Source organism: Dasypus novemcinctus, chromosome 13 (genome assembly GCF_030445035.2).
Source record: "Dasypus novemcinctus isolate mDasNov1 chromosome 13, mDasNov1.1.hap2, whole genome shotgun sequence".
In the NCBI taxonomy this organism is placed as follows: domain Eukaryota; kingdom Metazoa; phylum Chordata; class Mammalia; order Cingulata; family Dasypodidae; genus Dasypus; species Dasypus novemcinctus.
The window spans coordinates 38,335,821-38,610,964 of NC_080685.1; the positions used below are offsets into that span (position 1 = coordinate 38,335,821).

Genomic DNA, 275,144 nt, shown 5'->3' on the forward strand with positions numbered 1-275,144 from the left:
CCATTAGGTAGTTGCAGGTTAATTTTTTTTTTAAGTGACATGACTTATATAGAAATATAAAATGGATATGTGTCAGTGATTTCACTGAACTCATTAATTAATCCTATAAAGCAAAACTATAATTCCTGGAATCATCTTTCTACAGAACAAAAATCATTGTATCTCTACCAGACAAAATTAATTTGCATGTCTGTGAGCAGGGATCATTTGCATCATCATCAACCCTCCAAGAGTTAATTCTCTACTGAGAAGCAAAATAGTCAAAGACAATGGAGGACTCAGATCCCACTTAGAATCACATAACCCCACAAGAGTCCTCTGGTCTAGATTATCCTAGATTTCCATTGAAGAGATGCCCAATATTTGCCCATTTCAACATCTTTCACAATTTTTCCTGACAAGGTTAACTAACAGCAGGAATTTGAATAACAAGGAAGCCACACTTTATTATTTCATGAGTGTATTGCTTCCTACTCAGCCTCTCTACAATCCCTGTCTCCTGTGGATGGCACCTTGTAGGAATTCTTCCCAAGGCATCCCAAGGCAGTGCCTGCTTTTGAGTGGTTGACTTGGGCACATGAATCACTATCACTATTCACTCTACCACCTACTTGTTCCAGGGAACTGTAGCAGCACTGCCCAGAAATGCCAGGCTTTATGGAGTCCACAAACAGCTTTAGGACAGAGCCATATAAAATCACCTGAGGCAGTGTCTTGCTGCCCCCTAATAGTTCCATGATTTGCTTTAAGCTTATTCAGTGACTCTTCTACTCTGTCACATTATTTCCCATGGGTTTCTCAGGCTTCTGGCCTGTGCTAAGCCTGCTTGCTTTCTAGTTCTCTGCTTCCAGACATTTCCTTTAGTCAGTCAACTAGTGGGCCTGAGGTTTGATTCTCCAGCTGGCATATCCAACAGTCCCTATACTTTCTCCCAAAATGTGCACGGCTGGCTTGAGAGCCTTTGCCATGCTGTCTCTGTTCTGTCTGTCTTTTTAGTACTATTTTGATAATTATGATATTTCCAACATGATCAACTCCCAATGTAACTTTGTACTGTTAAAGAAGTCCCTTTAACAAGCACTCCCATGTTACTCATACTTTTCCTGTTGTTGTTTTTAATGTGCAAAACATTAACATGGTTCCAAGAGTCAAAACTAGACAAAATGATATGTTCAGATAAGTCACACTCCACCTTCTATCTCATTTACCCTAATCCTATCCACCTCTTATAGGTAACCAATTTCATAAAATGCTATGGATTGAATTATGTCCTACAAAAAGATGCTTTCAAGTCCTAACTCCTGGTCCTGGGAATGTTATCCTATTTGGAAAGAGGATCTTTGAGGATGTTATTAGTTAAGATGAGGTCAAACTGGATTACAGTAAGTCCTAATCCAATATGATGGAAGTCCTTATAAGCAGAGGAAATTTGTACACAGTTAGTAGGAGAAGATGGTGTGATGATTAGGCTAATATATCAACTCAGCCAGGTAATTATATCTGGTTGTTTGGTCAAGCAAGCACTGGGCTAATTGTAATACAAGGACATTTATGGACTTTAGTCATCATTGAGTTTATTGCATAGATAGCTGTTTACGTCTACATCAATTGGGGAGATTGCCATCAGCAATGAGTGAGTATCCAATCAGATGAATGCCTTAAAAGGAGAAATGATTTCAGCATTCAGAGAGAATTTTCAAGCTTGTCTTTGGAGAGCCAACATCTCCTGGTCACTCATCAAGGACCTTCATCAGACCTTTGTCGGAGCCCCTGGTTTGCAGCCTGCCTGCAGAATCTGGACTTGTGCATCCCCATGGTCATGTGAGGAAATTTTATAAAATCTCATACCATTTACAGGTATCTCCCGTTGATTCTGTTTCCCTGGAGAACCCTGACTAATACTGCTTGGTACCAGGAGTGGTTCTTAAGGAACAGAATCCTAAACATGGGATGTCTGAGGTGGTTCTGGGAGTTTTGCAATTGACTCTCTACTCTAATTGGACTCACAGGTACTAATGACTCCCTTTCCAATAATGAAGAGGCCACCAACAGTCCATGGTGTGAGTTGGAAATGGATATACAAAACATCACTGGATTCACCTACTTCCATGCTTATAAGAGGCAAGATCTGGGTGAGAGTGTTTTTAACACCTTAACAGAGTTTCGTGGAATTAAAAAGGTACAGTGATGTTGGCTGGCTCCTCATAGATATTCTGGATACAGTCACAAAAGAAAGGGATGAGTTAAAGGCTTCAAATTTGCTACTTAAAGGTGGCATGAATTATGTGAAAGTTTCTATGTGTGCTCTGAAAGAGAATCTTGTTTCATGCAGCCACAGGCTTGAGATCTCTGAAAACCAGACTCAGACTCTCATTGTACAAGTAGAAGAATTACAAAGGAAACTAAAATCTCAACCTCACAGGGTGACTACTGTTTAAAGGGAGGGCCTTGATTGGAAAGGAGTGGAACCTTGAGTATTGGGATGGAGACATATGGGATGATGACATATCAATGGGAATATTGGAACCCTAAATTCAGCTGAGACTTTGCCAGATAAACCTGTGATGGCCTGTCCTGTGGAGACCACACACTGTCAACCTTGTATCACCCAGCCTCCAGCCTGCCCCAGGGAGTTTGGATCTCCTGCCAGCCCTGAGGTAGGTACCAGTGAAACTAAAACCTGCACTGCCCAGCTGCTGGCCTGCCCCAGGGAGTCTGGACCTCAGCGCAGCCATGAGGCAGGTACCAGCCAAACTCTAGCATGCACTGCCAAGCCTCCAGTCTGGCCTGAGGAATCTGCCTTCCAACCCCTGCCTGAAGAAATTAATCCTGCCTTACCAGTTGAAAATGCAAAGGAATGCCCTGAGATCAGTAGCTTGCAATGTATTTCATTTTTTTTTTTTTTTAAAGATTTATTTATTTATTTAATTTCCCCCCCTCCCCTGGTTGTCTGTTCTTGGTGTCTATTTGTTGCGTCTTGTTTCTTTGTCTGCTTTTGTTTCTTTGTCCGCTTCTGTTGCCGGCAGCAGCACGGGAAGTGTGGGCGGCGCCATTCCTGGGCAGGCTGCACTTTCTTTTCACGCTGGGCGGCTTTCCTCACGGGCGCACTCCTTGCGCGTGGGGGCTCCCCTACGCGGGGGACACCCTTGCGTGGCACGGCACTCCTTGCGCGCATCAGCACTGCGCATGGCCAGCTCCACACGGGTCAAGGAGGCCCGGGGTTTGAACCGCGGACCTCCCATATGGTAGACGGACGCCCTAACCACTGGGCCAAAGTCCGTTTCCCATGCAATGTATTTCAAATCCTTCTCTTTACTCACCCCTGCCACCCCTCTTCCCTTCAAGACCTATTACTAGACTAAAATCACAACATGCCCCCAACGGTGAAATACAAAGTGTGACCCATGAGGAAGTACACTATACTCTAAAAGAACTGCATGAGTTTTTCAACTTATGTAGACAGAAGTCAGGGGGATATGGGTGGGAATGGATACTAAGGGTATGGGATAATGGTGGAAGGAATATAAATTGAATCAGGCTGAATTTATTGACATAGGCTCATTAAGCAGAAATTCTGGATTCAACACTGTAGCTTGAGGTATTAGAAAGGGCTCTAACAGTGTGTTCTGGTGACTGACAAACATGGACCAAAAGATGGTCTAGCATGGGAAGTGGATATGGCTCAAGCAATTGATCTCCTGCCTACCACATGGGAGGTCCCAGGTTTGGTTCCCAGTGCCCCCTAAAGATGAGCAAGTTGGTGAGCTGACATGATGGGCTGGCACAGCGAACTGATGCAACAAGATGATACAAGAGACAGAAGGAGGAAAAACATAATGAGAGACATAACAAAAGCAGGAAGTGGAGGTGGCTCAAGGGACTGAGCTCCCACCTACTACATGGGTGGTCCCAGGTTCAGTTCTCAGTACCTCCTAAAAAAAAGGAAGACGAGGACACAACAAACAGACACAGCAAGCACAAACATCAAGGGGGCAAGGGGAAGCAGATTTGGCTCAACTGATAGAGCATCCGCCTACCAGATGGGAAGTCCAGGGTTCAAACACAGGGTCTCCTGACCCCTGTGGTGAGCTGGCCCATGCGTAGTGCTGATGTGCACAAGGAGTGCTGAGCCACGCAGGGGTGTCCCCGGCGTAGGGGAGTCCCACGTGCAAGGAGTGCACCCTGTAAGGACAGCTGCCCCATGTGAAAAAAGTGCAAACTGCCCAGGAGTGGCACCACACACAGAGAGCTGATACAGCAAGATGATGCAACAAAAAGAGACACAGATTCCCAGTGCCACTGACAAGAATACAAGGGGACACAGAAGAACACACAGCAAATGGGCACAGAGAGCAGACAACTGGGAGGGAGAGGAGAGAAATAATAGATAGATAGATAGATAGATAGATAGATAGATAGATAGATAGATAGATAGATAGATAGATAGATAGATAGATAGATAGGTAAGTAGGTAGGTAGGTAGGTAGGTAGATAGATAGATAAATAAATAAGACAAGGGGGCAGGGAGAAATAAATAAATAAAATAAATCTTAAAAAAAACCAAAAGATGGCCTAGCATATCTGAGGTTGAGATGCCCAATTTGCCTTGGTATACAGTAGAAGAGGGAATTCAAAGGCTTAGAGAAATTGGAATGCTAGAAAGGATTTAGCATTTAAACCTGCCCACCTACCCCAGGAATCTCCAGAAGACACATCTTTAACCAGGACCGTGAAGAATAAATTTGTAAGACTTTGCTCTTCTCTGTAGGTCAGATGTTACTGTGGAAACTGCTGTGATGGAATTAGAATCCTTACACATTAGGGGGATGTTTGGATATTGGGCTGGTAAAAGTCCAGTATCAGAAGTTAATCACCAAAGACAAGGTGAGCACGGCTACCGCACCGAAAGGCAGACTCAAAGCAGCAATCAAAATAGTCTGGGTAACATAAAGCTATGGAGTTGGCTAATTGATCACAGGGTACCTAGAAGTGAAATACATGGGCAGTCTACTAAATTCCTACTTGATTTTTGTAAGCAGAAGAGCTCTAGGTTGAGTGAACAAAACCCTAACTCAAATTACAGACACAGAGTCACGGCCCCTTAATCAATTCCCAGACTTGAGACAGTTTACAGACCCAGAGCCCCTTGAAGGAGGAGAAGGCCAGGTCCCCTTGGGGAAGGATCCTATTGCACTGCCAAAAATTTATAATGTTAATCTTCCTCCCAGCTTTCCCCAAGGAGACCTATGACCTTTTACCAGAATAACTGTGCACTGGGGAAAAGGAAATTATCAGACATTTCAGAGATTATTAGACACTAGCTCAGAAGTGACATTAATTCCAGGAGACCCAAAATCACTGTGGTCCACCAGTCGCTGTAGGTGTTACCAGATTTAATCTAGGTTCTTGACTATGCTGTAAAAATGAATTTCAAGAGCACGTCGGGTGAGTTAGGGCAGTAATTTATTCAGGTAGGGAGGGACGAGAAATGGGAGAAAATAACAGATCAGGGGTCCCAGGTAGAGAGGAAGAGGCTGAAAAGTGATATGGTGGACTGATTTACAGACTACAATTTCCCATTATAGATTATAAATCCCCAGGTTTACTTGCATAGTGATCCAAGTTGGGGAGAAGACAGACAGAGTCAGTGTCCAGAGGTGAGAGAGAGCTCAGGCCTTACGCCCACTTTTTGAACTGTTGATTATCCCACCCCTTTGCTAATGGCAGGGGAGGAGTTCCAGCTGTTTACTGTCTTGATTGCTTACTTCTCCCATCAATCTCCCAGGAGGGCCCAATGATAAGGTCGTTGGGGAATATCCAGGGCTTCTCCTGTCTTCCAGAGGAAGTCTTCATCTGAGTGGCAGAATCTTGGGGAGGGTCTTCCAGCAGCCATCTTGGGGTTATTGATGTCCATGTGGACTTCTTGCCAGGTTCCAGATCCATCTATTGATTCCCTATCTTGCTAGCCTGCTTCATAGGGGCTTATGGAGGTCAGGTGATTGATGGAGTTTTAGCTCAGGTCCAGTGGGTCCAGTGGGTCCCCAGATCCATTCAGTGGTTATTTCCCCAGTTCCAGAATGCATAATTGGAATAGCCATACTCAGCAACTGGCAGAATCCCCACATTGGATCCCTGACTTGTGGAGTAAGGGCTATTATTGTAGGAAAGGCCAAGTGGAAGCCACTAGAACTTCCTCTACCTAGCAAAATAGTAAATCAAAAGCAATACTGTTGAAAGCGGATGTGGCTCAAGTGATAGGGCCTCCACCTTCCATATGAGAGGGCCCAGGTTCGATCCCTGGGGACTTCTGGTGAAAAAGAAGAAGAGAAAGCATGCCTGCATGGCAAGCCAGTGCCCACATGGTGAGCCGAGTGCCCATGTGGCAAGCCAAGTGCCCACGCAGTGAGCCAAGTGCCATGTGAGTGCCCACATGGCAAGCCAGTGCCCATGTGGCAAGCTGAGTGCCCATGCAGCAAGCCGAGTACCTGTGCAATGAGCCAGTCCCTGCATAAGTGAGTCACACAGCAAGATGATGATGCAACAAAAGAGAGTCGAAGGGAAGAGTCAAAGTGATGCAAGGCAGAGAACAGGAACTGAGGTGACACAATTGACAGGGAAACTTTCTCTACGTCAGAGGTCCCCAGGATCAAATCCCGGTGAATCCTAGAGGAGAAAGATGAGAAAAGAAGACAAAAAGATAAATAGATACAGAAGATCACACAGCAAATGGGTACAGACAGCAAAAACAGCAGGGGAGGGGAAGGGGGAAAAAAGCAATACTGAATTCCTGGAGGGATTGCAGAGATTAGTGCCACCATCAAGGATCTGAAGGATACAAGGGTGGTGATTTTCACCACATCCCCATTCAACTATCCTATTTGGCCTGTGCAGAAAACAGATAGATCTTGGAAGATGACAGTAGATTATCATAAACTTAACCAGGTGGTGACTCCAATCACAGCTGCTGGGCAAATCAGTACATTCCCTGGTACTTGGTATGCAGCTCTTGATCTGGCAAATGCTTTTTTCTCAATTGCCATTAGTAAGGACCGCCAGCAATATACCTTCACTGTCCTGCCTCAGGGGTATATCAACTCTCCAGCTTACAACTCCAGCTTACAACTCTCCAGTTGTAATATTGTCTGCAGGAAATTTTTTTTAAGATTTATTTTATTTATTTATTCCCCCCCTCCCATTTCATTGTTTGTGCTCACTGTCTGCCCTCTGTGTCCATTTGTTGTGTGCTCATCTTCTCTTTAGGAGGCATCAAGAATCGAACCCAGGACCTCCCATATGGGAGAGAGGTGCTCAATCACTTGAGCCACCTCTGCTCCCTGCTTTGTTGTGTCTCTCATTGTGTTTCCTCTTTGTGTCTCCTTGTTGCACCATCTTGTTACATCAGCTCACCATGCCAGCCTGTCAGGTCAGCTTGCTGTCTTGCTCATCTTCTCTAGGAGGCACCAGGAACTGAACGAGCCACATCTGCTTCCCATATGCAGGGATATTGATGGTCTTTCCCTCAAGACATCACCTAGTTAATTATATTGATGATATGATGCTGATTGGATCTCGTAAGCAAGATGTAGCAATTACTCTAGACATATTCATAAGTTATTTGCATGAAAGAGGATGGGAGATAAATCCAAAAAAACAACAGGGGCCTTCTACCCTGGTGAAGTTTCTGTGTATCCAGTGGTGTGAGTCATGTTGAGCAATCCCTTCTAAAGTGAAGGATAAGCTGTTGCATATGGCCCCTCCTATGACCAAAACAGAAGCACAATGCTTAGTTAGTCTCTTCAGATTTTGGAGACAACAAATTCCTCATTTGGTTGTGCTACTCTGAACCATTTACCAAGTGACAGAAAAGCTGCCCATTTTGATAGGAGACCAGAACAAGAGGAGGCTCTGCAACAGGTCCAGGCTGCTGCGCAAGCTGCACTGCCACTTGGGCCATATGATCCAGCAGATCCAGTGGTGCTGGAAGTTTCAGTAGCAAATAGAGACTCCATCTGGAGCCTTTGGCAGGCCCCTATAAGAGAATCAAAATGCAGACCCTTAGGATTTTGGAGCAAAGCCCTGCCCTCCTCTGCAGATAACTACTCTCCTTTTGAGAAACAGCTTTTGGCCTGCTACTGGGCCTTAGTAGAGACTGAACACTTAACCATGGGCCATCAAGTTACCATGAGACCTGAGTTGCTTATCATGAGCTGGGTATTGTCTGATCCACCAAACCATAAAGTTGGGCATACACAGCACTCCATAATAAAGTGGAAGTGGTATATACGAGATAGGGGTCAAGTGGGTCCTGAAGGCACAAGTAAGTTACATGAGGAAGTAGCCCAAATGCCCACGGTCAACCACCCCTGCCATGTTACCTTCTCTTTCCCAAACCACAGCTTTGGCCTCTTGGGGAGTCCGTTATAATCAGTTGACTGAGGAAGAAAAAACTCAGGCCTGGTTTACAGATAGTTCTGCATGTTATACAGGTACCACCTGAAAGTGGACAGCTGCAGCACTGCAGCCCCTTTCTGGGATGTCCCTGAGGGACAATGGTGAGGGGAAATCCTCCCAGTGGGCAGAACTTCAAGCAGTACACCTGGTTGTTGATTTTGCTTGGAAGAAGAAATGGCCAGAGGTGCATTTGTACACTAATTCATGGGCTGTTGTCAATGGTTTGGCTGGATGGTCAAGGACTTGGAAGGAACATGATTGGAAAATTGGTGAAAAAGAGGTCTGGGGAAGAGGTATGTGAATAGACCTTTCTGAATGGGCAAAAAACATGAAAATATTTGTGTCCCACATGAAGGCTTATCAGAGGGTGACTTCAGAGAGGAAGATTTTAATAATCAGGTGGATAAGATGGCTCTGTGGCTGATATTCTGTCTCTTTCCCCAGCCACTCCTGTCATTGCCCAATGGGCTCATGGAGGCAGGGGTGGAGGTTATGCATGGGCTCAGCAACATGGACTTCCCTTCCCCAAGGCCTGCAACTACTGCTAAGTGCCCAATCTATCAGCAGGAGAGACCCACACTCAGCCCCTGATATGGCACAATTCCCCTAGGTGATCAGCATGCTACCTGGTGGCAGGTTGATTGCATTCTACCACTTCCATCATGGAAGGGACAGTGATTTATTTTAACCAGAATAGACACATACTCCAAATATGGCTTCGTGTTCTCTGCATAGAATGCTTCTTCCAAAACTACCATCCATGGCCTTATCAAATGTCTTCTCTACTGCCATGGAATTCCACACAGCATTGTTCTTTTCAAGGAACCCATTTCACAGCAAATGATGTGCAGGAATGGGCACATGCCCATGGAACTCACTGGTCTTATCATGTTCCCCATAATCCTGATGTAGGTGGATTGATAGAACAGTGGACCGGCCTTTTGAAGACTCAATTATGGAACCAACTAGGTGGCAATACCTTGCAGAGCCGAGCAATGTTCTCCAGGAGGCTGTGTATGCTCTAAATCACTGTCTACTCTATAGTGCTGTTTCTCCCATAGCCAGGATTCATGAGTCCAGGAATCAAGGGGTGGAAATGGGAGTGGCACCACTCACTATTACCCCTAGTGATTCACTAGGAAAATGTTTGCATCCTGCACCTGCAACCATAACCTCTGCTGGTCTACAGGTCTTAGTTCCAAAAGAAAGAGTACTTAAACCAGGAAACATAACAATGATTCCATTGAACTGGAAGTTAAAACTGCCGCCTGGCCACTTTGGGCTCCTCTTACCTCTGATTCAACAGGCAAAGGGGCGTTACTGTGCTGATTATTAAGGGGAAATAAGACTGCATCGTCATAATGGGGGTAAAGGAAAACTGGCCTGGAATTAAGGAGATCCTCTAGGGTGCCTCTTAGTACTTCCATGCCCTGTGATTAAAGTCAATGGAAAATTAAAACAACCCAATCCAAGCAGGACTAACAATGGCCCAGAATCTTCAGGAATGAAAGTTTGGTTCACTCCACCAAGCAAAGAACCATGGCCAGCTTGAGATGCTTGCTGAGGGTTACAGGAACGTGGAATGGGCAGTAGAAGAAGGTAGTGATAAATATGGACTTCTACCACATGACCAGTTACAGAAAAAGGGACTGTAATGGTCATGAATCTTTCTTCCTGGTTTTATTATGAGTATGATTGCATATGCACATAAAACAAATATCTTTGTTTTCTTTTTTTAAGAGTTATTTATTTATTTATTTCTCTCCCCTTCCCCTCTATCCCGTTGTCTGTTCTCTGTGTCTATTTGCTGCGCCTTCTTTGTCCGCTTCTGTTGTTGTCAGCGGCACGGGAATCTGTTTCTTTTTGCTGTGTCATCTTGTTGTGTCATTTCTCCGTGTGGGTGGTGCCGTTCTTGGGCAGGCTGCACTTTCTTTGGCACTGGGCGGCTCTCCTTATGGGGCTCACTCCTTGCGCGTGGGGCTCCCCTACGTGGGTGACACCCCTGCATGGCACGGCACTCCTTGCACACATCAGCACTGCGCATGGGCCAGCTCCACACGGGTCAAGGAGGCCCGGGGTTTGAACTGCGGACCTCCCATGTGGTAGACGGACGCCCCAACCACTGGGCCAAGTCCACCGCCATCTTTTTTTTTAAGATGTACTTATTTATTTCTCCTCTGCCCCCCTCATTGTCTGCTCTCTGTCTCTATTCACTGTGCATTCTTCTGTGTCCACTTGTCTCCTCTTTGGGTGGCACCAGGAATTTATTCTGGGACCTTCTGTAGTAAGAGAGAGGTACTCAATCTCTTGTGCCACCTCAGTTCCCTGGTCTGCTGCATTTCTTATTGTCTCTCCTCTGTGTCTCTTTTTGTTGCATCATCTTGCTGCACCAGCTCTCCACTCAGGCCAGCTTGCCTTCACCAGGAGGCCCCAGAAATCAAACCTTGGACTTCCCATATGGTAGACAGGAGCCCAGTTGCTTGAGTCCACATCTGCTTCCCATCTTTGTTTTATTCCCTAATCTTTTCCCTTATCATATGACAACTTGTATTAGTTTCATTTCATAATATTTAAGGATGTCAAGTTTAAGAGTGAATATTACCCAAGGACTTACACCCTATTCTGTAGGGAATTAATGTATTTCCTGTTGTATGCAGGACGGCTGAATATTGTTAGGCAAAAATATATATATGCATGTCTGTTATTGTTTTTATTTAGAGACTAAGTATGGTTTAAGGTGATATGTATGGTTGCCAAGGTGACAAGGGGTGAACTGTGATGATTAGCTAATGTATGAACTCAGCCAGGTAATTGTACCCAGTTGTTTGGTCAAGTAAGCACTGAGCTAATTGAAGTATAAGAACACTTATGGACTTTAGTCATCAGTGAGTTTACGCATAGATGGCTGATTATAACTACACTCAACCAGGGAGATTGTCATCAGCAATGAGTGAAGTTTTATCCAATCATTTTGAATGCCTTAAAAGGGGACATGATTTCAGCATTTAGAAAGACTTTTCCAGCTCATCTTTGGACAGCCAACATGTCCTGGTCACTTATCAAGGACCTTCATCAGACCTTCATTGGAGCCTCTGGTTGCAGCCTGCCTGTGGAATCTGGACTTGTCCATCCCCACAGTCACGTGAGAGAATTTTATAAAATCCCATTCTCTTTACAAATACCTTCTTTTGATTCTGTTTCCCTAGAAAACCTTGACTATACAGATGGCCATATGATGGAGATAGAGATGGAGTCAGACCACTGATTGATGTCAAGCCACCACCTACAGACTTCAGAGGAAGTACTGCCCTGCCGACACCCTGATTCAGACTTCCAGCATCCAAACCTGTGAGACAATAAATCTCTATTGTTTCAAGCCACCCAGTTTGTGGTACTTGGTTACAGCAGCCTTGGGAAACTAAGAAAATGCATTTTTTATTAATTCTTTCTGTTTGTTTCTGGGGGGAAAAAAATATTGAATATGCTCTCTTTCTTTTTCTTTTTCTTTTTTTTTTTTTCAGATACAGGGACTGGCAAATGAACCCAGGCCCTCCCATGTGAGAAGAAGGCGCTCAACCACTTGAGCCACATCAGCTACCTTTTTTAACCTTTTTTTTTTGAGTACGCTTTCTTATTACCCCTTCTTTCTTATCAAAAAGCAACAAAAGTAGCCTTGCTTTAAAAAAAAAAAATCCTGGAAAAAATTTCAAATTCATTTATAAAGATCTTTCTCATTGTTTGTTTGTGTGGTTGTACAATATTTCATTGTGTGAATGGTAGATGTACCATATTTATTGAACCAATTTCTTATACTTGGGCATTTTTAAGTGGCTTCAATATGTTGCAATAACGCATAATGCTGCAATAACGAATTACCTTGTGAATAAGTATTTTCCTATTGTTGGAGGTGTATCTCCAGGGTAAATTCCTAGACATGGCTTGCCAGGGCAAATGTTAAACGCATATGTAGTTGTGCTAAATATTGCCAAATTGGGCCAACAGAGTGTATTGTCAAGGTTTCAAATTTGTGCCAGACTGATGGGTGAGTTAACTATTTTTAACCCCCCATACTTAACTCTACTTCCACCAAAGGGAGACCCATAAAACAGCACTGTTTGGACTTAGTACTATGCCAGAAGGGTCTAGCACCACCTAGTGGTACTATATCTAGTTGCAGAAAAAGTACCTTTTTGCAGCTGTTTGTGCCTTTGTACTTACATTTCCTTACCTACTAATTTCCTGCTCACTCTACCCCAAAAGAAAAACCTGAATCTTAAACCCTTTTCTTTGGGCCACAACACCTGCCACACTTCAAAGTTTCTGAAATAATCTGTACTCACATACCCACATTAATATGACTTCACTATTTGAAGATCAGTATTAATATGACTTTGCTAGACCAGAAAACTCCTGCCCAGAAGGATGACATTGCATATGATTAGACTTCTTAATTGACAGTCAATAGGGTAAAATGAAGCCCTCCCTTCACTGTTTTCCACCAGCCCTAAACTATTATGTCACAAATTATGCCTAATTCCAATCAGCAACCCCTGCCACCTCCCTACATTGAAAGACCCACCTTAAGCCAGACTCCCCAAAACTCAAATACCTGTTTTTGCCTTCCCCCATTCTGAAGCAATGCTAAGTCTTTGTCCTAGCTTACCAGCAATAAACTCAGCTTTGCCTTATCAACAGGTTATTTTGGTGGTATTTGGGGGAGCTAGCATTCAACAAACAGCAGAGAGTAGTACCTCTGTCAATAAATTCCAGACAGGGGCAAAGAAAATTGGCCTATGTTGTGCCAGGCATTGGGCTCCCTTTACCAAAGTATTTCACAATTTCACCTGCAGTTTAGTCCTTTTGCACATTGAGAGCCTATAAAATATTAGAGTGCAACCTGTAGACCTGCTAGGATGCATTTAGATCCTACTCTTGGGGAGTAGATGTAGCTCAAATGATTGACCACCTGCTTTCCACGTACAAGGTCCTGGGTTCAATCCCCAGTACCTCCTTTAAAAAAAAAAATTGATTCTACTCTCATATTGGGGAATGGGCTAGAGATCCTGAGCACTTGCTTCCACCACTAGACAGATTCTTTCCCCTCATCCTACTCTCCCCTTCTTTTCCCTTTTCCTTCTCCCACATGCCTAAGGTCTAAAGATGTCACCATATGGCCTTGTCTCAGAACTAAGTAGATTTCCAGTGAAATGTTTCCTTTTTCTTTTTCTTTGTTCTTTTTGTGAAATGCTTTCTTGAAACAGACCATGGATCCAACCCAGGATTCTGGAGGTCTCCTAGGATCCTGGCAGGATCCTGGCACACCTCCTGGCACCATTCACACGGAATCCCATGAGAATGGCACCTCAGGCCTTAGGGAGTTTATAGGCTGGGTTGGCAGTCCTCCCATGAGGTCTCCTATTCATTTATCAAACAGCCTTCCAGAGCTTTTATCTAGAGTGATGTTGCTAGGCAGTGGTTTAAGGAAGCTTTCCAGTAGCTCCTGTTGACACAGACAATTGTCAGCAACTGTAACTGTAACAACTCTTTCTGTAACTTCATTAGAGCTCTTTAGAATTCTGGCTCTGGAGCCTCTCTACCTGGGTGGGCACTCAGGTTGCTCACAGCTATATGCCCTTGGGCAAGGTACTTAAACTCTCTGTGCCCCAGCTCCTCTTCTGAACAAGGGGATAAGAGCACCTCCCTGGCAGAATAGATGAGTTAGTATGTTTAAAAGCACTTAGAATAATGCTTAGCACATAGTGAGTACTCAATAAATTTTAACCCTATTATGTACAGGGCTATTAAGTAAATACAGCCTCAAGCTTTTATCCTCCAGTCAGCTTGCTGCCCCCTAAGGAATACCTCAACCACATCAGGCCTTCTTTGTTTCCTAAGTTTGTAGCTCCCAGGAAGAAAATGTTCCAGTTTTTTCATTTAACTCTGCTCATCTCAAGGCCTAAGGAGTGCCCATTTTTTCTCTCACTTTCTCTATCCCATTTATCCAACATAAATCACAGCCCTTCTCAGCCTGGACATCTTTAAGAATTTTAACCTGTCCATGGGGCAACTCATACCCCTTCCCCCACACCAAAAAAGGTACACACTGGCTTCAGCTGCTCTATGTGCTAACAGAACTAGAGGCCACAAGCCTGTTGAAAATGCTGCCAAAACAGTAGTAGAAAAGGTGAGGGTGAAAGGCCTGTGGCCCCAGGGGCTGCCTTGCTTGACTCTCCCTCTGACACCACGGCCCTTGCCAGGCTGCCTTGCCAGGGGAAATGAAGGACCCTGGTTCTCTGTACAGTCTTTTCTTTTTCCTTTTTTTTTTTTTAAGATTTATTTTATTTATTTCTCCCTACCCCCTTGTTGTTTGCACTTGCTGCGTCTGTTCATCTTCCTTGTTTCTTTAGGAGGCACCAGGAACTGAACTCGAGACCTCTGATGTAGGAAGGAGGTGCCTAATTGCCTGAGCCACCTCCACTCCCTGCTTTGCTGTGTCACTCACGTTTTCCTTCTTGTGTCTTTTGTTGCGTCATCTTGTTGCATCAGCTTGCCACGCCTGTCCATCACACCAACTCACTTTCCTTTTAGTAGGTACTAGGAACAGAACTAGGAAACTCCCTTGTGGTAGGCAAGAGCCCAATTGCTTGAGGCATATCCACTTCCCTATGCAGCCTTTCCTATTTAGGTTGCTGTCTCTCCAGTGACGATTTCAGGAAGAATGAATTGTGTTCCCCAAAACGACATATTCAAGTCCTACTGAGGCAAGTTAGTACAAGTTAACTGGAGGAGAAGACAAGCCACATCATGGCTGACAGACAACAGGCTGACAGACAACATGGCTGGCAGACCATACGACCAGCAGACAACATGACTTCAAGACTTTGCTGGGACCTTCAGTGTAACCTTTAGGTCCCAGGACCTCCCCTTGGCTCTGGATATTCCAAACAGGCCTCACCATTGGCCCCCACCATTGCTGAGATAACCAGTAACAGTGGGGGCCCATCTGTTTAGCATTAACAAGGGGGAGGAATAACTAACTGTTTAAAAGGTAACCACATGAGGCAAGACGCGCTCTCTCTGCCTAGAGGAGCCCACACAAAATCTTGGTGTGTATTTCCATCTTTTTCCTCCATTTCTCAGCAAGCTCTGTTCTTTCCCCCATTTCCCAATAAGTTCTTTTTACTGGCCTAACTAAACTGGTGTGTTCAATTCATTTTTGCGGCATACCTAAGAACCTAGAGGAATCTAGCACCCCCACCCCCACTTCTGTGAACGAGAACATATTTGTATACAGGATGTTTGAAGATGTTATTAGTTTGAGGCCAAACGGGATTAGGGTGGGCCTTAATCCAATATGACTAGTGTCATTATAAGCAGAGACCTGGGCACAGGAGATAGAGATGGCCATGTGACAGAGGCAAAGATGGAATTATGCCACAAACCAAGGAACCGCGTGGATTGCCTGCCACCACCACAACCCTACAGGCTTCAGAGGGAGAGAGGGTCCTGCTAAAACCCGCATTCAGATTGCTAGGCTCCACAGCTATGACAATATCGCCTGCTGTTTTAAGCCGTCTAGCCTTTGGTACTTGTTACAGCAGCCCTGGCAAACTAAGATAGGAATAGTGCTGAACCTGGGGCCCAGTCCCTGCAAAGGCCTCGGCATGCCATTGACTAATAAATGACGCCACTTCGTTCTCATCTCCTTCCTGCAGCCTGCTCCGCTGACTCCCGCTGCCCACACAGCGACAAAGTGTGTGAGGCAACAACTTTTACAATGCAAGGCCTGGTGTTCTCTGCCCCCCATCTCCCTTCTGCTTATTTTCATTTGGCTTGCACACAAATAACCAGAGGTGATAAATGCTGGTGACAACCAACACAGCAGCTCCTCGGTTATCTCAACTATCTCACTCAGAGTTTGGAACCTGATACTTATTAATTCACCAGGTTTTGATTGGCAAGGTGTGCCTGATACTGGGCATGTACATTGAACCCAAGACCCCACCCTCAAGGAAGTTAGTGGAAGCAGTTAAGGAGCTATGAATAACGAGAGACTATTACTGAAACTGTTGTATTATATTTTCCACTACATTGTTTCCTCTAAATGCCAACTAGAAACAGAAACCGGATTAAAGTGTTCTAAAATGACTCAGCGGGTCTGGTCTTCCCATCGGTTACACTCCCCTCCGCATCACTTCTCTGCAACGTACTGGTTTCCTGTTCACTCCTTTCTCTCCTGCAGGTTCTGATGATTTAACCCTTATTCTTTCCCAGCTGCTAGAATTCACTCAGTCTAAAGACCAGAGCCAAAGGAATCTTAAACTCTGCACTCAACATTAAATGGGATTTGCTTCTTCCTTTTAACATCAACTATGTCTCTCAAGCCAAATCCAGCTGTTTTTTATACAGTCCAGGATCGAAGAATGGTTTTTGCATCTTTGAAAGAATGGGAAAAAATCAAAAGATGAATATTTCATGACACATGAAAATTACATGAAATTCAATTTCACATAATGTACTTCTATAACTTTTATATGTACTTTTATAGGAACACTGCCACACTAATGCCTTGTTTATGGTTGCTTTCGCACTAATTGCAGAGCTGAGTAGTCACAACAGAGGCCATAAGACCTTTTAAGAAAAGTGTACCAACCCCTGGTCTAGAATAACATTTAAAAGTGACCAAAGGCAGCTCTTATTATGGGAGGTACTGTGAAGTGCTTGATAGATATTGCCTCATCTATTCCTCAGAATCCCATAGGGCAGATATTATCACCCTTTTGTAAAGGAGAAAACTGAAACTGAGAGGCAGCACTTACCCAAGGTCATGGAAAAGGCTAGAATCAAGGTCTGCCTGACTCTTGACTGGTATTCTTTCCACTACACAATAACCCTTCCTTAAAGTGCTAAAGGGCTCTACATTTTTTTTTTTTAAGATTTATTCAAAATCTTTAAAAAAGATTTCCCCAGTTGTTTGCTCTCTCTGTCCATTCGCTGTGTGTTCCATGTCTGCTTGTCTTCTCTTTAGGTGGCACCAGGAACTGATCCTGGGAACTTCCGGAGTGAGAGAGATGTTTAAACTCTTGAGCCACCTTAGCTCCCTGGTCTGCTGTGTCTCTTACTGTCTCTGTTCTGTGTCTCCTTTTGCTGCACAATCTTGCTGCACCAGCTCTCCACTCAGGCCAGCTTTCCACTTGGGCCTGCTCAGGCCAGCTTGCCTTCACCAGGAAGCTCCAGGAATGGAACCCTGGACCTCCCATATGGTAGACGGGAGCCCAATCGCTTGAGCCACATCCGCTTCCTGGGACTCTACATTCTGTACTCTAACCAGGCTCTTTTAGGCACCCATCTATTGGTCCTAATTTTCTTCCTTGAGTCCACACAGAACCTTTCAAATATCTACAGACTAATTTTGTCTTGCCTGAGTCTTCTACCTTCTGGTTTTACATCAATTCTTTCAGAAGTTTCTATATGACATGGTTTTAGGTCCTTTTATCATCCAAATCATTTCCTCTGGAATGAACATATTCCTAATTGCCTAAAATAGAACTTGCCTATAACCTTCCTAAAATGTGAAGCCTAAAGTAGAACTTGATGTAGAGGCATGGTGGCATCAGCAAAGAGAATGGACCATCTCCTCCCTCATTCTAGATAGTCTACATCTCTCCTACTTTGTACATGGGTTGACTTTTTGGACCCTAACACAAAATCTTAGACTTAGAACTATCATGTTTTGCTTTGTAAGATGGGGCTTATTCCTGCCTGACAAGATCTTTTTGAATCCTCATTCTGCAAGCTGATGCAGCTGATATTCCCTCTACCCCGTCATCCACAAATATGATATGCATGCTTTCTGGTTTTCATCTGAGTCACTGGCAAAAAATGCGTTGAGATCTGTCCTTCATTCCAGAGGGTGGCAGTCATAGCCCTTCATTTTATCAACAGCCTGCCACTCCACAGGGTCTCATTCAGTTCTCTAGATCCTGTTTGAGGGCAGACTCAGTGAGACACACTCACATTTCAGAGGAAACTCCAAGCTGACATCATTTGTTTCAATGTCCTCTTTGCTAACACCCCCACACACCCACCTCTACAGGGAAAGTCTGTCCACAGTTACTCCTCCTCCTGTATCTTTTCCATCCAGGGTCACTATGAGCAGGACACAGGCTACCCAATCCTCCCTCGCCAGCCCTCTTGAATCCCAGATCTACCACTTGTCTTGTACTGGCTGTGTGAACTTGGGCATGTCCAAGCATTTCTGTGCCTTATTTCCCCATAAGTAAAATAGGAATAGTTTTAGTATCTAGTAAATAAATTAATGGATGATAGTGATCATTTAACAGGCTATTTTTTTAAGTTCCCTTTCATTTTGAACTTTTACAATACCAGAAAAGGGATAATAAAAGGAGCTACAGAATTAAAGAGATATATTTTTACATGTACTTTTTCATTTGTCCATTTTATTAAGAAAATCCTCGTGAAATGTACTGTCACCTCATTCAAAAATGGATTCAATTCCATTTTCCTCCACTTTCCCCTTCTCTGGCTTTGATCTGTAGATCCATTTAAGACAGGAATAACAAACATGTCTTAATCATTTGATCCTAGATCATACTGTTCATGTTTCATGGGAAACATCAATCTTCACATAACTGCCCCCTTTCCCCAAACCTCCCTTTCACACAGGTCAATGATAAAACAAATCTAACTATTAATATCAGACTTTGTGAAAAGATATCCCTAATTTCTTAATTAATAAGATTATCAGGAAGTTGTTGAATGTCCAAGTCACTCTCAGATTCCCAATTAATTCTTTTAATCTAGAACTTCAGAATTGAAACAGACTCTATGAAAAATGAGCATTTATTATAAATACTAGTTTAAACATTCTAAAATAAAAGCAGACAGGGTATTTCCAACTCAAAAGGGCTGCTCTAAGCTGAAGAGGTAAATTCCAAGGCTGGAAAGAGCTGACTCATACAAGTGACCCAGGGAGAGAGAAACCATTCACTACCAACTTACAGGAGCAATGAATCACCAATTTCCTTGTGGCCTTTTCTCCACATCTCCCCCACCCTGTCTTCCAACCATGATACAGAACTGAGGCATACTAGAAATTTTTCATTCTTACTGAATAACCTCTACTTCTGTTATTTAATTGGATTTTATTTCCATCTGGAAAAATGTTTATCAGTGCATGATTCTTAACTGGTGATTTGATCTATGTTTTGTTTTTCATTATGGATCCTTGGTTAGGGATTTCCAGGGAAGGGAACAGAACATGGCAAAGTGGCACATTAGCATCCCCTACAGAAGGAAAGGAACAAAATCAACCCTACAGGATCCCTTCCTGCCGTTTATAAACAGATCGGGGAATGTGTTCAGCAACTGTAATGGACAGGAGGAACAGAAGGTTAAGGGCAAAAAAGGACCCAAATGGAGATAAGGAAAGCAATGACAGCCAGGCTGATCCTGCTTATTCCTGCCCTTACTCACACACAGACCACCCATGATCTTCTCCTAATTTCCCCATGCACTAAATAAGCCTACTTCTCCAAATGATTTGAGATACCACCCTGCCTCAGGCCTGGAAGCAGTTTTTCCTATACCCTTAGAGAAATTCATTAATGCACTTGGTTGGGCAAGAGAGGGGAGGATGAGCACTTTCTGCTCACTTGGTGGAACAGGCCAAGTGGAACCCCAGGGCACAGCATTAGCTTCGCTCCGGGTGCCCTCCTCCAGCAGAGGAAGGTTTGGCCACAAGGTTCTCGGATGAGGGCCCCAAGCTGTAAAGGTCCACCCTTTAACAGGAGCCAGGAAGGGCAGGACCAGGAAGCAAGACATGGAGCTGGAGACCCACCCCACATAGCTGGGAAGTAGGACTGAGGCATTTTCCTGTTGATACAAAGAGCGAGCCCAGGAACTCACCACAACAAGAAGCTTTAACAAACCAAGTTTTTATTTCCAGCAACATCCAGATACATCCAAACATAATCTCATCAAAGAGTTACAAAATCCCTCAACACACATACAGTATCAGCATAGAGCTAAGACCACACACACACAACTAATACACGCAACCCTACAGCCTACAGACACATCCAAAAAGGGTTTGTCCAACTCATCCAGCCAAGGGAAGGGTGATGGCTTGAGCTATCAGCTCCAGCTTTGTTTTCTTTAAATCAGTCGTTTAAAAATGTGTTCACTCCATGTTCTCTGAAGGCTTACTATGTTCTCTACAACAAAAGTTCCCATTCTTCCTACAGACAGTGTCAGTCAGCTTGTGATCAGCAAAAGGACGGTACAGGAGGATCCTCGAGGCACTTCCCATGGGAAGACAGAAGAGAGTGGGCTCCAAAGGTGGAAGAGATTTGCTGTTGTCACCAAATAACCATTTCAGCAGCTCCAGTGTCCAATCCCGATTCTAGAACATCTGGTCCCACTCATCAGCACTGTGGGAAATAGCCTAGGAACCAAGCTCAAGGTCCCTATCCAAAGGCTACTACACATTAGGTGGGAGGTGATTATAGCCTATTCCTGGGACCCCGGCCACTCTTGCTAAAGACTTGGAAGGGAAGTCAACAGGCATCACTCAGGGCTCCTGCCTGACGCCCACATCGGGGAACGGGTCTGAAAGCCTGAAACAAGCCCTAGGCCACTCGGCAGCAGTAGGAAAGGGAGGGCATGGGAGAGGAAGGGACACATCATTGACATTATTTAAAAAAAAAAAAAAACACATCCTAACTAAGATAAAAGTGAGGCCCTGACAGGGCTTGAAGACAAATAAGGCATCCTGTGAAACTATAGACATCAGGCCCAGAGTCTGGTAGCACCCGAGTAAGGCAAGCACGGAGCACAGGAGATGAGCAGGACCAGGTCACACCAGGAAGGACGAGGTCTGTCTGAATTCCCCCTGGAGAAATAAAATTTTCAATCAACCTTCTACCATCTTCTTGAGCTGATAAGCCCCAAACAGTTAAGCATAGGCCAGAAGTCCCTCACTCCAGCCAGAGGCCCTCCCTCCCCAAGGCAGGCATACTCACTTCACTTCGAGCAGTAGGCTGGCTATAAATCACCTTCTTACTCAAAGTCCTAGAGATAAGCCAGAAGAGGCAGACGCTCAGTCTCCCAGCCTGTGCCATTAACTTCTCTTTTGCCAGAGTTAGAGGCCAGAGCTGAGAACTTTATAGGAAGCATGGAGTGGTCATTAGGGAGGCGTGGGTGGGGAACAAGCCCAGGGCACAGAGAGCAGGGGTAAAACCCAGAGGTCCTCCCTACCAGGTGGTTGCCTCCCCCCCAGGCCCATCTCAGCTTTGAACCACATGCATCCATGTTCTCAACTGCAGAGAGCCCCAGCGCAGCTTCTCACTCACCCTTTCTTTATTCCTGAAAGAGAAGAAATGGAGTCATGAGCATCAGCAGGACAGAAGACAGCATGGGGCAGGAAGAAAGGGGAATATACTAGCATGTAGCACTTGCTATAAGTTTGAGGGGTATTGGTGCTCCCTGGGGGATAATGCACATGTGGGCACAGTACCAGTGCCAGGACTCAGGGGGGGCACATGAACCATACCCTGGAATGGGGACAATAGAAATGAAAGGCTCTGAAGGCAAATACTTACTGTCAAAGAAGCCTCGTCTATAGGCAAACCAGATGCCAAAAATCAGAAGTCCAAGGAGAATAAGTGTCACGAAGACAGCGACCACAATGCCCCACACATTCAGCTCCACTGTGAGACATGAATGAGAGGTCAGAGGTCAGACACCTGGCTGCTCACTCATGGTACTGATGAGAGCACCAACCTGGGGGAAGCAAGCTCCCCCAGCCCCTCACTCACCGGCTTCCATGTGCACAGTCTCTGACCTCCTGGCTTGCCCAACCCCGTTCTCTGCCTCACAAGTGTACTCTCCAGTATCAAAGACCGACAAGGGATCAAAGACCTGCAGGACAGACAGACAACACATTGGCGACTATCTGTTATATGCATCCTGATCCCAACTCCAAGTTCACATCGTTGCTTGTTCTTCCTCCCACATGTACCCCTTTCACTCCGCCTCCACCACCCCAGCCATACCAGCTTCCCTGTCATGCGATCTATGGAGTAGGAAGAGTTCCTGAAGGCACTGTCAGTCTTGGGGTCTGTAGGAATTAATTTCCCATCCTTGAACCAGGAGTATGTAGAGGGTGGGGAGCCATCTTGCTCTGAGCAGGTCAGCACCACCTGGTACCCAATGGTGGTTGAGGAGGGGATGCTGACTGTGGGCTTGGATGGAGGCACTGGGGAGGGAGAGAAGGAGAGAAGGTGCCGAATGTGAGGGTAAGGAGGGCTGCCTAGAGTCTAAGTAACCAACTAGGATGACTCCCTACCCACCACCAGCTCGAGCCTCCTGCCCTTCCTACACCCTTAGTTTCCTCCTAACCAGGGGCTCATTCCCTCTTTGGCAGCCATATGACTCTGAAAACCCCCAACCACAGCATCCCCCAAACCAGCTAGCACCTAGGCTTAGCCGGCCTGCTAAGCATTTAGGGAAACAAATGAGTCCAGGCCCATGCAGCAGACACTTGACACGCACCAAGCACAATGAGCTGGATAATGGCCTCCCCGTATTTGTTGCCTTCATCTTCAGTGACCATACATGTATACTTCCCAGTGTCTTTCCGGGTCACAGAATTGAAGGTGATGCCACTCTGTGAGAAGGTAACTCGATTCTCATAGGAAGCTATGGAGAGAGAGGAAGCAGGAGCAGGGACAGAGTGAGCTGGAGAGCTAAGAGAAGCTCGTGAAGGTGCCACTCAAGGCAGAAGTTCTCTTCTTCCCCCAGGAAGTGCAAGGAGAAGGCCCAGAAGACATGAGCCCAGGGATGCCCCTCCCCTGGAATCCAAGCACAATTCATCCCGCCACAACCTAGGCCATCAGGAAGGGGCTGGAGAGACTCACCTGTGATCTTGCTATTAAAGCAAATGAGTCTGGTGGTGTCTCCTTGGACAAACTTCCACTCCACACGAGGAGAAGAGAAGTCCGTGTAGGAGCAGGACAACTTGGCCACTGCAGACGGAACCAAAGTGAGCAAGACAGAGGAGCAGCAGCAAATGGATAAAGGTGGGATGGGCCAAGAACCACAGGCGAGGCTTGATGCTTCCCAGACCCCCAGGGGAACTGCTCATCCTCATGCCCACCCTGCCCCAGCCTCCACAGCCCCTCCAAACTCACTGCTATTCTCAGGAACTCTGACTTCAGGTGTAGAAGTGTACACTCTGCCCTCGCCCATCTCCAGGGAGCCTGAGGAGAAGGAGAAAGGAGGGCCGGTCAGGAGTGGATGCAGGAATACCATGGCGAGGAAGGAGTGGATGGCCTGGACTCTCCAAGCTGAGATCCTGAGGGTGGAGGGATTCAAGAGATCCGGGCTCCTCCTGGGTCTCACATCCTCTCACCGTTACCCTAAATACCTTCATTAAATGCGCTCTCTCTGCTACAGATTCAGCTCAATATCTCTTTTATCATCAGAACTTCAGATGAAATTCTCTCATTGTTAATTTTTCCCTCTGTGACTCCTAGTAATCCAACTAGATTCCTACTAGTCCACCAAGGGCAGCCTTAAAATGACATTTCATGGTTCAGTGACAGCTTCTCAACAAATTGCAGCCGCCTGTCAAGACAATCCTGTAAGGAAGCCAGCAAAGCCAGAGGCAAGGGCGGGAAGGAAAGGGAGGGGCAAAATTGGCTGTAATCATAATGCTCTTTGTTGGTAAGGCATTTACTGCTTTTTAAAGTGTGTTCGCCATCCATTTTATTGTTTGATCCTTGAAACAAGCATGACAGATCAGCAGGACAAGTATTATTACCCTAATTTTACACGAGGAACTGAGACTACGTGCCTAAGATCACATAGCTGAAATAGGACAGAGAGAAACATTTTGGTAATGGATGGTGGTGATGGTAGCACAACATTGTTAATGCAATGAGCATCGCTTAATGGTATACTTGAAAGCGGCTAAAATAATATGTGAGGAGAGACAAGGCTAATAAAAAATATGGGGGATCTGTGGGGGTCATAGGCAGGACCCACACAGTCCAAATCAAGCCCCAGTGACAGAGGATTCTGGGATAGCAAGATACTGTTACAAACCTGCACACTTACACAATCTCTCTCATTCATGTTTTCAAAGATCAGATTTATGAAGTATGCTTTTATTTAGCTTTAAGTCAGAGCTTTGCCTTCTTCAGGCAAATGCATAAAGACTTGTGCAATGCAAGCACATTCTGTAAAATGCAAGTGCATTTTCTTTTAATTATTCATATGACCATGATATGGTCTCTTGACCTTGGAGACTCCTTCTTTATCTGCAATATGAGGGGCTTGAACTGGATGTTCTCTAAGGCTCTTTAGGTTCTTTTTATTTTACTCTAATTTTCTCTTCCTTCCTTTCTACCTCCCCCTTTCTTCCTTCCTTCCTTTTTCAACATTAATATTTAGAGACTACTTTTATTTCATATACATGCATCTCAAATTATCAAAACTGAGAAATAGTCTAAGTAAATATTAATCATCCCATTTTACAGATGAGAAAACTAAGGGTCTTAAAAGGTAAGTGGCTGGCCCAAGGTTTCAGAGTTAAGAAATGGAACTGCTGAGATTAGCGTACAGGTTTCTTAACAACTATACCCTTTTTTCCACCATTTTATAGCACACTGTTTGGTAAACCATGCTGTTTCTCAGAAAAGTCATTGGTTAAATGGAGGCAAACTATGTAATAAAATTTCATTCTTTTTGAAATCGGATCCCTTTTGTCCAGAAATTATTTCTAGTATCATTCCTTTGTATCTGGATATTTGACTTTTTTTTTTTTTTACTTGTTTATTTCCTTGGCATCAAATTTGGTGTTGAGGCACCTGGCCTTTCCTACTCTCGTGGACCAGTATCCTGTCATTGGGGTCATGTATCTTCTAAATTCTAATTATGTTTATTTCTTCCAGAATCAAGGCCTTATTAGTCACTTGAGGATTTCATCCAGCTCCAACCATGGTGCTGTACTTAACTTCCCTCAACCACAAGAGAATAGCCAGAGGGTTTTACACCTTGTCAGGTAGGGCCGACTCCCCCTAATCAGTGGGAAGCAGTTACAGAAGAATGACCATTGCCCTCCAGTTCCCCCTTAAAAATAAGGGTATAAACTCTCTGAGGGGGGAGTTGAGGCAGGTTAGTTTAGGAAAAGGGACTACAAGTCTGAAACCTGGCAGAAAACATGGTCATGGGACACGCGGCTGTGAAACCCCTCCTGCAAACCCCCTGAGAGAAAGACTGCCACCAAGAAAAAGCCAGAAAGATCCCATGAGACCCCAGCCATGAGATCCCAGTTGGAACAAGATTGGAACGAGATCCCATTCAGGGTCAAGGGAAAGCCCCGGCTACCCTCAAAAGACCTCACCATTGGCCCCGAGAACTGACAGGAGGGGTAACCAATCAGAACAGCAAACAGCTGAGGCCCCTCCACCAACATTAGGAAGAGGAGAATGGATAATGGTTTAATAAAGGTAGTTTCATAAGCCCAAACCCTCTCTCTGCCTAGAGGAGCCCACATCTATGGTTTAGGTGTATAATTCTGTTCTTTAAAAAAAAAAAAAAATCCAGATTTACATTTTTTATGTCACATATACACTCAGGGGAACAGGTGTAGCTCAGTGGTTGAACACCTGCTTCCCATATACAAGGTCCTGGGTTCATTCTCTGATACCTTCTTAAAAAAAAAAAAATACTCAAATGTAATAACAGTACAAAAATTAAATTAAATAGCCTTCACTAAATTGATAACTTTCTGAGGACATGGAAGTCTCTTAGTCTCATCAAGAATGCTAGTACATTTGGTGTATGTGCTTGGCTGAGGAGCCAATGGGGCGAAGCTACCATCTGTGGGATCATGACTGAACGCCTCTAAGTCAGAATCCCGCCCAGGCGGAAGGATAAGGCAGTGCCGCGATGCCTCAGTTGGCCTCGGATAGCCTGTCTCCTGCCGTCCCTGCCAGCGGGCCGTCCCGCGAGCCCGCGCGCATGGCGCCCCGCGCCGCGCGTCGGGACCGGGGTCCGCTGCGGAGTGCCCCTCATCCCAGGAAGCGGGGCGCGGCCGGAAAGGGGGCTGCCCCCTCGCCAGTCACACACCACACGTTCGTGGGGAACCTGGTGCTAAACCACTCATAGACGATCTGCTTCTGGGTCGGGGTTTCCTACGTAGCAGAGCAGCTCCCTCTCTGCAATCTATTGACAGTCAGCCCTTGACACAAGGGTTTGTAAATAAATAAAAAGAAAATAAAAAATAATAAAGAAAAAAAAAAGAATGCTAGTACACATGACAACTGAGGGAGTACTGAGTTCCCATCCTGGGGAGCTCTGTCGCATTCCACAGTGGAACAGCAACAATTCCCCAAGTGCAAGGACAAAGACCAGTGAAGAAGGATGATCCAATGATGGGTCCTTAATACTGATGACTATGCTTATGAGCCTGTGTGCTTGGAATTTCAACTAGGCCTACAGCTGCAGAATGCCTAAGAGTTACCTCCTGAGAGCCTCCATGTTGCTTAAATGTGGCCACTCTCTAAGCCAAACTCAGCATGTAAATGCATTGCCTTCCCCCCCAGGGTGGGACATGACTCCCAGGGATGAGCCTCCTGGTGCCAAAGGATTACTACCATCACCAGCTTGTGATGCAACTAGAAAAAGACCTTGAATAAAACGGGGAAATGGTAAAGACAAATGAGTTTATATGGCTAGGAGACTTCAAAATGAGTTAGGAGGTCATAAGAGGGTCACACTTATGGACATCTCAGCAGGATCCCAGAGACAGCCAAAGTAGATACAACCCCAGGTACTGGTGCTCCTGAGGGCTATGGAGACACACAGGTTCTATGGTCATGACAGATGGCTCTGGAGTTTAGTGCCTTGCCAGTAGGCCCTACTTTGGAATTTGTGCTCCTGACTGTGATGGAGTTGGACTCAGATGTGACCTCTATACACATGCCTCTTCTGTCACTTTTACTGAACCTGTGATTGGTGCTGGGGTTTGTGTATGCTCAGGAGACTTAAATCTCTGGACGGTGCATGTGCCAGCTGGGTCTTGAGCCTCAGCAGAGTTGCAATATCTACTCTCTGGTTCGTCAGATGTACCCAGGTCAGCTGATGAGGAAGAGAGAATGGTTAACCACTGCACCAGGGAACCAAGAGTGTCTACAACTGCAAGCAGGAGAATCGAATCCATCAGCCATGTGGGATCTAAGCCCCCCTCTCCATTTAGAAGTAGAGTGGACATCGCCATCCCGGGATCTACAAGATGGATAGATATAACATGAATTGGAGTGGACTTGCTGGTATTTTACTATAGAACTGTTGTGACTCTAGCAATGGAAGAAATTTTATCACTGATGTGGAGACAGTGGCCACAGGAGTTGCTGAAGGCAGGGAGAGGAAGGAAGAGGTGTGATATGGCATTTTGGGGGCTTGAATTTGTCTTGAATGATATTGCAGGAACAGATGCAGGACATTGTTTATCCTGCCATAACTCACTGGATGGACTGGGAGAGAGTGTGAACTACAAAGTAAACTATGGCCCATGCAGTGTGGCAGTACTCCAGGGTGTATTCACAAATGCAATGAATGTGCTTTACTGATGAAAGGGGATGTTGATGTGGGAGAAGTGGGGGAGAGGGGAAGCTGGAGTGGTATATGGGAACCTCTTATGTTTTTTTGTGATCTATTTATCTATTAAAAAAAAGAACGCTAGTAATGAAATGCCTTGATTTTTGCCCAAGTCAGCCTTCTCTGCTCTGACAATAGTAACCTGTGTTTAAAAGATTCTTTAATTTTATGGGTTTGCTACTATGATGCTTGAACCAGATCTCTCTCCAGAAATGAAGGGCTTATTCTCCCAGCTGCTGCGAGTGCTACCAGAAGACAGCCCTCAGCGATCATCCAGTGTCTGATCAATGGGGGAATGGAGGGGGAATAAAGACCCAGCTTGGGACAACTCTGAAGGACCTTACACTCCAAAGCAACCCATAGGGAGTAGAAGGCCTTATTGATACTGCAACTCAACTTCTCCCTCTGCCCTGCTTCCTCCCTTCTTTCCACAGGGGTCCATTAGAAGAGCACTCCCTAATAAATGTCTCGCAGGATAATCTCAGAGTTAGCTTCCCAAGAATCCAACCTGTGACAGCACCCAAATAAAACCAGCTCTTAATTAAACTGAAAGCTAGCCTTTTAAATAAAGATACCCACACACATGCAATCACAGCCTATGAATCCTATCATTATTACTCCATCACTTCGGACTTCAGCTGAAGTTCTTTTTTGAGTCCTATCAGACTCACTCAGGAATTATACCACAAGCACTTTGGACTACAAACATAGTCTCCTCTTTAATCTAGACTGCCATTACCTAAGTTCAGGCTTCTCATTTCTGATGCAAGATTGCCTGCTTCTGCCTGTGGCCTGACTATGCCAGGCCTCCCAACTCTGCTGTGGCTGCACCCACACCATCAGTCAAGTCCAGCCTCACCACCTGCTCTTCCTATTCCCACAGGATGCCTCAGCCATCCTGGTCCGTACTCTCCTTCTCATTCCTCAACAGGCCTCTTGAATCAGACTGTCTGAGTTCAAATCCCAGCTGTTACTTACTAGGCTGTGTAACCCAGACAAGCTGCTCAACCACTTTGAAACTCAGCTTACTCATTTGTAAAATGGGGATAATAACAGTTTCTACACCAAAGGGTTGTCGTAAGGGCTAAACAAGCTAATGTAAGTAAAGTGCTTAGAATAGTGCATGACCAACAGAAAGTACCAAATAAGTATTGTATTTTATTATTACTATTATCATAATCTGCCAAAAGGCCTCTGTATACACTTCTCTTTCTGACTTCAAAGTTTTCTTCAACAAAATATGTAAATACTTCTTGAAAAGTGCTTATCTTCCAGGCCACTAAACCATCTCTCTCTATCATTGTAACTGTGTTGGAAAGGTAGACTCCACTCTAAAACTCACAGGTGGACAAGCAGAGCTGAGGGCTTTCCTTCACTCTACTCCATCTACAAATGGACACCCACAGCTTCCCTACCCATTCTCCTCATCAATTTTATATTTCCCCTTGTCTCACAACTACCTCCCTTTTGCACTTAACCTTGGACCTATATCAGAACACTGCACACACACATACAAATGGCCTGTTCCCAAGCTAATGCCCATGGTAAACCAATTGCATCCTTTCCATTGTGATGCTTATTTTAATAAGTCCACAACAAGAAGTTCACAACATTGAAGCCATTAATCGATTTCTGGCCTGCCCAAAAGATTTTTGGTTCTTTCATGTACAAAAACTATCCCTAAACTTGCACTATTCTCTAGCTGGAATCCTCTCCTTCCTTCCTCTCCAACCTTCTTAAAGAAGTGTCTACACACACAGTTTCTAACCACCCCTCATCCTACTGCAATGTGTCTTTGGTTCTCACCTTGCAATTAAAATTGCATTAACTAAGGTCACTGATCATTATAATCCTCAATTCTAAAATGCCCTGATATAATATTGATTTAATAAGAAAAATTATATTAAATGTACACATAGGGAAGCAGCTGTGGCTCAATCCGTTGGGCTCCCATTTACCATATGGGTTTGCGTCCAGGGGTCCCCTTGTGAAGGCAGGCTCGCCCACACGCTGCGGAGTGCCACCCGGCCCACAGGTGCTATGGAGCACAGCCTCAGCAAGGTTTTGCAACAAAAAAAAAGGGAGACAAGCAAAAACACAGAAGAGCGCACAACGACTGGACACAGAAAGCAGACACCAAGCAAGCTGCAAGGGGGGAGAGGAAACAAAAATAAATAAATACAAAGAAGAATGCACAGCGAATGGACACAGAGAGCAGACAGCATGCAAAAAGCCACAAGGGCAGAGGGGGAGGGGGCAGGGGGGAGGGGAATTTTAAAAAATGTACACATAGACTGTAAGTCACATCCCAATTTCCAAAATATTAAAATGGTCTTAGAATGAAGGGAACCACATTTATGCTTTTTCAGTTACCTTATGGGGCCTCTAAGACATTTGTCCCTGCTGACCACTCCCCTCCTTGGACCTCAAACGCCCCTCCTTGGTTTCTTTGTAAAGCCCCCTACCTCAGACAATTTTGTCTTATTCTCCTTCTTGAACTCTGCTTCCTCTGTCCATCTCTTAATATTAATCATCCCCAACTTTACATCCTGGACCTTTTCTCTTCTTCATGTTCTCTTTAGGAAATCTCAAACACAGAATCCCAAAATTCATTCTGGTGGGGAACACCCTTTACCCGGCTTTCTTTATCTGGCCAGCAGCTATTCATCCACATTATTTTCCCCAAAATGACAACCTCAGCCCCAGTCCCCACCAGAGCTACGTTAAGACCTCTTTCCTAGGCTTTCCTTACTCCACACAAAGCACTGGCAAAGTACTTTCCACATTATGATGACATCATTTTTGTGTACATGTCTCCCCAAACAAGGAGCAGGGACCACATTATTTACTAGTCGGAGTACCCAACATTTAGCATAATGCCTGGTATAAGCGACATTCAATAAATCTTTGCTGAACCACACAGAGCATTAACAAATCAGAGGTCATAGAAGATCATTTACTTGAATATCTACTTGTTAAGGTTTATCTACAAAGATAAGCCTATTTTCAAACTGTCAGATGGGGCAGGTTCAAATGAAGGATAGCAAATGTGATTCAAAGCCCGGTCTTGGGAAGCGGACGCAGCTCAACTGACAGAGCGCCCACCTACCATATGGAAGGTCCAGGGTTCAATCCCCAGGGCCTCCTGAGCCATGTGGTAAGCTGGCCCACGAAGGGGTGCCTCACATGTAAGGAGAACCACCCCGGGTGAAAAAAGCATTGCCCACCCAGGAGTGGTGCTGCACACGGAGAGCTGACACAGCAAGATAACACAACAACAAAAAAAAAGAGATGCAATTTTCTAGTGCCGCTGGATAATGCGAGCAGACGCAGAAGAACACATAGCGAATGGACACAGAGAGCAGACAATGGGGGGGGAAGGGGAGAGAAATAAATAAAATAAATCTCTAAATTTAAAAAAATGCCCAATCTTTTTAAAATTTTAATGCAAGCAAAGATTTTTTTTAAACTGGTTCTCAGAAAAAGGAATGTTCTATTAATTTTTTAAACTTAGTTTTGTAATTTAAAAGGAAAGTGTTTTTAAATTTACTCCATTGTTTTTGAAACAGAATCAAAGTTCTACACACACAGGTAGCTCCCAGCTCCTTTTTTGTAAAAGGAACTGATTTCCGCACAATGGTACAACCAGGTTTCCTCAATCCAGGGGAAGAGTGCAGGGCAAAAAGTATAGGAAATCTTCTAAGACAAGGTCTAAAATAGCAGCAGCAGAAATTGGGGGAAGGATGTAAATCTATTTAAAATACCCCCATTGTTTTCACGACCACAAGAGCAGCCAAGAAACACCAAATAGGCTCCTCAGCTGAGGAGGAGACGCTGGCCAGAGCGTCACTCTTTTTACAGAAGTAATCTTCAAAATGGTTTGTGTTCTAAGCCAGGCAGCAGCAGTGGGTACTCAGTCGAGCCCCCAGTGACTGCACCCCAGACTTTAGTAGGCACAATGACATTCCTGCACAGCAAAAGATTCATAACTCATGAACACCTTCACAAGGCTTGTCCTATACTCTTTTTAATTCATGGCTTTTTTTCATTGGAGTTATTGTTTTACAGAAAAAAATCATGCATAAAACACAGGGTTCCGGGAAACAGACTTGGCCCAGTGGTTAGGGCATCCGTCTACCACATGGGAGGTCCGCGGTTCAAACCCCAGGCCTCCTTGACCCGTGTGGAGCTAGCCCATGCGCAGTGCTGATGCACGCAAGGAGTGCCCTGCCAGGCAGGGGTGTCACCCGCATAGGGGAGCCCCACGCGCAAGGAGTGCGCCCCATAAGGAGAGCCGCCCAGTGCGAAAGAAAGTGCAGCCTGCCCAGCAATGGCGCCGCTCACACGGAGAACTGATACAACAAGATGACGCAACAAAAAGAAACACAGATTCCTGTGCTGCTGACAACAACAGAAGCGGACAAAGACGACGACGCAGCAAATAGACACAGAGAACAGACAACCAGGGCGGGGGGTGGGGGCGGGGTAGGGGGGGTAGGAGGGAAGTGGAGAGAAATAAATAAATAAATAAATAAATCTTTAAAAAAACAACAACAACAACACAGGGTTCCCATATGCCACCCTCATAGCAACACCTTGCATTAGTGTGGTGCATTTGTTACAATTCATGAAAGAACGTATTTATTCCTGTACTATTAACTATAGTTCAATCCCATTCTACATATAAGTTCAAAGGGGCACAGAAATTTAAACAACTTGCTCAAGGTCGCAAAGCTAGTAGGTGGCAGAGCTGGGATATTAACCCAGGTGATAGGGCTCCAGTACATGATACTCCATTAACTATTGCCACAACTGTAGAAATGCATATTGCCATCCCAAAGGACAAGGTAAATCAATTTGTACTGGCATAGAAACATGTGCAAAAGATAAAAACAATATATAGACAATGATCCTATTTTTGAAAATAATAAGAATATTTTGAGTATATAATGAAAAAGATCCCTAATAGATTCCAAACATTTGAAAGTGTATATTATCTGAGAGATGGACCACTGCGTGCTTTTCCTGTCTATGTTTTACATTTCTGTAATAGGCAATAAGTATTAAGTGCTGTAATTTAGAGAAAAAGGGAGTGGGAAAAGGAAAATATGAATACGGGGAAAATTGCATATATAAGACCATTTTCTTTGAAACTGAACAAATGTATATTAATACTATAAGACGGGAAGCCAATGTGGCTCAAGCAATTGGGCTTCCACCTACCACATGGGAGGTCCTGGGTTTGGTTTCCAGTGCTTCCTAAAGAGAAGACAAGCAGACACAGAGAGCACACAGCAAATGGACACAGAGAACACAGTGGCTGCAAACAACAAAGGGGGAGTAGAATAAATAAATAAATCTTTTTTAAAAACCACTACAAGATGTTAATATCAGGCAAAAAGAACCTATTAAGCTAAGTGAAAGAAACCAGACATATATTGCTGATTCCATTTATATAAAATATAAATAAAAATCAATTTATGAAGATAAAGTTAAATTAGTGGTTATGTAGGACTGGGGAAGGCCTGCTAAGGGATGTGGAGTTTTTCTTTTTGGAGTAATGAAATTTTCTAAAATTTCTTGTGGTGATGAATGTACAAAATTGTGATTATACTAAAAGCCATTGATTATATGCTTTGGATAGATCATATGGTATGTGAATATATCTCAATAAAACTGCTTAATAAATAAATGTGCAAGAATAGCCAGAAATAGTAGCTATGTACAGCAGGGGAAGCATAGATTAAGAGGTGAAGAATTTTCCTGTTTGTTTTTTGTTTATTATCATTGAAATAATGAAAATGCTCTAATGATTGTAGTGATGAACACACAACTATGTGATTATACCAAATACCACTGATTATGTACTTTGGATGAATTGTATGCTTTATTAATATGTATCAATAAAATTGATTTGTTTTAAAAAAGAAGAAAGAAATCAGGCAGATCACAAGAAGGGAAAAAAATAAAACAAAGTCAGAAAGAAGAGGCCAAAACAAAGGCCAAAAAAAGGAAGGATAAAAAGAATAAGAGGAAATATCCAGAAAGTGACACAAGGGGAAACAAAGAAGAATGTTTAAATAAAACTTTAAAGGTGAAATGAGGTAAAAGATGAATCGGAAATGTGAGATCAGACCAGCAAGATCTGGAAAAGCATATGTGAGTCTGATAAATTTCAAGGAGAGAAAAAAGGTAGGAAGAAATGAGACATTGTGGTTGAGAACAGGAAAGTAGGTAGGCAGAATGGCACAAGGGCTGTAGTACATGGAAGGGAATATGGGTTAGGAAAAGAGAAGGCAAGGTGGTCAAAATATCAAGGCACTGATACCTAAATCAATCCCCCCATGTTTTCATACACTTCAGGAGAGAGTTGGTGGCATACAAATCTTTAAGACTGAAGCTATAACTCCCAGAAATCACTATGTATCTGAGTAATATAAGAAAAATTCTGGCAAATTGTATTTTGTAAAATGGCCATCTCATCCCACACCTTGACAATGTGACTGATGTAGACTCTCAGTCCTCTCCTATTGAATCTGGGCAGAGTCTTATGACTCCCGCAGCCAATGGAGTAATGGCAGAAGTGACCTATCTTGACATACTGAGCCCTTATATTAAGGTTAGGACCTTATATGTATTTACCCATTGAAGTCTCACAAAGACCCTGTGAGACAAGGACCATTATCATCATCATCCCATTTCACAGATGAAAAAACTGAGGCTTAAAGTTGCCCCAAATCACACAGCTACAAATAGCAATGTGGGGATCCTTACTGAAGATCTTCCTGACTGAGCCTCCAAAACTATTATGCTACACTGTATCTCCATCAAACAAGCAAGGAGATTCACATCCATCCTCCAAGGTCCTGTTCAAACGTCCCTTGATCTGTTATGCTTTCATCAGTCAAAATTCATTCCTGGGAAACAGATGTGGCTCAAGCAATTGGGCGCCTGTCTACCATATAGGAAGTCCAGGGTTCAATTCCCAGGACAAGCTGGCCCTCACGGCAAGTTGTCCTGAACAGAGAGCTAGCCCAAGTGGAGTGCTGGCTCACACAGAGAGCTGGTGCAGCAAGATGATGCAACAAAAAGAGACACAGAGGAGAGACAATAAGAGACGCAGCAGACCAGGGAGCTGAGGTGGCTCAAGAGAATGATCACCTCTCTCCCACTCCAGAAGGTCACAGGATCACTTCCTGGTGCTGCCTAAAGAGAAGACAACCAGACAGGGAAGAACACAGAGAGAGCAGACAGCAAGCACAAAACTACAAGGGGAGGGGAATAAATAAGTAAAAAGTAAACTTTTTTTAAAAAACTTCATTTCTCCCCAACTTCTAGGAGTATAGCCTAACAGTCAAAGGTAAGCTTAAAGACTACATACAAGGTTAAGGTAATGTTAGTCAATACAGAACAGGAAGGAAAAAGAAAACCTAAATGCCCAACAAAAGTTGAACGGTTAAATTAATTATGGCACATAATTATAGAGGTACCATATCTATATGGATCTTGTTTAAAGCATATTTTGCTTAAAATATATAGACATACCACAAATGTACTCATAGAAGAAAGACTAGAATGAAATGCCATTAAGTGTTTCTCTCCTGATAATAGGATTACATGTGATTTTATTTTCTCTATATTCCTCTGTATTTTTCCATTTTTCTACAATGACCATGTATCATTTTTTAGGAAAAAATTATCTTTTAAATATTTTAATCTCTTCCCCTCTATACTCCCAAAACACTTTGTACCTTGTTGACAGTGTCTGGCCTCCTCTGCTCAGTATTCTACTTAGTCAATATACATCTATGAGTTCAGTGGAGAGAGAAAAACCAAGTTATCTTTGTGTCCTCCCCAGCTCCTAGCACTGTGCTTTGCCTAGAGAAGATGCTCCAAGCTCATTTTTTTTGGAACCACACAGCAAGGTTGAGATGAGAAAGTGGTCAGAGGGTAAAGGCCTCGGACACTTAGCAGAAGCCACCAACAACCATCTCTGTACACATGACGGGTCAAATCCACAACAGAAAGCTGCTTCCTTCCACTGCTTTATCAATAAGCCCTTTGTTTTCTCTATATATCCTGTTAGGTGGTTTTCCTTAAGTTGCTTCTTTTGTGCCTGTTTAAATGTCCCATAAGGCTGTTTGAATTCAATAAAAAAAAAAAAAAAAAAGGTGGGGAGAGGAAGGAAAAGGAGGGAAGTCAGCCAGCCAGTCTGATTTTCTCTAAGAATTCATCCAAACTTCCCCTCTGGGGATAGAGCCTCAGCAGAGCCTCCAGCTATGAGGGAGCCTGGACTGGGGGGGATGTGCCAGAGCCTCCTAAAGCCAGTAGCCACAGCATACCCCACTTTGCCTAATATGCTTTGTTACCATACATCTGCTTCCCGCAGAGCATCTTGACAGCAGGTGCGATTCATTTTCTTATCCCTAGCATAGCGCTCAGAACCTATTGTACACCCATGTTCCTTGGACAAACAAATGAACTCGACATTGCAGTAAAATCAGAATCTGGACCTGGGGCTTGTACCTGCAGTTAGCCCTTTCTTCCCTATCACTCACCCTGCGGAGACTGGACTAATTCCTATCGGGGCTGGCCTTGGGGCCGGGAGATGCCTGCAGCTGGCAGGCCCTTTCTGGAGGTTGGGGTGGGACGGAGAAGCAATGTGCAGGCAAGAGAAGGCTTGGGCAGCCCAACAACAGGCTGGGCTAAGTCTAAACTGCCATCCTTGCCTGCACTTTCAGCGATGTCGACCAGGATGGCAGAAAGTGGTAATGGCAGTGCAAGACAGGAAGGCTTTAATCCCAGCGCTCCCTCCTGCCCTCTCTTGGCAGAAATTCCTTCTACCCGCTCGGCCTCGTCTCCCCTCCCCCGCGCATCTCCTCTAGCACCATTACACGGCAAAGCTGTGCCTGCTTGCCCAGGCCTTAGCGCCAGGGGAACGGCTCCAGGCGAAGGGTCCAGGGTTCACTCCAGGGCCCTGGCACCAAACTTCCTGCCAGCAAGCTGCTTCCTCCCATTCCACCCCCATGTTGTTAAACAAATGACACAAACCGGACTTTAGACAGGAACCCTGTTTATCAGGGAATCCCAGGCAGATGAACTCTGGGTTCTCAATGACTGGAAAGCCCCAGTATGTGTCCACTCATACTGCTTCCCACAATCCCCTGGCAACACGGAAACCTCACCCACAATACATCTGAGCAGTGGTCATCCAGGTCTTTCCTGAATCTCTGAAACAGAAGCAAGTTCGCGTTTAGAGATCCCCAGGGTCTCTTCTCAGCACTAACAGAAGTGAACAGCTCCATTGTTTCCTAACCCATTGCATAAAATATGTGTACCTTTTAAATCTGTCTTGGGTGGGGGTTTCTGGTTTCTGGTATCAAGGCTACAGTTTTTTTCCTAGGAATCAATGCAACTAGGGGGGTAGAGAGAGGAGAAAGAAATGACTCACTAATCCACCTGCAGGAGAGCTAATCAGGGAGTGAGGCCAGTCCTGTCCTCTCAGCTCAGAGAATGGGCAGTCCAAAGGGGACAGACCCTGCAGCCCTGTAAAAAGCCTCAGTTTTAAGTCTGCACTAGAGAAACAAACAGGCCATTGAATAGCAAAGCAAGAATCTTTGTCAGAAACATCAGCAGGAAACACCAGGACTCAGACTGCTCCAGACACAGGTCAGGTCAAAAGGGAGGTGGGGAGAGGGGCAAAAGGCAAGGTTCCACCGGGGCTCCCCTTTCTCCCCATGGTTCTATCAACACTAGGCAGAAATGCCTCTCCCAGCCTGGGGGGGGATACGCCTGGAATTTCCTAGGTTCTCTGGGAAACCTGGGTCACCCGTGTTACTTTCTCCAGGCCCAGCTCTCCCATTGTCTAGCCCCTGGATCCCTGCCCCAGCAGGCTCAGGCTTTCCTGTCCAGTATGTTTCCCAGACTGGGGCTGGGCCTTTGCTCTGCTTGTTCTATCCTATCTCACCCTACCCTCCTCCTTCCTCCCCGATGGCAGAGCCCACAGTGAGGAGCAGCTCTAGAGGGAGTGGCAGAACACTTGGGTCCCCTGCATACGCTTCAGACATCCCAAGAGCAACAAGGACAGACCAGAAGCCCCCCCAAAAAAAGAACCACTGCTTTTGCTCTTGCCATTTGGGATCTAGCAGTGACTCTCCCTGCTTCTTCTCACCTCATCTACTGGAAACAGCTTTCTTTCTTCCTCACAGAACCCAAAGGGCTAGATTCAGGGATGACAGACACCCAACAATAATCCCTTCAGGTATATGTAATATAATCCTAGTTGAGTCTCTGACAAGGGTGGGACAAGAATTATTAGGCCCTCTTTTATAGATGAAAAGACTGAGGCCAAAGGAATGCAGTTAAGCTGCCAGCCTAAAATCACAAAGGAAGCAGAGGCAGAGCTAAACCAGAACCCAGGTGGGATGGAATGAGTTCTACTTCCCGGCTCTTTTGTACTAAGTAACTGCCCCCAGGACTAGCCTACCTGAACTGCTACAAGGTCACTTCTTCCATCCCCCGAGAGATCACACACCAGGACCCACTGTCCTGCCAAGCTAAGACTCCCTAGGAACCACTGCTGTTCGGTTTCCTCAACAGACTAGGGGACAGCCCCAAACTCAGAATGGTGCTATCCCAACCTTAGTGTCAGTATGTAATTACTGTGGTATTAGTAGGGATAATGAAGGAATGGAAGAACGTAGCAAGAAAGAAAAATAGAGGAAAGCGGATGTTGCTCAAGCGATTGGGCTCCTGACTACCATATGGGGTCCTGGGTTCAGTTTCTGGGTCCTCCTGGTGAAGGCGAGCCGGCCCATGCCGTGAGCTGACTCAACAAGATGACTCAATAAATAAGGAAAGTGGAGGAGGGACAATGAGAGACACAACAACAACCAAAAAAAAAAAGAAGGAAAAATAGTAAAAGGTAATTTAATGGATTCTGGTTGGAGCAATATCTCAAACTGACTCTTTTTTTTTTTCAGGTGGTACCAGGGATTGAACCCGGGACCTCAAACATAGGAAGCAGGCGCTCAACCATTTGAGCTACCTCCACTCCCTCAAACTGACTCTCGATATCATAATTCCTGTGACATCACAGCACGCTTGAGATGCCAGATCCAGGAGTGGAAAAAGGGAGAAGGAAATGGGGAGATTTTCATTCCATTCCCAGGTCCACCCCTAATGCTCCTTATCAACCTGGAAAAGTCCTGTCTCCACAAGACCTTTTCCTCATCTGTACAATAGGGAAAGGATTAGACTTGCCTCTGACCTAATCCACTCCAAGAGTTATTGTTATGTGGGACAATCCCTCTAAGGGCAGGGAATCTACTTCCATCTTTCAAAACCTTGGCCTATACTAATTGTAATCATTCATTTCTTTTACACTTCCTAAAACATAAATCTTGAGAAGGAGAAAAAACAGAGACCCACAGAGAACACAAGATCACACAGCTGTCCACACAGACACATGCAGATTCAAAAACTAGACATACACACACACGGCACTGACACGGGGCAGCTAAAGCACAAACCAGCACATCGCCTGGCAAAGGCATGCCCCAGCAAGTGGGCCTCACATTGTTCCAGAGGAAAGGGAGTTTACAAAGGAAACAAAAACTCTAGCACACAGACAGGGGGAGGGCAGCGTTCTGGCTTGGAGGAGAATTCAGCCAACCAAGAGACACCTCCTCCTCCTGGGAATAGTCACTCAGTCAACAACATTCATTAAGGACTCCTGAGGTAGTTACTCCAGAAGGAACTCTGAATGCTGTTCTAAGAAATGCCACACTTTAATCTCATTTTCTCTTCAGACACTCTTCCCAGAGCCACCAGGGCAAACCAACCATCTGATAAAAAATATCCAGGGAAGCTGAAGAGACAAACGCCTTCAGTAACAGCCAAAGAGTTTTCCATGTCACCCCACCTCCATCAGATTTTCTGAGGATTCTTAAGGAGCAGAACATCCAGGAGCCAAAGGGATCAAGGAGTGAAAGGCTCAAGGCTTCTCTAAGGTCGTTTGGTGGTTGGTGGGTGCGTGTTGGAGAGGCAAGACGTCCTTCCCACGCGGGGGGAAAGGTCCTTACGGGTGGATACGGATGCGGGGGGCAGGGGGACCGGGACCTGCCCTCCCCTTTACCTGTGGGAAGGGGGTTTCCGCACTAATGTGTGTGCTCCCCCACTCCCAGCGAGTGCAAGGAGAGGGGGCACACTCACCGGTGTGCGGGCGGGAGGCCCACAGTCCCGGGAGTGCGGGGGAGGAGGAAAGGGGATGAGCCCGGGCTGGAAAAGACGACGCCGAGAACGGGGCGAGCTGGTTTCTGAACCGCCCCCCCCCCCGCGGACAAGGGGCGTGGGGAGCGCTTCCTCCAGCCTCCAACTCGACCCACCGATTGCTCCCAAAACTCCGGGAACTTACACAGGATCGCCGATGTGAAAAGAAGAAAGAGTCTCCCTCCGGCTCTCGCGCTTGTCCCCATCACGACCGGAACCCCGGTGCCAGCCGCCGCCGGAGCCCTGGGCAGAGACGCCGCCTCGCGCACCGCCGCGCGGGGACTGGACTCGGGGCCGGTGGAGCGCGCCCGGCCCTTCCCTCCCGCGCGATTGGCCGGCGCCCCGCCCTGCCGCGTTCCGATTGGTGGAGGGCGCCGCCGCTCGGGCCGTGAGTCACCGCGGCCAGGTGCGGCCGCCGCGGGGGGCCCGAGCTCGGCCGCTGCGATTGGCCGCAGAGGCCGTGGCGAGCCGAGACCCCACCTTGGGCAGGTGAGGACGCGCGGGAGGGGCGGCGTTCCTGAGGGAGGGGCTTTGTGACTGGCTGGGTTCCGGGTCGCCGCTGGAGGACTTGAGGAATACCTCGAAGGAGGAGACACGCGAGGAAATCGTTCCGCGGAGTCCGCGAGGAGGCGGGGTGGGTTTGTCCTTCGTGTTCGTGTGTTTGTCTTCTTGTAAAGTGTTGGGTGCTACAGAAGCCTTGGCCCTGTCCCTCGGCAAGTGGAAAGCACGTTAAGAAAGGGGAGAGAAGTGAGCCATGCCTTGGCACCACCCCCAGACCGCGTCCCTCCGTTGTCCTGACCCACAGCCTTCAAAGCCTTCGAGGGGAGCGAATGCGGCTCACGCAGTTGAGCGCCTGCTTCCCACATAGGAGGTCCGGGTTCGGTTCCGGTGCCCCCTAAGATTTAGCAAACAACAAATGAGAAAGCCAGTTCAGGGGAGCCGGTCTGGCTCAGTGGGTGAGCGCCGGCTTCCCACATATGAGGTTCTGGAAGAAAGAAAAAAAAGGCTTTGAGAGGTGGGCTGCGTGGAGAAACAAGTAGAAAGGGGAAAGAAAGGGAGCGTTCAACTCAAAAGTGAGAAAAGCAGAATTAAACTGTGTCCAGAAGAACTTTAAACTGATGTACCCACTTAAGAGATACTAACTTACAAACGCTCTATAAACATCTCTGTGCATGGCTCTGGATCCGTCCTTTGCGCACGTATGATGTCTGTATAGCCCAGTGTTTCAGGATTATTTATCTTCCCCTTTTTCCTATAGAAAATGTTGATATACAAGCTTTCTGTTAATATTTATATTTTTCATTGAAACTCGTGCTTTACTATTTCTAGTTTCTATTTTATAGGATGATTTAATTGTAACTGTACTAAGGATTCCCACATTATACTTAATACACGTGGCACTTAGTACAGTACTTAGCACACAAGAACACTTTTACCCAAAATAATGGTATTCTTTGACCTTGCCTCTTAAACCTTTGCTCTATTCCTTGACCACATAACTTGGGCCAAAAGTCCACTTCTAGTTCCACCCAATCCAAACCAATGTTTACCAAGCACCTACTGGGTGCTGTAGGGGGATACAAATAAATATAAACTACAATTTTTGACTTCAAGTGGTGTGGGAAACAAAGGCACTGTGGTTCCGTTTCCATGGTTACGCTCTTACCACAGGAACGCTGAAAGTAAACAGGACCGAAGCTGTCCCGGGCTGGGAGAAATGTGAGAACACACTTTGTAGTCTGAGAGAGCACTAAGACCTTGTACTCAGATAAGATTTTAGTCCTGCAGCTTGTGAGAATTTTTGGTGTGCAGCTGCATGCTATCACTTGTGCTTACAGTAGCTTGAGTATATATAATACTACTTGGAAATAATAAAGTTGTATGATGAGCTTGAGGATTCAATGCTCTCAGAACCCCTGATCCCAATCGCTCTTTGTCTTTCATTCCCAATACCCTTCCGGAGGATATTCCGACAAAGTGGTTTGCGATTTACTTTCAAGACTAAAGCAGGGAAACGACAATATGTAACCAAAAGAGAAACTGTGTATTGATACATTGAAACAAATATTTGGGTGCCTACCATGTGCAAAGAAAGCTCTGTTCTTTACTCTCAAAGGAATTCAAAGTCTAGGAGAGATAGCATATATGGAAAATTAAGTACAAGAGTGAGTGATGAGTAGAGACGGGAAGAGCTTAGAGAAGGAAACAGTTACTCTGGGGTGTAAGAGAAAAATTCAAGATAGTGAAACTTGAGCAGGGGCTTACAGGAATTCTAATATTGATCTTAGGCTTTAGGCAGAAAGGTCATCTTAGAGGTCATTTTTTTTTTTTAGATTTATTTTTTATTTATTTCTCTCCCCTTCCCGCCACCCCCCCCCCCCAGGTTGTCTGCTCTCTGTGTCCATTCGCTGTGTGTTCCTCTCTGACTGCTTCTGTCCTTATCAGCTGCACCGGGAATCTGTGTTTCTTTTTGTTGCGTCAACTCTCCATGTGTGTGGCGCCATCCTTGGGCAGGCTGCACTTTCTTTCACGCTGGGCGGCTCTCCTTATAGGGTGCACTCCTTGTGCTGGAGCTCCCCTACATGGGGGCACCCCTGCGTGGCAGGGCACTCCTTGCGTGCATCAGCACTGCGCATGGGCCAGCTCCACATGGGTCAAGGAGGCCTGGGGTTTGAACCACGAACCTCCCACGTGGTAGGCGGACGCCCTATCCATTGGGCCAAGTCTGCTTCCCTTAGAGGTCATTTAAATCAACCCCACCCCACAGAGGAAGACCCATTGATCACCAAAAGTTTTTAGGTCCTCCACTTAAGCTCTTCTAAAACTTCTCATGGTGGACCATTCTGTTTTTGTACAACTCTTAATTATTAAAATATCCTTTCTTCAAATTGGAGTCTGCCTCCTTGTAACTTCCAGCAATTGCTCTCTGGAGTTACACAAAATGACTATTCTTCCCAATGGCAATGCTACCTTCAAATATTTTAATGTACTTATAATATTCCAAGCTAATCTTCCTTATATCCTTCAAATGGTCTTCATATGGCACAGTTTCACAACTCTCCCTCAAGTCAGACCCCTCACTAGATAATCCTTTGTCCATCACCAAAGAATTGAGCCAGGCCCTGGAGAAGCCATCTTTCATGGGGTAGACAGATCTCAGCTCAAATCCAGTTCCCCAACTTCTAGTTCTCTGTCCTTGGCCAACTCATATCTCTAAAACTTTATATATCCAGAAGGTAGTTAAGACAATATTGGGAAGTGAGGGGTATATGGGGACCCCTCATATTTTTAATGTAACATTAAAAATAAATAAGAGGGGAAAATAAATAAATAAATTAGCCATTATAAATTTTTTTAAAAACAATATTGATACCATTTACCTTGTGGCAGCATAAGGATTAAATTATATAATGCATGTAATATGCTTAGCACAAAGCCTGGCACATTTTAAGCACTGGAATGATAGCTATTTCAGCCTAAGAATAAATTAGCAAATTTAATAGCTATATTACCCTACTGAGTTAGCTATATTTCAATTTGCAGTAAACTAAAACCCCTAAATCTTTTCTTTAAAAATTGGGTCTCCGTATCTTGTTCTTGTGCAGTTATTTCTTAACCAAAGTACATTTTGCATTTATCCCTATTCAATTTCCTACTTTTGCAGTACTCTCTATCTTTTTGAAAATTAAATATGATTAATACATGGAAAAATGTACATGAAATAATGATTACTGTTAAATGAAAAAGTAAATGCAAAATAGTGCGCATGCTGCTATATAATAGTATGCAGTCACTACTACTTAAAACATTTGTGTATACATTGACACTGCATGAAAGTAATTTTAGAGTAATACAATTTGATGTTCATCACGTTCCTTTTCCTATAAAGTTGCTTCAAGTAATCATTAATTTTTAAATTGTCATTTTGTCATTGCAATTGTTCTCTGTAGGCTGTCAAAGGAGATGACTTAGTTAAATTTCAGACCCATGAGTTTGTCTGCAAAGTAGAAAATTCTAGAAGGGAATATTAAACTTAAATCTTTATTCTACCATTCAACATAGTAGCAGTTGCACCTGAATTTGTGTTATATGCAGGTTTCAAAAACATGCTTTCTATAGCTTTATCCAATTGGTTAATAAAAATATTGAACAAGGACAGTTGAAAATAGAATACAAGCTGACATGGTACACTAATAGCATTCTGGGTACTAATATTCTCATATATTCTTCCTGAGAGATGCTGTGCTTCTGGCATATTTTTTATCTTATGTATAACTTGAAATTTGTAACAAATCCCATTTTTCATCTTGCTTTGGTCTCTAGGGAGACTGAATCTAAATTTGCAATCCCAGTCCAAAAATTCACACAGTCCAGTTTACCAACTTCTGACTTCTCATTATACTATGCAATTTTCCCTTAGCTTTTACATATTGTTTTTTATCCTTTTATCCTTTTTTGGAAGGAGAGGTTTTGTACAAATATAAACATACTTGTATTTTATTGTGTTTTGATGCCCTACCCAACCCCCCGTCAGGCAAAAAGGACTCTGAAGAGAGGTACCTGGTTCAAGGGCACATCCCCTTTCCAGGGCTGCCCACATCCAATGACTGGTCTGTGTGTGTAGGTCACAGGTTACCTTGAAAGTTTGAATTGCATGGAAGACTGTGGCTACAGACAGTTCAATAGCAATTTTTCTGAGAAAGGGGAGTGAAGAAATGAGGCAGCAACTGGAGGGGATGTTGGATGAAGGCTGAGTGGGTATTTTGTTTAAATGGAAGTACTTGTATGCAAATGGCAATGATCCAGTAATGGGAGAGAAATTAAAGATATATGAGAAAGAGAGGATAGTTGCAGGACCGTTGTCTTTCAGAAACAGAGAGGGGTTGGGATCCAGACCACAAGCAGAGGATAAAGACCTACCCACCTTAACAAGAGGGACGTATATAATACAGATGCAGGAGAACTGGTAGATTTTTCAGTGGGAAGATGATGGAAATTCCATCAGAATTCTCCTTCTGTTTTTGCAATGGAGTATAAGGTAAAACCATCAGGTGAGAGTGCAGAGGGAAAAGGAAGTTTAGATTTGATGAGTGGGAAGAAGTGGGAAATGATTGTTTACAGAGCGGAATCTGAACACAACTAGGGAGGTATATTAGAACTGGTTAAGAGTGTTGAGTAAAATAGAGAAGCCAGTCAAATTGGTGTAAGTTTTATTCCAGCTCTTAAACTTTAGGAATAGGGTAAGTGATTGGTTGGGTTTAATCATATTTGGGCTTTTCCTAAGCAAGTGATAAAGGGAGAGAGCAGCAAAGATACTTAAGAGGTTTGCAAGGGAGTGGTTTTTTAAAAATTAATTCTTTCTGTGTCCTTTCAGAGTTTCTTTTTGCAAATATGAGCAATTATAAATATATACCCTTAGTACCATAGTGGGTTTTTTTGTTTTTTTAACAAAATGGTAGCTGTATTAGCCAGCCAAAGGGGTGCTGATGCGAAGTACCAGAAATCTGTTGGTTTTTATAAAGGGTATTTATTTGGGGTAGGAGCTTACAGTTACCAGGCCATAGAGCATAAGTTACTTCCCTCACCAAAGTTTGTTGCCACGTTTTGGAGCAAAATGGTTCCTTCCTCCTCCCAAGGCTCCATGATCCCAGCTTCTTCCAGTATCAGCTGTAGGATGGGGTAAGTCTCATCTCTCTCCCAGGGCTCCTTCCTCTCTGGGCTCAGCTGCTCTGCTCTCTCCACAAGACCAGCTGTAACCTGTCAGGTGAATGGCTCATCTCTCTTTCCAGAGTTTCTCTCTTTCCTCCGGTACCTGCACCGTGATTTCTTCCAGTGCTTCAGGATCAAAACTCCACTGTCTCCTCTGCTCCTCTGTCTTGTTGTTTTCTCTGTTACTCCCCACCCACCAAGGGGGGCAGAGACTCGAGGTCTTACTGGCAAGGCCCAATCAAAGCCCTAGTCATAATTTAATCAAGTAAAAATGAAACCTCTGAATTCAGTACAATCTAAGGATATCATTGGCCCGGAGGAAGAGACCAGTTTACAAACATAATCAGTATCTGTTTTTGGAATTCATCAATAGTATCAAACTGCTATGGTAGCGTACTACATTCTTCCCACTAATAATATGTTTTGAAAGTCTTTTACAGGAGTACACTGAGAGTGTTCTCATTCTTTTTCATAGCTACATAATATTCTATTGTATGTTTATAATGTTGTTTGTTTAGCCAGTTTTAATTTATGGACACTTAGATTATTTCCAACCCTTTGCTAATATAAATAGAGCAATGAGTAAACTATACATATATCATTTCACATGTATACAAACTTATTTGAAGGGAAAAAAAAGTCTCCAGAAATGTGAATTCTGGGTCAAAGGATAAACATCGTTGTTATTTTGACTAATATTACCAAATTGCCCTCCATAAGGGTGGTACAAAGTTATATTTTCATGTTCTACCTACATGCCTGTTTCAAAGAATGTGTTACCAAGCATTTGAATTTTTGCAAAGCTGGTAAATGAGTATTGATACCTCTACTTCTGTTTGTTTGTTTTGTGTTTGGTTTGGTTTGGTTTAGTTTTAAGCTAGTAAAAAGAATTTATTTGGGAAATGGGGGAAAGAACAGAGCTTGCTGAGAAATGGGAGAGAAAGTCAGAAATACACACCAAGATTTGGTGCAGGCTGTTTTTACATAACTAACTCCGGAATAGTCCTAAACAGCATTTGAAACCTGTAAGATGAAGCCCACAAACTTCAGGGGGATGCAGCCTCTGAAGGCGCCTGGCCTTTCTCACTCTCATGGTCCAATATGTTGTAACTGGCCCCATTTTTGGGTCCACTTACCACCATCTTCTTTATTTTCTTTATTTTTTTAATTTCTCGCCCCACCCCACCCCTGCCCCCCCGTTGTCTGCTCTCTGTGTCCATTCGCTGTGTGGCTATGTTCTTCTCTGTCTGCCAGCATTCTTGTCTGCAGCACCAGGACTCTGTCTCTTTTTGTTGTGTCATCTTGCTGCACCAGCTCTCCATGTATGTGGCAACACTCCTGGGCAGTCTGCACTTTTTTCGTGTGGGGTGGTTCTTCTTGCAGGGTGCACTCCTTGCACAGTGGGTTCCCCTACTCAGGGGACACCCCTGCATGGCATGGCACTCCTTGCACGCATCAGCACTGTGTATGGGTCAGCTCACCACATGGATCAGGAGGCCCTGTGTTTAAACCCTGGACCTCCCATACTGACACACTATCAGTTGAGTCAAATCTGCTTCCTTTCTTTATCCTTTTAGTGAAACCATGTATCTTCAAAGTTTATTTCTTCCAGAATCAATGCCTTCCAAAACAAGATATTAGTCACATGGAAATTTCAGTCAGTTCCAACCAGTGTTGGATTTAAGATTTATTTTATTTTTATTTATCCCCCGCCTTGCCACCGGCACTTGCTGTCTGCTCTCTGTATCCATTTGCTGTGTGCTCTTCTGTGTCTTCCTGTCTTCTCTTCTCATCTTTCTCTTTAGGAAGCAACAGGAACCCCCAAAGTTGGAGAGAGGCATTCAATCACTTGAGGCACGTCAGCTCCCTGGTTTGCCACGGCTCTCATTGTCTTTGCTCTGTGTCTTTTTTTATTGTTGTGTCATCTCGCAGTGTGGGCCAATTCACTGCAGCATAAGCCAGTGCTCCACAGCTCAGCCAGCTCTCTGCAGCTCAAATCAGCTTGCCTTCACCAGAAGGCCCCATGAATTGAACTCAGGACACCCCGCCCCCATATGGTAGACAGGAGCCCAATCACTTGAGCCGCACCCACTTCCCTCAGCCTTTTCTTTTATGGATTCTAAATTTGAGTCATATTTAGAAATGTCTTTCTCACTTTAAGGTAATGAAAGAATTCTTTATGGTTTCTATTTTTACTTTAAATCCATTTGAAATTTATCTTGATAAAAGATGTGAGGTATGGAACCTATCTATATACCCACTGACATTCAAATCACTAATGATTTTTATGATTATTTTAAGAGCTGATAGGGCTAGCTCCCCTTCATTGGTGCTCTTTTTCTAGCCTTCCTACCTATTCTTTTTTTTTTTTAAAGATTTATTTATTTATTTAATTTACCCCCCTCCCCTGGTTGTCTGTTCTTGGTGTCTATTTGCTGCGTCTTGTTTCTTTGTCCGCTTCTGTTGTCGTCAGCGGCACGGGAAGTGTGGGCGGCGCCATTCCTGGGCAGGCTGCTCTTTCTTTTCACGCTGGGCGGCTTTTCCTCACGGGTGCACTCCTTGCGCGTGGGGCTCCCGCACGCGGGGGACACCCTTGCGTGGCGCGGCACTCCTTGTGCGCATCAGCACTGCGCATGGCCAGCTCCACACAGGTCAAGGAGGCCTGGGGTTTGAACCGCGGACCTCCCATATGGTAGACGGACGCCCTAACCACTGGGCCAAAGTCCATTTCCCCCTATTCTTGTTTTTGAGTAAATTGATACATTTATGAAGTTGGGTCTTCCCATAGAAGAACCTTTAAGTCTTTCCATTTTACAGGTCTTCTTTTTAGGTCTTTTCTTTGTGTTTTAACATTTTATTTCTTATGGGTCTTAGGCTTCTTTGATAGGTTTCTTCCTAGCTATGCGAAAGAATGATGATAATGATGAACCATGGAATCCAAACTGGATTAGGAGGGAAATGAGGAAGCGGACTAGGCCCAGTGTCCGTCTACCACATGGGAGGTCCGCAGTTCAAACCCCGGCCCTCCTTGACCCATGTGGAGCTGGCCCATGTGCAGTGCTGATGCGCGCAAGGAGTGCCTTGCCACGCAGGGGTGTCCCCCGCATAGGGGAGCCCTACGCGCAAGGAGTACGCCCCGTAAGGAGAGCTGCCCAGCACAAAAGAAAGTGCAGCCTGCCTAGAGTGCAGCCTGCCCAGGAATGGTGCTGCACACACGAAGAGCTCACACAACAAGATGACGCAACAAAAAGAAACACAGATTCCCGTGCCGCTGACAACAACAGAAGCAACAAAGAAGAAGAGGCAGCAAATAGACACAGAGAACAGACAACTGGGGCAGGGCGGGGAAGGGGGGGGAGAAGGGGAGAGAAATAAATAAATAAATCTTTAAAAAAAAAAAAAAGGAGGGAAATGAGGGCATGAGGACAATAAGAGATAGTGAAAAATTGTTAAGGTCAACTGATTTGAGGACTTGACAGGTTGAAAAATATGATTAGCAATGGAAACCCTGTGAGCTAGACTGTGAGCTGGAAGGATTTCCCATTGGGAAATGCCATCAGGTCTGGTGTCTGATGACTCTCAATCTTCTTGACTCATTTTCTCATTAGAGTTTCTGGCCATCACTTTAAAAAGTTGCTTTCTTCTGGTCCACTTCTCGTGTCTAACTGGCTTAGTGTTTTCTTCTTTGGTTAATATGAATCTCAGGAGGCATGGTCTATTACTCCCATGCAAACACTAACCAAAATAAAGCTAGTGTAGTTTTACTAATATCAGACAAAAAGACATTAGGGCAAGAAGTGTCACCAGAGAAAAAGAGGAACATAGTGAGAAAAGAATCCATCCAGAAGAAGATATAAAAAAATTTCTAAATTTGAATACATCTAAAACATAGCTTCCAAAAACATTAAGTAAAATTGACAGAACTAGAAAGAGAAATAGACAAATCCAAAACATAGTGCAATTTAAATGCACCTTGCTAAGTAGCTGATAGAACAAGCAGACAAAAATATCAGTAGAGAAATATATTGAATAACATAATTAAATTGAACCTAACTGAAATACATAGAACACTGTACCAAAAACCCTGCTCAGCTACAAAACTGAAAAAGAAAGGAGTATATGTGGACATGCCAGGAAGGGGGCTAGAAATCTCATTTATGATGACAGAAGATAGACAACAATTGCCTAGAAAGAGAGGAGGGATAGGACTGATTGGTAGTTTAAAGTTAGGATTAAACCCTCTTTTCAAGTGTTCATGGAACATGGACAAAACTTTTATCATATACCTGGCCATTAAACAAGTCTCAACACACTTTATTTTTTATTTTTTTAGGAGGTACTGGGGATCGAACCCAGGACTTTGTACATGCAAAGCAGGTGCTCAGCCACTGAGCTATCCCCACTCTCACCACATTTTAAAGGATTCAAATTATACAGAGAGGGAAGGAGATGTGGCTCAAGCAATTGCCTACCATATGGGAGATCCCTGGTTTGGTTCTCAGTTCCTCCTAAAGAATACAGCAAGCTGGTGCAGTGGGTAGGTGTGGCAAGCTGACACAAGATGGTGCAACAAGAGAGACAAGAAGAAAAACATAATGAGAGATACAAGAAAGCAGGGAGCAGAGGATCCCAGTGCATCCTAAAGATGAGCAAGACAGCAAGCTGACACAGCAAGATGATGTAACAAGAGAAACAAGAAGAAAAGGCATAATGAGAGACACAACAAAGCAGGAAACGGAAGTGGTTCAAGTGATTAGGTACCTCCCTCCCATATCAGATTAGGTACCTCCCTCCCATATCCCTCCCATATTGGTTCCAAAGAAGCAAGGAAGATGAAGATATGCAGCCAAACAGATGCAGCAAGTGCAAAACAATGAGGGGGTGGGGAGAGATGAATAAAAATAAATGTAAAAAAAAAAATCATAGAGAATGTTTTCTGCCCAGAGGGATGGTTAAACGGGTGTGTGTGCTTTGTAAAAATTCATTGAGCTACATACTTACGATGTCAGACTCTTCTATGAAATATATTTTTTAAATATTTTCTTTTTAATATGACATACTTTTCAATTGCCAGTCACAAGTTCCCTTCCATCAAGTTTCAATTATACTATGCTATTATACTTACTTTCTTATGTTTACTATTTATATTCCTATATACATCTCTAATCTATATCTCCTATATGACAGGTACATTATCTATGTTATCCCATTAAACCCTCACAACAATCCAAGTAGATAAGTCTTATAAACCTCATTTTAAAGATTAGGAAAGTGAGAGTTGGAATAGGTTAAAAGTAACTTACACTAAGCCAAAACTGGAAGTTAGCACTTTGACTTATAGCCTTTGCTCTTTCCACAGAACATGCATGAGTAGTAGTATTCCCAGCTTTCTTCCCCTCACATTTTTTCCTGCAGAGACTTACTGAACAACTCAATAAAAATTCAACATCTACTGAATACCTCCTATACACAGGTTCTGGTTTACTTGTTAGCCATACAGAAATTTTTAAAAAGCCCCTACCTTAAAGTGTTCAGTCTAGAGAGAGCAAAATGAGTAATCATTTAGCATGATGAGTGTTACAATAGAGATATGTGCCTTATCCTCTGTTTTCCTGTCTTGTATCCTCCATGAAATTTAGTTATATAATTTTATCTGGTTATTTTTCTCCCTTCTCCTTCAGTTTAAAAGCCCTCTTACTGAGGACAGCAAGTCTCTTGCCAAATACATTCTTCTAATTCTTGTGAAATCAGATTGGTACAAAGGAAACTGGACACTTCCCAAACAGTGAAAATAGTGAGTAAAAGCCAGGGTCTGGAAGGAGTAGTGTCTACTTAGGACACTAGGATACCAGCCTGATGGGAGCAGGCACTGCAAAATAAGTTTGGAAAGGCAGGGTGACTGCAGATCTAGAATACAGATTGCTCAAAGGGCCATGCTTGAACCACTAGGCAACAAGGGCCTATTGTAAATATCAACTCTGACTCTGAAGATAAAAATGTTATTTTGGCGGCAGACTTGGCCCAGTGGTTAGGGCGTCCGTCTACCACATGGGAGGTCCGCGGATCAAACCCCGGGCCTCCTTGACCCGTGTGGAGCTGGCCTAGGTGCAGTGCTGATGCGCGCAAGGAGTGCCGTGCCACACAGGGGGCTCCCCCGTGTAGGAGAGGCCCACGCGCAAGGAGTGCGCCCCGTAAGGAGAGCCGCCCAGCGCAAAAGAAAGTGCAGCCTGCCCAGGAATGGTGCCACACACACGGAGAGCTGACACAAGATGACACAACCAAAAGAAACACAGATTCCCATGCCACTCACAACAACAGAAGCGGACAAAAGAAGACGCAGCAAATAGACACAGAGAGCAGACAACTGGGGTGGGGGGGAGGGGAGAGAAATAAATAAATAAATCTTTTTTTTAAAAAGTTATTTTGAGATTGGGCAGGCAGCGGTGTTTCAGAAAGGCTGAAATTAGAAGATTGTAAAAAGTTGGGAGGCTATTAGAACACATGTGCCAGGCACTGGAGTTTTAAAACAATGAAACAGTCCTGCCTTTGAGGAGCTTACAATCAACTGGAGGAGAAAAACTAACAAGAAAAATGTAGTATAGTAAAAATAATGAGACAAGTGTGTGGTAAATACAAACCTGGGGTAAAGTGTGATTGGGAAGTCTAATTTAATATGAAAAGAAAGGCAGGTGTAGGTTGTGTCCCACTGGCAAGGGAAGTGCATCTCCCTGGTTAGCTATGAGGAAACAGAAAGGAACTTTAAAGAGTAAGGTAATGGGTTGGAACAGCCCATCAGGGTTATGAACCAAACAGTTAATGAGGGAGAAAAAGGAATGTTCTCTTTGCAGTGATCCAGCCAGAGGGCATGGTCATGTAGTGGGCCAGGTCAGTTTACTTCCAGGATTCGCTCTGACCCTGCTCAGCTGTAAAACTGAAGAAAGTCTATCCAGTACAGTAGGCAGATCAAGAAGGGGGCTAGAAATCTCATTTATGATAACAGAAGATAGACGGCAGTTACCTAGAAAGGGAGAAGAGAGAATTGACAGGAAAGGAACCTAAGAGAAATTTCTGGGGATTACAGTGTTCTATATTTTATTTGGGGAGGTGGTTACAAGGGGGGGGTGAAACTGTCAAAATTCAGTGGGAAAAAAAAGAAAACAAAAAGCTCATTTGGGGGGTAGATGTTGCTCAAACAGTTGAGCACCGCCTCCCATATGTGAGGTTCCAGGTTCAGTCCCCAGTACTTCCTAAAAACAACAACAAGAAGCAGATGAGTAAAAACAACGAGCAAAACCAATGAGCAAACAGACGAGGGAGCCATGGCGGGGAGGGGGGTGGATTTTTTAAAAAACATAAAAAAAACAAAAAAAACTCAATGAAGGAGCAGATGTGGTTCAAGTGGTTAGGTGCCCACCTCCTAAATGGGAGGTCCCAGTTTGGGTCCTAGGGCCGCCTAAAAAAACAGGAACAAAAACAAGCAAAACATGAAAAGAACCAACTCAGGCTTCCCACATACTAGGTCCTGGGTTGAATCTCTGCCCCTGGTACCCAAAAAAACAAAAAACAAAACAATACATAAATCTTTAAAAAAATAAATAAACTGAACACTTAATGACTGTGCATTTTATTGTAGGTGAATTATGCTTCAATAATTTTAAAAAGAAGCATAGAATAGTTAAGACTCAATCAAAGAGAGAAATTAGATCCCAAGAAAAACTTCCCAACCAGTCTCAGAACCAAAGGGATTTGGGTATTTGGGGGAAAAGTACTAACAACTACTATTTGCCAGACCTTGGGCTAGACTCTTTCACAGTTTTCAACTTATATCTGCAGGCCCAACTATGTCCAGCTAAGCTCAGACAGTAATGTATTGTGATTAGCCCTGGGAGAGTAGGATAGGTCTGTATAAAAGAAGCTGGAAGCCCAGATGAGTGGAAAATTTTATAGTGTGTGGAATGTGGATGGTGAGATAAAAAATATGAGGGCTGGGTAGAGAAAAGAGGAAAATAAGGAGAGAAGAGCAAGGAATGCAGGAAATAGCTAAAGAAATTTTTTTCAGAAACTTGTAAAATCAGAAAACTGAGCCCATCTCTGACCTTCACTTCCATGGATAAAGGAACAACAACAAAATTATAAATATCCAATTTAAAAAGTGAAAATTCTGCCATTGAAATATTAAAAAGCCCTGGAAGGATATGCACCATGCTATAGGAAAGTTATATATACGCATTTTGTAGTGTTAAATTTTGGTTCAGTGTTTACCAGTTTTTTTTTTTTAACCAATTAAATCTTTGCTGAATTCAGTGTGGTATCAGAGAAGCATTGAAAGAAACTGGGACATGTTTTGGTGAAACAGAAGGGAATCCTCACACCTGTAATTGCTGATACATCTGTATGGATGAACAGTACCCTCAGTTCCCTCACTCAACAGCCGTGGACTGTCCTCTCACTTCCTCAACCCAGTTACAAAGTTTGAGGGAAATGAGACTGGGATTGAAGAACTGAAGGCTAGAGCAAGGGTCTGCAAACTTTTCCATAAAGGTCCAGATATTTTAAGTTTTGCAGGTCATACAGTCTGTCATAACTGCTCTGCAGTTTTAGTGCAAAAGCAGCTATGACAATACCTAAGTGAATGGTTATAGTGGCCAGACCAAAAGACGGTAGTTTGATGACCTCTGGCCTAGAGCAGTGGTTCTAACACCTAACTGCACTTTTTTTTTTTTTAGATTTTTATTTATTTCTCTCCCCTCTCCCCACCACCCCCCTCCCCAGTTGTCTGCTCTCTGTGTCCATTCGCTGTGTGTTCTTCTGTGACTGTTATCCTTTTCAGTGGCACCGGGAATGTGTTTCTTTTTGTTGCATCATCTTGTTGTGTCAGTTCTCCCTGTGCATGGTGCCATTCCTGAGCAGGCTGCACTTTCTTTCATACTGGGCAGCTCTCCTCACTGGTGCGCACTCCTTACGCATGGGGCGGCACCCCCGCCTGGCACGGCACCCCTTGCGCGCATCAGCACTGCGCATAGGCCAGCTCTATACAAGTCAAGGAGGCCCCAGGTTTGAACCTCGGACCTCCCGTGTGGTAGGCGGACGCCCTATCCATTGGGCCAAGTCCACGTCCCCCTAACTGCATATTAACATCACCTAAGGGAGCAGATATAGCTCAAGTGGTAGAGCACCTGCTTCCCATATAGAAGGCCCTGGGTGCAATCCCCTGAATGTATGTATGTATGTATAAATAAACAAACAAACAAATAAATAAATAAATTCACCTTAGGGTCTTGCAAAATAACTAAGACCCAGGCTTGGCCCCCATCAGATTCCAAATCCAGGGTGGAACCTAATTTTTATTTATTTTTCCTTTTTCTTTTTTAGCTATCCAGGTGTTTTGTGCATCCTGGGCTGAAAACAACTGTTCTAGGAGAATCGTAGTCTCTTAGAAATCTGGTGGTATGTATTTGGGAGTAGGGAATAGATGAACACTGAAGGAGAAAGAGGCCAGGGCAGCATAGAGGTCTATGAGATTAGAACTGTTTCCAATCTATCTGAAAAATTAAGTGCTTCCAAGACTTTGATTAAATGTTCTTTATTTGCTCTTTTGTGTGAACAGCACTATAAGAAATGCCCGCCCAGCCCCTACATCGCCCCTAATTAAAATAGCTAGGGAGTGTCTTTTAAGAAGAGTTAAGGGAGCAGGAGGAGCAATCAGGAAGCCACTTTCTAATTAGCCCTCTTTTTCGAACCATTCTCTATAGGCCCCAGCATAGTTGCGAGCCCTGTGGAGACAAAGAGGGGTGAGGGAAGGACAGGCCCAGGAGGGAGTCCCCAGTCACTGCCCAGCTAGCCATCCACACCTTCCCCGTACCCAGTGTATCCAAGGCCCCGGGCCAACTGCATGGCCTGGAAGCCCCGCCTGCCCATCTGACAGAAGAAAACGAGATTCTCATCTTCCAGCTTTGGCTTCTCAGCTGAGTACAAAGCCTGGAAAGCAGCTGGCTCCATCTGCAGGGCACTTTCCACCTCAGACACTGGGAGGAGAAGTCGAGAGGACAGGATGGAAAGCCAGCAGCTAGCAGTCTTAGACTGCCAGGAACGGATGGGCTCTCGTGGTCAAATAAATCTCGAGGGGGCCCCAAAACACAGAGAGGAGCCCATCTCCACACGTGGTGTCCCCCTCCAACCCCAACTTCAAGGACAAAGTACGGCCTACCAGCACCGGGAAATCAGCCGAACAACCTTTGAATGCGAGCTTCCCGAGTCTTAAAGAGGGTGAGGAGCAGCGGGCAGGCGCAATCATCCAGCCTCACGGAGGTCAAGCGTAGAGAAGCTGGTGTGCACCTCTCCTCACTGCCTGTCATCCCTTCAAACTGGAAAGGCCAGTTATCCTGCCAGAATCCGCCTCCGATCAGCCCTCCTCTAAGGAAGCTTAGGGGTGGCTTAAGGGAATGCAGGACCCGGTAACCAGTACTTTCCCATGCCATCCTACGGAGGGTCTCCCTAGCTAAGACCCTCACTGACGTCTCTACTCCATCACCGAGGCGTCCCCTCTCGTCCCCATACCCGGGATGTTGACCGCCCCAGGGATGGTCCCAGCTGCTGCCTCCTCCCGAGACCGCACGTCGATGAGCCGAGCCCGGCCCGAGGATAGAAGCGAACGGAGTTCAAGGAGTGAGACCTCAAGGAGTGAGACCGTGGACGCTGAGGAAGGGGGCACGAAAATCTTCAGCGGCGACGGAAAAAGCATGGCCGCCGCGGGGCCAGCTCACGCTGCAGCGCCCCTTCCAGGCGGAGGTGGGTGAGGGAGGACCTCTCCGCCACGCCCCTCCGCCCGCCCCAGTACATACACCTCCACCCAGGGTGGGAGTCCACGCGCTCCCGGAGCCATATTTAGGGCGGGACGAGGTGCCAGGTCTCCTCCAAGGTACCTCGGGCCATGGTGCGCGTCGCGACCGCGACTCGCAGGAACGCAAGCCCTGCCCGCCCTCCGCGCCGGCATCTGCCCAGCCCGCCCTGCGCCGAGACCGGAACCGGAAGCGAGGGTCCCGCCCCCGCAGCACCTGTTGGCGGAGCCGCGGATCACCACCCTGAGGAATCCTGGCCGTCGCCCAGGGCGGGCCGGAAGCGCCGCTGGTCTGACCCAGGGGCCCCGGCTCAGGGTAATAAATGTAGAAGCAACACCCCGCTCTAAAAACGAGGTCCAGCCCTGACTAAGAGCATTGTCTTCCCCCTCCCTTCCTCCCGCGGACCCACAAATGCAGGCGAAGTAGGAAACAGCTGTGGCTCTGAACAATTTTATCTTTAAAAAAAAAAAAAAGAAAAGAAAATAATAAATGCCCCCACAAGGGGGAAAGGCCCCAAGCAGGCCTCCTCCTGTTCTCCCTGGCTCCAGAGACCTCTGCGGAGGTCACTGCTGCTTGCTGGCCAAGCTCCTCTTCCCAGGGCAGCAGCCATGGCTAAGCCCCCCTTCCCCCACTTCTTGCTAAAGCCTTTTCTCCAGAGGTGTCAAGTGCACATCTGAACCTCAGCTCCAAGGAAAGGAAGAATCAGTGGAAGTGCCAGAGTCCTGGGGCAAGCCAGAGCATTACCGGTCAGCAGACTCTCTGCTGGGCACTCTAAGCAAGCACAGGACAAGCACCCCAGTTTAGTGTGTCCGTTATCCAGCATGGAGACAGCACATGCATTGTGCAAGAGGAGCACAAGGGCTACGTGGAAGGGGTGGGTGAGGCTGTCAGTGCATGTCCACATTTGTGTTTCACACCACTGTGGGCTGCTATACAACTGGCCTCAGTTCAAAGACACACCTTCCAAACTCCCCCCCAGTCTCATGCCAGAGGTGGGCAGTGAAGGAAAGGGGCACAGGACTAGCCTGGTGCTCCTGGGCTAGCTTCAGTCCTCAGAAAGGGGCTATAGGGCCCAAAGCTCTTTGATCCCCATGGTTAGTTGCTGTCATTCTTGATGACGACCTCTACTCCGTGGTGTCGCAGCTGAGCTCGTAGCAGCAGGTTCTTGTTTTTAAGATCTTCCACCTGACATGGGAAGGAGGCAGTAAAGGACTGTGTAGAAAAGTTGGCACAGACAAGTCTATGAACTCAATCAGACAACCACTGGTGAGAGGAAAGTGGTGAAGCCCTCTCTGTGAAGTACCAAGTAGGGAGCTCCAAACTGGGTCAGTGACTGGGGGGGAAGAAAAAGGGCTATACTGAGGGCAGGGGTCAGACCTGCTGTCGAAGTACATCATTGTCCAGTTGCAGCTGGTCAAGCCCCTGCAGTTCCTCAGACAATCGGTGGTTACTCTGTCGAAGCTCCTGGATATAATCACAGGCCTTGGAAAGAATTCCACCTTTACTCTGCAAGAAAAAGCCAACAAAACAAGGACTAGGATATAAGATACCTGGCTTGCCTTCCAAAAGCACTTTCACACTTTGGACCTCATATTCCCCTAAAGATAGTACATCTCTCAGGGATACAGGAGCCTCTACAGAGATAAGGAAAGACCACTACCAGGATGCCCCACTTGCTACCACTTCTGGAAATACCGGGAGACAGAATTCAGGCATCCTGCCCACTACTAGGGTTTCCATGACCTGGCCAGACTTGGTACTCTCCATGGAGCAGTCTGGGATGATCTTGGACAGCTGCACAATCCAGTTGTTGATTTTGTCTCGGCGACGGCGTTCCACTGTAAGGGAAGGGGAAGGATGAAGTGACTTGGCAAGAACTTGCCACAGGCCCAGGATACAACTACCCAACTCGCCTCCACCTTCAAACATCACAGCTATCCCCAATCCCACCTGTCAGCTTCTAGCTTCACACCCTGATCATACCTACCTTCATTGTGCTGAGCCCTGCGTTTCTCATCCCGAGTCGTCCGGGGAGCCTCTGATTTCCTAACAGAGGCCAGGAAGGCCAGAGTGAGGCAAGGACAAAAAAATAAGATGGGAGTTTGGGATAAGGATACACAAGGTTTGGCTAGAATCAAGACCACTCATAGTAATTGGGGCGGGGGACGTCACTCACGGGGAATAAGGATGAGTCCTAGGGGCGATGGAGCGCTGGCTTCCTCCCTGCAACACTTCCTGTGGTGACATCATCACAAAGAATTGACCTGTGAAGACACAGGTTAGGTTGTCAGGACACAGAACTAGGAACCTCCCTCAAGCTCTGAAGCCAAGGTCCTGGGACCCTCCTCTGAACAAATATGTCTCCTCCTCTTGGAAGGGCAGCCCACAGCCTGCAAGAGCCTTAATAGTGATCACCTAAGGAGTGAAGAGTAAAGGCCCAATGCCCATCAGCCACGTCCCCTGGACTGTCTTAGTCCCTACAGCCAGCACCCTCACACAACATCTCACCAGTGCCGGGAGGCGTGGCCTGTCCCAGCAGTGCCTCTGAGCCCTGGGTAGTAACAACAGCAGCTGTACTCCCCGATGTGGTGCCCCCTGCCCCATCTCCCACTGCAGTGCTGGGGAAGTAAGTATAGTGCGTCTCAGCAGCTGTCCCTTCTGTGTCAACTGCATCATCACTGGTGAATGCGCCCTGGATCACCGCCTGGGAAGGAGAGCAAGAGAACAGAGTCCAGTGACAGACACAGTTTCTCACCATACCACTCTACAGCTTCTATCACTTGGAGGAAGGTAGAGGGACTCCCAGAAAGAGAGAGCCTAGTGCCTAAGGATAACGCAGCCCCAGATGCCACACCTTCTCTAGCTTCACCCCCATTCTCTTGGTTCCCATCTTCATCTTACTGTTCAGAGCTCTAGTCCCTCTCTCAGCCCATACCCCTGTACCTGGGTCATGGATTGGGTGGCAGGGTAGCCACTGATGGCGCCAGTGCCCTCAGTCTGGCCATCCAGCTGCCCCTCAGACACCTGGATCACCCTGTACATCACCTAGAGTGTGGAGAAAAGGAGGAGGGGAAGAAAGAAGAAAAAAGTAAGTGCTGGGATCCCAGGGCGCCTCATTGACTTCCCTTGGTTAGGGACCCAAAACACGAGTTCTTCAGAGATGTAAATTCAGCCACCCACCCCCTTCTTTGCCCTACAAATGTTCCAGCATAACCTCTAGTCCACACCAATCTTTACTCCATGCCTCATCCACCCCCAAATCATCTACATCTTCACCAGGTCTCCCCAAGACATATTCATATACCTCCCTCAATCCCAACCCCAGGTCACACCTGCAGCCACCTGGCCCCCTCCCTTACCTGGCCCCCATTCTCAGTTCGGAAGACGTACTTGACGTTGGGGTCAGGGAAGGTGGCAGCTGACTGGATGCTGGCGATAGCCACACTGGTTGGGTCCTCCCCAGTTGCCACTGCACCTGAATTAAAAAAACCGAGGCAAGGTCTATGAGATACCGCCTTTCTCCCTCTGCTCCACTTGCGCGCCATTTAAAAGAAGGGCACACAGGGAGGTGTGGCAGGGAGGCCATGAATGAAGTGCTCTCAAATCTGTTGTCACCACTCACCTTCCTGAATCTGCACTGTCCCCTCTTCTGTTTCAGCTGTTTTCTGCTGCCTATTTGTGAGGAATGGACAAAAGGACAGACAAAGAAATGGATGGGAAGTTCACTGACCTGGTAATAAATGGCTCCCAAACTCAGTGGTGTTCCCAACAAATGCCAGATTAGATTGGAATGCCAAAAGCTAGTATTCACTGAGTGTTTACTATGTGCACAGGTACTGAGCTAAACACTTAACATGCACTATCTTATTTAATACTAAGGACAGCCCTATGAAGTAGGTAACACTACCTTCATTTTATAGATGGAGAAACTGAATCACACAGTTAGTAAGCGATGGAGCTGGGACCTGAATCCAAGTCTGACACCAGAGCCAATGCTTTAGCCATATTACCATTCTCCCAGGCCACCTACTGCCCATCCCAGACCCAACATCTTCTGCACTCACCCCTTCATCTCTCTGTGAGGGGGCACATCCGAGGAATTAGTCCTTCTCTGGAGGTCTTCGTATCTCCTGCCTCACAGCCCTGTGTGCTAAGTCTTTAGAGAAATCAGGGAGTTTGCAATGAGTCTAGGAAACTGAAAAGCCTAGAAAAGAAAAGTCTAGGAAACTGAAAAGTCCTAAAACCTAGACTCCATAGAAACACAGCCAAGAACAAAACCCAATTTCGATTGTCTAGAACTAGGCTGCAGTGATTAAAAAGCCACTCTACAAATAGTGTTCCTTGCTCCTCCATTATTATTCCAACTCCATCTGGGGAGGGGATAACTGAACTACAAGACTGAGAAACAATATATCTGGATGCATTATTATATATGCCACACACACATATATATGCCACATCAGCAGCTTCAAGGGATTAGGAAGGCCCATGTTAGACCATCACTGTCAAAGAACACATGGCCAAGGACACCTTTGCTTCTTCCAGTTTCTCAGCCATATTCTATATACCAAGAAATCTCTGTTCTTGACTCTAAAGAGGGAAAGACTGAAGCCCATTGCCCCTGGAAAACCATCCCTAACCATAAAAACCAGTCTTGGCCCTTGGGCCCTATTCTACTGATAGGGCTCTTATTTTGGGGTGTCCAGATGTGTCATCTGTTAGAGACCCTAAAGCCCAAGTGCAGCATCTTTAAGACCTCTCAGTTTCATTCAGCAATCCTTCCTGAAGAACATATTTGCTAATGTGTTGCCATGACAACTCCTGAGCCTCAACAAGAATGGGGAAAACCCCAGGCTCAGGGTTCTGAAGGAAAAGAGACAATGGGGGAGGAATCTATTCCCAAAATGTCTTAGTTTGCCAGGGCTGCTATAACAAATACCACAGACTAATTGGCATAAAGAACAGGAATTTATTGTCCCACAGTTTTGGAGGCTAAAAGTCCAAAATCAAGTTGTCGGAAGAACCATGCTTTCTCTCAAGTCTGGAGCATTCTGGTTAATGGCTTGCTAATAATCTGTAAATCGGTCTCTGCCTCCGCCACATGGCCATCCGTCTCCTTCCGTCTCCTACTGCCTGTGTCCAAATTTCCTCTTCTCATCAGGACTCCAGTCATATTGGTTTAATGCCCACCTTGATTCAGTTTGGCCTCACTTTAACTAATAAAATCTTCAAGGATCCTATTTACAAATGGGTTCACATCCACAGGACCAGGGATTAGGACTGGAACATCTCTTTTTGGGGAACATGATTCAATCCATAATATAAAATGCTTACTTTAGGACCCTGACACTCAGCTAGAGGGTAGGAAAAACAAAGGGCCGAACAGATAGATACCTCCAGAAAGAATTAGCTATATTGTACAAGGCAATACAATAATCCCAACACAAAATGGGCAAGATTTTTGTAAACTCTCTCCATACGCTTACCCCAACCTAAACCTTTCCTTATCCAAAGAATATCTTCAGCAGATAGGCCTTGGAAAGGCCTTGGAAAGCCCATGTCCAAGGAAAGTATTTAAAAAAAAAAAAAAGGAACTGAAAGTGAAACTGCCAGAGGAAGAAAGGCTGCAAGGAGCTCCCAGGCCCTAAAAGGAAGTAGCACTAGTGTTTCAGGACCACCTGCCCCTCCATCCTCAAATCAGAGGAGGAAGTGCCCCTCCCGAGGCCTGGTACGCTGACTGCAAAAAGAGGTAAAGAGAGGGCAGGAAATAGGGAGGCGTTCCTATTATCCACAGCTTCGGCCAGGGGGAGCCTCTGAGGACACCCAGCAACGGGGTCAGGCTACTTAGTCAAATCTCAATTGGATACCAGAAATCATTTCCTGAGCATTAAGGATGTGCGACACGGAATTGGTATAGGATGTTGTGGCATGCATGCTCAGGCAAGGAGGGACCAGCCAGAGCCCTTGCTAAGTCTGGGCACAAAGGGGGAAAAAATCAGGTCCCGAAAGAAGTCAGGCGCCTAGACTTTGCCTGGGAATGCGGTGTCTCCATGCAGGCCCACCAACCAGTAGATGCTTACGGAGCTGAGAGCTCGCCAGAAGCTCACCCCAGAGCCCGCGCCTTGACCCCGCCAGCCCCATCGCACTCACCCCGCGCCCCGGCTGCTCAGCAGAGGAGGCAAGAAAGGGCGCCGGAGGTTCCGAGGGCCTCGGCGGCCCGGCGCCCGCTGCTGCGATCCGCGGTCGTGGAGCGTAGAAGGGCGGGGGTGTGCGCGCTCGGGGGCGGGAGCGAGTTCGGCCCACAAAGGGGGGTAGGAGATAAAGAACCAGGCGCGGCCCCCTCCCCCAAAACAAAGGCTTCCTCCAAAGGAGTTCCCTAACCTAAAAAAACTAAAACGAAATCATAGTTGCCCTGCTTTGCCGGTTCGCCATTCTCTAGACTCCCGTCCGGTCCTGCACTCACCGGCCAAAGTCGCCTTAGCCGCTGCTTTTCCCGGACCGTGTTCTACCCTCCGGACCCGGGTAGCGCCATGGACAGTTGCTCATGCGCACTCCCAGCCCGCGGCCATGTTGGTGAGGGGCGGAACCCTCCCAACCTACTCGTAGCCTCTGAGCCGCCCCACTTCCGCTCGCTGCCCATTCTGCGGGCTGAGGGATGCGGAGGTGTTTGGGGTTCTGGTCGTGCGGAAAGAACCGAGTTCTTGCGATCCCGGTACGATGACAGTGAAGTCCGAGCCGTCTGAGCAGGAACCGGCGAAAAATGACTAATTTGTGCAACCATCTTTGTGCTCGGCAGGGCCTTTTTAGTCCCGGGAGAAAGGGATTGAGGGAGGCCAGCCTTAGTCCGGAAGGGACGTAGGCCGGCGGCGCCATCTTTAACAAGGGCCATTTGGGAGGCCATCTTGGATCAAGACGTCTTTTTTGAAGAGTTTCCATCTGGAATTTAGGAAAGCTGTCTGGGCATACTCCCTTGTATTTGCATCAGCCGACCCTCACCCAAAGACCCCAGGCTTGGTTGTTGTGAAACCATTCTCCCCAGTCAGGACCTAACCGCAGTGGATTTGGAGTAGAGTGGTGTAATGAGAAGAGCTTAGTTCTGGGGCCCAACAAACCTGGCTGTCAAACGCACTCACATCTGCCACTTCTTACCTTCAAGATCTTTGGCTAGCTCTTTAATTCAACAGGGCCTTAGTTTCTTCTTGGGTTAAATGTAGATATACCAACCCTACAGAATTGTTATGCAAATTAAATAAAATGAAGGAGATAAATTCTATGCACAAAGAATACCTAGCCCAGTTCCTGGCACATAATGGGTGTTATGTAAATATAGGTTTCTCTTCCCCTTTTCCTGACCACTGTGAACCCCAGCTCTAGTTTCTAGCCACGAATCTCCATGACAACTGCTGAGGAAGAACACCCAAATAATAAAAAGAGATGTTTGCCCAAACATGAAGAGATGATACCTACAACCCAAAACTTTAGTAAGAATAATGTTACTCCACACTATTTACATGTAAAAATACAACTTTTATTCTGAGACAATGCACCTTACTAGAGTAGGACCTGTGGCCTCATCCTGTCCGGAAAAGCAGTCCTAGGGCCTGAGGGACCCCCATTACCTTTCCCTGAGATAGGAGGAAGCTGTTCCAAAGGGAAAAGGAAAGGCCGGAGAGATCTCTACAGGACCCCTCTTCCCTAAGGTGACTGGAGGCAGAGGATGGGAGCTGGAAAGGGGTCAGTCTCTCCAACAAACGTTGAGGCATCCAAAGAGCTTCCTGGACACCTTCCTTCCTAATCTGAAGCTCAGAGTTCAAGAGGTATTCAAGGATCCAGTAACAGAACAGGGCTGGGTAACTCTAGGAGTCTTTGCATGCCATAGGTTCTGACCTAGCCTTGTTGTCTCCTCTCCACCTTGGGCTTCCATAAAGAGACATTCACAGCCTCAGAGGAGGGCAGGAAGTTGGCTGGAATTCCCCCTCCATTCCTCACTTTGAGAAACCTCTGTCTGAGTTTTCTGCCTACCCTTTGTTCTCTTTGGCCAATGACTGCACTCTCTAGAAACAGGATTTCTTAGGAATCTCCTAAGAGATAAGTGCTTTAGGTCTGAGACAAGCTCAGGTAAACCAACCAAGGCTGTGACCTCCCACAACCAAAAAAGAAAAGCTGGAGGGCCAAAGCCTATAGAGTTGGGCACTACAGCTCTTCAGGTTGCAAAAGAGACAGCTGATCATGGGCCCTAGAGATTCAAGACAAGTGACTGATCCCCTTTTGCCTAGTGCTCTGGTCCTAATCACAGTCCCTCACTTTTCCCAGGGTTAGCATGTGTTTCAAATGCATATGATCGGCGCTGGGGGGGCATAAGGGAGTCAGGGGGCTGGAGTTCTCTGGGGGGCAGACTAAGCCGACTCCGGGGTCCAGATCCTTCTGTGCCTTCAGATGGTAGTTCCAGGCAGCTAAGGGGCCGAGGAGAATGGGCCGGGGTCATGCTACAGGGGAAGGTTCTGGGAAAGAAGCTGTAGTCCCCACCCCCAGGACAGGTCTGGGTCCGCTGAACTGCCTGAACCTCAGTTCTTTGGCGGTCCCGGGCCAGGGCCACAGCAGCATCAAAGGAAAGACTACCCCCATTCCTCCAGGAGGAGCGGGAGGCTCGGGACCCCCAAGCCCTTTCCCCAGGAGTCCCATCAAGTCGGCCAGGCCTCGGGCATGGGTTTGCAGGTGCCACATGGATCTTGCTACACAATGCACTGGGCATCTTGGCAAACTGTGGTTTGGGAGGCACCACAGGCACAGAGCGGACCTGTTGTACCTGAACCAAGGTGGATGCCAGACGCATGCCCACACCACCAGCTGAACCAGGGGGACAGAGGCACAGATTGCAGCTCTCTGAACTGGGCTGCCCCTCAGGTGCCATATCTTCTGGCCGGGTTGGTTGTGGAATTGCCTGTTCCCCCTCAGCGGAGTTGGCATTGCCCTCTTTAACACTGTCAACCTCCAGGCACTCTATGTCTGACTCTTCAGGGAGGGAGCCCTTTTCTATTTGGTCACCTCCAACTCTCTGGTCTCCTTCATCTTCCCCATCCCCACTCTCCCGTTCCTTGCTCACTCCTGCTCCTCCTCCAGCTGCTTCTTCCAGACTTTTGTCTTCACCATCTCCTTGGTCTTCTCTCGCTTTCTGGTCCTCGTTCCCTCTCTGTCCTTTGACCTCATCCTCTTTGTCTCCTTCAGCCTCTTGCTTGTATACAACTTCCCAGCTCTCCTCAGCAACATGGTGTTTCTGGGCCCCATATTCTGGGTCCCCTCCAGTTTCTGTCTGGGTTTCCCCTCCTTCCTCAGTCTCTTCCTTTCTCTCGGTCTCGCTTTCTTTCTCCTTGTCTTTACCCTGCTCTCCTCCTGGTTCCTTCACCCCCTTAGCCTTCTCCATATTCTCAGCTTCCATCTGATGTTTGGACTTCTCTCCCTTGGCCTCTATCTCTCCCCCACTCCAGTCTCTCAAACTGACCATCATGTCTTGGCCTCCCTCAGCCTTCTCTCCTTCCCCACCAGCCTCTTCAGCCCCCACCTCAGTCTCTGGACTCCCCTCAGCCTCCTCCCTAACATCCCATCTGCTTCCAGGCTCAGCCTCCTTGTCCTCCCCAACTTCCATGCATGCCTGCTCTCCCTCAGCCTGTCCTGGAGCCTGTCTTCTGCACCCTGCTTCCTCTTCCTCCAAATTCCCTGGACCCTCCCAAGTTGAGGGTTTGGGCCCCAGAAGAGGACTTAGGTCATCGTAGGCACTTAGGAAGACTTCCTCCCCACCTTCTTCCTCTGCTTCAGGCCTGGGGCTGCCAGAGTCCAGAGAACAGCAGCTGGGAGCCAGAACAAACTGTGCCTCATCCAGAGACAGATCATCAAGGGGCGGTTCCACAGAGAACTCCTCCACCTGTAAGCATAGCGTTGTAGCTTAGGACCAGGTGGCCCTGCCCACCCTCCAGACCCCATTCAACCCCCACACCCAGCACAGTTCCTTCTTACCTGAGGCCCAACTCCCAGGAGCTCCTCCATGTAGCCCATCCCAGGATCGTCCTCCCCAGGGGAGAAGGCTGCTCCTGCTGCTCCTGCCTTGGCCACCTCCCCATCTTCCACCCCCACCCACTCAGGATCTGAGCTGCTTGAGTCCTCTAGGAAGGAGAAGGAATCCTGCACCTCCTGGGACAGGGAGTCCTCAAGGGCAGGGGCCACCTCTGCTGGGCTGCAGTCAGCCAGGGGACCAGGGTCTGGACTTGGCTCCAACTTCTCATCTGTTGAGAGAGAGGTAGTCCCAGAAATCTAAAGGGCCAGGCCAGCCTTGACCCTTTCCATGTGGGTCTTCCTAGCACTGATACAGAGTGAGCCCAATACTCCCAGCAGATAGTCTAGATGGCTGATCCTCCCCGACCAATGCCCCTGACCGTTGGCTTGCTGCTACCCTTTATTCAGCGCCCACCAGGTGCTAAGCACTGTGGTGTACACTTTACAAAGCATTGTCTTGTTTTCCCCTCAAAACAACTATTATATAAGGTAGTGCTCCCATGTTACCAATCAGGAGACTGAGGCTGAGAGAGATTAAATTTGGGTTTGTTCAAGGTCCCACAGCCAACAAGTGGCAAAATTTGAACCCAAATCTATTTAACACTATAGCCCATGCCCTCAACCACTATTCTATGCTGACTTTGTACTTCCCAGTGACACTTCAGGGACTGGAGTCAGAGTAGAGACCAGATCCCAGCTCTACCACTTCCTACCTATATTAATTGCAATTTGCTTGACTTAAAGCTCAGGTTCCTCCACTGTACCATATGAATAACAATACCTTAGCATAAGGTTATAAGAAAATTAAACAAGCTAATGCCTACCAAGCGCTTGGCACATAATTAGCCCTTGGTTGATGTTAGCTGTTATTATTAAATGTTATTGTTTTTATTACAATCACCTATTACATATTTTTTCCATCCCAGTACTTAGTAATCCATGCTGTATGTGTCCGACACAGACCCCCGTTCTTGAATACAGCACTAACCAGAAGGTTACCAGAGATCATCTCTCCATGGATTTCATAAAACCTGGTATTACTGGATTCCCCCAACCCCAAATCTGGGGAGGCAGCTAAAGGTAAGCACCTCTGCCCTTCCCAGGCCGGGAAGCATCAGAACCAAACTTCAGCCTAAAGCCCTGGCCCACTTTCCCAGTCCTTGTCCCCCTTCTCAGTCCTCACCTGGGGGGCCAGGGCCTGGGCCTGGACCTGGGCCAGAGGAAGGGCTTGGCCGGGGCTGTAAGGCAGGGCACTCGAGGCCACGGGTGAGCCTGGCCAAGGAGACGTTGGAGATGATGTTCGGGGGCACATTGAGGATAGAGGTGATGTGGAGGGGGAGGTTGACGTTGTAGGGGTCTGAGATGTGGACGCCAACACAGCGCTCTGCACGGCTGCTGCCCCCAATCCGGGCTGCTGACCGCCCAGCTCGCGGTGTGCCCGGCTCAGAGTTCGTGCCGCCCAGTGCCTCTGCCTCAGGCTCCTGCTCGCTCTCTTCCACCTCCACAGAATCATTCTCCAAGCTCTCCGACAACAGCAGTGAGTTTGGCTGGGAGCTGCTGGGTCCTACCAGCCCCTCTGGCTCTGTGGAGGAGAGAGAGGGCCAGATAGGCAATAGTCTCAGCTGCCGGGGGTGTGAACACCTCAGGAAGGCTCTGAAGAGTGCTCCTTGAGAGGCAGGATAACCTGGAAGGCACCAGTCTGGCTTCCCTTGTCACCTACTGCAAACCCTCCACCAGGTAGCAAGTCACAGCTCTCCCTACCTGCTGTGACTTGCTATCACTTACACATACACCCACATGTGTACATGCTGTTTCTTCATCCACATTATACTTTCACTTACATCCATGTGCAAACAGTCAAATGAATGCACATACATTAGGCTGTAAACTCACCACTGTAAACCCAACTTCAGTACCGTGGCTGGTGTGTAATAAGCACTCATTAAATACTTTTGAAATTATTGAACACTGTTGGCCTCATGTACAGACACACACACTCAAGGATGCACATACTCTGTCTCACCAATAATACTGTTGTTCTCTTGCAGGTACCTTCACAGATGTGCTTACACACAGATGCATCCAGACCCATGCCATGGACTACACAACACACAGGCCAACACAAGCACAAGTACACTCCTGTACTCACCATCATTGGCTCCAGCTGCAGCACTCAGTGAGTCCATGCTCTTGGCTGGCCGCAGTGTCCCCTTATCAGACTTGTCCTCTGCAAGACAGGGATGTACGTAGAGCCAGAGCTTTGCACACACTCATCAGAGCCTCCCCCACACCTCCCCAGACTTACCCCTGTCCTCACCGCCGCGTGGAAGTTTACGCTTCGTCTCATGGCCAGAACGCCCCAGATTAAAGATGGATCGCCACTTCCTGACCTTCAAAGACCCCTTCCTCCTGCAGGGAATAGATAAATAACCGGGGGTTGGGAGCTGGCAGTCAGTGCAGGGGAGGAGGGCCGAGGAAGGAGGTCTTACTTGTGCTCCGCAATCTCAATGATAGTGTGGTAGGGCCGGATCTGGGGGGGTCCATCGCCGGCTTGCAGGATGCTAGGCAGATGGTAGGGCAGAGACCTGGGCATATAGTCCTCAGGTGCCCGGGCCCCTGGAAGTGATCGCCATCCACCCTCTACCTCACCAACTGGGAAAAGAAAAGGAATTTGCCAATCAGGCACAGATACCAGAGTAGGACCTCAGGCATTCTGCCCATCGTTGCCCTCTCCCCCTCATCAACCACCAGGCTAAGAATATAGTCAGAGGCCCGTAAGGACAAGCCCTCCATGTCCAGCTCCTCAAGAAGGTGCTCCCATGGACAGAGAGGACCAGAAGACCCCAGGCCATTGATCCGGTGGGCTGGGGTTGAGAATAAGCCATCAGTAGCTTTAGGGGCCAGCATAGCGATCGCAAGGGGTCGAGCTATGCCCTGGACTGAGAGTAGAAGAGCCTTGCTTAAGTCCTGATGGTGCCATTCTCTCTCCAGGGTCCTCTCCAGGTGGCCATAAGCCAATATCTCCTCTCTATGAGACCAGCTTCCTCATCCACAAAATGGGGAGACTGCATTAGTTGATCTTTGAGGCCCTCTCTAATTCTGATGTGGCCCCCAGACAGAGTGGTGATGGGTGGGCAGGGAGGACACTGACCAGAAAGGGCAGCACCACCGAAGAGCTGGTCCACATGCATGAGGATGAACTCTACCACGATGGACTGCACGCGCACCTCCATGAAGGCCGCGGTCCCGTTGAAGCCCGACGCCTCTATGTCCTTGGACCTGTGGAGATGTGGAGTTATTTTCCCCCCAGTCCCACCAACCTCCCCCACGAACCCTCCCAGGAAATACCTTATCCTTCTCTCCTGTGTGCCTTTAACCCCATCTCCACCTCTTAAACCACATGTATGATCCAAGTCTTAAATGCCACTTCCTCCAGGAAGCCTTATGGACACCCTCTTCAGAATCAATCTCTGCTTCCTCTGCAGACCCAGAGTGCCTTGTTTGTCATGAATTATGGGGCTGCTCATAGCCTGCCTTGTACCACAGTGAGTGGTCTGCAGTGCATAGCAGGAGCAATAGGCTGCAAGACATTTGTTCCACACTGTCTCAGCATTCACCAAGGCCCTGTCGTGTTCTAGTCCCAGAGCTCAGCTCTACAGTTGAGGGAAGCACAAGGCCCTGTCCCCAGATGCTTTATTCATGCTCAGAGAAAGGGCCCAAGAGGGCGGGCTCCTTCCCACTCAACGCAATCCTGACCCTGCCTGGTTCTCACTAGGCTGCATGAGCCCCCACAGCCACATCCTGGAGCAGCCCCCCGCCATGCTCACTCACGCTCCCACCTCAGCAGGTTGGGGGCCCACACAATGGCCAGGTTGCGGGCGTGCATGTTGGTCTGGGCACTGAACGAGGCCATGTGCACCAAGTGCCGCATGAGGAACTCCAGCGTCCTGCAGGAAAGGGATGTCATGGGGCAGGGGCCACATGGCAGGCACCCTGGTCAGGAGTAGGGTCGGGGCCTAGGAGCTGGGAGGGGAGGGATAGGTCAAGGCAGAGGTGGAGAGAGGGTCTGGCAAGGGCGGGGGGGGAGTGGGAGACTGGAGTCGGACCCTCTGGTAGGGTGGTAGAGCCCCACACACCTGTAGTTTGGGACAGGAAGGTCTCGAAGTACCTCTAGGATCTTGACCAAGCGCTCAGGCTCCATCTGCACTGCCACGGCCTCCTGATTGGGCGGAAAAGTTCAGGGAGCACGAGGTAGTGACCCAGAAATGCCTGTGCTGGGAAGCAGACTTGGCCCAGTGGTTAGGGTATCCGTCTACCACTGCGGTTCAAACCGTGGGCCCCTTGACCCATGTGGAGCTGGCCCAAGCACAGTGCTGATGTGCACAAAGGAGTGCCCTGCCATGCAGGGGTGTCCCCCGCATAGGGGAGTCCCACGCACGAGGAGTGCACCTGGTAAGGAGAGCCGCCCAGCGCGAAAGAAAGTGCAGCCTGCCCAGGAATGGCACCGCCGCATACACAGAGAGCTGACACAACAAGATAACACAATAAAAAGAAACACAGATTCCCGTACCGCTGACAACAACAGAAGCAGACAAAGAAGAACACGCAGCAAATAGACACAGAGAAAAGACAACCGGGGCAGACGGGGGAAGGGGAGAGAAATAAATCTTTAAAAAAAAAAAAAAAAAAAAGACATGCCTGTGCTTACTACCCAGAGCTCCAAGCCCAACTCTCAGGAACAATCTGTGCTGTATGCTGTGTCCCCCCACTCCCACTCCAGATCTTCCAAGGCTGACTGACATAGTAAAGGAGCTCAGAATTTGAGGCCAACAAGACTGGCAGCTGAATCTTGGCCTTGGGCAACTCACTGCCCCTCTCTGTGCCATAGCCTCTTTGTCAGTAGAGCTCTGACACTAGACTACATCAGTGGTTTCCACCTTATGGGTCCCCGGCGGCCATTGGTTACATCAAGGTGTCTAGGGAGACCCCACCCGCCCGGCCTCACTCTGTAGACTGAGTGCAGTGCCTCTCCTGTTCTGGTCCTCTTAGTGCTGTTGTGCTCAATAGAAGGCAGCTTGTTTTAAAAGCTCTATTAATGTGGAACGGGTGTAGCTCAGTGTTGAGCATGTACCTCACATGTATGAGGACCCAGGTTCAATCCCCAGTACCTCTTGAAAGAAAAAAAAGTGCTACTGAATTCAGGACAGCATTTTTGTCATGTGTCTTCTCATTCAAAAGCTGTTCAGCATTCAATGAGAGTTAATGGAGGCACACCCTTGAAAAGGTTTTGACTTCTAAAAAGGGATCTCATTCTCTTAATTGTGGGGCAACTTTGGTCTGGGTGATTTCCCAGGACTTCCCAGCACTGCCAGTCTGGCTTCTACTCTCCCCAAGTCCCACCACTGCAGCCATGTGGAGTGTGCAGGCCGGGAAGGGAAAGGCTGCGGTGGAAGAAGAGTGAAGGAAAGAGGGACAGGGAGAGGGCAGAGGCCGCAGGGGCCAGGGGACTTGCTGTGTGTGTGGGGGGGGGCGGTCATTCCTCAGTAATGCTATATTGTCTCTGTCATTTAGGATCACGAGGACTCTGGCCGGAATGTGCCACACCTGGGATATCAAGCCAAAGCAGCCACCCCTAAGCCCCTCTTCTCCACCTCCCTGCTCTCAACTCACAGCAAACTTGTCGTAGAGCCGGTAAGTGAGCAGGGGATCTGGCAGTTCTCTGAAATAGGCCTTGCACAGGGAGGAGACGCAGTGAATGTCCTGGAGGTAAACATCCCGACGCAGGTCTGGCCTCCGCTCTGCCTCAAACTCCTGCCTGGGGAGGTTCAGAGTGGTCAGGAGTGGTAGGGGTGGGGGAAATCTGGGGAGAGGTGGGAGCTGTAGAGATGGGCTCCAGGCAGGGCTGTGGGTTGACAGTGTGGGATCTGAAAGGAGAATGTCGGGGCATGTATATGTGTGAGGCAGCAAGAAAAAGCTGTCATCTGTGGAGATGTGGAGATGTGGATGTGAAGATGCATAAAGGTATTGGTTAGAAAACTGGTCAGAAATTTAAACATGGAGTTACCACATGACCCAGCAACTCTACTCCTAGGTATGTATACCCAAGAGAACTGAAAACATATGTCCACACCAAAACTTGTACATGAATGTTTATAGCAGCATTATTCACAATAGCCAAACGGCAGAAACAAACCAAACGTCCATCTACTGATGAATGATTTTTTTAAGAGTGGCATATACATGGGAGTTTTATTCAGCCATAAAATGAAATGAAGTCCACTCCACCTCTAAATCAAGAGGGGACTTAGATCCCATATGGCTGATGGATGGAATTCTCCTGCTTGCAGCTATAGACTCACTCGGTTCTCAGGTATGATGGTTGACCATCCTCCTCTCCCTGTTAGCTGACCTGGGTAAGTTCAACGAACCGGAGAGTAGGTGTTGCAACTCTTTTGAGGCTCAGGGCCCAGCTGGCACATAGACAGTCCAGAGATAGAAGTCTCCTGAGCATACACCAACCCCAGCACCAACCACAGGTTCAGTAAAAGTGACAGAAGAGGCATGCGTAGAGAGGTCACATCTGATATTGGGGCATTTTGGGGACTTGGAGTTGTCCTGAATGATATTGTGGGGACAGATGCAGGACATTACATATCCTGCAATAACCCACTGAATGGACTGGGAGAGAGTGTAAACTACAACATAAACTATAATCCATGCTGTGTAGCAATGCTCCAAAATGTACTCATCAAATGCAATGAATGTACCACACAAATGAAAGAAGTCGTCGATGTGGGAGGACTAGGAGTGTGGGGAGTGGGGTATATGAGAACTTCTTATATTTTTTAATGTAACATTTTGTGTGATTTATGTACCTTTAAAAAAAGATAATAAAAAAAGGAAACAAAACAACAAAAAATGGAATGAAGTACTAATACATGCTACAACATGGATGAACCTTGAAAACACTATGCTACATGAAAGAAGCCAGACACAAAAGGCCACATATTGTATGATTCCATTTATGAAATATCTGTAATAGGCAAATCCATATGGACAGAAAGTAGATTGGTGGTTGCCAGGAGTTGGGGGTTGGGGGAAATGGGGAGCGATGGTAACGGGTATGGGGTTTCTTTCTGGGATAAAAAAAAATATTCTGGAATTACACAGTGGTGATGATGGCACACCTTGTGAATAGATGAAAAACCACTGAATTGTACACTTTAAAATGGTGACTTTTATGATATGTGAATTATATCAAAATTTTTTAAAAGAATGGGTGGGTGTGCGTGGGGTACAGATGAATGTGTGACATGATGGGGTGAGGGGAGCAGGTGTGGTTTCAGCTTTTCCCTGAGGAGACTATCGCTCCTCCCTAAGACAGTTCCTGATATCTGTGTTTCCTTCTCCCACCTCCCCTTCCCCACCTCTCTGCTCTCCCCACCAACCCCCACCACAGTCCTCTGGCTCCCTGGCCTCCTGGCCTCAGGGCCCTCCCCCCTCTGCCTGACTCACCGAAGCTTCTGGATGTTGGAGGAGACCCCAGAGAGGCGGTAGATCCCATCCACCACTCCATACTCCTCCACAAACTCTGCACAGCTCCTTAGCACCTGGGGCACTGGTGACACAGATGGGCCAGAGAAAGAGAGATAAGATGGTCTGAGAAGTCAGACACTGCAGCAGGTCTAAGAAGTGGAAGCATCAGAGAAGGTGGCACTGAGGGCAAAGCTCCTGGAATAAAACTTGCCAGAAAGATTCTTACTGATCATCACCATCTACCTGCTATCCTCTTTACATTATTTCTGCCCATTGGGTTATCCAGCCTCAGCATAAACTCTTCCAGTGATGGGGAGCTCACTGCCTCTCCAGATTGCCCATTCCTTTGTTAGAAGTTTCTGCCTTAGGTTGAAGTGAAATGTGTCTCTCTGTAATTTCTAATTGCTACTCCAGAATTTTATGAGGGGCAGCAGTCTGGTTGGAAGGGGAGGCAGGGTAAAGGACTGGTCTTGAACATCTATTTGCATATAACACTCTACCTACAGGAATGTTAGTTCAAACCAAAATGGAATGGGGCTGATGAGGATTAGAGAGAAGCATCCCTTCTGATAAGCTCATGGATATTAGCTCTGTCCTAGGAAGGTACTCAAAATAGTGACAGACCTTCAAATAGTTCCGTTCGGAAGGAGCGAAGCACCTCCATGCTCCTTTATATATGTGTACCAGGCACTGTACTCCTTTATATACGTTGTATCATTTAGTCCTATAAATAAGGTATTCTAGTCCCGATTTTACAGATAAGAAAACTGAGGATGAAAGAATAAGTGCCCAGCACCACCCAGCTACAACCAGGATTCAAATTCAAGAGTGCAAAAAGTGGTATTATCTTCCCGGACCCAGCCCCCTCCCCTTTCACTAGGTGGTGAGCTACTTAAGGACAAGATCTAAGTGGGCTCCACCTTGGTATTCCTCATATTACCTGACCCAGTGTCTCGGACATGATAGTCCCCCAAAACCCGCTGAATCCCACCTCCACACGACCACAGTTATCTTTCCAAAGTACTTCCCTGCTTTAAATCCCTTGCTACACACACACCCTGCTCCACCCCCCTCCAATCCCCAAGGCTTACCTTACAGACACAGAATAAAAAACTCCTCAGCATGGCCTAGAAGACCCTTCACAAACCGCATCTGACCACAATTTCATCCTCAGCTCTAGCCAGTTGCTCCACAAAACCTATGATCCAGCCCTTTGCTAGTCCGTGAACAAGCCTTGGTGCCACCAATCATATTATTCCCTTGCTTGGAACATCCTACCCTTCTGACCCTGCCTGGTGAACTCCTATGCATTTCTCAAAATGCATCTCAAACACCACCTCCAGTTCTGAACCCTTTGCTCATATCTGTATTTCAGTACTTATTTCACTTTGTTATGATTAGTTTCTTTTGTGTCTATACCTCCTGACAAACATAACCTCGCCTTCAGCATCTAGCATAATGAAACAAAGCAGGTGCTCCATAAATTGTTAGTTAAATGACTCAATGCATTCATCAATCAATCATGACATTTGGTGGCATGTCTTGGGGATTTAATAGAGATTATTGCTTATGACAAAACATTGTGTCTTATCAACTGGGACTCCCCAGAGAAATTCCTCTCCAGTCTCAGAAAAAACTGTTTCTCTTGAACCACTCCTTCCCCCTCCTCCCCTTCCCCACCCACCCCACCCCCACCTTATAAAGCTTATGAATCTTATATCTGACTATGATTACCTCTTTACTCTAACCACTAGGAAGCTCAGAGCCCACCTCCAGGAACCATGTAGAACCATCTAATATGCATTTCTGGGTGCTGATTTTTACTCTTACTCTTGTTCTCCCTTCAACCCAATTCCTACAGTCATTTATTCTTTTGTAAAGTTTTGCATTTGAGGAAGTCATTCCAAGATCTTTATGGAATAAATTGAGATAAAAATACATCATATGGAATGAAAGAAACAATCAATCAATCTATCGACCCACTGCCTTTAAACCCTCCTCATATGCCCTGGTTTCCAGATCCTTTGCCCATCTGCATACCAGAGCCAGGATTAGGATGAGACAAGTTAGGCACCTAGGGTACAAAATTTAAGGAAGCACTCACTCTCTGGCTTGTGCAAATGCCAATTCTGCATTTGCACAAACTTGAGAGCAAGTGCTTCCTTAAGAATGAGGCCCTAGGCCCTTGCAGGACACTGAGAGCAAGTTTCTCCTTAAATTTGGGGCACAAGGCACCACTCTTGCCTCACCATAGTCCAACCTGCAGTGCTCCATCCCTTCAGCACCTGCTCCCAGTTTCCAGGGTGTTCCCTATCTCGGGTTCCCAGCACTGAATACTGAGATGTGGTGCACCCTTCCTTGTTCAAGCAGTTGCTCTACTCCCCAATACTTAACACCATACTATATCTTTTTGGCCACCACAGTACTTGGTTGACTCATACAGAGTCTGCTGTCACCTAAATTCCCCAAACCCTTTTCACATGATTGGCAACCAAACCAGATCTTCCCCATCTTGCCCTACTCTATTGATTTTGAACCTCCAGAGAAGGCCCTTGAAAAAGTGGTTCAAGAGCCTAAGGAGTCAGGGCCATAGAGAAATGGGTCAAGGATATGGGGGAAGAGAAAGAGGGTTTGGAGAGCAGGAGAGTTAAGAAGAGAGACATAAGAGAGATGGGATGAAAGATGAAAGTTAGAGACAGGGTTGGGGGTGATGGACTGAAAGGGATGGAGACATTAAGGAAATGGAAGTGAGGTGAGGGAAGAGGGCCCTAAACTCAGACTCCTGGAGAATCAGTAACCCGGACAAATGATCAAAGTATTAAGAAAAGCAAGAACTCAGTACATATAGGACTTGGGGAAGGAAGATACCCATCTGGGGGCAAAGAGCTGAGAAAAGGAGCTGAGATGGAGCAAGTATGTGAGGACAGGGAAAACAAGACTGTCTGAGAGAATAAATGATGCCAAAACACAAGACTCCACTGGCCTGGACTTGCATTTTCTTGCTGTCTTAGGTTGAAGAGAGAAGCCATCATAGCCCTTTCTCTGCCCCTCCTCTCTGTACCAAGAGGAACCTGGTGGGGGGGGGGGGCAGGGCACTATTGCTGCCCTGTTGCCCTGGATCACTCCATCTGGGCTCAGGTGGCGTCCTGATGAGGGGCAAGGGGACTTCTCTTCTGCTCTAGGATTCACCCAGGGTCAGGACCCAGCAACCAGATGGCTACCCCCTCAGGAGAGCATGCCCCTCACCTGCTGGGAATGCAGGTGGAAGCCAGGAAGGGCTATGGGCCTGGGGTCTGGCTGCCTGTAGGTTCAGTGTTTCAAGATAGAGTTGGTGGGAGGGCCACAGGGAAGGGCAGAGCCAGGATGAAGAGATGGAACTGAGGGTTTGCAGAGAGCTAGGAGAACATCAGCCCCAGTTAAATAAGTGGCCCTGGGTCAAGAATCATCATTATTTAAAAAGGAAGGAAGGGAAGGAAGAAAGAAGGGGAAGGGACAGAGAGAGAGAGAGAGATAAAGGGAGGGAGAGAGACTAAGGGAGGGAGGGAGAAAGGGAGGGAGGGAGAGAGAGAAGAAAGGAAGGAAGGGAAGGAAAGGAAAGGGAAGGAAAGAAGGAAGGAAGGAAAGAAAAGAAAAAGAAAAGGAAAAAAAGAAAAGAAAAAAAGAAAAAGAAAGGAAGGAGCCCCTTGTAAAGCAATAAGCCCTGCACTGGCAGCCATGCGGGTCCCCTCTCCCCCATCCAAAGAAGAGGGCTCAAAGAAGGCCTGCTTTGGCTGTTTAGCACTCTTCCTTGGAGCCCGGGTTTTCCCTTAACCCCTGGCCTGTGGATGGGGCCCCCTGGGGGCGGGGAGAGAAAAGGGGAAGGAGGTGTCTGGGGATGCAGGGGTGTGGCTAGGAGCAGGAAATGAGCTGGGAACCACCACTACCCTCCCTCTGGTGCAGGCTCTGCAACCCCAGAGCTGAGAAGGGGACAAAGAGGAAATGACAGATTGGGGTGGGGTGTTGGGGGGGGGGGACGAGAATCTTGCCCTTCTCTGGGAGGAGTTCAAAGTGCCAAAAACAAGCTGGGCTGGGCAGCCAGGATACCCGGGTTTGGGGTGGCTACTCCAAGCCCAGCAGCCACGGGCCCTGTGAAGCCCCCGGTTGTGCTGGCTGTCCCACCCACTCCAGGGTAGCTCAGGGCCAGGCAGTCCCCACACCCACCCTGCTCTGTACCCTCCACCCCCACCTTCAAACCAGGCCTCAGCCTTCTCTTTTACTCTTCCGGTGTTTCCCATTTCAGCAGTTTCTCCCCTCACTCTCCACTTTGAACCTGTTTCTCTTTTGCACAGAGCAAACCAGAAACTCACAGACTGGGGGAGGGGGCTATCCCTACCCCAGCTCCTCACCTGTGGCCCAGCAAGGCTCCAGAGGGGCCAGATCCCTGTCCCCTTGCCCCTGAACTCTCTCTTCCTATTTGGGAACCTCTGTCCTCCTGAAGTGCCATCCTCAGGGCCCTTTCTCCTGTCTCCTTCCATATGGCCCCAAGGACCGGCCATTTCCCCCTCAGCCACTTTCTGTCCCTGTCCCCTCAGGTTCCCTCTCCCATCCCCAGCTATTGTCCCTCCCACTTCTGTCTCTTCCATCCCTTCCGAGTTTCCAGTGTCCCCATCCTTTCCCCTCAGTGCTCCCATTCCCTTTTCAGCCTCCTCATCCCCAGGCATTACCCAACGGAGCTACCCCGTCTTCCCTGAGCCACATTTCCTGTCCTGCCTGCTAATCAGCCTCTTGGGTGGTGACCCGGGGCCACTCTGCCCCTTCCCCAGGAACACCTGGGAGTTGTTTCTGCCCCTCGGATTAGATCAGGCTGGAGAAGCTCCATGTCTCCAAGCTGGCCCACCCAGCAGCTGCTTTGGGCTGGCCTCCTTACCCTCCTGGCCTGAGTGCTGCAGATGCTCCTGCAAGTCACACCCAAACACTCGTTCCTTTGAGCTGCCTTTCTTCTTTCCTTTCTGCCGAGACTTCATGGCCGGAGCCCCAGGGCCTGGCCCAGTGATCACCTCTGTCCCCCAAGACCTTTTGCCCTACCAGTCCTCCATGGGATCCCAAGCCAGCCCCTGGGCTTGGCCGGGCCCAGGGGGGCAGGGCTCCGAACTGGGGGTGGAGGGTGGCCTGGGCAACAGGCAGCAGCTCCTGCCTCTGGGGCCCCGGCCACACGGAAGTGGTTGTGGAAGAGGAAGCTCCTAGGACCCTGGTAAGAAGCTGTGTCTCGTGGCCAGGCCTGACACTCGCCCTTCTCGCCCTGCTCAGCCCTTGGGGGGCAGGAAGCTGTGCAGCTCCTCAAACCCGCTTCCTGTTAGAGCATCTTTGCAACCACAGGGCCTGGGGTGGGGGAGGTAGCTGACATTCACATCCTCACCCATTGCTGGGGCTTCACTCATTGGCCAAGGGCTGTGACGTCAGAGCCCTGGGGTGGGGTGGTGGCGTCTGGGCGTGAGCAGGTGATGACACACTTAGAGACCAGAACTCTGGGGTCCAAGGTGGAGGCCCGGGACTTGCACATGGCTGTGCGAACACACTTAGCAGGAGGAGGCCCCAGCTCTATCTTGGACGGTCTACCTATAACTTCAGACAAGTCGTAGTCCCCTGCTGGGCGTCAGTTTCTGCATCTACAAAAATGAAGTGGGGGCATGAGATGATCTTTAAAACCTTCTGATAGTCTGTGGAATTCATTTAACTTGAGTTTCAGTTTCTTTATTTGTAAGAAGCGTGCACTGCTGCCTATCTGACAGGCTGTGGTTCTGAGGACCTACTACAATAAAGGATTTGAAACACTGCAAATTAAGGCACTGGACGTCCTACCCTGAGCCCTCAGCTCTCCTGTCCTAGCTGGGCCTCCCAGACATGGCTGACAGTCCTGTGGAAGCTAATTCTTTCCCTTTCCATCCCAGCTATGAGCATCCTCTCTCTTCCCCTGCTTGGGACCACAGGGAGGATGGTACTGAGACAGAGGGTCTAGGGGTTCAGGCCTTACACAGGTCACAGTGCAAGAGAGGAATCAGAGAGAACAGGTTTTATCTGTTTATTTAAAAACAGAATATCATTTTATATACATATATGCACATATTTACACAAGATGTACAGAATTAGGATACCCCAGATCTCTGAGTTTCTGATTCAAAGTCCAGGCTGGCTGGGGGAGTGCGGGATGGGAGTCTCTTCTTTGGTCCCGTAATCCAGCAGATTCCAGGCCAAGCAAGGTTTAGGCACTAAATCTAGTCATTCCGGCGGAGTGTGTCTGAGTGGACCAGCTAAAATTAGACCCCATCTAACCCCAGCCCCCCGGGTAGCCTGAAAGGAATCTGCTGAAAGAGCCCTGAGTTAGGTGCCCAGGAACCTCTGGGGGAAGAGACCTTCTTGCCTCCTTTGCCTCCTTCACCTCACTGGACCCCCCTTCCCTTGGCCTGGAATCAATACCCTCTCTCCCCTACACTACAACTGAGCCAGGAGCCCTTGTCCCCAGGCCCCAGCAACTCTCCAGGGGACCACAAGCGACTGTGGACTGAAAAAAAGAAAGACAAGGCTAGGGTTAGAGTTGAGGGGCCAGTAGGGCTGAAGACCCTACCCTGTCCTTTAACTGGTAACCAAGGGGGCTCACACCTCTAATTCAGACTCCATTAACCCCACAGGCTCCCTCCCCAGGGGCTGCCTAGATGAAAACACCTTAAAAGGAGCAGCTTTCAGAACTGCAGGAATCGACCCCTTTGGATGGGGTCTGAGCAAGGTCAAGCTTTGCTGACCCCACTTTAAATAAATGTCCAAGTAAATCAAAAGCATTTAAAAAGTTTTTTTTTTTTCCCCCTATTAAAGGGTGTGGAGCAGTTTTCCTTAAAGACGCTCCCTTGTCTTGCAGGTTTATTTACAAAGAAAATATGTACATGCAGCAGGCCCAGAGGCCACCAGAGGGCAGAGGGCTTCTTCTGTGACTGCTCAAGCCTCCGGCAGAACCCTAAACTGGCTGCTTCATACTCTCCCTGACTGCTCCTGAGTGGTGGGAGCCCGGCTCCGGCACCCAGGACGCCAGATTCTAGCTCCAGCTATGCCCGCACACCTGGATCTGGCCCACAGGCTCGATCTCTCACCTCCAACCTCTGCCTCACTAATACTGCTCTGGGGTCTGAGGAAAATACCTGCACAGACAGGCAAAGGCCACGCCCAGCCACACCACACGCAAACCCCACGCAGCCGCCCAAATCCTGGGGCACGCATGCCACAGTCCACTTGGCTTCTGACCTGGCAGCACGACACACATCCCGGACACAGTCACGCTTCCACACACACTCAGTCGCGAACATCCGCACAAGCACACGGTGCACATACACAGTGACCTGCATGCACGCTGGGAGGGACTCAACCAGTGGAGCCCTCCCATCGTGGAACAGAAGGGTTGGAGGGAAGAGTCGAGCAGTCAGTGGGGTGGGGAGCATCTTCCTCAAGAAATGGAGCGTTTAAGGAGGCCCCCCAAGATGAGCTGAGATCCCCCATGACAGCAGAAGGAGCCTGGCTGAGGAAGGGAGGCAGGCCTGGGTCAGACCAGGTGCCCCCGCCCGTTGATGTAGATGCCATTGCCCGTGGGCTTGGCCCTCAGGGTCCCGTTCTCCTGAACAAAATGGTTCATGGCCTGTTTGATGCCTTCATCCCGATCTTCCTCCTCCTCTGCCCGCCCGGGGCCTGGGGACAGCAGCTCAGTCTGGGTTTCGATCTCCCGCACCGTGGTCAGGGTGGAGTAGCTACGGCCCTCTGGCTCTTCGCTCTGGAGACGAAGGGCGGAGGAAAAGTCAGACGCCAAGGCAAGGCCAGCCGGACACGAGGCCGGGTACAGTTGGGGCATGGTGGGGTCAGAGGTCAGGCACAAGCAAGGCCTCGGGGGCTCAGAGACCAGGGGCCAGGAACAAGCCCCGGGCACAGGGACGGGGAGCTGGAACACGGGCACAGCGGAGGCACGGGCAGTGCCGGGCAGTGGAAGCCAGGGCTGAGGGGAGGGGGCTGCTGACGCACCACCTCTGGGGCCAGGAGAGGGGCCTGAGGAGAGCGGTGGGGCACCGGTGGGGCCGGGGGCCTCACCATCACAGAGCAGCTACTGTTGTCCTTGAGACTATCAGGGTGGCCCTCGGCTCTCAGCCCTACACTCTCCTCCGGCTGCAGGGCCCGGACACGGGAGAGGGGTTAGAACAGAGCTCAGCCCCCTCCCTTCAGCCTCTTCACCTCTGCCCTCCACCAGCCCCTCCCTGACCACCTTTCCCACAACCTGACAGGCCCACGCTTTCCTGGACACAACAAACATCCTCGCCCACCCCCCGACACCCCAATACCACCCTGCAACCAGTGCTGACAGTGGATTCCCAGAGCAGCCCCCTGGCCAGCGCTAAGGGGCCTTGAGAGCAGCCCCAGCACCCCCAGAGCAGCCGCACATACCCTCTCTGCCCCCAGCCCAGGCCCAGCTAGGAGTCGGCAGCCACACCTGGCAGACACCTGTGCCCCGGGTCTGCAGAGGGGCCCAGGCCCAGCAAACCCCAGCATGGCCGCGCCCCCCGTGCACCCCTGCCCTTGGCACACACCTGGCTCCTGGGGTCTGCGTGATGGGAGTGCAGCCTTCGGATGGAGTTCTCCCTGGTCAGGGTCAGCTCCTCCTCACTGTGAAAGACATGGCCCTGGTTAGGAGCCGAGGGTAGCGGGGGGCCTCCCAAGGTGACCCCAGCCAGCCATGGACGCAGGGCTCCTGTGACAAGGGTGTGGCAGTGTGGGGCGGTGGTGGTGCATCTCTGTTGACAGCCCGTGTGTGTGTGAGGGGCCCGAAGAGCGCACGCACGCGCAAACGTGGTGATGCCAGGGCCAGTGTATCTGATTTGCTCAGCAGGACGGGTTCCTGCGGCCGCCTGGGCTCTGGGCCTCGGTCTCACCTCCCACAGCCCCTGTCTACCTCTAGCCCGTCTCCACTCTCTCCCCCAAGGCCTGGCCCACCTCCTGCTCTCCTCCTCTTTGCTCCCAGCCCAGACCTCCGCACCTGGGAGGACCAGTACTCACTATTTCTGGGTCATCTGCTGGGCCTTGCGCCGATGGTACCGGGACATGAGCACTACCACCACCACCAGGAGGCAGAACAGGAGCGCGGCGATGACACCCACCACCACCACCGAGGCCGACACCAGGTCCACCTGCTTCACCGTGTCGTCCTGAGGGTCTACTGGGGACAGGCCGCTGGCTGAGGTGGGCACCCAGATCCCTGGCCTGCCCCAGACCCACAGCCCTGCATGCCCCTGCCTCACAAAACACCCTCTCAGCCTGGCCCCTCTGCAAAAGATGTGCAGTCCTGCCCCCTACGAGTGAATAACGTCCCAACTGACTCCCTGTAACCTGCCGCCGCCCCCACCAAGCCCTCTGCCTCCCAAGCTTACCAATAACTTCCACAGTGACCTGAGAATCCCTCGAGGAGAACTCATTGCTGACGTGGCAGACGTAGATGCCATTGTGTTCAGTGGTCAGCGGGGGAAAGCCCAGAGTGGCCCCTTCCACTCGTACCCCATCGGGCAGAGGCCCGTCCAGCCTGGAGGACAGGGAAGCTGCTGGGCGCCGGCCGGGGCGGGCCAAGGCTGCCGCCACCCAACGTGCCTGGGCAGCTCTCCACCCTCCTCCCCCATGACGTCACCCAGAGCCGCCGGCTGTTCCCACGGTGCCCTTCCCTCCCCTAGGCAGGTCTGGGCAGGGGCCCCGTCTCCCGGCCGCCCAGGCTGACCTGGGCACCCCCCGCACACTCAGGGAGATCCACATGCGTGCCATCCCACATGCTTCCCCCATGCATCACGTCACCCAGCACTGGGTACCAGGACGAGCTGCAGTAGGACATACGCATATTACAAAGCCTGCACCACTGAGCGCTCTACTCCTTTCTGGGCTTAGGTGTGCTTAGAAGATGCGAATGCATGCTCCACCACCTGTCATGTTGCATGACAGGGCAGAGGGACATCGCCCCAGGCACAAGGCCACAGGCATGGCTCATCTGCTCACATGTAAGAGCACACCTGCTATGGGCTCACACGCATGTGCCCGAGACCTCCCGATTCTCTGGACACCTCAGGTCCCGGCAGAGTGCCAAGGATTCCTTGCGGCAGGGGTGGGGTTGCTTCTGAGATGCTGGCAACTTTGTAGTAGTTACAGCAGTGTTGGATTTACAATTACAGTCAGCTGTACATTGTTGATTTATGTACTTTATGCACTTACATAAATAAATAAATTGTTCACACTTCAAATCTGTGTTATATTTCACATTTTAAAAGTTAGGAGACAAAAAAAAAAAGCCAAGGGCTCCAGCTGTCTGATTTCTTTATTTATTCCCTCCAATGACCACGTATCCTAGATTTCCTAGAACAAGTCAATAATACTATTTGATAACCCCATGCCTATTCTTGTATTCTTTTTGTATTGGTCCCATGAGGAGTACATGCCGGCCCTGAGAGGGTAGGACCCTGGGCCCAAGCGAGGCCCACCCAGGACGAGAGGCCCTTACCGTGTCCAGTTGTAGGAGGGAGGGGGCTGCCCTTCACTCAGACACTTGAGCGTAGCTCCTTCTCGGCCGACCTGCCACAGTTTTTCGTCTTCAAGGCCCCTCACAGAGGCCTCCGCAAGGACTGGAATGGGAGGTGGGAGGAGAAAGAATGGGAAGGAAGCCTTGCCTTTCATCATGCCATTCCTGGAAGGGCCCCGGCCCACCCCCAGCCCACCCCAGATGGAACAATCTCCCCCTGCCGTGGTCCATCCTCTTACCTGCTGCCAAAGCCAGAGCCCAGCCCACCTCGGTGAGGGCCCTGGCTGCTTGGCTCCCTCCCTTTCTAAGCTCAGAGAGCCCATATTGGTTACCTGTGCAATGAGCCCACAAGTTCCTCAGGGTAGCAATTGTCTCACGCTCTAAAATTCGCTGTGGTGCCTAGCATTGCACTAGTCACAGAACGGGTGCTCACTCAATGCTCCCTGTCTCATCAAAAGCTTACAAATCCTACTAGATCATTCATTTCTTTAACAAATATTTGCTGAGGACCTACTTTGTGCCCAGTGTTGAGTTAAGGTGAGGAGAAATCAGCCTTTTCTTTGTGATCTATTAACTTTAATTTTAAAAAGTGTTAAAAAAAAAAACTGCCAAGAAGTTTTCCAAAGTAGCTGTACTATTTTACCTTCCTGCTAGTATGTGTAAGATTTCCAAATCTACATCCTTGCAAAATTTGATCAGTGTTTACATTGTAGTCATTCTAATGGGTGTGTAGTAGTATCTTATTGACTTTAAATACAGTTCCTTGATGAGGAATTATGGAAATCATTTTTCATCTGTGTTGGAAATACATATATCTTTTGTGAAGGTGTCATATTCTAGACACAAGTCCTTTGCTAGACATATATTGCAAATATTTTCTTTTTGGTCTACACCTTTTTATTAATGGTGTGTTTCAAATACCAGATGTTCTTAATTTGAAAAAAGCCCATTTTAACAAAAAAAAAGGAGAAAGTAGTCCTATCTCCCCTGGGGGATCTACCACTAATGCTGGGAAATTAAGTATCCCATTTACTGAGTCCCTTCTATGCGCCAAGCAAGCCAAGCACTGCACAAGATGCTTCACATTCGTGCCTTCTAATCCTCATCAGAACTCTGTGAAGTTGGTATAATTACCCTCATTTTGCTGATGAAGAAACCAAAGGCTAACATGATCAGATTCCTGCTGGTAAAGAGCAGAACTAGGGCTTGAACCGAGTCTGTCTGTCTCCAAACCCCTAAACAGGACACTTTACAGCACTTTCGATTCCACTTTTACATTTGATTCTCCCAGCAACTTTGAGAAGGCAGGCAACCTCCTTTGTAAAAATGAGGTCACTGAAGCTCAGAGAGGTCAAAGTAATTTTCCAAGGCCATCAGGGGAAGGACTCCAGGTCGTCTAACATTTGGATTAGCGCTCTCTTGGCCACAGTGTGGTCTCCAGGATCCAAGTTGGCCAGCCTGGTGTGGCTCAAGGCCTCATGATGTCTCACCAGTGCTCTCGGAGCCCACGGGGGCTCCCCACCCAAGCGTCCAAGTACTCACAGGCCACTTGGAGTATATGGGTGATCCTTTGGTCCTGGAGTAGGCCAGGGTGGGACACCACACAGGTAAGCGGCTGCCCATTCATGCTGCGGCTGGGCACCAGGTGGAACTCCGAGGTAACGGCAGCGGAGCGGGAATGCTTGAAGGAGCGGCTAGAGGTTGTGCCCTTGACTTCTGTGTCCCAGGTCACGGTGGGGGCTGGGCTGCCCTCGGCCGTGCAGGAGGCTGCCAGCGTCAGGCCCTGGCCCTCTTCCAGCGCCGGACCTGGATTCAGCGAGGGCAGGGGAGGCACTGCAGGTAGAGGGAGGATGGGTCAGGGGTCTGCACAACCCTTGTCATGTGACCCAGTCCCATCCCATTTCAGGTTTGCATAGGTGCAAGGTTTCCTTCTCTTACTTAACCAACAAGGACACCAGATGAGTGGCAGAATGTCCGGTGATTTTTACCCTTAGTATTTATACCTTTCTTCACAAGTTGACCACAAGAGACCACAGTGCAAGGTGATGGTTTAAAAGGCTATTGTGATCTCAGATCACATTCACTGGAGGTCCAAATCAAAGAAGGTGTTAGTCCACTGGTCCATTCATGGGCCACGCTAGAACTGGGCCTGTGCATCCATCTCTGGACCCACATGGTAAAACAACGGAGTCCAGGATGGTGAGGGAGGCTTTAAATCAGTGTCTTCGGTGGAAATGTTGCCAGAACAATAAATTTAGTTTGGCGAAGAGTAGATTAGGGTGGGGCAGGACAAAGATCCTCAGTTTTTTAAAAGGTAGTGTGCTTTAGTGTTATTGCTCCAAAGTGTGGAATTAACAGAGTGGGAGATTTCCACTCAGCAGAAAGAAGAACTTCCTAATAAATGATTCTTCCCACAGAGGCCCTTGACTGCCCCAAGGCTAGCCAAGCTGTATCAAGCTGTTGGAGTCACTTGGAGACAATTTCTGGACTGGGTGGGAGGATGGGCTGGATCACAGCTTTCCTTCATTCCCTGTGGCTCCCTCACCCCGACAGGATCCCCCCTCTTATCCCTGTTCTGCTCCTGCCCCAGCTTTCTCTGCAGTCTCCATCTCCGCTTCCCCCTGCCTAGGGCTTGTCCCCTTAGAGATCCTGGGCCTGGGGTTCCGATGCTTCTGCAGCAACCCCCGACCACGCCCAGCCCACCCCACTTACCCAGCACGCGGAGCCGCAGTCGCCCCTGGAAGCTGCCGGCCGGGAAGGTGCTGACGCGGCACTCGTACTCGCCCTCGTCGGCTTGCACTGCGTTGCGCAGGAGCACCGCGCCGTCGTGCGGGTCCCGTGGCTGCGGCGGCTGTTCGACGCGACCCTCGTAGGCGGAGCTCACGTGCAGCCCGTATTTGGAGTGCAGTAGCGCCAGTTCCCGGGCGCCCTCGCCCGCGTCCACCCGAGCCCATGCCACCTGCCCCACCTGCTCGCCGGGGTCCCCTCTGTAGAAGCAGGGCAGCTTTGCATCCTGGCCCAGCACCACGGTCACCAGGTCCGTGGTCTCCAGCTCGCCTGCCCGGCACCGGCCTGCAGGGGGCAGACAGGAGCAGCCAGGATGAGGCGCTGCCAGGGGATGGGGTTCGGGGGAGGGGGACACTTGTTCAGAATGATAATGACAGCAAAGGCAGCTGGGACTCCTGGAGCATTTTAAGCTTGCAAAGCAAATTCAATCCGTTACCTCATTAGATCCGCAAAACAAGAGGTAGTAGGCATTATTATGACCTGTTAACAGAGGAGGAAACTGAGGCCTACAGAGAGAGGAAGTGATTTGCCTAAGGCCACACAGACAATTTATGGATGAGCCACACCCCTCTCCCAGCCTTGGATTGTATCCTGATCACTTGCAAGGTGGGAGGTTATAACAGGATGGAGAGACCCAGCCCTCGGGGAGATCACAGTCCTCTCAGGAAAATGGAATTTACTTTCACAAAGACAGGGAAAGCCATCGACAAACACTTTCACAGAAGGCTCAACCTACCGAGGGGGTAAAAGTGAGTGCTTTCAGTAAGCGTGGCCGGGAGCCACACAAAGGTTGAGAACAGTTGGTGTCTGGGATGGGACACGGAGTGTGGGAAGGGTCCTTCCCAGTATGCCCTTCGGAACATTCTTTTCATGGCTTGAAGATGACAGACCTGGATTCCCAGAGAGAAGGAGGTATTCTATGTGGGAGGAATGGCACGAACTGAAGTTCAGAGGCAGCCACGAGCAAGTCACTGAAGACAGAAGGAGCCCAGGTCAGGGGACCAGAGAGGTGAGGTCAGGGCAGACACACAGGGACAGGGTCAGACAATGGGACAGAATCGGAGGGCCAGGGATGGGGACCAGGGATAAAGGGTGAACGTTTGACACCTTGACTGGGTACCAGGAGCAGCAATATGAAGCCAACATGTAGACCTCATCTGCAAATATGGAGCCATTCCTCCCTTGTGGAGCCTGATGTGTGTTCAGGAGGAGGGGACACATGGAGACAGGTATGTAGACATATGACGATGGCTTCTGAATCAGTGCCTAGAGGTTTGTTCTGGGCCTGTTGTGGGATGGGGCAGTCAGTGTGGGCCCAGGTCATCTGGGAGGGCCTCATGCAGGAACTGGGTAGGATTGGAGCAGGGAGGAGACCTGGAAAGGCATCCAGGAGAGGGACCAAGGTGAGAAAACATGGAGGAGGTGGAGAGCCTGGCTTCTGGCTTGACCCGACTAAAGCAGGGTGTGTGTGTTGAACAGGAGTGGAAAATATGGTTGAGGTAGGGTGGACCTACCAAGGACCCTCCATACCAGACAAAGGAACTGAGATTCAGCAAAGAGAAACCCAGGAGTCACTGAAGGTTCCTTAGCCAGGGAGAGGCTGGAGGCAAATCGTGATGTGCAGTCTGACTGGCGAGTAGGAGAGTAGGCTGAGAGCAGGAGGCTCACTAGGGGGGCTGCAGCTCCCTAGTGGAGAGGAGGGGCCAGCTGCTGAGGAAAATGCCACAGGATTTGGTGATGGACCAGAAAGAGAGGCAAAGGAGAGGAAAGACTCAAAGACAGCTCCTGGGTTTCTGGGATGAGTAGCACAAGAGAGGCAGGGCCTGCGGAGTCTCATGGTTGGGAAGAAGTAAATTTGGAGCCATGGAATAAAACCCGTGAAATACAGGGCTGGGGCTGGGGCACAGTGGACAAGAGCTCTGGGGCGGCAAGGGCTCCTTGCCTTGGAATTTATCCTCCAGGGACTCCCAGTAGTCTGTAGTCCCTGCCCTTGCCCAGTGCGTCACACACCCTGCTGCTCCTCGCCCCTGTTCACACTGTACCCCCTGTCTGGAATGTCCTACTCATCACTGTCTGGTTAACTCCTACTCATCCTTTAAAACTCTGCTTAGGCATCACTTCCTTCTGGAAGTTTTCCCTCCCACTCCCACCTCAGGCAGGGTTAGGAGCCTGTCCTCTGTGCTCCACCAGAACCACCTTGTAACCCCTACCATAGCATGTTATTCCATAGATTGTAATTGCCATTTTCCTGTCTTCCTTCCCCAACAGACTGAGCTCCTTAAGTATAGAAACTGGGCCTTGCATCACTGCATTCTTGGCATGTAATTGATGCTCAGTTAGTGCTTACTGATTGAATGAATGAATGAATGAATGAATGAATGGAGTGGGCGAATAAATGAAAAGAGACAGGTGGAAGAAGGAAAGGGTAGAATGAGGAGGAAGGAGCAGTTCTCTGTTGGGCTGGGCAGGGAGGGGCTTGGCATGGCAACCTTGGCGCGGAGGCAGGAGAGGCTGGTTAGCTGGGTTCACCTCTGGACTGGACAGAGAGAGGAAGAACAGGGGATGGAGAGAAAGGCGTGGAGGACAAAAGTGAAGCGCTGCTACACAGGACCAGAGGGTCTCAGTGAGGCAGAGCATAGGGCAGAGGAAAGGGGTCCTGTGGCCCTGCTGGCAGGGGTGGAGGGAGGGAGGATGCTGTTGGGAGCCGGGAGGACTGGGCTGGGACTGAACAGACCTGCACGGCCGGATACCAGGGCTCTGACCTGCCTAAGCTGTTGGTCCCACCCAGCCCAGCCTGGCAGTCCAGTCCAGCTAACTACCCGCACCCCTCCCAGGCACCTCCACCCGGCACTGGGGCGAGGGGGTTGGGCAGGGCTGGCAAGGGAGAGCTGGGGTGGGGGTAGGACGGGGACTTCCCAGCACATCCTCTGCTTCAAGCAATGGTGTCTATGCAGAGCACAGGGATCCCAAGCCCAGCCCGCGAACCCTTCCACACACTCCTTGTGGGACAGTGTTGGGTGGGCTATTTCCCATTTCCATTCCTGTGCTCACCAACTACCTGCCCCCTCCCCACCACTGATCACCCACGTCCCAGCACCACCCCCAAAAAATACCTTCTTACAGCACAGTGGGCACTGGGTACCAGCACATGCCTGACTCCCAGTCCTCCATGTCCGTATGAGTCCAAGATCCCCACCCTCAAGGGACACACTTAGTCTTCGTAAGATGAGGAACCCAGTAAAACAGAAAAATCCCTTCTGGATCTCTCCCACAACCCACATTGTCTTAAATCCACTTCTGAATGGGAGGATGTCAACCTGGCGCAGAACTCTCCTCCAGTTGTGCCCCACACACACACACACACACAGGCTACAAGAGAAGAGAAAAGGCAGCTTGAGCCCTACAATCCCTGTCATGAGCTAAACCAATCCAGGAGCCCAGGCTTTGCGGCCAGGGCAGGCCAGGACTGCCTCCTCCTCTCCTCCACCCAGTGCCCGCCCGGCGTCAGCATGATGATGTCACCAGCCCAAAGGAGACACACCACCTGCCCGGTGAGGTCGCCCTGCGGGCATGTGGTGACCAGGCCAGGCTGAGCCCCGGACCCTTTTGCTGCAAATTGTTCGCTGGGGCTGGTGGACTCTGGCTAGCTGGGTGCTCCTCCCTCTGGCCCTCGCCACCCCTCCTCCTGGGAGCACCGACATGCTGGTCAGGAGCCTGGGTGACTCAGAAGCTGCCGTAGCCACAGCCGCCACCACCTTGCGCAAGGGAGAGAACAGGCCCAACTGGCCAGACGGGATCCCTGCCCTTGGCCTCCCCCAGCCCCAGCCGGGCCCCCACGGGCCTCTTCAGGGCCCTGCCCTTTTTGTACCCCGCCCGCTCCCAGACAGGCCCTCCATTCCTGGCTTGGGCTGGCTGTCTACTCCCTTCTTTACTATGTGAAGGCCTGGCCTCTGATCTCAGAAGGGAAACTGAGGCTGGCAACTGCAGATACCTAGCCATGGGAAAGAGACTTTTCTTTATGAGGGGGTTTCCCCTATCAACACCTCCCTGCTAGTACATACTGGGGTGCCCATGGAGTCTTAAAGGTGGGTCTGTGAGAAGGACAAAAAGTATGAATCTGAATGGATGGATATCCTTTGCGTGAGGGCCTGACTAGTTTAAGTGGTGCTTCACGTGCATGCGAGGCTGTTTCCTTACGTGAACTTGGAGGTATTTTGCACATAGGTGTGAGGATGATTTATCTTCAGGGCAGTGAATGTACTTGTCCACGTCCAGAGATCAGAGCTCTGTAGTGGTACATGTATGTGAATGCACGTGCACCGTTCCATGGACGTCTTGCACCATCTCTGCACGGCGTGCATTCCTTTCCTGCGAACTCTGCACACGGAGTAAATATTTTGATGTTGGTTTCTCTTAGCTTCCTCATGTCTACCTATCTCAGATGCCCTTGGTCAGTGGCGTGTGGCTCTGCGCCTTTGCCTCTGCATCCTGCCTGGAGTGCCACCCAGCACCCCTCCCCACCTCACCCCAAGACCTAAGGGCAGATTCATCTCAGACGCAAGGGGGAGGTACCCAGAGATGAGGTCACTGTCCCTCCAAGTGACGGAAATTGCCGTCACAGGCTCCCCAAGAGAACACTACAAAGCGCCCTCTCCTCTTGCTTCTCAGGTTCCTACCTGAGGTACTCTCAGGCTTGTGCCCCCCCCCATCAGCCACTCCCCTGGGCCCCCCAGCACCTTTGGCCCCCCAAGGAGGCCTCTCCCTGGGAATCTTTGTCAGGGCCTCTGTGAGGGCCTTGGTTGCTGCCACCACCAGAAAAACCAGCTCTAGCTCCAGGCCTGGGGTGAGGGTTGTCTGTGTGGGTTTGGGGAAGGGGAGGGTACTGCCTGGGGCTAGGGGGAGGGGTCCAAGCTATCGAGGGTCTCATTCTCCTTTGTTAACTCTTTCCTCCCCTCACTCAGGTAGCAACAGCCTCCAAAGAGAGAGCTGGACTCTATATTTGAGTTTGGGGTAAAAAAGATTAACAGTAACACTAAAGACTCCCCCACCCCACACCCCCTTCCAAGACAGGTGACAGAAATAGCTGAGCAGGACCTTTTCCTTCTACCCTTCCCCCAAAACCTTGGCCTTGCGTGCTAAGGAATCTTGGAAACCAGGAGATTCTCCCTCTGCCTTCATCCACCTCTAACCACCTCCTTCGTTTACCCCCAATTAAGCCCCCCAGCTTAGTGAGAGCTTCCCAACCCAGGCAAAGCGCCCACCTGCAGATTAGTGCCCGGGAAGGGGAGCCACACCAATCACAAAGGAAAATGAGAACAATGGGGGAGGACAGGACTTGAGGCAGCCCCAGCTTTGGCCCAGGCACAGCTCCCAGCATAGATAAGTCCCCTAAACCCCCCGGAGCCAGAGTCTGAGCCGGGCTGAGTCACCACAACAGCCACACCGTGGGTGGGAGACCCAGAATTCAGCTTCTCCCAACCTCCTGAGAGCCTAGCCAACCCCCAGTTCTGCCAGCCACCCCCCACTGTGGGCAGCCCTGTCTCACCCCAAATCACAGCCTCAACCCCAGCTCTCAGCACTCAGCCAGTTTTAGGCGGAGGGAGGGAGGTGGTGGAGGAAGTTCAGAGGACGAAGAGGAAAGCTCCTGAGCCCAGAGGCCCCTCATGCCAGTGAAAGAGTGTCCCCACCCGCCCCTCCACAGCCTTCTTCCAGGAGGCTTGGAGGATGATTCCCCACTTCTGAACTTCACCTTCTCATGGTAGATTCTGTTCCCAGGTCCAGATCCTAATTCCTTCACTCCCTTCTCTCCTGGCTCAGCTCCCACCCTCACCCCTACCCGCATCCGTTCTTTCTGCTTAGACTCTGGTCATTGCATGGGCAAGTCTTAGAGGCTAGAGAACTTGGGCATTATCTCCCCCCAGAGCTGGCTCCCCACTGTGGCTGGCCCCCATTCACTTTGCCTGGAGGACCCCAGGATCCTGAGGCTGTGGACTCTGCTGTCAACTCCTCAACCACCTTGTGGCTGGGGTATCTTTGCCCAGCCCCCTTACGGTCCCTGAGGCCACAGGGCTTCCCCAGGTTCTCCCAGTCTTCCTCACCTTGGGTGGGGACACTAGCCTCCCTTGCTGGCTTTCCTGGGTATGGGTTGGTCCTACAGGAAAGGGCCTGTCCCCCTCTGTAAACAAGAGCAGAAAAGTAGGGATGGCACCCCTCCCTTTCTAGGAAACTAACCTCCAATGGAAAGCTGACCCTAACTTCTCAGAGGACAGACCTCAGAATTCAGGGAACCCCTTGTCCTCTCCTCAGTTCTTGCAGGGCCCAGCTGCTGAGCCCAGGGCTCCGGGATCCTATTGAAGGGTTTCCCGTTGATTTGGGTCCCCCAGCCCCGGGGCAGGAGATGGGGGAGGGAGAAGGGAGGGAACCTCATCCGGAAACTCATCCCATTAAGGAGAGACAAAGAACTGTGGAGTCAAGGCACCTCCCAAGCCTGGGCTCCTCTCCCTGTCATGGGTGGGGCAGGGCCCTGGGGCTCAGAACTCTAATGGCCCAAGAGTTGGGGGATGGGGGGAGTTCACAGTAGTGGGGATGGCCGTGTCCAAGGGAAAGCTATCCCCGGTCCCCAAAGAGAGTTGGAGGCAGGACCCTCCCCCTTCTATCTCCGCAGCCAGACCATCTGCCCCTTCCCTCACCTCTGCACCCATTTTAGCCAGTTCCCTCTGTGCCTGTCAGTGGGAGACAGGGGCCGAGACAATCACAGAGCCATAGATTTCCTGCAGAGATCATCTGGTTTACTGGGGTCCAGTTTCCTAGCTGCCCAAGGTCTCCTAACAAATTAATAGCAGAAAAGGGACCCAAACCTAGGACCCCTGGTTTCCCAGTTCAAGGCTTTTCCTGAGACATGAAGCACTCCAGCTTTCTGGGGGCCATTGAGGAGATGACTGCACACAGACGAGCCGGAATAGGGGTTGCAGTGGAGGTGGGACCATCCTGGGGCTAGGAACCTGGGGTCTGAATCTCTAGCCCTCACAGTGTTGGGACCTCCAGCCCTGTGCAGAAGGGTCTCTGCAGCCATCAGCTTCCTGGGGCAGTCCTGGAGCCAGCTTCCTTCCTGCCCACAGTAACTCAGAGATTGGATGAGGTCAGGGATAGTTCCCTAACCGGAAAGGGGTCTCCTCTTCCCTTCTCTGGTCATTCTTAAAAATAACAGTTTAATGTGGTGGGAAAGGAAGGTAGAGATCATGTCTTGTTCACCCTTGAATCTCCAGCATCTCGTACCCTGGCCGCACTCAGTATGCACTCAAATATACTATTCTTGAATGAACTAGAAGTCGGGAGACCAAGACACTAACCCTGGCTATGGTTCCAACACTGAGTGATCTCACAGCTGCCACTTTCCTGTCTATTTCCCTCAGTTTTCCCATCTGCACTATGAGGGAAGTTGGAGCAGTAATCTCTTTGATCCCTTCCAAGTCCCCAGACACTACGGTTCCATTCTTTAGGGGTGGGTAGATCCAACAGGAAAGTGACAGCCGGAATCCCTGGCTCCAACAACCAGGCCCCACCCTCTTGGCCCAAACAACTGAAAAGGGTTGTCTGGAAAATGAAAACGAAGGCATCAGGAAGGGTGGCTGGGGTTGGAGCTCTACATCCTGCGATTGGAGGCTGGGCCAACGACCACTCTACTAGAAGATCAGAGTGAGAGCAGCACCCACTGACACCCAACCCCCACATGTAGGCCCTGTTCTCCTCCTGAGAATTCTGCAGGAGATGGGGGAGAATCCCTGCTGGGCCCCGCGCAACAACAGAGGCTCCCTTGCTACTGCTTCTGGGATTGGGAATCAAACTGTCCCATCCAGAAAGGGCCCTGTCTTCCCAAGGGGAAAGATTTCTCAGGTGCTCATTTCCCTGGGAACAGCCCATGGAATCCCATTGTGGTCTTATTGGGCACAAACACATATACACACACAACTCTTCCCCACTCTGAAGATTATTAATTCCTATAACATACATGCAATATATACCTTAGGCAGGTAGGGGGTGAGGGGTAATACAAGGCATCTAGTTGAGAACAGGGATCAACAAAAGGGGGTCACACTGTATCTAGAAGTTATCCTACCCTAGACTCCCATCTGCCTAAATAACCTGCTTATCACCATCCTGGCACCTAATGGTGTGTCCAGGGAAAGGGAGGGGTTGGAGCAAGAGGACCTCCTAGCCCTCCCACAGTCCCCGGCAGGTGCCCCCATCCTGGTGCCATAGGACATCATGGAGAGGACAGAAGGGGATCAAAATGCCCTGACCACTCTCGGGGCATCGGACTTCCTACACCCTGATTCTGCTAAAGTCAGCTCAGCCCTGAGTCAGCCCTGGCTCCAGTCAGCAGCTCTGAAGCCCAGGAGGTGCAAAGCCTCAGGGAAACCTGGGGTGAACAAGGTCCTCGCCAGTTCCTCCTCCCTGCCTGCCTGCGCCGAGCCACCATTTCTGTTGTCCCTTAGGCCTAGGCAAGGCTTTGGCAGTAGCGGAGACCCCAGATGCAGTGACCTGTCCTGGGGGCTAGGAGGGGCCTGAAGGGGAAGAGCTATGCTGGCTCTTCGGGGGGCAGTGCTGGCAGCTGGGGGTGGGAGAGATTGGTCTTTCAACCCGGAGTTAAAGGCAAGAGAATGTGTGTGTGCATGTGTGCAAGTGGTGTGTGTGTGTGTGTGTGTGTATCTGGGCCGGGTTAGGCTCAGAAGCAAGGGCCCCCATGGTTCCGGCAAGTCCTACCTGTGAATGATGCCAGAAGCAGCAGCAGCAGCCAGGCCTCAGGCCCCCACATCTCGGCTCCCAGGGACGGGGGCATTCGTTGAAAGGTAGAGCTGCCGGGTGTTTCTGAAGTTCCACCGACTTTTCCCTGGGAGCCGGCTCTAGGGCAGGATAGGGCACCGACCCAGAAGGCAGGAAGCCACAGAGCCTCCAGGCACTGACCACCTGCCTACCCCCAGGAGTCTCTGCTCAGGGACCCGGCCCGGCCCGTTCTACCCACTCAGCTGTAGCTAGCTCGCCCCAAGACGCCGTGATCGGGAGCTCTGAGCTCCCCCAGAGCTGCTTCCCACACCGTGGCCAACAACGACGGCAGAAACCTGGGAACCTGCTCAGCAGGTCAGAACAGGTGCGTCTCAGGGGGCTGGGCCTGGCACAGGGACTCTACTAGGCAGCCACCGCCCCCACGGCCTAGGCGAGCTAATGGGCGCCAGGGAGGGACGAGGGACGGAGGGAGGGACCTGAGGGGGGTGGGATCCCATCCTCAGCTGCATTTACCCGCAAGTGTGTGGAAGGGGCTGAGAAGGGAGAGGCAGGCCCGGGGAGAGGCCCGGGGTGGTTCAAAGAAGGAGGCGCCAGGCCAGGATGAACAGGGACAAGGCTGTCGTGGGTGAAGGGAACCCAGGCATCCCACACCCACCTTGCTGCCTGCAGGGGGCCTGGACACGTTCTCCAATGCCCTGGAAGATCTCAGCCATGGAGCCACGGGATCAGGGAAGGCCAGAACTGAGGTGGATCCTGGTAGTACTGACCCATATACCTCATCCTTATGAGAAAACAGGCGTAGAGAGAGGAAGGATCTTGCCCAAAGACACACAACTAGCTGGTATTATGGTTTGCTCAGACCCCTCTACCCCAAGTAAGGAAGCTAGTTCAAAGACCCTGGCAAAGGAGTTTAAGTGACCCCTGGGTCCCACCCCCACAGGAGAAGCCAAGGGTTAGCCCGGCTGATTGCTGACTTCCCGGCAGGGCCCCGCCCTTTCTCAGCTTCAACACCTTCTTCTTTTCTGGCCCCGAGTCCCCAAAGTACAGCTGCGCAACTTTAGTGGAAAGCGGTTCCTTTCCTACATCTGCATGGTCATTTTACCCCAGTCTCTGGACAGTGACCACATGCCTGGACTTTGCAGGTAAACTTGATTATTATAAACACCTGGTCTCTGGATTCCTATACATGAACTTCATACTTGGAAACTTCCTTTTTCCATTTTGGATTAATAAAATGTGATCATTGAGTCAATACAAAATCTTACCAGCCTCGCTGGGGTAGCCAGAAGGAGGGTGCCAACTCTGAACCACCTGGTAACTTAGTCAAGGGGAGCCACAAGATCCCTGGCAGATGAGGGCTAAAAACATATAGAGAGAAACAGATATATAGATACATAGTCAGAAAAAAAATGTGAATTAAAATCTTAGAGCAGGGCCCTTAGGGCAGGAAGAAGGAACCAAGAAACAGTCAGTAAGGGAGGGTCATTCCATCTAGGATATTTTCCACCCATCCCCCCAATTCCACTTGTCAAAATCTTATTCATCTTTCAAGGTTGACCTCAAAAGCTGCCTCTTCCAAGAAGCCTTCCTAGCTCCTCTCACTCAGAATTAATCTTTCTCTCTTCTGTTCTACCTTGGCCTTTGCTAGTCCCTTTATTATAGCCTGTGCACTCTTAATTTGTGCACCTTATCTCTTTAACTAAATTGTAAGCTTCAATTCAAGAAACATTGATGGAGGCCTGCAGTGTGCCAGGGATTCCATAAATGTGTTAAACTGAGGGACATGACAAGAGCTCCTTGAAAGCAGGGCTTATTTCATAATCTTGTCTCACTCATCCATGCTAGGACAGTCCACAGTACTTAATGGAAATGGAATACGTATTTGTAGGAGGCATAAATTTATGGATGAACGAATGAGTGTCAGTATGGAAAAGGTAGTGAGGTAGAGTCAGTGAAGCAGATCCTGACTGGCCCTAAGTTACTATCCTGGACCTGGGTTGTGATCCTGACTTTAACCCTGTCCCAGCTCTGGCTCTAGACCCAACTCTCAGCAATGGCCATGGTAGTGACCTCTTCTTTGGGGCTATTTCCTGCAGATCAAAGGTAGGCCTAAGGCCCAGGCCAGGGGCCAAAACGCCCAGTTTATTCCCACCCCTGCCTCGGCAAGCCCCTTCCCCTCTTCAGGACTCAGGTCTCCACCCGTGCCAGGTGAGGAGCCCCCACCCCCATGCTGCTTTGAGATCCACTGTGGCAGGGGTAGGGTAGGACCAGGGGGAATGAGAGAGGGGAGCATCCTGTGTTATAACACCTTGGATCCTATCGCATTATAATTATAATTATCACACCTTGGATCCTATCGCATGGTTTCAGAGGAGCTCCTTTCCTTCCCACGGATTCATCCCTCCCAATCCAGGAGCCCAACCGAGAAATGAGGAAGATGGAGTGGGGAAGCAGTTAAATCACAAGGTATGTATCCAGTCCCTTTATCTCCTTTGGCCTTTCCATTCATAATATGCCCTCTCCCCAGCCCCAGCCGTTCTACTGGTCAGGATGGCTCTGAGTCCCTGGCTGGGGGCCCTTGTTCAGTCACCCCCAACTCTAGCCACACAAGACAGTGAAGGGAGGCAGGACTTTCCACAGCAGGTGCTGGAGCCAGCAGGTGGCCAACATTTTTTCAGAGATATGTTCAGGTCACAGTAAACTTGATGTGGGGGCTGAGGGCACCAGTGGGCCTGAGAGGGAACACTGGAGCCAGGCAGCCCCAGGCCTTTGATTGTGGCAGGGATCACCTAACAAATACCTATCTCCAAGTTCTTCTTCACCTCTTTTCTCCCAATCCTGCATGTTTCACAAGGGTCATGGTCTTTGGGAACATGCCCTCTTACTTAGGCCTTGCCTTCCACATGTTGGGATGAGGTCTGGGGAGCACATGTTACAGAACATATTGGTGGAGGAAGGACTTTTGAGGCCAATGCCTGATATCTTGGGTTTTCTTCTTTCTTCCCCACTGACTAGCCATTCTCTTCGTGCCTCACCACCTACCCCTCCTCCCATCCACATTCTGGGCCCTAAGAATGAGAATGATTCAAGCCAGGGGGCCACTTCAGTACATAAAATGTGTCTGAGTGGCATCACTGCTTGCACACCTGCGCTCACGCACTCATTAACTAGACACTTGGTGAGCACTTGCCAGGCTCTAGGGAGGAGACAGAGACATGGAAAGCATGGTGCCTGCCCTCAAGGAACTCTCAGTCAGAAGAGACAGACACATAAGCAGCTAACATACCCTCTGTCCCACCATCCTGTGTTTCTATGTGTCTCTTATGTATACATGTGGCACACATACGGCGCTGTCTCTGTGTAACATCCTCCATGTGGATGTTGATGATCTGCATGTGTCCAAGCATCTATGCATAGCCCCATCTCTGTCCCCATGGCAGGCTGCACACCTCAGCCAAACCGGTTGGAGTGGGTTGTGCTGAAATTTTTGTTTGTGTCAATGGTACTGGAGGTGAGTCAGGGAGGGACAAGGTTGGGTGGGGTGGGGTGGGGGAGAAGAATAGTGAGAGTGAGGGTCAGATTGAGTGAGCGGGGGAGGAAGGGAGTGGGTCAAGGTGGAAAAGGCTGGGGTGGGGTCCCAGGAGCATGGGTTGGGGGTGGGAGTAGATGAGAGAGCTCCCAAGTCACTAATTGCTTGTTTGCATTGAGATAGATCCCAGTTCAGAGGAATCAGAGGCTAGAGGGAAGATCCTTGGGCTTTGGGAGAGAGAAGGATAGACAATAAATCACAGTGGAAGTAGTTGGAAGCCGGGGTTGAACAAAATGGGATCCATTTCTTATACACCTTTGTCTTTCTGCATGATATTAAGCTATTCCAGATCCACTCCCTGACTTGCTTTCTATGCAGTTTGTACAGAAAAATGCTAGGGTGCTGTTTGACTTGGTGGTGGGAGATTACTTAAAGAGGATTTGATTCCTACCCCCAGGGGAGGCCATATCAGGTAGAAAGTTCAAGGTCACTTCTCCTGATCCTTCCTGTGATGACTCCCACCCATGGAGAATGGAGAGGGATGCCCCCCATACAGAAAACATGGGCTCCAGAAGCTTTTCCTCCACTGAAAAAAAATCTTTTCTCCCTCCAGTTGGAGCTTCACTGTGCCCAGGTGGCATCCTCTTTCCCAGTGGATTCCATCTAAACTTTGCCATGCTGGCCCAATCTGCCTCTCTGGACAGCCCAATGATCCCTCATACCCAGCCCCATCCTTTAATAAGAAACACACTTCCTGGTTGCCTAACAACATCCCTCAAAGCTCAGGGGGCTGAATTTGCTTGTTCCTCAGGGGCCTAAAGCCACAGTGAGCCATCCAGGGGAGGCGGAAGTGGGATATAAAGTACATTTGGGCCTGCTTCTCAGGAGGCCCAGTTGTGTGCAGAGCCCAGGATCCAATCCCCATCCTTGCTCCCACCCAGTAGACTCCCTAAGCTCCCGTAAAAACACTACCACAAAACCAGGGACCAGGGCCCGAGTAAAGAGACACACACCAGTTATTCTTTGACCCTATCTCTGGATGGTCTGGCCCTTTTAGAAGGCTCTAGGAATAGATCCTGTTTGGTCCAGAATCGGAGTAGGGACCTCTCCTGGAAATCAGTCTTCTAAATGGTGACAACAGCAACAAAAGGTGCAGCTGAATGGAGAAGGTAATTCTCAGGAGGGGTCCTGAGAATTGGGTGAGAACAAATTCCAAGGAGAACCCATTAATGTTCCCCACATCTACCCACTGTACCCAGTCCCAATCACACACACAAAACAGTCAGGGTTGCCTCCCTGGGACCCTACCTGCTGGGGCACATGGAGGACAGCCCCCAGGGGTCAGCCCACCCTACAGAGCCTGCACCCGCAGGGGGCATCTTCGACTTCCTCACCCTCCAGTTTCCAGCTTGGATGCTGAGGGTGTGGTTCTTCTCTGAACCAAAGACTGTCACTTTCCGGTCAGCAGCCTGGGCTCCTGCCACCACCAACTCAACTTCCCAGGTGAAAGCCTCCTGAGACCCTACAATCACTCATCACCCTTAGACCAGGGCACTAGGGGTGGCAGGTCAGCTGCAAAGTGGGGATGTAGGGCTGCAGGGCAAGAGAGAGACCATGAGACCAAGGGGCCATGAGAAGCCTGGAGGGGATGGGAACTGTAGGGAAAGGAGTGGGAAAGGGTTGAAAGGGTGCTGAAGGAAGAGCAGAAGGACCTGAAAGGGTACAAGGAGGAAGTGGGAATTGGGGGGAAAGGGCTAGGTGCTGATGAGTCCTGTAATTTGAGGGCAGATTTTCTTTTGATGTTTGTTAGTATGATCCTCCTTTGCTTGCCGAAGAGTATTCACTTCTCTACCTCACCCTAATTCTCACCTTTCTCTCCCCATCAGGACCCCCAAACTTACCCTACCTTGCAGCTCTACCCTGTATTTCATCATCAGTCCTCAGTGCTCAGCAGTCAGGTGGACTTGCCCTGCTCAGAGGCCAAGAAGTGGTGCAACTGCAGAGGGCCCCAGGGCCAGGCGCCCCAGGCTCATCCTTTACCTGGCTCTGGGAAACAGGGGTTTCCAAGACCCTGATGAAGGAGGCCTAGTTCTTGACCTCATTCCACACTGCACCTGGAGTCTTGGATCTTGTTCTGTACTAGTTTTTGGTTCCAAGAGACAGTGAGAGTTGGGAGCCTTTGAGTTGAGGATGGAGGAAGTAAGTCTGGGGATGTGGAAAAAGCTGGGGGTGGCTGCCAAGGACAGCAGGTCCCTGACTCTCTTCCCAGCATCTCCCGCTACCCCCCACCCTTCTCCAGCAAGATGTACATCATACCTTCTCTGCAGGAGCCCCTGGGAACCACTCTTCAGCCTCACTTAAAGCCTTTTAGAACCTTAATTTTTCTTTCAATTCCAGAGCCATATTAAAAAAGAAGGGCTTGAGATCAAGGAACAGTGCAAGAGTTCCTCACCTTGGTGATTAGCAAGGCCAGGAAGCACTGGTCCAAAGGACAGAGGAACAAAGGCTTCAGTCTAACCTCTCCTTGCCTGTCTGCATCTTTCCCTGGCTTCAGTCCTCTACACCCTAAGGTCTTCTGTATGGAAAGCCTATTCCCTGAAAAGGCCTGAGGAGTCAAGGCTCACCCAGGTCCTCATCAGGATTCAATACCCTATGGTTATGCCCAGGAACCCCATAGTGTTTCCACAGTTCTAGAATGCAGCCTGGCCACTCAAGGAGGTTCCAAAGTCTCCTTGAAGGGATATCAGATGGCTCTCTTCAGCTATACAGAGAAAGAAGGAAAAAAAGGGCAAAGACCCAAAGAAAGAAACACAAAAGAGAAAACCATGAGAGACAGACCTCAAGGCACTGTGAGATAGATGGATGCTTAGAGACAGATACTATATTGGGTGGGGATATATATATATATAATGTAAGTATATAAATGTATGTATGTATGTTTATATATAATTATTGAAGGGGAGGGACTCAAAGAGACAAAGAGGCTGAGATAAAATCTGAAAGAGAGAAAGATCTGAAGGGAAATTTCTGGATACCTACTTGCCCACTGCTGGGATCACTCAGGTAATCCCCTCTTAGGCCCTCAGTTCCCACCACTCAACAATGACCCAATGATACTCTCCTACCCAACATCACCAAGTCCCACAACAACTCAAATTCCTCCACTTTCTTATCCTACCTCTCCAAAATTCTCTAACTCACCTGATCCGCACTTCCCTACACCCCAAGTCTGGTTAAAATTCTACCCTTCTCTCAAAACTCCTTCTAGCTCATTTCTCAATCAGAGGGGCTCTCAAGGTCTAACCTTGTCCGATCTCAGTTCCTGAACATTCCTCTTTTCTTCTATCTGAGCTGAATGCAGAAGGCAAAGAGTCAGAATTGGGACCAGGAAGGCATGAGACCAGGGAGTCAAGCAACCAGAACACAAGCTGTGGGGGAAAATGTCGAAGGGACAGGGGACAATAGAGGAAGAGCCAAAGAGAGGGCCTGAAGGATGGGACAGCCTGGTAGATATAGGCAGAGGGAACTGCGGGAGTCTTAAGAGTGTGACTAAGACCCCTGGATCCAATTGTTGGCTTTCTGTGCATACTGAACAATGCTGAGAACTAGGGATGATTCTAAAGTCAGAAGATGGCAGTAAGAGAAGGAGAAGATGGAAAACTAAGGGCTTGGTGAAGGTGTGAGGCAAGGAGGCATGGACTTGGGGCTGGGACAGACCCTAAGCCTGGGAAGATGAGTTCAAAGGAGCCTTGCTTACTAGAGACGGCCAAATGAGACAAACCAAACTCACAGGATTATGAGACTTTCAAGATCATCTGTCCCCACCCCTCCTCCTGGACAGAGGTTGTCCCTGGATTTTATTAGCAGGTGTAAGCAGGTCCAGACAACCAGGAGTCCTGCTGCCCTTCCTCCTACCCTTTTCTCTCTCACACATACAATTTTCTCTCAGATCTAACCTTCTCTTTATCTTAATGCCTTCTCAGTTTTTGTATCATTGACAGGGTCATTACAGACCACTTTAGATGCTATCATACAAGTGCAGATTGGCTGTTTTTTCTTCTTTCCCTCTCTCCCTCCCTTCCTCCCTTCTTCCCTTCCTCCATCCCTTCCTTCTTTTCTGCCTCCTCCAAAATATGGGCTTTTTCAGACCAACCGGGAAGGTAAGAATCCTGGGCAGTTCCTTTACCTGGGTCTAGGGCTGCGATACTCTTGCTATGGGCAGAACTGGAGGGGATGCAGCCAAGGAGTATGCAAGGTTCAGGCTCCAAGTCCAAGGGAAATGCATACTTCTGAAGACTCAGCATCGGGAGAGGAAGCTGGGAGAAGAATAACAAAGCTGGGAGAAAACTGGAAAGACCCCTGGGGTGGAGAGTTCCCTTTTCTGAACAGAAGAGGCAGAACAAGGAGTGCTGCGCCACGCAGGGGTGCGCGCAAGGAGTGCACCCTTAAGGAGAGCCGCTCAGGGCGAAAGAAAAGTGCAGCCTGCCCAGGAATGGCGCAGCCCACACTTCCCTTGCCACTGATGACAACAGAAGCGGACAAAGAAACAAGACCCAGCGAATAGAAAGAGAACAGACAACGGGGTGGGAGTGGGGGTGGGGGGGTGGGTAAATAAATAAATAAATCTTAAAAAAAAAAAAAAAGGAGAGGCAGAACATGAGTCTGATAGAACAAAGACTTAGGCAAAACAAAGCCTAAAATGGGCATCTAGGCCATAAGGTTTATAAAATGACCCTCTACCCCTCTCTCTGCCCCAGCATCTCGTTTCCTAAGTCTTAAAATGTGACAGATCTGAATCCAGCTGTTGGGAGGATAGCCAGTCAAAAGCCTTAGGGAGAGCAGTTTTAGCTTTCAGCCATGGACAGAGGCAGTCAAGATAGTAATTTTTTAAAAAAATTTTTTAACAATGATATGAGAAAACTAAGAATCCTGTCTGTCCAACTCAGGGAAAACTATAGTTGGGTGGGCAGAGATTTTAAAAGCTATTGTTGGGTCTCATTTTTAAGTGAGGATGGGGAACAGCACTTGATAACCCTCCAGTCTCTCTAACTTGGCTTTGTTGCCCATATTCTCCCCATACTCTTTTCTCCAAAGACCAAGAGTTGGGCTCAGGAGGGGGAAAGCCCTGGATTACAGGCCCATCTCCACTGCAGTCCTGGCCACTCTCTATGGCCTGAGTTTCTTGGGGATGATAGGGAGCAAGTTACTGTGTAGAAACCCAAGGGAAAAGTAGCAGTCATCACTCCCACTTACAGCCTAGCCCCAAGGGATACAGGTCCTATTTCTGCCCCAACCCAACTATGTCTGTGTTTCCTGCTGCAGCTGAAACTAGTCAGCTGGGATCTAGGCCTCTTCATTCTTCACTGAGTCCTGGAGGGATAGAATTAAGTAAGACACAGCTCAGGAATGTAGCTTAAGTAAAAAGAAGATATCAGGGAGGGGCAGAGGTCTGTTTTTCTTGCTTCTAAGGCTGGGCGACTTCTAAACCAGGATTTTATCAGGAAAAACTCCCTGCCCTTAATCCTGAGTTCCAACCACCATAGCAACTCAGTTTCCTTCCGTTGTATGAGCCTGATGAGACTAGATGAGGCAAGGAATTACTCCTTAGGTCTCAGCAATGGAAAGTTCTCCAAGGTGCGAGTGTGCTCCCCACCCCCAACCCAACCATCCACCCTTACAATTACAGTGTACCCTGAGACTGGGTTCTGCTTCCCTCTAGTGGCCAGAGCTAAAAACAGACTCTCCCACCCAACCAATCAGGCCTTTCAGGCCGTTACCACACGAAAGGCAGGGCCTGGACTCTGGAGGGAACGTAGGGGACGAACCAACAGCAGAATTTACAAATGAGAAAACTGAGGGAGCCTAGCGAGAAATGATCACCTGGAGAGTAAGGGCATACTTGACTAGACTAGGAGGCTAGAACTCTCATTTTCCGAGCTCATCCCTAGGGAGGTCAATTCAAGTTAGGAACCCCGAAGTCAAAAGGACATGGTGCCCTCCTCACTCCAGAGTAACACCTGTACTTCAAATGTTATAATCCCGAGTCGACTGCTAAAATAGCAAGGGTCCCTCTGGGGTCTGGCTGTCCCCCGACTTTTGGAGATTAGCAATCTTTCTCAATTTTTGTCTCGCCTAGCTCCTGTCACCGCGACAACACTGAACAGTTACCGGCAGATACCCAGGTCTCCTGTCTCCATGGTAACCCGGGCTTTGCGACCTTCAGTTCTCCGCCGCCGCTGCAGTGGTTGCTGGGCGACCGCAGTGAAGGCGGTGGCTCCAGGTGGGAACCCGATAGGGTGTCCCGTAGGAAGCGGTTCCCCGGGAAGCCCGCGGAAGGCGACGTGCCCGGACCCCATGTGAGCGCGCGCTCGGAGCCGCGGAGCCCGCAGCCCTCCCCTCTCCCCTGGGCCCATGGCGGTGGCCGTGCCCCCGGGCGGGGCGGGGGGCTCAGGCTGGGCCTGGCGGCCGGTGGGGCGAGATGCGCTTTTGGCGCGGGCCTTCCATTCATGCACCGAACTGCGGGGGCAGTTCTATCTCGTGGGGGGTCTGCTAGCAGGAGGTGCGAGAGAGCCCAGCGGTGATACTGTGGCCTTCGACCCGGTTAGGGGTCAGGCGGTGCGGGTGGGAGCCCGGGACGGCCCGAGGCGCAGCCACCACGACGCGGCGCCCGTGGGAGGGCGCTGGCTCTGCGTGGTCGGCGGCTGGGACGGGTCGCGTCGCCTGGCCACAGTGGACGCCCTGGACGTGGAGCGCCGAGTGTGGGAGGCGTGGACCGCAGCCGCCGGAAACTGCCCCCCTGCCGGCCTCAGTAGCCACACCTGCACCCGCCTCTCGGACCGAGAGCTGCGGGTGGCTGGTCGGGAGGGCGGTACCCGTACCCAGCGCCGCTACGGAAGCATCTACAGCTTAAAGTTGGACCCTGGCGCCCGCACCTACTGGTATTGTACTCCTGCCCCAACCCCAGGACCCTTCCTTCACCCTCCCTTCATCTGCACTCTGGAGGAGTAAAAGCTGAACAAATTTTGCAGAGTATTTATTCACATCCTCCCCTTAGGAACCTCCTTCCTTGGGATTCTTCTCTACCTATGTCTAAGCTGAACTCTACTCATATTAGCCCCCCTCTCATGGGAACTACCACAGTATCTCGAGCCTCCTTTCTAAGGAGTAAGGCTGGGGGTGGGTAAAAGGTGGCACAGCACTTAACATTTTCCAGAAAACCCAACTCAGGCCCTCAATTTCTACATATCCACAGCTACAAGGAAGAAGATTGCCACACAGTCTCACGCTCAGGTCACTGTGCAGCCTTGCTCCAAACCTCTGGCCCCCACCCAGGTCATCAGCTATTGCTCTTTGGGGGTTGCAAATCAGCTGAACCAGAAGTAGCTGGGAATTGGAGTCATGGGAAGATTAAGGTATTATCTATTCACATCTTGCTTAGGGTGGAAGGGGGCTAAAATGTGATCCCCAGATTCCTTCAGACAGTGCCTCCCTTCTCCCCCAAGGAGGAATCACCTGTTGCCCCTCGTCTAATGGAACAGCTTGCAAGGCTTGTGAGCAGTGGCCAGGGAACCCGGCAAGGGCCCCAGGGACTACGGCATCACTCCTGTTCTGTGGTGGGGCCCTTTGCTGTGCTGTTTGGTGGAGAAACTCTGACCAGAGCCAGAGACACCATCTGCAATGACCTCTATATCTATGACACCCGTGAGAACCAGCCTTATAGTTGAGGGGGGAAAGGGTGGGAAGATAGAGCCAGAAGTCTGCAGAAAGATGATGGAGCGATGGAGGTAGGGAGGAGGAACTGGTCAACAAAAGTAAAGGGAATATCCAGAGTATTAAGTATTTGAAGAGGCCCACACATCAAGTGAGGAGAAAAGGAAGGGGCAAGACTTTGGTCTTGTTAAAGAGCCTTAGGGGTGCCAAAGTGCTCCAGCCTCAATAACTGCCCCCTACTCCTCCCAACAGGCAAGTCTCCTTCTCTGTGGTTCCACTTCCCCTGTGCAGACCGAGGGGTGAAACGCGTAGGCCATCGCACCTGCCTGTGGAATGACCAGCTTTACCTGATTGGGGGTTTTGGTGAGGATGGCAGGACAGCTAGTCCACAGGTTTGCATCCTGGACCTCTTTGTCTAAAGAATAGTGCCAAGATATAATGCCTGTTTTGTTGCACATCCACAAAGTATTTTCATCAGTTATCTGCCATTTCAAGTGCTTATTAAATCTCAATGTAGTACTTAACATTTGTCTCTGAATCTTTTTGGGGGAAAATGATAAATAAGTGGATGCATCTTTATTTGTAAAGGAAAGGATAAAATATGGGTCTTACATCCATATTGTGAGCCATTAACCTGCTGAAACCATAAACCATAAAATCATATGCAGTTCACTGCCTCATGAAATCTCTACGGCTAATATTGAAAACTTCAGACTAGAGCTAAGCATCATGACCAAAACATTTAATTAACAAAAAAATAGTACAATAGCAGAGAAAATAATAACAATAAAGAAATTAGAAGAAGTAGGATTCAGGGTAGAAAAATTGCAAAAGCCTTGGTCCCTAGGAGACCAACACTCCGGCTGAGCTGGCCTTAGCCCCAGCCCCTTCTGAGTTTTCCTTGGCTGCTGGCTTCTCATCTTCCCCCATGAGTCGAATGTTATGCTTTTCCCGGAATTCATTTAGTTCTTTTCCCTTTGCCTGAAGCTGTTGTGTTAGTGTCTCAATAATCTTCTGGATCTAGAGGGCAAAAGATAGCGATTATATACAGGTTTCAGGACTTCTTCCCCTATCTGGTATGGACTATATAGTTGGGGAAGTAAAGGAAAGATATCTCTAATCTCACCTCTAAGCATGAGTTTTAATAGTGGAGCCCAGGCGCTAAAAACTATACCCTTCTCAATGCAGTGGTTTACAAACATTAATGTACATTAACAATCACCCAGGCTGCATATTTTTTTATGTTCTGATTCACTGGGTCCAGGAACTGCATTTTAAATTAGCCTCTCAGGTGATTTCATGCAGGTATCCATGCTCTAATTCCCAACTCAGCTAGATCACACAGCCCAGAGAAAGAGGCATCTCACGCCCAAGGAAATTTTAGGCTCTTTAGCCTATCTTCAACATGAGCTCCTACCCAGATTTTTCTTACCCTTTTCCTTACCCCTCTATTGCCCAAAGCGTCTACTTCAGGATTCTTGCTCACCTGCTCCTTGTTATTCTCCAAGGCAGGCAGCACCTCTTTGACAGTCCGCTCCACGAGCACCCCTCCAACCATGCGGTAGCACTTGCGGGTTTCATCGACCTCCTTCAGTGTATCTATCACTAGGCTGGGGTAGGAGGTAAAGAAGATCTAAGGATCCAGTCCTACTCCACTGCAACCCGCCCTCACAAAATAGCCCATCCAATCACCTATTATTTGCCTTTCCCCAACTTCCTCACCTGTGCTCATTTAATTCCATCTCCAGCTCAGCAGCTTTGGATGCCAGGCCTCGCTGCTCCTGCCGAAGGCGGTTGAAGCCAGCAATTACCTAAGAAAGTGATTAGAGGTGAGAGTGGAAAAAGCAGAGGGTCAAGATAGCAGAAAGAGAGGCAGGCTTTTACAAAGGTAGTCGTGGACACTTTGAAAAAGGAGAACACAAGTGTGCAATATCTGTTTGGAATTCCACATACCAAACACTTATTGAGGGCCTACTATGTATCAAATATTTGCTTGGCCTTGGAGGATTACAGAATGGATTTGCCCCTCACTTCCTACAGGTGGGAAATGGGCATTTATAATAGAGGGATTGGGGTGGAAAATTACTGGAGCAACTTACAGAGGCACCTAGACTTGCACATAAGGAGGGCTGTCATGAAAGGTTTTGTAGTGACTGACTGTTGTTTGGGCCTACCCAGCATCCCTTCCACTGGAGAAGTGTCCTTCCTTATTTAATTCCCTGGGGTTTACTAACCACAGAACCCTTGCCCCTTGACCACAGAGCCAGTGAGCTATTCTAAACCAGAGTCTCTCTCCACAGGAACGACAACAGGTAGAGAAGGCAGTTAGTTAGAACTAAGACATCTAGCAGTCCTCTAGAGATGACCCTTTGTTCCTATCCCTGAGATCCCTGAAGCTGCCCTAATTCTTGAACTTTCTGTGGCCTAGTTACTTACCCTTTCTTTTAATTGTGTTCAATTCTGTGAACTACCCACTTTTCCCCCCAAACATAAGTTGGCCAGAGTCAGTTTCTGTGGCCTACAAACCCTAACAGATAAGGGCTTCCTAAGAGATAAGGCCTAGTGGGAGGAGTGGGGTGGTGGGGGGTATATGAGAGCTATATATTTCTCTGAATGTAACATTTTTTGTAATCTATATATCTTCAAAAAAAATACAATTAAAAAATTGATGGGGGTGGGAAGTGGGGTATATGGGAACCTCTTATGTTTTTTAATGTAATGTTTTGTATGATCTATTAACTTAAAAAATAATTAATTTTAAAAAGGCCTAAACCTAAAATATAAGGAATTATGGGATAAGGGGGAGCGTGTTCAAGAGGCACAAGAAATAACACAAGTAAAGACCCAGAGAAGTGAATACCGTCAGCTCCTAGTTCCCCAGAAACTGAGAAGAAAATGAAAACAGAGTGTGAGAGCCAGACTAGATACTAATACCACCCCACCATCACTTCCAGCATAGGGCTCTGATGACTGTGTCTGGAAAGAAATAGCAGATGAAAAGTACAGGAGGGTCCCAGGATCGGTTCCTGGTGCCTCATAAAGAGAAAGATGAGAAGAAAAGACAAGCAGACATGGAAGAACACACAGCAAACGGACACAGAGAGCAGACAGCAAACACAAACAACAAGGAGGGGTGGTGAATTAAATTTTTTAAAAATATAAAAAAATAAAAATATGGGGGCAGGGGAGAAGTTGTAGCTCAGTGGTTGAGTTACTGGGGGTACCTCCTAAAAAAAAAAGTACATGGGGAGGGGGAGAGATGGGGGAGTTAAATAAAAAAGAAAAACACATGGTTTGTGGAGACAAAATACCAAGCTTCAAGTTCTGCCCCTGTCACATACAGGCTCTATGAACTTGGACAGACATTTAATCCTACAGTTCTCAATTCTGGCTACACATTAGAATCACTTGGGGAACATTTTAAAAACATGAATAGTGTAGCCTCAGAACAATTACAGAATCATAAGGAGTGACACCAAGGCCTCAATATTTTGAAAAAAGATCCCCACATGAATCTAGAGTACAGCGAGAGCTGAAAATCAATGGCTTAACCTCTTTGAACTTTACTTTTCTAATTTGTGAAATACAAATAATAGTAATACCTACTTCATATACGAGTGTGAAATGGTTTTGTAAGCAGCAAAATACATTTATTTCTATAATGGCCTTCCCTGCAAAAAAGTATCCTCTTAACCTCCTCTGGCCAGCTGAGAGCAGCTGGGCTCATCTATTCAACCCATTATCAAATCTCCCTAGTCTCACCCCCACTTACATCTCCAGCCTCACTGCTAGAAATCTGCTAGTTTTGATGACTAACCACCTCATCTTTACTGGGTCCCTTATTTCTAGCTCTTTTTCTGTTTTGTTCATATACTGCTAAGATAATCCAAAAAGGTGACCCGCACCACTCCTACATCCCCTCTAATGACCAATAACCAATATTTGACTAGGGACTTGTCATTCCAGCACTTGCTCCCTTCTCCCATCCATCACTCTTTCATCTCCGTCTACTTCAGCCACTCATTTCAACAAACATTCTGGAAATCGAATTCATCTCCAGGCTGTTTTTCCTTCACCTTCACTGCCTGCCTATACAGAAACTATTCCATTTATGGTTAGCTTTTTCTCCTATATCAATTCTCTATATCAAAATCATCTCAAGTAAGAAAATTCCATGATTAACCCAGATTCTAGCCATTTTCCTCACACCCAAATGACCCAATCTTATGGATATATGTTGTTAAATACATTAATGGAATCAGCTTAAGTGTCTGGTGCCTGATCTTATTTTCCTTAGTAGTTAGTAGGAATCACCTTTTGGCCATCAACTTAACACATCTAAAAGAAGAAAAGAGATTTTTTTAATTCAAACTTTTCTTCAACACTATCCCTAGTAACAATCCCTATTTCTTCTTGGACCAGTTTATGAGCTTTTAATCAAACACCAAACTAAAATAAGTCTATTAAATGTGTGAGTTACCCACAGTTGTTATGGAAAATTTTAGTCATGGGTATACTTAAAGGAGATGAAATCTCTTAGCAGCTAACTGCAACCTAAATTAAATGCAAAATAAACCAACCATAAACCTACCATCTCTAGGGTATGCCAGGAAATGAAGATGAGAGAAGTTGTGCTCTATTCCTACTCCATTCCCACATTTTCTACTTAAAATACACAGCTTTTCCAATGGTCTTCTCCCCTATAGCTAGACCTAATTCTCCTCCTTTTCGCCTCATTTTCTGGTCTTCTTAAATTGCTTGGAGTGAACAAGGATAATTATGTCAGTGTTGATTCTCTCAACCATGTGAAATCATTATCTTAAATGTAAACACCCTTACTAAAGGAATCCAATTAAATTAAAACACCACCTATTTATCCTTTTCTAAAGTTAACTTCAGTCCTTACAGCCATGAGACCTCGTTATAGTCTCATAATTGGCAGGTACAATTTTTTAAAAATTTATTTACCGCCCCCCCCCCGGCCCCATCCCTGTTGTTTTGCACTCTCTATATACTTTCTGTGTCCATTCACTATGTATTCTTCTGTGTCTGCTTCTCTTCTCTTTAGGTAGCACCAGAACTAATTCTGGGACCTTCTGGAGTGGGAGAGAGGCACTCAACCTCTTGTACCACCTCAGCTCTCTGGTCTGCTGTGTATTGTCTCTCCTCTGTGTCTCTTTTTGTTGCATTATCTTGATGCACCAGCTCTCCATGCGGGCCAGCACTCCTGCACCGGTCAGCACTCCTGCACAGGTCAGCACTCTGTGCAGGCCAGCTTGCCTTCACCAGGAAGTCCCAGGAATTGAATCCTGGACCTCCTATATGATAGATAGGAGCCCAATCGCTTAAGCCTCATCCGCTTCCCTGTACAATTTTTTAAAGACATAGCTTTCTTATTTTTAAATGCTACATATAGCATTTACACCCTACTGATATATATTCTTTCTTTCACTTCCTCCCTCCCTTTCTACCTTCATTAGAGCAGTTATAAGTTTACAGAAAAATCATGTAGAAAGTACAGTTCCCATATAACACCTCTCATGCATGCAGTTTTCCCTATTATTAACATTTTACATTAGTGTGGTAAATTTGTTACAATTTATGAACCAATACTATTATATTATTAACTAAACTCCATAGTTTACATTACAGTTCACTCTGTGTTGTACAGTTCCATATATTTTTTTAAATCACGGTAACATATATACAATGTAAAATTTCCCATTTTAGCCACTTTGAAGTATACAATTTAGTGGTGTTAATTATATTCACAGTGCTGTGCTACCATTACCACCATCAAAAAATTTCCAACATCCCAAATAGAGAGAAACTCTGTACTCACAAAGCATTAAAATCCCCCAATCCCAGGAAGCGGGCTTGGCCCAATGGATAGGGCGTCTGCCTACCACATGGGAGGTCTGCAGTTCAAACCCTGGGCCTCCTTGACTCGTGTGGAGCTGGCCCATGCACAGTGCTGATGCTTGCAAGGAGTGCCGTGCCACGTAGGGGTATCCCCCATGTAGGGGAGCCTCACACACAAGGACTGCACCCCATAAGGAGAGCCGCCCAGCGTGAAGAAAGTGCAGCCTGCCCAAGAATGGTGCCACACACACAGAGAGCTAACACAACAAGATGATGCAACAAAAAGAATACAGATTCCCGGTGCTGCTGATTAGGATAGAAGTGGTCACAAAAGAACACACAGTGAATGGACACAGAGAGCAGACAACTGAGGGGGGAGGGAGTGGAGAGAAATAAAAATAGAAATAAATACTTTATAAAAAATAAAAAACAAAATAAAATTCCCCAATTCCCATTGGGATGATACACACACACATACACACACACACACACATTTACATATATATTTAGGGGGGAGTTTAGGTACCAGGGATTGAACCAGGACCTCATACATGAGGAAGCAGGTGCTCAACCTGTGAGCTACATCTTCTCCCCAATGAGAGCTGGTTTTATTGTTTGTTTTTCTGAGGTCAAACCCAGGACCTCATACATGGGAAGCAGGCATGCAACCACTTTAGCTACATCCGCGCATGATATATATATATATTTTAAAGATTTATTACTCCCTCCACCCCGTTGTCAGCTCTCTGTGTCCATTCACTGTGTGTTCTTCTGTGTTCACTTGCATTCTTGTCATGTGGCACAGGGAAACTGTGTCACTTTTTTTTCTGTTGTGTCATCTTGCTGCATCATCTCTCTGTGTGTGTAGTACCACTCCTGGGCAGGCTACACTTTTTTTGCACAGGGTGACTCTCCTTGCGGGGCGTACTCCTTGCACATGGGGCACCCCTATGCAGGGGACAACAGTGTGGCACATGCACATGGCAGCACTGCATGTGGCCAGCTCACCACACAGGTCAGGAGGCCCTGAGTATAGAAACCTGTGCCCTCCACATGTTAGGCGGACACTCTAGTTGAGCCACAACCACTTCCCCTTGTGATACATTTTTAAAACTGCTTAATTGGGAAGCAGACTTGGCCCAATGGATATGGCATCTGTGTACCACAGGGGAGGTCTGTGGTTTAAACCCTGGGGCCTCCTTGACCCGTGTGGAGCTGGCCCTTGAGCAGTGCTGATGTGCAAGGAGTGCCCTGCCACGCAGGGGTGTCCCCCACGTAGGGGAGCCCCACGTGTAAGGAGTGCGCCCCGTAAGGAGAGCCGCCCAGCGCGAAAGAAAGTGCAGCCTGCCTAAGAATGACACTACCCACATGGAGAGCTGACACAACAAGATGACGCAACGAAAAGAAACACAGATTCCCATGCCGCTGACAACAACAGAAGTGGACAAAGAAGAAGACACAGCAAACAGACACAGATAATAGACAACTGGGGCGGGGGAGGGGGAGGGGAGAGAAATAAATAAATAAATAAATGTTTAAAAGAAAAAAACTGCTTAATTATTCCCTTGTGGTTGCTGGTTGAGACATTTAGACTTACAAATTTTTTCTCTAGTAAATATTATTGGTGTTAAATATCTGTGGACAAATAATACAAAAATGTTAAGACTGTTTTCCTTCTTCCCTTACCAAGAGTGAGTTTAATGAGTCAAAAGAGTACTAACATTATTGTAGCTTCTATTGCATGTTGCTAGATAGCTCTTAAGATGGCCAGACCAATTTACAGTGTTACCAGCAATGACATGATTGTATCTATTTCCCCAGAGCACTACTGGTAGCTTTTACTATTTTTGTTAATCATTTTTAGAGTTGGAAGGGACCTTAAGTCCAAAAACCTTGGAATTATCCATGACTCATCCTCCATCTTTTTTTTTTTTTAATTTATTTTTCTCCCCCAATTGTCTACCCTCTGTGTCCATTCTCTGGGTGTTCTTCTGTGACCGCTTCTATCCTTATCAGCGGCACCGGGAATCTGTGTTTCTTTTTGTTGGGTCATCTTGTTGTGTTAGCTCTCTGTGTGTGCGGCACCATTCTCAGGCAGGCTGCACTTTCTTTCACGCTAGGCGGCTCTCCTTACGGGGTGCACTCCTTGCACGTGGGGCTCCCCTACATGGGGGACGCCGCTGCATGGCACGGCACTCCTTGCACGCTCAGCACTGTGCATGGGCCAGCTCCACACGGGTCAAGGAGGCCGTGGTTTGAACCACAGACCTCCCATGTGGTAGGCGGATGCCCTGTCCATTGGGCCAAGTCCGCTTCCCTCATCCTCCATATCTAATTTTTTTTTTTCAGATTTTATTTATTTTGCTCCCCTTCCCCCTGTTGTCTGTTCTCTGTGTCCATTCACTGTGTGTTCTTCTGTGTCTGCTTGCATTCTTGTCCTGAGGCATCGGGAAACTGTGTCACTTTTCTTGTTGTGTCATCTTTCTGCATCAGCTCTGTGTGTGTGGCACCACTCCTGGGCGGGCTGCATTTTTTTTCGCGAGGGGTGGCTCTCCTTGCAAGGCGCACTTCTTGTGCATGGGCCACCCCTACAAGGGGGGACACCCCTGCGTGGCACAGCACTCCTTGGGTGCGGCAACACGGCAAGTGGGCCAGCTCACCACATAGGTCAGGAGGCCCTGGGTATCGAACCCTGGACCCGCCATATGGTAGGTGGATGCTCTATCAGTTGAACCACACCATTTCCCCTCCATATCTAATTAATCTCTAAGTCACATCTATGTGCTAAATACCTCAAATCTATCCACTTTGATCTCATGTTTCACTATGCTCTTTCCCATCTACCATAGCTACCTAGCTGAGTTCCAAACTGCCTCCAGATTTGCCCCCTTCAATCCATTCCCCAAGCTGTAGCACTTAAAATTTAAATCTAAACCTATTGCTCCTACGTCTAAAACCTCAACAATGGAAAATAACAAGTTTGGTGAGGATATGGAAAATTTAGAACTCTCATGAATTGCTGGTGGGAAGGTAAAATGGTGTAGCTGCTGTGGAAAACAACATGGCAGTTCATCAAAAAGCTAAAGACAGTGATTGTGATGAATACCATTGATTGTGCAATTTGGATGAATTGTATGCTTTGTTGATATGTATCAATAAAATTGATTTGTTTAAAAAAACAAAAACAAAACAAAAAGAGCTAAACACAGAATTACAATTCTACTCTTGAATATACCCCAAAGAACTGAAAGCAGAAATTCAGAGACGTGTACACCAGTGTTCACACCAGCACTATTCACCATAGCAAAAAGGTAGAAGCAACTCAGTGTCTACCAACAGATGAATGGATAAAAAAAAAAGGTGGTACAGATGTGTAAAATGGTGTATTACTCAGGTGAAAAAGGAACCAAGTTCTGACACATGCCTCAAAATGGATGAACCTTGAAAATATCATGCTAATGAAGTGAAATAAGCCAGAAAGACATGAAAGTACAAATATTGTTTATTCCACTTATAAGCAAATTGAGAGACAGAAAATAGATTGGAGGTGGTGGGGGTGGGGGAGTGGGAGAGTGGGGGGTGGAAATGGGGAGTTACTACTTAATAAGTACAGAGTTTCTATTTGGGATGATGAAAAAATTTTGGTAATGAATGGTAATGATGGTAGCACAACTCTGTGAATATAATGAATGCCACTGAAATGTACAATTGAAAATAGGAAATGTTGTGTTTTACATATATGTTACAATTTAAAGACAAAAAACTCCCCACTGCTCACAGAATAAAGTCCAAACTCCTTAACACAGCCCAGAGTCCTAGTCCCTGCTTCCCTCTCCAGGTTGCCCTGCCTAATTCCAATCAGACCTTCCCTCTACCTCTCTTACTCAGGTCTCTTAAACCTGTGGTTCCCCTAATTCACTTGTCTTCAAGCACTCGCATATAAACTGTACCCTTTCTCTTATCCTCTCCCAATCCCTTTTTCTCTGCTCAACTGTAATTCTTCAACTTTCAACTTAGGTTCTTCTAGGAAGTAGTCTTGACCACTCCCCACCCCCATACATTAAACCCTTCTATGTGCTCACATGTAATGAACATCAATTCCTTAAAATTTTTGATAGAAAACTTTTTTTTCTAATTCCCATCATGCTGCCTGCCTTCTAATCTTTGTTATATTCTTTGAAAATTTTAAATATGCAAATGCAATGTCTCTTTAAAATGCCTCATTTCTTTCATATTTCATATATTAATCTGCCAGGCATTGCGCTAGTCTCTGTATCTCATTTCATTCATATATATATATATATATATATCATATGCCAGCATTTTATAGATTAGGAAACTTAAGGGTGGTAGGTAGGGTTGAGGTAGTTAAAATAACAGTGAACTCAAAACTGGTATTTGTACCCAGGTTTGACTCAAAACATCCTTTCTCTTTCAAATATTATTTTTGGCTTGTTATGATTAACTTTCACAAAAGTCAACTATTTTCATTTGATTTTGTTGACTTTTTTCCTTTTGTCTTTCTTTTTTAACCAATACCATATAGCTTTTTAAAAAAGATTTTATTTATTCTCCCCCATTGTTTGTGCTTACTGTCTGCTCTGTGTCTGTACATTGTGTGATCTCTGTGTCTGTTCATCCTCTTTTTTCAGGAGGCATGGGGAGACCGAACCAGGACCTCCTATGTGGGAGGGAGACACCCAATCGCTTGAGCCACATCCGCTCCCCCATATAGTTTTTGTTTTGTTTTTTAAAGATTTATTTATTTCTCCCCTCCCTCCATTGTTGGCTCCCTGTGTCCAGTCTCTGTATGTTCTTCTGTGCTTGTATTCTCATTAGGCAGCTCTGGGAGCCGATCCTGAGACCTTCCAGAGTGGGAGAGAGGCGATCATTCTCTTGAGCCACCTCAGCTCTCTAGTCTGCTGCGTCTCTTATTATCTCTCCTCTGTGTCTCTTTTTGTTGCATCATCTTGCTGCACCAGCTCTCCGTGTGGGGCAGCACTCCACACAGGCCAGCTCACCACACAGGCCAGCTTGCCTTTACCAGGAGGCCCTGGGTATTGAACCCTGTACTTCCTATACAGTAGGCAGGAGCCCCATTGCTCGAGTCACATCCGCTTCCCCCATATAGTTTTGATAACTTCAAGAAACACTGACAATCATTACCTTTCCCCCCATTTGGTCTTTTTACAACCAAATAGTTATTCTTACTGGGGGGTCCAATGGAAGAATAGAAAAGATAGAGAATTATGACTGGATACACCTGGAAAAAAATTTTCTGGAATATCACTCCACTTCATTCTCAGTTTGAGATCCCTTATTCTAACAAACATACTCCATCAAAGAAAACTCTCTTCCTTGACCTTGCTACTTTCTTAAATGATGATTCTCTTCTTCCTTCTTCTTCACTGAATCCCACCCCCCACCCCCAGGGTAGAATTTAATTTTTAAAACCTGTGTATTATTTTTAAATATATTTTTACTATAGAAGTGAACTTAAAAAAACAATCATACACGTGTGTAGAATTCCCATACAACACCCTTTCACCACCACACCACGCTGCTGTGGAACATCTGTTGCAGATTATGAGATATCATCATCAGACTATTACTAATAACTATGGTCCACTGCATACACTTGGCATATTTTTTCCATACTCCCCTATTATTAATACTACATCTTTGGCACTGATGCAAGAATATTACAGTACTGCTGTTAACGATCGTCCATAAATTACATTAATTATATTTTCCCCATGCTTTTCCATATTCCCACCACCCTACAAGAGTTATGTACATCCATTCTAGTTCACAGAAGGACATTCTTGCATTTGTACCTTCAACTACAATCATCATCCACCTCTGGGTTCACTGTTATTCAGTCCCTAGGTTATTCTCTAGCTTTCTTTCAACTGACATTTACATCCCTATACTACCTTTTTCAGCTACAATCCCATTTATAAACTAGCTGCTACTCACTATAATGTATTACCATCAACTCTATCCATGTCCACACTTTTACAGTCAAGTTAATTAAAACTTCTGCATACATTAAACATCAGTACTTCTTCACAGCCCTCCTCTAATCTCCTAACAACCTATACTCTAGGTTTTAACTCCATGTGTTTATTCTTTGTATTTAGTTCATATTAGTCTTCATTTAGGGCTAGTCTACCTACTGCCTCCACTTCCTCACCTCACATTTACTCCCAATCCACTTTAAATTGTCTTCTATCTTTACCAGTTATTAAGCTATTATTAGTTATTAAACTATCCCCTCAAAGATGATAAATGGCCTCCTACCTAATTGCAAAATGCAACAGCCTTTTCTCCGTCTTCAATCTGTTTCTTAAAACTCTCCTCTTTTAAGTAGCAGCATGGTATGATGGAAAGAGCCTAAACTTGAATCTGATCTGGAGTCAAATCCCAGTTTTGCCATTCCTTGTTATTTGACCAAGTTAATTAACTTATTTGTTTTCTCATTTATGAAATAGGGCTGATATACCATAGATTTCCCAACCTTAACACTACTGACATTTTAGGCTGGAAAGTCCTTCATTGCAGGGGCTGTCCTGTGCATTGGAGGATATTAAGCAGCATCCCTGACCTCTACCCACTAAAAGCCTGTTGCAATCCCTTTTATTAATATTTGTTTGTTGCACCTTTTGTGTGTGTGTGTGGGGGGCGGCTCTCCTTGCAGGGCGCACTCCTTGCATGTGGGGCACCCCTATGTGGGGGACACCCGTGTAGCATGGCACTCCTTCGCATGGCAGCACTGCACATGGGCCAGCTCACCACATGGGCCAGGAGGCCCTGGGTTTGAATCCTGGACATCCTATATGATAGGCGGATGTTCCATCATGGTAGGCAGATGCTCTATCAATTGAGCCACATCTGCTTCTCTTATTAATACTTACGAAAACCAAAAATGTCTCCACACATTGCAAAACGCTCAGTGGGGAACAAAAATCACAGCGGGTTGAGAACCATTGCTTTGAGTAACAATGAGAACTAAAGTGATAACCGGTCAAGTACTGGATATACTGCAGGCCCCAAGACCTGTCAGTTCCCTGCCTGGTTCTCCTATCAGTCTGAACCTTCCTTCTTTGTCTTTTCTGTAGTTCCTTCTCTCTCACCCTTTCAGCAGACAGGACCTATGATTCTGTTCCTAGTGCTTCTCCCTTTATTACCTACTCTATCTCAATTGGTATTCTTAGCCATTTCTATGGTTTCAACAATTGCTTTTATGTGAATTGCCTGCAAACCTGGGCCATCTCAGAAATTCTAGACCCATATGTACGATTTCGAGGAAGGAACTTTGGAGTTGGACAGAAGTGGCTTCAAAATCTGACCAAAGCAATTTACTTTTTTTTTTTTTTAGTGAGCTCTTTTTTTAATCTTATAACATTTACTTTTTTTTTTTAAGATTTATTTTTTATTTATTTCTCTCACCTTCCCTGCCCGCAGCCCCCGCCCCCAGTTGTCTGCTCTCTGTGTCCATTTGCTGCGTATTCTTCAGTGTCTGCTTATATTCTTAACAGCACAGGGAATCTGTGTCTCTTTTTGTTGCATCATCTTGCTGTGTCAGCTCTCCATGTGCAGTGCCACTTCCTGTCGTGCTGGACGGCTCTCCTTACGGGGTGCACTTCTTGTGCACGGGGCTCCCCTACGTGGGGGACACCCCTGCGTGGCATGGCACTCCTTGCATGCATCAGCACTGCATGTGGGCCAGATCACCACATGGCTCTGGGTTTGAACCCTGGACCTCCCACGTAGTAGGCGGATGCTCTATCAGTTGAGCCAAATTCACTTCCCTTTACTTCTTTTCTGAATCCAAGTTTCTTCACCAATAAAGTAGAGATAATGTCTGCTTCATAGAAATGTTGTGAGGATTAATTAATTACATCAAGAATTTAGGACAATATCCAGCATAAAACAAGTTATCAATCAATGGTAGTTGGTATTATTACATAACTCCTCCACCAATAGGTCCTATGGATACCTTAAACTCAGTATGTTCAAAGCTGATTTTTTTTGAAGTACCGGCGCTGGGGATTGAACCTGGGACCTCGTACGTGGGGAGCTGGCACTGAATCGCTGAGCCACGCTGGCTCACCTAAGTTTGTTTTTTTTTTCCGTTTGTTTGCTGTTTGTTTTTTGTTTTGTTTTTAGGAGGCACCCTGAACCACACCTGGGACCTCCCATGTAGGAAGCAAGTACTCAACAGTTTAAGAACCACATTTGCTCCCCAAAGGCAATTCTGTTGAACATACTTTTACCCATGAACTATTCCTCTTCTGGTCTCACCTATTTCTGCTAATGACACCATTCTAGCCTTCCAGGTAGGAAACCTGACTTCATCTTTGAACATACCCTTATCCCATCAACTACCAAATTTACTGCCTATGTCAGCAATTTCTCTTAGGCTCCCCGGCATTACCCTAGCTCAGGCTTTCATTATCTGTCTGAACTACTGCAATACTCTTCTAAATGATCTCCCTAGTTTTGGAGTCCCCCAATTCAAATCCATTCACACATTGCTGCTAACATTATCTTCCTAAACTTGACTGACATAAAACATTCATGGTATATTATTAGACTTAAAAAGCAGATGACCAAATAGTAGATACTAAATAATCCTTACTTGCTAAACAAACATATGCCCTCCCTCATCTTCCAACACATATATACAAAAACTCTCAAAGGAGATACCCTAAAATGATAACAACAGTTGTCTCTGGAGAGTAGGATTATGGGCAACTTATTTCCTTTTTCTTTTTTTGTACTTATTCCTATATTTCCTACATTTTCTACGCTGAACATGTTTTACTTTATGTAATAGGAAAAAAAACCCAACAGTTTAATATATCTTTCTGTGACTCCCTTACTGCTTACCTTAAAAAGTCCAAGTTTTTTGCCATGCATTCAAATTCCTCTATGACCTCAGCCTAACTTACTTCTTGAGCTTTACGGAGCACACCTTTCTAACTTACACCTATACTTCATATCAATTGATTTTTCCCCCTACTCTCTACACCTATACTTCATATCAATTGATTTTTCCCCCTACTCTCTTCTTGTTACCCTATTTCCATTCCCACTGCTACTTGCTCAAATCCATTCAATCCTTTAAAGCTCAACTCAAACATTTCTAATATGTTTATGATGTAAAGTGGAAAAAATTGGTCTGTGTGATGCTGAAGTCCCTCAATTAAAATATCTATTCTTCCAATTACTGACCTTGGATAAATTGCCTAATCCCTCTGGAACTCAAAAATGTTGAGAGGATAAAACAACCCTCTTCATATAGTGATAATTAAATAACAAGATAAAACAAGTAAAGTGACTAGCACACCGTGTTACTTGCTTCCATTTTGTGTGTAAGGGAAATGTGGCTCACATTTGCTATAGCAATAAATCTATTTTTTACCTAGTGTTCTCTCTGGAACACAAACAAAGGCCAGAGAATATTAATCAAGGAACAGCTTCAGAACTCAGTATCAGAATCCTCAGTCTCCTTTAAGGGCTTCTCTTTCTCCACCCACCCCTTAAATGTAGTTCCACTTTCATTCCATTTCTTTTCTCACTTTTTTTTCTCAGATCCTAGATGACTTCATCCACAATAATCACTTTGTCTACCATTCATAAGCTCACAACTCTCTAATCTGTATCTCCAACTCAGTTTCTTTCTGTAACTTGAGATTTACAAATCAAACCACCTACTAAAGATCTTTAGCCAGATGTCCCACAAGAAATACAAACACAAAAACCCTAAAATAAACCCATCTTTCCCCCCAAAGCCATTATTCCTCCTACATTCCCTATTAGATCACTATCCAACAAACAATCTTGAGAGACATCCTAGATTTCTCTTTTATCCATTTTGCTCTACTGTAAGTCTTACAACTCATTTCAAACTTTTAAGTCAGTTTGTATCACAAACACGCCATGCAGTTTCATACGTTGGTCTTTTAAACAAATTATTTTATCCATCTAAAAAAATGTTCCACTTCCTTCTTAGTTTGACTAACTTATCTTTCAGAGCTGAGCTAAAGGATTATTTTTTCTAGAAAACAAAAGATAATAACTGGCATTCATTGAGCACATACTATATTCTAGTCACTGTACAAGAGTACTCTATATGCATTGTCTTGCATAGTTCTTGAAATACAGGGATGAGGCAGGTACTATTATTATGCTTTTATGGAGAAGGCCAAGAGAAGTAACACATTGGAGGTCATATAAATATAGTAAAGAGCAGAAATAGAACTTAAACTCAGGTCTGACAGTAGTACACTTGTTTTTATGCTCTCAGCTACTCCCACTATAACACATGTTCCCTTTCCCACCTACCTCACAAATCCCATAGCCTCTTGCTTAGTTAGGGTTCCCTCCTCTAGATGCCATAAAGGAGGAGGACTGTGCAATGCATTACAAATCTGTACTTTTTGGTTTGTCTTTTCTCAAATAGTCTGTGAGCTACCTGAAGACAAGGACTATTTCACTTATCTGTTTCCCTATACCCAGCAGAGTTCCTGGCACATGGTAGACCCCCAAAAAGTCTTAGGTTCCTTCTTTCCTTCTCCTTTTTCCCATCAGAAACTCTTTTTTCTCCTCACCCAAATCCCATAGCACTTTACACCTCTCTTGGGACACTTATCTTCTGACTTATATAAGCACTTTGCATGTTTTATTTTCCTTGCCAGGTTATAAGCTCTTGGATGGCAGGCGAAAGTTTTAAAAATCTTTATGCAGGCATTTTTGCCTGTTGTATATGTTCAACAGATAAATAACGAATGAATTTGTAATTAAAATTGCCGAGTTTAAATGCAATCTAATGCCTCTAATTAACTCTATCCTGTGCACGCTGTTGTTCATTTCTATTGTGAATGTTTCTTCGCATACCGATTAAACACCGGCCCCGCTCTTATCAAACCAGGTTCCCTAGCGACAAAGGGCTTTCTCACTAATTTATTAAACATTTCCCGATGTTAGGCACTGGGGGAAATGAAAACTCAAATCAGAAATGGTTTCTGGTCTCTCTAGAAATTCAATCTAGTAATGATTCCCGATTCAAAATAGTATTGACCACTAAACTGTTCGAGTATGTGCGTCACGTGGCTCTGCAGGACGACGGCGATTGTCAACGAGGTTCCAGGGTCAAGTAACAGACTACACACTAGCCCGTTAACTAAGCCCCTCGGATTCATTACGACCTGCCTTTCCGGGCCATATCCTGTCTGGGGGAGCAGAGAGTTGGGCAAATTCAGTGACGAACCATCTCCCCTCAGACCTGTGCATCCTCCCAGGCCCTGCAAACCAGGGCTTCTCCCTCCCCCAGGTTCACCCGTGACCGCAGGAGGTGTGTGGCTTTCACCTACCGACCCGCCCACTCTCTCTCTCGGAGCTCGGCTAGCTTCTCCAAGGACCCTCCTGAGTGGCCAAGCAAACGTGGGACGGGAGTAAAAGCCACAGCCCCCTCCCTTCCTCGCATGGATTTCGGACCTTGCCGGGGATGCCCTTCTAGGCGTTCTCCGATCCTCACCTGCTCAGCCGACACCGCCCCCTTCCCCGCGCTGCTCACGCCGCTCTTCCCGGCGCGACCGCTGTTCTCCGCCATCTTCGCCGCCTGCTGGGTTTCGGGCCTGCGCAGCTCAGCCTCCTCCTTGCGTCACATCCGGTCATGAAGTTACCGCCCACTCGTCCGGGTCTTCTCAGGCTTCAGGCTGCGCTTCGTTTCGGATCCTGCGAATGGTTTTGGACGTATCTTCATGTAGGACCTACTTCTCATCCCGTCGGCTGCGGTGCTTTAACTTGTGTAACAGAGATGCTACCCCCCGGGACAGGATGGGAAGGACAGGTTATCTTGGAGGGTGGGGACGCAGGTTGGGATCTAGGTTGTTGTGCCCCATGCCCGCCATGGGGTTGCAGGGACCCCTCAGGGCTTCCCGGTGTAAGGGGCGAAATAAACTTTGAGTCAGTAAAGCTGTGCAGGTGCACAGTCAAGACGACCTGGGAAAACCAAACAAGTTTCCCGGAGGTGACTTTTGAACTGTGGAGACGTTTGGCAGAGGAAAAGGCATTCAGTTTAATGTGAGATCACCGGAAGATTGGAAGTCGAGGTATTCAAGCGCTGAGCAGCGCTCCTTCCTCCATCTTCCCACCTTAAGATCTCTACCCGTAGCTAATAATTACTTAAAGTTGAAGGCTTAGCTTTTCTGGCAAGATCATGATCAGCCTCGCAGTACGAAGAGAGGTTAGAGAAGTCTAGGAATTTATTGCTTGCGGAAGGGGTTAGAGTCCTGATTTCTCACCTTTCTCAGGCCGGGCTTCATCATCAGGCCTCCCAACCAGCTCCTGTCCCTTCTGTGTCCTGGACTTCGGATTTCTCGGCTCTCAGTACTTTGTGCTCAGCCCAGGTAACATGTTTTGTTGTATCTTCAGTGCCTGGCACATATTGGAAAATGTTTGTTACATGAATGGATGGTGGGAGACGACAGGGTGCCAACCATCCAGAACATTTGATTAGTGAGCCCTGCTAGGCCTGGGTCAGTGAATCCCGTTATGGGCAGATTCAAAGGGAAGTTCAGCTTTCCTGCCTCCCCATTTGAGCTTCTTATCATTAAACTTGTTTTCCATACCGAAAATTCGATAATCCTGCCGGTGCCATTCACAGACCCAGAGCCATGGCCATCTCCTCTTCCTCCTGGGAACTGCCCCTGGTGGCTGTGTGCCAGATAACATCAACACCGGACAAACAGCAGAACTTTAAAACATGTGCTGAGCTGGTTCGAGAGGCTGCCAGACTGGGCGCTTGCCTGGCTTTTCTGCCTGAGGCATTTGACTTCATCGCACGGGACCCTGCAGAGACACTACGCCTGTCTGAGCCACTGGGTGGGAACCTTGTGGGAGAATATACCCAGCTTGCCAGGTATCTGAGAAAGTGGGAGGGAGAGGTAAAATCTTTGTTGGGCAGTGTCCCTGGATAGCCTGTTACCAAGATAGAGCCTTGAGAGGAGCTGTCAGTGTCCATTCCCCCCCCTCCCCCCCTAGGGAATGTGGACTTTGGCTGTCCTTGGGTGGTTTCCACGAGCGTGGCCAAGACTGGGAACAGACTCAGAAAATCTACAATTGTCATGTGCTTCTGAACAACAAGGGTGAGACCTCACAACTGTTTAGCCTACCTTTCCTAGGCTCTTCTGCCTACACTCAGATCCCTAGCAATGTTTCTCAACTCTTACTTCCTTGGTCTATGGTTTTAGGTGTTTGTCCTTCTATTCCTAGTCTATAAACCATCTCCTGGGGAGGAGAGGCGCTAAGCTGGGCTTCTAGCACACCAGCACTGAGTATTCCTTCTCCCTTTATTCTAGGGTCAGTGGTGGCCACTTACAGGAAGACACATCTGTGTGATGTAGAGATTCCAGGGCAGGGGCTCATGCATGAGAGCAACTCTACCATTCCTGGACCCAGTCTTGAGTCACCTATCAGTACACCAGCAGGCAAGGTGGGAGTTGTGAGAGGATGAGGGTGGGAAAGGCACAAGAGGGTGGGGAATAGGAATATTTTGAAGTGGTAGTATAGAAAACTGAGTAAAGTAGCAGGGGTGTGACGAGATACTGTGACAAATGCAGGACAGGAGGACTACGTAGGCTAATTTTTATTACAGATTGGTCTAGCTATCTGCTATGACATGCGGTTCCCTGAACTCTCTCTGGCATTGGCTCAGGCTGGAGCAGAAATACTTACCTATCCTTCAGCTTTTGGATCTGTTACAGGCCCAGCCCACTGGGAGGTAAGAGGACACCTCTTTGAAAATAAGGGCCTTCTTTTAACCTCATTCTTCTCCTTTGGCCCTACCAGTTGATTTTCTTCCCCGACCCACCTAGTAGGAAATCATTCCCCAGATTGCTGCCTGGCTTTCGAATGTTAACGAAGAGTTAACATAGTAAACCATTCTTAGGCAATTATCAGAACACATTTGGCCTATAAAATCTATCTCCTGTCACTACCCCCACTAGCAGCTGCCATGTAGTTAAGTGAACACACATGTCCTCATCCCCCAGGTACTGCTGCGAGCCCGTGCCATTGAAACCCAGTGCTATGTAGTGGCAGCAGCACAGTGTGGGCGCCACCATGAGAAGAGAGCAAGTTATGGACACAGCATGGTGGTGGATCCTTGGGGAACAGTAATGGCCCGCTGCTCTGAGGGGCCAGGCCTCTGCCTTGCCCGAATTGACCTCAACTATCTTCGACAGTTGCGCCAACACCTGCCTGTGTTCCAGCACCGCAGGCCTGACCTCTATGGCAATCTGGGTCAGCCAGCATCTTAAGCCTTTGACTTCTGTGAGTTGTCTCCTTTTGTGAGCTGGTGCTCCATGACTTATGGGCAGGACCCAGGTGCAGCTCCCCTCACCTGGAGAACCTTGACTCTTGATGGAACAGGCTCATCTTCTTGGGAAAGAAGAAACTTTCACCTGAGCTCAGATTTCAGTTTCAGAAAGGTGGAGTTTTATATAACCACTGTTTATTTCATGAAAACTGGAGTTACTCTGAGGCCTGAGCAGCACTGGCATTGGAAGAAATATAATAATCATAAAGTCTGTGTTTGGACATCTCCTTTGGACATTGCAAGGGAGGTGATATGGTACCAGCTGGACCAGGCTCCAGTTCGAGGCTTCCTGGCTCATTCAACATGCCTACCTAAATAAAAGTGCAACACTCAGTGCCATGTCCAAGCCCCTTTCTCCTAAGGGGTTGGGGGTAGAGAATGGGGAAGAAAAAAAGAATAAAAGAGTTGATACTGAATTACTTCTCTTTCACCTGTGATGCCCTTTGCCCAAGTCAGAAGAAAGCAAAGGGGAAAAGGGCTGCAGGGTACATTATTTATTTTCACTTGAACATGGGAGGAAAATGTCACACTCCCCCTTCCCCTTTTCAGGGGGAGTGTATTTTTTTTTTAATCAGCAACCTCTTCTCCATTTACCCTGTGTATGTGTACACACACACACCACAGCTGGGAGGAGTGACTAGGCTGACCCAGTTCTCTTACCTATTACTCTCTGGAAGAGGATTTATAAAGGGGACAAAAGAAGGAGCAAAGGTTTCAAGCCATGAATGGAAGAAAGGAGGCAGAAAGGAGAGCACCAGAGGCCAGGAGAGAGTGGAAAGGGCCACAGCTTCTTTGTTTTTTAAAAATTCTGTAATTTGGGAGAGGGTGGTGATTAATTTCCAAAATACACTTCAGAGACCCACCTTCCACATAGCTCCCTTACTCAAAGCCCTTTGGTTTTTCAGACAAAATTTAAGAGCCCACATAAAGCCAGAAGTATTGATAACCCCTCAATGCATCCGAAAGCAATGTTCACTTCAATCCCTTACAAAAACTATGTTTTCTAGACTTTGCTTCTCCCTACACATTTGTCTTAGGCTCAGTGGTAAGGTGGCTGTAGAGACACATATCAGGGGTAATTGGAAAAGGGAAAGAAAGAGGAAGCCCAGGCACATGGGTGCAGGGAGGGGTGAGGACACCACTTCCACTTTCCTTTGTCTTTACCTTTAAAAAAAAAAAAAAAAAAGGCAGGGGGTGTGATTGGAAGGGTAGAGAACAAACCCCAGAACAGTATGTAAGCTCCAGAGGTGGGTGGGAGCAGTCCCCAGAGAGGTGAGACAAGAGGAAAGGTCAGGGCAATGCTTGCAGCATCAAGTTCCTCAGGAGTTTCTGTCGGCCTAGCTCATAGTCCTCCTCATCCACATTCACCAGCAGCTTGATGGCTTCGTGGCCCACAGCCTGCTTGAGGGAGTCTGTGATGAAGACACCTTTAAGTGCTTCTAGTAATGAGCCATTGATATAGTCGCGCCAGAATGCATCGAGGTAGGTGAGCTCAGAGAACTTGATGTCACAGATGATGGAGCCCAGATCCCGGGACTTGAGGATGGTGTTGGCCTGGTTAAAGCGCTCAAACTGGCGCTCAAGTGGGTCCTGCTTGTTAGAGAAGACGTTGCCCTGCAGAGCAGTCTCATGCTGGCAGTATTCAGCCCGAACTCGCAGCCTGATGTCTGAGGATGAGAAGATATGGGGAGAAGAGGTTACAGTGAGAGATGAGTTTGCAACCAAGTTTGAAAGGTTGAAGAGAACAGCAGAGTGGTAAGGCAAGGCACATCACCTAACAGCTTCTCTACCTTTTCTCCAGGATTTCCTCTGAAATCCTTGCCTAAATGTAGGAGGTTCCCTTAAATGGACATGCCCAGGTCAGCATTATTCCCAGATATTTTCCTAAAAGGCACATAAATTCATTTTAGTATTCTCTCTTGACTTGGTTCATTCTACAATAGGATCCCTTTAAGTATTAACTGAAAAAAAGTTGAAATATACTCTGCCACAAAGATACAAAAGAATTCTCCCTGCCGAGATGATGCCATTCAGTTTTCCTCTGCAACAGCAGTCAAAGTGAGTCTTACACTGAATAGCATAAATTGCCCAGTATCCCACCAGTTTTCCCTCAAATCTACTCCACCTCTACAACCCTTGAACTTCCTCACCACATGTCTGCTTTTCCTTAGGATCTGGTGTCACTGACTTCCGGCGTTTTCTCTGGCTCCCAAGTGTGGCTTTCCCTCTGGCTGGCCGCTTGCTACACATCTGAGGGCCTGAAGTGGGGCAGCACACCACAGGATAGTGGGGAGGCACTGGCCAGAGGGTGAAAGGGGAAAAGACAGAGTAAGGTAAAAGCAAAAAATTCAGACAATTCTCTTGGAATGAGGAAAGAATCATTCCGAATTAGCACTAAAATAAGTATGAATGTGACCTGAAGAGTTCATAAAGTGGGAGCAATTACAGGACCTTGGTGAAGCATTAACACCTCACCTGATTTCTATGGGGCTAGATAGGGAAAGAAAGTATTCCTTAAGTTGGCAAAGCTGGCAACATGGTATCAGTGTCTTACTTGCTTATGGAAATTAGGGGGAGTTAACACCTCACCTGTTTTAGGGGGCTGGGGTGTCCTTGGTTCTGGATCACTGAGGGCTCTGGGGGTCACATAGCGAATTGATGTCTCCTCCAGATACTTGTCTACAAGATCAGGGCACACTGCAAGGATAAAAGGAGTCATTAAAAAAAAAAAGATATAATGACACCCTCCCCCCCCAGTCCAATCCTTCAGTGGGCCTCATAACCTATTATCCTAAGTACTCCCCAGGGTCAATGCCTCCTCCCCCTTGGATGCCTATGCTACTCACTCCTGGCCCCTCACAACTCTTCCCTGATTCCAGTGTCCTCAGCCCCCATGCACCCTCACCAGCCCGCCTCCTCTTGAGGGTGACGTAGGGCAGCAGGTCATGGCGAGTGATGATGCGCAGCAGCTGCAGCACCTGGCGAAAGTTACTCTCATCACAGCGGCCCTGGCGCTCCAGTGCCAATAAGAAGTCACGTCCATTTCTGATGAGGCCACGCTCATGGTCATCAATGACATCAACAAAGAGGAAGGAAAGAACACGCACATCTCTGTGTGTCAGGTGGGTGCCCACGATGTCAAACATATGGTGCAGGCTATAAAGTCCGTGTTCCTGCTCACCGTGCTCTTCTGGCCACACCTGGCTTGCCTGCCGCTTTAGGCCCGCCATGCTGGGGGCTCAGGTGCACAATGCTTTCCAGAATCCCTGCTCAGCAGCTGTGATCCCCACTGTACTGTAAGGACAGGGAATGAAATCTGTGAGCCACTCAGTGGCAGGAACTGTGCCTGCCTAACATATGTCTGGCACAGTACAGTGCTTAGTAAGTATTAAGTAAATACTTTTATTAAATAAGATATTTTAAGTTAAAAAAAAAAAAAGTGTGAGCCTTTAGCTCTCTGCCCAAACCCAGCAGATGCTACCCTAAGTCCAGATCCTACTGGAGAAAGAAATATTGTCACATCTCCAAAGTGAAAATGTTGTATGCAATATTAGTGCTACATATTCAGCAAAAGCTATTAGATATTACTCTGATAGTTCTTCCTACTTCCAAAACACTGCTCTCAGTCTCTTGAGACCAGTCAGTTCCCTCTTAAAATGTAGGTAGAATTGAGAGGAAGTAGAGAATTCATTCTTAACTCTAAAATGGAAGCTGCATCAGATGTACTTAGGGACTCACAATAAGGAAACTGAAAATCTTTAGACCTAGAACTAGTTTCAATTCTGACTACCATTAACAAGCTGCAGAGTTGTGACCTTAGGCAAGTCACTTTACTTCAAAGTTTCAATGCCCTCATCTACAAAACAGGGATGAACGTCTACTTCTTGGAGTAAAGAATCAAATGAAAATAACATTTTTGTAATTTCCTTTGCCACTATACTCCCTTGATGCTCACTCAAATCTTCTGAATAGATCACCTCCTAATCTTCCTTTGCGGTTGTCATTTATTAACCCCTGTCAATGACCTATCAAAGACCTATATTCATTATGTAAACTGGTATTTGATTCACATGTTCCTCCATAATCCTAAGTAATATTAGTACCTCAGCCAATAACCAATCCTCACATCCAGCAACTTTAACCTCCACTCTAGTTACTCACACTTACTGCCCCACCATACAGGAGCACTTGGTACTGTTCCACTCTGACCACAACCTCCAACCACCCAATCAATTATAAATTACTGTTGAATGCTACTACTAAGTATTTCTTAAATCTGCTCCTCCTTTCCACCTCCACTGCCCTAGTTCAGGTCCTAATAATATCTCACCCAGACTACTGAAACAGTCGTTTTAAGGGCTCTCCCTACCACCAATCTTAACCTACCTAAATCCATCCCTCACATCCAGTTGAGTTAGTTACCTAAAATGCAAAACTGACCACATCACTTTCCTGCTTAAGACTATCTACAGTCCCCTCCTCACCTAGAAGAAAACTCCAAATTCCTTAAACAGCACACCAAGCCTTTAAGATCAGGCCCTGCCTCCCTCTCCAACTTGACTTGCCACCATACCCCATCTTCTCTAACATCAGCCTGTTTATAGTGCACACACATCATACAATTCACTTCTCTATATCTTGCTTCAGGTTTGATATAAATCCCTTTGCCTGAATGCCCTCTTCCACACTCTTTCCACATTCTCATCACCACCCTTTTTTGGATGGCTAACTCCAACTCATCCTTTAAGAATCAGCTCAGATACCATCTTCAAAGTGCATTCTCTACAACCCCATGCCAGGATAAGTAGTCTTCTTCTGTGCTCCTATAAAGCCCTGTGTATATTTCCTTTGAAGCCTTTATCACAGGACACTGAAATTATTTGTGTATTGATTATCCCATTAGAGCCTAAGCTACTTGTGGAGAGGGACTAAGTCATATTCATCTTTCTGTCTCTAGTCCCTAGCAATGTACAGAGCCCAGCATAGCAGGAGTACTCCATTGTCTGTTGAACTAAACTTAATCTCCAAAAAATCGCCACAAGCAACACCAATTAAGAAACCTACACAAGTCCAAAATGAGAGGATGTAAAAATGCACAATTCCATGCATATATATGCCAGCTAGCTGCAGTCTCCTCTACACTGTGCAGAACTATCCACACTACACCATGTAACCTAAAAGCACACTCAACAATAAGATAGGTTGCTCTGCCCATTTTATAAATCAAGAAACTGAGGCTAGGCTAGAAATAGAAAATAAGCTACTTCAGAAGAGCCAAGCTGATGAGGAATCAGAAAGGTGAAGAGCAAGCAGGACCTGGCACTCTCTTCCTCAGGAAACCTAAGATGGAAGTACAGATGGACTTACTCCCTTAACAAAAGGAGAGATACACTCTGGAATCACTTACTCCCATCAAATGGGCCTGATATGTGGAAAGTAAATATAACCTGTATCTGGTTTGGAGAGCCCAAACCATGAGAAACAGCTGGGAAAATAGCTATTCAACCATAGACTGATTTTCCTTGTGTCTTCCTCGTTTCACCTGCTTCTGTCACTGGAGGCAAACAGCAGGGGCTGAAGGAAAATAACTTCTTGCTCATAGCTGGCAACATGAGAAAACTGAGCCTTCCTTGGAGCCCCTACAAATTCTGATTCCCTATTCCACCTGTTCTCTTTGGCCAGCTGTTGATTATGAGGATCCCAGGGAAAGCAGATGGGCAGGTTTCACATTCGCCCAATCAAAAGAGCAGGTTGCTCCAGAGCGTCCTAATTATTTAAAGTGTCCCAGTTAAACCCCAGGAAATGAAGAAATATTGTCCCCATCCACCAGGCCATTGGAAAGTGAGGCAGAATGGCTGGAAAGCACAATGGTTCTAATTATGCGTTAATAGATACAATTCTACAAAAAGGCCTCAATCCCCTGAGGGTTAACTCCCTACATCTTAGAAGGAAACCAGCTACCTTTAAGTCCTTTATCTCAGCCTGGATGATTCAAGGTGCCAAGAATTATTAGAGCTTCTAGGTCAGATATTCTTAAGCACGGGCGATTTTACCCCCTAGGGAACATATGGCAACATCTGGAGACATTTTTGATTGTTGTGACTGAGGCAGGTGGAAGGAATAGGTGCTAATGGCATAAAGTTAACAGAGGTCAGGGATGCTGCCAAATATCCTATTATGCATAGGACAGCCCTCCATAATAAAGAATTATCTGGCCCAAAATGTCAGAGAAACCTTGTTCTAGGTGGAACACAATGAAGGGTCAAGAGAATAGAGACAACATATCCCTTTCTACCCTAGATCAGCAGAAGCAGCCATTTGTCCCTCCTACTCAAACCCATCAAGCAATTTTACAGATGAAAATGGCCAATCAAAAAACATAAGCAAATTTTAACTTATATAAATCCAATGACCACTAAAGAGTTCCATCCCACTCCAACTTTGGCTCCTGTATCACCTGCTGTTGCCATTCAGGTGAACAGCAGGTGGTAGGGCTACACGGCCTTCTGCCCCATCCCAGAAGGTTTGTTTTAAGCTGGTTTTATCCAGGTCTGTCTTGCCATCCTCTGCAAGACAGATACAAAGGACCCTGAACCTATTCCTCAGGGCCACCTTTAAAGACGAGTAGCAGACCCTTCCTTGTTAGAATGCTGATTAGACTTACACAGTTTATTGAATGAAGGAAAAAAAATGCTGTGTCCTCAGGAGAAATGTCAGGAGTCTAGCCTACAGGCCAAAAGGCAGCTCTGCCCACTTAGGTTATACTCTAGGATAGCAAGTTCATTCACTCAGTAATCCTGATGGAGGCTCCAGGAATCTAACTCTAGCACTAGAAGAATGTGACCAACTTTCTCATACACCAAAATATACTTAGCTTTCTATGGCAGTGAGGCAAATGAAAGCAGCTTAAATTATGCAGAAATCCTAGATGAAAGGTCTCAAGGCTTTGCGGAAAGGGTACCCCTCTAAACAAGATCAGAAAGAACTCCTAAGTCTGATTCTGAACACTGTCAGTTACCAAGGGGCAAACACTCCAGTAAACAGAGTCCTAATCCCACTCACTGGTCTGGTTCCATTTGAGACCAGCATGTAGATCTTCCCCCTAGAATTTCCCAAGAATAATTCTTGATTCTGACGAACTGCTGCATTTCCTTTCAGGAGGTCCAACTAAGCCAAAGGCCAGGTGACAGTCTACATGTATCTACAGGATTTCCTCTCTGTTGGGTTTCCACTTCTAAGCAGAGTCTAGACTTTTCTCAACCAGGAATGATACCTGTATTTTCATGCAGGACTAGAGGTATTCGACTCTCTCAGAAGCCCTTCGAGGACAGTTATGTGGAAAAATTTGTAATGTGATGTCTTGAAATGATGACGACAGGAAAAATCTTAAAGATGTCTAAGAATACATAAAGAGCTTTCTTGGTGGGATGAAGAAAATGTAACCAAATATTTGGGAGTCAGAATTCTATAGTAAGTTTTCAAAAGATTCCAGGAACCTTGAACAGCTGGAGAAAAGAGTAAGCGGTCTTCCCATGGAAGGTGCCTGAGCAAACCTCCAAGCGCAACATTTAGTAAACATTGTACTGAAGTACATTGTTCCATATGTTAAAAAATGTTTCTCTCAGAGCTGACCAAGAAGAATAATGATAATAGCAAACCAAAGCTGGGGGTTCCCCCCAAGACACCTAATGTCCCCTTCTCCTTTCCCTTCTAACTACCACTGGTTACCTAAAGAAATAGTGACTGCAACAGATTTTCTTGGTACCTTATGCTCTCAGGTAGATGAATACTCATTTTCCCTGGCATCTACCGGGCTCAGCCCCAATGCATTTCTCATGCCATTTCCTTTCCCTTCCATTGCTCGAAAACAAATAGTTCCAGACTTACCTCCGCAAGAAACTTAATTTCCCAGGTCTCTTCCTAGCACAAGGTTCAAATCCAGCAGCAAAACAAACAAAAAAAAAATAAGGGGGAAAAAGTCAATTTTCAAGCTTTTTCTTTTGATGCCTCAATGGCCCAAAGAGTTGGTTAATCTCAGCTGCAAAAAGTCAGCCATAACGCCATTTTGTTTGAAATGATCCACTCAAAGTTAGGTAAGAAAACTCACCCCAAACAAAATCCCTAGAATCCCCCAACTCTCTACTAGCCAATTCACAAAATACCAACTCCAATAATTTCCAGTCTCAGTTCATGACCAGAAAGATCCCAAATTCGACAATTTCTGGTGAAACCAATTTTCCCTGACACCTCACCTTTTCCCTCAATTCTTTATGAGACCCACCTATTTTGTTAGATAAACATTGATTTTCATCTTCAGGAGACTGGGAGGAAAGGGTAACAGTCAAAGAAAGCATTTTTCTTCCCTTCACTTCAATTATCAGACCAAAATTATCCTCCACATTCTATCTTCACCCCTCTACTTACCTATCCCATAGTGAGAACAAAATACATCCTCATTTTCACTTGGGAACATTTTTCTTTAGCTGTATATTGACTCCTCTCTCCTAGCATTTAAACAGTAAAAGAAGAGTCTGGAAACTAAAGCACCCATTTAATTAGCCTGGCTGCCTAGTTGCCATCCTATCTTTTCTGTCCCCTTCCAGTACTTTCCAGAGCCTCCTCTTAGCTAGGATACAGGGCTCCAACACAGTCTTGGCTGTTTCCCCACTCTTGCATTACTAATCGCTAAAAACTAGAAAAGTGCTTTTCTTCCTTTCACACTTGGAAAACATCAGCTTCCTCATTTTCCCCTCTTATTTTAAGGAAAAACATGGGAACAGTAAACTAGGGAGCCTTTCGTAAGCAAATCCAGTTGAACCCTCATCCGACCCCAATTCTGCATACCCACATGACGATTCTCTTCTGCCTTCCCACCGTATTAAAAGCCTAGCTGTTAGAATTGGCTGCAACTGAGGGTGCTTAACTCTGCTCTCTGCTCCTTCCCACAGGGGAAAGGAAAACCCCTGAACCTCTATCACCCACATAGCTACACTGTACACTGTCCTGTCTCCCATCCCATTTCCTTTCCTCCCAAACTTTCCTCCCAGTCTCTCACTTTCTCCAGTACCCCGCCACACCGACACTTTCTATTCCCCAAACCTCCGTTCCCTTCCTTTCCACCCAAATTCGCCCATAGTCCCTTCCCCCTCTCCCCCCAATTTAAAATTTAACACTTTCAAAACCTCCCCCAAACGTAAGTCCAATTTCTACCCTTTTCACATTCTCACAACACCCCACCCCACCCCCCAAGAGTTCAGTCCTCCCTTGAACCACAAGCTACAAGCCCCCCGTTCCCTTCACAGCCTCAGCCTCTCCCCTCCGCTCCTACCCCCTCAATCCGGCCGATCGCAGCCCCACTCGCACCTCGGCCTCTCTTATACCCCCAGCCCTGTCCAGCCTCGGCCCTTGTTTACGCCCCTCCCCATGCCCTCACTCCTCCGCCTCGACCCCTGCCCTCTCCCACAGTTGCCATCTCCCCCGCACGCCCCCCTCGGCCGCTCCCCTCCCCCACCTCGCAGCGTCCCGTCACCTCCCTCTCTGGAGGTTCTCAGGCTGGACATCGCCTCCGCCTCCCCCTCCACTTTCCTTCCCCGAGCCCTTCGCGGCCCCGCCCGGCCCCGCCCCGTCCCGCTCGACTCCCCCTCCCCACTCCAGCCGCCCGCCGTCTCACTCTCGGCTCAGGCTCGGCGCCGCCATGTTGGATCCATCCGCACCGCCCTCCCGGGTCCTCTCACGGCGCCGCATCCGGGCTCCAGCCGCCGCCGCCGCCGCCGCGGGCGTGGGGGAGGGGAGTGACGGGAGGGGGTGGCTGCATTCTGAACAGCGCCTCCCGGAACCTGGCCGGTTAGTGGCGGCTTCGAGACCATAGTGAGGAATGAGCCGGCGTAGCCATACTAAGTGAGGGCAGCCTGGCAGCGGTATTAAACGAGGAGTGGCTGGCTTCACTTTGGGAGGAGAGCTAGAGATTAGTAGCCATGTTGCTGTGGGGCAAACTGGCAATGCAGGCTTTTCTTCACGACTGCTTCGGCGCCGTTGTAAGAAATAGAAGAGACTGGCATTCCGGAGTATGGTAAGATTGATGGCGCCAGAGCTGGCCAGTGCCGACTTCAAGACCCCTTGAAAGACCGCGACCGGCAGCCATGACACGTAAGGGCGGAATAGCACAGAGGTCGGATTGCCCCGCGATACTTGGGGAAAGGGTCAAGATCTGGATTTCACCTTTGCGCCGAGTTTGCTGGTAACCCGAAGTTCTGTAAACTTGGGTGGGGTGCTGAAAGCGCAGTTCATATCCCCTCTCGGATTTCATTCTTTATGCGTTTGCCTTTTGAGCGCCCGCTTCCTGAAGGAGGTGTCGCTAGAGCTGTATTCTGAAGGATAATTGAGTACTGGGGTATCGGGTACGTTCTGGAGTTGCCAGCAATCTGGTATGACTACGAGAAAGAGAGGTTAATAGAAGAGGCTTGGGAGGTAGGGAGACCAGATCACAGAAGAACTTGTAAGTTAATTTACTTTATCTTAAGGGCATTTGAAAATCTTTGAAATGTTTTAGCAAAGGAGTGAACTATTATAATGACATTTTTGAAAGATCAGTGGTTGCGTTGTGGAGAATGGATTAGAGAGTGTGAGGTTAGAGGCAAGGAGAACAAAGAGATGATGATAGTGTGTCCTGGATGAGAGGTCCTACGGATTGGGAGAAATAGATTGGTTTTGAGGGGGTATGAGGCAGAGGGAGGAGTCCAAGATGATTTCAGTGTTCTGTCTTAGGCTACTGGACAATACTCCATTTTTTGTTTTGTTTTGAAGAGGAAAAGTTCCCTTTTTTATCAAGTTGAGTTTGAAGTGTCTGTAGAACATCTAAAAAGAAAAATCCATTAGCTAATTGAATATTAACGTGGTCTGGGAGCCCCAAAGATATGGGATGTGTGTGTTTGCGTGTGTTCGTATGCAAGAAATGGCCATAGCAGTTGAACCGTGGGAGTGGTTAAGATGGCCTAGAAAGAATATTGCCTGCATTTGAGGGATGAATGAGTGAAAGAAGCCAAAAAAAAAAAGAGGATACTGAGAAGGGGCAAACAAAAAAGAAGAGGAAAACTAAGAAAGAAGTTATCCAGTCAAAGTGTTAAATGTAAGAGAGAGGGCAGGTAAGATATGAACTAGAATGTGTCCAATCGATTTTGCAACAAGGAAGTCATTTGGTAATTTTGTTTCATAGAAATGGTGGGGTAAAAACCAGATTGAGGTGAATTGAGGATTGAGTGACTGGAAAAGCATAATATATAAACAGTTGTTTCAAGGTGTTGACTGTAAAAAGGAAGCTACTAGCTGTAGGGCTGTAGAATGAATTAAGGGGAGAAAGGAGAGGAAAGGAGTTTTAAGTGTCTGCGGGACACCCAGGTGGAGATGTCTAAAGGCAGTTGAATGTACAGAGCTAAAACTTAGGAGAAAAAATATATTAAATGGGTGAAAAAGCAAGTGTAGGAGAGTAAATATGGTAAATTAATGTATGCATTACAAAATTACCTACAAAGGATAGCCTGGGAATGGATGAGATTTGTACTTTCATCTTAGATCCATCTATACTGTTTGAATTTTTGTTTTACTATGTATGTATTACTTTTATAGAAAGCTACTTTTTTAAAGCATGAGTGATGTCCCGGTCAGAAATTCTGAATCATCAACATTTCCTTGTCAGTTGATACCATAGATTTGGATAAGCTTCCCAGCGAAGAACAGAAGTCTCAGAAGAATTCTCTGGGGAATTTAAGGAACAAGCAGAAGAACCCATGGAGGACCTCTGGAAAAAGAACAGCTTGTGAAGAACATAAACTGGGATATAGTTGTCAGTGAATCAGAAGGAAGAGGGAGACGGACTTGGCCCAATGGGTGGAGCATCCACCTACCGCATGGGAGGTCTGCGGTTCAAACCTAGGGCCACCTTGACTCATGTGGACCTGGCCCATGCCCAGTGCTGATGCACCTGCGCGCAAGGAGTGCCGTGCCACGAAGGGGTGTCCCCACGTGGGGGAGCCCCACGCACAAGGAGTGCGCCCTGTAAGGAGAGCTGCCTAATGCGAAGGAAAGTGCAGCCTGCCCAAGAATGGCGCCGCACACACAGAGAGCTGACACAAGATGACACAACAAAAAAAAAGAAACACAGATTCCCAGTGCCGCTGGTGGGGATGGAGGCGGTCAGGGAGGAACACACAGCAAGTGGGCTCAGAGAGCGGACAACGGGTGGGGGGTGGGTGGGAAGGGGAGAGAAATAAAAAAAATTTTTAAATCTAAAAAAAAAAAATGAAGAGAGTGTTTCAAGAAGATGGAATTTGTCAAAAGTGTCAGATGTCCCCAGAGTCAGGTCCAGCTTTACAGAACATCCAGGTTACCAGGAAATTCAGCACAAAGGTCAAATCCAAATCTTAACCTTTTCCCTAAGTATCATAGGGCAGTCCAACCCCTTTTCTACTCCCCCCTTACTTGTTACGGCTACTAGTTCCGGTCTCTCTATGGGTCTTGAAGTCAACACTGTCCAGCTCTGGCACCACCAATATTTTCACACTCAAGAATGCTACCCTCTCCCGTTCCTTACTATGGCCCTGAGGCCACCATCAAGAAAAAACTTGTGTTACCAGAAATAGTGAAGTTAAGGAATTAAAGGTAGGGGTATAAGCACAGTTAAGGACGTCAAGAACTAAGTAAATACCGCATTGGTATTGCACTCACGGTGATGGTAAGAGTTGGCACAGAGAGAGGCTTTTTAATAGTGCTAAAATCCTCAGTAAGCTAAAGGATAGTAGAGCCAGAGGTATAAGTTTCAAAGGAGGAAGAGGATGGAAAAGCAGTATGGAGAACAGTTGAGAGCAAAGAGGGGCTCCTCTTGTGGGAGTGAGAGAATGAATAGCTTTGACTTCAGAAGGTTGCCATGAAAGCGATATCCATTAGAAAAAGACAATCACGCACAAAGTCACTGGTCACTTATATGAATACCTAGAATAAGCAAATTCAGAGTCAGAAGGTCGATTTATGGGTTATAGGGGCTAGGAATTATTGCTTAATAGGTACAGAGTTTCTGTTTGGAATGATGAAAAAAATTCGGTAGTGAATAGCGGAGGATAACACAATATTGTGAATGTAATTAATAGCACTGAATTGTACACATGGAAATGGTAAAAATGGGAAATTTTGTGTTATGTGTATGTTATTACAATAAAAAATATTTTTTGAAGTCACCAGGTCATGCGATGTGTGGAATGGGGATGTGCCAAAACATAAGAGGCACAGGCACTACTTTTTAAAATACAATTAAGGGTGGGCCTTAATACAATATGACTGAAGTCTTTATAAGCAAAGGAAACTGGGCACAGAAGAGAAGGCCACAGGGAGAAGCTGGAAATAGAATCCAGAGAAGAAAGGAAAGGCCATGGCCCTGTGACAGGAAAGCCAAGGAACCCAAGGATTGCTGGTCATCTGGACTGCTACCAACCGGGGGGGGGGGGGGGGGGGGGGGGGCGGGGGAGTTAAGCCTTCCAGCCTCTGAAACTGAGCCAATAAATTGCCATTGTTAAGCCAACCCATTATGTGATATTTGTCATAGCAGCCTGAAAACAAAGACAGGGTTTCCTTATTAGGAACCCATTGTCACAAGTAGCCTCTTGACTCTGTCAGGCCCACTCCAATCCCTGTGTCCCTGCCCTGGGCTGTACTGTTGAACTTCATCCTACAATGACTTGCTGTGTAATGATCCTCTCTAATTCTTAGTTCCCCATTGACTCCAAGCTTCTCCAAGTTACTTGTTTTCTTCCAGGCATCATACTGTCTCTTCCTAAGTTTAGTTTCAAACCTAGCTGTAAGTTCTTGGACAGAATGCTGGTATCTCCTGGTTTCTGAATAGAAAAGTAGGGACCATTATCATTAGCTGAATACTAATGATCTACTATCTAAAAGTATCCTTAACCTTTTCCCTTTTCTTCACCTCCCAGCTCTGACCCTTAACTAATATTATAACTTTGGGCAAATTCTCCAAACTCTCTGAACTCTTTTTTGCTTCTGCAAAAGGGAGAAATACAACCCATATCAAAGGTCACTGTTGTAATGATTATATTAAATAATGTATAAACTGTTAGTACAGCATCTACCTCATTGTAAGTGCTCAATAAATGTTACCTATTTTTTGGGGTATTATATGTGTGTATATAATATAACAATTTTCACCAGCCTTTAGAAATTCAGAAATTAGAAATTTAGAAATTATCTGTGACTCTCTGCTGCCCCCATGGGGAAATATTTTTCTACATCATTGGTTGTCCTACAGGCCATGACAAAAAATAGCCTGTCTCACCAAGTCCACCAGTGGACTGATTCGTCTTTAATTAGTTGTTCAAGCAGATAAAAGAATCCCCGCTATCCTTTTCATGACATATTAGGAAATTTTATGTTTTTCTGAAATCAAGATATTGTTGCCTCTGATGTTCACCTAATCTGTTACTCTAATAACACTGGCAAGAAAGGAAAGATATTCAGTCACTTATCTGGTAAATATATATTAAGCATTTACCTATGTCGTACTGTGATAGGTACATAGGAGAGTATACACAGTGATGAACAACACAGACATGGTCCATAGCTTCATGGGGCTCACTGTTTACAAGGGTAGAGAGAAGGAAATTAAATAACAAATATATAATTCCAAATTGAGGTAGGGATTATTAAAAAATTATCTAGGGTTTTGGCAATGTTCTATGTCTTGTGTTGGTTAATTAGGTATATACATGTCAAAACTCATCAAACTGTACTTATGATTGGTACCTTTTACTGTAGGTAATCACACAAATTTTTTAAAACACACAGGATGCTGTAACAGAAAAACATGAATGTTCAGGGAAAGCTCTGAAGAGGTGACATGGAAGCTGAGACCCAAAGGATGTGAGGGAGCCAGTCATCTTGAGGAGAGTAGGGAGGAGTGTCCTAAGTTGAGAGGACACCTGCAAAAGCCTGGAGAGAAAGATGAACTGACATTTTGTGGGACAGAATCTCACCGTGATGAATCAAAATAGACTTCTGGGGATCCTTACTTTATTTTTTCAGTCTTCATCACAAATGGCTAATTGCTTTGATATTAAAAAAAGAAAAACCTCATACAAATCAGTAAGAACAAACAAAAAGGGGCAAAGGATATAAGAAATTATAGAAAAGGGACTATAAATGGATGCTAAAAATATTAAAAGATATTCAACATTATCATAGTAAGAGAAATGGACATTACAATTGCCTTGAGATACCATTTTAATCATTGAATTGGCAAAATTAAAAACAACATTGGGAAATGGATGTGGCTTGAGCAGTTGGGCACCTGCCTATGACATGGGAGGTCCTGATCCTGAGTTCTGGTTCGATTCCAGTGCCTCCTAAAAAAAGAAGATAAATAGACACAGAGAGCAGATAGCGAGTACAAACAGTGAGGGGTGGGAGGAGAAATAAATCTTTTTTAAAAAAGCAAAATACATTATCAACATTCTGATGACAAGGTTTTGCTGGTAGTATATAAACTGGTAAACCTCTGGAGGGAAATTTTGTAATATTTAACAAAATTGAAAATGTACAAATCTTTTTTTGAGCAAGTATGTGCATTACCTATCAAAAATAAATATTTTAAAGCTACATCATGTAAAATTTTATTCTGGTTTTTATAAATATTTACTACTATATGGCGTGTTCCATGGGATTAACATAGCATTAATGGTTTCTAGGAGCTTTTTTCCCTTCTCTAATTAATGATTTGGATTTATGCTATTTTTTTAAATTTAAAAATAGTCTATTGCTTAAAAATGCTAATCATCTGAGCCTTCAGATTTCTGCTATTATTATATCATATTTCCTCATGCCTGCCTGCCTCTATGCATGCTCTTTGTCTGCCTAGAATGCCATACTTCCCCTGCTCCCTCTTTGCCTCCATGTCCAATGTACTCATCCTAAGAGTTTCAGTTCAAATGCCTTACCTGATCCTCAGACATATTCAGGGGCTCCATCTTCTTTATTCAGACGGTACTTTCTGTACCTCCAGAATAGTAATTTCTTACTGTATGGTAATTGTCAACATATTAGTTTCTCCCCAGAGACTGTATATCTTTTCATCTTTGTTAACCAAATCCTTTGGCATCCCCACCTCTTGTCGAGACCTCAAAAGCTAGTAGGAAGAAGTGAAGTCACATCAAGAGTTAAACTCAAAATCCATAGTTCCAAAGTCCCTACAAGGAGAGAGTAACATCTCTTCATCCTCTGGTGCACACTTCCCCTCCATTGTGGGAGGGGGTTGGTTGTCTCCCGTGTTCCTGCAGCTCTGCTGCGCTTGGTTAAGGACCACCAGTATCTCCTTGTGCTTGCACAACTACCGGTTCATTACTTATCACTTTCTTTCCTTTTAGGGACATCAATAGTCCCCTCATTAGTCCCAATCCCTCATAAACCTGCTCCTAACTTCACATTAACCTGGGGATGGTAGAAAGGCAGTTTATGAAGTGGTTAAAGATGTGACCTCTAGAGCCAGACTGGGCTTGGAATTGAATTCAAGTTCTGCAATTTACTGGCGGCCTTGTGATTTTGAGTTTTCATTTAACCATTCTGTCCTTCAGTTTCTTCGGATGTAAATGAGGATGAGAATATCTACCTCAGGGTTTGTGGCAGCTTGAAATTATTTTATAAATCCCCAAAAAAGAAAGATTGTGTTTTAAACTAATCCATTCTTGCAGGCGTGAGGCCCAGTTGACTGAATTACATCAGTGGGGCATGATTCATGTTGCGTCTCTGCTCTCTTCCTGGGTCTGATATAAAAGGAGACAGAGGAAAAAGGGAGCTGGCATACTGGATTCTGCAGTATGAGAGAGAGGGTTGCCTAAGCCTGAAGCCCCCACGAGGCCCCACTACAAAACTGAAAAGGAGACCAGCCCTGCTATATACCTGATCGTTTACAGCTGAACTTGGAAAGAGAGAAGAACACCTGAGACTGATGCAGGAGGCCCGGAAATAGGCAAGCCCTATGCCTGGTTGCTCAAAGCTGAGCTCCAAAAGACGGTAGATTCTCATAGGGAAAGGCAGAGGCCTCTGCAGAGATTGGCGGCCATGTTGCTTCACTATATGGCAACAATTCCAGTTTCAACAGTAGCTGACTTTGGTGAGAAAGCACCTTTTACAGTGCCTCGAGTTGAACTTTTCACTGACTTGAAACTATGAGCTTTTACCCCAAATAAATGCCCTTTATAAAAGCCACCACATTTCTGGTACTTTGCATTGGCAGCCCTTTGGCAGACTAAAACAGGATTGTTGTTAGAATTATTTAGGATAGAGCCTGGCACATAGTAACCAGAATATAAATGTTAGTTATTATATCTCTTTACCAATTGATTCTAAGTGTGGACTCATCCCTCCCTTTAATCTTCCACAGCATAACAAATACCAACTTATAATTTACAATAATTCTTTGCTAAAGTTTCCAGGATAATAAAAGGCAGTAACAAAAGAGGAAATTTCCCAGAACTAGCTATCTATCTACACTGATCCTCTTTGGGGTGGCTCCCTCCTTGTAGTAGAGCCAGCCTCACCTTCACCATTCTTCAATACCTGCCAGCATATTGGAGTCCAGCCCCAATTCCTTAAAGACCAGAGAAAGGAAAAGTTTTTCTTCCTTCCCTAGTCCAAGGTTATTTCCTAATCCAGTGTTTATTTCTCCTTCAGTCGCCTCTGCCTTTTCCCATGATGACTGACGAAGGGGCTTTCAACTACTTTCAGGGGCTCTATGTACCCAGATGTAATATGCCACCAAAACAATAGTCTGATATCAGTGATATCGGTGCATTTCCCAGATTTAAGTTATTTATTTATTTATTTATTTTAAGATTTTTAAAAATTTATTTATTTCTCTCCCCTTCCCCTCCACCCCGGTTGTCTGATCTCTGTGTCTATTTGCTGCATCTTCTTTGCTTCTGTTGTTGTCAGCGGCACAGGAATCTGTGTTTCTTTTTGTTGCGTCATCTTGTGTCAGCTCTCCGTGTGTGCGGCACCATTCCTGGGCAGGCTGCACTTTCTTTCGCGCTGGGCGGCTCTCCTTACGGGGCGCACTCCTTGCACGTGGGGCTCCCCTACACGGGGGACACCCCTGCGTGGCATGGCACTTCTTGCGCACATCAGCACTGCGCATGGGCCAGCTCCACACAGGTCAAGGAGCCCGGGGTTTGAACCGCGGACCTCCCATGTGGTAGACGGATGCCCTAACCACTGGGCCAAGTCTGCCACCAAGATTTAAGTTATTTAATCAATCCTATCCAATCCCTTTTTATCGCTGTTTCAGGATACTTGCCATGAGGGCAGGGACTCTGCCTGCCTTGTGTACTACTATATTACCACTGCCTGGGATGTGGTGGGAATGCCCTAAACATTTGAGGCTTTTATGGACCTCAGAAAGTCATGTATTTAGGGCTAATCCATTCTTGTGGGTGTAAACCTATTGTGAGACCTTCTTTTGATTAGGTTACTTCAGAAGGGCATGACCCAGAGCGGGTCTTAATCCTCTTACTAGAATCCTTTATAAATGGGATGAATACAGAGACAGACACAGAGAGAAAACTAGAGGAAGCCGGAAGCTGAGGCAACAGAACTGGGAAGGGAAGGGAGACCAGCAGACACCGCTATGTGCCTTGCCATATGACAGACAAGTCCAGGATTGCTAGCAGCCAGTGTTCAGGGTGAAAAGTATCACCTGATGGAGCCTTGATTTGGATATTTTCACAGCCTCAGAACTCTAAGCTTAAAAGTTAATAAACCCCCATTGTAAAAGCCAACCTATTTCTTATATTTTGTATTTTGGCAGCCTAGGTAATCAAAAACATCATAAATGAGTTCTTCCTCTGAAATAAGGTGAAGCTCAGTGTGATAGTTTGATATTTTGTGAATCCCAGAAAAGATCATGTTCTTCTAACTAATTCATTCTGTGGGTATTAGACTATTTGATTGCATTAGATTCAGTTCAGGGTCCTGGATTAGATCAATTTTTATTAGACTGCTTTAGGGCCTTTGAAGTGAGATGTGACCTCCCCTTTTGCTGGGGTCTTATATAAACTGAAAACTGAAAGCAGAAACACACAAAGAAACTGCCATTTTTACCTTGCCACGTGAGAAAGGTCTCCAAGATTGCCTGCAGTTGCAGAAAGACAAAGAAGCCCCAAGAGGCTGAGAGAGAGGTCCCAGGGGCTGGAGGCTGAAATTAATGGAGCTACAGAGCACAGAAAGAGGCCCCCAAGAGGCCAAGCCCATGGAGCAGCTCAAAGCTGAAGAGAGGAGCTCTGCCATATGCTTGACCACCCACAGCTGAGCTCATGGAGAAAGTGGCCTGGAGGAGAAGGTAGAGACCCAGAAGGAGAGCTGCCATTTTGCCTTGCCACCTGGCATGTGTCTAGGATCTGACCAGCAGCCGACCTTTGGTGAGAAAGCATCTCTGATGATGCCTTGATTTGGACATTTTTGCAGCCTTGAGACTGTAAGTTTTTACTCTAATAAATCCTCATTATAAAAGCTAAAACATTTCTGGTATTTTTGCATTGGCAGTCTTTGGCAAACTAAAACACTCAGGCTTACATATTATTCCATCAGTCTTCTGGATTTCAGCTTCAGATCTTTTGTGAAAATTACTTAATATTTAAACAAGTATACATCTCCACAAGAGTAAGTTAAATTCATAATTTTTTAAAAAGTCTTTAAAAAATATATACTCTGAAGAGGTCAACTATGCCTATAAGATAGAAAGCCCTTGTATTATTGTACATATTATGAGTTCTACTTTACTCAGTGACCTAATAAGGTGATTTTCCAAAACAAAAAGCAAGGTGCAGCTTTAAACAGACAGCTTTCCTGGTGATTACTTTACCACCAAGATATTCATTTATTTTTAAAATATTCATTGAGCACTTACCCTGTGGCTGGCACTGTATTAGGTTTTAGAAATACAGCAGGGAAGCAGATGTGGGTCAGAGATTCGGTGCTCGTCTACCATATAGGAGGTCCAGGGTTCGATTCCCAGGGCCTCCTGGTGAAGGCAAGCTGGCCCATGCAGAGTTCTGGCCTGCACAGGAGTGCTGGCCTGCACGGAGTCCTGGCCTGCATGGAGAGCTGGCGCAGCAAGACGGATGCAATAAAAAGAGATAGAGGAGAGAAAATAAGAGACACAGCAGACCAGGGAGCTGAAGTGGCGCAAGAGATTGAGCATCTCTCTCCTACTCCGGAGGGTTCCAGGATTGGTTCTGGTGCCGCCTAAAGAGAAGACAAGCAGACACAGTAGAACACACAGCAAATGGACACAGAGAGCAGACAGAGAAAACAATGAGGTGGAGGAGGGATAAATAAATCTTAAAGAAAAAAAAAAAAAAAGAAAGAAATACAGCAGTGCACAAGACAAACACACACAGTCCCCACCTTGACTGAGCTTCCAGTCTATCAAAACAATTAACCAAGTGTGATGAGTGGTTGCCATAGGAGATATGATCTCAGGAAAAGAGGTCTGCTGCCTGCACTTGAACCTGAGTAGCACTGCATTTATCACTTTTTTATTTTGAGATTCCAAGTAAGATTTTATTTGTAAACTGGCTCCACTACAAAAAAAATTTGAAAAATACTGTCATAATGAAGGGATGTTGCATATATAGTTATGACAACCTCATAAGCATTATTAGTCTCCTTTTATAGGTTAAAAGATGTGGTTCACAGAGGTGAAGTAACTCTGCAAAGTCTTATGACAAATCTCAATGCCTCATTCCAAATATCTGCTTTCTCTACCACACCACAGTACCTATACCCGAAAGGAGTAATCTTTATTTCTCCTAGGACAGAGACCTCTGGTGAATATTACAAAGCTTTGTGTTAGACTTATTGTCTCATATTTTTCATGAAAGAGATAAAACATGGCAATACAGAACATAATAGAGGAGTGGATGTGGCTCAGTGGTTGAGCGCCTGCTTCCCATGTACAAGGTCCTAGGTTCAATCCCTGGTACTTCCTAAAAAAAAAAAAGACAAAACAACACAATCATCTCAATCATCACAGAAAAAGTACTTGACAAAATCCAACACCCATTCATTATTTAAAAACAAAACCCTCAACAAAGTAGGAAAGGAAAGGAACATCCTCAACCTCATAAATGAGCATATATGAAAAACCTACAGCTAAAGTCATAGTTAATAGAGAAAAAGTGAATCAGGGAGTGACATCACCAAGAAAGAGTGAGACGCTCCTGGGTTCTGTCCCCCTAAAGAATTTCTGAACAAAAAACAAAATCTGGCAAAACCATCTTTCTCAGCACTCTGGAAAACAGTTAAAGGGTTGCAGTAACTATGTGCACACCAAATCAAGAAAAAGGCAAGTTAAAAATAGTAGGAAAATCCAGAACAAAGCTACTAGAACTAATAAACAAAGTCAGCAAAATGGCAGGGTACAAGATGAACACGCAAAAATCAGTGGTGTTTCTATATGCTAGTAATGAACCATCTGAAAATGAAATCAAGAAAAAAATCCCATTTACAATAGCAAAAAAAAAAAGAATATAATAGGGGAGCCAATGTAGCTCAAATGGTTGAATGCCTGCTTCCCATTCCCGGTTACAAGGTCCTGGATGGGTTCAATCTCTGGTATCTACTTAGGAAAAAAAAATCATTTAACCAAGGATGTAAAGGATTTGTATAGAAAACTACAAAATGTTGCTCAAAGAAACTAAAGAAGACCTAAATAAATAGAAGGACATTCTATGTTCATGGATTGGAAGACCAGATATTAAGACATCGATTCTACCCAGACCAATTTACAGATTCTAACAAAATCCAACAGCCTTCTTCGCAGAAATGGAAAAGCCAATCCTGGAATTCATAAGGAAGGGGAAAGGTCCTGAATAGCCAAAACCATTTAGAAAGAAAACAAAAGTGGAGGACTTCCCAATATCAAAACTTATTACCCTTTAAAAATAATAATAATTTTAAAAACAAAAAGCAAAATTTATTACCAAGCTAAAGTAATCAAGGTGCCAGCACAATGACAGATATCTAGACCAATGGAATCAAATAAAGAGTTCAGTAATAAACCCTCACATCTCTGGCGAGCTGAATTTTTTTTTGGGGGGGGAGTGCATTTTTACATCTATGAAAGATAATGGGGCAGAGAGCAGGGCAGGGCAAGCGTCACACCAAAATTCAGAGACCAGCCCAGGCAGAAATGCCCAGGCCTAGCACCCCACTGTGCTCAGTCACCAGGCAGAGGCACCCCAAGAACAGGTCGGTCTTGGCTCAACAACCAAGGGAGACCCTGGCAGTCCACCAGCTGCCTTCCCAGCAGCTAAACAGCAGGTTCTTTTTTGCAGGCAATTCCAGTGCTGCCGTCCACGGCCGCCACGGGCTTCCTGGTCTGAAGACTGGTCTCTTCTACCAGGTCTAGAAAATTCCATGCCACTTTCCTGAAAATCTGCCTCGCCTGGGCTATTTTTTCAGGCACATCAATGATATTGGTCTTTGGTTAGGCCTGAAATCCTGTTTAAGGTGGGTGCCCATCCCCACCTCAGGGGGAAGTGATGAGATGAGTAGGCGGGTCTTCCACCTCACCCACGCTGGGGGGTCCTGGCTGGCTTGGGTCAGGGGACCTGAGTTCTTCATTTCTGGCCTCTAAACAATTCTGTTTCCCACCATAGCCAGTCACACATCAAAAAGCAAAATAAATTCTAGAAAGCATTTTCCCTTCCACCATGCCGGAAAAGGAGCGCGTCTAGAGAGCTGCAGTGCCTGGCGCAGAAGTCGGCTCTTGTACCTTTTGAATTATATACCAGGGGAAGGATCCACCCATCTTATAGAAGAAAAACAACGTGGGGGCGGGGGGAGCTCAGCAAGCATGCTTTCCCCTCCGTAACAGGCGAACGCCCGCTCCCATCCCGACCCGAGCACCCCCCGGCCCCGGGGAAATGGGGGGCTGCAGCGGCTGGTGTCTCAACAGTCGCCATCCTCGTCCGGGGCAGCAAACCTCCCTCCACCCACCACCTCCGGGGGAGCGGCTCTGACTCCAGGAGGGGAGGTCAGTCACTGCCACCGGCCAGGGCGGGCCTGGGACCAAAGCCACATCCCACAGGCTCAGGAAGGTGCAGCTCCCTGCCTCCCTCCCGCGGATTCCTTGCGGTGAGGATGGCGTCCCCCGGCTTCCGTTACTCTGCTGGCGATGAGCCACGCCCGAGGCCGGCCCCGCCCCTTCACCCAGGCCCGGCGAGCTGGTCGAGGCTACGCGGAGCCTTATGGGGAGTTGGTGCTCGGTCAACACGGATGGCAAAGTAAGCTCCTAAGACCTCGTGTACACAGGCGAGGGAAGAAGGGCTACACCTCAAACTCGAAATCCCAGCTGGCGGGCCTGCTCCCCGCCACGCTGCTCCCTCCTCCCTGACCTTGCCAACTCCCGGGGCTTCCTGCCTGCCAGAGAACCTGGAGCCCGGTCTGGCTCGCCCTTCCCCTGAGACTCAAGGGTGATGTGGAGAGGATGCTTGTCACACACGTGATCACACTGGAGCCCTCAGGGCAAGCCTGTGAGCCAAGGACAACGGCGCCCATCCTACAGGGAGGAACAGTGGTGGTGGGGAGGGTGGTTTCCGAGATCTTAGGGCCAACTGAATTTTGATGAGGCTGCCACATTTACTCAATGGGGAAAATAGTCTCTTCAACAAATGGTGCTGGGAAAACTGGATATTCACATGCCAAAAAATGAAAGTGGACCCCTACCCTATACCACATACAAAAATCAACTCAAAATGAATTTAAGACCTAAATACAAGAATTAACCTATAAAACTCCAAGAGAAAAACATACAGGAGCATCTGCAGGACCTTGAATTAGGCAATGTTAGCCTTTACACCAAAAGCATGAGCAACACAAGAAAAAATAAACTGGACTTCCACAAACTTAAAAAATTTGTCTATCAAAGGACGATATCAAGAAAGTGATGGGAAACGGACTTTGGCCCAGTGGTTGGGGCGTCCGTCTACCTTATGGGAGGTCCGCGGTTCAAACCCCGGGCCTCCTTGACCCGTGTGGAGGTGGCCATACGCAGTGCTGATGCGCGCAAGGAGTGCCGTGCCACGCAAGGGTGTCCCCACGCGCAAGGAGTGCGCCCGTGAGGAAAGCCGCCCAGCGTGAAAGGAGAGAGCAGCCTGCCCAGGAATGGCGCCGCCCACACTTCCCGTGCCGCTGACGACAACAGAAGCGGACAAAGAAACAAGACAACAAGACGCAGCAAACAGACACCAAGAACAGACAACCGGGGGAGGGGGGGAATTAAATTAAAAAAAAAAAAAAATCTTTAAAAAAAAAAAAAAAAAAAAAAAGAAAGTGAAAAAACCTACCAAAATGGAGAAAATATTTAAAAACCAGATATCTGATAGGGTTTAATATCTAGAAAAGCAAAGAACTACAACTCAACAATAAAAGACAAAGAACCCAATTTTTAAAATGGGCAAAGTACGTCAACAGACATTTTCCAAAGAACGTATAAAAATGGCAAATAAGCACATGAAAGGATGCTCAACATCATTAGCCATTGCGGCAGGGGTTCTTAATAAGGGGTCCCTGAACTTTCATTGAAATTCAAAAAACATTATTTTTGTGGGTACGGGTTGGTGTGGGTATGATATATTTATTAAATAATACACAGTATAGTGTGGACTTAGTAAGGGGTCTGTGATTTTCACCTGACTGGCAAAGAGGTCGGTAGGACAAAAAATTTAAGAACCCCTGCATTAGGAAAATGCAAATCAAAACCACAATGAGATAACCATACCACAACTACTAGAATGGCAGTCATTTTATTAATAAACACACATACACAATAACAAACATTTGGCAAGGATGTGGAAAAATAGGTAAGGCTCATGCAGTGTTGGTGGGAATAGTAAATAGAGCAGCCACTATGGAGAACCATTTGATTGTTCCTCAGAAAGTGTAGAATTACTATATGATCCAGCAATCCCACTTCTAGGTATAGACGCAAAAATAGAATTAAAAGCAGGGACTAGAAATGGGTATTTACACACCATGTTCATAGTGAGCATTATTCACAATAATAGCCAAAAGGTGGAAGCAATACAGTGTCCATCAAGGGATGAATGGGTAAGCAAAATGTGGTATATACATACAATGGAATATTATTTGTCTTTAAGCAGGAATGAAGTTCTGATACATGCTGATACATGGATGAATCTTGAAGACATCATGTTGAGTGAGATAAGACAGACACAAAAGGACAGATACTGTATGAATTCACTTATATGAAATAACTAGAATATGCAAATTCATAGAGGCAGAAAGTAGATTACAGGTTAGCAGGGATGGAGGTGAAGGGAAATGGGGTGCTAATGCTTACTGGATGTAGCAGTTTGATATTGTTGATGAATTCCAAAAAGAAATATTGGATTATGTTTAAAAACTGATCTTTTCCTCTGTGCATATTAGATTCTATTGGATTCAGAAGTTTGCTTGATTAAGTAATCACGTAAACCTCTTGTGCCAGTAGGGCGTTGAGTTCCCATTCTTTGGTGGGTGGGGACTCACAGATAAAAAGCATGGCAAAGGAAAGAGTCAAGGGTTTTTGATGTTAGAGTTTTGATGTTGGAGTTTGATGCTGAAGCCTTAAGCTGGAGCCCTGGGAAGTAAACTAACTAAGGAAACAGAACCAAGCCCCAGGAGGAGAAAAACCCTGGGCCCAGGGAAAAGAAGCCTGAGGAAGGGAGGAACCTAGGAAGCCCGAACCCTCTCATATGTTGGTAGCCATCTTGCTCCAACAAGTGGAAATAGACTTTGGTAAGGCTTTATGGTCTGATATCTGTAAGCTCCTACCCCAAATAAATACCCTTTATAAAAACTAACCATTTTCTGGGAAACGGACTTTGGCCCAGTGGTTAGGGCGTCCGTCTACCACATGGGAGGTCCGTGGTTCAAGCCCCGGGCCTCCTTGACCCGTGTGGAGCTGGCCCATGCGCAGTGCTGATGCGCGCAAGGAGTGCTGTGCTACACAGGGGTGTCCCCCGCGTAGGGGAGCCCCACGCGCAAGGAGTGCACCCATAAGGAGAGCCGCCCAGCGCAAAGGAGGGAGCAGCCTGCCGAGGAATGGCGCCGCCCACACTTCCCGTGCCGCTGACGACAACAGAAGCGGACAAAAGAAAACAAGACGCAGCAAAAAGACACAGAAAACAGACAACCAGGGGAAGGGAGGGGAATTAAATAAATAAAGATAAATCTTTAAAAAAAAACAAAACAAAACTAACCATTTTCTGATATTGTGCATCAGCACCCCTTTGGCTGACTAATACACTGGGTATAGACTTTCTGTTTTGGGAGATGGAAAAGTTTTTCTAATGGATGGTGGTGATGGTAGCATAATATTGTGAATGTAATTAATACCATAGAAATGTATACCTGGAAGTAGTTAAAAGGGGAAATTTTATGTTACCACAATAAAAATAAAAAAAAAAAATCAGGAAGAAGACAAAAATATTTGCTCTCACCACTTTATTTATTTCTCTTCCCCCCACTCCCCAGTTGTCTGCTTTCTGTGTCCATTTGCTGTATGTTCTTCTGTGTCTGCTTGTATTCTTGTCAGGATTACCCGGAATCTGTATCTCATTTTGTTGTGTCATCTCGCTGTGTCAGCACTCTGTGTGTGCGGTGCCATTCCTGGGCAGGCTGCATTTTTTTGGTGCTGGACAGCTCTCCTTACCAGGCGCACTCCTTCTACACAGGGCTCCCCTACACAGGGGACACCCCTGTGTGGCAGGGCACTCCTTGCAAGCATCAGCACTGGGCGTGGGCCAGCTCATCACACAGGCAGAAGGCCCTGGGTTTGAACCTTGGACCTCCCATGTGGTAGGCAGACGACCTATCCTTGGGCCAAATCCGCTTCCCTTACCACTTTTATTCAACATTTTACTAGAGGTTCCAGCCAGGACAATTGGGCAATATATAGCCTACTTATCAAATTTGTAGGTGGAATATAGAATTTGGTAATTGATAGAACGGATCAAAATTTCTGCCACAGGATGGAATGATTAACTTAATAAATAAGATATGTAAGTTAGGGTCAAAATTAAAACCAACTGAAAAGGTAGATACCCAAATGGATTAATGGGTACCTACTGTGTGCCATGCATGCACGAGGGATAGAGAGCCATGATTAGTTCCTAGATGAACTGTCCAGACCAAAAAATGTCTCGGATTCAGTCAATGGATGCCTATTCTAAGCTAGACTGAGACAACTCTTCCTATGACCTCTAAACTCCTCTGGCATTACTAAGAATTCCCTACTTAGAAAACGCTGATTCTTCATGGCAAGGACTGTATAGTATACTTTAATTCTTCATGGTTTCTAACAATACCAGTAGTTCGGTATTCGTCTAGTAGATAAACGAATGTGGTCCCTGCTACCACAGTCGGACTACGTAAAAGCTAAGGAAGCTTCTTCAGAGCGGAAACTCGCGAATCCCGCGGTTTGAGAGAGAGCATGCTCAGGAACAGGGTCTAAATTCAGCCTGATAGCCAAACAACAAACCAAGTTTGTAAAGGTACCCGGAAGGTCTATCTGCGATTGCTTCTTTGAGCATGAGCGGAAGTCACCTTTGCGCAGTCTGCGGAGTTAATGACGTGCCATATTCAAGACAGAGAAATCCATTTCTCCTCTGTTCTTCCCTTTGCACCCACAAGCAGGGTGACAACTTTGTCTTCGCCACAAAAAATAAAGATCACATTCACAAACATTTTAAGGCAGTCCTAGCCCTCATCTTACCAAAGTAAAGATGGCGGCGCCCTGAGAGTAAACTCCTGGCAAACCACTTCCGCGTTTCTTTTGCGCCCTAGTCCAAGATGGCGGACGAGGCCACCCGGCGTGTCGTGTCAGAGATCCCGGTGCTGAAGACTAACGCCGGACCCCGAGATCGGGAGCTATGGGTGCAGCGACTTAAGGAAGAATATCAATCTCTTATCCGGGTCAGTTATGTTTCTGTGGCGGACAGGATCACAAAAGGGTTGGGGTAATCCGGTGTCCTCAGGAATAGGCTCCGTGTGGAAACCGCTTCCGCTTTTGAAGTGTAACTCCCAAATATATAAAAATAGTTATTGTGGGGCTGCGGAGGCTAAGGGGGAATGCTGGGGAGGAGGCATAAGAGACTTGGGTTAGGAGCACCTTAGTGCCAGACCTTCTAGCTTAAAGCAATAATGTTTTTAGGGTTACGTCTCTCCGGAAGGTGACGTGTCTCTCCGGTTCCAGGCGTTTTTCTCCGGGTGCTGGGGAAGGTGGTCTAAAGATTCCCTGGGGCTCTGTGACCCCGTCTGCATCTCTTTGCTTCTTACTTCTTTCTTCTTGAGGGAGGAATGCACGTTAGGCCTGACAATCCAGTTAGGTATTAGTTGCGGTATCAAAGAAAAACCTGCTTCGGACAATTTGAAAGAGGCAAGCATGACTTTATTCGTAGCTACTATGGTAGGGAAGAGAGACTAGAACTTAACTCTCGGGAAACAAATGACAGCAAGTTTTTAAAGGGCTTGGGGTGGTTGGAGGATGGTGATGGTGGTTGGGGAGAAGGCGGGGTGTTTGATTTTGAGATGAGTGAGTGATTTACTGAGGTTCCAATTAGGACCAACTGGTCCTGAATGTTTTCCTTTATGGTAATTAGGCTACCTGCTGTCTATTAGAGCCCAGAGGGAGGGAAGAGGGAGATAAATAACTACCCAGTTAGGAAATTCTCAGGCAGGTGGATAGTGTAAAGGCCTGAATGAGAAGGAAGTCAGGGCCTGGAGTCGAGGAGAAGACTGTCTAAAGTCTAATCAAGCAGACCATTGTGGCCTTAATTTCCCTTTAGCTTGACTAAACTTTAGACATTCTTTTCTTTTAGCTTGACTAAACAAGGCATCTTCTCAGCTAATCTCTTCTATGAGAAGAGAAGAAAGTTTGTCTTCCATGCAATGGTCCTGTCTACTACAAAGGCAAGCAGCTCTCCTGCTACATGTATTCACTGACAAAAAAACAACATTATTGTGCATCTTGTATCTAGGGAAGGAATTCAGTGCTGACTAAGGTAGGGTCCACTGACAGACAGAAACAGGTTATTACATAATGTTTAAGTAAAGAGAGAGAGAGAAAAATAAATGGCTAGCTGCTTTAAGAGCACAGAGGAGATATACCTAATCCAGCTTGGGCTTGGTCAAGGAAGACTTCCTGGAAGAGGTGATGCTTGAGCTGAGACTTAGAGGGTAAATGTAAGTTAATCTGATGAAACATAAGGGTAAGAGAAGGACATTCGAGACAAAAGAATAACAAGAGAAAATGCATAAAAGCTAGAAACAGCAATATTTGTGTGAAGAAACACGTAGTTTAGAGTCGCTAGAGAGCATCAAATAAGAGGCAGAGAGTGGTAAATAAGGCAGGAGAGGTATGCTTGAGCAGTTGGATTTTCTCTTGTGTACCTTTAAAGGATTTTAAGGTGGGAAATAAAACGGTCTCAGATTGGGGTTTTGATCAATCACAGTGGCAGTAGGAAGGAAAATAGAATCGAGAGGGATAAGATTGAAGAGGTAGGAGACAGGTTGGGAGGCTGTCATTAATCCACACAAAAGAAAAATGACCTAAACTAGGTAGTTGTGAAAATGAAGAGGTAGATTTGAAGTAAATTCAGAAGGTTAAATCAGTAGGGCATCTGTTCTGGGCAAGCACCCTACTTAGCAGTGTGGCTTTGTCTTTATCCTTGCTTATATCAGAAAAGTTGGGTAAATGTTCTAAGATAAAAAGTAATCATGTATTTTTCTTTTGAGAGGAGAGTGGCTGCCCTTGACCCCTGCTCCCCCCTCAAAGACCTCATTCTCTGCTTTTAGTATGTGGAGAACAACAAGAATGCGGACAATGATTGGTTTCGACTGGAGTCCAACAAGGAAGGGACTCGGTAGGCAGACACTCCTGGGAGGTTTGGGGGTGGGAGTCTAATCTGGTTTGAGTAATTTGGTGTCCCAAAGCCGATTGCCAGAACTTCCCTGTCTTAGGTGTTTCCACTACCATAGTTTCAGAGGTCCCTAAGCCCCATCCCACACTGAGTCCCCCAGGCCAGTGGTCTAAGCCAAGGTGTCATTTGAGTATGAGAAAAATGGGCAAATTGGACTGAAATTTGGTCTTTGTTACAGGTGGTTTGGAAAATGCTGGTACATCCATGACCTCCTCAAATATGAGTTTGACATTGAGTTTGATGTGAGTGTGAAGGAGTGGGAAATGTGGGGATTGGTAGAAAGGGAGATATTAGGTGATTGCTAACAGCTAACCCCTCTTAGAGGGACCAAAGAGAAGTTTAAAACTGGGATAGCAAATGCAATGAATGTACCACACTAATGAAAGAAGTTGATGTGGGAAAAGTAGGGGGTGTGGGGGGTGGGGCATATGGGAACCGCCTATATTTTTTAATGTAATATTTTGTGTCATCTATGTATCTTTAAAAATAAAAATGTTTTTTAAAAATCTGGGACAGGAGGGAGCAGATGTAGCTCGAGTGGTGGAGCACCTGCATCCTATGTATGAAGTCCCGGGTTTGATCCCCAGTACTTCCTTTAAAAAAAAGAAAACGCACACATACACAAAATTGGAACAGGAAAGCTAAGGTTTGAAGCAAGCATAGATTACAGTTACTCATCTTTATGTCCATAATTCTAGTGTGTACATGTTGCTTCGGGAGTATGCAGAACATTTCAGTACAACCAAGAAATAGATATGCCTGATTAGATTAGTTCCCTTAAATCCTGATTCCCTCTTTTATTAAGATTTCATAATTCCTCCAGATTCCTGTCACATATCCCACCACTGCTCCAGAAATTGCAGTCCCTGAACTGGATGGAAAGACAGCAAAGATGTACAGGTATGACTGAATAGGAGATGGGAAAGGGTCAAAGCAGGCATTAGGGAAGAACTCTGAGAGGCAGAAGATTTTCCCAGAGTTCTGCCGACCTAGAGGGGCATCAGGCCTACATCTCCCACTCCTGGGCAAAATACTTAGCTGATCTTGTTCTCAATTCTAATTACTAGTAGCCTTCTTCTGCTCCCCCATGTAACATACCATGTCAACACCTTCCTCTTCTCCCTCTCCTAGGGGCGGCAAAATATGCCTGACTGATCACTTCAAGCCTTTGTGGGCCAGGAATGTGCCCAAGTTTGGACTAGCTCATCTCATGGCTCTGGGGGTAAGTTTGGTGTTTTTGGCATATAAGAGGGGGGTGTAGGCCCTGAGCAGTACAAGAAAATTGAGAGTAATAAATAACAGTATTGTCCTTTGAATATGCTCCTCCAGAATCTCTCTCCAGGAAGGAGCTTCTGGTGGGACAAGGAGGTGTGGGTGGTGATAATCTCATAGGGTCTCCTTTGTATTGCAGCTGGGTCCATGGCTGGCAGTGGAAATCCCGGATCTGATTCAGAAAGGCGTGATCCAGCATAAAGAGAAATGCAGCCAATGATGGGTCAAGCCACTGAGGCAGGACAGAGGGACCTTTGATAGGCTAGGTTCATATTTTATAGTGTATCACTTGTTTTACTCATCTAACTTCTTCCCTCCAACCCTCTCTACCCCTAGTTGTTACTAAGTAGCTGCAGCAGGCATTGCTGTGAAATATATGTATTGCTACTAAGTTTCTTAATGAGGCTGAATCAGGGAGAGGAAAGGCCTTGGGCCTTGGAAAACCAAGAGGCAATTTCTGGCCCCTCTCCAGATGGAGCTATGTGAGATCCTGGAGGGATCTGGGTAACTGAAAGTGAGTATATAGCCTTTTTGGTATGTAGAGACAACCCATCAATAAAAGCTGTTTCCTGTGGTGGCCTGTTGTTTTCATTGATGCCTGTTGACAGAAGGTGAGCAGGCTAAGACCCAGACACTTGTACAAGTACACTAGATTGGGAGGGAGGGGGGAAATGGAGGCCGCTCTGGTCAGGAGCTGGGGAATGAAGGGAAATCTGACTGCCCTCCCTGCTGCTGAGATTTGCCTTTGCCCTTTACCCATGCGCCAAGGCTCCCCCTACTGCTTTGGCCTTAAAGCATGGTTTTGCAGGGCCATCACTCCCGCCCTCCAGGGATCTTCCCAGCCCTATCTTGAGAGCTGGATGCTTCTCTCCTGGTCTGTGGGTTGGATCCAGGCCCTGCAGCTTCCCACACTGGCACCCTTGCTGTCTGGGCAGCCTCTGTGCTGCAAGCCTGGAGGCCATGCTATGACTGTCAGATCTACATTCCTTTGGGCCAGAACGGCGCCTATACCTCAGAGACCTGCTTGGGGCGGTGATTTAAAGACCTTTCTAGGCAGGATTGGGAACTATAGATCCTAAGGTTGTCTGCGTTTCCAAGGTGTCTGTCGCGGAGCCAAGGGGGCGGGTTCACGCGAACGCCAAGGATGCGGGCGGGTGGGTTACGAGTGTGGTTGCGCAGACTCTCTGCGAGGCAGTGAAGCCGGTGGCCGGGCGCTGGGCGGGACCAACAAAGATGGCGGCGGCGCCTGCGGCGGGAGAGATCTGGGCTACAGCTGCAGCTAAAGCTGTAGTCGGGCCCGCGGGGGGGCTGCACGGGGGTAGGAAGGGGTGGCCCTGAGCTGGGGCCTGGCCCCGGCTGGCCTCCCCCGCTGCCTCACCCGGGGACAGGTACGGGCTGGGGCATTATGGCGTGGGGGGCTGAGGAAAGGATGCTCCAGACCCAAGAGGACGCTCTCCACAAAGGCAGAGGCGCGGTGGGGCCCAGCGGGGCTTGGGAGAACTGGGCTGGCGGGACAAGCATCCCTGCACCGCGGGGAATATGCCGCCGGACCCCGTAGCCAATCAGCAGCTTCGGCCTTTCTGCCCTCGAGGGGGGCGGGCCCGGCTATAGCCTAGCTGGGGTGGGAGAGGTGCCGAGATTAGGGGTCAAGGAGTTGTTAGTCCTCCATCCCCGACCACTGCCCCGCTCCCGACCCCAGCACCATATCAGATCTCTGGTACCCGGGGAGAGGTGTGGAGGATCACAAGTCATCCATTTAGTTTGCTTCCTTTGCAGTTCAGAAGGGCAGGTTTTTGAGGGTGGAATGCTGTCTTTGGGGGCAGTTATCCTTGCATCCGCACCCCCATTTTTCCCCATTTGACCAGAGGTTCTAAGTGACCTGGGGCACTTCCCACTTGACTAGGTATGGGGGCCCTTGTCATGACTTTATATATAAAGATAGCAGAGATGGGGATTGTCACTGGCTTTTCAGTAAAGCTGTGTTCTTCAGGGAGGGGGTGGGGCATATAGAAAGGGTCAGAGTCGTGGGCTGCTATCCGTCATTCATTTCTTTACTCAGTATGTGCCTAACACTATGCTAGGTGCTGGGGTTACGGTGACTCAAATGATAGACATGGTTCCTATCCTCAGAGCATGTATAGGCTAGAATGGGAGCCTGGGTTCCCACCTTCCTCCGTACTCAAATGCTGACTATCTCTTTTCTTCCCAGATCCAGCCTGTGGTGTACACAATGCCTCAGGCCTCTGAGCACCGTTTGGGCCGGACCCGAGAACCACCTGTCAATGTCCAGCCTCGAGTGGGATCCAAGCTACCACTTGCCCCCCGGGCCCGCAGCAAGGAACGCCGCAACCCAGCCCCTGGGCCAAGCCCCATGTTACGACCTCTGCCTCCCCGGCCAGGTCCCCCTGACGATCGGCTGAAGAAACTGGAGCTGGGACGGGGACGGACCTCAGGCCTTCGTCCAAGAGGCCCACTTCGGGCAGATCATGGGGTTCCCCTGCCTGGCTCACCACCCCCAACTGCGGTTCTGCCTCTCCCATCCCGGACCAACCTAGCCCGTTCCAAGTCTGTGAGCAGTGGGGACTTGCGCCCAATGGGGATTGCCTTGGGAGGGCACCGTGGTGTTGGAGAGCTGGGGGCTGCACTTAGCCGCTTGGCACTCCGGCCTGAGCCACCCACTTTAAGACGCAGCACCTCTCTCCGTCGCCTCGGGGGCTTTCCAGGACCCCCCACCCTGCTCAGCATACGGACAGAGCCTCCTACCTCCCGTGGCTCCTTCCACGTGATATCTGCGCGACCCTCTGAGTCTTTCTATTCGGAAGACAAGATGGTGAGGACTTGCCAGCACAGGTGGCCTTCCATGCCTGTGTTCTTCTTTGCAGACAGCTTTCTTGCCAGCATATGGCTTCCTGTTTCCCTTTTCCCCAAGTTCTTTTCTCAGCCCCTCCTTAGAGCAGTTTCATTTCTTTCCTCTCCCTTACTTAAGTATCCTTGAGCCTCAGAGACCCTTTTCTGGGGTGTCTGTGACTCCCCAGCATGGAGTGCTGTTTTAGTCCCCAGGGAATTATCCCAACTATTTGGAATTCTTCATTGGGTCCCCAGGCCTTTCCTTTCCCTTGCTGTACCTTCTCTCCACAGACTCTGCCTAGGCCTAATTAATCTCTGGAGCTGAAGAGGGGCGGGTTCAGAACATCTGAGCTGGTGTGGTTGCCCATTTCCAGAGCTCAGTGAGCTAGGCTGATTGCAGTTGGAGCCAGCAGGAGAGTGTACAAGAAGGGGCCACGGGGGCAGGAGGGGGCCTTGGGGGCAGCAAGGTGGGGGTGGGGAGCAGCTGGGCAGCCATGCCAGTACTTGGGGAATTGCCCCAGGAGCTGCAACGCCGGCTAGCTTGGCAGAGGAGTAAGTGGGGAACAGGTGGGACAGCCATGGCTGAGTCCGTGGTACACTCAGCTGTGATGGGCTTACTGCTCATGGCCACTGAGGTAGGGAGAAGAGAACACCCAGTGAGGGGAAAGGGGTAGATTTGGAGGTAAAGACCATATGGGGTGGGGGAGGCAGTGAGCGGCAAGCAAGCTGACTTGGGAACCTGCTGACTGTACTCTCCCCTTCCAGGCTCATCACACACTGCTTCTGGGGTCTGGTCATGTTGGCCTCCGAAATCTGGGGAACACGGTGAGTGCCATTCTGTCTTTCCTCTCCAAAAGTAATGTGAAATAGTGCTGGCAGTGGGGATGGGGGGCATATGGGGGGGATCTGCTGACTATGGAAGGGATGTAGAAGGAGAGAACTGAAGCTCTTCTAAGGCTTCCAGGACTGGCGAGATAATGGCATTGTCCCTACTGGTCCCCAGTGCTTTCTGAATGCAGTGCTGCAATGTCTGAGTAGCACTCGGCCTCTTCGGGACTTCTGTCTACGAAGAGACTTCCGGCAAGAGGTGCCTGGAGGGGGCCGAGCCCAAGAACTCACTGAAGGTGGGGTAACAACTCCCCTGCTCGTTCCTTTCAAATCCCCTTTCTCCCTACCCCTTGTAGGTCCATCGGCTCATGCTGGTGGCCCCAGTCCTTAAATCTGGCAGTTATGCCTCTTTTTCTGATGCCAACTTTCCTAGAGGTTACTTTCCACCCTCTGAGCCTTCTCTTGCTTGCTTCTTCCAGCCATTAACCTTTGTTTCCCTTCCCCACTCCTACCCCAATAGCCTTTGCAGATGTGATTGGTGCCCTGTGGCACCCTGACTCCTGCGAAGCTGTGAATCCTACTCGATTCCGAGCTGTCTTCCAGAAATACGTTCCCTCTTTCTCTGGATACAGGTGGGAGAACTGGAGGGTATGGGATTTCTCTCTGGCCTTGTCTGGGGGTAGGGCCAAGTGTGGGCCCTGGCAGCACTGTTCTGAGCCTGGTTCATCTAGGAAATGGGGACCCATGCCTGGGCAGGAGTAGTGTTTGTGGACTAGGAGAGGTTCCGTTGCCCATACTCTCTGTCTGGCTGTAGCCAGCAGGATGCCCAAGAGTTCCTGAAGCTCCTCATGGAGCGACTCCACCTGGAAATCAACCGACGAGGCCGCCGGGCTCCCCCAATCCTGGCCAACAGCCCAGCTTCCTCTCAGCCCCGACGAGGAGGGGCTCTTCTAGAAGATCCTGAGCTAAGGTAAGGGTCGCTCCCCCTCTTCTCTCTCCCCAAAAGTTTATCAGCAGATTCATCCTTCTCAGAACTGAGCTAGTCAAGATTAAGGATTCAGGGGGAAGGGGAACCTTTTATCTTAGGAAATGGTTTGAGAAGCAGTGGGTTGGACGTAGGAGAAGGAACAGAGGGAGGGAGGGAGGGAGAGGGGAAGGGAGGGAGGGAGGCTGACGGGTGTGGATAGGGTCAGACGATAGGGGTAGGGCCATGATATTGAAGGACATTACACACCGGATGTAAAGGGCGTGAAGTCAGGTGGAGGAAGACAGCATGTTTTTCCCTTGTCTACATTCCTTTCTTCTTCTCTCACCTTGGGTTTCTCCAGAAAGTTAGCTGAAGTATTGCTTCTTTGACTCTTCCTTGATTAGGGAAGGAGCTGGGGTTTGGATGGGGTGTAGGGTTCTATGGGTCATTTCAGTGGCATTGGAGTACCCAGTGTTCTTGCTGTCTCATGGGTGCTCTCCACTCCCCTGATTTGTGGTAGTGATGATGACCGAGCCAACCTAATGTGGAAGCGTTACCTGGAGCGAGAGGACAGCAAGATTGTGGGTATGGAGCGGGCGAGGCTTTGGGGGAAATTTTGTGTGGGGTACACACTTGGTCAAAAAAAGACACTGTCAAGGGGTGTGGGAACAAGACTGGATAATGAAAATGTGGAAATGTGGGAAAAATCTGTTAGGAGGGTTGGTTATGGGCAAGGAAAGTTCAGGCAAAGGGGATGCATCTCAGGCATCCAACAGTGATTTTTCTCTCTTGCCCCTTTGCTTCTGTCTAGACCTGTTTGTGGGCCAGTTGAAAAGTTGCCTCAAGTGCCAGTCCTGTGGGTATCGCTCCACGACCTTCGAGGTTTTTTGTGACCTGTCCCTGCCCATCCCGAAGGTGGGATTCCAGAGGATTCCAGGGGTGGATGGAACACGGGTTCTGTGACCCAACCCTGCCCACCCCCAAAGTGTGGGAGGGAACCCTGAGGGCGACTGGAGCAGGATTGAAGCCTGGACTGACTGGGAAGAGTTGGAAAAGGAAATTTAGGACATGCTGACCTTTCCCTCCCCTCTCCCTCCAGAAAGGATTTGCTGGGGGCAAGGTGTCTCTACGGGATTGTTTCAGCCTATTCACCAAGGGAAGAAGAGCTAGAGTTGGAGAATGCTCCAGTATGTGGAAGTTCACAAGGGATATAGTAAGGGTGGAAGGCCTGGGGGGGACTCCATATGGGTAAAAGGGGTTGTGTGATACCTTGGTATAGGGAATAATATTTATATGTCTGGGTTTGTGTTGGAGTCTCAGAAACATCCTTATACTCCTAGGGCAAAAGGGAGTGGCCTAGAGGATACAGAAGTAATGGAGAGCATTGTAAATTTGTATGTGGGTTGGGGTTGAGAGGAGCACATTAACCTAACACTATTTGACATTTATTCAGGTGTGTGACCGATGTCGACAGAAAACACGAAGTACTAAAAGTTGACCGTACAGAGATTCCCCCGAATCCTCGTGCTCCGTATCCTGATCCTCAAATTCTTATTTATTAGGATACCTCCCATCTATTCTCTTCCTCACTCTTCCTGTTGGCAGAGGCTGGCCACTTTGGAACTGAGTTTTCCTTAAGAAAAGCCTGCCACCCCATCTTTCCCCACCATGCTCCCAGTGCATGCTGGGGGGGAGGAGAGGGGCGGAGGACAGCCTCCAGGACTGCAGTGCCCCTCAGAGGCCCACTACCTTTCAAATGCTCCTTAACCAGGGCTTAGATCTGAATCGATTTTCTGCCTCCCGTGGCTCCATCAAGAAAAGTTCAGTAGGTGTAGACTTCCCACTGCAGCGACTGAGCCTAGGAGACTTTGCCAGTGATAAAGCCGGTGAGTCTGGTGGGGAAGGTCCCAAGTAGTCCCAGGAGAGGGGACACAGCTCTCAAAGTAGAACTTGGTCATCTCTCACCCTACAGGAAGCCCCATATACCAGCTCTATGCCCTTTGCAACCATTCGGGCAGCGTCCACTATGGCCATTACACAGCCCTGTGCCGGTGCCAGACTGGTTGGCATGTCTACAATGACTCTCGGTGAGAATAGTCTCTTACCCAACTCCTGCTTGCTCCCCAGTGCAGCCCTGACATCCTCCCCTCTACAAAGCCCCAGGGTATCTGGTAAAAGAAGATGTAGGGTCTGGTCCTATCTCTTCCTTGGTGCTCTGGGGTTGAGTCTTGTGGGAAAGAAGGAATATACAGGTCTGAATGCCACCCCTTTCCTACCTCCATTCTTCCTAGTGTCTCCCCTGTCAGTGAAAACCAGGTGGCGTCCAGTGAGGGCTATGTGCTGTTCTACCAACTGATGCAGGAGCCACCCCGGTGCCTGTGACACCCCCTTTAAGCCCAACACCTGTGAAACCCTTTCAACACCCCTTAAGCCCCAGGCTCCCCATTTACCTCAGAGACGTCTATTTTTGTGTCTTTTTAATCGGGGAGGGGGGAGGAGTGGTTGTAGGTCCCATTATTTTTTTTATTAAAAAGTACCCTTCCACCAGGAGGCTCCCTTGTCTCCAGCCCCATATACAGAGCTCACCAGGCTCCTGCCCATGTACAGCCCCCAGTCCCTCAGCAATCACTTTTTTGTGAATAAATTTATTAAGAAAAAGTAATGTCCTTGTTTGTATTCATGCTTGGGTGCTGGGGATGTAGAACTGGGCGGAATTCGTTTTCCTGGACCTCAGTACCCTCTCTGAACAGATGGGGGCGCTCTGAAAGCCGGAGGCGGGGCAAGGGGCGGAAGATGAGATGATGCCAACGTGTGCCCGAGCAACTAAGGTTTAGTTTTGGTGGGGAAGAGAAAAGACAAACTTGAGACTCGTGAGTCTGCAAGGAGCCCTGGAACAGGAATGCAGGCACCTAAACGACGGGGCTTGCTGGCGATGGGGCTGCCCCCTGAGGGCGAGGCACCCAGGACCCCTGTTGACAAACACTGGTACGTTGCTGGGCGGCCCTAGCTCCCGTAGGCCCGGCCTGTTGCTAACATCAAGTTGCTGTTTATGGAGCCACCTCCCAGCGGACCGGCCTCTAGGGACCCGAACTCCCTACAACCAAAGCTCAAGGGCTCTCCCTCCAGGGTTCTCACCCTATTTGGGTCTGGGAAGCTTGAGCTGGGGAATGCTAACGCCAGATTCAGCTCTAGCGGGCGGGGCCGGGAGAGGGCACTGCCGGATACAGCCGCTTACTCCCACTTGGCACCGAATCGGTTAACTTCAGCGCCACCGAGTACCTTTTTACTGCTGCTGTCGTCCCGCCCCTGTTGGGAGTCACTACCAGTTCCGTGTTTTCATTGGCGAGTGTGATCCGGGGCCTTCCAGAACTCACCAATCCAGAAGCAGGAAAAATAGGGCCAGGCGCGTGCGGCGAAAATAGAGTGGGCCTAGAGTCCAAGAGGCCGTAAGGCCTGGGGCTGGGGCCGGGGTCGGGGCCGGGGCCGGGGCCGGGGCCGGGGCCCGGGCTGGGGCTGGGAGTGGGGGTGGGGGTGGGGGTGGGGACCTAAGTGAAGCGCGGGTAGTGAGTGCCTCAGGACCCTGGCGGCAGGCCGGCTCCCCGGGGAGGGCAGATATCGTGGGTGTGTCCTTTATCTGCTCCCCCAGCGAAGCGCCGGCGGGGTGAGGTCTTGGGGCTGAGACCCCTGCCCCCTCCTTTACCTTCATTCCCTCGCGTTCCTCCTACCTTCCGTGGGTGAGTCTTGGCCCCCGGGCGGGGGCCTCGCAGTTCCACCTCCGTTCCGCGCGCCGCCTAGTTTCCCCTAAAGCAGTGAGGGGGCGGGGGTGGAACGCGAGGCTCGAGGGGTTTCTAGGGAGTAGCGTGCCCCACCCCAGTCTACCTGTCAGCATCGCCCCCTTCCCCTAGATTTCCCAATGAGTCGGACCGTGGTCGTGCTGGGCGGAGGCATCAGCGGCTTGGCCGCCGGTTACCACCTGAGCCGTGCTCCCCATCCCCCCAAGGTGAGTGCCCTATCGGCGCCAGAGGGAGCCTCCTTTAAAGGGATTCCCACCTCTTTCCCCGTTTCCAGCAAAAGCGGGATCCTGGCCCGGGGAGTGCCGTGGTCTCCTTCGCCTCCAGGCCCCTCGCTCCGCAGCTATAGGCAGTGCTGTAGTGTCTCCCTCCTGTGCCCAGGTGGTCCTGGTGGAGGGCAGCGAGCGTGTGGGAGGCTGGATCCGCTCAGTCCAAGGGCCGGATGGTGCTATCTTCGAACTTGGACCACGAGGGGTTCGGCCGGCGGGAGCCCTGGGAGCCCGGACCCTGCTCCTGGTGAGAGGCTCATGGCATGCCGAGGGAGCTTTCACTGGGGGGTAGAGTTGAGGAGTTGAGGGGAGTAGATCTGTTGTTTCAGCCCTTCCCTTAGTTTCTCCTCTTTCTGAGGGCATTTCGAGAGCAGGTTTCTGAGCTTGGCTTGGACTCAGAAGTTTTGCCTGTCAGGGGAGACCATCCAGCTGCCCAGAACAGATTCCTGTATGTAGGGGGTGCCTTGCACGCCCTGCCCACTGGCCTCAGGTAACACCACTTCCTTACTGCACATCCTACTTTGGGCCCCATTGTCAGATCCCTTCCATTCCCCGCTCTCCCTTTCAGCCTTCTTAGCATAAGGGGGCTAAATGAATGGAAATGATCCCCTGGAGCTGGGAAGGTAATCAGGAACTCTGGGCTCACTATGCCTTCCTCCACGCAGGGGGCTATTCCGCCCTTCACCCCCCTTCTCCAAACCTCTGTTCTGGGCTGGGCTGAGGGAGTTGACAAAGCCCCGGGGCAAAGAGGCTGATGAGACTGTGCACAGTTTTGCCCAGCGACGCCTTGGACCTGAGGTGACACTGCCCAGAGACCCCAAACCCCTCCTCTCCTAAACCAGCTGCAGAGCCCCCTACTCAAATCTTTCACCTAGGGGCTCTTCCATATCATTTGGGAATGCTCTCTTCTCTTCATATACCTAGGAATCCCCAAAACTCAGTGGTGGAGGTAAATGCCTTCACTTCTTTCCCATCCCTCTAATAGTGGAATACCCCTTCAACCCAAACCCTATCCCATCCTATTCCTTACCAGGCCAGAGCAGAGATCAGTCGATACAGCTATGTCTTTGGCTTCTCAGTCCCAGTCTTCCCCTTCAGGTGGCAACTCTAGCCATGGACAGTCTCTGCCGTGGAGTGTTCGCAGGCAACAGCCGAGAGCTCAGCATTAGGTCCTGCTTTCCAAGTCTCTTCCAAGCTGAGCAAACTCATGGTTCCATACTACTGGGGCTGCTTCTGGGGCAGGTGAGAGGGATTGGTTCAAGGGGTAAGGATATTAAGGACTGCCAGATCAAGGGAGTAGGGGCAAGAGATGCTATCTTGATTATTTTCTGTTTTTTCCTCTGCAGAGCGGAGCCCACAGCTGGACTCCGCACTTATTCGCCAGGCCCGGGCTGAGCGCTGGAGCCAGTGGTCATTCCGTGGAGGGCTGGAAACGTTGCCTCAGGCCCTTGACACCCACCTGACTAGTAGAGGAGTCAGCATTCTTAGAGGCCAGCCAGTCTCTGGGCTCAATCTCCAGGCAGATGGGCGCTGGAAGGTAGGGGAGCTCTCTGGACAGTGGTAAACCTGGGTCTCAGTATTTCCATCTTTGCCTAAGTGGTTTAATCAGGGCAGGCAGGACTATTGTTACACATTGCCCTGTTGCCCTAGAAGCTATCACAAATATGGGCCAGCCCACGTACCTAGGCCTAATTTGTGGACCTCCCTCCAGACCCCATTTGATCCAAGTTTGTAGACAGAAGTAGTGCTCATAAATGACTCAGGAACAGAGAAAGCAAAAACTCAATTCCACAAAACATTTCAGGATGGCCACACTGGCCTCTACCTGGCTCACCTCCTGGAGTATACGAGGAGTGATTTTTGTGTGGACAATACAATCATTCAGTCACTTTCTCCCAAGCACCCAGTCTCTCCTGCCTCCCTTTCGTTTGAGTTGTCTCTATGTACCTCAAATGTTTCCATCCTTTCAGGTGTCTCTAGGAGACCGCAGCCTGGAGGCTGACCATGTTATAAGTGCTGTTCCTGCTTCAGGTAAATGAGGTTAGCCCTTTCCCCTTCCCATCCAGGGTGAGGCAATAACTGTACCTTCCTGGGCCAGCGGGACCACATCTTACCCTGAACTGGTCATCCCTATAGTTTTTTTTTAAAGAGGTACCAGGGATTGAAGGCAGGACCTTGTACAGGTGAGTCAGGTGTTCAACCATGGAGCTGTAGATTCTTCAACCACTGAGTTACACCCATTCCCCCCCCTATGGAATTTTAATCCCAAAGGGGGCTGATGAAACTGTAGTGAGAATGCCTCCAAGCCAGGCCTCTGCCTGATCTCCTGCAGTGCTCAGCAAGCTGCTCCCTGCCGAAGCTGCACCTTTGGCTCATGCCCTGAGAACCATTGCTGCTGTGTCTGTTGCTGTGGTGAATCTCCAGTACCGAGGAGCTCGTCTGCCTGTGCAGGTTTGAGGCAGAGGGTAAGAGGAGGTATGGGCTCAGCTGAAGTTCTTCCCTGCTGACCCAAATCTCTTCCTTCTCTCCAGGGATTTGGACATTTGGTGCCATCCTCAGAAGACCCAGGTGTCCTGGGAATTGTGTATGACTCAGTTGCTTTCCCTGAGCAGGATGGGAGCCCTCCTGGCCTCAGAGTGACTGTGAGAGGAGAAAGCTCTGCTTAGCGGGTGCTTCCAAAGGGCTCCTCTGTGCCCCAGCATAGGCAAGTGCAGGCTGGTCAGTGCTATACTCTTCCTAGGTGATGCTGGGAGGTTCCTGGTTACAGACGCTGGAGGCCAGTGGCTGTGTCTTATCTCAGGAGCTGTTCCAAAGGCAAGCACAGGAAGCAGCTGCTACACAGTTAGGATTGAAGGAGCCACCAAGTCACTGCTTGGTCCATCTACACAAGGTGAGATCGGATAAACTCCCATCATCTCCCTTAATGGAGGTCTTGAAGGCAGGAACTGGTATACTTGTCACTGTGTGCCCACTAAAGGCCAAAGAACCAATAATAAACCTTGCCCTGTATACTCTTCTCTCCCCCCAGAACTGCATCCCCCAGTATATGCTAGGCCACTGGCAAAAACTGGGTAAGTGAGGAAAGCAGCTGGGCTGAGGAAGGCTAAACAAATGAGACATATTCCCACCCCCCGTAACACTCATTTCTTTCCAGAATCAGCTTCCCAATTCTTGGCTGCTCAGAGGCTGCCACTGACTCTGGCTGGAGCCTCCTACGAGGGGGTTGCTGTCAATGACTGCATAGAGAGTGGACGCCAAGCAGCAGTCCGGGCCCTGGGCACAGAACCTAAAGCTGATTCCTAACTCCCATTTCTTCCTGCCCCTGCTGACAGTCTCCCACCCATGAAAATAAAAGTTGCTGGAACTTGGCTTGGTCTGGTTGTTCTGTCACCTGTGGGCATAAGGTTGTTGGGGGCAAAGACAAATAAAGGGTGCCTAGGATTCAAAAAACAGGAGCAGAGGCGAGACAAAGTCCTTTATTAGAAAATATATCAAAAGTCTAGCCCCCTGAGCCAGGTCTAGGAAAGGGAGCTACTTCAGCACTGGCAGAAAGTGCCCAAGAAGGGGCTTCCTTCACCAAACAATGCTTCCAGGTACCATAAATAGAATAAATATTCACAGGAGGCCCTGAGAGGAGCCAGATCACTCTTCTCTCCATGAAAGAGGAAGGGGCTTGGGGTCCAGCCCTGCTCCTACCCCAGGGGCAGGGGACTCCCAGGAGTCGACACATAAAATCATGACATCAATGATTCACAGTCATAAGTCCTGGCAGGTGGCCCTAGAAAGAGGGACCCCCAGGTCTAGAGGAGCCCAGCTCCAGTCCAGCAGTGAGAGGCCCCTGTCCCCCAAAATAGCACTAGAGTTCAGGTCCCCCATATCCCTCTAAAATAACAGTGAGGGGCTGAGGGTGGGGCAACATAACCCCTTTGATTCACGATTAAGGTGGGCAGGAAGGAGTCAGTGTGAACGACGGGATGCTGTGTGGTTGGCAGTAGGTGGAGGGCCAGGCCTGACTGGGGGCCGGCGGTGCAGCATCTCTTGACGGAAGGCCTGGGAAGAACCAGGTGGGTAACGGGGACCCGAGGGGGCCCGGGGACCACGAGGGTCAGTCCCAATGTCTGCTGTGACGTTGGTATAGAGAGGGCCACGTTCTCGAGCCAGCAATTGGTATGTCAGTGAGTTCATCCCATCTTGTGTCCAGGAATTCTGGGTACGGACCAGCAGGTCAAATCTGAGGGTTAGAGGTTGGACACTAAGATGGAGAAAGGAAGAGGTAAGAATCTAGAGACCTTTATCTAGTTTCTTGGCTAGCGGTACAGAATCCTGAAGGTCCATTAACAATTCCCAGGCAGTTTTCCCTTCCTACCTGTGGGGATTTTCCTCGTTGCCCTTATCACCTCGGTGCTTTACCATCTTATAGTGTCCCACAGATGTGGGAGGGCGAGAGATCTTCATCCCAGCCAGGCGTACCCTATAGGAAAAGTGAGGGGATCTTGGAGGACCAAGAGCAGAGGAAAGCTGTGCACAGTTGAACAAGAAGAGCTAAGGCCAGCAGGGAACTGTATACCATACACAAAGCACAACTATAATTAGGCAAAAAAAAGTGCCAAGTACTAGAATGAGAAGAAAGTCAAGCAGAAAGAAGGAAATGGCTGAAAAGAATGTAAAAGCTAGACATAACCAAATCCTCAGGGTCCTAGGGCCAGGCACTCTGGGGCATTTAAAGAACTGGCAGAGGAAGGTTTGAAATTCCCTATTTTGTTTTTCTAAATGGCTTCCAGGAGCTGCCTTTGCAGTTTAGAAAGGACAGGGACAGAATCTGTTCTGTCGAAAGGATAGGACAAAACTGGGAGTTGCAGATCCAAGCTCAGCAACTCTTATTTAGAATAGTGGCTGAGCTGCCCCAACTCCCCAATGGGTAGAATCAGGAAATTAGGACCTGGAGAGAAACAAATCCCAACTCAGACACAAAGGCAAGAAATGACAATGGCCCAGAAAGGTACTGAAAGAACACATACACTTTGAGTTTGCCAGATGCTTTGCACACTTACTGACAATGAGAGTTCAGAAATGTCATCCCAGAGTATATGCAGGGGAGGGAAGGCAATGGGTCTACTGATCAAGCCCAAATATTCACACCACAAGTATGAAATTGGACCAGTGGGAGGTAAGAATGGTTCATATGTGAGAAAGGAGAGCTGGGCATCATCCCAATGACAGGAATTTTTTTTTTAAGTGATTCTGGCTACTTGGAGTAGAAATGCTACTTCCTCATCCTCACAGGGATGTTGTCTGGATGCAACCCTAGCAGAAAGAGGGACTAAACTGTCTCTAGGTCCCTTTTCAGCTATGGAATCAATAATACTATTTCCTGTTGATGTTATTTCCTCTCCTAGGAACCTAACTAACCAGACCTAGGAAACCGAAAGAGGACAAAATGGAGAACAGCATGCAAAGGCTGACATGGGTATACTGGGAAGACTAAGGAAAAGGAATGGGCTCAAAGGAGCTGAAGGTCACTGTTGAAGGGCTATGGCCAGGGTTGCCACAGTGAGCCATGGTGGGGTGAAGGCAGGAGGTGGTGGCAGAAAGTCTTGACCTGGTAGCAATGTCATCATCCTCACCGCCCCAGCCCCAGTATTCATTGGGGAATCCATTCATCTTCAGGTACTGTTCCGGAGTGAGTGCTGAGACGCCTCCAAAGTACTGGGGGTATGGGAGGCTGGAGAGAAAAAGATCCTTAGATTCCACAAGACTTCTGGGGAGACAACCCTACCCACAATCTCCTTGGCTTTCCTCCTTCCATTGGATGGTGATTTCCAGTACCCTCTTCCCATGCCTTCTACCTGTATCCAAACTTGTTCATGGCGACAGCAACGTGCCGGGGCCCCCGTGGGTCACACACATACAGATTGTGGTCATTCTCTGGCAGCAGGTCCACATCATGCAGGAACAGGCAGTCCCACTCCTCGTCACGCAGGGCCTCCCGCACCCCAACATTCAGCAGCTTTGCTCTGTTAAATGTTCCATTTCCAGCCTGGAAGATAATGGAAGGGGACCAGCCCCATGTCTACAGGGAATGAAGTATAAAAGTGAAAGGAGGGAAATCAAAGCTGGGTGCAGGGTAAGGAGAATTAAGAGAAAGGCAAAATATCTTTTTCATTTAGTCGTTCAACACATTTTTCTTGTGCATCAGTGTGTGCCTGTTACTTAACTTGCTGCTATTTAGCATTTAATCCTGGCAACCAACACACAAGTGAAACAGGTGGTATATTAGTTATCTGCTGCTATTTGCTTCATTTTAGGAGATAAGTAACTCATTCAAGATCGAATATGTAACAAATGGCAGAACTAGAATTTGAGCCCAGATCTAGTCAATTCCAAATTTGTACTTGTCACTGCACAAGTCACTGAACAAAGGGAAAATCATTGAAGAGTATATAGGACAGTGGGAATATGCTAAAAAGAACAACGAGAAGTATAGGACTAATATGTTTAGCAGCAAGTGCCAGGTGCTTTCCTATATTCAACAGTCTGGCCTTGTTAGAATTATCCTAGAGACACATTAGATAAAAGTGGAGTGGCATTTGCTTGAGGGTTCCTTATAAGAAAGAAAGTTAGGGTGGGGTGGGGACTGGGGATACCTGGTGAATAACGTAAATGCCATAAGCAAGTTGCTGGCGTTGCAGGAAGGGGTGCAGGTGGTAAAGCAGCAGGCGCAGGTGGTGCTCCCGGGCGCGATGGGGCACGATGATGGCTGTTCGGGAACGGGGTTCACACCCTGCTGGGTGGTACCGGCCCCCAGGTTCCACTCGGGGATTCCTCTCCACAATCTCTGCCAGTGACGGCACTGGGCTAAAGGACACCATCACTGGACCCACTGTCAGGAGGGGATGGCAAGGTAAGGGATTGGAGGGACAAGAAGAAAAAAAATGAACACCAGGGCTAGTAGCACTTCTAGGAGTCTATTTCTGGATCTCAGTTCTCCCTAGGGCTCACTCACCAGCATTGGGAAAGCTTTGCAAAGCCTGGAAGGTACAGGCTCCTTATGCAGCCTACCTTCTTATTATAGGGTTCCATAACTTTCTCCTGGTTCACAAGGCTGGCAGCTACAGTTGGGGGAGGGTGGGTAGAGAGAACAGAAGGACTTTAACTAACTAACTAAACCAGGGTTCATCTACAAGGGAAACAATTCCTAGCCTATGGCAGTGTATTAATTAGCCAAAGAGGTGCAGATGCAAAATACCAGAAGCCTGCTGGCTTTTACAAGGGGCATTTATTTGGGGTAGGAGCTTAGAGTTACCAGGCCATAAGGCATAAGTTACTTCCCTCACCAAAGTCTATTTTCACATGTTGGAGCAAGATGGCTATCGATGTTTGTGAGGGTTCAGGCTTCCTGGGTTCCTCCCTATAAGGGTCTTGCTCCTCTCTGGGCTCATGGTTCCTCTCTTCCAGGGCTCACTTTTTCTTGGGCTCAGGGTTCCTCTCTTTCTGGAGCTGGCTTCTCTTTCCTTTGTGAGCTTACTTCCCGTGGGTCCAGCTTAAAGCCTCAGCATCAAACTCCAACACCAAAAACTCTCCATCTCTGTCCCTTGCCATGCCTTTTATCTTTGAGTCCCCACCGGACTTAACATCCTACTGACATGGCCCAATCAAAACCCTAATCATAACTTAATCATGCCTAGGTACAGACCAGATTACAAACATAATCCAATATCTATTTTTGGAATTCATAACCATATCAAACTGCCACACTCCACCCTCTGAATTCCAAAAAGACATCACAATATTTTAAAAAAACCTAAATCAGTAACAATGCAAGTACTAAATCATATCACAATCAATTTAAAGAAATACAGTTTGTCTTGGTGCAAAGTCCTGTCTGCAACAGACCTATGAAACTTACAAAACAATTTATCTGTTTCCAATACACAAATGGACAAAGGATAAACATTTTCATTACCATGAGAAATAGGGAGGGAAACATGAGTCACAGGTCCTCTACAGTTCAGTAAACCTGCAGAGCATCCTCCATGTGATTTCAGTCTGAGAGTCATTCTAAAGATAAGGGTTTCTTCTCCTTGATGCCTTATGGGAACCCACCCTTTCCACATGCTTGCCCAACAGCTGCCATTTTCTTGGTTCCAGCCTCATCAAAGCATCTGGGTGTCGACTAAGCTCCAGACCTCACCCTTTGAGAGTGTTGCCCAATCTTTCAGTTAGAGTCTTAACCCCCAAATACAGTGACATGAATATAACATTCCCCCTAACCTTTGGCATACAGTCTCAACCCTCTCAGAGCAATGAGTTGACCATCTGGCCTTCTCTAATCCATGGGGGACAGGTCAGACCTGTGCGGTGCTGACCTTAACCACCATAATCCTTGGGGGGAATGTGTTCCACCCTCTCTGTAACCTGGGGCAGCAAAACTGTCCCAGAACATAGAGCAGGAAAATCCACCCTCTTCAACTGCTAGGGCAAACTCGCCCTCTCTGTACACATGGGTGGGTTCCTCTCTTGGCCCAAGGTAATGTCTTAATTCCAGATCTCAGCTTCCATGGTTTTCCTCTTAAAGCTGTTTCTCCTTCAATCTTTCCTTTCCATGTCCCTTTTAGTCCAGGCTGACAGTGGTTTTGTTCATACAGCTCTCTCAAAAACCTTGCTGGTTTAGCATGCAAGAAGCAGGGGTCCAAGCCATCAGACAGTAAGACTTTCCACAAGTCTTTCTGAGATAACTGCATCTTCAATCCTGATTTACAAATTCCAAGTTTAGTTAAGTCCTCCAATGGGGCACTTTCATCTGGAAGCTTGATTTCCAGAGACTTGGAATTTCCAAAATTAGTTTGTTTCCTTTGTGCCCAACAGTTCAGTCCTCAGCATATCTCTCCCGTCTAGCATTTTGCTATAAGCTACAAGCAGAAGCCAAGCCTCATTCTCTAGGTTTACTTTGGAAATTTCTTCAGCTAAATGCCCAAGCTTGCCATTTTCAAATTCTGCCTCCCATAATTTACCAGGAGTTAGTCTTGCTAAGTTTTCTGCAACTTTAAAACATAGATCACCTTTCCTCCAGTTTCCAATAATAGTCTCATCATTTTCCTGTAGGGCATCATAAAAAGTTTCTTTAGTATCCATATTGCTATCAATGGTCTCTTCAAAGCAATTTAGGTCTATTCTATCAAGCATTTCACAATTCCTCCAAAAAAAAATCTTCTTACCCATTTATAAAACCATTCCAGCATTTTAGTAATTGCAAAAACACTTCCTCAGTCACTGGTACCAAATTCTCTTATTAGTCAACCAAAGGGATGCAGATGCAAAATACCAGAAGCCTGCTGGCTTTTATAAGGGCTATTTATTTGGGGTAGGAGCTTATAAATACCAGGCCATACAGCATATGTTACTTCCCTCACCAAAGTCTATTTTCACATATTGAAGCTGTCGATGCCTATGAGGGTTCAGGCTTCCTGGGTTCCTCCCTTCCAGGGTCTTGGTTCTCTCTGGGTTCAGGGTTCCTCTCTTCCAGGGTCTTGGTTTTCTCTGGGTTCAGGGTTCCTCTCTTCCAGGGCTTGCTTCTTCCCGGGCTCAGGGTTCCTTTCTTCCTGGGGCTGGCTTCTCTCTCCTCTGTGAGAATTCCTGGGGCCCCAGCTTAAGGCTGTGGCATCAAACTCCAACATTAAAACACCAACATCAAAAACCCTCAACTCTGTCCTTTGCCATGTCTTTTATCTGTGAGTCCCCACTCACCAAGGGGGTAGGAACTCAACGCCCTACTGATGTGGCCCAATCAAAGGCCTAATCATAACTTAATCATGCCCAGGTACAGACTGGATTACAAACATAATCCAACATTTATTTTTGAAATTCATAACCATATCAAACTGCTACAGGAAGGAAGAGCCCATAAACGGGCAGACAATGGAGAATTGTGGCTGGTCCAGTCTTAACTCTGAATGCAGAGCCTATGCTATTCCAAACCCAGTCCACCTTCCGATTACCTTAAGCTCTTGTTCTAAGTCCACGCCCACCTCCCCATGTGTGCGGGAGCCTCCCTGTCCCCACAGCTGTTCCTTCCTCCTGCACTCACCTAAGAGAGGAGATCTTTCTGGACAGTAGGGAAGACCTTGAGGAGCCAGAGGGCCCCCTGGGGCAACAGGAGCTCCAGGCAGGTGACTGAGGTTACTGTAGACATCATGGGGGTGAGAATAGTCAAAGGTAGGCCCGGGTTCTCGGCCAAACAGAGCACTGAGGCTTCGGAAGCCCCCCAGTGACAGGTACATCATGACGGCCAGCTGGGAGCCCACAAGCAGGGCCAGCGTGCACGGCCGCTCCAGCAGCCTCCGCAACATCCTGAGATGGGATGGGGGAGCGGAGTTCTGGTGTAGGTAGGAAGAGAGCAAGAAGCCAGTAGAGAGATCAGCAGGCCGGGCAAGGGCAGAACAAAGAGGAGAAAGAAGTAGAGAACAAAGTTATAAAGTTATAAAAGGGAGCACCCAGGTGTACAACCACCCAAGCAAAGAAGAAAAAAAAAAAAAAGAATGTAACCAAAAGTAGTCCTTCCACCTGTCACTTCCAGTTCAAGTTTCACGATCCTCCCCTTTACCCTAAACCACTCCCTCCATCTACTCTGAGTCCCAGGAATGCTTACATCATTCAGGTCCCTAGTCCATTCAAAGGAGTCTCTGGAGAACCCCCTTCCAATCTTAGAGGGAAAGAAAAAGACTCACCTAGATTCAAGCTGTCTTCTTGTGGGGCATGAGGGCTCCAGGGGGTTCCGGGGGAGCAGAGATATGAAGCATTATTTAAAATTGGAAAGGTGACAGAGGACAGAGAAAGGCTCCATCCTGCACTCCAACGGTGATCCTGGGTCCAGCTGGAACAGAAGTGGTCGTTGAGAACCAATTATCCATAGAGGGCAGTGATCTGGATCAAGGTGAATGAAGCCCGTTTCCCAGCAGTGGCAGTGAGGGAAAGTGGTTGGAAAGAAAAGGGGAGGAGCAGGAGATGTTGGATCCCAAGTCTCTCCCCCGGGCAACTTAAGTGGCAGCGTCAGGATCGGACTTAATCACCACTCTCCCTCCCCCCGCCCCCCCCCCCCCCAAACAGGACGGACCTGTTTGGGGAGTGGGGACAGGGTGGCAAATGGAGTCACTGTATTCCCCCAAACCGACCGAGAACCGTTCGGAGGCGAGGCAGTCACATCAGGACCTTCTGGGTGGCCTCGGGGGAGCCCAGGGCGGGGTAGGAGAGAAGCTCCTTTCCGTTCTTCACGTGCTTCGGAGCTAGCTCTGCAAGTGCAGGGAGCGTGACCACCTGGGAGCTGCAAGCAAACAGCCCCGGAGCGCGGCGGAGTGTGGCGTGGGGGTGGCGTCCTCCCCCTCCGGCACCTTTCCCCCAGTCCGAGAGAAGGGGACGCGAAGCTGGACGGAGAGTGACCGCTGAAGTGAACGGGGGAGAGGAAGGGCTAGGGCAGGGAGGGCCGAGGGTACCTGGGCGCGCTCACCTGGAGGGGCGTGGCCAACGCTTGCAGGGGGTTAAAACCCAGCGTTCACCCCACCCCAAATCGCCTCTTGCGTTTGCCCTATCTTGCAATCTGAGTCCACCCGGCCTCCGTCCATCCTTCCACCCGGGACCTCCCTCTCCATCCTCCGTTCAAGACTCATCTCCTTCCTGCTTTTGCCCCAAACTTCTCACTCTTCCGGTTGCCGGAACATTTCTCCCAGACTTCTCGCCCCACCGTCCCCGGCCCACATACCTGGGCTTCTGCTGCCCGTCGTCACCGCCGCCCCGACAGCCGGGCAAGAACCGCTGCCGCCATCTTGGAATCGGGCGCCACGGGGGCGGGGCCTCGCGTCACGGGGCGGGGCCTCGGGGTGGAGCCTCCCGGCCGTGGAAGCCCGGGGTCTCACCGCGGCGCGGCGGGGGCAGCAGTGGGGAGGGCGGCCCGCGGGGCTCGGATGCTGCGTAGCCGGAGGGGGCCGTATTGGACCCGACCCTTGAGGAGCAGACGCGGGGCCTCATCCTCATTGGGCAGACTCCAGCTGATTCTACTTCCCACCTCTTAGATCTATGAAAGCAAGCAATTCAAACCCCTGACTTTTCCTCAGGACAGACTGACCGAGGGGCCAATGGGAAAGTTTCTGGTGTGTCCGATGACCGAAACCTCCAGCCCCTGCAGCCTAGTGCCACTTAGTATAAATATTGTTTCTCGCTTAGGCTACATCGTTGCAGACTGTTCTAGCGCAACCCCACGGCATCTCCACAGTATCCCCCAGGCCTTGAAATAGGAACTGTTAAAACAATGAAACATGAGTGAGGAGGGAAGGGCAGCAGCGTCTACTTTAATGTAAAAATGTGTGTCCCCAGATATGAGAGTAAAATGGACTCTCCATTAATATACAACAATGCTTATCTTGTGGCTTCCACTACCCCCGGTATATTGTGTTCCCTAGAAGCAGATATTCATGCTGAAGAAACAATAGGAGACTCAAATAACACAAAAACCCTGCGTTAAAAAGTTCATGGTCTTAAGTGGTACTGTATGTGAGAAGGAAAGGATATCGACAATGCAGTGTAATAAATATGATATTCCAGAAATGACACCTCATCCAGACTTGGAGATTCAGCATAGGGCTTCACAGAAGTAATGGGTAATGAAAAATGTGAAGGGCTACGATGAGAACTTTAGAAAGTTAACTCATTAATTCGAGTGGCTAAGACTGGGGACAGGGAAACCATTTAGGAGATTATCACAGAAATCCGAGTGAGGCGAATGAAGCTCAGGCAAAATTAGGCAGTGTCAGGCAGCATACCTCTGCTTTATAGAATTCTGATTTTTTTATGGGAGTTATTTTGCAATTCTGTCTCCAGGTAACTGATGGGCATGCAAATTCTGTCCTGTCTGGTAGAGGTTCAATTAAACCCCATCCCCCACGTTATGGAAAAAACAGATTTTACCTCTATTTTCATAATCATCTCTGTATTCCTGATCTATAAATGTGTCTGTTCTTTAGATTCTCTATTGAAGTGGCTATAACATCCGCCAGTTCTCTCAGGAGTAAAATAAAATCTTTAGCACATGTTCATTTTTATATCTGTATGAAAGCCATTGTTTTACCTTTTTTTGAAAATTGTCTTTTAACAGATTAAGAGTGTTCTGGGTAGTGCAAACCACAAGTGCAAAAGTCTGACAATGAGGAATAAATTAGGGAGTTTGGGAAATCAAAAGCAGATCAGTAAGGCTAGACAATATTGTGAAAGGAATGGTGAGATATGAGACTGGAGAGGTTAACTATGGGCCAGTTAATACAAGACTCCAAAAACTACACTAAATATGTTCGGCTTTTATCCTGAGGGCAAGAAGGAGGTATTAGAGTACTCTAAGCAAAGCAGAAAGTGCTGTAATCTGAATTTGAGGATGTTCACTCAGGTGGAAAGGTGGAACATTAATTCCAGTGGCTATGACTAGAGTCAGGGAAACCACTGAGGGGGTTATTGCAGAGATCCTGGTTGAATGAAGAGAAGAGGGCACCTTTGACAACTGTTAAGCGGCAAACAGGACTTGATGATTGACTTGGATATGCCAGGGAGTTAGAGGACTCCAAGATGACTCCTAGATTGCTGATTTGCACCACTGGATATGAAGCAGGCTAGTAAGATAGAGAATCAATAGATGGATCTGGAGCCTGGCAATGAGTCCACGTGGACATCAATAACCTCCAAGATGGCTGCAGGAAGACCCTCCCCAAAATTCTGCCTTTCAGAACAAAGACTTCCTGGAAGCCAGGAGAGGCCCCAGATATTCCCCAAGAACTTTATCACTGGACCCTCATGAGGCATTGATGGATGGGGCAATCAATCAAAACAGTAAACAGCTGGAACCCCTCCCCTGCCATTAGCAAAGGGGTAGAATAAACACCCCTTTATAGTTAAAAAAGGCAGGCACAGAGCCTAAGCACGCTAGCTTTCATGTGCCCTCTCACCTCTGGACCCATTCCTGCCCTCTGCGCAACACACTCGCCATTTTTCCTCTGCCATGTGGCCACACAGGTAAACCTGGGCATTTATAATCTATAACGTGGAATTGTAGCCTGTAAATCAGTCCTCTTTATCACTTTTTACCCCCTTCCTCTCTACCTGGGACCCCTGATCTGTTGTTTTTCTCCCATTTCTCGTCCCTCCCTACGTGAATGAATTACTGGCCTAACTCACCTGACGTGCTCTTGAAATTCATTTCTGCAGCATAGTCAAAGAATGTAGATAGAATCCGGTAACATATTTGGTGAGCCAGTCCAGGAGTTTATTGGTGAATGATTCTATGGCCTACAGCTTATTTAATGCTTTCCTTTGGTTCTCTATTTTAAATAGGTTTGCCTACGAGCCCCCACAGGATATAATCCCAGGAGGGGAGGGGCAGGGGCTTGGGAATTCTCTGCTTCTGCCCTGTGCACCCATTCTTCTGAGATCTAACCCCAGCCAAGATGACTGAGTGATAGAGTAGTGGGTTGAATCACAGCCCCACCAAGACAGAGTTTCCCTGGCAGAGCGCCGGGGCCTGCAAAGCTTTTTTCAAGTCCTTTTAGCAGCCGGGGTCTTTGTCCTGGGGCCTGCCTTCCAACACCTTCTCCTGCTCTCTCCCCTAACGGGTGCACAGCAATGGCAGAGAGCCAAGCTTGCTGCTCCCAGGTGGCCCATGCCTTTGCAAAGGGCATTCCTATCTAACCACACCCAGCTACCTGTGGGATGAAGTAGGAAGGTGGTGGGCAGAGCCAAAAAGGATGCCATGGAAGTTCCCTTCCCCAGGGGTGTCACAGGCCAGCATACCCTTGCATAATTAACCTTTACCCACGTTTTTACCTTTCTGCTTCTTGCTACTGAATTTTCTTTATAAGTTTGTGTTAGAATGCTTTGAGATGTCTTAAAAACTATGGAAAGGGAAAGTACTTTGTCTAGCAAGGAAGCTATTGCCTCAGGGCCCCAAGGCCTGCTAGCTAGAGCAAATAATCTTTAATAACTTAACGGCCTTTTGATGTCTGGTTTTACTGGGAAACTATCAGACAATAAAGTAATAAAACTAGGATGGCTTTAAGAACCTCTGTCAGAATAGGGAGCTTTGTTTCTCCTTCTCGAAAGAAGAAGCAATATTCAAGGAAGAAGCACTATTAGGCTTGGCAGCTTCAGGTTGAAATCTATTCAGCCTGTCTCCAACTCCAGAACAGCCCCAGGAACGCCTGGTGGCAGGGGTTCTGTGATTCCCTGGGGTGGCAGGAATCAGAGAGCAGCCAAACATTTTTTGAGATTTAACTCAGGAAATTCTGTTTGGGTAACAGTGCAGTCAGTCTCGGATCCTATAATGGTCAGGGCTGCCGAGAACCAGAGCAGTAAACTGAATGGCCCCCATTCCTCGGGCCCATCCATTCAGAGAGCAGCCAAATATCCCCTGAGACAAACATCTCAGGTACTTTGATTTGGGGCCACTGCTCAGTCTCCCACCAATTCGGCTTGGGCACATTGATCTGATCCCTGGAGGAAGCATCAGATATCCCCAGGACCTAGCTTGCCCACAGGGATGTTTGTGGGCCAGGCAAGCTCTGAAAATTGAAATTCTCTGGACACTGGGACAGAGCTTGCTCCAAATATGTGGAGCAGTGAACGTTTTAGTCAGACTAGAACTCTGGGATGCCAGAATGGTTGACTAAAAGGTGCTTCTTTATTCTTCCTAGAATAATGGGCACAGTCTCTAGCATACCAGCAAACTCCACATAGGAGCCTCTTAGGAATCAGGAAATTCTGCTACTGCTGGTCTACATGGCCACAGTATAGCCAAGAGCAGCCTCTGTATAGGACTCTGAATTCCAGTTAAACCAGTGTAAGAAAAGAAAACAGAGAAATCTGAGGCCCAGAAACCTCATGTCATGTCTCCTTAAAGAAGTGAGGAAATATACCTCAAACAGCATTAGTTTAAACTCGGTTGTGCCTATAAAAGGTGTGAAACCTCATGTGTCATCAATTAAGATCAAAGAGGGAAGCAGTTGTGGTTCAACTGATAGAGTGTCCACCTACCATATGGAGGGTCCAGGGTTCAATACCCAGGGCCTCCTGACCCATGTGGTAAGTTGGCCCATGCACAGTGCTGCCACACACAAGGAGTGCTGTGCCACTCAGGTGCCCCCCCCCCCGCGTAGGGGTGCCCCACATACGAGGAGTGTGCCCTACAAGGAGAGCTGCCCCATGAGAAAAAAGCTCAGCCTGCCCAGGAGTGGCGCCGCACACACGGAGAGCTGATGCAGCAAGATAACAAAAAAAAAAAAAAAGTGACATAGTGTCCTGGTGTGGCATGACAAGAATGCAAGTGGATGCAGAAGAACACACAGCAAATAGACACAACACAGAGAGCAGACAATGGGGGGAAGGGGAGAGAAATAAGTAAAATAAATATTTAAAAAGAAAAAGACCAAAGAGTTCCTAAAAATGCTAAAGGTATAAAATTCTCTCTTCTTTGTGTTCAACTTTGAAATCTGCATTTAACTTTGTCAGTTTGCTTGTGCCTAGGAAATCAGATTTGGGGTTCACCTGTTACAAACTGAATAATGGTGAAAGGTAACCTAAAAATGAATCTTTGAGGGAAGCAGACTTGGCCAAATGGATAGGGCATCTGCCTACCATATAGGAGGTCCACGGTTCAAACCCTGGGCCTCCTTGACCTGTGTGGAGCTGGCGCATGTGTTGTGCTGATGCGTGCAAAGAGTGCTGTGCCATGCAGGGGTGTCCCCCCACGTAGGGGTGTCCCCCGTGTAGGGGTGTCCCCCACATAGAGGAGCCCCATGCGCAAGGAGTGCACCCCGTAAGGAGAGCCACCCAACACAAAAGAAAGTGCAGCCTGCCCAAGAATGGTGCCACACACATGGAGAGCTGACACAGCAAGATGATGCAACAAAAAGAAACACAGATTCCCAGTGCTGCTGATAAGGATAGACATGGTCACAGAAGAATGCACAGCGAATGGACACAGAGAGCAGACAACTGAGGGGGAGGGGAAAGGGAGAGAAATTTAAAAAAAAATCTTTAAAAAAAATGAGTCTTTGAATGTCCGTACAGTCTTGCCGGTGGATTTTTTTTTTTTAAGAGTTATTTATTTATTTATTTATTTATTTATTTATTTATTTATTTATTTATTTATTTGTCTCCCCTTTCCCCTGCTCCCCTTGCTAGTGGATTTAATGCATAAATCACAAATGGAATTTATTTAATTGCTGGAAAATCAGAGAAACTTCACAAAGTTGTTGCTGATAAAATTCTTGTGGCTTAGTTAATGAAGGTACCCAATTCACCTTAAGGTAAAAACTTACTAGAAACTGTGATTCAGAGTTAAGATTATACATAGATGCCTTTATGTTATAAAACAGCAGAAAGATAATAACTGAAATTTTATTTGGGTGGCTTTAGCCTAAACCTACCATTGTAAACATAAATTCTAAACTGACCTTACCTTCATTTATGGTCACTTCAAGCCTAGTCTCACCCCTTGCCTTTGTTTATGGCTATTTCATAACAGCTTCTGCCCCTATGGTTCAGGGGAAAGCAAACTTGAGACATCCCTGTCTCTTGTCCTACTGTGACCCTGCTTTCTCTTATGGCTGCAAGTGTGGACTAAATTGCTGCCTGGTGGAATTCTTGATCCTCGGGGTTGAACGTCCACTCTTCCAGTCCAGTGGCTGCTGGATTTCTGTTTTCTCAAGGACTGGGAAGTGAAGGAGGCCTCCTGCCTTGACTGTTGGGGTTCCTAAAAGTGGCAATTCATGAGAGAAACCAGTTTCCCTGGGGCTTCAATAGCCTCCATGAATATACATAGAATTAGTCTTGCTCATCCAAGGTCTGCTAAAGTCAAAGTAAAAAATAAAATTCTGAAACAAAGCAAAATTGTATGAAAGCATTGGGGATATTTTGGTTATAAGCCATTAATTAAAGAACAAAATTCTTACACAAAACTGCATATTCACAGTGCAAATTAAAGTAATTAAATGGAGCCTTCAAAGAAATCTTTTAGATGTTATCTTACAGTTAAACTTATTTTGTAAGAGAATGAAAATTACAACAGTGAGTCCTGTGTTTCTGTGTCAAACTCTATTCATGTATATTCCATTAGTTGATCATTGTAATCTAAGGTAAATTAACCAGCCTATGGAGTTGTGGTCAATTATAAAGAGTGTGTGAAAGCATTTTCCAAACTGAAGCATTTAAATGGCTAGTTCTAAGAAGTCATTATTAACTAGAAACCTAATTTGATATTAATGGCAAAAAGTAACTTCATAGCAGTGAAACCTGTCTGGAAGTCAACTCAATGTGCATATTCAAGTGGTGGTAATGAAAAGTTACCTTGATTCCATTGGGAATCTTCCATTTTCTTTCTTTTTTTTTTTTAAATGGAAGAAGTAATTTTTCCTCTACTGCTAACGTAAAGTACCTGTGTAATTAATGTCTTCATGGTAGAAGTGTAAAAGTAAGAAGTGTAGCACTAAAAATTAATTTGGTATGTTACACATTGCATTGGAAGTGTTTAAAAAGTGTAGAAAAATCAAAAGATAGACTTCAGCATTGTCAAACTCTCTTGTACAGTCAAATCAGGCCTTCAATACACTGCACGTTGCCTCTCCATTTGAGTTATTGACTAGATTGGTCACTGAGCCCTAAAACAATTAACGTATCTTCTCCATCTCTGATTATGCTCCTGAAGTTGATGGAAACTACATTGCAGTTTCAAACTCCTGCAGCAGCCAACGATGACTTAGTACAGCCAAATGCACAAAAGATATCACCTCATAACTGGTACTGTTTCATAGTGCCAAAGGGCACAATGCATCAGGCCAGTGGAATACTGGAACCTACTTTCCTAGCTTCTCTCTAGAGTCAACAGTGCTGCAGCTTCTGTGAAGAACATACCAAGTGGAGCAATGATCACCAGAGTACTGTGTGTAGAACTTAAACACAATTGGCATTATGGCTTGTTCCCATGGAGAATAACATGTAAGTTATTGCAAACCTGGAACTTAAATCTATTAATTGCAGCAAAAAAGATATTGAACATGTTAAAATTCCTGGTAAACTTCATTTTTGAAGTAGTTAATGAATGTGCTTAGCCCTTAAGCCCTCCCTCCTAGCCCTTATTCCAAAACCTGTCCCACTCATACTCCGGGGAGGACAGGCAAAACCATATGCCATCCTACCAGAGCTAAGGGAAATGGCAAACAAGGTGGCTAGAACCCACTTCAGCTAAGTCTCTTTGAGATGGTCCAGGGACAACCTTTCCTCACCCAGGACCTGCAAACCAAGTTCTGATCAAAGCTTGGCAAGAAAACAAGCCTCATTCTCAATTAAAGCCAAAACGTAAAGAATTTTGCTCTGTAGTTCTGATCACTCCTACAGCTGTTAAAGTTAAAGAAATTTCCAACTTGGTGCATTAATCCTGAGTGAAATCAGCTGCCCAAGAAAGTGCCAGCTCACCAGAAGCACCTGACAGGATGTTCAAATGCCAGTCATTGGATGGCCTGAAATACCTCTTCAAGAGAAAAAGCTAAATAGTATCTATGTCTAAGTCAACTGTTCCCTCTAACTCTAGCCCAAATGCCTATTGCTAGGGGAAGGGCAAACTAGACACCTTTTTAGGAAGTCTTGTCTGTTTTCATCTCCAATAACTTAACTAATAACTAAAAATGGCAATGCTTTTTCTGATTCTACAGAAAGAAGAATATTCTTTCCCATCAACTTTGGGAAAATGCAGCCTTTGCAGGCACCTGGCCTTTTCTACTTCTGTGGTCCAGTGTCATCTTAGTGGGACCATATATTCTCAAAATTCTAATTAAGTTTATTTCTTCCAGAATCAACATCTTGTTAACCATATGGGGACTTCATTCAGCCTCACACGGGATGCCAGATCCATCTTCCTCCAACCGAGATAAAATAGCAAAAGAGTTTTACACCTTGTCAGGTACAGCCTACTGCCCCTAGCTAGCAGGAAGTAGCTACAGAAAAATGATCATCTCCCTTCAGCACCCCTTTAAGATTAAAGCTGTAAACTCTCTGAGGGGGGAATGAAGCAGGCTAGTAAAATAGGGAATCAATAGATGGATCTGGAGCCTGGCAGAGAGTCCACGTGGACATCAATAACCCCAAGATGGCTGCTGGAAGACCCTCCCCAAGATTCTGCCACTCAGATGAAGACTTCCCCTGGAAGCCAGGAGAAGCCCTGGATATTCCCCAAGGACTTTATCACTGGACCCTCACGAGGGATTGATGGGTGGGGCAATCAATCAAAACAGTAAACAGCTGGAACCCCTCCCCTGCCATTAGCAAAGGGGTAGAATAAACACTCCTTTATAGTTAAAAAAAGGTAGGCACAGAGCCTAAGCACGCTGGCCCTCATGTGCTCTCTCGCCTCTGGACCCATTCCTGCCCTCTGCGCAACACACTCGCCATTTTTCCTCTGCCATGTGGCCACACAGGTAAACCTGGGCATTTATAATCTATAATGTGGAATTGTAGCCTGTAAATCAGCTCTCTTTATCACTTTTCACCCCCTTCCTCTCTACCTAGGATCCCTGATCTGTTGTTTCTCCCATTTCTCGTCCCTCCCTACCTGAATAAATTACTGGCCTAACTCACCCGATGTGCTCTTGAAATTCATTTCTGCAGCATAGTCAAAGAACCTAGATAAAATCCAGTAACAGTTGGAAGGTGGCACCATTTAGTGAGAAACAAAATTTAGGAAGAAGCACTTATGTAGGGGGGGGGTGGAGACGACTAGTTCAACTTGGGACTTGAGTTTGAGGTGACTGTGGAGGCTCAGAATAAGATAATACTTGGTTATTAACGTTGCTGAGCCTCAGCTTTAAAAAAAAATGATTGTAGTAATATATTCGTAACACAAAATTTCCCACTAATCCAACAGCAGCTTTGAAACTCACTAGCTATGTGACATTAAGCAAGACATTCTCTGGGTTTTATCTGTAAAATGAACCCCATCTTGGGGTTTTGTGATAATTAGTGAGAACTATAAAAAAGTGCCTCGCTGACAGCAGATGTTCAATACACCTGAATTTTGAGCACAAAGTAGGAGCAAAGGAAAAGCCATTGTTTTTAAAGGAGCTCACTGCGTAGTGAAAAAGACAGACTTATCCAGACAGCTGAAAGTTAGTTATTCCAGAAGACATTTCCTCAGAGCTTCTGCTCCTCTGTGGTGTTTTTTTCTCTTGCAAATCTGACCATCACCTTCTATCCTTCCTCTCTACCTCTCTTTATCTACCTCCTCCTGATCATTCCCTTATATTCATTTGCAAGCTCCTGGTTTTTAGCAACCTTCACCACTACCCCATTTCAGCTACCCACACCCTGGGCACACCCTGGACTGAGTCATCACCTACAACTGCTACATTTCTGAAAATTTAAAATGTAATATGCTGGTTTCCACCACAACATCCCGTCTCTCTCTGTTCTGAATAAACCCCAGGTCCCTTACTGGCATAGTTATGACAATAATACAATCGGAAAAAAAATCCAGTCTAGAAACTGCAACTAGTTTAAAATAATTTAAATTTTTATTTTGTTTCTCAAGGAAACATCAAAAGAAGTAGGTTGGGGCAGGAACACACTTTAATGCCAGCCCAGTGTCTTTAAAATCTTCTCTCTCCCAGTCAACAGTTTTTGCTTGGATGGCAGTCTCTCCCCAAAATTATACCTTCCAACCCCTTCCAGCCCACACAGAATTTCCAGATCTCTCCTCTTCTCAGCTCTTACTATATTATCCTCCAGCTTCAGGTCTGCTCTCTTTACTTTGCCTTAATTTTGTATAACAGAGGACTGCTGACCTAGCAAGCAGAAATCCTTCCTCCCCCTTCTGCTGCCTTACTCCCCATGGGGACCTTTCAGTCTTACAGCTTCTAGAAGGAGAAGCAGACAGTTCCTCCAGGAACCCTTTCATGACCCCGTTTCTACCCTATCATGGCACCATTCACAGATCTGGAATTTTTGTCCTGAATGTCTCAGCCACCAGACAGTGAACTCTTGGAGGACAGGGACCAGGGCTTCCATCTTATCATCCTAAATGTAATTTAGATCATTTGGCACCAACCACAAACTTCAAAATATACCCCACCAGGGAAGCAGCTGTGGCTCAATCAGTTGGGCTCCCATCTACCATATGGGAGGCCCTGGGTTCATGTCCCGGGACTTCCTTGTGAAGGCAGGCTCGCCCATAAGTGCTGCTGAGTGCCGCCGGTCTGCAAGTGCCCCGGAGAGCTGACTCAGCAAGGTGATGCAACAACAACAACAACAACAAAAGGGAGACAAAAACACAAAAGAGCATGCAAGCAAATGGACACAGCAGGCAACAAGCAAGCCGCAAGGGGGGGATTAAATAAAAATAATAAATACACACAGAAAAACGCACGGTGAATGGACACAGAGAGCAGACAGCAAGCAAGCCCAAGGGGGAGGGAGATGAAAAAAAATCCCACTGGGAAGTAATGTAGCTCAAGTGGTTGCATACCTGCTTCCCATGTACAAGGTCCCGTGTTCAATACCTGGTACCTCCTTTAAAAAAACAAACAAATGAACCAAAAAACCCACCTTGGGTCTGACCTAGATCCTGGGTATAGATAGTTTCTGGGTCTAACCATTTTCTTATGTTAATGTGGGGGAAGGGAAGAAGGAGGCAGGCAAAGGAAGAGGTTAGAGAGAAAGAGAACCAGCATGTATTGACTAGTTATTTGAAGCCAGATACAGGGCCAAACAGTTACACCATTATGTTCTTAAATTCGGACAACCAAACCATAAATCAGGCAGCAGTATACTCATTTTACAGATGAGGAAACAGAGGTTTGCAGAGATAAAGTAATTTAAGATCACATTAGGGGTGGCATGGGTGGGGTGGGGGTTATATGGGGATCTCATATTTTTTGAATGTAACATTTAAAAGAACATAAAGAAAAAAAAAAGATCACATCATTACATGTAAGTAAGTAGCAAAGCCTGGATTCAGTCTGACTCCAATACTCCATCTCATGTCCTTTCCCCTCTACCAGATGTTATTGAGAGCATGATTTGAGTCCCAATCATAATTTATTGATTGCTCAAATAAATGGGATAATCAGTTCTCAATGGGGGATTAAGACAATTAATACATCTCACCCTTTTCCTCAGACCCATTTTTGGGCCAAAATTCTCCCAAAGCCTTTTCAGTTCCCTAATGCTTATTTGCATCTACACTATCAAGAGAATGTGCTAGTCTCTGGGCTATAGTTAGTAGTACTGTTTCGATGACGTTCTTTCATAGTTTATAACATGTTTCACAACAACACAAGAGGTTGGTGGTGGAGTGATGTATGGGAACCCTGTATGATGATATGCATGTTTGTTTTGTAAGTTCACAACTTTTATTATACACTTACTCTTTATGTTCATGTATGAATACTTCAATAATTTTTTAAAAAAATCCCCCACCTCCAAAAAAGAGAATATGCTAGTCTAGCTCTATGAAGTCAAACATATGTGTGTCAATGTATGTCACCGTTTGTGTATTTATGTATTCCTAGGTTTGTGGGGCCTGTGCTGGTTGCCCAAAGACTGTGAGAGATGCCTTAAATCTATTTCCTCCTCTCCCTCTCTTTTTTAAGGCAACTTAAGTAGTCTGGACCTGTCCCCATATAAGGTGCTGTTGGGGGAAGTTGTTCAGTATTGTTGTTTCCCCACCATCCCTCACCCTCCTCTTTCCAAGCATTTTTAGAACTGGTGGTTTCCCCCAGCTGTCAGCTGGTTACTCTTGCTGCCAATGATTTTGGCTTCTACCCAGCAACAGTCAATGGGGAAGGTATACAATTGGTTCAGAAGCATCCTCTTAGCCAATAAAATGTTGATACGTTAAATTCCACTTTCTTACTCTTTCCTGCCCCGTGAGCCCAGACCAATGAGATGCTGGTTTTGTCACTTACTGTCAATCTGGTATTTTAGGGGGGAAAAATACTGTAATACTGCAGAGAGACTAAAGAAGTGAGGTTAGAAGTGGACTAGGAACTGTGGCCCTCCCCACCCCAACCACAAAAAGAGTGGTTGGACAAATGCCCAGATTTCTTCTCCTCTAAACAGAAGCAGAGACTCTCAGGGGCAGAAGGAGCGTACAGAAATTGACCCAATTTGCACTATTGCTTCAACTCCTCCCCCACCTCAGACACACAGAACACTTGCCATCCCAGGAAACGGTTGTCCAAACTCTGCTTGACCCTCTTTAGGGAGAGGTTGCTCACTCCTTCAGCAGTCACAGCAAGCTCTTCTCTCCGGCTCCTCACTCTTCCCTCTTTCCCCCTCTCTGACTAGATACTTGAGCTGGCTCAGTGCCTCCTTCCTTCCTGTTATTCCTCTTTCTGCTCTGGATTGTATGGCCCCACCCCAGCTTGGCTCCTTGAAGACAGTAAGCAGGGAGACTGGGGAGACTGAGCTCACCCTGCCTGGCAGGGAGGTGTGTGCTCCCCACACTCCAGCAAGAACTGGTCGGGGTCCTGGCTTCAGGACTTAAGGAGAGTCTGTAGCCTGGTCTGAGAAGGGTGTTGTAGGGAAAACAGTTCCAGAAAGGGATCAGGCCTTGCCAGGGCCTGCGGGTGCCCATCACTTCTTAAGGGACTAGCTCTCTGCTTCCTTTCTTTATACATCCCCCCAGCCCTTTTCTGAGGAAAAAAATTTGTCATGTCAGTCAGAACCCTACATGGTTTTAAGGACTTCCTCTTAAAATAATACATATGAAAGTGATTTGCAAAAGATGAGTCACCAGGAGAAAAAAGGGCTGTTATGATTACCTGTTTCTCAGCCCAGCCCAAGACTCACCCTCTTTAGCCCTCATAGCCTGTCCAATCTGGGGCTCAGTCTCTGCACAGTTTACTGGACCTTTATCACACAGTTCCTGGGCCGCCCCCACCCACGGTTTCCTTTGTGGAGGTGGAGTGCATTACCTTTCCACCCAAATACAGCATGAGCTCCTTTAGGCCAGACCACTTAGTGTCTGTGTTTGGACCTCGCATTTACTTAGCACAGGACTCTGCTCACTGGACAGTGGACTCAGTATTATTGTTCAAAGACCCGTTACTGGTGGTCCAATTTTGCTAACTAGGTCAAACAGTTGAAGAACACTCCGGTCTCAAACCACTCTCCTGTTTCCGACATACTCCAGTCTGGTTGGTAGGAAGGTCATGGGAAGGTCGCTTTGCCAAGCAAAGTGGCGGGAGCCAAGTTTTCCAGAGTGAAGAGAGAATGGGAAATTTTGTCCCATGGCTGCGGAAAGAGTGGGTGCAGTGCTGGGTGGCATAAGGTGCAGGGCGTGGTGCAAGGTACTGCCTGATAATGGAACTTAACCAACAAACCCTGGCCTATAAACCTTGCACCAGCACTCACCGCTACCTCTGCCGCCTCCACCCACAGTCCCAGCTTCAAACCCCAGGCCATGCTTTGTAGCTGAGCTGGGGGCTGCTATGGCAAGGTGGAGCAGTTTTACGTGCTCATTCTCCCTACACCCACCCCCAGCATCAGGGCCTTCTTTATCTAGAGTTCTTCCTTCACCCCCACATTCAGTCCCTTCCTCAATCCCTGGCAGTCCCACCACTACTGCCCCTGGAAACTCCAAATTCTTTCAGGCTCCACCTGCAACCCTTCTCCTCTCCTACTCCCTCCGTGACATACTCAAAACCGCCTGAGTTCTTTCTCAAGCAAAATTGCCTGCTCAGAAAAGAAAGTAGAGTTGTTTCCAGTACCCTGTGCCCCTCATGTGTTCCAGCACTGCTGAGCACTTGGCTCCCCGTCACTTCAGATCCTTCTCCATGCCATTCTTTTTGCTTCCTTCCTAACCTCTACCAAGTCATGTGCTAGTCTTCTTATTAAATTCCATTCTAGGCTCATCTCTTCAAAGAAATCTGCTGGATTTTCACCGGTTGTTTCTGGGAATCTCTTCCCAGTCACTCAGTAGTTGAAAGGGCAATGTCTCATACAAGTATTCTTTAGTTCTGTCCTTGTTCCCAGAGCAACCCTGTGGGAACAGGTATTCTTAACTCCATTCCTGAGCATCGGTGACTTACCCAACACCACCCAGCTAAGAAGATGCTGAAGTCCAAGTGAAGTTCAGACCCGTAAGCTCCCCTTCCAGTACTCCCTCTCCTACAACAGTCCACCCAATCTCTCCTCGACTATCGTTCGTATCACTAACCACTTGTGTTGATGCGGTTCTTGTTATTTTTTGTATCTTCATGTTTTTGTCCATGGTGCTTGTAGCTAAACGTTTATCATGTCTCCTTCATGTGATTGGGAGCCTCCAGGGAGGTAAGGGACAGGACTGTCCTTTCTCTGATGGTCCCTCCGAATCCAGAGTAGGGTTCTGACAGCCAGAGGGACCGCGCCTGAGGGTGGGGGCAGCCCTGCTGAAGCAGAGCTTTGTCACCTTCAAGTGTACTGCAGACCCCGTTGGGATGGGAGGCGCTTGGAAAGGTAAGAACAATAACAGCAAGAACAATAACAGCGCTGCCACTCGTTGAGAACTTAACAAGTGCAAGGCATTGTGCTCGTTCTTTATTTACATTATTCAAACCTCAAAACAAATTTCCAAGGGAGGTATTATTATTGACAAATTAGGAAACTAATGCTCAGAGATGTGGAGCCAGGTTGCAACCCACATCTGTCTGACTCCAACAGGAGCACATAAATAACATAATTCAATTTATATTTTTAAAATATGATAATTAATATCCCTCACTCCCAGAAGGCCCATCCTACCCTTGACTCTTCCTTTCCCAGAAAATACAATTCAGGGAGAGGAAAGTTGGGTGGGAGGTACCTCATACATCGGAACACACAGACACACTCTCTCTTACACACACACACAAACACACCCCGATCACTGAAGCCCCACACCACCACCCTGGATATCCTAGCCAGGGTGAGGGCTTTGAGGGGTGGGGGTCAGTTTTCCCCAGGGTTCCGGCCCTCAGCCCCTTCCCTGGTGCTAAATAAAAGTGAATAAATACTAAATAAATACAACTGGGGCCCACCCTGCCTTCCCCCTCCCTCCTGTGACCAGCAGGGCAGAAGGGGCAGTTTAGATAGGGGACCACCTCCCAGCCCCCTTGGATCCACCAACTCATCACTGCCGCCCAGGGCAGGAAACCAGGGCAGGGCCAGCCTGCAGATTAGGACAGGGAGGAGGGCCAGGCCTCACCCCCACGGCCCCTCCCCGCTGTGTCTTAGCATGAGGCAGCTGCAGAAGCCCCCGCTTTCTCCCAGCTAATTCCGAGGCCCCGGTGCCCAGAAAGGGCAGCCGGGATGGTGAGGTTATTTCCTGCCCGCCCAGGGCCGCCGCCGGAGGATCTCCAGGATCTGTGCCCTGCGGTGCTGCCAGTCCTGGGGAGGAGGGCGCGGCGCTGCCGCTGCGGGGGCTGGCCGGGGCACAAAGAAGCTGTAGCGGAGGCGTGTGTTCTGGGGGTCGCCAGCCACCAAGGCCTGCAGCGTCAAGGGCTGGGTCAGCGGCCCATGGCCTGACAGTGTCTCTGAGGCTGCGGTGGCCCCGCTGTAGCGCAAGCTGACTGCCCCGGGCAGTACCACGTCTGTGGGGGAGGGCATCAGTGTGTATTCGCCATTGAGGGCATAGGAGCCATCTGGGAGCTTCAGGGCCAGGTAGATGCTCCGGGGGCCAGATGTCCCCTGATGCCGGACAAGGATGTGGGTAGCCCCCACGGGGATAGTGACCACATCATTGTAGCCATACCTGTGTGGAAAGAGTGGGTGGGGAACTCAGCATTTTCCTGAATGCCCTCAGCCTCTCTGAGCAGTTTTGTCTGAATGTATGTGTGTATAAGCAGGTGTAGAGGGTGAGTCAAACAGCCTAGATCTGAGCCACTCGCAAATGTGCCCCCTCCCTCTTGTCTCTGCACCGTTACACCTGCTGCCCCTCTTACTCGGGTGCCCTTCTAAGGCCCCACTCCTTGGTGCCTGTCCAATTCCAGCACTCGATTCTCAGGTCACCTGCCACCTCCTGGAGAAGCCTTCCCTGAAGCTCGAGAGGGCTCTCACAGCACCCTGTGCTGACACCTGCTGGACTCAGGTGACCCTGTGCTATGACTGCTTACTTTCCTGCCTCCCCCAGCAACCTGCAAGTTCTTTGAGACTAGAGACAGTGCTGAGTTCATCTCTGTATCCCCAGGGCCCAGAACAGTGTCCAGGGAGGTGGGAAAGGAAATAAATGGATGAACCTGAATTTTCTGAAGGAGCCAGATTGCTTGCTGCAGCCAGAACCATCCCCACCGCACACCATGCACTTGTCAAACTTCTTTTTGGAGCCAATGATGTGGTCACAGCCGGCATGGATGCAGCGGCCCTGGACACAGACGGAGGAGCTGTCTGGGGAACAGGGGGTCCCGTCTACTACCTGAGTGGAAGAGAAGGAACAATGCAAAAGGTTCTTCCCAAGTCAAGAGGAGTTGGTAAGCCAGACAAGATCCATATCCCGTCAGGGAAAGGGTGTCAGAAAAGTTGGGTGAGGTGGGGGATGTGGATGATGTAGGGTCGCGTTACTGTAGGGAATGATGATCAAGGACGAGGATGATCACTCCAAAAGGCACCGACCTTAGAGTACTCACTATGAATTAGGCGCTATCCTCTGTGCTTTTTAAACATGAATATGTGCTTTACAACAACCACTTTCTAGAGGTAGGAACACTGAGGTTTAGAAAAATTAAGGAACTTGCCAAAACAGATGGCCAGCACTAGAGCCAGGACAGGAATTGCCGGCTGAGTCCCAGCACCAAGCCCGAACCTCAGCAGTATTGTCCCCAGATGGACACTAGAGGGCAGCCAACCCCCAGGCACTCTCAGGGTGGGGACAGGAACAAAACTGGGCTCTGGTTTCTCCCTTCTTCCGCCCTCAGCCCTATGACAGAGAGGGAGCGCAGGGACAGCAGCCGGACAAGGATGCTGAGGGACTGGCCCCGATGAGCTGAATGAGGCCACCAGGGTAATCAGACAGAGGAACCCACAGAAAGGGGTGCAGGGACTTGCCCAAAAGGCCCCACAGGCTCCCTTTCTCATCAGATGGGGCACCAGGAGATGGGGAGGGAGAAGAGTAGAAACCAAGAGAAATGGGACAAGCCAGAGCTGCCCCAGAGTCTGGGGCTTTCCCAGTTTCCATGGACAGGGAAGACAATGTGGCCCCTGGGCTGGGCTGGCATGGCTGGGGCCGGCACGGCTGGGAATGCCAGCCATAGTGCCGTTTGGGAGGATCGTTGCCATCAGAAAATAGAGGGAGTGTTGGGAAGTGTGAGGACACAGGCAGGCCCGGGGCATGGTGGCGCTCACCCGTGGCTTCAGCACGTAGTAGTAGCCCAGCGCCCTGGCCTGGCAGGTGAGCTTGCACTGGTCCCGGGGGGCCACACCCGTGTAGCGTGGGACCCAGTCCATGGGCCCTGGGAAGCTCTTGAAGAGGTCAGTGTGGTGGTTGTAGGCGGCACACTGCTCCTCCCGGAAGGTCAGTGCTGCGGGGTGAAATGGACAGTCAGGGCCCCTCCCTCCTCACACTGCCCCACAAGCCCTCCACCTAGTCCCCCCAGACCTCTAGTCAGCACTGCCCCCTCCCCCCACAGGCTGTCAGGGACAGTCACCGCAGGGTAAACCACGGCCCTCCACAGCAGGGCGGTCCTGTGCGGACACAACCCTGGGTCCCTGTACCGCAGTGATAGTCGTTGCTGCTCTGCCTGTGCCTCCCAAGGACTCCCGCCCCTCCCAATCCTCACCTGAGCCTGCCGGGCAGTCCTGGGTGTTGCAAGAACGGAAGCGGGTGCGGCGGCCCTCACAGTACTTGCCACCATTCCGGGGGACGGGTCGCGTGCAGTCCCGGGAGGAGAACTGGACACCACCCCCACAGCTCCGAGAGCAGTCGCCCCACGGCCCCCAGGGGCCCCAGCCACCAGCCTGAGGGATCTACAGAGGAACAGAAGGGGAGGGTAGGATAAGTGCACTCTCTCCAGGCCTCAGGGCCGGTTCCCGCGCCCCCAGGGCCCCAGTCCCATCCCTGCCCAGGGAGCTCACGTTGAAGTCCCGGAGCTGGTCGATGTGCAGGCAGCGGCCGCCCATGCAGGCCTGTGCCGGCCCACAGGGGGTGCCATCAGCCCAGGGGGAGTGCTTGGTCTGGCACATGGCATGGCCATTGAGGTGGCCGGAGCACCAGAGGGCAGCACAGGGTGGCGGCAGCTGTGGGCAGTGGCGGGAGTCGGGCCCGAAGGTCAACTGGCACTGGCGGTCGGCATCATAGTCCTTGCCAGGGAAAGTCACAGGCAGATGCAGGGGAGCCTCTGGCTTGTCTAAGAGACAGTGACCTGGGAAGGAGGGTGGGGCATGAAGTCAGCAAGGAGCTGAGGGAGGCATTCCAGATGACCAGTTGAAAGCTTGGGCCCCCTGAGGCCTGCTGGATCCTATAATCCAAATCCTAGGGCTGGAAGAGGCTTTAAATAACAGCTACGCGTTATTGAATGCTTATTATGCATTGACCATTTGGCTTAATGCTTGACTAGCACAAACACATTATACCTATTTTGCAGGCCAGCTACAAATAAAGAGATATTAAGGAACACGTCTGTATACCTCTAAACAGGATCAGGATAGGAATCCAAAGCACTGAGTCTTTCTACTTATTTTACAGAATCCTGGAATCGGCTCCTCATCAACAGCCCAGTCCGGCAATTGTCATCCTGTTGTGCTTGCACACCTAGAGTGACAAGGTATCTGCCTCCTTCACAGCCAGCCGGTTCCTGTAGTGGATAGCTCTGGCCCTTTGATGGTCACTTCTAAATTCTCTTGAGCCAAAATTTGTCTCCCCTAGGCTTTGCTATTTATTCTGGGAGGAAGCAAGAGCCACCCAAAGACAGCAGCATTTCTTGCCCCATCCCACGCTGCAGAGGAAGCTCACTTGGGGGAAACAGTTGGCCCACATGGAGTGCTACAGAGTGAGAGTACAGTGGGGGGGCAGGGAGGAAGTGAGTCTGACACAGGAAAAAGCGAGTGCCACCGGCTTACCATAGCCATTGTCCAGGAATTCAGTGATGAAGTGGGCGCTGCAAGGGGACCAGGGCTCCTCAGGGTCCACGTGAGCCATCACAGGAGCCATGACGTGGCGGGAGGTGCTTCCGGGCCCATTCAGACCCACACAGGGCTTTGAGTTGTCGTGGAGCATGTTGAAGACATGGCCTGTGAGAGCAGAGGTCCTGCTAGGGTCCGAGGCCCCACCCCGTGCCCCCCCGCAGGGGGCCTGCAGGCCCATCATGAACCCGGCTGTGGCTGTGAACGGTCGGACCTGTTCCCCACCTCACCTGTGCCCAGGCCCCTTCTGGTGCTCCTCAGTCTATAGCCCTCACTACTCTTTCCTACCCATTTTCCCCTGTTGCCAACATTCCCAATCCCGAGCCCACCTGCTCCCTCACTGACTCTTGTGAATAATATCTCTCAAAACCATGCTGCCCCCTACAACACATACACACACACAAAGTGTGTGTTCACACACTGTCTCGTTTAACAGGAAGAGCTAAGTGTTGCCTAGAGAAGAGGATAATGGCCCCAGGACCTGGACCTGGGGAAGAGGAAGAAACACCCTAGGAACGCCATCCGCACTCTGAGGAGCTCACTATCCCTGATACCTCTCATCCATCCCAGTGCCCCCTGCTGCCCCCCACCTTACCCAGTTCATGCGCAGCAGTAAAGGCCGACTGGAGCCCATCATCCTCCACGATGGCACAGCTCCGAGCTGGGTCACACACAGTGCCTACATCAGCCATGCCCAGGGTGTCACAAGTGGAGACCCCGCACAGATCCTGTGGAGAAGGATCAAAGAAGATGGGTGGAGGGCCAACACAACAGGGACCATTGGGCTAAGATCCAGATTAGAGGAGACCTGAGTCATTGGCAGTGGCGTGTGTGGGGGTGGGGTGTGGGTGGGGGCGGGGCAGCGTGTTGCCCAGCTTCAGGAGTTACATTCACATCATAATCTTGACAGTGGTGCTTCTGGGAGCTGTGCGGTACCCAGCCTGCGGCGCTGATGGGGCCTCACCTGACGCGTGAACAGGATGGCTGTGTCAAAGTGGTCGGGATCTGAATCCTCGGGGGTGTTCAGGCCCCGCTGCCAGGCACAGAAGCTGCGCAGGGTCTGGGCGGCACTGGGCCCCACCTGGGGCCCTTCCTCGCCTGGCCCCAGTATCACCAGCCGAGTCACCACCAAGCTGACAGGGTTGCGGATGCTCGGGTGCTTGAAGGCCTTGGCTGCTGCTGCCATAACTGTCAGCAGGTAGCGCTTGAGCCCAGCACCGTGGAAAGCCGCCATCTTGTCATCTGCAACTACAAGGGTCTCCACAAACCGACTCAGTGAAGCAAAGCGCTGGGGAGAAAAAAAGGAGAGGAGGATCCTGAAACAGCCTCCCAGACACGTGGATCACTTTTCCCCTTCCTCACTTCCTGGGTCTGGAACTCAGCAGAGCTAGCTGGGCGCTGCAGGCTCCACAGGATTCCTGGAGGGTCTGGCTTGGGCCCTTCCCCCAACTCCAAATCCCAGGGCTTTTGTGGTAACTATGAGGAATGAGCTGTCGGTTTGAGAAGGGGAGGAGAAGGAGATGCCACGTCCCAGGGCTGCGTGGGCCCCAGAGGTGAAGAGCAGCTGGAACTGGCTTGGGGAGGGGCTTTGGGGACCCTCAGGCCTGGTGTGGCAGAGGCCTGTGGGACGGGGGCTACAGGGCTGGGCTGCAACGTGTCTGCCCTGTGCAGTCGGTCAGAGGAACAATCCAGTCAGCAGCTAGGGCCGGGGCCAGATCTCAGCGTGGCGGGTGTGGAGCTAGTGTCTGGTCTGGATTAAACCAGGGAGAGGGAGGGAGGAAGGAAGAGAAGGGGGGAGAGTGGGAGTGGGAGGGTGAGAGGATGGACCCTTAGGCGGCCTTGCCACAGTCAGCCCGTGGTGTGGGAAGGGGGTTGACCAGAAGGAGGTATGGGATGCCTTTCCTCTCTGCCCACTCCTGCCCTAGTTTGCGGTTTGCCAGGACGGATTGTGAAGGCAGCATCAGCAGCCAGAGGCCAATCCCCCAGGACCTCAAACCTTCAACCCTCTCTTTTTAGCTGGGGGGAGGGGGGCCGTAAACCCCAATTTGGGGTAGAGAAAAGAGCCAAGGCAAGGGGCTGTAAGGAGAGCTTTTCTTCCGGGAACAGGGCCAGTAGAGGACACCGGGGCCAGGCAAGAGTGGGGAGGGAATGGTCACTCCCAACCTAGAGTCTCTGACCCACCTCTGGGAAGCTTTAGTGGGGATTAGCAGAGCAGTATGGTCAGGAGAAGGGCTGGGGCCGGGACAGGGAGTGACCAGAGTCTTCGTGACACGCCCCCCACTTCCCCCAGCCCTCAGGGTCCCCAGCCATTCCTAGCTTCTCTGCTAGGCAGATCCCAGCGGCAGCGCAAGGAGGCTAGTGAAGAGAGCAAAGGGAGGCAGGAGGGAGGCAAGCAGAATGGCCAGAAGTGGAAGTGGGTGGAGAGAGGGTGAATAGGGGTCAGTAGGACAGACATGGCGGGAGGACACTGCAGGATATGGACTCCAGGGCTGCCTACCTTGGCTCTTCGGGGGCTGGGGCTGGGGCGCCCAGGGGGAGCCTTGACGTTGCACATGGGGCCTTGGCCGCTGGCAGGGCTCTTCCGTCGTAGGATGTGAGCCCCAGGCCCCCCAGCAGAGTTAGGAGAGCCCCCCTCCAGGGGCTGGAGGTGGAGTTCGGCCCCCTGATACTGCAAGACACCTAACAGGGCTCCCCCATCCCAGTGCAGAGATGCCACCGACTCCGGGTCTCCGTTGATGGTGCCAGTTAGGTAGGTGCCTGGCTCGGCCCCACCCAGCAGCTCCGGCGCCTGGCCCAGGTACTGCACCGTCAGCCCCTCAACCCGCACGCCGGGGTCCTGCTCCAGCTCTAGTAGTAGCGTCTCCCCAAAGGCCGGCAGGCGGTACAAAAGCCTGGCAGGGATGCCCAAGCCAGGCAGGACGCTGCCGTTGAGCTTCTCTGGAAACACGATCTCCTCTTCCCGGGGGAGGGGGCTGGCCGGCCGGGCTGAGGGCAGGAGGGAAGCCAGCAGCAGCAGCAGCAGCAGCAGCAGCGGCCGCACCAGCCCGGAGAGGAGCACAGTGGGGAGCAGCAGGCGGAGTTGGACTCCCCACAGCCAGCGCCCCGCCAAGCCCTTCCTGGGATGCAGGCCAGTCTGGGACATGGCACTGGTGCTACAGCTGGGAGGGAGTGATTCTGTCTGGGACATCAAGCCCTCGGTGCCTGGGCTTGGGAAAGCTCCTTTCTGCAGCCTGGGGGCTCGAACTCTTGCCAGGTGAGAGGCAGAGTTTTCAGAGAGGTTGGGGACCTTCAGAGGATATGGAGAAAACTTGGCCCCTAGGCTTAGGGGAGATGCCCAATTCCTCCAAATTCTCCTCCTGCGCCTGTCTCTCCTGGATCTTTGTCTCTGTCTGCCTGTGTCTTCTGCAGCTTCTCTGGCTTCTTCCACTGCACGACTGTCTGGTTTCACCTCTGTGACTGCCCTCTCTGTCTCTGCCTCCTATTGTGCCTTTGTCTCTGTCTCTGTCCTTTTTCTCTCCTGTGTCTATGTGCCTGTGGATGTCCCTATGGGTTCTCCCAGCCTCTTTCTGCGCTAGCTCCTTTAAGCATCCCGAATCTCTGCGATTGGCTGAGCAATAAGCCACTCACCCGGGAGCGCTGTCGTTGGGACTCCGACAGACCCACCGATGTCTCATTGCTTCCCAAAATCCTAGTTTTTTCCTGGGAAAAAAAAGGGGGACTTGCCCCGGGGGGGGGCGGGGAGGGGAATCTCTAGCAGCCGGATGGAGCAGAGGCACCAGGCCAGCTGATGACATAGCCTTTCCCAAAACCCCACATCAGCTCTCAGCTGTCTCTTTCCCTTTTTGGTGAGATAGAGCCCCAGGAGGGATAAGAAATCGGGGAAAGGGCCTGGCCAACACGCACAGAAAGGGTCACAGTCCTCAGAGAGTTTCTGCTCTCACTGTCTGACCTGGCGCGGCCTCCCCTTTCTCAGGGCTCCCTCATCCTACCCTCTGCTTCCAGAGGCCAGTTTCCAGGGCTGAGGGGACTGAATAAGCTGCTGGAGAAAAAGGGTGGGGAACAGGAAAGAAGCATTCAGAGGGCAGAACAAGAAAAGAAAGTGGGGGAGCCTTGAGGAAGGGACCCAGCTGCTGGAGAGAGTACAGGAGGCTGGCAGATGGGGGAGGCAAGGAGACCACGATCAGGGAGTATACAGCCCAAAAGTGGCTTGATTCTTAGAATGGGCACTTGGCGGGGGCAGGGTACCAGGCAGGAGGGGTTAACGACTTTTCCTTTAACAGAAGGAGGATCCAGAGTGGCACCTCCTCTAACATCCCTTCTCTCCCTCAAGCTCCCTCTTCCTGAGTTACCACTACCCGCCTCCTCCCCCTCCAAAGTCCGGAACAGTCATTCCTCCTCCATCCCCCCCAGGAGCTCCCCCCTCCCCCCACTTCCTGACTCCCCTTTCCCTGGCCGGTCTCCCAGTAGCTTCCCCCAGGCTCTTGGCCCTGCTCCTACCCACTCCCAACTTCCCTAAACCCTCTCCCAGCTTCATGTCAGCCAACCCCAGGCCTCCAGCCTGAGAAAGACTTGCTCTCAGGACCCAGACTGTACCCAGTGTCAGTTGAAGGGAATCCCCCAGCTAGCTCCCTCCGCTGGCCCCACTTTGCCCAGAGAACCCAGTCCTTCCTGGAATATCTAGTGATCTTTTCTTTCTCATTTCTCGTTTGCCCAGGGACAAAGAGAGGGTGGAGGCAGCACGGTATTCCTAAGGAAATTAGGGTACTGGGAGAAAAAGGAACCCAGCGCTTGAGGGTGGGGCAATAGGAGGAAGAGGTGGGTTAGGAAAAGGAAGGAAAGTGATTTCCTTGGTTCTGGATTGGAGAGAACTTGGAAGAGAGGCCTTAGGGGTGGACTTTTAAGGCAAGGCGTAAGGGGTTCAGAAATAGGGGCAATTTCTTCCCACCCCACCTCATGGCCACTTGTTTCCCCAGGAAATCCCCAGGAAGGAGAGTGCAGTCAGCGGTCCCTTCCTTTTCCCAGGTGGACCACCTCCCTTCCCCCGCATTTCCCTACTCACTCTCTGCCTTGTCACCTCCTGTCCCCCACATCATATCCGCCAGAATATTTCCTCTCCCCACTCCCTTCCAACTCAGGTCACTAATACCTGCTGGCACCCATCAGTTCCTGTATCATCCTTCCCCTTGTGACTGCCAGACCCACCTCTGGACCTACTACTTGGCTGTCCCTGGTTCTAAGTTGAGGGGGCTGGGGCAGAAGGAGTTGGACAAGGGCCCAGAGAACAGAAGGGGCAGGGGCAAGAGGAGCTATCCCCAGAGGGCTCTTGCTGCCCCTCTCTACCTCCCCCCATCTGAGATGAGGACAAAGGGGGTGACTAAGCAGTGAGATACAAAGAGCTTTAGAGTCACAGAAGCAGTGTGTGTGTAGGATGGGGGGTGTTGGCAGCAGGGAGAAGGCACAAAAGATGCAGTGTCCCAGGCAGCCCCCCAGGAGCCCTCACCCCAGTCCCAGCTCAAGCTGCCCCCAGGGCCAAGCCGCCCAGACTTCTCTCTGACTGGATTAGGGCAAATAAATGCAGTGCCCCAACCCCCACCACCATCTGTGACATATTTACTGTGTCCCAGCTACAGAGGGAGAAAGGCCCAGGGGAAGGGTGAGGAATGAGGAGGGCAGTAGGGCTAAATCTCTGCCTGGTTCTGTGGGGGCTACCCTGTTTATCCCAGGTCCTGGCCTGTTCCCACAGCCAGGGCTCTGGCTCCACCTTTTGGTACAGTTCCCATTAGGTCAATTCCCAGACAAGAAGTTTGGCTTTCCCCCTCTTTCTCTGCAATTAAGAATCCCTGGGGAAGGCCTCTTCCCACTCAGGGAGGGAGGGATATACAAACTCAACGGGTGGCCCAGCTGGAGCTGGGCTTGGAGGCAGGAGAGAACAGTAGCTGGCCTCCAAGGCTGGAAAACTCTGTTCCCTCCTTCCAGAATTAGGAGACTCCTGGAATTAACGACATTTCTACGCTGTTGACCACTGTCCAAAACTGAGGAAAGGTCAGAAAGACCCGAGGGAAAAGAGATTGACCCCAGGATGGAAGCAGGGTGTGAGACACCTCTAAGGGCACTTCCTGAGTTTGTGATTCTGTAGGTTTAGAGTGCCTGCAGGTATCAGAGGCCCCCACTGGGGACTCCCCTTCTTCCACGGAGGGTGTGGTGCCTCCTCCACACACCGGCAGCCTGCTCTGCCAACGCTGGTGGCCTTGGCGTCCTACTCTTTTTAAGCTTTGGTTTGACAGGAGTTCTCAGATCTGCCTACCCTCACTTGGGCCCCTATTTCTTAACCTGATTCAAGACATCTGGAAATTTGAGAGGTGTGGCTGGCTTTCCCAGAGCTTCCGTATCTTTTGGATTCAGGGATGGGGGGATAACTGAGAGAGCCAGAAGGGCAGGGTTCAAACACAAATGGGGGACAGGACTAGGCAGGAAGGCAGCAAGGGAGAAGGGGGTAGGGAAGGAAGCCCTTGCCCAGAGTGCGCCGGGGACCCTGCGGGAGCGCAGTTTCTAAGATACAGGCAGGCAGCGGGCTCGGCGAGAAGAACGCGAAGAAGCGCGTAGTTGTCCCCAGCAGGAATGGCAAGTTTCTCGGGCTCACGCCCAGAAGAAAAGGCCAGTAGCGGTGAGAACCGTCAGCAGTAAAGATTACAGCAGTCCCGGTTATTTAAATGAAAGTGAAGCCGTGATTCAGAACCCGGAAGTTGCCGGATTCGCGGTCCCTAGCCCCGCCAGCTTCCAAAAGGGCGGCTCCGTTGTGCTAACAGGCAAGAAGCCCACAGGGAGGCGCGCGGGAGCCACTTCCGCCCGGTTCTCCTTCCCGCAGTCTGCAGCGGGTAAGATGGCGGCGCTCAGGGCTGTGTGCAGCCTTCGGGGCGTCGCGGCCCAGGTGCTGCGGCCCGGGCCTGGGGTCAGACTGCCGATTCAACCCAGCAGGTGAGACCGAGGGAAGCCCTCGACGCGTTTTTCCTGAGGCTAGGGTTTTCTTGAAAACAGAAAATGGTTTGATGGGACACCCCAAGGGCCCTGTGACCCCTCTAGGAAAGAATGGCCCAGGCATGTCACCCCTCTTCCAGGCCTGATGTCTGGGCTTCGGGGTGCAGTGGTGCCCACTCTGGCCGAGGGAGGGAGGAGGGTCTTGAGCTCGTTCTTCAAGGATGAAATCAGTGGGATGGGAGTCTTTATTCCTTGCTCCCCTTCCCGACCACCATCACGGGTGGGATGCGACTGGTGAAAAATCCTTTTGTAGACTGGAACACCGTAGGAGGAGAGGAAAGCAACCCTGATGGAGTTAAAGGAGGAATACAAACCAGGATCCCGGGTTGACCTCAGTGCACCTTTCATTACACCTGAACAACCAAGCATACCTGAGTAACCCAGAGCTCAGCCAAGAAGCCAGAATGCTTACACACACTCTCTCACTCACTCACTCACACTTCTTAGCTTAATCTTCAGTTGACCTTGAACGAATATCTTTATAGCACTCATAGCCTCCAAGATTGGGATATGAATATAAAGGAACTAGGATTCCCAACCTTGCATGCTCTAGGGTGATGGGTGAAGTGTAAGTTGTTAGTAGAAATGAAATGTCTAGGTTTCAAGTCTGTTCTGCCAGAGCTAACTAACTCTGTCAGTGTCTTGGGACAATGAAGGATCGAGGACAACTTTCCCTGGGCCCAGAGTGTGCATGGGAATAGAGGAACCACTGTTCTGGCTATTTGTCTAGGATCTGTCTTTAACTCCCTAGAGGTGCTCGGCAGTGGCAGCCAGATGTGGAATGGGCAGAACAGTTTGGGAAAGCTGTCATGTACCCTACCAAGGAAACAGCCCACTGGAAGCCTCCACCTTGGAATGGTGAGTGTGCAGAGCTACTGTCCCAACCCTCACCCATCCTTGCCTCAAGCTGATATCTAAGGGCTCTTATCATTTAGATTGCTGTTCTCTCTCTTAGGCAAGTGTTAGCCCCCACTCGTTGCTTCTTTCACCACACAATTCAACAAACATAATAGTAGTTATAATAATAGGTTTTTATGAGGCAGAGAAGGAGAGGAAGGGCATTCCAGGAAGAAAATAAAAAATATGTCCCAGCCAACACTAGAAGGTCCCTACCAAAGTTAAATCTTCACCATCAGCTTTTTCCAGAGGTTCAGTGCCACGTTTCCAACTCTCTCTCTGGACAAGATGGTTTTCCCACTGGTTCCTAAATGAAATGCCTGAATACCAACCATTTTTTCCTATCAAAAGTAGTTCTTCCTTCTTCCTTTTTGATTTTGATCAGTAGCACCATTATTCTCCTAATCCCTTAGGATTGAAACTTTTTAATCATCTTTGGCTCTTTTCTCTCTCTTGCCCTCCATGTCCTTGAACAATAAATCACCAAGACATGTAGATTCTTTCAAACTGTTTCACATCTGATCATTTCTTCCTTTTTATTCTTACTGTCATCATTTTTGTTAAGACATTTTGTATGAGACCTTGATTATGTTAGGAGTCTCTTCTCTTGGTTCCTGCCACTTATCTGTCCCCTTTCCAATTCTCCTATACAGTGTCATTGCTTTCATCTTCCCCAAATCTCGTTTTACCATGCCATTCATTCTCTTGCTCAAAAACTTTCAAAGATGCTTCCAGTTACCTTTTCTTAATTTTAATTTTTGTTTTTGTTTGGTTTAATTATTTTTTCCTTCCAGTTACCTTTTAAAAACTTAACAGTATACCATCAAAATTAAAAACTTTTGTGCATCAAAGGACATTTTCAAGAAAGTGAGAAGACAACCTGCAAAATGAGAGAAAGTAGTTGCAAATCATAGACCTGATAAGGAGTTAATATCCAAAATATCTAAAGAACTCCTACAACTCAACAACAAACAAACAATTCTATTAAAAAATGGGCAAAGGAATTCAGTAGACCTCTCTTCAAAGAGGATAAGCAGATGGTCAATAAGCACTTGAAAAGATACTCAACATCATTAACCCATAGGAAAATGTAAATCAAAACCACAATTCAATATTACTTCATACCTACTAGGATGTCTGTTATTTCAAAAAAGGGTTGGTAAAGATGTGGGGAAATTGGAACCCTTGTACATTACTAGTGGCAATCTAAAATGGTGCAGCTGCTGTGGAAAACAGTATGGCGGTTCTTCAAAAAGTTAAACACAGAATTATCATGTAACCTGGCAGATCCACTCCTAGGTATACATCCCAGAGAATTGAAAACAGGGATTCGAACAGATACTTGAGCCAAAAGGTAGAAACAACCCAAGTGTCCATCAGATGAATGGGTAAACAAAATGTGGCATATACCTACAATGGATACAATGAACCTTGAAAACATTATGCTAAGTGAAATAAGCCAGACACAAAAGGACAAATATTGTATGATTCCACCTATGGGAAATATATGTAATGATATTACAGATTAATTGAGACAGAAAGTGGATTAAAGGTTACGAGGGGTTGGGGAAAAGGAGGAATGCGGAGTGACTGCTTAATGCGTATAGTTTCTCAGAGTGATGGAAAAGATTGGGTGGTGATGGTAGCTTGGCATTGTAAAAATTATGCTTCAACTTATGTACTTAGAAAATGGTTAAAAACAAAAAAATAAAAAATTTTAAATGGTTAAAATGGCATGTTTTATGTTATATATATATTACCACAATAATTGAAGAACGGGGAAAAAACAATAGCTGATGCTCACCATATGTTAAGCATTTTTTTATGCATTATTTCATTTCCTCCTTATAGCAATCCCGTGAGAGTGGTACTAGTATTATCCCAATTTTGAGGAAATTATGGTTCAGGGATATTAAAACTTACTCAAGGACACAGGCAGATTTGAACTCAGGTCTAACCTCCAAGACACATAGTGCAGAATCTTGGTTGAAAAGGTGGGTTCTGGGTTTCAAATCTCATCTCTTTGTTTACCAGTGAATAAAGTACCTACTTCATAGCATTAGTGTAAGGATTAAATGAGATGATAATGCCTTGAGCCACTGAGTGTAGTGCCTGTGTTCCCTGCCCCTCCCCCGATAGCTCCCTCATCATTCTGCACTTTGTCTCTGCTATTTGTGTCCACTTGTGTGCTCGTCTTCTTTAGGAGGCACTGGGAACTGAACCCGGGACCTCCCATGTGGGAGATGGGTGCCCAGTCGCTTGAGCCACATCCGCTCCCTGTATGTTTGTTGACAGTAATGTTACTGATAATTTAACCACTACCCCTACTGCCTCCCAACATTAATTTTCTGCCCCTTGGTATGACCTGATAAAAGTTCTGCCGAGATTTACTTTCCTTTTTTCTAAGCTTTGCCCTGGGTTGATTCCACAGCCCGAAATGCCTTTTCTTCCCTTTGTCTATTTGAGTTATTCCTGTATTAAAAAGCAAGCTCAGATCCTACCTCCCTGAAGTCTTCACAATGTTCTTTCCTTCCTTTAAATACTTAATGACTAAACTATTGACCTGGTAACTTATAAATTTGACCTGTGTTACTAGTTTTTCATTTTTATTATTATTTATAATGTGAATAATATGTTTATTATTTATATACTTCTTTCCCAAATTAAATTGTAAGCTTCTTGAGAGAAAAACTGTCATTTAGTCGTAGTAAACATTAAGTGTATGTTTCCTGATTGGCCATTCATCCAATAGATAAATTTGAAGGACTATATAACAGAGTGGTTAAGAATGTGTATTCTCTTGTGCCGAATACCATTGCTTGTGCACTTTAGATGAATTGTATGCTTTGTTGATATGTATCAATAAAATTGATTTGTTAAAAAGTATATTAAAAAGTGTGTACTCTGGAGCTGAACTGGCTGAGTTCAAATCCTGTGTCTGCCATTTATTAGCTCTTTGTTCCTGGACAAATCATTTGTAATTCTCTGACCTCAATTTCTCCAGTTAAATGGGGATATTAATAGTACCTACCACTCATATGGTTGTTGGGGGAATTAAATTAATTAATATAAGTAAAGTGCTCAGAGTAAAGTCTGGCACATAATAAGGACAGTGTAAGTGTTACCTATTATTATTATTAAAAAGGTATTCTGGGATACATGGAAAGAATGAAACTCATGGTCCTTCCTGTCAGAATGCTTGAATCTCCCTTCCCTTTTTCCCTACCTAATGGTCCTCTTCCTGGTTATGTGTGAGATTAGGCCAGGTGTGAAATCAAGGGAGGGAAGGTGTATAGGGAGAGGCTAACTCCCTACTGTCTCTTGGAGGATTCCCAAGGAAATTATCTCTTGGTTCTGAACTATTTCCCACTTCTCAGATGTGGACCCTCCAAAGGACACAATGGTATCGAATCTGACCTTGAATTTTGGACCCCAGCACCCAGCAGCCCATGGAGTCCTGCGACTTGTGATGGAATTGAGTGGGGAGATGGTACGGAAGTGTGACCCTCACATTGGGCTGCTGCACCGAGGCACTGAAAAGCTCATTGAATACAAGACCTATCTACAGGTGTGGAGGCTGCACAGGGGCTTGTTGATGGGCCCTGGGGTGCTTTAGCCTGAAACTTTGCTGGTTTGCTGCCCCCAGAACCCTAAGGGAGGAGGGTGTTGAGGGGAGTAGTCCATTGAGGTCATTGGGACAATCTTGGTTGGGAGGAGAGGGGTTGCTGGGGGGAGGAAGGGGATGCTTGAGTCATATGGATTTGATTTACCCAGCAGTAATGCTTTGAAGCTGGAGCTGTACTCCCAGCTTTTCTCTGGCTGACTTTTGGCTGGCCCTTTTACCCTTACTCTAGTGCCTCAGTTTCCCTGCTGTTGTACCACACTAGTGCGTCAAAAGCTGATGTCTCTGGGGATGGGAAAGGTGGAGAGAGACGTCAGCTCTCTAGGATTAACAGCTGATTCTTATATCTTGTAGCTGTCTAAGTTTGTTCTCAAAACACTCAGTGAGTCAGTGTGGCCGGGAGGGAGTTTGTGGCTGATTCTGCTGTTTTTAGGAGAACTACGTGACCCAAGAGTTGAGGGTCAGATTTGAAGGAGCTGGATCTGGGAAAGGAATCTGCTGAAGTTTTTTCTTACTTTATGAAGAAAGAGGTTCTGATACAGAGGATGATGGGTTAAGATTTTACACTCACCCAGTGTCGGGATGAAGAACAGTGACTGGAATGTGATTCCCCCAGAGAGTCCAGGCAGTGAAGTTTTCTTGTCCCAGAGTCCTGTTCTATTAGCTCCTGCCACATTATCCCACGTCACAATGACATCAGGACAAGAACAGGCTGTCCCAAAGAGGAGGGGCATCCTAGTTCCACTTCCTTCCTGGAAGCTGAAGCTTGTTTGGAAGATGACTAGGACTTCCAAATGCTTTCTTGGCATTCTGGGGGAAGAACCATTCCGACCTCAAACAAATCTCATCCTTCCTAGAGCTCTGTCTTCCTCAGTTCCTTCATTCCCCGATATTACTAAGGCTGACGGTTCCTCTTGCTCCTTCATATCTCAATTTTTAGAAACTTGAAAGAGGGAGAAGAAGTCTTAGGAACTATTCTTTGAAGAGTTACTTGGACCAGAGGATGATAGGCATTGGTGTGCTGGAGCCAGCTCACACTGCCTCACAAAATGGTTATTATATTTTCAGGAATTTAGTGAGCTGGTTGATAGATAGCCCTTACTAAATATCCAGTTCTACATTGAACACAACAGTATGTGTTTTGTTACATTGAACACAACAGTAGGAAATAATCAAAGCTTGTCACTCAGTTATTTTACTACATTTTACTATTCTGTGCTCTTGAGATACTTACTTTCATTGTACCTATATGGTGGAAATGCTGTACAATGGAGCTCTCCTACACATCACTTCCTGATGCTGCATTCAAGTATGTAATGTTGATAGTTTAAAATTGGACATGGTGGGAGTATTTTTACCATGGAAGTGGGTAAACAAAACAAATCCGTGTTTTTCTCCCTCTTCCAGGGAGCCAGTGTTAAACTTTTACCAGCATGCTGCTGGTTTGGGGGATGTTCCGTCATGCCTTGCTAGCGCTCCTGAGGCTGGGAAGCACTAATCTCTGATGCCTGCTGAGGCAAGGCTTTCGGCAGCCAGACTGGGGCTTCTAGATCTGTGGAGCATGACCCAGATTTCTTCCTATTCCCAGGCCCTTCCATACTTTGACCGCCTAGACTATGTGTCCATGATGTGCAACGAACAGGCCTACTCACTGGCTGTGGAGAAGTTGCTGAACATCCAGCCTCCTCCGCGAGCACAGTGGATCCGAGGTATGTCCCATCACCTTCTTCCTGCAGCCCGCTGTGAGCACAGTGCAGTGTCCCCACCCCATCTCAGAAGCACTGATCCCAGACATGGTATTCAGACCCCAGGCTCTCCTCAGGCCTGCCCTGTCAGCCCAGATCACTGGCTCTTATACCCTTCTCTTCTCCTTTGTCTTTACCTCTTCACAGTGCTGTTTGGAGAAATTACACGGCTTTTGAACCACATCATGGCTGTGACCACACATGCCCTGGACATTGGAGCCATGACCCCCTTCTTCTGGATGTTTGAAGAAAGGGAGAAGGTATTGGAAGGTGAAAGGAAGAGGAATAGGAATAGGGAAGGAAGTAGAGAAGATACGAAGGAGACAATGGAGTAAAAGGAGGGGAAAAGAGAATATGGGAAAACGTTTCGGGGGAGAAGTATGGAGTATAACCTGGGTTATATTCTTAGGACCTCTGTGTCATGAGGGGGTTGGTTAGACATAAGACGGGGCAGGGGAGTGGACCACCATGTTGTTGGCCTTAGGGGCCCAGGACTTTGTCACTAATTCCCAGTGTGTCCTATCAAGATGTTTGAGTTCTACGAACGAGTGTCTGGGGCTCGAATGCATGCTGCTTATGTCCGGCCAGGAGGAGTGCATCAGGTGAGCTCCCCATCCTCCATGAACTTTTAGTCTATGCTTGTATTCCCTGTAGCTATTGGACAGCAGCGCTGGTTGATAAAAATTCAAAGCCTGGGTATCCCTGTAGCCCAGGGGGAGGAGGCAGGGCTGGTTCTTCTTTGGACCCTCTGCTGTACTCACCATCATCCTCTGCTTGGCTTCTAGGACCTACCCCTTGGGCTTATGGATGATATCTATAATTTTTCTAAGAACTTCTCTCTTCGGATTGATGAGTTGGAGGAGGTAAGATGGAGTTAATGAGAAAAATCTCTTTTACCCTGAGAAGGGGTTATGGGGCCTTTGTCCCCAATTATAAAGAAATACAGAGGGAAGTGGACTTGGCCCAGTGGTTAGGGCATCCGTCTACCACATGGGAAGTCCGCGGTTCAAACCCCGGGCCTCCTTGACCCGTGTGGAGCTGGCCCATGCGCAGTGCTGATGCATGCAAGGAGTGCCCTGCCACGCAGGGGTGTCCCCCACGTAAGGGAGCCCCACATGCAAGGAGTCCACCCCATAAGGAGAGCCGCCCAGCGTGAAAGAAAGTGCAACCTGCTCAGGAATAGTGCCACACACACGGAGAGCTGACACAACAAGATGATGCAACAAAAAGAAACACAGATTCCTGTGCTGCTGATAAAGAAGAAGACGCAGCAAATAGACACAGAGAACAGACATCCTGTGTGGGGGGGAAGGGGAACAAAATAAATAAATAAATAAATAAATATTTTTTTAAAAAAGAAAAGAAATACAGAGATGTTCTATTAAGAAGAGTATTACCAGAAGCAGACTTGGCCCAATGGATAGGGTGTCTGCCTACCACTTGGAAGGTCCACGGTTCAAACCCTGGGCCTCCTTGACCCCTGTGGAGCTGGCCCATGTGCAGTGCTGATGTGCGCAAGGAGTGCTCTCCACGCCGGGGCTTCCCCCACATAGGGGAGCCCCAGGCACAAGGAGCGCGCCCCGTAAGGAGAGCCGTCCAGCGCAAAAGAAAGTGCAGCCTGCCCAAGAATGGCGCCGCACACACGGAGAGCTGACACAACAAGATGACGCAATAAAAAGAAACACATTCCTGGTGCCGCTGATAAGGATAGAAGTGGTCACAGAAGAACACACAGCGAATGGACACGGAGAGCAGACAACTGGGGGGGAAGGGGAGAGAAATAAATAAATAAATCTTTAAAAAAAAAAGTATTAACACCCCAATTTTCTTAACAGATGCTGTCCAACAATAGGATCTGGCGAAATCGGACAGTTGGTATTGGGGTTGTAACAGCAGAGGAAGCCCTTAACTATGGTTTCAGGTGAGAGGAGTGAGGCTTCTTTCCTGGGTCCTGGGCTGCCCATTGTCCAGAATGCCTAGCTCAGACCTCCTCCTTAGGGTAGGGACTATAGTTGGTGATGCGGGTGGAGGAGTTTCAGCCTCCCGTTGGCTCCAGGAATGTTTGGCACTCTCCTTGCCATGTTCTGAGTTTGTATCCCATATCCTGAATGTGGGGAGGAAAAAGGGGAGACAGGAGAGGAGAGTGTGCCTCCTTTGTTAGTTTTTGGCGTGCGGTCCTTATTCTCATTATGTTCTCAACAGTGGGGTGATGCTCCGGGGCTCAGGCATCCAGTGGGACCTGCGGAAGACCCAGCCCTATGATGTGTACGACCAAGTAGAGTTTGATGTTCCTATTGGCTCTAATGGGGACTGCTATGATAGGTAAGGCCCAAATCTTTTCCCAGCTCACTGTCCAGCTAGTTGTCCCTGGTTTGCTTTTCTCTTTGCCACATTCTTCTGCAGCATCTTATTTTGCTCTTATATTAGCTCTGTGTCTTTGATAGAATTAGTATTGGCTGTATTTTAGAGCTGAGAAAGCTGAGGCATAAATGTTAGGAACCAGCCTGGTCTTATTCTATTAATAGCAGTTGGGTCTAAAATCCTCCTGTCCAGTTTTCTTTCCACTCATTTCTAAGCTTCAAGTCCCACTCCTGTGCACTGACCCTGAATTAAGATTTATTACTTTTTTCTTTTTTTAAAAATTAACTTTATTTTGTACATTTAATAATTGAAAATATAAACAATTAAAAACTGAAAAGAAAACATAGGAATAAAAACATACAAATCTCATTTACTCTTTTCTTTTTGAGTCCGTTTGACTCACCCATTGTGTTTAACACTTCCAAAAAGTGTTAAAGAAGATAATGTCTCCTGCCCCTCAGCTGGGACCTCAGTCGTTCCCGGTACCTGCCTTCTCAGCCAGTCCTCAGCACACCACCTGTCCCCTACCTCTGGGAGGGAGGAGGCTTCCCTTGAGTTCTTTCAATGCCCACCTCCCCCTACTTTACTCCAGATCCAAACCCACAGTTAAGGGCGCTGAGGTTTTAGTGATGATAGTGAAGGTGGCTGAGGTCGGCTAGCCTGCCCAGGGCTACTGTCTCGGCTGTTGTGTCCAGAAGAAACATTCTTCCTGTCAAGGCAGTAATCCTGTTTTTGCCAAAATAGGTTAAGTTAAAGTAAAATGTGATTGATTGACCTTCCGTTCCTACCAAAGACACTTGCCATGGTAGGCCACCCTGGCTGTGCCTGACGCCCTGGTGTCCTAGTGAGCCGCTTGCAACTCTCTGAGACGTCTGAAGCTGGTGCAGCCTGCTGTGTGTCACGTGATAGGTGACCTTCAGCCCTGCAGCACTGTCTCAGCTGCCTAGATGTCCAGTGACGTGATGGGCCCATTTCCTCTCCTGAAATGTATTTCTGCATCATCGCTTGCTTTATGAGAATTGGATTGGGTTTTGTTTGCAATTTACTGTATTTAAATTTCTGTAGCACACCTTTTGGATATTATTTTTTTAAATTAAACATTCAAAATAAACTCTTTTGATCCACCTGCCACTTGGGAAAAAAAAAGAATGTAGTGAATGAGGGAAATACTGCAGGGCATGATCTGAGAAAATAAGGAGAGGATTTGGGAAAGGAACCAATAGTTAACTCAGAAATTACAGGATTAATATGGGTGACCAAGCCAAGCAGAGATGCTTTATTAGGAGAAAAGAGTGAGAAAAGTTTGCCAAACTGTTTTCTGGTTGGCCAAAGGGTATCCTTCCCAGCCTTGTATCTGATCCTGTGTCTGCCCTTCTCTTGCTCTGAGTCTGTCTCTTCTACTTCAGGTACTTATGTCGGGTGGAAGAGATGCGCCAGTCCCTTCGAATCATCTTACAGTGTCTGAACAAGATGCCTCCTGGGGAGATCAAGGTTGATGATGCCAAAGTGTCTCCTCCTAAGCGAGCGGAGATGAAGGTTGGCTGGGGGTGTGGAGGTGGGGGGGGGGGGTGGAGTATTGGAAGGGGGCCAGCAGCTGGGGAAATGTATCCTTACATTAGGTCCTGCTTTTCAGTTTTCCTTTTTCAAAGAATTCACCATTAAGATTCTTTACTTCCCATAGCTATCCTCTTTTATTCTATATCTTCTCTGCTCACTGACTTAAGTGTGGACTTTTAGTCTCTCTGAGGGTAGAGATTATATTCTGTGCTAGGGAAAGGCCCAGGAGACAGAGTTTGGATTTTACTTAGTGATGCTCTCTTTTTCCTCTCTCCAGACTTCCATGGAGTCCCTGATTCATCACTTTAAGCTGTATACTGAGGGCTACCAAGTTCCTCCAGGGGCCACGTACACTGCTATTGAGGCTCCTAAGGTGAGGGGAAGAAGGAGATGACAGTACCTGGAGTTGGTGACTGGAATAGGTATACAAATAAATGCTTGTTCATCAGTGAGAGAAGAGAAATGGGAGTGACTAGAGAGGTTTCATTGACAGAGAAAAATGTTCTTCCTCTTAATGGAGGCAGCCAACCTTCTTTCTTGGACAGGGTGAGTTTGGGGTATACCTGGTATCTGATGGCAGCAGCCGCCCTTATCGATGCAAGATCAAGGCTCCTGGTTTTGCTCACCTGGTAAGAACTACTCCCAGTGATTCTAATTCCAGTAAAAGAATCCAATAATTTATTGACCTTGGCCAAGTTTTTTAATGAAGTCTCCTTCCTTTTCCTGCTATGTTGCAAATTTTGTCTAACAAATGTTGCTATCTCATTCTCCCCAGGCTGGTTTGGACAAGATGTCCAAGGGACACATGTTGGCGGATGTCGTTGCCATCATAGGTACAAGGCCCTTGGGTGGTAGAGATGTCCTACACAAGGGGGTTGTGGACTCCAGCTAGGGACAGAAATGGAACACACTCTTTTGAGCCTAGACTGTGGGCATGTGCTCGAGTTCTCAGTCTGCTGGGCATTGGAATGTGTTCTGGACCCTTGGTAACACTACTTCTTTCTCCACTCTGGCCTCCTAGGTACTCAAGATATTGTGTTTGGAGAAGTTGATCGGTGAACAGGGGAAACAGCATTTGATCTTCTCTACTTGTCCACATCCTCATTGGAAATGAGTGTGGGTGTGTGTACATATATGTACACCTAGCTAACAGGCTTTCTGTGTGTACACTAGAAAAGGAGAAATTTTAATAAATTAGCTGCCTTGCGGACCCTATGCCCAAGCCTCTGGTATTTCTTTCTTAGAATCTTGTCTCTCATTTTAATGGGAGATTTTAGTGGGTTCATTAACCCTCTATTTCTTTATTAGGCTTAGTTCTTACCAGTTTTTCCTGCTTGTCTCCACCCCCTTCTCTGACTTGTGCTTTCCACTTCTCCATTCCCCATTTCCTCTTTTCCCCTCAGTACCCCCCTGCCCAAAGCCTCTTGCTGCCCGCACAAATTTATAAACTCCGCAAATCAACACTGGAAGTAAAGTTCCAGGTGAGAGGGAGAGGGCTATGGTGGGGTCTTAGAGAATCTCAGAGGGCATTTTATCACAGTTATATCTCTGAGCAGGTTGGAGTAAAAGATGGCAGATGCAGATATCCTTCCCCAAGGATGGGAATGGGAGTCCCTTCTTTCCTTGGGTTAATGGACTTGGTCATTGGAGGGCTGAGGCTTAAGAACTCGGGACTCCCAGCTCCCCTAGATGGCCCTTCCGGGAGCCGCCTCGCCTCTTGTGCAGGAAGGGGAAGGGGCCGAAGCATTGGGGAAGGCGTGGCAGGAAGGGGGGAACTCTGTGGTCAGGGAACCGCTTGCCGAACACAGCTGCGCAGTGCTGTCAGAGCGCCCGATCCCCAGCTCACGGCCCCTCGGCCCCCTGCCCAAGATGATTCCAGCGGTGGTCTTGCTCTTACTCCTTTTGGTTGAACAAGCAGGTGAGAGGGTTTGGTTAGACAGTTGAGCTGGTCTCCAGGGTGGGAGTCGAGGGCATGTGTCTGAGGGCCGCAGGGACAGATGGAGGAAAGCTGGCAGTGGGCAGACGGTTGGAGGGCTAAGGCAGGCCGAGACTGGTCCTGTTGAGCCTACCTGGGGCACTAGAGTTTTGTGCTCATAGCACCCTCCTTTCTAGTCCCCATCTTTGGCATAGCTCTTCTTGTCCCCGTTCCAGCTCTACGTTTCTTTTCAAGATTGATTGACTTCATGACGCTTTGGTGTAGCAGGGGAGAGGGGTGGTTGTATGACATGAAAAGCTGGTCGGGCAGAGTGCCATTTCCCATGACTGTTATTCTCGTGGGATGCGTTGGTCTTATCCAGTGGGAGCTGATCTCTAGCTGGTTAAGTAGTACAGAGCCCTCTTTAAGGAAGGGAGTGAGGCAAGGGTGGTCAACGTAAATAGGCGTGATTGCTGCTTCTGTGGGTCGCCACTAGCACACTTCTGTCATCGTGTCATGAGGGTGGGCAACATGAAATGCTGCATTCTTTGATGCCTTGGCATCAGCTGAGAAATAGAGGCAGAAATGGGAAGGTCCTGGGAGCTCTGAGATCCCAGTCTCTATACTAGGCACTTTGCAGAGCCATGGTGGCAATGCTAGAGGGAAGGGGGTCAGTAAGCTTCAGCAATACTGGGAAAGTGAAAAGAACCATTGTGAGGGAGCTCCACCAGCCCAGCTGTGAGGAGGAGGGAAGGATTAAGGTGGATGCCAGTTTGCTGCCATGGAATGAGGAGGGAGCAAGGGCCACTGAGGCAAAGAACAGGCACGGTTGTTGGAGGCAGAAAACCTGGAGTTTGAGTTCCAGCTTTGCCACTTGATTCTCTGGCCCTGGATGAGTTACTTAACTTCTTTGAATCTTGGTTTCGTCATCCGTAAAATGGCGATGATGTCTCCCTCACAGGGTAGTTTTGAGATTTGCGCAATATTGTGTGAGAGTGAAATTTTGAAAGTGCCCTAGTGGTAGCAGTTGCATGCCCATTAGTGTTTCTGATAGGGGCTGGGAGCAGTCTCTGGAGTCCAGCCCTATCTGATTTTTTAAAATTGCGCCAAACTTTCCTTGGCAGAGGCCCAGAGAGTGAGTGAGTGTGTGAGAGGGCAGAGTAGTGGGAAGTGGAATCCACAGAGCTTGTGGTCATTTCTTTGAGCCTGGGCTAGGCCACTCCCCTAATCTATGTCTAGAACTTTTGGTACCTGTCAGGCCTGGGAAAGCAGGCACCTTTTTTTTTTTTTTTTTTTGTGAACATATTTCATTGTTTTTGTGGTGGGCAGAGCTGGGGCTAGAATATGACCAATAGTAGAGTAACTGCCTTCTCTCTCCCTCGCTCAACTCACATCCTTCCTGTCCAGCCCTCCGCCACAGGTCACAGGACTTAGCAGAGACACTCCTGTGGTTTCTGCCGTGAAATTTGTCACTGCGCTCTCTCCCCCTCCCTCTCTGGGCTGAGGTTTTGGTTCTCAGCCCCGGAAACTCAGATGGGTCCCTGGAGGGCCCGAAGTGCTCAATGGTGCTTGAGGAGGCCACAGTGCTAAAGAGAGGGGCCGGGGCTGAGGGGGAAGTCCTCGACTCCTAGAGCATGCATGCTCCGTCACAACAGCGCTTCACACCTCCTATCCTCCCCTACCCCACGTGGGGAGACCAGGGGAAGGTCAGAGGAGTAGGAGCCCAGAGAGCAAGGCCTTGCCCTGCGTCCCCGAGCCCTTTCCCTTCCCTCCCCTGAACACCTCATCTCCTCCCTGATGCCCCTGACCCTGTGGGCACCCTCTATCCCCCAGCGGCCCTGGGAGAGCCTCAGCTCTGCTATATCCTGGATGCGATCCTGTTTTTGTATGGTATTATCCTCACCCTGCTCTACTGTCGACTCAAGGTAGGATGGGGCCAAGGGGGCAAGGTGGAGTGAGGGTTGGAAGCAGATGCGGAAGAGTGGTGGCATCATGGATTCAAAGAGCGGGAACAAAAGGGGTTCCCCCACTGAGTTTGGAGGGAAGTGGGATGGGACCCTAACTTCCTCTTTAGTGATTACCCTTCTTTCTCTCACTCCAGATCCAAGTGCGAAAGGCAGCTATAGCCAGCTATGAGGTATGGACCCTCCGCAGCTGGGTGGGGCTCTAGCTTGGGGTCTGAAGCCTCTGGGAGGGCATGTCTCAGGAGCTGACCTGTATAAGCCTCAGAGATTCCCCTCCTACCTCACCCTACCCCACCCTGCAACCTCACCAAGCCATAGGTAAAATATTCAGCAGATGAGAGGGAAGAATCAAGTGCAGGGTGACGATGGGTACAGGAGAGAGTTGTATATTATGCATACAGCTGTGTTTCTAGCCATGTGGGCAAGTGTGTATTCATGCCCCCAGAGCCTCCATGCGCATTTTCTCTAGCCCAAGGAGGCTAGCCACCCCTGGCCAAATACCTCCTTGGTTGGGAGAAAGGGGTGCTGAGGGCCCCTGAAGGAGGTGAGGGTTTCTAATACCTTGCTCCCTTTGCCTCTGCAGAAATCAGAAGGCGTTTACACGGTGAGTCAACCTGCCTCCCCATCCACTGTCCTCAATCCCAGGAAGTCAACAGAGGAGGGTGGGATTTTGAGTGACCTATGGAAGGGGTGGGGCCTGTGGGGGAGGGTGGGGGCCCATGTGATAGGCTCAAACTCCTGACCCTTCTCCGACCTCCACCCCCAGGGCCTGAGCACCCGGACCCAGGAGACTTACGAGACTCTGAAGCATGAGAAGCCACCACAGTAGCTTTAGAACAGATGCCCTTGGTCACATTCTTCTTCCCCTCCTGGTTCCAGGCCCAGCCCTCATGGTTGGCATCCACATTTGCCTCCCTACCCCCTACCCGCTCATTAATGCCCCCTGACCCACCCCTGTAATGGCACGATGCCAATCATTAACATACACCAGCGGCAACTCCCCCTGTCAAAGACTTATGTTCACAGTGCTATCCATTAATAATATTTACATTCTGGTCTCATCCCCTTGCCCAACCCTTCTCCTCCTCCCCCTCCCTAATTCCTAAGCAATGGGAAGGGAGTACCCCCAATAAAGCCACCATAGATTGGACTCCATTCATTCATTTATCGTATATTTATTCGGCCTCTACCAAGCAGTAGGTTGGACATTGAAGATACAGTTTTGAGTAAGGCAGACTCCATTCCTGATCTCACAGGCTAGTGGGATTCTGGGCTCTTTTGTCTGATTAAAGGGTGAATGCTGACTATTGCTGGGGGGAGCTGTTAGACTCTAGATCTCAGGGCTATGGGATGGAGCTGGGGTGGAGAGTGAAGTGTTGAGAGTCTAGGTGCATTTGGAGACATTAGAACCTAAGAAATGACTTCTGCCTCCAAAGTGCCTTCTGTGCCTGGCAATTGAACCAAGGTTGGGTTATCGGGGAGCCTAGATGTCCTTCCCCAAACAGTCACCAATTCAAGATTAGAGGAGACTTCAGGGAACAGGGCGGGGACAGATCACAAAGTAGAACTGACACTAGCCCAGATGAAAAGCCAAACATGCAGAAGGGATGGTGTAACTTGGTCTGTGTGAAGCTCCTAATGGAAGGTCTTATGGAAACAGTGTTTTCAGTGGGCTTTGGGGCAAGAGGGGCCTTGGAGGTCTGGATTGGGTTGGAGTAGGCAAGGCAAAGGAGTCAGGTCCGGATGGAAGGCCGGCTCCCCTGAGCAGATGGGTTGGTGGCCAAGGAATCCCTCCGGTCAGTGCCTGTCGTGTTTTCAGCCCTGCCAGAAGGCAGAATGCCTTGGAAGTATTTGAACCCCATCAGACACTGCCAGTCTACCTCTCACCCAGCAGTCCTGTCAGAATGAGGCCAGAGTCTCCAGGCTTACCCCTGGGAACCTCCAGTCCTGAACTACACTTGGCACCTCTTCCCGCTTGTCGTACTATTTGATCCTCCCGTGAATCCTGTGGGAGGCTCTTAGAAATGAATTAACCTGTTTGAAGTCAGCTTGCAAGTGACAGAGCTGGGATTCAGACTGAGATCTCTTTGTTCTTGCACATTTTGCCACATGAGAAAAAAATGGAAAGAGAATGGAAATAGAAAGAGAAGGGAAGGGGAAAAATCATAAGTGGTGAGGGTCTGGTTTGATCAGACTAAAGAGACTGGTCAATATATAGAAGAAATTAGAGCCCTCTCTGATGCCTGAGGGAGAAGGTGATTTCAGATGAGATACAAGAATGAGCTAGGGTAATATAAATTTTTCCAATAAAAATTTATTCCCACTTTATCTGCCTCCATCAACCTAACCTGGTTTCTAGTCCATTTGGATTTATTTCAGCTATCATAGCTCCCAAAGTTTCTCTGGTCTCACAAATCCACCTAGTTGGATACTTGTGAAGCCTTTAAATGGCCACCATGGCTTCTGGTTCCAGGCTCTAAGACAGCTACTGGACCAGTCCTTTGAAAAGCACCCAGATAATGGGGAGGGATTTGGAATGGGTTTTCCCCAGACAGGGGTCTGAGTAAGAGGTTTTGAATGGAGGAATTAGAGCACTTTTTGGGAGAGGAGTGAACCCAGGTCTTTTATTGCAGGAGAGGGGAAACACAATGTTTCTCTGACTCAGAAGGGAAGGGAGAACGAAGGGTGACATCTCTGGGTTCATTTTTTGGAAGCTTTCTTCTCTTCATAGAATGATTAAGAGGAAATTTTAAGAGGTGCCCTCATTTCCTGTGACCCCTAGGAGTCTAGGGATTTAGTTCAACGCTTCATTCCATTCATGGTTTCATAATCAATGCAAAGGCTCTTTAGTGCTCTACAGCAGAAGCTGTTCCCAGACCTATGGGGAGACCCCCACCATGTCATTGCCGTCATCTGCCTTGTCAACCCTTCCCCACACACACCAAAGTCCCTTTCCTTCTGGAAGTCGATTTCTCTTTGTCTTTCTTCCAATTCCTCCCTCACAATAGCTCTACCTCTCCCAGTCCCCCCAAAAAACACCAGACTCACAACTTGACTCCTCAGTTTTTATTGTATTGTAGAAAACATGGGTGGGTAGGGAGAAGGGCTCTTGGCCTGGTTGGTGGGTGTTCCAGGGGCCAGGGTAACACAATGGTCTGAACACCTCACTGGGTGGCAGGCTGTGTTTTGAGGTCCATGAAGCTGCTTAAGAAGTTAATCAGATCCATTTTGGCCTTCGTGACCAGGGGTGTCAGATGCTCCTGGGTCTTCTCAAAGTAAGCCCTGGATATGTAAGGGACTAGAGATCAGTGTGAGGGATCCTAGGCACTGGCAAGGTGAGAGGTCAGAACCTAGGTCCCCAAACTGACCTAGGTCCCCAAACTCCAGTGCTGGTTGATCGTGGCATGGCAAAGTCCTAGGAAGAGCGCAAAGCCCTCCAAAGGGCAGAGGAACTGGTACCAGGGATTAAAATTCTAGGCCCAGTTCCTACTGCCCTTCTCTGGCCAGGAGGCCCATAGGATCAGTGAGGTGATGAAGGAATTTTTCTCTCCAATTTAAATCTAATCCCCTCTAAATTCTATCCTTGAGCTCCATCCTCCCAGGTACCAGCCATCTTCTCTTTCTCTACACAGTCCCACAGCCCCTGAACCCCGAATTCCCTGAGACTCACTTGGCCTGGGCCTGAAGCTCCGGGGCCTTGACTTTCTCCACCAGGTCCTTGCTATATTCGGAAACAGTCTGGAAGTACTGGGACATCATGCTCTGCAGACTCGGCTTCTCTGCCTGTCTCCGAACCAAGGCTCCTGTGTGCGTGCACACACACACACACACACACACACACACACACATTCTTCTCAGTTGGGTCCCCAGCAGTGAGTCCTGGCTTCCTGCTTCACCATCTGCCAGTATCCAGCCCCAGTTCTCAGCCCCCTCCCCAAACAGGTGTCCAGCTCCAGGTCTTTGGATGGGCTTTCTAAGCTGTAGAGAGGGAATGATCTTCCTTTTGAGTCCTCTGATTGCTAGACCTGGGTATAGGAGCACAAGTGGCTGGTAGCTAGGACCCCCTGCACTTTCTCCTCTGGGGGCCTCCCTCTCCATATCACACTCACCTTCAAGGCTGCAGATGGTGAGGAGCAGCACAGTCATTGCGAGCAGCTTCATGGTGATAACAATGGAGAAGGTGGCCTGGGAATATGGAGGGGGGGGGCATTGAAGGCAAATGGGTTTCAGCCCCTCCTCAGGGATCTCCCTACCTAGGCTCCCACTCCGGTCTGGTTCCCTCCCTCTCCACAAAGTCCAGTCCTCTTTGGATGCTGCCCACACCTCCTGCTCCCTTACCCTATAGAGTCAGCGTGTCTGTCCTTGGCGTCTGTGCCTGGCCTGGCTGGGGAGGTAGGGGATATATATGTGTCTGCTTTCCCACCCCCTGTCAGGAGACAGGGATTGTGAAATGATCCAGTAGGGCAGGGGCTATGTTGGAGAAATGGGGGAGGAGAGGATTAGCACATGGAGATACGTGGTGACGAGGTAGGAGGCAGGGGGTGCAGGCCTTAGTAGAGGCCAAGGGGGGTGTGCTTCAGGCCTAGTTGGGAGTCATTCTTTTGGAGCCTGGGGCTAGCTGTCTTTGGATTTAAATGCAATAAGAAGCAGGACTCCTAGTTCTTTCTCTGCAAACTCCTGTCATCTCAAGCCCTCAGCTCTTGGTATCTATATCCCATTATGGGTAGATTTCATCTTCCCAAACCTGCCCCCTCCTCCTCACTGCAATTTGGTAGAGCAGTATTGGGGAAGAAGAGGAAGGAGAAGGGAGTTGAAATCAGGGGCAAGGATGAGGGGAATGGGACTTAGGGGAATGAGAGTTAGGGTCAGAGGGCAGGTGTGATTGATGTTGTCTCCTTTCTGAGTTAATGTGTAATGGGACAGTTGGAGAAAACATGAGAGCCCAGAATGATCCTCCTGCGTGTTGATCAATGAGCACAGCCCACCCTCAATAAACCAGATTCAGAAGGCTGCCTCTCGACCTCCCCCCCCTAACTGGATGGCTCCGGAAGGAAAAGAAGTGAACGAGAGGCTTCTCGTAGGATAAAGGTTGAAGGTCCCTGACCATTTGATCACCTTATCGTTTCTAGGTCGTGGTCAACCAATATTGAAACAACAGCCAATATTGAAACAGCAGGGGCAATAGCATCTCTCTGGCCAAGGCCGTGGCTCTTTCCCCCACCTGATTGTGAGGGAGGGCAGAGGTACATCCCCTAAGCCCAAGGCATTTGGGCTAAATCAGCTAAATCAATATGAGAAGCATTTGCATCTTTCACCCTTTTGCCCCCAAAGCCCATTCCCTCTGGTTACATGGAACATTCCTGAGAGATGGGGGTAGAGTGGCTCACGTCCCTGCCTGATTGTGAGGAGGGCATAGGTGCATTCCCCAGGCCCAAGGCATTCAGGCCAAATCAGCTAAATATATATCAGAAGCATTTGCATCTTTCACCCTTTTGCCCCCCAAGCCTATTCTGATTACATGGAACATTCCTGAGAGATGGGGGTGGAGGTGCAAGGTCTTGTAAGGGACTTAGGGACCAGAGCCAATGAAATCCTTCTCCATCCTCAATTATTCCCCTGTGAGCTGCCTTGTGCTTGGGGATCACCCCTTTGACTTGCTCCTGGCACTGGGGTGGAGCACATTTGGGGACCGAGATTGTATTCCTGGATTTCATTTGCCTACTCTGTCTAAGGAAGGGTCAGGGAAGAAGGGCTAACTATAGGGAGCAGCTATTTCAGGAAATATTGCTAGAACCATGGCTGCAGACACAACTCCTCTACCTCAAATCCTCACACCCATTCCACCATTCCTCCTTCAGGAGGGAGGTCTGTGTCCATATCGCAGGGGGAGCTGAGCTTGTAAATTGTATCCATTTGGAGGTGTACTGTGTTCTGTGGTGTGCGGTGGAGGGCTGTGAGGAGAAGCCCCAGGGGCTCTCTACAGTTTATGAACCTGGGTTTGAAAAAAGCCTTCATCAGTCGTTCCCTCTGTCACCCCTTACAAGAGGTAAGTTTCCAGGCTGCACAGTTTATTTTCTCAAGAGGGAGGGAGGGAGATTCAGTGACCCATGCTACAAGATGCTCCCTCTAGCGTCTTTCACGCTCACGGGTTTTTCCCGACCTTGGAAGGGCCGGGCGATTTAAGGCCTTCTACTGAGCAAGTCTAAGGAGCTACCAATCAAGTCCCGCCGGTCTCTGCAGCGTGCGGATAGGAGCTTTCCAGAGCTGAGGTCCGCCACTGCGTTGCTTTCTCCTCTGCCATTGGCCCTTTGCGGAGCAAGAGGGGTTTTTTTTTTTTTTTTTTTTCCTTTCTTTTTCCCACCAATTGGGCGGGGTCCAATCGCAGAATGGGCGGTGAGCGGGGTCTTTGGTAGGTTTTTTGCCCGGTTCCAAGATGGCGTTCGTAGCCACGTTAGGAATGCAATTTGAAGCCGTAGTTCTGCCCTCACTCAAGATGGCCACCCCCATCAAGATGACCGGGGTGTGCCGCGGGGAAAGGGGGGCTGCCGGATGGTCTGAGACGGTGAGGACTACTGCCCCATTGCAGGCCTGGCCTTGAGGCCTGGGAATGAAGAATTGAGAGACTGGGAAGCTGGGTGAGATCTGTGGTGGGAGCTAGGATTAGAATGGAGGAGGGGACATGGGTGACAGGTGGAGGTGAGGGATCAAAGAAGGGACGGGAGTGTGCCTGGGGTTCGATCTCTTCACTGGTGCTCTCTTCCCTCACTCTCCCTGTTTTAGGTCTAGCGTCGGACCATGTGGAAGTTCCTGGGCCTGGGGAGCCAGATGATGGGGGGTGGGGCCCGTGGAGGGTAGAGGGAGCAATAGCGTTCTTGCCGAGGCTGACCGCGGCCTCTCCCCATCCTCTGGACTGAGATGGGGAACACGCTGGGCCTGGCACCCATGGGGGCTTCGTCCCGCCGGAGCCCCCGCCGAGAGGAACCTTCTTCCCAATCCTGGGAGCTTCGATGAGCTGCACCGGCTGTGCAAAGGTGGGAACGTGGCTCTTGGGTGTCTCAAGTTGAAGGGGTGGAAGAGGGGATCTTGAATGCTGGATGTCCAGTGATGGGAGCAGGAAAGGGGAGACCTTAGCTGGGCATCCAGCCTCAGGGAGGATCAGGTGCCTGAATAAAGTGGAGCATTTCCTTGCAGGACTTGAAAGGAGGTCAGTTCCTCCAAAGTGCTTCCTCTGGGGTAGGGGTTCCTTGTGTGTGCTTATTTCTTCCCTTTCCCCACCTCCTTAGATGTATTCCCAGGACAGATGGAGGGAGTGAAGCTCGTTGTTAACAAGGTTCTGAGCAGCCATTTCCAGGTGCTCCCACTTCTCTGACCTATCCTTACTGTTCCTCTCTGCCCGTCCCTGGATCCTCTTCTTTCCTTTTTCCTCCAGCCTTCGCCAGGCTATATGGGACAAATAGGGAGCATGTGGGGCTCTTCTCCCTCCCCTTGTCTGTGGGACTTGTTGCTTTTAACCGGCTGGCCCTCTATGTACTGGGGTACTTGGGATTCTAAAGAAGCCCCTGGGTGGGGGAAAGAGGAAAGGTGGGATGGGGGCACTGAAATGGAACAGAGGTACTCTCTCCTCCGTTGACTGCTGTTTCCTCAGGTGGCTCACACTGTGCACATGAGTGCCCTGGGCTTGCCGGGCTACCACCTCCACGCAGCCTATGCTGGGGACTGGCAATTTAGCCCTACAGAGGTGAGATTTTCACGCACCTGGGTCATCTCCCTCTAAGCCCCGCCCCCTGGGACCCAGGGCTGGAGGGGAGGAGATAATTGTATTCTGAGAAAGAATGGGCTGGACACCTGATTCTGTGTGTCTTTTGCTGAATGGGAGTTGGGGGGGAGAACATTTCTTTGCAAGGAGAGCCAGGAGTTTGTCTTTTTGGCTCCACCAGGGGGCGCTGGGTAGGTACTGCTAAGGAAAGCCTATACTAGGGCTTAGATTTTAGGCTGAGAAGTGCCACCCGGCTCAGCCTTATCTAATCTACCTCTCAACAGGTGTTCCCAACTGTGGTAGGGGACATGGACAGCAGTGGTAGCCTCAACGCCCAGGTCTTGTTCCTCTTGGCAGAGCGACTCCGAGCCAAGGCTGTCTTCCAGGTGACCCACAGTTCCCACCTCTGAACCCTGAGGCGTTTCCTCTTTCTCCCCCCGAGTGACCTCCTTTGGGGCTTCTGTTGGGAGGGGCAGAGGCAATAGCGGTCTTACAGAGGGAAGGAGATTTTATATTTTGCTCTCCCCACCCAGACGCAGCAGGCCAAATTCCTGACCTGGCAGTTTGATGGCGAATATCGGGGTGACGACTACACAGCCACTCTGACCCTAGGAAATCCTGACCTGATTGGGGAATCGGGTGAGGAGTTGGGACAGGTTCTTATTCTCTTGGCTGCTCACTGCCTAGCGCTGGCTTTGCCTCTTCCTCTTCTGTAGAGTTCAGCGGTTAGGAAAGGAACTTCTTAGGGAGGGCGCGGGGGGTCGCGGGCACCGGGGGTGAGGTGCCAGGCCTGGGTGTTGTCTCCGTGACTGACTCCGTGTCTCCCCTCACAGTGATCATGGTTGCTCACTTCCTGCAGAGCCTCACTCACCGACTGGTGCTGGGGGGAGAGCTAGTTTATCACCGGCGGCCAGGCGAAGAGGGGGCCATCTTGACGCTGGCCGGGAAGTACTCGGGTATGGGGCGGGGGGGCGTAGTGATGGCCTTTGCTGGGGTTCCTGGTCTGTGTGCAACCACAGTAACGCTCCTTTTGTCCTGTCCTTTGGTTCTTACAGCTGTGCACTGGGTAGCTACATTGAATGTGGGGTCAGGCGGAGCCCATGCAAGTTATTACCACAGGGCAAATGAACAGGTAAGACTACTTATCCCACCCCCCACCCCAGCAAGCCAGGTGTGAACTTTTGCCCCTTGGGACTTCCACAGGCATTGATGACCTACTATTCTCCCAAGCCACACTCCACATATATTTCATGAAGGCCTTCCTTCTGGACCCTGCTGACCCCTGCCAGGGCCCCTCTAGTCTTCACTGACCTGATCCTTCCCTCATTTTGCCATGGTTCTCAGGTTCAGGTTGGTGTGGAGTTTGAGGCGAACACAAGGCTGCAGGACACGACCTTCTCCTTTGGTTACCATCTGACTTTGCCCCAGGCCAACATGGTGTTTAGAGGTGAGAGTTATTGAGAGGACGTTCGGATGTGCTGAGGAGTTGGGAGGGTACAGAGAGAGGGAAGTTCCACCTTATTTCTGCTGACCCCTTTCTCTGAGTCCTTGGCTAAATAACCCTGTTGGTGCTCTCTTCCCCAACAGGCTTGGTGGATAGCAACTGGTGTGTGGGTGCTGTGTTGGAGAAGAAGATGCCTCCCCTGCCCGTCACCTTAGCCCTTGGAGCCTTCCTCAATCACTGGCGCAACAGATTCCATTGTGGCTTCAGTATCACTGTGGGCTGAGGTTGTCCCAGAGTCCCCACAGCAGCTGGTACCTCTGAGTCAGGTGCCCTAGGGCCGGAGACCAGGCCTCTCTCCAGAGCCTCCCTTGCTGGGTGACCTCTGGGTCCCAGGAGCAGAGTGGGAACAGGACCATGCCCTTCTCAGAACTGGAGCTACCACATGGGTGACTGATGAGGCAGTGGTTTGGGGCTCCGACCTCCGCCACCAGTCTAATTATTATCCTCCCCATATTCTTGGGGCTCTGGACTAAGGGAGAAGGATTAAGGGGTATATCTGGCTCATTTTTCACCCTTACTTCCCTCTTCCTTTCCCTTTGGATTAAAGCTCCTAGCTTCTTCCTCTTCAGAGCAGAAAAGTCTGCACAGGAGTAGCTCCCCATCCTGTTTTCCAGCCAGAGCATTCCAAGGGCTGAAGGGCTACATTCTTGGCCTCAGAAAGTGGGGCTCACACATTCCCAGGAGAAGCCTCTTGACCTCTTGGCCCTGAGACTGGCCACCTCCTTCCCCATCTTCTGTGCTTCCAGAGAACAACTTTGTCCCTATGGTCGCCCCTCTCTCCCTCTGTGACTGCATGAAGAGGCAGTGATTGCTTTAGTCTTTCATTGCCACCATTGGGCTCCCTTTTTACTGATCCCAACCTTTGGTCCCAGCATTTTCTCCTTTACAGTTCAGTGTGTCCCAGGTGGGCTGGAGAAGGAGGTGAGCTGGGGCCTCAGCTGCAGATCTCCTGGAGCAGAGGCATCATGGCAGATAGTCCCTGGACGTGCTGGATTTGGTATCCATACGCGTTGTTAATGCTCCGGAGCTCAGCCAACAGGCCCAGCAGCTTCGCATACAGAAACCTTTGGAGGAAGCAGTGGGGACAGAGGAGAGAAGGAATCAGCTGGTAGACTTGTCCTGAGGCCCTGAGCCCCTGAGCTGCCCCTAGAAAATGATGGTGACAAATAGATGAAAGGTTCCAAAGGTCCCCAAGATGGTCTCTGTCTTACACTGTCTTTTCTTGCCAAACCCATTTTCCCTGAATCCAGAGCTCTGACAGCCAAGTGTGAAGAAGGCCCCAGACTTGGCCAGAACTTCAACTGGAATCTGAGGTCTGAGCTTCTAGAGCAGATTCTAGAAGGTGGGTTGTCTTCTATGGTATACAGAATCCCTCTCCTGGCCAACCTGGCTCATTGCGGAATAAGCACGAACAGAAGTGGAGTGTACCTCAGGGCCTGGATTGATGGCGGGCTCTTGAGCCAGGACTGTGAAACTGTGAATGACCATAACTTCAAGGGGAATGAAAAATTAAAGGAATTGGCCCAATGGAGAGGAGGGGAAGGGCTAAGAGAGTGAATAAGACTCTTAAAAGGCTACTTTGGTCGGGAGAAGTTAGATTGACAGGGTGGCGGATGTCATCAATCTCAGGAATGCTATTATTCAGGGCCTGTGAGCTACTACTTTGCATCTCTAATGAATAAAAAAATCTGGAAAAAGTGAGGTGAAACAACACCAGGTGCATTTTGCATGCTGGAACTGTGTGCGATGGGGATGGCCAGGGAGAAGGACTTGACCCCCCAGGGGACCCGGTTTCCCAAAGGAAGACATAAAAAGTATTCCTCCCGCACTCAGGGCGCCCCTCCCCCCTACTTCCTGCCCCAGTGTGGCCTCTGGTCTCCTAGTCTCCCACCATACCGATTCCGGGGCCTTAGCTGCTGGCCCTTAATGTAGTCTTGCAGAGTCAGTGCCATCTCCTCTTGCAGCTGATCAATCTCCTCTCTCTGGGTGACCCCAGGCCGGTCTGTAGGATAGGGAACTGGGAAGGACAAGGTGGGGGGCAGGGGCAGTCCTGCACTGTGCCCCAGGGGGCAGAGGCTTGGATTGACCTACTCCGCAGGTTTAAAGGCTAGAAGACTGGGATAGATGGGTTCAGGGAGCTGGGAGTTTGGGTGGAGGTAGTGGAACAAAAACTGGGCTTTGGGGGATGCTCACCAGGAGAAAAAAGGGCCACGGCAGCCATGAGCACATACTCGGGCTCCTGGAGTTGCAGGCGCCGCAATGTCCCATGGAAGCGGAAGAGCAGCTCCAAAAACTCTGCCTGGAACCCCACTGCGGGAGATCCTAGGCTTAGGTGCCTCCTGGTCACTATGCCACATGCCATACCACATGGACTCATGCCCTCTACAACTCCAGCACTATCTCACCATGGGCTCCATCTTCCATTGTGTAGCGGAGAGGCCCACAAAGGAAGTGTTGTGTTTGGAGACAGAAAGTGGTATTGAGTGCGATGTGGCAGATTTCCACAGCTGCTCCCTTGAGAAGGGAGATCTGGTCCTCCATGGGCAGGGACCTGTAGGGAGCAGGAAATGGGGGCATGCTAGACTCTAGCCTGGATTTCAGAGAAGGAAAGGAGTTCCCAGCCCTGAGACATTTAAAATCAAAGCTGGGAATTTGAGGTCAGGTGCTTAGAAAGGAGTATTTACTTCCTGAAAGGGGATGGTAGGTTACTTACCGGAAGAGGGGCAGGTCCTTGGTGAACTTGATGACTTGCTTTACCATGAAAGTGTTGATGTCTGCGAAATGTGTGACCAGAGGGAGCACAGGGGCCAGGGTAGGCAAGGGCTGGTGATGGATGAACAAATGCGCTGGAGGCTGCAGAGACCAGAGCAAGAGTGAGAGGCCCTGGCTCTAGGCTTAACTTCTAGGCTGAAGAACCTGGCCAGGTTGGGGTTCTAGAGAAGTCCTGTCCCCTGGATTGGTGCCTGGCACACAACCCCTCTCCCCAGGCAGGCCTCCTCAGGCACTCTTTTGGTCATGGACCAGCCCAAGATACTGGAGGTGCTCACTCCAACTGGTTGAACATGGTGCCCACGTGCAGAGTGTGGGCCCTTAGGAACATCTGGATCAGCTCTTCCTGCTCCTTCCTCAGCTGCCGAGGTGCTTGCTCTGCCCGCCGCTGGGCCAGCTTTGCTCGCCGCAGTGCCAGAGCTTCTGCAGACAGGATCACTGTATCCGGTGAAGAGATGTGACAAAGCTATTGAGACCAGCAGAGAGCACCTGTCTGCCAACCCGTGGGCACAATGAAGCTGAGGCTTCCCTGGCCCTGACTGAAGCCCTCTATGCTCCGGGTAGTAGGGGATTCCTGCACACTCACCACAGCAGGAGACAATGCACTGTGGGAGAGAAGAGAAGGGTGGAGAGCAAAGTGGGAGAGGTATGAGGACATGATGGGCTTCTGGGGGAACATTGATGGGGGGTGGTGCTTGAAACCTAAAATACCTTATGTTTGCATAGCACTACAATTTCAAAGATTCTCAGGTTATATCTCACTGGATGAAATAACTCTGTGGGGAGTAGGACAGGGATTACTATCCATATTTTTCAGAGATTCTTAGAAAGATTCCTGGGACAGGTCCAAGTCACAAAATACTCAAGCGATGAAGATTGCGTTCAAACCAAGATCTTTTTAACTTCTTCAATTTCCCTTGCTCTGCTCTATATCGAAAAGCAGTGTGAGGACATGGAAAAAGCAGAGCGTGGAGGTCAGACAGACTCGAGTTTGAATTCTGACTCTACAACTTTTTAGCTGAGTGAGCATGGGCAAGTTCTGTGAGCTCCAGTTTCATCATCTGTTGGGAGCATAGCATTGTAACCTGGCACAGAGAAAGCATTAAATAATTCAACAACTATTGAATACCTCCTAGGTATCTGGCACTCTACTCAGGAGATAGGAAAGAAAAAACAAGTCATATGAATATCTAGGGGATGAACATTCCAGGTAGAGGAAAAAGAGCAAGTGCAAAAGTCCTGGTGAGAGTGTGCTTGGTGTGTTTGCAGATGGCAGCGAAGGCAATGCGACTGGAATGGATTGAGTGAGGGAAATAGAGTAGGTGGGGTGGGGAAGCATCATGATGTTCATGAGACTATGCACCTATGAAAGATGGGCCACGGAGGCTTTGAGCAGAAGAGTGACATGATATGACTATTCTGAGAAGCTTATTCTGGCTGTTATGTGGAGCATACGCTGCAGGGAGCAAGGGCAAACAGATCTGGCCAGTGGATTCATGGGATGGTAAGGGACCAACTCACTGTCCTTCCTCATGCCAGCATCCAGGCACTTCTGCATCCTGCAGGCTGGGCAGTGGCGCCTCTGGGTCTTGCTGACCTCACATCTTCTAGCAAAGGGGCAGGTAAGACCAGCATTTTTGCTGATTGTTCGTCTTGAGAGAGAGAGACAGAGAGATAGAGGGAGACTTTGTCAGGGACAGGGAAGGCAGTGAACAGGAGCTGGCTATGTGAGAGGCTGAGATGCCACGGTCTCAAAGGCCTGGGAATCTCTGGTCAGGTGGGCTGGGCTGTGCCCAAGAGCCCCAGGGGTGGGTAGGGATAGGACATCTCAAGCATTTCCATGGCAGCACAGGATTGCTCTGGAAGGTCTAGTTGACGTACTGCTTAGCTCCATGCTTTGCAGGCAGTGGGCACATAGCTAGTACTCTTGACTAATTTGGTATGCCTGTGAGAGGACAGCTTGACCTCTCTGTTATCATGCCACTTGTTTATACAGTGTCAGATTGGCAAGATGCCACGTGTATCTAGGATGAAGAAACAATGTAGCTGGATAAGCCCGGGCATGTGCTGGAGCTTAAAGGCTGACTGACAGGCAGTTTGGGGGGTTGTTTCTACTGGGGAGGAAGCTCTCACCTGAAGAAGCCCTTGCAGCCCTCACAAGTCAGGGCATGGAAGTGATAGCCTGTGGCTCGGTCCCCACATACCACACAGTTCCTCGGCTCATCTTCCCCACTGGCCATGGCATCGGGTGTTGGGGTGGCCTTCACAGACCCCTGAATGTGAGAAAGATTAACAGTCAACTCTGGGCCACCATTACCCCTTTTCCTTTCACCATTACCTGTCCTGGGCCTGCTTCCCCAGCCTTACTGTTCTTTACTGGCCTTGGTCTCTTGGATTTCCTACCTGCCGCTCTTAGGCAGCACATCAGCCGCAGGCTTGGGTGTGGGATGCCTCTCCCAAACTCTCGCCCTGCCCCTGCTTTCCTCCTGAATTTAGGAGTTGCCAGTGCTTAGAGTTAGGGATTGTGGCCCTCCGTACCTGGGAAATAAGGACTTCTGTTGTGTGTGGCCTCCAGGTGCTCTCAGTGACTACCCAGGGAGGACCCAGACTCTGGACCCAGGGCAAAGGCCTAGGTGGGAGGTTTTCCCAGCATGCTCATGGCGCAGGTCACTGGCACTTGGGGAGGGAGTGTGTGGGGGGGGCGCATACAGGGAGGGGACTCATGACTCATTAGAGCCTGCTCCTTACCAGACCCATGGAGAGTTTCCCTGCTGCTGAGCTTCAGGCCCAAATCTTCAGACTTCTCGGTATGAGGATCCTGGACAACCTGGGGAAAGAGCGACAGCACGCTTGTTCACATGTAGTATGTCAATAGTAAAAGAAGTAACAATTGCCCAAAGCTCCCAATAGGAAAAATTTTAAAAAGAGACTGGGATCTAATGAAAAGACTATACAAAGGGCTAGACGGGAGTCCTGTTTCCTAATTAGGAAGGTCTGAGAATTAAATCAGAGGGAACTCTAATAAACTAGAGGTGGTTGGGGTTGTTTTGAGAACTCTTGAACCAGAGCTGGCTTCATGGGTGTGTGAAGTGTGCAGTTGCACAGAGACTGCTCTCAAAGGGGTTCCACGCCTGTTTAATGCCATGATATTGCCATCTTGAAGTTCTTAATAATTTTTGAACAAGGAGCCCACATTTTCAGTTTGCACCAGGCCCCATAAATTATGTAGCTTGTTCCAAGACGAAGGAATTGTGAACTTTTTATTAATAAGTTTAAGAATCATTAAAGACTGATAAACAGGTCTTCACTAGGAATGCCTAGCACTCCATTGGCCCTGAAGAATATTTTTGCAAGTGTAAAGTGTACATCATGTACACACACAAACACACAGACATTATCCCAATATCTGTGAACAGAAGAAGTAATTTCCAAAGGCATTTGGATATTTTGGGGATGGGCAATGAGTTCCAGAATTGTATGCTGGATAAAGCAGGTAAAGGAAACAGCACTTTTTTTCCATCACAAATCTGATCCCTCGCACAATGAAGTCAAATCCAAAGTCTCAGTCTTCCCATTTGAATGGTCCTTCTCACTGCAGATCTCCCTGGGTATTTGTTCTTCCTGTACTGCATAGTCTTCTCCTGCTAGAAATAAGCATTTTTCTAATCTTCCTTTTGTCGTGTCTTTTGCTTCTTCAGAGTTAAATTATAATTAATGATGCTCTAAAGATGCGTTTGAAAACCTACAGTGCAGGCTAGAGTCATACAGGTGCATGTATGTGCACACACACACGAACACACATACACTTACAGATAGAAGGAGAGGGGGGGAGAGAGAGAGAGAGACTGCTTTCAAAAGAGCCTAATTCTGGTTGCTGCAATGAGTTGGTGAAATCCTTGGTCCCAAGCAGGACAACACCTAACTATGTATAGCTTTGCATTTTAAAAGAAACTGAGTTCTAGAGAGCACAAGTGCTTGAATTTTGTGCTTGGTCAATGAAGAGTCTATTTGTGTGTGTGCATCTGTTGATATCTTCTTGAGTGTAATTCTGAGAATTCGTATTGATTCATTCAATCAACAGTGACTGAGAACCTACTACGTGTCAGACCCTGAGGATACAAAGATGAAGATGCTCTTCTATGCTCAAGGAGTTTAAATGCTAGTGGGGATGGCAGGCCTTTAAACAGATATAAAGAAATATAGTCAGATTAATGATGGTGCTATACTCAGAGGATTATGGGACTACAGATGAGGGGCACCTAATCCTTCTTTGCAAAGGGGTGCTAAGGAGGAGACAGGAAAAGCTTCCTGGAGGAGTGACCACTGAACTGATTTTTTTTTCAATTTTTTTTCTTAAGATTTATTTTTTATTTATTTCTCCCCCCTGCCCCCCAACCTCCATTGTCTGCTGTCTGTGTCCATTTACTATGTGTTCTTCTGTGTCCGCTTGCATTCTCGTCAGGTGGCATGGGAATCTGTGTCTCTTTTTGTTGTGTTATCTTGCTATGTCAGCTCTCCCTGTGTGTGGCGCCACTCCTGGGTGGGCTGCACTTTTCGCAGGGGTGGCTGTCCTTGCGGGGCACACTCCCTTGTGCACAGGACACTCCTGTATGGCATGGCACTCCTTGCGTGCAGCAGCACTACACATGGGCCAGCTCACCACATGGGCCAGGAGGTCTTGGGTTCAAACCCTCGACCTCCCTATATGGTAGGCAGACGCTCTATCAGTTGAGCCACATTTGCTTCCCTGAACTGATTTTTTAAAAAAATTTTTTATTGATTTTGTAAAAATATTACATTAATTAAAAAAAAATTAAATGAGGTCCCATTCAACCCCACCACCCCACCCCACCACTCCCCCCCCAGCAACACTCACTCCCTTCATCATGACACATCCATTGCATTTGGTTAGTACATCTCTGAGCATCTCTGCACCTCATGGTCAATTGTCCACATCATGGCCCATACTCTCCCACATTCCATCCAGTGGGCCCTGGGAGGATTTACAATGTCCGGTGATTGCCCCTGAAGCACCATCTAGGGCAACTCCAAGTCCCAAAGGTGCCTCCACATCTCATCTCTTCCTGCCATTCCCCATATCCATCAGCCACCATGTCCACTTTTCCCATTCCAATGCCACCTTTTCTCTGTGGGCCTTGGATTGGTTGTGTCTGTTGCACCTCTATGTCAGGAGGAGGCTCAGATTCCACATAGATACTGGATGCAATCCTCCTGCTTTCAGTTGTAGGCACTCTAGGCTCCATGGTGTGGTGGTTGTCCTTCTTCAACTCCATCTTAGCTGAGTGAGGTGAGTCCAATAAATCAGATTGTAGGAGCTGGAGTCTGTTGACGCTCAGGGCCTGGCTATCCTATTGTCAGTCCAGAGATTAAAATCCCCTAAATATATCTTAAACCCCAACACCAACTATAATTCCAGTAAAGTAGGATGAAAGTCTTATGAAAAGAGATCCCATCTGAGTCCAGTTCCATCATGCAGAAACACATGGGAGACTTTATGTGCCAGGCTAAGAGCTTAGTCCACCAGGGTCTTAGTTTGTCAGGGATACTATGACATATACCACACAATGGGTTGGCTTAGACAACAAGACTTCATTTGCTCCTGAATTTAGAGTCCCTAAGTCCCAAATCAAGGTTCTATAAGGTCTTGCTTTCTCCCTGAAGTCAGTAGCATTATGGTGATGGCTGGCCTCAATCTTTAGGGTTACTTGACTAGTTACCTCTGTCTCTATCACATGGTGATGTCTTTGATTTCTTCCTGTGGCTTTCTCTGACTTTCAGCTTCTCTCACTGCACCAAATTTCCTCTTTAATAAGGTCTCCATAATAGAGATTAAGACTCGCTTGACTCAATTTGGCCAAACCTTAACTAATAATAACATCTTCGAAATGTCTTATTTACAAATGGGTTCACAAACATAGGAATGCAGACTAAGAGCATGCCTTTTGTTGGGATGCATGATTCAAACTACCACAATCAACAAATCTCTCTCTTTTTTAAAAAGATTTATTTCTCTCTCTCCCCCCCCCACCCTGGTTGTGTCTGTGTCTATTTGCTGCGTCTTCTTTGTCCACTTCTGTTGTTGTCAGTGGCACGGGAATCTGTGTTTCTTTCTGTTGCGTCATCTTGTTGTATCAGTTCTCTGTGTGGGTGGTGCCATTCCTAGGCAGGCTGCACTTTGTTTCGCGCTGGCTCTCCTTACAGGGCACGCTCCTTGCGCGTGGGGCTCCCCAGCGTGGGGACACCCCTGCGTGGCAGGGCACTCCTTGCGCGCGTTATCACTGCACATGGGCCAGCTCCACACGGGTCAAGGAGGCCTGGGGTTTGAACCGCGGACCTCCCATGTGGTAGACGGACGCCCTAACCACTGGGCCAAGTCCGCCGCCCAACAAACCTCTTAAAGAGTCTCAAGCTGGAAAGTGACATGGTCAGATCTGTATTCTAGATAGCTCACTCTGCTGTCTGGAAGATGTATATGAGGGTGGAGGCCTGATGGCCAACAGACTGATTAGAAAGCTATTGCCATAATGCAGGTGAGAGAAGATTAAGCCTGAGCTAGGACCATTGTAGGATGTAGAGGAGGAGAGGATATAAGAAATACATGGGAGGGAAGCAGATGTGGCTCAAGCAATTGGGCTCCCATCTACCATATAGGAGGTCCAGGGTTTGATGCCCAGGGCCTCCTGGTGATGGCAAGCTGGCCCATGTGGTGAGCTGGCCCATGCAGAGTGTTGACCTGTGCAGAGCACTGCCCCACGCAGGAGTGCGGCCCAGTGCAGGAGTATGGCACCACGCAGGAGTGCCAGCCCACATGGAGAGCTGGTGCAGCAAGATAATGCAACAAAAAGAGACACAGAAGAGAGATAATAAGAGATGTAGCAGATCAGGGAGCTAAGGTGGCACAAGAGAAAGATTGCCTCTCTCCCACTCCAAAATGTCCCAGGATCGGTTCCTGGAGCTGCCCAATGAGAATACAAGCAGACACAGAAGAACACACAGTGAATGGACAACACGACAGCAGACAAGGGTGTGGGGATGAGGTTGGGGGGGAATAAATAAATAAATCTTTAAAAAAAAAGAAATACATGGGAAGTGAAATCATTGAAACTTGGTGACTACTAGAATGTCTGGGTTGAGAAATATGGGGAAGGAGTTAAAATATGACTCTAGCTTTCTAGCTTGGGTGATTGAATGGATATTGTTACCACCAACTGGGAGAGAGATTACAAGAAGAGGATAAGGTTCCTACGTAGTAGGGCCTTCATCTACTTCCACAGTCATCAATTTACTCTAGCAATGAGTTATTAAGTGCCTACTCTGTAGTTAGGGACAGTGGGGAGGACTAAGAGAGCACACCTTTTGCAGAGGAATTCACAGTCTAGTTATGGAGACTGCAGAAATAAATTGAATTCTTGGATCTTGCAAGGAAGTTTAAAATCAAACTCTAAATTGCGTGGAAAAGATTATGTGTAATCTTATCATTATTAATTGGTTCATTCATTTAATATTATTGAGAGCCCAATACGTGTAGAGTTCTATGCAAGAATTCTTACCTGTATTATCCGATTCAGATAGGTAATATCACCATTTTACAGATGATAAAGTTGAGGCTCAGAGAGGTTAAATAACTTGCACAAGGATCAATATATCCAAAAACCTATCAGATGACTCACTTAGATCTCACATAGGCATCTCAAATTCAATTTGTATCTTGAGGAACTCACTGTCAACCCCCCCCCCCCCACAAACTATCTTCTCATATATTACCTAATTTTTTTAAAAAAATTATTTATTTCTCTCCCTTCCCCCCTCCCCCCACTCTGGTTGTCTGTTCTCTGTGTCTGTTTGCTGTGTCTTCTTTGTCTGCTTCTGTTGTTGTCAGCGGCACGGGAATCTGTGTTTCTTTTTTGTTGCGTCATCTTGTGTCAGTTCTCCGTGTGTGCGGCGCCATTCCTGGGCAGGCTGCACTTCCTTTTGCGCTGGGCGGCTCTCCTTACGGGGTGCACTCCTTGCGCGTGGGGCTCCCCTACGTGGGGGACACCCCTGCGTGGCAGGGCACTCCTTGCACGCATCAGCGCTGTGCATGGACCAGCCCCACACGGGTCAAGGAGGCCCGGGGTTTGAACCGCGGACCTCCCATGTGGTAGACGGATGCCCTAATCACTGGGCCAAGTCCGCTGCCTATATTACCTAATTTGATGACTAGCCCAGTATGAGGAATTGGAAAGACCATGGGCTTAAGTTCAGGTCATATTGTGGAGCGGGTGTGCTCAGTGGTTGAGTGCCTGCTTCATGGGTACAAGGTCCCAGGTTCAATCCCTGGTACCTCCCTTAAAAAAAAAAGTCATATAAACTTAGGTTGAAATTCTGGCTCTGGCTCTTGTTAGTTGAACTAATTTTTTGCTCTTTCCCTTTTTATTTGAAATAAGTGACACCATGGGGCCTGGGGAGTCAGATATCAGGCTCGGTCCAGCCCCTGATCTGGGAAAGGAAGCAAACTTCTTCTTCTTTTGTCACCATTGAATTTCAGGGCTAGGGCTGCTGCTTCACCAATGGCCCAGGGGTTACCTTGAGCTTTGTTATTCTTGGAGAAGTCCATCTGCAGTTCTTTTGAAATGTGTGTGCTTTGGGGACACACCTCTCTGAGCTTTCTCTCCGCTGTACAGAAATGCTCCCCCAGGCTCATGGTCTCTCCTTTGGGGCGGAATGAGCCTGGGATCTCCTGCAGGATGCCCCGGGCATCCACGCATCCATGGTGACAGGCTTTCAGGGTTAACTGATGTCCTCCAAGGTTTGTGGTGGTGGAGGCCTAGTGGGTTAAGTGCTCTGACCTTCACTTTCTCATCTGGAAAGGGGGTTAATAACATCCACTCAACAGGTCTGTTGTAAAGATCAGTTGAAGTAATATATGGAAAATTCCTTACACAGAGTTTGGCAGGTGGAAGGAAGTCAATACACGTTCATCCCCTTACTCTCTTCCTTTCCTTCCCCTCTATTGCCACCCTCTCTCAGTTGCCAAACCAGAAGCTGGGAAGTCCCTTAGCCTCCTTTCTCTCCCTCATTCCCTAAAAATTATCCAGTGCCATTACCTGTCATTCCTATCTCCTGACCTCTACATGCCCACTACCTCTTAGTTTAGCTCAGGCCCTCATCATTCTCCTCGTATTATTGCTGTAGACTATTAAATTATTCTTCCAACTCCCAGCCTCATCTCTTTCCTGCTTATCCTCTATGCTGTTGCTATTTCTAAAAATGCAAATTTGATTGCGTCTCTCCCCTGCTTAAAATTCTTCATTTGCTTCCCATCACCTTCAGTATAAAATCCAATCTCTAGCATGTCACACAAAGTCCTTTGTGATCCGGTCCCTATTTATCACTCTTTTCATCCACTCCAACCCCACTCTCCTCCCCTGACCTAACACATCCCATTGTAGCTCTGGAGGTGCTTAAGCATTTCGAGTTCCCTAAACAAGCTGTGCTTGCTCACCTCTGAATGGCTGCCCGTATTGTTTTGTTGGCTTGGAATTGCCACCCCCCACTTCCAAATCCTTCTCTCCTGGTCCTTCCATTGGCTTTTCAGGCCTGAGCACAGCCCTTGGATTAGAATTACACCTATGTGTACACCTTTGTTAGAGGACTTACATATTGCAGAATAAATGTCTGCTTCTTTCTGACCCTGACTCTGTCAATCAACTGTGAATTGTTGAAATCAAAAGCTGCATCTCTTATTTTTGGTTTCTTGGGGTCTTGTATATGCTAGGCACATATAATAAATGTTTATTGAATGAATAAATTGAATAAATAAATTTGTAGTAAGGTCTGATTCCAAAGTCATGCCCTTTCTATGACATCCTATATATTATTTATGAATGTATTCCTTCATTCAACAAATATTTAATGGGCATCTACTTTGTGCCAGGCATTTTGCTAGCACTGTAGGTTCCATGGTTCCAGCTGCATACATTCCAGTTTCCCCATTAGCTGCTGTATTTCATAGTTAATTGTCCTTTGCTGTCCTGACTCTCTGGCACAATACCTATTAGTCTTCTAGTCTGATTCTTAACTCCTTTCTGACTTCTGAACCTTACTTGCTGCTCCTAACTGCCAATGTTTTTTAGTCCCCGCCCCCCTTGTGGCTTGCTTGTTGTCTGCTCTCTGTGTCCATTTGCTGTGCACTCTTCTGTGTTTTTGCTTGTCTCCCTTTCTGTTGCGTCACCTTGCTGAGTCAGTTCTCCGTGGTGCTGGCAGGCTGGTGGCGCTCCACATTGTTGGCGGGCTGAACAGCACTCCACAGTGCTGGCAGGCTGGGTGGCACTCTGTGGCACTGGTGGGCTGGTGCCTCTCTGCAGCGTGCGGGTGAGCCTGCCTTCACAAGGAGGTCTTGGGACGTGAACCCAGGGCCCCTCATATGGTAGACAGGAGCCCAACTAATTGAGCCACAGCCACTTCCCCCTACCTGCCAATTTTGCATTTGATACCTGGCCAACCTCAGACAAGTTGTCTGCTGAGCCAAATTTCCAGTCTGGGCCTGCTCTCTCCAGTTTGGCCCCCCAGGTCCTGGCACAAACAGTTCTTTGATAAGGAAGGTTCAGGCTACCTCCTTTCCATATACCTTGTAATCTTGTTTTAATCCTCTTTCTCTACATTCATCAATGATCTCCTGGGAGTTAATTCAATGACTTCACTTATGTTTCTCCCAACCATCCTCCCTACTGCTTTTCACTTCCTGACAACCACATTCTCTTCTTTGAAATTCTTTTTTCTCCCCAGCCACTTCCCCCAGGAAGCTTTTTGACTCTTTCCATCCCAACTGATGTCTTTCTTCTTTGACCTTTGCCTTTTTTGATCTATTACTATTTACTATCATAAAACTCACTCTTGTAGTATTCTTGGGCATTTAATTAACTGTGGCAGGGTTTGGCAAACTGCAGCATGTGGACCAAATCTGGCCTGCCACCTGTTTTTGCATGGCTCGAGAGTTAAGAATGGGTTGAACATTGGAATAAAAAAAGAAGAATTTGTGACTTGTGAAAATTAAATGAAATTCATACTTCAGATTCCATGAATAAAATTTTATTGGAATATAGCCACATCTATTTGTTTATGTACTGTCTATGGCGGCTTTCAAGTTATAACAGCAGAACTGAATATTTGCACAGCAACCTTACGGTCTGCAAAACCTAAAATATTTAGGCTGATCTACAATCTGAATTCTCTTTGATATAATCTTTGCAGAGCTGTTTAAGAACTTTGGAGAGGTCTGCTTTATAAATAAAATCTTTCCAATGCTAATTAGCCATTCATTAGAAAGGTGGGAGAAGCCAGAGGAGTAGGCTGCATAGAGTGGGTAGGAGCTAGCCTACTTAGAAGTTTAGTAATTTAAGCAACCAGTTTCCCATTAAAAAGAGAGTCAGAGGATCTCAGGTAGATGGGGGAAAAGAGTTGATCCTTTTCCCATTTTCTCTGTTTCTTATCTGGCAGAGAAAAGGTAAAAACAGATGGTATAGCTAGAGAAAGGGCTGTTCAAGAGCTTACCTGAATCTAGCTGTGAGAAGAGATCAGTGGTTGCTGATTGGAGAAGCTCAGCTACTGACTTAGTTAGAACAGGCAGTAAGAGAAACCATCAAAGGCTGTAACAACTAAAGCTGAAATTGGTCTTGGCTAACTGAAGCTGTAAGTTGGCCTAGAGGTATCATAGGCAAGAGAATTACTTAAAGGATTTCCTTAAAGAAATGAAAGCTAGACATTTAGATGAATGAGAAAAACAGCTGAAATTGTCAAAAGTTTTTGACTTTTACTTAAGTGTAATCGTAATTTTTTCTTAAAAATTTTACAACACTGTCATTATTTAGCAATGCTTCTTTCACATGTGCTCCCTATACCCTGGCAGAGTCCATTTGACTTGTTTTGATACCAAATGGTGGGTTGCTTACTAAATTGCAGGGAATAACCTTTTTTATTCCATGGACACCTTTGCCAGTCAGGTGAAAACCACAGACCCCTTACAAAGTCCAAACTAACTGTGTGTTATTTAATAAATATATCACACCTGCACCAATATGTCCCCACAAGAATGTTTTTTTTTTTCATTTTTATGTTTCTTTAGTTTCTTTTATTCACTGACAGTATTTCTTCCACTCTCTTTTTAAAAAATTAATTTATTGAAGTATAGCACTCATACATAACATACATAAACAATAATAGTTGTGAACTTACAAAACAAACTTATATAACATCATACAGGACTCTCATAACTTACCCTACCACCAATAACTTGCATTGTTGTTAAACTTTTTGAACTAATGATTAAAGAGTATTGTCAAAATATTACTACTAACCAAAGTATTTTTCCCCCAACCAACCCTATTATCTTTATATCATTTATATATAAACGTACATAAACAATTAAGTGTATAGTAAAGGTTGTGAACTTACAAAGCAAACATACAGAACATCATACAGGGGTCCCATACATCAACTCTCTACCAACACCTTGCATTGTTGTGAGAAGTTTGTTACAAATTATGAAAGAATATTGTCAAAATCTTACTACTAATCATAGTCCTTATCTTACATTTGGTATGTTTTCCCCCAACCCACCCTATTATTATTTTTAAAATATATTTTTTATGACAGAAGTTGTAAACTTATAAAACAATCATGCACCTGTGCAGAATTACCAAACAACACCCCTCTGTCAACACACCACACTGTGGTGGAACATTTGCTGCAGATAAGATAGTATCATCTGATTGTTACTATGTCCATAGTGTACATATGGCTCACATTTTCCATACTGCCTCATTATCACCACAGTACATCTTTTGCATAGATGCAAGATTATATTATTACTGCTAACCACAGTCCATAGTTCATTCTAGCTGTATTTTTCCCATGCTTCTCTACATTCCCAACATCCTGCAGCAGTGATATACATTTCCTCTAGCTCACAAAGGATACTCTTTCATCTGTACCATCAACCACAATTCTCATCCATCTCTTGGTTTACTGTGCTATTCAGTTCCTAGGCTATTCTCTAGCATTCTGTCAATTGGCATTTACATATTTAGACTACCACTTTCAGTCACATTCCCTTTTATAAACTAGCTGTTACTCACTGTGTTACCATCCACTCTATACATTTCCACACTTTTACAGTACAGCTAATTAAAACTTCTATATACATTAAACATCAGTAGTCCACTCAGTCCTCCTCTTACCTCCTTTAAGAATCCACCACCTACCACCAGATCTTGAAGATATTTTCCTATAATTTCTTCTAGAAGTTTTATGGTTCTTGCTTTTATTTTTAGGTTTTTTAATCCATTTTGAGTTAGTTTTTGGATAAGGTGTGAGATAGGGGTTCTTTCTCTTTCTTTCAGTTATGGATATCCAATTCTTTCAGCACCATTTATTGAATGGATTGTTTTGCCCAAGCTGTGTGAGTTTGACAGGCTAGTCAAAAATCACTTGACCATATATATGAGGGTCTGTTTCTGAAACATAAATTTGGTTCCATTGGTCTATTGTGTCTGTCTTTAGGCCAGTACCATGCTGTTTTTTACCACTGTAGCTAGGTAATATGATTTAAAGTCTGGAGATGAGGGTTTGCGTCTCCTTTTTAGTGGTGTTTCTGGCTATTTAGGACCCCTTACCCTTCCAAATAAATTTGATGATCGTGTTTTCAATTTTTTCTTTAATGCTGGTGGAATTTTTATTGGGATTGCATTGAATCTCTATATCAATTTGAGTAGATTTAACATCTTAATGATATTTAGTCTTCCAATCGATGAGCATGGAATGTTCTTCAAGTTATTTAGGCCTTTTTATGTATTTTTTAACATTGAGTTGCAGTTTTCTGAATTCAGGTGCTTTATATCATTGCTTAGATTTATGCCTATTTGAATTGTATCTGTCATATTTTATTTTCACCACTCTTTGGACACTTTTAGTTACTTTTATTGATGTAATCTTCATTTCTGGACTCTCTTCCAGGCCTCTCTCTTCTGTCTTTTCTTTTCAGGCTCTAGCACACCCTTTAGTATTTCCTGAAAATCTGGTCTCTTGCTTAGAAATTCTCTCAGTTTCTGTTTATCTGTGAATATTCTAATCTTGCCCTCATTTTTGAAAGACAATCTTGCTGGATATAAGATTCTCAGCTGGAAGTTTTTCTCTTGTATCTTAAATATATCAGACCACTGTCTTCTTGCCTTCATTGTTTCTGGTGAGAAATCAGCACTTAATCTTATTGGGTATCCCTTATATGTTATGCTTTGCTTTTTTCTTGCTGTTCTCAGAATTCTCTCTTTGTCTTTGGCATTTGACATTCTGATAAAAAAGTATGTGTCTTGGAATTGGTCTATTTGGATTTTTTTGGATGGGAGTATGTTGTGCTTCTTGGACATGGATATCTATGTCCTTCAATAGGGTTGGGAAATTTTCTACCATTATCTCTTCAAATATTTCTTCTGCCCCTTTTCCCTTCTGTTCTCCTTCTGGGACACCATGACATGTATGTTTACACACCTTTTGCTGTCATTTAGTTCCCTGAGAACTTGTTCAATTTTTTCCATTCTTTTCTTCATCTGTTTTTTGTATGTTCACCTTCAGAGGCCATTTCTTCAAGCTCACCAAATCTGCTATTATATGATTCCAAAGTTTTTTTAAAATTTCCTTTATTGTACCTTTCATTCCCATAAGGTCTGCTATTTTTCTATATATGCTTTCAAATTCTTCTTTGTGCTCATCCAGTGTCTTCTTAATATCCTTAATCTCTTTAACCATCTCATTGAATTTATTAAGGAGATTTGTTTGAACATCTATAATTAATTGTCTCAACTCCTTTATGTCATCTGGAGGCTTATCTTGTTCCTTTAAATGGGCCATAGCTTCCTGTTTCTTAATGTGGATTGTAATTTTTTGTTGGTGTCTTAGCATCTGGCTTACTAGAGTTTTTATTCTGGGTGCAGTTTTTCTCTTTAGTTTAGAGCTTCCTGCCCTTTCTCCCTTGCTGGTTGTGCAGTAGGAGCCAAGCATGTAGTTGGTGCTATAAGTAGTGGAGGCTCAAGCTGCCCTCATTGTGCCAGGGACCAATGAAGCTTCTTCCAACTTTCTCCTCTGCTAGGGATAGGGACAGAGTCATAGCTGTGTAGAATAATCCTAGTGCAGGCCTAGACTGTAGTTGCTCAGAGAGACTGCTAAAGCTTCATGCACCTTTTTCCCCTGCCTGTGGTGGGGATGGAGCTGCATGTGTGGGCAGCAGTCTATGCAGTGTGGGTCCAAGATGACTGCAGTTACCCCAGTAGACTTCCAGTTTTCATCTGTGCCAGTCATAGTTACCTGCAGTTAACTGGATAGGCTGGTGCAGGGCACACCAGCCCTCCTCCCTGCTAGAGGCAGAGCTGAAGCCTAGGCTAGGGCTGCAGGCTGATCTGGTTGAGAGAAACTGGTTCCTCACATCACTGAGATTTTCCTTCAGCCTGGCTTCCCCTCGGGCTGGGGGTGGAGTCAAATTAGCAGCTACCAGCCTCTGGCTTGGGCTGATTCACACCCCAGCTGTTCCCAGGTTACCAATCAGTAGCCAAAATCGACTGCCAACTGTGTTCTCCCCCATTTTGGGAAATGGAGCTTCCAATTCCAGCCACAGAATCGCTCCTGGGGTGACTCATGCTGCCAGAGTACGATAATCACCAGTCTCTGTGGCTTGGCTGGTAATTTCCTGGAGAGGCTGGCACAGGTCCCCGCAACTTCCTCCCTGCTGGAGGTGGCACTAGGGCCTAGGCTGGAGCTGCAATCTGACCTGGATGGAAAGAAGCCGGTCCCCACAGCACTGGGATTTTCAGTCTGCCCCACTTCCCCTCGTGCCAGGCGCGGAGTTAACATGGTGGCTCCTGGCCTCTTTCTGACTTGGATGGGCTCAAACTTTAGCTGTTCTCAGGATTGTACTTTAGCCCGCTGAATTTACTCATCAGTAGCTGAAATTGGTGCCCAACCGTCTCTTCCTCCCCTGTTTTTGGGAAGTGGAGCTTTAAATTTCAGCTGCGGAACAGCTCTGGAGGCGGCTTGTGCCTCCAGTGGAGGATGGGCACAGGCCTCCATGGAGTGGAGCACTCTACTTACCAGTCTTCTCTGCAGATGGGCAGTCTCCTCCTTTCACTCCTTCAAGGATGTTGCAGGATGCTCTTCTGGTCTCCTGGAGCCCCCAAACAGGTGCTTCAGCTGGTTCCAGAGAGCTCTGGGTGTTTGCTATCTACCCTGGAGCAGGAGCTGACTCTAGGAGCTCCTTACTCCACTGCCATTTTGAGAAGAATAATGTTTTTTTGCATTTCAATTCAAGCTTACCCAGGGGGTTAAGAACCGGGGCTCTAGGAGATATCAAAGCCTATATTAGTGGTAACAATAGGTGCAAGGCTATAATAAGTGTCTGTTTCTGTTGTTTGTTTCTTTGTTTAATAGCTTCACAGCCATGCCTAGCACAGGAGGGCACATTGCCAGATTGTGGTTAAATGAATAAGCAGTTGTAAAATAACTTTTGGGGGGAACTCATTACCTTATCACTGGAAAGTAGTCAAGTGAGATGCTGGGGGATCACAAGACAGACTGTTGGAGAGATTTTTTTTTTTTTCATTGTGTAGGAGGTAGAACTTGAACTCCAAAATGTCTTCCAACTCCTAAGATCCATGATCTTCCCCAACAAATAGGCACTTCACAATTTCCCCTTTCTTTGACACAGAACACTGTCCACTTGCTCCACTTTCACCCAGACAGTGATCCTACCACCAAATCTTGGTCTGAAACATCTCCTGGCTTCACCCTCTCCCGTTTCTTGCTTCTCGTGTACCCTCTAGACTTCCTTCGAACTCTTCTCTCCTCTTTCCCAAGCACACTCCTTCCTTACCTCTCCTTCCTCCCCTTCCTTCTTCGCTCCCCCCATTTCATTTTCCATCCTCTCCTCCCGCGACGGTCTCCCCCTCCTTCCCGCTCACTGTCTGTCTTACCCTAGTTTGGAAATGCTGCAAACCTCTGAGCCCGCCGTCATTGGGTGCGAGGGGCTGTCATCTGCGGTGGGAGGAGCGCCCATTGGCCGCGCTGGAGGAGAGCACCGAGGCTGACTATAAAAGGTGGGGCCGGCGGAGGCGCGCCGAGCGGCTTTGACAGCACCGGGTCAGCGAGGGACGCCTGGCTGCGAGCTGAGCGCGGGGACGCGGGCGCCGGGCAGCTGCTCCCAGGACTAGCTCTCCACGCCGCGTCAGCCCGGGCCCGGCAACTCGCGGCCGCCGCCCGTGCAGCCCCGAGGGCCCCTCACCTCCCCTGCGCGTGCCGCGCCCGGGGCCCGGGTCCTGCCGCCGCGATGAGCGAGGTGAGCGCGGCCGCCCGCCCCCGCCGCTAGGAGCGCGGGGCTGCGGCGGGGACGAGGCCACGCTCGGGGTCCCAGGGAGGCGAGGGAGGGCGCGGCAGCCGGCAGCCGTGGGGGACCCCTTCGGAGGTGTACCACTGCCCCTCTGGGGACGCTCCGAACTCGGGGTGCTAGCAACCTATTGGAAGAGGGGGTGCGTTAAGTCCCACGACTGTGGGTGATGTTTTCGGGGTGACCGGAGAGTGGGGGGCTGAGCTCTCAGGTGCTAAGTTGTCTCCCCGGGACGCTGCCCTCTGCGTCTTACTGCTCTGAGGGTATTCTGGTGGAATTCCCTTCTCTCCCCTCACTTCTGAGAGAAATGTTCGCCTTCCTCCCCTCGCCACTAGAGCTGCATTGCTCTCCCACTCCTTTGTAGCATTCTGAGAAGAGCTCCATCCCATACCCCCTGCCTGGGGTGGCCACCTTTCCCTCTTTAGGGCCGTGAGTGGCATCCTGCCCTCCACTCATTTGGTCCGGAACCGTTGGACGGGCCATTTTTGATGTTTGGAGTGGGGGCGTGCTCAGCACCTGGGGAGATGTACCTTTCAAGCGTAGACCCCCCGCTGTGGTGTCTGTTACATCTTGGGTCTTTCGCCCCGCTCTGTGGGTATTTATTGGAGCCAGACTTAGTCCAGTAACTGCGATTTACTTTTCTCCAAGAACACTGTCCATGGGGGGTGGGGTGGGGGAGTGAAAGCAGAGACTTGGAAAGACCTTTCCCATTGTCTGTATTGATTTGTAGGCTCCATCTCCTAAGAAGCAAGCATCCTTTTTCCTGAGTGAAGTCAGTCTGGGCAGTGTCATCACACACTTGCTCTCTGCAAACGTTTCCTAAGTATCCAAGTCCTGCTTTGAGTCCCTCCTGGTGTATTTGCAGATTGCTTCCCAGCCATTGCATCAAATCCAAATTCTCAGCTATATGCTAGATCCCAGCTCTATTACTCACTATCTGTGTGGCAAGTTACCAAACTTTCAGATTTTTATCTGTAAAATGGAACTAAGTCTGATTGTTTTAAGGATTAAATGAGACACTGTGTGCAAAATACTTAGAACAGTGCCTGGCACAGAGTAGGCATATGTACGCTAGCTATTATTATTATCTCCCTTTTTCTTTCTTCTATTTTAGGGTATTACAGGCAATTGAGCACACGAGTTCCCAAGGATACTAGGTTAGTTAAGGAATAGGACCGTGGAGCCTAAGTTCCAGTTTAGATCTTCATCTGAAACCTTGCTCTGCAGGCTTGTACTAAAAATTGTCATCCAGGGAGCCCATTAGTGCCAACTACTCTATTGTCTGGGCTGTGTGGCCACTAAATTCATCCTGGAAAACACAGCTAGTCTGGGGGCTACTCATGAAGCAGGTGGTTTCTAGTCCCACAGCTAGTTATGACTGTCACCATGGCAGACAAAAGAAAGAGAGAAAGAAAACGACCAACCCTCCCCTCTTGCTCTCTTCCTGCTTTCATCCCTAACATTTCATGGAGGATTTCTTTGCCCTTCTTTTATTGAGGTCTAAAGTTTAACCACCCCCCACCCGCCTCACCATGTTTCTAAATCTGAAAGTTGCAATTCAAGTCACTCCCTGGGGGTTTGTGACCTGAAGGTTATGCCAAATGAAGTGTGTGGTTAGCCTGCGCTTTTGGGGAAAGTGCATGGCCCATCTAAAAGACACTCTCCAGGGGCTGGTATTTAGAGTGATATTTGTTATTTGGTAGAGTGGCAGAGCTATTTCAGTGGCAAGGAAAACAAATTTGGTGTTTTGGGGGAAAGCCAAATCTTGGGGCCCCTCCTGACTCAGTGGTTGAACTTGGCTAGTCTTAATCAGGTGCTCCGTCTAATAAAGAGAACAGGATCCTTGGATGGGGACTAGCTGTCAGCTAGCGCAGCCTCCCAGTCTGTCAGAATGAACTGGTTCTAACTAGCAATTAAGCCGTCGAAGCTGCCTCCTAATACGGAGCTAAGCCTGGCTCCAGGGATGAGTATTTATAAAATCCAGAAACAGCCACCTGGGTGTACACAGAGACCAGCTGTCTCTGAACCAGATCCCCGAAAGGTCTCTGCCTCCCTAGAGGCCAAGACCCAGCCTGTTTTCTTCCTTTTATAAAAGCTCTGATGAAAGGCGGAAGTGTTGCCCAGCACTCTGGAGCTCTGGGGAGATTCCAAACTGCTTCATTTCTCTCCACCCAGCCCCTTGGGTCTCCTCCTTCAGGCTGAAGTGCCCAGCCCAGGAAAGCTCTGTGCACCCTGAAGCTTACGTAAGCTTCACCTCCCCCACCTGCTTATTTTCTTGCTTCAGAGAAACTGCAGGAAATGGGAGGATTTGGGATCCCTTTAAGAGATTCCCATTTCAACCGAAGAACAAAAACTAAGGAGGAACCTCCAGACCTAGAGCAACTAAAAGTGTAGGGGTCCTGGTGGGGCTGCTGGGGAGGCTCTCCTGCCCTGCTTTGCTTTTGTGGCTCTTTGCTGTCACTCAGTACTGCAGCAGAGCATTTCCGTGTGAGTGTGTGTGCGCTCGTGCGCAGAGGAGCTGCAGGGACTCATCTTCAGCTTGTCTGCATTCCCAGCTGCAGGCAGGACTTGACTGCTGTGGATCGCAGTCTATCTCTTAATGACTTTTCCCTGGTTTCAGTGAAGGATGGGAACAGTCACCCTTTCTTGGTCACCCATTTAGGTTGTTACCTTTAGTGGCTTGAGCAGGAGCCTCTGGCTGTAAGAAGCAGATGACCTTGTCATTCTGTGACCCAGGAATATGGATGATTCTTTTATCCAACTTGAAGCCATGAGCAGTTGACTCTTAAAATGTCAGGTCTCTCTAAGGACAGGCTACCAGAAGGGAGGTGGTCAGTCCAGATACACAAACCTGAGGCATCTTTCATGTCTGCCTGTGGAGGGTCTGAAGTGATGGAAGTGATGGAGATATGGGTGGGAGGGAAGGGGGGGAGTATCAGGTCAATAATTGTCTTTCCATGATGGTGATACCCTTCCCCCACTTTCTTTATGCTTTCCTGTATTTCCAAATGGCCTTTCATGAGTCTATTTTATCAAGGAAAAAAAAAAGAACTTCATTTTGCCAAAATTCTTCAGGATGAAAATACACTATAAAAGTCCTAGAAGAAATGTAGGGTAACAGCTTCAACTCCTTGGGCTAGGCAATGGTTTCTTAGACTTTATGCTCAAAGCACATGCATCAAAAGAAAAAAAAATGATAAATGGAATCTCATCAAAATTAGAAAGTTTTGGGCTTCAAAGGACTTTATCATGTAATTAAAATGACAGTCTATGCAATGGGAGAAAATGTTTGAAAACCACACATTTGAGTAAGGTTTAACATGCAAAATATAAAAAGAAATCCTTCAACTAACAACAACAAAAATAAACCACCCAATTTGAAAGTGAAAAAAAAAGAAAGAAAATACAGTATATACTGTACCAAGAAAACCTCAAAATAAAATACCAAAACATTTTAGTGATGTGATTTTAGATTTAAGGATCCCTAAAGAGCATCTTGTCCCATCTTCTCATTTTACAAAGGAGGAAATGGAGGCCCAGAATTTATCCAAGCTTACACAGTGATAGAACCAAGACTAGGGCACAGCACTGCTGATTCTTATCCCAAAAGAACTTTCCACAGTTACCCCAGTGAATAGAAAATGATGTGACTTACTTGTAACACTTAAGGATTTTGTAATTATGGATCCTTTCTATAAGAAATATAAGCAGTGTGATTTAATAAATGCTTAAATATAAGTTTTACTGAGCAAGAGGATGAAGAAGAGAGACAGCATGGGATATTTATCAACAGGGTACACTTTGGGAGATCAGTAGGCAAGGCAGGTACTCGCTTTCCTTATGCAGGATATCTAACCATCTTAAGAATGGGTACAGAGGGGAGTGGGTGTAGCTCAGTGTTGAGCGCCTGCTTCCCATATATGGGTCCTGGGTTCAATCCCTGGTACCTCCTTTAAAAAAATGGGTGTAGGGAAAGTGCTGATGGGAGTGAGGCAAAGGGGAAGACCAGAAGACCTCTTTTCATGGGTTCTTATCTCTTGCTGTCCATCATCAATTACCATAACTGCCAAGCTTCAAGGACCAGAAGGTGAGGCTTTCTTTCTGAAATCTTGCATACAGTTATGAGAGCCATTCTTTTAACTTGGAAGCATTTGGCTTGGAGGACCTAGTCCAGGAAACCGAGTGTCTGAGTAAAAGCTGATGGCCAGCTAGGCTCTGGGTATTTAGTACTCCTTCATTTAGCCATTTGACTTCCAAACAGAGTACAAAGGCTTTTGGAGGAGAAATGTGAGAGGCAAAGAAAAATGTATGAACATACGACTTTGGCAAGGTAAGTGGTGAAATCCTACTGGGATTCCAGAGTCCTAAGTGCATGATTTTCTAAATCAATACTCCTAAGCTGCTCCTCAAAATGGCTTGGCCTGTTCCAGAATTTTTTTTACCTGTAAGAGCAAGCTAAGTCAGAAGCAGCTTCCAAGCCACTTTTTCTTTTTTTTTAAAGATTTATTTATTTATTTAATTTCCCCCCCTCCCCTGGCTGTCTGTTCTTGGTTTCTATTTGCTGCGTCTTGTTTCTTTGTCCGCTTCTGTTGTCGTCAGCGGCACGGGAAGTGTGGGCGGCGCCATTCCTGGGCAGGCTGCTCTTTCTTTTCACTGGGCGGCTTTCCTCACGGGCGCACTCCTTGCGCGTGGGGCTCCCCTACGCGGGGGGACATCCTTGTGTGGCACGGCACTCCTTGCGCGCATCAGCACATCATGGCCAGCTCCACACGGGTCAAGGAGGCCCGGGGTTTGAACCGCGGACCTCCCATATCGTAGACGGACGCCCTAACCACTGGGCCAAAGTCCGTTTCCCTCAAGCCACTTTTTCTAGGAGATTTTCATTCCAATAGATGCCTATAAACAAATGCTGCCTAGAACTCTAGACCTTCTCTAGAAGGTCACATTCTCTTCACTCCAACCTGATTTCTACTTTGCTCTAACCTGACTACTGAGGACTTGCCCTCCTAGGTTTCTCAACTCCCCACCCAGGGAAAAGAGGTCCCATTTACCATTCTCTTGCCCTTGGTGCTGCCTCCCTCCCACACAAAGCCCTCCAGCTGAGTGTTTGTTTTGTAGGCTGTGGGGGGATTAATACGTTTATTTTTGGGACATTAACATCATGGGTGGGCTGCACATTGAAGATTATAGTAATAAATGATGCTTTGGTACTACTCTTTCTCCCCCACCCCCCACCTCCTAGTATGGGGTGCAGGCACAGCTCCAAGCTGTGTGCAGAGCACCACAAATAACCACTCATTAAACTGTGGCAGTCCATGCTGGAGGGAATGGGCTGGGGCTGTTGACTCACTGCATACCATGAGCTGGCATGGCCAAGGAATTCTGCCTCTCACTCTAGTGGGGGGTACTGCTATTCCAGGAAACGGGCAGGGGGGTGATGAGAGGAGAGTAGCAGACTCCAGAGTGGGGGCAGGGGTGGGGATAAGGGTTTGGGAGCTATGACTGTTTAGGTTCTATTTCTGTCTTGGGAGGTATCTGAGAAACAGGGCGTTTGGGTTATAGCCCACATGGTGGGAGAGGAATGTGCGTATGTGGAACCTGGAGTAAGGATTCCCAGTTTTTGAACTGTTATTATCTTGAAAGTGACCTTGAGCAAGTCTTTCTGAATCTTTTAGAGAACTGCATCTGGTTGCTGCACTGAAAGCATTGAAACAGTTGCAGCTGTGCTCCAAAAACAGCAGGCTGGGGTCTTCCAGGACACCATGGAACCCCAGGGGCCTTTCCCTCTAAGGTCCTTTAGCAGTGACCTTCATTTAACATTGGGGGAGAATATGTTAGGAATAGAAGTGTCCCTGGGGAGCCAAAGCCTCTTTGCTTCCACTTGGAAGCAGATCCACTAACTCCTGTTTCTCTTCACTTCCTTAGAGCTAGGGAGGTTATGAAGCCTAGGATTTGTGTCAGTACAAAGTCACTATAGAAGATGTTTTAGGTTCCTATTTAGGATTTTTAGAATTCAGGCCCTTTTTAGGGTTTCCCTGCTCTGGATGGTAGAACAGGATTCTGAGAACCTGTGCCTATTCATCTAAAATAATTTGGTAGTACTATGCTGTGTTTAGAATGTGTTTTCATTTGCACAGCATCCAGGCTGTGTCGTGCACATGCAGGGTATCTGTGGCCCAGGTGCAGATGAGGTACTCCTTTGTTCCAGTCTGCCCTTGACAACCTGTGATCCCTCTTTAAAGAGCCCAGTAGAATGAGGAAGATGGGGAAATATGGGTAACTTGCCCTTCCCAAGGTTAGTTCCTACTTGCTGCTTAGAGCAGAGGGGGGTGACATTATCTTGCCTCTTCTGGTGACAATGGTTGCTGTGGCAACACCATTAAAGATGAAAGAAACAAAGAAAGGAAGAAACGGCCTCGAGGGGAGCAGGGAGAGTAGAGCCTGGAGTTATACGGTACCTATTCCCCAATAGTGGAAGCAGGCAAACAGCACCTGCGTTGCTGCTGCTACTTTGACAGTTTTTTGGTTCTTTGCCAAGTTATACTAACAAACAGTCATTCCGAGTCAAGGAATATACTTATACAATCATCTCCGTGATACAAAGGTAGACAAAAAGACTTGGCTAAGAGATATGATCTATTTGCTCTTGAGCATCAAATTTCTCCCTGTGGTCTGCCACTTTAAAAGTCAGGATGTCTAAAGGTTTATTTTTTTTATGGTGGTGCTGCATATTAGGACCCCTCCTGTATACTAGCCTGGCAGTGTTTCCAGGAGGCTCCAGGTCCACAGATGTGGCACTTGGTAGTTGCTGTACAGAATACAATTTCTGCCCAAGAAGACTATTGTTGGGCCTTTAACAGTGGTTTCAAGCCCTTCTCAGCATTTTTAAGGACAGTCATTCGGGAGACAGAGATTGTGGTTTCCAGAGTTGGTTTAGCGTATGTAGAGACCATTTATGGAGTTCTTAGGGTAACAGAATAAGCCTCAAGGGCCCTTAAAGTCATCTCAGATACTCTCTTCCTCCTTCACATACCCCCTCTTTGTGGCTTTTTGTGTGCTGTCTGCTCTATTTGTTCATTTGCTGTGTGTTCTTCTGTGTCTGTATTTATTCATTTTATTTCCCCTCCCCTCTTGCAGCTTGCTTGCTGTCTGCTCTCTGTGTCCATTTGCTGTGTGCTCTTCTGTGTTTTTGCTTGTCTCCCTTTTTTCTGTTGTGTCACCTTGCTGAGTTGGCTCTCCGTGGCACTTGCAGGCCAGGCGGCTCTCTGCAGCATGTGGGCGAGCCTGCCTTCACAAGGAGGCCCTGGAACGCAAACCCAGGGCTTCCCATATAGTGGACAGGAGCCCAACTGATTTAGCCACTGCTACTTCCCCCTCCTTTACTTTTAATTAGTGATCACATACACTTTGATTCCAGTATTTTAACCATGTAATACCCCCAGTAACTTGATCTATTTTTATATTCAATGCAGGGTTACCTTACTTCAAAATGATAACTACTTATTATTTTAATATGTGCCAGCATTTTACTTGCATTTTCTCTGGTTATTTTCACTCTTCAAGAGAGATATTATCTCTCTTCTGCAGATGAGAGGTCTGAGGTCAGCAAAGTTAAGTAATTTATCCAATGTCACACAGCTAGTAACGGCAGAGCTGGGATTTGAACAGATGATAGTGAGTGCAGACCTAGGGTAGGAAATCAGATATGTCTGACTCCAAAGCCTGCCTTCTACCTAATATGCCACATTGATGCTCCCAGGAATTTGAAGACTGAGGAAATTTTAATTCAGATAAATAAATATCTGTTGAATACCTACTATGTGCAAGACACATTTGCAGTTACTGCAGGTAATATAGAAATAAATGGGAAACAGCCTGTGTTCTCAAAGAAATGGAATCTGGTGAGGTGGTGGGGTGAGGAAGGGAAGGTGTGACAAATGCACAATAACTGTAACACCACACCTATGAAATGTACTTCTAGAGAAGCTCTTCCCCTTCATCCTCAGCTCATTTTCAGTCACATCTGCTGAATGAGAAAAAGCAATGACCTGGCTTTGGTTCCCCTTTTCCACAGCCTCTCAAGTAGCTACAGAACGGAGGTCCTCAACTCTCTGGAAACAAACTCAACTTTAGATATTTAGATAAGGTAGCAAGTAAAGCGGAGCAGGAGCTCCCTTCATTAATTCAACAAATATTGAGGGTATATCATCTGTAAAGGCATTATGCCAGACCCTGGAAATATGGGGGTGAATGAGGTAGACACTGCCTCGGCCATCAAAGGAACTTGCACAGAAATTGAAGGGACAGGCATTCAACATCTAACTGCAGGGTTAATTATTTAATTACATTAGCGTGAGTGCTACTACGGGGAGCTATGAAAACTTGTGATGAGAGCCATAACCTAGTCTAGGAAATTAAGAAGGGCTTCTTGGAAGAAGAAATCCTTGAGGAGAGCTCTCAAGGATGAGAAGGAAATAACTATATTAAAGGGAGACAAGGGTAACAAAACCATGTGCCAATGTCCTGAGATGGGAAGGAACGTGTTATGTTCTAGAGATGAGGCTACAAAGGTAATCAGGGGGCTGCAGTGTAGGGCCTTTGAGATCATGTATGAATTTAGTTCTTATACCTAAGAGGATGGGTGACCACTTGGGCTATTGCAGTGGTCCATGTAGGAAACAACTGTGCTAGGGTGGTAGTGGTGGAGATAGAAATGGATTAAGAAATTTGGGGACGTAAAATGAACAAAGCTTAATACTGAGTTGGATGTGCAATGTGAAGTAGATACTGTCAAGAATCCCTAAGATGGGAAGTGGACTTGGCCTAGTGGTTAGGGCGTCCATCTATCACATGGGAGGCCCCCAGTTCAAACCCCGGGCCTCCTTGACCCGTGTGCAGCTGGCCCATGCGCAGTGCTGATGCGTGCAAGGAGTGCCGAGCCACATGGGGGTTTCCCCCGTGTAGGGGAGCCCCACATGTGAGGAGTGCGCCCGGTAAGGAGAGCTGCCCAGCGTGAAAAAAGTGCAGCCTGCCTAAGAATGGTGCCTCACACACACGGAGAGGTGACACAGCAAGATGATGCAACAAAAAGAAACACAGGGAAACGGAGTTTGACCCAGTGGTTAGGGCGTCCGTCTACCACATGGGAGGTCCATGGTTCAAGCCCTGGGCCTCCCTGACCCGTGTGGCGCTGGCCCATGCGCAGTGCTGATGCGCGCAAGGAGTGCCGTGCTACACAGGGGTGTCCTCCGCGTAGGGGAGCCCTACGCGCAAAGAGTGCACCCATAAGGAGAGCCGCCCAGCGGGAAGGAGGGAGCAGCCTGCCGAGGAATGGCGCCGCCCACACTTCCCGTGCCGCTGACGACAACAGAAGCGGACAAAGAAACAAGACGCAGCAAAAAGACGAAGAAAAAAAACAGACAACCCGGGTAGGGGAGGGGAATTAAATAAATAAAAATAAATCTTTAAAAAGAAAAAAAAAAAGAAACACAGATTCCCATGCCGCTGACAGCAGAAACGGACAAAGAATAAGACGCAGCAAATAGACACAGAGAACAGACAACTAGGGCGGGGGTGGGGGTGGGAAATAAATAAATAAATCTTTAAAAAAAAAAAAGAATTCCTAAGCTTCTGGCTTGTGCAGCCGAGTAAGGCAGGGAATACTCGAGAGGACTGAGCTGGGTGGAGTTGGGAGCTGAGTGGTACCTCCCAGAAAGATATGTCCACGCCCAGATTCCCAGAATCTGTGAATGTGACCTTATCTGGAAAATGGGTCTTTGCAAGCTTGATGAAGTTAAGGCTCTTGAGGTGCGGAGATCATCCTGGATTATCTGGGTGGGCCCTAAATCCAATGACAAAGTTCATTATGAGAGAGAGACACCCAGAGGAGATACTGAAGAAGAGGAGGCCCTGTGACCAGGGAACAGTGACTGGACCTATGCAGCCACAAGCTAGGGATTGTTGGCTGCCTGTAAGAGACAAGGAGCAGACTCTCCCTGAGAGCCTCCCGAGTGTGGCCCTGCCCACAGCTTGGTTTCAGACTTCTGGCCTCCAGGACTGTGAGAGAATAAATCTCTGTTGTTTTCAGATACCCAGTTTGTGGTGATTTGTTATATAGGTGTTATATAGGTGGCCAGGATTATGAATTCAGTTTGGGATACATAGACTTTGAACTTCCTGCAAAACATCCAGGTGGAGATGTTTATAAGCTCAGAGGAGAGGTCTGGGATGGAGATATACATTGGAGATTTACATTTCTCAGTGGTATTCTGAGCTGTCCAGTATGGTAGCCATTAAGCACATGCAGCTATTTAACTTAAATTAAAATTAATTAATTACATTATAAATGTTATTCCTCAGCTACTCTGGCCACATTTGAAGTGCTCGATAGCCACATATGGCAAATGGATACTGCATTGGACAGCACAGATATTGTTGCAGGAATCTACAGACTTTTACTGTATTAGGCCATGTGATACAAAATGTCAGCTTTGTGGGCCGTATGGTCTCTTGGGAAACTACTTAACTCTGCCCTTGTAGTGCCAAGTTGCCATTGACAATATGTAAATAAACGGGCATGGCTGTGATCCAATAACACTTTATTTACACGATTAGGCTGTGGGCTAGATTTGGCCTGTGGACTATAGTTTGCTGACCCTTGTTCTATTGGACATATCCTGCCATGTGACAGTTGATAACTGAAGTCATAGTTCCAGCTAAGATCACCTAGGAAGAGAGAACAGACGAAGGCCTAGCCCCAAATCTTGAGAGCCTCCAACATTTAAATATTGGGCAGAAGTGGCCAGAACGGTATAAAAAAAAACGAGGAGATCATGCTGTCACAGGAGTCAAGGAGAGAATATGTTTCAAGAAACAGGAAATGATTAATTGTGTTAACTGCTTCAAGAGGTCAAATCAGATGAAAGTGAAACTTTTGCGTTTGATTTAGTATCCTGGAATGCACTGGTTATTGTGGTGGTTTGAGATTATTTATGAATCCCAAAAAGAGAAAGATTATGTTTGTAAACTCATTTGTTTCCTCTGGGTATGATACCCTTTGATTTTGTTAAATTCAAAGGATTTAAGTTTACTTGATAAAATCAATTTAGGGCTTTTGATTTGATCATGTCAGTCCCTGCCCCCTTGGTGGGCCAATATAAAACAGACACTCACTCAAGAAGACAGACAGAAGAAGAGAGTACTTTGTCATTTTGGTCCTGCCACTGACAGAAAGGAGAAGGCTAAAACCATGATAAAAGGTAAAAGCAGATGGTGTAGCTAGAGAAAGGGCTGTTCAAGAGCTTACCTGAATCTAGCTATGAAAAGAGATCAGTGGTTGCTGATTGAGAGTTCAGCTATTGACTCAGTTACTTATGTATTTTTTAAAGATTTATTTATTTTTATTTATTTCTCTCCCCTTCCCCCCACCCCCATCAGTGGTCTGCTCTCTGTGTCCACTTGCTGTGTGTTCTTCTGTGTCTATTGTATTCTCATTAGGCAGCTCCGGGAACCCATCCTGGGACCTTCTGGAGTGGGAGAGAGGTGATCATTCTCTGCTCCACCTCAGCTCCCCTGATCGCTGTGTCTCATATTGTCTCTTCTCGGTGTCTCTTTTTTGTTGCATCATCTTGCTGCGTCAGGTCTCCCTGTGGGCGGCATCACTCTTGAGCGGTCTGCTCTCCTGTGCAGGACTACACTCCTTGTGCAGGGGCATCCCTGTGCATGGCAGCACTTCACATGGGCCAGGAGGCCCTGGGTATTGAACCCTGGACCTCCTATATGGTAGGCAGACGCTCTATCCATTGAGCCATATCTGCTTCCCTTGTTGTTCTCTTAGGAGTGTCTTTCAAAGAGAAGAAGTTCTTTTAAAAAATTGCTTTTTGAGGTACTGGAAGTGGGGATTGAACTCGAGACCTTGTATATGGGAAGCCAGCACTCAACCCCTGAGCCACATCAGCTTCCCTGAGTTGGATTTTTTATTTGTTTGGTTTTTGTTTGTTTGTTTTTGTTTTAGGAAGTACTGGACCAAATCATGGACCTCCCATGCGGGAAGTAGGTGCTCAACTGCTTGAGCCACATCCACTCCCCACTTCTCGATTTTGATATAGTCCATTTTTTTTCTTTTGTGGATTGTGTTTTTGCTATTCTATCTAAGAAATCTTTGCCTACCCCAAGGTTGTAAAGATTTTCTCCTATATTTTCTTCTAGAAGTTTCATAGTTTTAGATTTTCCATTGAGTTCTGTGTTTGATTTTGAATTAATTTTTGTACAGGTTTCAAGGTATGGGTTGAGTTTCTTTTGTTGGGGATGGGGTTAGGGAGGTATATGGATATCCAATCATTTCAGCACTGTTTATTGAAAAGATCTCTCTAGTCTTTTCATACTGGTGTTTGTGGTGGTTTGGAGCTATGCTGCCTCCAAAAACATGTTCTTAAACTCGGTCCATTCCTATGGCTGTGAACCCTTGTAAATAAGACTTTTGATGAAAGTCCTTATCTTTACCTCAGATAAGGTGTGGCCTAGGAAGGGTCTTAATCCTACGGCTGAAGGCATTATAGGGAAGGTCACAAAGAGAGCAAAGAGTCACAGGGAGAGAGCCAGAAGCTAAAAGTTAACAGAATCTGGATGAGAAGGGAGCAGCCTAGAGAGGCTGCCATGTGCATTGCCATGTGACAGATCCCAGAACCAAGAATCACTGGCAGCCAGCCCAGACCACCAGTCTTTGGGAAGAAAGCATCACCTTGATGGCACGTTTTTGGACTTCTCTTAGCCTCAAAACCATGAGCCATTAAATTCCCACTGTTTAAGCCAACCCATTGCATGGTATTTCCTTTAGCAATGAGGAAACTGAGACAGTGTTTCTCGAGGCTTGGTTCTAAGCCTGATTCTTTTCATTCTAATGGTAGATGAAAGAATTCAGATTGAGGAAGGTTTTTTTATTACTATTATTATTATTAAGAAAGGAAGAGGCTTTATATGTAAGAGAACAATGGGAATTGACTGTTAAGATTCCTGAGGAGGTGAAGGGAGTGAGCTGTAGAACTCAGATGGAAGGACAAGACATCATGTGGATGCTGACAAATTCCCTGGGAGGAGGTGGACAGGGCAAGTGTATGGTGCTTCCCTTTGCTGGGAGGTGGGAGTAAGTAAAAAGGGTAGATACTCTGGGGGAGAGTATTAGGAGAAGGGAGGATATTGCTGTATTGTTATTTCTCTCTGTGATCTCAGAGCCTGAAGAAAAAAGACCCTTGAGTCAGCAGGTCCCTCTTTATTTTCCTCCTTCCCTATGGGAAAAGAGAGTCCGTAACTTTGAGCTGCAGAGGAAACAAAAATATACTCATGAGGAATTGGCAACTACCTCCTAGATGACGGAATGGAACGTTGGTGTGCGTCAGGCCCAGAGGTGAGGAGGAAACAGAGACAGAAAAGTAGGCAAGGAAAGAAACTAGGGTCTCCTGGGAAAAGGTGAGAGTTGATGGGCCTCACAGTTGCTAATTAGTGTTTGGTGTGTGTTGGGAAGTGAGCAACATTTAGTCCTAAGTGGGCAATGAGGCTGAACAGAACCAACTTCAAGCCTGCTAGAAACTTGGAATAATAGACCTGAGCGTAAGCAAGGGAGACATTTAAAGTAAAATCCAGTGAGATGTACCTGCACATGGAATTCTTAGACTCTGAAGGGCTAGGATCTGGCCCTGTGAGATAGAACACAGGTGGCTCTGGCTCTCTCCCTAGGGGTCAACCTGGCACGTATCAGGAGGACCCTTGAGCAAACATCAAGATGAAAGCCAAGATATATTCACCAAGTACAATGAATGTCTCATGATGATGGAGGAGAATGTCGTTATGGGGGGAGGAGTGGGGGGAGGAGGGTGGAGGGTATATGGGGACCTCATATTTTTTGAATGTAACATTAAAAAAATAAAGACAAAAAAAAGGAAAAGGAGAGAGAGAGGGAGACTTAACAAAATCTGCAGGGCAGAAGGAAGTGGGAGTTCCAAGTAAAACACAATGGCTAGAACATGACAAAACCCAACCGAAAAAAAAAGTTGAAAGCCAGAGTCAGGATGGTTAGATCAGTTGCAGAGCAGGAATCTGAGTTAGCAGGCATGGTTCGGTATTGGGACCTCAAATGTAAGATTTCTCCATGGTGGGAGGATAGGGCCTCAATCTGCATGTTCCCTGTGGAATGCACATGAAGAGAGTGTTGGGGACGATGGATTGAGGGGCTGGGCTTTGGGTACAGCTGCCTAACTGTGGGAGTGGAAGGAAATCATGACCTCTGTGACTTTCCTTCCTACCTTAGGATTGCTCTGCTGTGTGGGAGAACTTGTCTAGTAAAGTCAGTCTCTCATTGGACTACCTCCTCAAGTGTACACACGCACACACACACATACCCATGCTTTTTTTAGGGGACTAAGAAACAGCATAGTGTAATGGTCAAGAGTGTGGACTCTGGAGCCAGACTGCCTGGGTTCAAATCCCGGCTTTGTTACTTCTTAGCTGTATGACCTTAGGCAAGTGAATCGACCTCCTTTGACCTTAGCTTCCTCATATGTAAAACTGAAATAATAACAATACTTACCTTGTAGGGTTGTTATCAGGAGTCAGTGTGTCTATAAAGTGCTTAGAAAAGTGACTGGCACATAGTAAGTATTATGTATGTGATTATTACCATTTCACTGTTACTGCTTCGGGTTAGAAGTATTGAAAGAGCACCTGAGAACTTTATAATCGCTACCTGGCTAGAATGAGGACTCAGAGAGATTGAGAAATGCTTCTCTGTCACAGTTCTTGTGGTTAAACATCAACTCTCTACAGATGTGAGCTTTTGTCAGAGACCCTTTTATAGAGTGTGAGGTTTCTGGTTTTCTCAGAGTGGACCTCCATGCCTCTTTGGTTTGCCTGAAGTATGGTTAATTGGATGCTTTGCGATGGACTCACCAGAGAACCTTGATTCATCTAAAATTGTCAAGGTTCTAGACAATAAACAGGAGAGTGGGAGCAGGGGCCAGGGACCTATAAAAGCTGTACCATATAGAGGTTGGGGATTGGAACGTTTGATCTAGCTGCTCCCAACCACAGCAAACCATACACAAACGAATCCAGAAGTCCAGATTTCCAGAATGGCTATTTTGAGAACTGGTTGGAGAAGGTGAAGGGAGGAGGGGCACGAGGTGGAAGCCCCTGTATGCTACTTTTCAACAGAGAGTGCTAGGAGATTTCAAGGGGCATTGTGAGTAATAATAAGGGTTTTCTTCTCCTTACAGCACCCTTCTCTGGTCTCCCCAGCAGAAGCCCTGGCTCTTAGATATGACCTCTCATAAATTTAAGCCAAATGGAGCTGGCTATCCCCAGGGGGCCAGATGGCAGCTGAGCCATGTCTCTATTCCAGGGCCATTGTTCCCAGGGGAGACTTGGGGAGGGGCACAGCCAGCAGGACAGAGGGAAAAGTGGCAGCCTGTGTGGCTCAGTCCAGACACTTATTTCTACTTGAAGGATTCTCAAGGACAGCTGAAATGAGAAAGAAAGTGGAGGAAGAAACAGCCACCTGAGAAGAAAGAGAATTGATCTAGATTTTCCTCAAAAGGGGAGGGGCTGGGGTGAGAGAAAAGAGTTGATGGATTAAGGGAACAGGCTTAGAGTCAGACAGAGGGATAATATTTAGAATCCTTGAGATCCCTCTCAAGGATCAGAGCCAGGGATTTGTTGTCAATAGGGAAAGTAGGACTTGAAGTCAGAGAGCATGGGGCTATGGAACTTACCTCTTGACCCACAACCCTCTTGTCTGGACAGTAGACTGTTATTTCATTACCACACACCACATCCATGTCATGCTTTTGTGGTGTGGACAAGCCTCTTGTGATGACGGCATACCAGAGAAGAAGGTGTTGTCCAGGTAACTAATGGGTTATTATTACATTGATCATATGCCAAAACAAATTTGACCACAGGGGGATCACGGGGAGAGAAAGAGTAACTGCTGGGCCAGTCTCGCAGTAGTCTCAGGAGCAACCCTTCTTTATCATGGAAACTTTCTTTTGGTCAAAGAGAGAGACCACCTAGTCATTTCATAGAGCTTCAGGAATCACTTTTATATATGTTCTTCCAGCTTTTAAAAACAGAAATGTATATATACATAGATAAGCCCATATATATATTTTTTTTATCCCCCGCCCCTGTGGCTTGCTTGCTGTCTGCTTTCTGTCCATTCACTGTGTGTTCTATGTCTGTTTTTATTTTTATTTTTGTTTACTCCTCCCCCTGGCACTTGCGGCTTGCTTGCTGTCTGCTCCGTGTCCATTCGCTATGCGCTTTTCTGTGTTTTCACTTGTCTCCCTTTTTTGTTGTGTCACCTTGATGAGTCGGCTCTCTGAGGCACTTGCAGGCCAGCAGCTCTCTGTGGCATGCAGGTAAGCTTGCCTTCACAAGGAGGCCCCGGGTTGCAAACCCAGGGCCTCCCATGTGGTAGAGGGAGCTCAACTGATTGAGCCACAGCCGCTTCCCAAGCCCATATATTTAAAATATATATATATTTAGTAACAACTTATTGCTTACTTTTTAAAAATTTAGTATGTCAGAGACACTTTCCTATGTAAAATAGAGCACTGCATCAGCATTTTAAAAATTTTAATACTTTCTGTTTTACTTCAACATGCTATTTTCTTATTTCCTCAACTTTTTATTAGAAACATTTTTCAAATTTGGAAGAATATCTTCCACCTAGATTCAGTATTTTTTAACTTATTAGTGTATTTGTGCCAGCCTGTGACAATATTTAGTCTTGTGGAGACAATATGCCTGGTGCTTAAGAGTTCTGGGCTGTGGAGTCAGTCAGTCTGGGTTCAAAAGTCAAGTCCTCTGGTTACTAACAATATGATGTTGACCTTGGGCAAGATTCTGAACTTCTCTAAGCCTGTTTCCTCAACTACAAAATAGGAATGACATCTCAGAGATTTCAGAGGACTAACCCTTCTACTTGCACATTAGATCCATTTCCTCTTGCCTATTCAAGACATCACTTTAGTAATTATCTCCCCTCTCTCCTGCATCTCCTTTCTGTCATCATCCAAATACACTATACTTCTCATCTTTTCAAAAACACTCTCCATTGACCCCACAGTCTTCCCCAGCTGCTGTCCAATTTCTCTGCTGCCCTTTAGCGCAAAGGTCTTTGAAATAGCTCTCTATACTTGCAAATTCATCAGCTTATCTCCCTTATTCTACCATAAAAATTGTCTCAAATCTGAGTAATTCCTATTACTTCCATCACTACCACCTTAGTCCAAGCCACATCAGCTTGCCAGTACCATTGTAAGAATCTCCTAATTGTTTTTCCTGATTTCTCTCTCGCATCAATCTATTCTTCACCTACCAGTGACAGCAATCCTTTAAAAACATGTTGGACAATGTTACCCTCTGCCCAAAACCTTGTAATGCCTTTCCATCTACTCAGAATAAAATCCAAAGTCTTTGTCCTGATCCAAGGGCACTCATATTCTGCCTCTCTTATTTCTTGTATTCCCTCTCTTGCTCACTCAGCTTGGGCCAGGCTGATTTTCTTACTATTTCTTAAAAATTCCAGACACACACCTGCATCAGAGTCTTTGTATTCATCCTTTCTGCAAAGAAGAACTTCTCCCAGACATTCACATGTTGTTCAAGCCTCTTCTCAAATGTCACTCTTGACAAAGTCCTTCCCAGACTACTCTGTTTTATTTTCCTTTATAGCACTCATCACTAACTGACATATTTGTTTAATGAGTGCTGGGGCTTTATTTTGCTTACTGCTGTATCCCCAATCCTGGAACAATACTTGGCATGTATGAGGTACTGACATATTTTTGAATGAATGAATCTTGAGTTTCATCTATACTCCGTTAGTGCATATAATAGTGTCAAACACAAATAGGTACTTGATAAATATTTATCAAAATAGGGTAGAGAAAGCATAATCTATAGATTTGTGTGTTAGTCAGCCAAAGGGGTGCTGATGCAAAGTACCAGAAATCTGTTGGCCTTTATAAAGGGTATTTATTTGGGGGAGAAGCTTACAGTAACAAGACCCTAAAGAGTCCAACTCAAGGTACCAAAGTAGTACTTGCTCACCCAAAGTCATTTGCCATGTGTTGAAACAAGATGGTGGGTGATATCTGCAAGACTTCAGCCTTCCTTCTTCCTCTTAAGGCTCCGTGGTCCCAGCTTGATATCAGCTATAGGCTGGCATAAGGCTCATTTCTCAACCCGGGGTTCATTTCTTTCTGGGCTCAGCTGTAAGTTCAAGTATAGACTCTCAGGCTCATCTCTCTTCCAGAGGCCTCTGCCATGTCTAATGGAGCCTTCTCTCTTTTCTCATGTGTCTGCTTCTCTGTGTATCTACTTCCATGTGAGAGTTTTATCAGCTTACCAAGAGAGTGGGGACTCCAACCCGCATGCCTAATGGTAGAATCAAAGCCCTAATCTTAACATAATTTAATCAAAGACTTCTCAGCTGAATCTAATACAATCAAAGGGTATCATGCCTAGAGGAACAGACAAGTCTACAAACATCATGAAATATCTTTCTTGGAATTCATAAATAATATCAAATTGCCACAATTTGCATCTATAAAATGAGGATATTACTACAAACTCCATGGAATTGTTTCAAGGAGTAGATGAGAGAACATTTGTGAAAGTACTCCATTCCTTTATCTTGGAAAATAGCAAATATGCAAAATTGTCAAATGAATAAACAAGACTCTAAGGGCACCAAGGAGCCTACAGAAGTGACTTTTTCCTTAGATGTATTGTATATAAGACTGAGGAATGTCCAGATGCAGCAGTTTTGTTAATATGATTTTGAGGAAGGGGAATTGCTTTTATGTTAAATCTACCCCTTCATCTGAGCAGAGTGACTGAAAAAAACAATATATAGCCGCTTATAGTCTTGTGATAGCCTCACTTCAAATCCATGACCACCTGCCTTATGGGGGGCCTTCATGCTTTCCAGCAATCCTAGTCCATTTGCTCTCCTGCTTTCCAAGATGACTATTTCTTTTTTTTAAAAAAAAGATTTATTTATTTCTCTCCCCCCCATACTCCCCCACCCTGGTTGTCTGTTCTCTGTGTCTATTTGCTGCTTCTTGTTTCTTTGTCCGCTTCTGTTGTTGTCAGTGGCATGGGAATGTGTTTCTTTTTGTTGCGTCATCTTGCTGTGTCAGCTCTCCCTGTGTGCAGCACCATTCCTGGGCAGGCTGCACTTTTTTTCGCGCTGAGTGGCTCTCCTTATGGGGTGCACTCCTTGCACATGGGTCTCCCCTACGTGGGGGATATCCCTGCGTGGCAGGGCACTCCTTGCGCGCATCAGCACTGCACATGGGCCAGCTGCACACGGGTCAAGGAGGCCCAGGGTTTGAACCACAGACCTCCCATGTGGTAGACAGACGCCCTAACCACTGGGCCAAGTCCGCTGCCCAAGATGACTATTTCATACCTTCTTCCTCCCTCTGTCCATCCTTTAATAACTGCCCCCTCATTCTCTTGAATCATTACTTCATTTCCCATTTTCCTGAGAAAGCAGATGCTATGGGGGAGATCTTACAACTGTTTTCACCTGCCTGCATCTGGGCCCATATGTCCTGCCTTGCCTCCAGTTATTGTGGGTGATCTGGTCTAGCTCCTCTTCTAGACCTCCCCCTATTCACCTTGATATCTAACTGTTTATAGAAGTATCTTCTCCAGGAGATCTAAGAGCATCTCAAAGTCAACATGTCCATAAACAAGCCCCTATCCTCTTCCTGAAACTTTCTCCTCCTGCTGTCTTCTCCATCTCAGAAAGCTGCAACTCTACTCTTTCAGTTCCTCAGACCAAATATCTTGGGGTCAACCTTGACTCTTCTTTTTCTCACATCACCACTTATACAAACTTTTAAGAAATCACAATGGTCATAGCTTGAAAATATGGCCAGAATCTAACCACTTCTTACTATCTTGATGCTACCATGCTGGTGCAAGCTACTCTTGCCTGGTTTTCTGCAATAGCCTCCTGGCTGGTTTTACTGTTTCCCCCTTTGTGCCTCTTTTGTGCAATTTGAAGGCCTCCAGTAGTTGCCATCTCACCTGTAGTAAAATTCAAACTCCTTACAGGTCCTACATCATCTAACCCCAACTCCCAGTTGTCTTTGACCAATTTTTCTCTTTCCTTTCTACACTCTAGCTACATTGGCTTCTTGCTATTGCTCAAATGGGTTAGGCACACTTCCACCCCCGGGCCCTTGCAAGATCTTCCCCCATATATCCACAACCCTTGCTCCCTCATCTGCTTCAGATTCTTGCTCACAGGCTACCTTTCAGAGAGGCTTTCCCTGACTTCCCTCCAGCCATACTCTGGCACTCACCCTTTTCCTTCCATGCCTTATTTTTCTCTATAGCATCAGCTAACATAGTAATCATTTTATTTGTTTATTGCTTCGTCTGTCTATCCACTAGCTACAGAATGGAGGCTCTCAGCCTTCTGGAAACAAATCCAACTTCAGATATTTAGATGAAGTGACAAGTAAAGCAGAGTAGGAGCTCCCTTCATTAATTCAACAAATATTGAGGGTATGTCATCTGTAAAGGCATTATGCCAGGTCCTGGGAGTATGGGAGTGAATGAAGTAGACACTGCCCTGCCATTAGAGGAACTTGCACAGGAATGGAGGAGTCAGGCATTCAACATCTAACTGCAAAATTAATTATTTAATTACATTAGCCATGAGTGCTACCAAGGAGAGCTATGAAAACTTATGATGACAAAGTGTAAACTCTGTTAGGGCAGGACTTCTCATCTGTCTTCTTTTTTATAGTTTCCCTTGCACTAATAAATATTTGTTGAATGAATTTTGATGGCTTTTCTTCTCTTTTCCAAAAGACTAAGGAAATGTTCTTGGTAATAGGAGAGCTCAAAAGTATGATGAGTCTAAGGGGATGATACTGTCATACTTCCACCAATATCTAATATTCTAATTTTTTTTCCCAGCTCAACACCAAAACATCTCCAGCAACCAACCAGGCACCTGGCCCAGAGGAAAAGGGTAAGCAGGACTGGGCTAAGCAATTTTTAGAGCAGGTTAATGTGGGGACATGAGACAAGTAGGACTGTAAGTCCAAAAGCTCTTAAAGCCAGATGAGATAGGAATAAGAATGTGGATAAGTGAAAACAAAGGGCTATGTTAGAGCTACTATATCTATAGGGTTCTTTCCACTTTTTCCTAAGAAGTAAACCTGTAAGTATTTACTCTGATTTTAGAAACTGGCTCAAGAGTGGCTGGAGGAGGCAGGCACAGTAGTAAGACGCTCATCCCAGCCACTGTCTGAATCAGAAATTGAGAGAAAGCTGGGGAAAGTGAATGTGCTCTAGGACACTGTACTGCAGGATTTAGGGATAAATGGTGATGGAAGACATTTGTCATTGTGTTTCAAGAGTAGCATAGCTCCCCTAAATAATTAGAGTAAACAGCCTAGGTACCTTGACTCAAAGATCTAGAAAAATTATCAGGCGTTTATTCAGTAAATCTGGGGAACCTCACTGAGCCCAGCAGAAAGTCGACCTTAACCACTGTATTTGGGGCCTGGAGAAAGGGGCTGGGCAGGTCAGGTTCACTCATTAATGAGTCTCCCCACTATCTGCAGGAAAAGCTGGCAATGCCAAGAAAGCGGAGGAGGAGGAGGAGATTGACATTGATCTGACAGCACCAGAAACAGAGAAGGCTGCCCTTGCCATTCAGGGCAAGTTTCGCCGATTCCAGAAAAGGAAAAAGGACCCCAGTTCCTGAATGGCCAGCCTTGCCTTTACTCTGGCCCCTTCTCTCCCCTTCTCCACAGCCCTGACTCCCATGTACCTTTATCTCTTTATCCCTTTAGCCTCTCCTTGAGGCAAGTTCAACCCTCCCATTATTTTGTCCAGTCCCTTCAAGCCATCACAGCAGTAGAGGCACGAGGAGCAAGGAGGAAGATAAAGATTTCAGTTGGCAGCTACTTGTCTAAGAGTGAGCCAGTTTCTCCTTGGGATGTGTTCCCTTGCCCAGAAACTATGCCTGCCCTGTGAGGTTGAAAAGCACTTTGTGGCTGAGAGAGGGGCCCCAAGAAGTATGGGAAGGAGAGGAAAGCCCTCAGAGTAGGGAGCGGGAGGGTGGGGCATAGGCACTGCTCTGCCAGTTGCAACATTCACACTTCAGGGAACATTCTCCCCGCTTCAGCTTCTTCTGCACCCACACCTGCAAGTTCCTTCCTCTTCCCTCTGGCAGACCTAAATCAAGCAGCTTACCACATTAGTGCATGCAGAGTAGCTTAGTTCCAGGGAAGGGAGATGGGACCGGAAGAGCTGAAGAAAAGTTTCCTACATCATCTAGGCTAGGGCCATAAGGGGTAGAGGCTGAAGAGGTTCAAGGGGCTACAGGCAGAGAAACAGGAAGTTGCGTAGATTTGAGGAGAAAAGAAAGTTGAAGAAGGGGGCGCCTTCTTAGTAAATAGGTTATTCTTAGTATAAGGATACAACAGGAAGGCTTCTTGGGGCTTTGCTGACCTGCCTACCTCTAACCCCCCAAGTCTAGCCATCTGCAGAGGCCCCGTGAACCAAGTGACCCCTATACTTCCTACCTGCCTCATGAGGAGTCAGGGTAGAAGTGGAATGTGATTTTAGCATGTTTAATAATTATAACAATAGAAATAAAAACAGCCTCAAAGTGGGTTCATTTAACCTCTTGTTTTTCTTGGGAGGAATATGAAGCTGAGCCTGAGATGGCTTCAGGGAGGGTGGTAGAGCAAGGCACAGGAAATGAAAACTGCCTGAGCAATTTTCAGACTGCGCCAACCCCTACCTTCCTTCTCCCGACCGTGTTCTCACCTTGATTTACCACCCACGTTATCTTTGTCTGCTGCTGTCACCACCCCCGGTGTGCACCTGCAGGGGCGCTTGTCTCCTCCCTCTCCCCTTCCGGCTAAGAGCACTCTTTTTTCTTTTTGCAAGTTAATTCTTTAAATTTAATCAGTCCTTTATAAAATTTTCCAAGTAATCAGTAAAAGTTGGTCTATTTTAATAGCTTTAAACATTGGTCACTATTAAAACAAGACATTCTTAAAATAAAAGCAATCACATAATAGTTTTATATCAATCAGGGTTCTCTAGAGAAACAACCAACAGGAGATAAATACTCATGTAAATACTATGAGGTTTTATAAAATTGTCTCATGCAACTGTGGGATGCACAAGTCCAAATTCTGTAGGACACTCTGCAAGCTGGGTATTCCTATGAAAGTTTTTGATGAAATCTCCAGGAGAAGCTGGCCAGATGAAGTAGAGATGGAAATTCTTCTGACTGGTGAAATCATCACTTCTCCTTTTAAAGTCTTCAACTGATTGGAAGAGATGTCTCTGATTGTTGAAGGCCATCTCCTGAGTTGATTGTAGATGTAATCAGCCATAGACACAATCAACTGCTGATTCAAGTCCACAAAATGTCTTTACAGTAACAATCAGACCAATGCTTATAACCTAATAACTGGGCACCATTACCTGGCCAAGTTGATACACGAACATAACCATCATAAGGTTATATTAATTTACAAGTGGTGGTATACATTTAGATACAGACATAGAAGTTCATTTTGCAATGTTTCACTAATACACATATACCAAATTCAAGGCAAAAAGTAGTTTACTTTACCAAAAAATACTGTAGAGATGTCATTTGCTGTTCTACGATGTGAATAAAATTTCAAAAGAATCTTTATACTCCTCCCTTCATATTCCATAGAATAAGATCCGCCCCCCATTATTCATAGTTGGCACACAAATGGAGATTTTTCTATGTAGAAGTTCCCATTGTTAGAAACTTTCTTTGCAGAGCTGCTATGTATTCCAGATAGAGTCTATACAAATAAATGAAACAGCAACTTCCCGGGGAAAGGGTACTTCTGTGTGCAGCAAAATTCATAGGTAGAAAATGTGTTGTGTTTGGGGATAACTCAAGTCTCCAGAGTGATAGATACTTAATGTAATATTTCAAAGATAAAATTAACAATTCAGCCAAAACTTTAGCTATTATAACTTTAAGAAAGAGACCTGATAATCTTTACTGTAACACTCAGACATCATTTACTTTAAATTGACGGAAATTTCAAAGTTAATTTTTAAAAGGGCTGAACATGCAAACACCATGGAAAAGCCACCCAATCTTTGCAAAACTGAAATGTAGAACACATGGGAAAATATAACAAGGATGTCAATTGACTAGAGTTGAACTACAAGAATTAATAAACTCTATAAGAATTAAGAAAATCACACACATGAAATACACTGTAGTTATTATCTCTAGACATTCTGTTCATTTAAAAAACAACAACAATGATAGTTTGAAGATATTGTACAGTGCATGTCTAAAGATCTAAGTGGTTTACTGATTCTGTCTAAACAGACCTGAGGGCCACAACCTAAGCTAACGTTTGCTGATCACATTTTCTAAATACTCTAGTCAGTTAATTTCACTTTTTTAAAAAAAGTTGATTAAGAAAAAAATCACAAGGGTTCAGATAGTTGAGGATGTCAGTAATGCCTGATGTGCACTGGATTGAAACATTTGGTTGTTTTCTGATATAAAATGATATTCTGTACAAAAAGATTCTTAGACTCCACATTTTTAAAATAAAATTTTATTGAAGGATGTAATTCATACATGAATATACATAAACAGTAAGTGTATAGTAAAATTGTGAGCTTAGAAAACAAACATGCATATCATTGCACAGGGCTCGCATACACTACTCCACCACCAACACCTTGCATTGTTGTGAAATATTTGTTACAAGCAATGAAAGAGCATTGTTAAAATATTACTACTAACTATAGCCCATATCTTACATTTGGTGTCTTTTTATTAACCACAGTCTTCACCCACCACCAAAATCACTATGTTATACATACCCTAGATTATTCTCTAGTTTACTTTCAACTGATATTTACATCCACAAACTACACCTTTCAGCCACAATCTCATTTGTAAATCAACAGTATTAGTTATACTCACTGTAATGTGTTACCATCAACTCTTTTCATTTTCACACTTTTTTTTTTTTTAGGTACTGGAGCCAGGAATTGAACCCTGGACCTTGAATGTGGGAAGCCAGCACTCAATTGAGTGAGCCAAATCCACTCCCCTTCACACTTTTACAATAAACCTCATTAAAAATTCTATATACATTGAGCATCATCAGCTCCCATTCTCAACACACATTCTATCTCCTAGTAACCTATACTCTAGCGTTTAC

General features: G+C 47.5%; 19 protein-coding genes and 3 long non-coding RNA genes across 60 annotated transcripts; 10 read left to right on the forward strand and 12 right to left on the reverse strand.

Annotated features, from left to right (window-relative positions):
- Nucleotides 1-20,392: 20,392 nt before the first annotated feature.
- On the reverse strand, nucleotides 20,393-40,721 carry F11R (F11 receptor). The gene is made up of 10 exons (XM_004448385.5): nucleotides 40,553-40,721; nucleotides 23,664-23,732; nucleotides 23,391-23,498; nucleotides 23,026-23,172; nucleotides 22,527-22,729; nucleotides 22,290-22,392; nucleotides 22,074-22,181; nucleotides 21,825-21,837; nucleotides 21,495-21,543; nucleotides 20,393-21,364 (listed from the first exon to the last, which is right to left on the reverse strand). The coding sequence occupies exons 1-10, from the start codon at nucleotides 40,611-40,613 to the stop codon at nucleotides 21,329-21,331; spliced, it is 897 nt and encodes a 298-aa protein (XP_004448442.1). The 5' UTR covers nucleotides 40,614-40,721; the 3' UTR covers nucleotides 20,393-21,328.
- Nucleotides 40,722-55,683: 14,962 nt separating this feature from the next.
- TSTD1 (thiosulfate sulfurtransferase like domain containing 1) lies at nucleotides 55,684-57,283 on the reverse strand. 2 transcript variants are annotated; one of them, XM_004448379.4, is made up of 4 exons: nucleotides 57,039-57,283; nucleotides 56,674-56,811; nucleotides 55,979-56,141; nucleotides 55,684-55,889 (listed from the first exon to the last, which is right to left on the reverse strand). In XM_004448379.4, exons 1-4 carry the CDS (start codon nucleotides 57,046-57,048, stop codon nucleotides 55,838-55,840), a joined length of 363 nt encoding a protein of 120 aa, XP_004448436.2. In that variant the 5' UTR covers nucleotides 57,049-57,283; the 3' UTR covers nucleotides 55,684-55,837. The 2 variants fall into 2 exon arrangements, with proteins under 2 accessions (XP_004448436.2, XP_004448435.2); XM_004448378.5 differs by lacking the exon at nucleotides 57,039-57,283 and having other exon boundaries at nucleotides 56,674-56,951.
- A 105-nt stretch (nucleotides 57,284-57,388) lies between these two features.
- Nucleotides 57,389-63,558, reverse strand: USF1 (upstream transcription factor 1). Of its 8 annotated transcripts, none has more exons than XM_071207526.1 (11): nucleotides 63,418-63,558; nucleotides 61,019-61,110; nucleotides 60,577-60,626; nucleotides 60,345-60,429; nucleotides 59,898-59,999; nucleotides 59,463-59,658; nucleotides 59,131-59,218; nucleotides 58,942-59,000; nucleotides 58,650-58,792; nucleotides 58,332-58,460; nucleotides 57,389-58,139 (listed from the first exon to the last, which is right to left on the reverse strand). In XM_071207526.1, the coding sequence occupies exons 5-11, from the start codon at nucleotides 59,994-59,996 to the stop codon at nucleotides 58,050-58,052; spliced, it is 804 nt and encodes a 267-aa protein (XP_071063627.1). In that variant the 5' UTR covers nucleotides 59,997-59,999; nucleotides 60,345-60,429; nucleotides 60,577-60,626; nucleotides 61,019-61,110; nucleotides 63,418-63,558; the 3' UTR covers nucleotides 57,389-58,049. The 8 variants fall into 8 exon arrangements, with proteins under 8 accessions (XP_071063627.1, XP_023447375.1, XP_023447377.1 ...); XM_023591607.3 differs by having other exon boundaries at nucleotides 60,314-60,429; XM_023591609.2 differs by having other exon boundaries at nucleotides 60,314-60,429; nucleotides 63,105-63,558.
- Nucleotides 60,612-72,677, forward strand: LOC131280906 (uncharacterized). Of its 3 annotated transcripts, none has more exons than XR_009188584.1 (4): nucleotides 60,612-60,687; nucleotides 67,963-68,081; nucleotides 69,050-69,177; nucleotides 72,573-72,677. It is a non-coding gene; the product is annotated as an uncharacterized lncRNA (long non-coding RNA). The 3 variants fall into 3 exon arrangements; XR_009188583.1 differs by having other exon boundaries at nucleotides 60,618-60,687; nucleotides 67,928-68,081; XR_009188585.1 differs by lacking the exon at nucleotides 72,573-72,677 and adding an exon at nucleotides 69,993-70,159 and having other exon boundaries at nucleotides 60,618-60,687; nucleotides 67,928-68,081.
- Nucleotides 64,461-79,896, reverse strand: ARHGAP30 (Rho GTPase activating protein 30). Of its 2 annotated transcripts, none has more exons than XM_058309969.2 (12): nucleotides 79,444-79,896; nucleotides 74,517-74,619; nucleotides 72,672-72,816; nucleotides 71,138-71,220; nucleotides 70,841-70,948; nucleotides 70,153-70,280; nucleotides 69,491-69,653; nucleotides 69,307-69,410; nucleotides 69,151-69,228; nucleotides 68,185-68,583; nucleotides 66,966-67,231; nucleotides 64,461-66,873 (listed from the first exon to the last, which is right to left on the reverse strand). In XM_058309969.2, the coding sequence occupies exons 1-12, from the start codon at nucleotides 79,538-79,540 to the stop codon at nucleotides 65,245-65,247; spliced, it is 3,303 nt and encodes a 1,100-aa protein (XP_058165952.1). In that variant the 5' UTR covers nucleotides 79,541-79,896; the 3' UTR covers nucleotides 64,461-65,244. The 2 variants fall into 2 exon arrangements, with proteins under 2 accessions (XP_058165952.1, XP_058165953.1); XM_058309970.2 differs by having other exon boundaries at nucleotides 67,137-67,231; nucleotides 79,444-79,864.
- Nucleotides 79,897-80,579: 683 nt separating this feature from the next.
- On the reverse strand, nucleotides 80,580-106,565 carry NECTIN4 (nectin cell adhesion molecule 4). Of its 12 annotated transcripts, none has more exons than XM_058309983.2 (12): nucleotides 106,364-106,437; nucleotides 97,932-98,024; nucleotides 96,646-97,447; nucleotides 88,064-88,167; nucleotides 87,808-87,946; nucleotides 86,638-86,928; nucleotides 85,078-85,198; nucleotides 83,969-84,117; nucleotides 83,598-83,754; nucleotides 83,132-83,207; nucleotides 82,638-82,712; nucleotides 80,580-82,326 (listed from the first exon to the last, which is right to left on the reverse strand). In XM_058309983.2, the coding sequence occupies exons 3-12, from the start codon at nucleotides 96,719-96,721 to the stop codon at nucleotides 82,102-82,104; spliced, it is 1,413 nt and encodes a 470-aa protein (XP_058165966.1). In that variant the 5' UTR covers nucleotides 96,722-97,447; nucleotides 97,932-98,024; nucleotides 106,364-106,437; the 3' UTR covers nucleotides 80,580-82,101. The 12 variants fall into 12 exon arrangements, with proteins under 12 accessions (XP_058165966.1, XP_071063633.1, XP_058165961.1 ...); XM_071207532.1 differs by lacking the exon at nucleotides 106,364-106,437 and adding an exon at nucleotides 88,619-88,772 and having other exon boundaries at nucleotides 83,598-83,757; nucleotides 97,932-98,039; XM_058309978.2 differs by having other exon boundaries at nucleotides 87,808-88,167; nucleotides 106,364-106,565.
- A 41-nt stretch (nucleotides 106,566-106,606) lies between these two features.
- KLHDC9 (kelch domain containing 9) lies at nucleotides 106,607-108,429 on the forward strand. Its single transcript, XM_004448368.4, has 4 exons — nucleotides 106,607-107,133; nucleotides 107,448-107,607; nucleotides 107,698-107,896; nucleotides 108,158-108,429. Exons 1-4 carry the CDS (start codon nucleotides 106,607-106,609, stop codon nucleotides 108,322-108,324), a joined length of 1,053 nt encoding a protein of 350 aa, XP_004448425.1. The 3' UTR covers nucleotides 108,325-108,429.
- A 197-nt stretch (nucleotides 108,430-108,626) lies between these two features.
- Nucleotides 108,627-125,432, reverse strand: PFDN2 (prefoldin subunit 2). The gene is made up of 4 exons (XM_004448360.5): nucleotides 125,313-125,432; nucleotides 109,628-109,716; nucleotides 109,392-109,515; nucleotides 108,627-108,925 (listed from the first exon to the last, which is right to left on the reverse strand). Exons 1-4 carry the CDS (start codon nucleotides 125,385-125,387, stop codon nucleotides 108,749-108,751), a joined length of 465 nt encoding a protein of 154 aa, XP_004448417.1. The 5' UTR covers nucleotides 125,388-125,432; the 3' UTR covers nucleotides 108,627-108,748.
- A 9-nt stretch (nucleotides 125,433-125,441) lies between these two features.
- NIT1 (nitrilase 1) lies at nucleotides 125,442-128,572 on the forward strand. 5 transcript variants are annotated; one of them, XM_004448363.5, is made up of 7 exons: nucleotides 125,442-125,540; nucleotides 126,091-126,186; nucleotides 126,444-126,698; nucleotides 126,821-126,924; nucleotides 127,138-127,271; nucleotides 127,434-127,559; nucleotides 127,831-128,572. In XM_004448363.5, coding segments are annotated over exons 1-7 (984 nt in total). In that variant the 5' UTR covers nucleotides 125,442-125,538; the 3' UTR covers nucleotides 128,098-128,572. The 5 variants fall into 5 exon arrangements, with proteins under 5 accessions (XP_004448420.2, XP_004448419.2, XP_023447348.2 ...); XM_004448362.5 differs by having other exon boundaries at nucleotides 125,473-125,571; XM_023591580.3 differs by having other exon boundaries at nucleotides 125,482-125,583.
- On the reverse strand, nucleotides 127,583-137,908 carry DEDD (death effector domain containing). 4 transcript variants are annotated; one of them, XM_004448367.5, is made up of 7 exons: nucleotides 137,827-137,908; nucleotides 136,044-136,076; nucleotides 131,264-131,450; nucleotides 131,062-131,134; nucleotides 130,746-130,853; nucleotides 130,307-130,453; nucleotides 127,583-129,823 (listed from the first exon to the last, which is right to left on the reverse strand). In XM_004448367.5, exons 3-7 carry the CDS (start codon nucleotides 131,384-131,386, stop codon nucleotides 129,447-129,449), a joined length of 828 nt encoding a protein of 275 aa, XP_004448424.1. In that variant the 5' UTR covers nucleotides 131,387-131,450; nucleotides 136,044-136,076; nucleotides 137,827-137,908; the 3' UTR covers nucleotides 127,583-129,446. The 4 variants fall into 4 exon arrangements, with proteins under 4 accessions (XP_004448424.1, XP_004448423.1, XP_012384235.1 ...); XM_004448366.5 differs by having other exon boundaries at nucleotides 131,062-131,450; XM_012528781.4 differs by lacking the exon at nucleotides 137,827-137,908 and adding an exon at nucleotides 137,668-137,754 and having other exon boundaries at nucleotides 131,062-131,450.
- A 275-nt stretch (nucleotides 137,909-138,183) lies between these two features.
- Nucleotides 138,184-141,382, forward strand: LOC131280907 (uncharacterized). The gene is made up of 2 exons (XR_009188587.2): nucleotides 138,184-138,302; nucleotides 139,849-141,382. It is a non-coding gene; the product is annotated as an uncharacterized lncRNA (long non-coding RNA).
- A 4,627-nt stretch (nucleotides 141,383-146,009) lies between these two features.
- On the reverse strand, nucleotides 146,010-151,463 carry LOC131280908 (uncharacterized). The gene is made up of 2 exons (XR_009188588.2): nucleotides 150,982-151,463; nucleotides 146,010-149,191 (listed from the first exon to the last, which is right to left on the reverse strand). It is a non-coding gene; the product is annotated as an uncharacterized lncRNA (long non-coding RNA).
- Nucleotides 151,464-155,869: 4,406 nt separating this feature from the next.
- On the forward strand, nucleotides 155,870-160,037 carry UFC1 (ubiquitin-fold modifier conjugating enzyme 1). Its single transcript, XM_058309988.2, has 6 exons — nucleotides 155,870-156,185; nucleotides 158,067-158,134; nucleotides 158,370-158,433; nucleotides 159,015-159,091; nucleotides 159,323-159,413; nucleotides 159,603-160,037. The coding sequence occupies exons 1-6, from the start codon at nucleotides 156,063-156,065 to the stop codon at nucleotides 159,681-159,683; spliced, it is 504 nt and encodes a 167-aa protein (XP_058165971.1). The 5' UTR covers nucleotides 155,870-156,062; the 3' UTR covers nucleotides 159,684-160,037.
- A 619-nt stretch (nucleotides 160,038-160,656) lies between these two features.
- On the forward strand, nucleotides 160,657-166,609 carry USP21 (ubiquitin specific peptidase 21). Its single transcript, XM_004448359.5, is given in 15 exon segments — nucleotides 160,657-160,851; nucleotides 161,673-162,293; nucleotides 163,076-163,135; nucleotides 163,314-163,434; nucleotides 163,659-163,770; nucleotides 163,953-164,108; nucleotides 164,626-164,690; nucleotides 164,917-165,020; nucleotides 165,205-165,261; nucleotides 165,263-165,292; nucleotides 165,559-165,592; nucleotides 165,595-165,636; nucleotides 165,884-165,991; nucleotides 166,078-166,192; nucleotides 166,397-166,609. Coding segments are annotated over 14 exon segments (1,695 nt in total). The 5' UTR covers nucleotides 160,657-160,851; nucleotides 161,673-161,693; the 3' UTR covers nucleotides 166,488-166,609.
- A 357-nt stretch (nucleotides 166,610-166,966) lies between these two features.
- On the forward strand, nucleotides 166,967-171,533 carry PPOX (protoporphyrinogen oxidase). Of its 7 annotated transcripts, none has more exons than XM_058309991.2 (13): nucleotides 166,967-167,090; nucleotides 168,011-168,105; nucleotides 168,278-168,412; nucleotides 168,507-168,655; nucleotides 168,831-168,963; nucleotides 169,264-169,404; nucleotides 169,508-169,702; nucleotides 170,136-170,196; nucleotides 170,498-170,616; nucleotides 170,697-170,807; nucleotides 170,906-171,055; nucleotides 171,194-171,236; nucleotides 171,320-171,533. In XM_058309991.2, the coding sequence occupies exons 2-13, from the start codon at nucleotides 168,019-168,021 to the stop codon at nucleotides 171,466-171,468; spliced, it is 1,473 nt and encodes a 490-aa protein (XP_058165974.1). In that variant the 5' UTR covers nucleotides 166,967-167,090; nucleotides 168,011-168,018; the 3' UTR covers nucleotides 171,469-171,533. The 7 variants fall into 7 exon arrangements, with proteins under 7 accessions (XP_058165974.1, XP_058165973.1, XP_058165976.1 ...); XM_058309990.2 differs by lacking the exon at nucleotides 166,967-167,090 and adding an exon at nucleotides 167,462-167,551; XM_058309993.2 differs by lacking the exon at nucleotides 166,967-167,090 and adding an exon at nucleotides 167,462-167,551 and having other exon boundaries at nucleotides 168,540-168,655.
- Nucleotides 171,534-171,625: 92 nt separating this feature from the next.
- B4GALT3 (beta-1,4-galactosyltransferase 3) lies at nucleotides 171,626-180,020 on the reverse strand. 4 transcript variants are annotated; one of them, XM_012528739.3, is made up of 9 exons: nucleotides 179,918-180,020; nucleotides 179,334-179,450; nucleotides 178,890-179,035; nucleotides 178,250-178,538; nucleotides 174,810-175,045; nucleotides 174,012-174,202; nucleotides 173,765-173,887; nucleotides 172,532-172,636; nucleotides 171,626-172,396 (listed from the first exon to the last, which is right to left on the reverse strand). In XM_012528739.3, the coding sequence occupies exons 4-9, from the start codon at nucleotides 178,509-178,511 to the stop codon at nucleotides 172,123-172,125; spliced, it is 1,191 nt and encodes a 396-aa protein (XP_012384193.1). In that variant the 5' UTR covers nucleotides 178,512-178,538; nucleotides 178,890-179,035; nucleotides 179,334-179,450; nucleotides 179,918-180,020; the 3' UTR covers nucleotides 171,626-172,122. The 4 variants fall into 4 exon arrangements, with proteins under 4 accessions (XP_012384193.1, XP_012384187.1, XP_004448412.1 ...); XM_012528733.4 differs by having other exon boundaries at nucleotides 171,626-172,417; nucleotides 179,334-179,482; nucleotides 179,918-179,996; XM_004448355.4 differs by lacking the exon at nucleotides 179,334-179,450 and having other exon boundaries at nucleotides 171,626-172,417; nucleotides 179,918-180,017.
- A 14,699-nt stretch (nucleotides 180,021-194,719) lies between these two features.
- On the reverse strand, nucleotides 194,720-203,429 carry ADAMTS4 (ADAM metallopeptidase with thrombospondin type 1 motif 4). The gene is made up of 9 exons (XM_004448337.5): nucleotides 201,809-203,429; nucleotides 200,276-200,599; nucleotides 199,907-200,039; nucleotides 199,249-199,419; nucleotides 198,265-198,551; nucleotides 197,970-198,156; nucleotides 197,536-197,711; nucleotides 196,434-196,609; nucleotides 194,720-195,949 (listed from the first exon to the last, which is right to left on the reverse strand). Exons 1-9 carry the CDS (start codon nucleotides 202,496-202,498, stop codon nucleotides 195,517-195,519), a joined length of 2,577 nt encoding a protein of 858 aa, XP_004448394.2. The 5' UTR covers nucleotides 202,499-203,429; the 3' UTR covers nucleotides 194,720-195,516.
- Nucleotides 203,430-206,031: 2,602 nt separating this feature from the next.
- On the forward strand, nucleotides 206,032-217,745 carry NDUFS2 (NADH:ubiquinone oxidoreductase core subunit S2). Its single transcript, XM_004448335.4, has 14 exons — nucleotides 206,032-206,286; nucleotides 207,098-207,204; nucleotides 210,621-210,811; nucleotides 212,454-212,574; nucleotides 212,758-212,870; nucleotides 213,138-213,212; nucleotides 213,396-213,473; nucleotides 214,446-214,531; nucleotides 214,813-214,932; nucleotides 216,378-216,507; nucleotides 216,806-216,901; nucleotides 217,074-217,157; nucleotides 217,304-217,361; nucleotides 217,550-217,745. The coding sequence occupies exons 1-14, from the start codon at nucleotides 206,192-206,194 to the stop codon at nucleotides 217,585-217,587; spliced, it is 1,392 nt and encodes a 463-aa protein (XP_004448392.1). The 5' UTR covers nucleotides 206,032-206,191; the 3' UTR covers nucleotides 217,588-217,745.
- A 401-nt stretch (nucleotides 217,746-218,146) lies between these two features.
- Nucleotides 218,147-221,562, forward strand: FCER1G (Fc epsilon receptor Ig). The gene is made up of 5 exons (XM_012528693.4): nucleotides 218,147-218,446; nucleotides 220,277-220,368; nucleotides 220,545-220,580; nucleotides 220,991-221,011; nucleotides 221,174-221,562. Exons 1-5 carry the CDS (start codon nucleotides 218,218-218,220, stop codon nucleotides 221,234-221,236), a joined length of 441 nt encoding a protein of 146 aa, XP_012384147.1. The 5' UTR covers nucleotides 218,147-218,217; the 3' UTR covers nucleotides 221,237-221,562.
- Nucleotides 221,563-223,458: 1,896 nt separating this feature from the next.
- APOA2 (apolipoprotein A2) lies at nucleotides 223,459-224,808 on the reverse strand. Its single transcript, XM_004448333.5, has 4 exons — nucleotides 224,746-224,808; nucleotides 224,517-224,592; nucleotides 224,078-224,210; nucleotides 223,459-223,689 (listed from the first exon to the last, which is right to left on the reverse strand). The coding sequence occupies exons 2-4, from the start codon at nucleotides 224,566-224,568 to the stop codon at nucleotides 223,572-223,574; spliced, it is 303 nt and encodes a 100-aa protein (XP_004448390.1). The 5' UTR covers nucleotides 224,569-224,592; nucleotides 224,746-224,808; the 3' UTR covers nucleotides 223,459-223,571.
- A 2,061-nt stretch (nucleotides 224,809-226,869) lies between these two features.
- Nucleotides 226,870-231,380, forward strand: TOMM40L (translocase of outer mitochondrial membrane 40 like). Its single transcript, XM_071207537.1, is given in 11 exon segments — nucleotides 226,870-226,969; nucleotides 227,188-227,391; nucleotides 227,393-227,438; nucleotides 227,691-227,758; nucleotides 228,053-228,145; nucleotides 228,448-228,549; nucleotides 228,697-228,802; nucleotides 228,997-229,119; nucleotides 229,219-229,295; nucleotides 229,508-229,610; nucleotides 229,751-231,380. Coding segments are annotated over 10 exon segments (927 nt in total). The 5' UTR covers nucleotides 226,870-226,969; nucleotides 227,188-227,322; the 3' UTR covers nucleotides 229,891-231,380.
- Nucleotides 230,476-235,049, reverse strand: NR1I3 (nuclear receptor subfamily 1 group I member 3). Its single transcript, XM_058310002.2, has 9 exons — nucleotides 234,975-235,049; nucleotides 234,570-234,709; nucleotides 233,958-234,088; nucleotides 232,741-232,874; nucleotides 232,381-232,520; nucleotides 232,073-232,218; nucleotides 231,861-231,977; nucleotides 231,564-231,684; nucleotides 230,476-230,731 (listed from the first exon to the last, which is right to left on the reverse strand). Exons 2-9 carry the CDS (start codon nucleotides 234,674-234,676, stop codon nucleotides 230,602-230,604), a joined length of 1,026 nt encoding a protein of 341 aa, XP_058165985.1. The 5' UTR covers nucleotides 234,677-234,709; nucleotides 234,975-235,049; the 3' UTR covers nucleotides 230,476-230,601.
- Nucleotides 235,050-275,144: the final 40,095 nt, after the last annotated feature.

Excerpts from the sequence above, each read along its gene's own strand:
- F11R (XM_004448385.5), bottom strand. The coding sequence starts at position 40,613 with ATGGGGACAAGCGCGAGAGCCGGAGGGAGACTCTTTCTTCTTTTCACA. Across the intron at positions 23,499-23,663 it reads CAGAGTTCCTGAGAATAGCA|TGGCCAAGTTGTCCTGCTCC; the intron begins GTGAGTTTGGAG and ends TTCCGTCTGCAG. Across the intron at positions 23,173-23,390 it reads CTTTAATAGCAAGATCACAG|CTTCCTATGAGAATCGAGTT; the intron begins GTGAGTCTCTCC and ends CTCTCTCCATAG.
- TSTD1 (XM_004448378.5), bottom strand. The coding sequence starts at position 56,857 with ATGCTTTTTCCGTCGCCGCTGAAGATTTTCGTGCCCCCTTCCTCAGCG. Across the intron at positions 56,142-56,673 it reads TGGGGCGGTCAACATCCCGG|TGTCTGAGGTGGAAAGTGCC; the intron begins GTATGGGGACGA and ends TTCTCCTCCCAG. Across the intron at positions 55,890-55,978 it reads CGGGGCCTTGGATACACTGG|GGCTCGCAACTATGCTGGGG; the intron begins GTACGGGGAAGG and ends TTGTCTCCACAG.
- USF1 (XM_023591607.3), bottom strand. Across the intron at positions 60,430-60,576 it reads GACAGTGCAGATTCAGGAAG|GTGCAGTGGCAACTGGGGAG; the intron begins GTGAGTGGTGAC and ends TTTTTAATTCAG. Across the intron at positions 59,219-59,462 it reads GGCCACGCCTCCCGGCACTG|GTCAATTCTTTGTGATGATG; the intron begins GTGAGATGTTGT and ends GTGTCTTCACAG.
- ARHGAP30 (XM_058309969.2), bottom strand. The coding sequence starts at position 79,540 with ATGAAGTCTCGGCAGAAAGGAAAGAAGAAAGGCAGCTCAAAGGAACGA. Across the intron at positions 69,229-69,306 it reads ACGCGGCGGTGAGGACAGGG|AGGACAAGTCTGATAAGGGG; the intron begins GTAAGTCTGGGG and ends CCTGTCTTGCAG. Across the intron at positions 68,584-69,150 it reads TGCAGCTGGAGCCAATGATG|AGCCAGAGGGGCTGGTAGGA; the intron begins GTGAGTACAGGA and ends TCTCCTCCACAG.
- NECTIN4 (XM_071207529.1), bottom strand. The coding sequence starts at position 88,754 with ATGAAAAGAATGTTCCGAAGGGCATACTGGGAAGGACCCTTCCCACAC. Across the intron at positions 85,199-86,637 it reads CCATATACTCCAAGTGGCCT|TCCTTGCGGAGGCCTCTGTG; the intron begins GTGAGTACTTGG and ends CTCCCATTCCAG. Across the intron at positions 82,713-83,131 it reads ACGCAGACCCCAGGAGCCAG|CCGGAGGAGAGTGTAGGGCT; the intron begins GTGTGTGCCAAG and ends CGGGCCCTGCAG.
- KLHDC9 (XM_004448368.4), top strand. The coding sequence starts at position 106,607 with ATGGCGGTGGCCGTGCCCCCGGGCGGGGCGGGGGGCTCAGGCTGGGCC. Across the intron at positions 107,608-107,697 it reads GGAGTCATGGGAAGATTAAG|GAGGAATCACCTGTTGCCCC; the intron begins GTATTATCTATT and ends TTCTCCCCCAAG. Across the intron at positions 107,897-108,157 it reads CCTCTATATCTATGACACCC|GCAAGTCTCCTTCTCTGTGG; the intron begins GTGAGAACCAGC and ends TCCTCCCAACAG.
- PFDN2 (XM_004448360.5), bottom strand. The coding sequence starts at position 125,387 with ATGGCGGAGAACAGCGGTCGCGCCGGGAAGAGCGGCGTGAGCAGCGCG. Across the intron at positions 109,717-125,312 it reads GGGCGGTGTCGGCTGAGCAG|GTAATTGCTGGCTTCAACCG; the intron begins GTGAGGATCGGA and ends TCACTTTCTTAG. Across the intron at positions 109,516-109,627 it reads ATGGAATTAAATGAGCACAG|CCTAGTGATAGATACACTGA; the intron begins GTGAGGAAGTTG and ends CTCCTACCCCAG.
- NIT1 (XM_023591580.3), top strand. The coding sequence starts at position 125,519 with ATGGTTTTGGACGTATCTTCATGTAGGACCTACTTCTCATCCCGTCGG. Across the intron at positions 127,272-127,433 it reads TCAGTACACCAGCAGGCAAG|ATTGGTCTAGCTATCTGCTA; the intron begins GTGGGAGTTGTG and ends TTTTTATTACAG. Across the intron at positions 127,560-127,830 it reads CAGGCCCAGCCCACTGGGAG|GTACTGCTGCGAGCCCGTGC; the intron begins GTAAGAGGACAC and ends CTCATCCCCCAG.
- DEDD (XM_004448366.5), bottom strand. The coding sequence starts at position 131,386 with ATGGCGGGCCTAAAGCGGCAGGCAAGCCAGGTGTGGCCAGAAGAGCAC. Across the intron at positions 130,854-131,061 it reads CCTCAAGAGGAGGCGGGCTG|TGTGCCCTGATCTTGTAGAC; the intron begins GTGAGGGTGCAT and ends TTATCCTTGCAG. Across the intron at positions 129,824-130,306 it reads TAAGGAAAAGCAGACATGTG|ACATCAGGCTGCGAGTTCGG; the intron begins GTGAGGAAGTTC and ends TCTCATCCTCAG.
- UFC1 (XM_058309988.2), top strand. The coding sequence starts at position 156,063 with ATGGCGGACGAGGCCACCCGGCGTGTCGTGTCAGAGATCCCGGTGCTG. Across the intron at positions 158,135-158,369 it reads TCCAACAAGGAAGGGACTCG|GTGGTTTGGAAAATGCTGGT; the intron begins GTAGGCAGACAC and ends TCTTTGTTACAG. Across the intron at positions 158,434-159,014 it reads AGTTTGACATTGAGTTTGAT|ATTCCTGTCACATATCCCAC; the intron begins GTGAGTGTGAAG and ends TAATTCCTCCAG.
- PPOX (XM_058309991.2), top strand. The coding sequence starts at position 168,019 with ATGAGTCGGACCGTGGTCGTGCTGGGCGGAGGCATCAGCGGCTTGGCC. Across the intron at positions 168,656-168,830 it reads GCCCTGCCCACTGGCCTCAG|GGGGCTATTCCGCCCTTCAC; the intron begins GTAACACCACTT and ends TCCTCCACGCAG. Across the intron at positions 170,617-170,696 it reads GAGCTCGTCTGCCTGTGCAG|GGATTTGGACATTTGGTGCC; the intron begins GTTTGAGGCAGA and ends CCTTCTCTCCAG.
- B4GALT3 (XM_004448355.4), bottom strand. The coding sequence starts at position 178,511 with ATGTTGCGGAGGCTGCTGGAGCGGCCGTGCACGCTGGCCCTGCTTGTG. Across the intron at positions 175,046-178,249 it reads AGAAAGATCTCCTCTCTTAG|TGGGTCCAGTGATGGTGTCC; the intron begins GTGAGTGCAGGA and ends CCCTCCTGACAG. Across the intron at positions 173,888-174,011 it reads ATGAACAAGTTTGGATACAG|CCTCCCATACCCCCAGTACT; the intron begins GTAGAAGGCATG and ends TTTTCTCTCCAG.
- ADAMTS4 (XM_004448337.5), bottom strand. The coding sequence starts at position 202,498 with ATGTCCCAGACAGAATCACTCCCTCCCAGCTGTAGCACCAGTGCCATG. Across the intron at positions 199,420-199,906 it reads TACTGCTGCGCATGAACTGG|GCCATGTCTTCAACATGCTC; the intron begins GTAAGGTGGGGG and ends CTGCTCTCACAG. Across the intron at positions 198,552-199,248 it reads ATTCCTGGACAATGGCTATG|GTCACTGTCTCTTAGACAAG; the intron begins GTAAGCCGGTGG and ends CCTCCTTCCCAG.
- NDUFS2 (XM_004448335.4), top strand. The coding sequence starts at position 206,192 with ATGGCGGCGCTCAGGGCTGTGTGCAGCCTTCGGGGCGTCGCGGCCCAG. Across the intron at positions 212,575-212,757 it reads GCGAGCACAGTGGATCCGAG|TGCTGTTTGGAGAAATTACA; the intron begins GTATGTCCCATC and ends ACCTCTTCACAG. Across the intron at positions 217,158-217,303 it reads CTCCTGGTTTTGCTCACCTG|GCTGGTTTGGACAAGATGTC; the intron begins GTAAGAACTACT and ends CATTCTCCCCAG.
- FCER1G (XM_012528693.4), top strand. The coding sequence starts at position 218,218 with ATGGCCCTTCCGGGAGCCGCCTCGCCTCTTGTGCAGGAAGGGGAAGGG. Across the intron at positions 218,447-220,276 it reads CCTTTTGGTTGAACAAGCAG|CGGCCCTGGGAGAGCCTCAG; the intron begins GTGAGAGGGTTT and ends TCTATCCCCCAG. Across the intron at positions 221,012-221,173 it reads AATCAGAAGGCGTTTACACG|GGCCTGAGCACCCGGACCCA; the intron begins GTGAGTCAACCT and ends CTCCACCCCCAG.
- APOA2 (XM_004448333.5), bottom strand. The coding sequence starts at position 224,568 with ATGAAGCTGCTCGCAATGACTGTGCTGCTCCTCACCATCTGCAGCCTT. Across the intron at positions 224,211-224,516 it reads CACCATCTGCAGCCTTGAAG|GAGCCTTGGTTCGGAGACAG; the intron begins GTGAGTGTGATA and ends GCACGCACACAG. Across the intron at positions 223,690-224,077 it reads GAGCTTCAGGCCCAGGCCAA|GGCTTACTTTGAGAAGACCC; the intron begins GTGAGTCTCAGG and ends TTACATATCCAG.
- NR1I3 (XM_058310002.2), bottom strand. The coding sequence starts at position 234,676 with ATGGCCAGTGGGGAAGATGAGCCGAGGAACTGTGTGGTATGTGGGGAC. Across the intron at positions 234,089-234,569 it reads GGCTGCAAGGGCTTCTTCAG|ACGAACAATCAGCAAAAATG; the intron begins GTGAGAGCTTCC and ends CTCTCTCTCAAG. Across the intron at positions 232,219-232,380 it reads AAGGACCTGCCCCTCTTCCG|GTCCCTGCCCATGGAGGACC; the intron begins GTAAGTAACCTA and ends TGCTCCCTACAG.